The 288,358-nt window shown below is 43.0% G+C and overlaps 1 protein-coding gene, 1 long non-coding RNA gene and 1 pseudogene across 2 annotated transcripts; 1 reads left to right on the forward strand and 2 right to left on the reverse strand.

Moving 5' to 3' along the window:
- The first annotated feature begins 1,620 nt into the window (after positions 1-1,620).
- Positions 1,621-56,142, forward strand: LOC139551679 (fibropellin-1-like; annotated as a pseudogene).
- Positions 56,143-84,912: 28,770 nt separating this feature from the next.
- LOC139552008 (DENN domain-containing protein 1A-like) lies at positions 84,913-124,474 on the reverse strand. Its single transcript, XM_071363344.1, has 12 exons — positions 122,544-124,474; positions 119,222-119,267; positions 118,947-119,048; positions 99,215-99,341; positions 96,947-96,949; positions 90,443-90,540; positions 90,203-90,290; positions 89,561-89,601; positions 89,285-89,357; positions 89,050-89,106; positions 88,219-88,381; positions 84,913-84,974 (listed from the first exon to the last, which is right to left on the reverse strand). The coding sequence occupies exons 2-10, from the start codon at positions 119,258-119,260 to the stop codon at positions 89,102-89,104; spliced, it is 576 nt and encodes a 191-aa protein (XP_071219445.1). The 5' UTR covers positions 119,261-119,267; positions 122,544-124,474; the 3' UTR covers positions 84,913-84,974; positions 88,219-88,381; positions 89,050-89,101.
- A 460-nt stretch (positions 124,475-124,934) lies between these two features.
- On the reverse strand, positions 124,935-201,357 carry LOC139552011 (uncharacterized). Its single transcript, XR_011670365.1, has 5 exons — positions 201,196-201,357; positions 169,577-169,626; positions 129,491-133,471; positions 128,097-128,208; positions 124,935-125,206 (listed from the first exon to the last, which is right to left on the reverse strand). It is a non-coding gene; the product is annotated as an uncharacterized lncRNA (long non-coding RNA).
- Positions 201,358-288,358: the final 87,001 nt, after the last annotated feature.

Consider the following 288,358-nt stretch of genomic DNA (forward strand, 5'->3'; position numbering starts at 1 on the left):
AGGAGTGATGGTTGCTGATAATGGGCCTCTGTACGCCTATGTAGATTTTCCATAAATAATCTGCCATTTCCAGCTACAATAGTCATTTACAACATTAACAATGTCTATGCTGTATTTCTGAAAAATGTGCTTTTCTTTCAAAAACAAGGACATTTCTACGTGACCCCAATCTTTTGAACGGTAGTGTATATCACACACACAATGTATATTAAACACACTACACATAGACCCTGTATGTATTTTGACCTTCTTGAAGTAGTCTGTTGTCAATTGTTCCTGGCTTTTCCTTTTTCCCATGTTTCCAGTTTATAATTGCAGAGGACGGGTCATGTGGTCTTAAGTAAGAGCACGGCCACCGCCGAAGGCCCGCCCATGTCATTGATTTACCACGTCGTCAAGTACATGTAAGGACACCAGTGTTGGGTCATCTCATTAATTTACACAACACTGTCTCTTCAATCACTCGCTCATCCCTGTCGTGCCGGCTGTGCATAGAGCAGCAACAAAGGAACTCAACTTGTAAAATAATTTATTGACGTCATTGGAAGATTTGTGGAAAATGTTGATCTACTCTGCCGTGTCTGCCGGTAGAATAAACCCCTAATGTGTACAATGGCGTTTGAAACCCATGCCCTGATGATTTCCTGCCATGTTCCTAACAGGAAGACGTCTGAGATGGTGCGTACCCCAATGGTCCCCCTGGCCATGCCCCAGAAACTACGCTAACTTCACGCCCGAGATCAAGAAATTATGTCAATTATCCTATCAGAAACTTCTAAAGCCATGACATAATTTTTGGGAATTTTCCGAGCTGTTTAAAAGCACAGTCAACTGAGTGTATGCGAAGTTCTGACCCACTGGAATTGTGATACAGTGAATTATAAGTGAGATAATCTGTCTGTAAACAATTGTTGGAAAAATTACTTGTGTCATGCGCAAAGTAGATGTCCTAACCGACTTGCCAAAACTATAGTTTGTTAACAAGAAATATATGGAGTGGTTGAAAAACTAGTTTTAATGACTCCAACCTAAGTGTATGTAAACCTCTGACTTCAACTGTATGTTCGAGTTTTATTTCTATGTTAGAGCTATAGTCTACACACTGTACAGTATATGTAGTATCTTAATTTGAACTACTTTGCTATAGCAGGAAAATTATCCTGCAGCAACTGGAAATGTGAATTATGTGGATTATAATGAATTGCATTTTTCTATTAGGGTTGATACATATTTTTCGTAAGGTAAAATCTAATTTGAAACTTCAAAGTGGAAATTACAAACTTCAGAAGCCGTTTTAACCCTCAAATACACTACAAGGTTTAAATTTCCTGCAATGCAGGAAAGTTATCCTGCAACAGGTTGATCAATTGAAAACCTACATCTGTAGCAGTGGTGGTCATCTGCATTGGTCATGGAGAGCTACAGGGTGTTCCAGGCTTTTGTTCCAGCCAGTGCTAATACACCTGAATCAACTAGTCTTATTTTCAAGACCTTGATTAAATATTATACAGGCCTATGTACAAATTTATGAAAAATAGTTTTGATGTAATCAATTATGAGTTCATATATTTGTATAGGCCTACCCTCTAATACTCTACATTTTGTCATCTACCCTCCAGAATGGTGCATGACCTGGATGTCAAAGTCATTGTCTACTCCCACTTTGGCAAGAACGTCCCTAAGACTCACAAGATGAGCCCCGATGCCTTCATCCAGATGGGACTACAGCTGGCCTACCACAGGTGAGTATACACAACATGCTAATTACATTTGAGTGCTTATTTCAATGACTGCAAAGAGCTCTGTCATGCCTGCATTATTTTACAATGACCAGTTGAGGGCACCAGATAGCAAAATATTCCCCAACCTACCTCCATTCCAACGGTAGACTGTACCAGGCCTGGAATTTCGTGACTTTAGGTGTAAGGCCGTTTGGCCTTCAACAGGTGCCCAATCTGCCAGGGCACCAAAATAGCCAATTAAATTCATTAGAAAAACAAAAAAACACTAGCTATGCTGTTCTGTTAAGAAAAACACACACTACCAGTCAAAAGTTTTAGAACACCTACTACATTGTAGAATAATGGTGAAGACATCAACACTATGAAAAAACACATATGGAATCATGTAGTAACCAATAAAGTGTTAAACAAATCAAAATATATTTTATATTTGAGATTATTCAAATAGCCACCCTTTGCCTTGATGACAGCTTTGCACACTCTTGGCATTCTCTCAACAAGCTTCATGAGGTAGTCACCTGGAATGCATTTCAATTAACAGGTGTACCTTCTTAAGAGATGGCTGAGTTATTGATGAATCAGGAAAACAGATTTTACGTGTCCATTAATTAAATCCTTTGTAAATCCAATACAAAATGGCTTATCACAATGGCCCCCTGTTGGCTCTGGTGGGCATTTAGCTACAGTGCATTCGGAAAGTATTCAGACCCCTTGACTTTTTCCACAATTTGTTATTTTACAGCCTTATTCTAAAATGTATTAAATAATTTTTTCCTCTCATCAATCTACACAAAATATCCCATAATGACAAACCAAATGAATATACATTTTTATTTAAATATATCACATTTAAATACAGTTGAAGTCGGAAGCTTACACACTTAGGTTGGAGTCATTAAAACTTGTTTGTCAACCACTTCACAAATTTCTTGATAACAAACTATAGTTTTGGCAAGTCGGTTAGGACATCTACTTTGTGCATGACACAAGTAATTTTTCCAACAATTGTTTACAGATATATTATTTCACTTACAATTCACTGTATCACAATTCCAGTGGGTCAGAAGTTCACATACACTAAGTTGCCTGTGCCTTTAAACAGCTTGGAAAATTAAATAAAATTATGTCATGGCTTTAGAAGCTTCTGATAGGCTAATTGACATAATTTGAGTCAATTGGAGGTGTAGCTGTGGATTTTTTTCAAGGCCTACCTTCAAACTCAGTGACTCTTTGCTTGACATCATGGGAAAATCAAAAAAAATCAGCCAAGACCTCAGAAAAATAATTGTAGACCTCCACAAGTCTAGTTCATCCTTGGGAGCAATTTACAAATGCCTGAAGGTACCACGTTCATCTGTACACACAATAGTCCGCAAGTATAAACACCATGGGACCACGCAGCCGTCATACAGCTCAGGAAGGAGACGCGTTCTGTTTCCTAGTAATGAATGTACTTTGGTGCGAAAAGTGCAAATCAATCCCAGAACAACGGCAAAGGACCTTGTGAAAATGCTGGAGGAAACAGGTACAAAAGTATTTATATCCACAGTAAAACGAGTCCCATATCGACATAACCTGAAAGGCCGCACAGCAAGGAAGAAGCCACTGCTCCAAAACCGCCATAAAAAAGCCAGACTACGGTTTGCAACTGCACATGGGGGCAGAGATCGTATTTTTGGGGGATATGTCCTCTGGTCTGATGAAACAAAAATAGAACTGTTTGGCCATAATGACCATTGTTATGTTTGGAGGAAAAGGGGGGGTGGCTTGCAAGCCAAAGAACACCACCCCAACCGTGAAACACGGGGGTGGCAGCATCATGTTGTGGTGGTGCTTTTCTGCAGGAGGGACTGGTGCACTTCTCAAAATAGATGGCATCATGAGGTAGGAAAATTATGTGGATATTGAAGCAACATCTCAAGACATCAGTCAGGAAGTTAAAGCTTGGTCGCAAATGGGTCTTCCAAATGAACAATGACCCAAAGCATACTTCCAAAGTTGTGGCAAAATGGCTTAAGGACAACAAAGTCAAGGTATTGGAGTGGCCATCACAAATCCCTGACCTCAATCTTATTGAAAATTTGATGGCAGAACTAAAAACGTGTGTGCGAGCAACGAGGCCTACAATCCTGACTCAGTTACACCAGCTCTGTCAGGAGGAATGGGCCAAAATTCACCCAACTTATTGTGGGAAGCTGGTGGAAGACTAACCGAAACGTTTGACCCAAGTTAAACAATTTAAAGGCAATGCTACCAAAAACTAATTGAGTGTATGTAAATTTCTGACCCACTGGGAATGTGATGAAAGAAATAAAAGCTGAAATAAATCATTCTCTCTACTATTATTCTGACATTTCACATTCTTGAAATAAAGTGGTGATCCTAACTGACCTAAGACAGGGAATTCTTACTAGGATTAAATGTCAGGAATTGTGAAAAACTGAGTTTAAATGTATTTGGCTAAGCTGCGTGTAAAATTCTGACTTCAACTGTAAGTATTCAGACCCTTTACTCAGTACTTTGTTGAAGAATCTTGGGCGGTGATTACAGCCTCGAGTCTTGTTGGATATGATGCTACAAGCTTCTCACACCTGTATTTGGGGAGTTTCTCCCATTCTTCTCTGCAGATCCTCTCACCTCTGTCAGGTTGGATGGGGAGCATCACTGTACAGCTATTTTCAGGTCTCTCCAGAGATGTTTGATCGGGTTCAAGTCTGGGCTCTGGCTGGGCCACTCAAGGACATTCAGAGACTTGTCCCGAAGCCACACCTGCATTGTCTTGGCTGTGTGCTTAGGGTCAAAGGTGAACCTTCACCCCCCAGTCTGAGGTCCTGAGTTCTTGGGAGCAGGTTTTCATCAAGGATCTCTCTGTACTTTGCTCCAATCATCTTTCCCACCATCCCGATTAGTCCCTGAGTCCACTGAAAAACATCCCTGCAGCATGATGCTACCACAAAAATGCTTTACCACAGGGATGGTGCCAGGTTTCCTCCAGATGTGACGCTTGGCATTCATTCCAATGTGCTCAATCTTGGTTTCATCAGACCAGACAATCTTGTGTTCTCAGGGTCTGAGAGTCCATTAGGTGTCTTTTGGCAAACTCCAAGCGGGCTGTCAAGTACCTTTTACTGAGGAGTGGCTCCGTCTGGAATGCTGCAGAGATGGTTGTCCTTCTGGAAGGTTCTCCCACCTCGACTGAGGAACTCTAGGGGTCTCTCAGAGTAACCATTGGGTTCTTGGTCACAATCCTGACCAAGGCCCTTCTCCCGTGATTGTTCAGTTTGGCCAGGCAGCCAGCTCTAGGAAGAGTCTTGGTGGTTCTAAACTTTTTCTACAGACAATCCCTTCGACTTCATGGCTTGGCTTTTGCTCTGATATGTGGAACCTTATATGTGGAACCTTATATAGACAGGTGTGTGCCTTTCCAAATCCTGTCCAATCAATTGAATTTACCACAGGTGGACTCCAATCAATTTGTAGATGTAAAGGGGTGCGTAACTGGTGGCAGTGAAGTCAGACGCAGGAGAGCAGAACTAGGTAATAGCCGGAGCAGTTTCATTTCAAAACCAACGGCATAAATAAATAATCAACATGGGTACAAAACCCGACACGCACCAGTAAACATGTGCACAAGCACTAACAACAAACAATTCCACACAAAAACATGGGGGGAACAGAGGGTTAAATACACAACACTTAATGAGGGAAATGAGAACCAGGTGTGTAGGAAAACAAGACAAAACAAATGGAAAATGAAAAGTGGATTGACGATGGCTAGAAGACCGGTGGTGCCGACCGCCGAACGGCGCCCGAACAAGGGGAGGAACCGACTTCGGTGGAAGTCGTGACAGTAGAAACATCTCAAGGATGATCAATGTAAACAGGATGAACCTGATCTCAATTTCGAGTCTCATAGCAAATGGGTCTGAATACTTATGTAAATAAGATATTTCATTATTATTTTTTTTGTATATTTGCAAAGATTTTTAAAAAACTGTTCGCTTTGTCATTATGGGATATTGTGTGTAGATTCAAAAGGGGAAAACATATTTGAGTAAGGCTGTAACATAACAAGGTGTTTGCCGGGGTAGAGGTAGCCAGGTGGAAAGCATGGCCAGCCGTGGAAAAATGCTTCTTGAAATGATCGATTATCGTAGATTTTTCAGTGGTGACAGTGTTTCCTAGCCTCAGTGCAGTGGGCAGCTGGGAGGAGGTGCTCTTATTCTCCATGGACTTTACAGTTTCCCAAAACTTTTTGAAATTAGTGCTACAGGAAGCTAATTTCTGTTTGAAATAGCTAGCCTTAGCTTTCCTAACTGACTGAGTATATTGGTTCCTGACTTCCCTGAAGAGTTGCATATCGCGGGGGTTATTCGATGCTAATGCAGAACACCACAGGATGTTTTTGTGCTGGTGTAGGGCAGTCATGTCTGGGTTGAACCAAGAGCTATATCTGTTCTTAGTTCTACATTTTTTGAATGGGTCATGCTTATTTAAGATGGAGAGGAAAGCACTTTTGAAGAGCAACCAGGCATCCTCTATTGACGGGATGAGGTCAATATCCTTCCAGGATACCCGGGCCAGGTTGGTTAGAAAGGCCTGCTCGCTGGGGCGTTTGACAGTGATGAGGGGTGGTGGTTTGACCGCGGACCCATTACGCACGCAGGCAATGAGGCAGTGATCGCTGAGATCCTGGTTGAAGACAGCAGAGGTGTATTTAGAGGGCAAGTTGGTCAGGATGATATCTAAGAGGTTGCCCATGTTTACGGATTTAGGGTTGTACCTGGTAGGTTCCTTGATAGTTTGTGTGAGATTGAGGGTATCTAGCTTAGATTGTAGGACGGCCGGGGTGTTAAGCATGTCCCAGTTTAGGTCACCTAACAGTACGCACTGTCACGCCCTGGCCTTAGTTATCTTTGTTTTCTTTATTATTTTAGTTAGGTCAGGGTGTGACATGGGGAAGGTATGTGTTTTGAATTGTCTAGGGGTTTTTGTATGTTTATGGGGCAATGTTTAGTCTAGGTGTATGTATGTCTATGGTTGCCTAGATTGGTTCTCAATTAGAGACAGCTGTCTATCGTTGTCTCTGATTGGGAGTCATATTTAGGCAACCATAGTCATTAGGTAGTTTGTGGGTGATTGTCTATGTCTATGTGTAAGTTGCCTGTGTCTGCACTTGTCATTATATAGCTTCACGTTTGTGGTTTTGTTTAGTTTGTAAGTGTTCTTCATCTTTGTTGATTAAATATGTGTTAATTTCACGCTGCGCCTTGGTCCTCCTCTCTTTCACGTAACGACGATCGTGACACGCACTCTGAAGATAAATGGGGGGGCGATCATTTCACATATGGTGTCCAGGGCACAGCTGGGGGCTGAAGGGGGTCTATAACAAGCGGCAACGGTGAGAGACTTGTTTCTGGAAAAGTGGATTTTTAAAAGTAGAAGCTCGAATTGTTTGGGCAAAAACCTGTAAAGTATGACAGAACTCTGCAGGCTATCTCTGCAGTAGATTGCAACTCCACCCCCTTTGGCAGTTCTATCTTGTTGGAAAATGTTATAGTTAGGTATGGAAATGTCAGGATTTTTGGTGGCCTTCCTAAGCCAGGATTCAGACACGGCTAGGACATCCGGGTTGGCGGAGTGTGCTAAAGCAGTGAATAAAACAAACTTAGGGAGGAGGCTTCTAATGTTAACATGCATGAAACCAATGCTTTCACGGTTATAGAAGTCAACAAATGAGAGAGCCTGGGGAATGGAAGTGATGCTGGGGGTTGCAGGTTCTGAGTTAACCTCTACATCACCAGAGAAACAGAGCAGGAGTAGGATAAGGGTACAGCTAAAGGCTAAAAGAACTGGTCGTCTAGTGCGTTCGGAACAGAGAGTAAAGGGGGCAGGTTTCTGGGAACGGAAGGATAGATTCAAGGAATAATGTACAGACAAAGGTATGGTAGGATGTGAGTACAGTGGAGGTAAGCCTAGGCATTGAGGGACGATGAGAGAGGTTTTGTCTCTAGAAGCACCATTTAAGCAGGGCTGGAGGCTCTACAATGAAATAAGGCAAAAATTACTAACCAAAACAGCAATAGACAAGGCATATTATATACATTGTATATAGACTTATTTTCTACTGTATTAAGGAGTGTATGTTTGTTTTATGTGTCGAACTGCTTTGCTTTATCTTTGCCAGGTCGCAGTTGTAAATGAGAACTTGTTCTCAACTTGCCTACCTAGTTAAATAAAGGTGAAAAAATATATATATATACAGTGGGGAGAACAAGTATTTGATACACTGCCGATTTTGCAGGTTTTCCTACTTACAAAGCATGTAGAGGTCTGTCATTTTTATCATAGGTACACTTCAACTGTGAGAGACGGAATCTAAAACATACATGTGTATATATATATATTGACATTAGGGAGAGGCATGTGTAGAAGGGTAATCTAGGGAAAGGGGTCAAGATGTTACATAAATAAACAAGCACACATCTCAAAATCCCTCTTCACATAAACAGTAGCTCGCATTCTCTGGAAATACCACCATCATCACCAGAAATGACCGGTCTAGGACCAAGGGGATTTGGGTTTTTTTTAGAAGGGAGGAAGGAGATACTTCTAATTCCCAGTTCCAGACAAAGAGGAGAGTGGTCAGAAATACCCTCACAGGCTCTAAAAAAATGCCACCATCCAGAGTGCGAATAACAAGGGGCCCAGGGGGGTATCAGACCGTCTGAATGATACACGAGTCCACCCTAAATGATGCTGGAATGATTTTTGGAGTGGACGAACATGCGCAGGTAACCTACATTTTGAAGTGATTTGTTAGACAATAAGCAATAAGCCAACCCCACAGAACCCGTAGGGCTCCCCCGCCTTGGGGGCTGTGTGGTACGCCATTGGTGACATCTGATACAGGGGGGCTTACTGATGCGCTGGATGGAGCCTGTTGACTTTCTCCACTGTCTGTCTGAACTGAAGGGAAGTGAATAGAGTTGGCAGAAATGGACAGGAAAAGAGAGGAGAGGAGTAGATGAGAGGAAAGGTAGGTCTAGCTAGAGGATTGCCGTTGAGTGAAAAATGATCAGAATATGAAAGGAGCCTACTGTATAGGGGCATCAGTAGAGGAGATGAGACAGCAGGATGAGAAGTAGTTGACTGTTCTTTGTCTTTTCGGGGAAGGAGGGCGGTAGATATGTGAAAAGAGAAGGGAGGACAGAAGTTGAGGAAGCACCACTGCCAGGAAACCCTATCGATGAACCCTGTTTTTCCTGTTCCTTATTGGCTCTTTTATTTATGCATCTGGGTTGGAAAGCGAGGTAGCAACAGTACACCTTTCCTCAGCCTACACAACAGAGGTCTATAGAAACAGGATAGAAAAAGTCAACCATATGTCATATGTCCTAACCTCACTTTGCAACTGATTCAAACAGAGACCCTTGAAAAGACTTTGAATGTCACCTTTTATTCAAGCCTTGTGACACAACTACAACTTTTCAACCGACATGGTCTTCATCAGGATACATTGTCAATGACTTTCCAGGCATCTCAGTACCACAGAGCAGTCCTAGAAAGTCTAAAGAAAGTGGACATAGACGACCTAGATGGAGTAAATTGCCAATTGAAACGGGGTCGGGATTAGACCCAAGTAGAGTAGATAAAGATTACAAATCAGGATGATCGCCAGGAAGATCCACATTAGATTCAGGATTGTGGCAAACCAACCTGTACATTGCTCAGACTCAACAACTAAGGGTCTTTTCTTCATGCGTAAAGTTGAAGAGGCAGCACAGTGACATTTTAATTTACATAATATATGTAAATGAACTTTTCAATTCACATTAGCAACAGAGCGTTCGGGAGGGTTCAGCGCTTGGCAACGGACATTTACTGTAAATATTCCAATTAAATATCCCAGTATAGCCACTACCGAGCATGCTTCAATTATGCAAGCGACTTTTCATCTTAACCATATTACACATTTGTAAAATGGAACCAAACCACATTACGCTCTTGAATAACGCAGCAATTCACAAGCATGTGCAGACAATAAAGGGTTTATTTTCTCGTCTGTAGTCTGTAGTCTACACACATTACATTTTAGCTTCAAGACAAAAGTACAGACCTGCTAACAGCACGTCTTCATCAAGTAACGTTAGCCTATCAAAAATTAACGATTAGGCCTACTACCACTCATAGGAATTTACAAGTACGGGAGAACCGGGATGAAAGTAACACGTTTCGTTTTTTTCCTAATTACTCAGAGATCGATAGAGCTAGACACACCGTGTTTTATGAGAATCAACTTATATATGTCCTCTACCATTCATTAGCAACTGTAGTTCCATTCCTAAGGTAGATGAGTTATATAGGCAGACAGCACCAACCTGCCGGCGGGGCGGGAGTAACACGGCCTTGGGACAAAGGTAACAGCTGGCGAGAAGTGCACAATATCTATTTGTCTTATTTCGATGTTTCTGGTTTGTAATGCTCATTGCTTTCAACAAATGTACTATCAGCCATAATTTCATGTTTGGTCGATTTGAATAATTAATGCTATAGGTTCGAAATGTATGAAAATAAACCATGGGTCAACATCGCAATATTTTGTTTTACAGTATTAATCGGACAAAAATTGATCAGATAGATATAAAAAACATAATTTTCTGATCGCACTTTAATGGGAATGTGGCAGATGTTTTTCACAATTTTCAATGACTATTCATGCTTAGCCATACCACTCAGGTACGCTCCTCGTGTCTTGGCGGAATACACATCTTTATTCTCACAAACGGCAAACTCATCATGTTTATCACATTTCTATGGCTTGACATAAGGTAATTGACCCCAGAATCATAAAGATATATGTGTTTAACCACTAACCTGTCGATCAAAGCTCATGTGAAAACTGATCCATCAAGTCAGTTGATTAAGGAATAATTCTAATGATGTCATATTGTCACGATTCCCGCGTCCTGAGTCTGTTTTTGCCTGTGTTCTGTCCTGGAGTGTTTTTCCGGTGTCCTGGAACGCACCCTGTCTGGTTGCCGGGCGACGTAGCTAGTTGGGAGATCTCTGATTACCCGCACCTGTATCCCATCAGCTATCTGCACACCTGGTCCTGATCATCACCCCTCCACTTCATAAGCTCTGACCTGACATCCATTCCCTGCCAGATCGTTAGACATGAACAGTATGTTGTGCCAGCGTATCAGCCTCCAGTTTGATAGAGGTTGTTTTGTACGTCTTGCTTGCCTTGAACTTACCTCCGTTTTTTCTGTCTACAGTCATTCACCCGGAACACTCATCTCATCCCTACCTGGTCGTCGGTGACTTCAGTTACTTCCTTGGATCTGCTTACTCAATTCCATCAACTCACCTCCGCCTCCCGCTCCGCTACTTGGATTTTTCTATCACTACATTTACACTTGTAAATAAATACTCACCTTCGTCTTACTCTCCTTGTCCTGGTCTGCTTCTGGGTTCTACTTTAGAGAATCGTGACACATATAATTTTCAAACATTCAGTCACTTGTTGATATTTTGCTAACATTAAAAAGGCAATCTGAACTCATCAGTTTACGTGTTACTTTTATCCTACCCGTCTCGCCTGTAACTTCTCCCTGGCTAACACTAGTTGGCATGATACTTAACCTATGCTGTCATTTAATCACTAGATGGATTAACAAAATGACGTATGTTTGGAACCTTAAACAACTAAACACAACTCTACAACCGGGTCAGTTTTTAAAAAACGTATATCACTCAAAACCACTTTTTGTTGATTACTCAGAAATACGGTCAGACTGGACTGTTTTTTTGCAGGGAGGTCGTCCTCCACTTTAGGAACAATGTCATTCTAGCTTCTGTGTTATCTGAGAAAATGGGCGTGTTACTTTCGCTCCGGCTCTCTCCATACAGTAGGCCAACTTAAAACATTACAATAAGTCAGGCTTCCTTTTTATAAATATCATGCAAAGCATTTGGCTTACATGTAAAGCAAATTGCGACTGAAAACGTTGGTATAATATATAAGTGAATTCAATGGGGAGGTACGACAAGCAAAGAGCTGTTTTATTTGGAAGCTCATACCCGCCACCCAAAAACATAAATACATTGAAATGCCTCATGATTTGTCAACTCATGCACAATTAAACTGTGCTTCATCTGATCAACTGCAGCCTTTAACCACCACAGCTGCAGGTAGCCTAGATCCCTTCTGATCCTATCTGGGCCTGGTCAGGGGAAACGAACCGGTAACATCATGTATCATGTATTTATAGCCTAAGCTATGTATTTATAGCCTAATATAAGCCCAATTATTTATGTTCTGAGAACATGAATGTGATCAAATTCAGGTGGCTACCTAGGCCTTTTTATGGAGTGGCTGCGATTCTGGATTTTCTGGAACCCGACTTGTCGTGGCTATTGATACAGAGATTTCTGCGCAAGTGCAGTTTTTTTTAAACATAGCTGCTGCCTAGATAGCTTCTGCTCAGTGCTACCCACTGCCACTTCCTCCTCTTTGACATGGTGGGGGACAGCATTCCACAAGTGAGGATGGCTTTCACTTCAGCAGTAAAAAATTCATGAACTTCTTTGAGGAAAAGATCATGATCATTAGAAAGCAAATTACGGACTCCTCTTTAAATCTGCCTATTCCTCCAAAGCTTAGCTGTCCTGAGTCTGCACAACTCTGCCAGGACCTAGGATCAAGAGAGACACTTAAGTGTTTTAGTACTATATCTCTTGACACAATGATGAAAATAATCATGGCCTCTAAACCTTCAAGCTGCATACTGGATCCTATTCCAACTAAACTACTGAAAGAGCTGCTTCATGTGCTTGGCCCTCCTATGTTGAACATAATAAACGGCTCTCTATCCACCGGATGTGTACCAAACTCACTAAAAGTGGCAGTAATAAAGCCTCTCTTGAAAAAGCCAAACCTTGACCCAGAAAATATAAAAAACTATCGGCCTATATCGAATCTTCCATTCCTCTCAAATATTTTTTTAAAAAGCTGTTGCGAGGCCACTCACTGCCTTCCTGAAGACAAACAATGTATACAAAATGCTTCAGTCTGGTTTTAGACCCCATAATAGCACTGAGACTGCACTTGTGAAGGTGGTGAATGACATTTTAATGGCGTCAGACCGAGGCTCTGCATCTGTCCTCGTGCTACTAGACCTTAGTGCTGCCTTTGATACCATCGATCACCACATTCTTTTGGAGAGACTGGAAACCCAAATTGTCTACACGGACAAGTTCTGGCCTGGTTTAGATCTTATCTGTGGGAAAGATATCAGTTTGTCTCTGTGAATGGTTTGCCCTCTGACAAATCAACTGTACATTTCGGTGTTCCTCAAGGTTCCGTTTTAGGACCACTATTGTTTTTACTATATATTTTACCTCTTGGGGATGTCATTCGAAAAAATAATGTTAACTTTCACTGCTATGCGGATGACACACAGCTGTACATTTCAATGAAACATGGTGAAGCCTCAAAATTGCCCTCGCTAGAAGCCTGTGTTTCAGACATAAGGAAGTGGATGGCTGAAAACGTTCTACTTTTAAACTCGGACAAAACAGAGATGCTTGTTCTAGTCGGAAGTTGACAAACACTTAGGTTGGAGTCTTAAAACTCATTTTTCAACCACTCCACAAATGTCTTGTTAACGAACTATAGTTTTGGCAAGCTGGTTAGGACATCTACTTTCTGCATGACACAAGTAATTTTTCAAACAATTGTTTACAGACATATTATTTCACTTATAATTCACTGTTTTACAATTCCAGTGGGTCAGAAGTTTACATACACTCAGTTGACTGTGCCTTTAAACAGCTTGGAAATTCTAGAAAATGATGTCATGGCTTTAGCTTCTGATAGGCTAATTGACATAATTTGAGTCAATTGGAGGTGTACCTGTGGATGTATTTCAATGCCTACCTTCAAACTCAGTGCCTCTTTGCTTGACATCATGGAAAAATCAAAAGAAATCAGCCAAGACCTCAGAAAAAAATTGAGACCTCCACAAGTTTGGTTCATCCTTGTGAGCAATTTCCAAATGCCTGAAGGTACCACGTTCATCTGTACAAACAATAGTACGAAAGTATAAACACCATGAGACCACGCAGCCATCATACCGCTCCTAGAGATGAACGTACTTTGGTGCAATATGTGCAAATCAATCCCAGAACAACAGTAAAGGACCTTGTGAATATGCTGGAGGAAACAGGTGCAAAAGTATCTATATCCACAGTAAAACGAGTCCTATATCGACATATTTTATTTATTTTTTATTTATTTTACCTTTATTTAACCAGGTAGGCTAGGTGAGAACAAGTTCTCATTTACAACTGAGACCTGGCCAAGATAAAGCATAGCAGTGTGAACAGACAACAACACAGAGTTACACATGGAGTAAACAATAAACAAGTCAATAACACAGTAGGCCAAAAAATATATATACACTGCTCAAAAAAATAAAGGGAACACTTAAACAACACAATGTAACTCCAAGTCAATCACACTTCTGTGAAATCAAACTGTCCACTTAGGAAGCAACACTGATTGACAATAAATTTCACATGCTGTTGTGCAAATGGAATAGACAAAAGGTGGAAATTATAGGCAATTAGCAAGACACCCCCAATAAAGGACTGATTCTGCAGGTGGTGACCACAGACCACTTCTCAGTTCCTATGCTTCCTGGCTGATGTTTTGGTCACTTTTGAATGCTGGTGGTGCTCTCACTCTAGTGGTAGCATGAGACGGAGTCTACAACCCACACAAGTGGCTCAGGTAGTGCAGCTCATCTAGGATGGCACATCAATGCGAGCTGTGGCAAGGTTTGCTGTGTCTGTCAGCGTAGTGTCCAGAGCATGGAGGCGCTACCAGGAGACAGGCCAGTACATCAGGAGACGTGGAAGAGGCCGTAGGAGGGCAACAACCCAGCAGCAGGACCGCTACCTCCGCCTTTGTGTAAGGTGGAGCACTGCCTGAGCCCTGCAAAATGACCTCCAGCAGGCCACAAATGTGCATGTGTCTGCTCAAACGGTCAGAAACAGACTCCATGAGGGTGGTATGAGGGCCCGACGTCCACAGGTGGGGGTTGTGCTTACAGCCCAACACCGTGCAGGACGTTTGGCATTTTGCCAAAGAACACCAAGATTGGCAAATTCGCCACTGGCGCCCTGTGCTCTTCACAGATGAAAGCAGGTTCACACTGAGCACATGAGCACATGTGACAGACGTGACAGAGTCTGGAGATGCCTGCAACATCCTCCAGCATGACCGGTTTGACGGTGGGTCAGTCATGGTGTGGGGTGGCATTTCTTTGTGGGGCCGCACAGCCCTCCATGTGCTCGCCAGAGGTAGCCTGACTGCCATTAGGTACCGAGATGAGATCCTCAGAGCCCTTGTGAGACCATATGCTGATACATGCACATTTGTGGCCTGCTGGAGGTCATTTTGCAGGGCTCAGGCAGTGCTCCACCTTGCACAAAGGCGGAGGTAGCGGTCCTGCTGCTGGGTTGTTGCCCTCCTACGGCCTCCTCCACGTCTCCTGATGTACTGGCCTGTCTCCTGGTAGCGCCTCCATGCTCTGGACACTACGCTGACAGACACAGCAAACCTTCTTGCCACAGCTCGCATTGATGTGCCATCCTGGATGAGCTGCACTTCCTGAGCCACTTGTGTGGGTTGTAGACTCCGTCTCATGCTACCACTAGAGTGAGAGCACCGCCAGCATTCAAAAGTGACCAAAACATCAGCCAGGAAGCATAGGAACTGAGAAGTGGTCTGTGGTCACCACCTGCAGAATCAGTCCTTTATTGGGGGTGTCTTGCTAATTGCCTATAATTTCCACCTTTTGTCTATTCCATTTGCACAACAGCATGTGAAATTTATTGTCAATCAGTGTTGCTTCCTAAGTGGACAGTTTGATTTCACAGAAGTATGATTGACTTGGAGTTACATTGTGTTGTTTAACTTCTTGCGACTACAGGGGGTGCTGTTCCGAATTAGCATTTTGTCGTCTCCAAATTAAACTGCCTAGTACTCAATTCTTGCTCGTACAATATGCATATTATTAATTCTATTGGATAGAAAAAACTTTCTAGTTTCATACAACGTTGAAATTATGAATGTGGGTGACCCAGAACTCTTTCTAGAACGAAATCCATGACAGACAGTGAAAGGTCTGAGAGCGAAGCTCTGGTTTCAGATCAGTTTTTAAGGTCTCTGTCTATCCTATGGAACGACACGAACTGCACCCGCCTTCCCCTGGATGTCAGTAACCAATGAGAAGTGGAATGGGCCTTCTAGGTAGCTCTCAGAGGTTATAAAAGACCAAGGAGTGAGAGTAGCCCCCCTTTCGACGCTCGCCCTTACGCAGGAAGGGACCTCCGGACGCCATTTTCACAGGCTCGGTTATCAACTTGAAATGTATCCGTCTGTAATTTAATTCGATATAGGACTTAGAAACATCATAAGGTAGTTAATTTAAACCGTTTTATAGCAATTTATATCCGTTTAGTGCGATTTTGAGGAATTTCTTTGTTGTGCACTCTGAAACTTTGGACACGTTTAGGTGTCCCGTTCGATCGTTAGTGGATATTTCGAAGGACAGAGGACATCTATCGACCAAAAGACGTTTATAACATAGAAAGGATACATTGCCCAAGAATATGATGGAAGATCAGCTCAAAGTAAGCAATATTTAATATGATAAACCGTGTTTCTGTCGAAATATTTTAAACGTATATATCGCCATTTTGTTTGGTATAGCTTCACTTGGCGAACCCTGTATTGAAAAGTAAGGATAATTTTAAAAATGTAAATCAGCGGTTGCATTAAGAACTAATTTGTCTTTCGATTCCTGTCAACCCTGTATTTTTTAGTCAAGTATATGATTAGCTTTTAATTAAACTAGATCACTCTGATAGATGACGTCAGACATATTGAGGCTTGATTTCCTAGTATTTTTATTGTGTAACCACGGTTTTGTATGGCTAAATATGCACCTTTTCGAACAAACTGTATATGTATGTTGTAAAATGATGTTACAGGAGTGTCATCGGAAGAATTCTGAGAAGGTTAGTGAAAAAATTAATATCTTTTGGCGGTGGTTACGTTATAGCGCTCTTTGGCTGGAATCGATGCTCTGGTAACGTTTGCACATGTAGTATGCTAACTTATCGATTTATTGTGTTTTCGCTGAAAAACGCTTAGAAAATCTGAAATATGGTCTGAAATCACAAGAACTGGGTCTTTCCATTGCTATGCTTTGTCTATTTTTATGAAATGTTTTATGATGAGTAAATTGGTCATACACGTTGCTCTATCTAGTAATTCTAGTCGATTTGTGATGGTGGGTGCAATTGTAAACTGTGATTTCTACCTGAAATATGCACTTTTTTCTAACAAAAACTATCCTATACCATGAATATGTTATCAGACTGTCATCTGAAGAGGTTTTTTCTTGGTTAGTGGATATCAATATCTTAGTTGAGCCGAATTGGTGATAGCACCTGAAGGAGTAAGAAACTGATGGAGTTAGAATAGTGGTGTATTTTGCTAACGTGTTTAGCTAATAGATTTACATATTTTGTCTTCCCTGTAAAACATTTTAAAAATCTGAAATGGTGGCTTTATTCACAAGATCTGTATCTTTCATCTGGTGTCTTGGACTTGTGATTTAATGATATTTAGATGCTACTATCTACTTGTGAAGCTATGCTAGCTATGCTAATCAGTGTGTGGGGGGTGGGGGGTGCTCCCGGATCCGGGTTTCTGAGGCAGTAAAAGTTAAGTGTTCCCTTTATTTTTTTGAGCAGTGTATATACATTGTGTGCAAAAGGCATGAGGAGGTAGGCAATAAATAGGCCATAGGAGCGAATAATTACAATTTAGCAGATTAACACTGGAGTGATAAATCATCAGATGATCATGTGCTAGTAGAGATACTGGTGTGCAAAAGAGCAGAAAAGTAAATAAATAAAAACAGTAAGGGGATGAGGTAGGTAAATTGGGTGGGCTGTTTACAGATGGACTATGTACAGCTGCAGCGATCGGTTAGCTGCTCAGATAGCAGATGTTTAAAGTTGGTGAGGGAAATAATAGTCTCCAACTTCAGCGATTTTTGCAATTCGTTCCAGTCACAGGCAGCAGAGAACTGGAAGGAAAGGCGGCGAAATGAGGTGTTGGCTTTTGGGATGATCAGTGAGATTGTCACACTCGTCCTCCTCCTCGTCTGAGGATGAGCAAGGATCGGACCAAAATGCAGCGTGGTTTGAATACATACTTTTAATAATATCAACGAAGATGAAAAACACTTGATAAACTACAAAACGACGTGAACAGACCTGAACATGAGAACATAAAACATGAACGCACGAACAGGAACAAACGAACTAATGAAACAAAACAGTACCGTGTGGCGAACAGACACAGCAACAATCACCCACAAACAAACAGTGAGAACAGCCTACCTTAATATGGTTCTCAATCAGAGGAAACGTAAAACACCTGCCCCTGATTGAGAACCATATCAGGCTAGTTGAATGAACCCAACATAGAAACACATAACATAGAATGCCCACCCAGCTCACGTCCTGACCAACTAAACAATACAGAACAATAGAAATACGGTCAGGAACGTGACAGAGATATACCTGCTGGAGCGCGTGCTACGGGTGGGTGTTATTATCGTGACCAGTGAACTGAGATAAGGCGGAGCTTTATATAACCTGAATGGCCACTCAGCAAGGAAGAAGCCACAGCTCGATAACCACCATAACAACGCCATACTATGGTATGCAACTGCACATGGGGACAAAGATCGTACTGTTTGGAGAAATGTCCTCTGGTCTGATGAAACAAAACTAGAACTGTTTGACAATAATGACCATCGTTGTGTTTGGAGGAAAAAAGGGGGAGGCTTGCAAGCCAAAGAACACCATCCCAACCATGAAGCACGGGGGTGGGAGCATCATGTTGTGGGGGTGCTTTGCTGCAGGAGGGACTGGTGAACTTTACAAAATAGATGGCATCATGAGGTAGGGAAATTATGTGGATATATTGAAGCAACATCTCAAGACATTAGTCAGGAAGTTAAAGCTTGGTCGCAAATGCGTCTTCCAAATGGACAATGACATCAAGCATATTTCCAAAGTTGTGGCAAAATGGCTTAAGGACAACAAAGTCAAGGTATTGGAGTGGTCATCACAAAGCCCTGACCTCAATCCTATAGAAAATGTGTGTGCAGAACTGAAAAAGCATTGTGTGAGCAAGGAGGCCTACAATCCTGACTCAGTTACACCAGCTCTGTCAGGAGGAATGTGCCAAAATTCATCCAACTTATTGTGGGAAGCTTGTGGAAGGCTACCTGAAACGTTTGACCCAAGTTAAACAATTTAAAGGCAATGCTACCAAATACTAATTGAGTGTATGTAAACTTCTGACCCACTGGGAATGTGATGAAAGAAATAAAAGCTGAAATAAATAATTCTCTCTACTATTATTCTGACATTTCACATTCTTAAAATAAAGTGGTGATCCTAACTGACCGATTAAATGTCAGGAATTGTGAAGAACTGAGTTTAAATGTATTTGGCTAAGGTGTATGTAAACTTCCGACTTAAACTGTATACTCAGATCATGTGACACTTAGTTAAATAAAGTCCACCTGTGTGTAATCTATGTAACTTCCTAAGGTATTGGTTGCACCAGATCTTATTTAGGGGCTTCATAGCAAAGGGGGTGAATACATATGCACGCACCACTTTTCAGGTTTTATTATTATTTATTTTTTTAATCAAGTAATTTTTTTAGTTTCACTTCATCAATTTGGACTATTTTGTGTATGCCCATTACATGAAATAAAAATAAAAATCAATTTACATTACAGGTTGTAATGCAACAAAATAGGAAAAACGCCAAGAGGGGTGAATACTTTTGCAAGGCACTGTAAAAGTTGTCTCCCCCACTTCTAAAACCAAAGATGCACCCATCTTTTATACGTTCCTTATTGCTCATCTTTATCAAGGGTGCCAGTATTATGGATCTTACTGTACCTCCCCTAACAGTGGATGATATTCTATCCCTGTGTCCAGAGTGACTGGCCAGGTCACCAGAGATAAAAGACATAGCTGGGTTGGATACAATACAATACTTGCTGTTTTGGTCCATTTGCAGGGATATTCTTGATTTTTTGCTGTCACAGTACCCAACCTGACACATAACACACACATCACAGGCTGGGAACAGCACAGGGACTGCAACAGAGCAGTTCCCATGGAGCACTTAAATCAAATGTATTTGTCACATGCGTCAAATACAACAGCTGTAGACCTTACCGGAGTCTACACCTTAGGTGTCTACACCTTAGGGGTAAAGTGCCTTGCTCAAGGGCACCAGAGAAGAGGGAAAGTCGTGACACCACAACAGGGGACTGACTTGTCGATGACTTGCCCTCCTTAAGAGGTTGGAACGGGGGAGAAGGGGCTGTGTGAGTGAGTGAGTGTGTGTTTGGTCAGTGGATTTGAGAGCAGAGAAACTTGAATGAGAAGGTGCTGTGTATCAGAGAGAGAGAGAGAGAGAAAATGCATGCATGTGGTTTTGGGCAAAAAGGCTTGAATGGGGAGGGAAACTGTGTGTGTGTGTTTGTTTGTTTGTTTGTTTTGGGTGAGGGATTATGATGTTGTAAGACCCGAAACACCCCATGACCCTAGGTTACATCACTGATGATGTGTCCAGGAGCATCAAGAGGTGGTTATTGATTATTGCTTGACAGACATTTTCAAGTCTTGCCATAGATATTCAAGCAGATTTATGTCAAAACTGTAACTAGGCCACTCAGGAACATTCAATGTTGTCTTGGAATGAAACTCCAGTGTATATTTGTTCTTGTGTTTTAGGTAACTGTCCTTCTGAAAGGTGAATTAATCTCCCAGTGTCTGTTGAAAAGCAGAATTAACCATGTTTTCCTCTAGGATTTTGCCTGTGCTTAGCTCTATTCAGTTTATTTTTATCCTAAATAAACCTCTCTAGTTCTTGCCAATAACAAGCATACCTATAACATGATGCAGCCACTACCATGCTTGAAAATATTAAGAGTGGTACTCAGTGATGTGTTGTGTTGGATTCGCCCCAAACGTAATGCTTTATATTCAGGACATGAATTTAATTTCTTTGCCACATTTTTTGCAGTTTTACCTTAGTGGCTTATTGCATGTTTAGGAATATATTCTGGACAGGCTTCCCTCTTTTCATTCTGTTATTTATGTTAGTATTATGGAGTAACTACAATGTTGTTGATCCATCCTTAGTTATCTCCCATCACAACCATTAAACTCTGTAATTGTTTTAAAATCTCCAATGGCCTCATGGTGAAATCCCTGAGTGGTTTCTTTCCTCTCCGGCAACTGAGTTAGTAGTAGTGACTAATTAATAACTGCAACGGGATATTCAATGTCTTCTTTTTACCCATCTACCAATACGTGCAATTCTTTGCAAACCATCGGTTTGAATCTGTGCTTGAAATGCACTGCTCGACTGAGATAACTGTGTGGGGTACAGAATTGGGGTAGTCATTTAAAAATCCATGCAACTTATTATGTGACTTGTTAAGCACATTTTTACTCCTGAACGTGTTTAGGCTTGCGATAACAAAGGGGTTGAATACTTAGACATGTCAGGTTTTCATTTTTAATGAATTTGTAAACATTTCTTAAAACACAATTCCTGTAACGGCCGTCCCTCGGTGAGTGAGTAGACCAAGGCGCAGCGGGTGATGAATACATAATGTTTATTTGACAAGACGGAAAAACACGAAACGAAATACACTTGAATGATTAACAAAATAACAAAACGAACTAGACAGACCTAAACTATGAACTTACATGAAACGAGGAACACATAAACAGGAACGAACGAGACGAGACAGTACCGTGTGTTGCAAAATACAGACACAGCGACAATCACCCACAAACAAACAGTGAGAACAACCTACCTTAATATGACTCTCAATTAGAGGAAAACGCAAAACACCTGCCTCTAATTAAGAGCCATACCAGGCAACCCAAAACCAACATAGAAACAGCAAACATAGACTGCCCACCCAAAACTCACTCCCTGACCATCACACATACAAAACAACAGAAAACAGGTCAGGAACGTGACAGAACCCCCCCCTCAAGGTGCGAACGCCGGGCGCACCAGCACAAAGTCCAGGGGAGGGTCTGGGTGGGCATCTGACCACGGTGGTGGCTCAGGCTCCGGACGCTGTCCCCACACCACCATAGTCACTCCCCGCTTCTGTATCCCCCTCCCAATGACCACCCTCCAACTAAACCCACCTATATGAAGGGGCAGCATCGGGATAAGGGGCAGCAGCTCCGGGATAAGAGGCAGCAGCTCCGGGCTGAGGGACTCTGGCGGGTCCGGGCTGAGGGACTCTGGCGGGTCCGGGCTGAGGGACTCCGGCGGGTCCGGGCTGAGGGACTCCGGCGGGTCCGGGCTGAGGGACTCCGGCGGGTCCGGGCTGAGGGACTCCGGCGGGTCCGGGCTGAGGGACTCCGGCGGGTCCGGGCTGAGGGACTCCGGCGGGTCCGGGCTGAGGGACTCCGGCGGGTCCGGGCTGAGGGACTCCGGCGGGTCCGGGCTGAGGGACTCCGGCGGGTCCTGACTGGACGGCTCTGAAGGCTGGTCCGGTCTGGCGGAAGGCTCTGGCTGGATCCGGTCTGGCGGAAGGCTCTGGCTGATCCGGTCTGGCGGAAGGCTCTGGCTGATCCGGTCTGGCGGAAGGCTCTGGCTGATCCGGTCTGGCGGAAGGCTCTGGCTGATCCGGTCTGGCGGAAGGCTCTGGCTGATCCGGTCTGGCGGAAGGCTCTGGCTGATCCGGTCTGGCGGAAGGCTCTGGCTGATCCGGTCTGGCGGAAGGCTCTGGCTGATCCGGTCTGGCGGAAGGCTCTGGCTGATCCGGTCTGGCGGAAGGCTCTGGCTGATCCGGTCTGGCGGAAGGCTCTGGCTGATCCGGTCTGGCGGAAGGCTCTAGCGGCTCCTGTCTGGCGGACGGCTCTGTAGGCTCTTGGCAGACGGGCGGCTTTGCAGGCTCATGGCAGACGGGCGGCTTTGCAGGCTCATGACAGACGGGCAGCTTTGCAGGCTCATGGCAGACGGGCAGTTCAGGCGCCGTTGGGCAGACGGGCAGTTCAGGCGCCGCTGGGCAGACGGGCAGTTCAGGCGCCGCTGGGCAGACGGGCAGTTCAGGCGCCTCTGGGCAGACGGGCAGTTCAGGCGCCGCTGGGCAGACGGGCAGTTCAGGCGCCGCTGGGCAGACGGGCAGTTCAGGCGCCGCTGGGCAGACGGGCAGTTCTGTAGGGAGGAGACGGAGAGACAGCCTGGTGCGCGGTACCGGAACTGGAGGCACTGGGCTGGAGACACGCACCATAGGGAGAGTGCGTGGAGGAGGAACAGGGCTCTGGAGATGCACTGGAAGCCTGGTGCGTGGTGTCGGCACTGGTGGTACTAGGCTGGGGCGAGAAGGTGGCGCCGGATATACCGGACCGTGAAGGAGGACACGTGCTCTTGAGCACCGAGCCTCCCCAACCTTACCAGGTTGAATGGTCCCCGTAGCCCTGCCAGTGCGGCGAGGTGGAATAGCCCGCACTGGGCTATGCAGGCGAACCGGGGACACCACCTGTAAGGCTGGTGCCATGTACGCCGGCCCGAGGAGACGTACTGGAGACCAGATACGTTGGGCCGGCTTCATGGCACTCGGCTCGATGCCCAACCTAGCCCTCCCAGTGCGGCAAGGTGGAATAGCCCGCACTGGGCTAAGCACGCGTACTGGGGACACCGTGCGCTTTACCGCATAACACGGTGTCTGACCAGTACGACGCCCTCTTACTCCACGGCAAGCCCGGGGAGTTGGCTCAGGTATCCAACCCGGCTTCTCCACACTCCCCTTTAGCCCCCCCCCCCCCAAGACATTTTTGGGTGTTACTCACGGGCCTCCAGCCTTGCTTCCGTGCTGCCTCCTCATAACGTCGCCTCTCCGCTTTCGCTGCCTCCAGCTCCGCTTTGGGGCGGCGACACTCCACTGGCTCTGCCCAGGGTCCTTTACCGTCCAGGATCTCTTCCCATGTCCAATCCTCCTTCTCCCACTGCTGCTGTCGTGGCTGTCCGTTAACCCGCTGCTTGATCTGGGTTTGGTGGGTGATTCTGTAACGGCCGTCCCTCGGTGAGTGAGTAGACCAAGGCGCAGCGGGTGATGAATACATAATGTTTATTTGACAAGACGGAAAAACACGAAACGAAATACACTTGAATGATTAACAAAATAACAAAACGAACTAGACAGACCTAAACTATGAACTTACATGAAACGAGGAACACATAAACAGGAACGACCGAGACGAGACAGTACCGTGTGGTGCAAATTACACAGACACAGCGACAATCACCCACAAACAAACAGTGAGAACAACCTACCTTAATATGACTCTCAATTAGAGGAAAACGCAAAACACCTGCCTCTAATTAAGAGCCATACCAGGCAACCCAAAACCAACATAGAAACAGCAAACATAGACTGCCCACCCAAAACTCACGCCCTGACCATCACACATACAAAACAACAGAAAACAGGTCAGGAACGTGACAATTCCACTTTTATATTATCGGTTATTGTGTGCATATCAGTGACACAAAATCTAAATTTAACCTTAATTTCAAGCTGTAACACAACAAAATGTGAAAAAACTAAAGGGGTGTGTATACTTTCTGAAGGCACTGTATACAGTATGTGTGTGTGTCAACATACGTTTGTGTGTGTGTGTGTGTGCGAGAACAGGCAAAGACCCTCGTGGTGGTAATCTGAGCAGGTATCCTGCTATCAGTAGTTTAGAGGACCAATGGTATTGGCTGGGAGCGATTAAGACCAAGAAAGGCTATCAAGGTCAGTTCTGACCTGCCTCTAAGGAGTGAAAGAGGGTTGCATGGGCAAACATTTTTTTGGGAAAAGGGGTGTGAGTCAGGGTTGTCCACGCAGTCCGTTCTCATTTCAGTAGAATTTCTTTCAGCATTTTAGAAAATAATTTCATTCAGAATAGCCTATGTCACGGTATAGCTCTACTGCTCTCTGGGACCATTTCTGGTTCACTACAGGCCAAACTGAGGGGGCTGCACTTACATACAATATTAATACTGATTTACAGTCTATACTCCAAACAAATGTTGTGTTCCTAACCATGTAGTGTGCCATATACTTATTGTCAGAGATAAGAGTTAGCCTTAAATAACAGGTACATGATAAGATGTTAATATGATGAGCATAGAGAAATAGGTACATGGGGCATGGATGCACAGGATATGGGGTAACATTTACTGTCCATCTCAGGGTCTTCACTTCTGGTTCTCGAGAGCCCTGATTGAACCGATCAACTAATCATCGAGATTTGAATGATCTGAACCACTGTTATAGTACTGGGCTGGAAGGAAAGCCTGCACACACTGAGCCTCTCCAGGACTAGGAAAGAAGAACGCTGTTATATCTTATCACAATCTTTCATTATACAGCTGTAATTACTCCAAATGTAGTGTGACTATCATCATTATAATAATTAGTGCTTTGTGCATAATGCAGGAAAAAAGTACCACAGAATCTAAATTGTTTTGGTTCTAAACTTTTGAATTAAAAACAAATGACAAATGTAGTTAGTTTCACTCATGGGTATAGAGGTGTGTAATGTTGAGTGCAATGAAGTCCAACTTCTGGGACCCTTTTTTTCTTTACCACGGTACTTTTCACCTCAACAGGAGACTATGACTACGTCTACTGACTTAGTTAATGTTACTCTGCCTGGTCTCAAATAGGTTTTGCCATGCAGGAGGCTAAAACCTGCCAGAAGCTGAAGTTTAATCCTCTGTGTTCCTACAAACACACAGAAAGCCCCATGCAGGAAAGGCTCAAAGGGAGACAAGGACCCGTTAAAACCAAAATTAGATGCAACAACCTGCCTTCTGGCGAGCCAGCAAAGTGTTCCTCCATGAGTGGTCCTCCATCTTTCTTAACCCACTACCGCCCCAACCCCCACCACTGCTGCTACCACCCCATCCCAGCATCCATTACGCTGACAGGAGAGTTGGAGGAGGAGGTTGTCAGGAGAGGTCGCTGGCCCTCCCGAAGGCCCCTGCATAACTTTTGGTGCTGCCATGGCAACCCCAATCTGCTGGACACTTTTTGGGGGAGTTTTGGTGGAAGTCATGTGTTTACCGGTCACTTTCCCAGACTCGGGGGTAGAATGCACACACATGCACGCGCAAGAAAGGAATTCCTAAATGCTTTCCGGTATCCAAGGGTTGCCAGTGTCAGGTGTGTAAATGTGTATGAAAGAGTGTGTGTGGCTGCTCTAGACAGTAGAATGAATGAAAAACACAATAGCCTGTAGAGACCCCAGGAAGCACCCTGTGGCTTCTCTTTGAGTCTCGTTAGAACCTTTTGGACGCTGCTTGCTTATCGCTGAGCTATTTACTTTTGTAGATGTCTTTACGCTACAGATCTAGCCGTAAGCTCTGCCTGTTGTGACAGAGCGTTCAGCTTGGCGATAAGCTGATCAAGGGATTTCTCTTGGCCTGAAAATAACACCGACTTTGATTAGATGGTCTCACAATAGGGGACTTTATCATGGATTTTATCATGAGGTTCCATTGTCAAATTAGGTTTGTATTTCATATAATGTACTACGGATAACCAAGTCCCAAGCCTAGCCCCCATGTTATGGTGTCTAAATTCTGGATTCCCATACTGCTAGGTTGGAGGACAGAACCATGCTGATAACTTGCAATAATCGCAGGCCTTAACAAGGAGTTGTAACAAAGACATCCTCCCCAAATCACAGATAGAAAACTCTTTCCAAAGTGAATATATCACCACCCTGAATTTTTTCCAAACAGCCTGTAGTTGTCACGTCAGTCCATCCCAAATAAGTCCAGGTGCATCCTGTTTCCATTGATCATCCTTGAGACCTTTCTATAACTTGATTGGAGTCCACCTATGGTAAACTCAAGTGATTGGACATGATTTGGAAAGGCACACACCTGTCTATATAAAGGTCCCACATTTGACAGTGCTCCGAGACATGATTGTGTCGAGGCACAGATCTGGGAAAAGGTACAAAAAAAATCTGCAGCATTGAAGGTCCCCAAGAACACAGTGGCCTCCATCATCCTTACATGGAAGAAGTTTGGAACGACCATGACTCTTCCTAGAGCTGGCCGCCCGGCCAAACTAAGCAATCGGGGGAGAAGGGCCTTGGTCAGGGAGGTGACCAAGAACCTGATGGTCACTCTGACAGAGCTCTAAAGTTCCTCTGTGGAGATGGAAGAACCTTTCAGAAGGACAACCATCTCTGCAGCTCTCCACCAATCAGGCCATTATGGTAGAGTGGCCAAGCCGGAGCCAAAAGGCACCTAAAGGAATCTCAGACCATGAGAAACAAAATTCTCTGGTCTGATAAAACCAAGATTGAACTCTTTGGCCTGAAACCATCAGGAGAAAATGTGGCACCATCCCTACAGTGAAGGATGGTGGTGGCAGCATCATGCTGTGGTGATGTTTTTCAGCGGCAAGGACTGGGAGTCTATTCAGGATTGAGGCAAAGATGAGCTTTGCTGCACAGCTATTCCAGCCAGAGCCCGGACTTGAACCCAAACGAACATGTCTGGAAAGACCTGAAAATAGCTGTGCAGCAACGCTCCCCATCCAAATTGACAGAGCTTGAGAGGATCTTCAGAGAAGAATGGGAAAAATTCCCCAAATACAGGTGTGCCAAGTTTGTTGCGTTATACCTAAGATTACTTGATGCTGTAATCACTGCCAATGGTGCTTCAACAAAGTACTGAGTAAAGGGTCTGAATACTTATGTAAATGTGATATTTTTTTATTTTTATTATTATAAATTACCAAAATTAAAAATCTGTTTTGGCTTTGTCATTATGGGGTATTGTGTGTAGATTGATGAGGAAAAAAACTATTTAATACATTTTAGAATAAGGCTGTAATGTAACAAAATGTGGAAAAAGTCAAGCGGTCTGAATACTTTCCAAAGGCACTATATATCTAGACTGATGGACATTTTGGCAAAGCCATAATGGTGACTTAGTTTCAGTAGGGTGAGTCTATGGCGTTCACATTCCAAAGTGACTCTCTCCGTACCACATGTTCACCTGCTCCATATAGATCTGAATGGCTGCCTCTCTAATACCATGTTTTCAATACAGTGGAGGAAGTTCCATTGAATTAAAACTGACGGGCACATTATGGTAGGAGACTATAACACAGTGTTAAGTACCTCAATGGACCGTAAAGGTAATCACTCTACAAATTACCGTCACTGTGCCCTTAAGGAAATCACAAATATTATGGACACATTAGAAATAGTGGATATTTGGAGACTAAAAAACCCCGACCTAGTGAGATATACATGGAGGAGACTTAATCAAGCTAGTCGTCTTGACTACTTTCTTGTCTCTTTCTCTCTTGCATCAAAGGTTAAAAAAGTTTGGAAAAGGTGACAGAATGCGATCGGATCATCATCTAATTGGCCTTCACATAACTCTTATAGAATTTCCACGTGGACGGGGATATTGGAATGTAATCAAAGTTTGCTGGAGGACAACTTATTTTTAACTAAGACAAAATAATTTATAACTGAATTTTGCCAGTATAATATAGGTTCAGCAAATCCCCTTATTGTTTGGGAAACCTTTAAATGTACCTTCAGAGGTCATTCAATTCAATATTCTTCAATAATAAAAAAGCAGTTTCTGGCTAAAGAGACAAGACTAATAAGGGAAATCCATGAACTAATAGTACAGGTAGATAGCATTAAAAACGATACTACAGAGATACAAAATAAGTTAGAGGAAAAACAAAAAGAACTTGAGGAACTTATTCAAGAACGATCTAATGTAATCTATTACAAAAATAAAGCAAACTGGATGGAATATGGAGAAAAATGCACAACATTCTTCCTGAATCTCCAATACAGGAACGCTAACAAAAATAATTTGCAGAAACTCGTTACTGAAGACGGAGTCATCTATGATTCTCCAAATATTTTAAAAGAGGAAGCTAATTATTTTAGGCAGCAGTTCTCTCAGCAGTCTCATCCTCTCCCACTGAATGAAGATTACGGTAAGGAATTCTTTCCAAATAATATATAAAATGGAAAATTAACAAATGTACAGAAAGATCAGTGTGAAGGTAAAATTACAGAGGAAGAACTTTGAGGCTATTAAATCCTTTCAGTCTGGAAAAACAACAGGGCTTGATGGCATACAGGTAGAGATATATCAAGCCTTTTTCAATATACTGAAAGCTCCATTGTTCGATTGTTTTAACTACTCCTATAGAAATGGTAGTCTGTCAGGTACTCAGCAGGAAGGTCTGATTTCTCTGTTATTAAAACAAGACCCAGATGGCAAATATAAAGACCCAGTCTATCTTAAAAACTGGACGCCCCTTACACTGCAATGTTGTGATGCAAAAATACTAGCGAAATGCATAGCACTCAGAATTAAAAGGATTTTTACCAGGTATTGTTCATCCTGATCAGAGGTTTTTTACATGGACGATACATTGGAGATAATATACGACAACTATTAGAAATAATAGAACATCATGAAACATATAAGAAGCCAGGCCTGGTATTATAGCAGGTTTTGAAAATGCATTTAATAAAGTAAGACTGGATTTTTTCAATTTCGGTGATTCTCTTATAAAATGGGTAAAAGTAATGTATAGCAACCCCAGGTGTAAAATAGTAAATTGTGGTTACGTCTCAGAGAGTTTTGAATTGTCAAGATGAGTTAAACAATGGTGTCCACTGTCACCATGTCTATTCATTATGGCCATCGAAATGCTAGCTATTAAAATCAGATCCAGTAACAACATTAGAGGATTAGAAATCCAAGGCTTAAAAACAAAGGTGTCCATGTATGCCAATGACTCAAGTTTTATATTAAGAGAGGTAAATACCTGGCTATTTATGGAAAAATTGCCCTGATTAACTCATTAGTCATATCTCATTTTACCCACTTACTTATGGCGCTGCCTAGTCCTGATGATTCGCTTTACAAATCATATGAGCAAAAAATATTTTGCTTTATCTGCGACGCTAAACCAGACAAAATAAAGTGTGCCTATCTATATAATGAATATGAATTACGTGGGTTGAGATTATTAAATATAAAAGCACTAAACCTCTCTTTCAAAAAGCTTCACTTATTCAAAAGTTTTAATATGAACCCTAAATGGTTCTCAAGTAGATTACTAAGAAAAGCTCATCCATTGTTTAAAAATGGCCTTTTTGCCTTTGTGCAGATTGCCATGTCTCATTTTCGATTAATTGAAAATTGTACTTTTTTTCCAAAGTATCTCTCTTTTTCAAACAAGCATTGCAGAGCTGGCTACAATTTCAATTTTACCCCCCTGAAAGATATAACTAATATTACAATAAATATTATGGCTGAACTCAAATGTGCTGGTTGATAAAATACCTGTATTTAAAGGAAAGATGTTTGAAAAGGGTATTTTGTTCTTAAATGATATTGTAAATTGGAATGGTAGAGTTATGTCTTTCATGGAGTTATCAGAATTCTACAGGAAGGTCTGCTCAATCCAAAAGTACAACCAATTGATTACATCATTACCCCAAAAATGGAGGAGGCAGGTGGCAGCGGGAGGAGGTAGAGAACGGGTCTGTCTGCCCAATATTAAACATCAAAACTGGCAGAGGAATAAAAATAGCATAAATAGGAAAGTATACCAGTTTCATTTGAGGACCAGGATGTTGACAACTGCCATACAGATTGCAAAATAGTTGGGAAGAGATTTTTGATGTACCAATTCCATGGTACAGAGTGTGTGAGTTCATATATAAAACAATGCAAGATTCAAGACTTCGTGCTTTTCAGCTAGAATTATTATATAGAATTTTTGCCACCAACAAAATGTTGAATATTTGGGGCATAAAATCATCGAAGCTCTGCAGATTTTGTTGTGAGGATACAGAATCAATAGACCATTTGTTTTGGTATTGCCCTCAGGTAGCCTGTTTCTGGTCTCAGGTTCAGGAATGGCTGAAAATGCATAGCAATGATCTAAAATTGACCCTAGAAATAATACTGTTAGGAGATCTGGAGAGACCCGGTCAGTCAATTACTAATATACTAATATTCCTAGTAAAAGTATTTATCTTCAACTCGCAATCTATGGATTCTATTCGATTAGATAGATTGAAATTATACGTCAAACATCACAGCATGTTTGTAAGATATATGTTGCTGGCATATATCTACCCAAGAGGGTGGCCAGCAGAGATAGGTGGGATGGGCTGAGGGAAACTGAGGGTTGGGATGTGGAATTGGAGACAAGTGGGAGTGGAGTTGCTGTGCGGGAGATAGAATGATGGTCAAAGATAAAAGTAAAAAATAAAGTCAAAATAAAACATAATAAAAAGTATGTTTGAATGACACTGGGGGACACTTTTTTTACAGCTAATGCCAGATGTCCGTTAATTAACTGTCTGTCAATAAGCTCTAAACTATCTGTGTAAAACAAAACCAATGAAAATGGGCTTGTTGTGTATGTGATATTTCAGTTTTAAGTTATATATTTGTAAAAATGTGTAAATATCTGTCTGTGCTTTGTCGTTATGGGGTATTGTGTGTAGAGGTAAAACATTGAATCCATTGTAGAACAAGGCTGTAACGTAACGTCAAGGGTTTTGAATACTTTCTGAAATGCACAATGCGGATTGAATCGAGCAGAATGTGTGTAGTACTGAGCATAGCGATGCACTTCCTGTGCTGGGATAAAGGGCACGGATCACCATAGAAATAGAATCACTAGAACATATGTCCCAATTCAAGTCGATGGGTCTGTGATGTGTGGACCGCCAGTGTCACAATCGTCTTCTGGTGAAAGAGTGGACCAAGGCGCAGCGTGATACGAATACATCTTCCTTTTTATTGAGAGAAGATGAACACGAAACGAAACAATTTTACAAACTAACAAAAAACGACTGTGAAGCTACAAAACGAAAGTGCAGACACAAGCTACTAACGTTTAGACATAGACAATTACCCACAACCTGCCTAATGCCTATGGTTACCTTAAATATGGCTCCCAATCAGAGACAACGATAGACAGCTGTCTCTGATTGAGAACCACTCAGGCAACCATAGACATACCTAAACACCTACACTGAACACAACCCCATCAACTCTACCAAAACCCCATAGACAATACAAACACCCTTGACTAGACAAAAACACACAAACATCCCCCATGTCACACCCTGACCTAACTAAAATAATAAAGAAAACAAAGATAACTAAGGCCAGGGCGTGACAGCCAGACATATTGAACATACCCATAGGGCTAAGAGCGTTGTCATCAAGGCAAAGGGTGGCTATTTTGAAGAATCTAAAGTGTAAAATATATTTTGATTTGTTTAACACTTTTTTGGTTACTACTGTACATGATTCCAAAAGGTGTTATTTCATAGTTTTGATGTCTTCACTATTATTCTACAATATAGAAAAATTGTAAAAATAAAGAAAAACCCTTGAATGAGTTGGTGTGTCCAAACTTTTGCCTGTTTCTGTATATATAACAATAATATTTATTGTTATTGCCAATGTTTTTGTATCAAAACCAAATGACTTACAATCTGGACCAAAGCTGGTTGTGATTCGCATTAAGAGTGGCACTCAATATACAACATTGTGCCATCACAGTGCTAGCACAGAAGTGTACTGGCGTCACCCCATATCATGATGTCATAACAATATCATAACAGACCATCACACCAACTTATCCCTCCAAACATGTAAACGGCTCTCAAATGTGACAATGACAAATAAAAGTTGTAATGACTTGTTATGGCATCTCAACTGTATTCGGGTATTATTATACTGTATAATGTTTCAATCAAGCATTGCTGCCATCCAGAACTGTCCATAATATTGCACAACAATAACCTATCTCCTATTCTTCTCCTCAGGGATATTCTTCACGGCAACCAGCAGCAAGTGCTTGTTTGGGCCCTGCCAGAATGGTTTCACCTGTGTGGACACCATGGATAACTACGCGTACCTCTGCTCTCCTCGCGACGAGGTCCGCTACATGGGCAAAGACTGCGACAAACTATATGATGTATGCTTTTTCGCTGCCTGCTCAGACTGCACTAGCACCCCTGGCATGTCCAAATACCACTGTGTCTGCCCCAAAGGATTCACCGGGGACAACTGCACTGAGGAAGTGGACGAGTGCCATAGCAACCCTTGCTTTGAGCCCCATACAAAGTGCAACAACCAGGTCAACGGCTACTTCTGCTGATGTCCGCCCAGCTACGGAGGAGAGGACTGCCAAGAGCAAGTGACCGACTGCATTGACGAGCCGTCTCTGAACAATGGGACTTGGATTCGAGTGCCACTGTGCGCTGGGGTTCGAAGGGGATCCTTGTGAAGAGGACGTGGACGAGTGTGCATCGCACCCTTGCCAGAATGGGGCAATCTGCATGGATGGCAGAAACGGTGCTGAAATAGTTGACCACGTCATTCAGTGATATTTATTCCACTAGTAATTCGTGATGGATCCATAACGAAATAAACATCTGCATTACAATTATAATGCAGGGTTAATAAAAATGTAAATGTTTGTAGGGGTTGATGCATTTTTTTGTTGCGGCAAATCTGGTTTTAGAGTACTTAAAACAATGCATTTGGTATTTGGTGGACTCTGTAAGATGGACTCACTGATGGTTGAAGATGATGAGCGATCGGCAAAGACAATCAACGTCGCTCTAATCACAGTCAGAAGAAACTTTAGTAGACTTATGGAAAGGCTTGTTAAGACATATATATATAATTATTATAATAATTTTTAAAATTCCAGAACATTAACCATTAATATAATGTTTACATACCCTACATTACTCATCTCATATGTATATACTGTACTCTATACCATCTACTGCATCTTGCCATCTTTATGTAATACATGTATCACTAGCCACTTTAAACTATGCCACGTTTATGTTTACATACCCTACATTACTCATCTCATATGTATATACAATACTCGATACCATCTACTGCATCTTGCCTATGCCGTTCTGTACCATCACTCATTCATATATCTTTATGTACATATTCTTTATCCCTTTACACTTGTGTGTATAAGGTAGTAGTTGTGGAATTGTTAGGTTAGATTACTCGTTGGTTACTACTGCATTGTCGGAACTAGAAGCACAAGCATTTCGCTACACTTGCATTAACATCTGCTAACCATGTGTATGTGACAAATAAAATTGGATTTGATTTGATGTATGACCTCTTGTTTTGAATCTCATTGATTTCTTTATCAAGACAAGTCTCCATGCAGGTCTCAGATTAGCGCAAAACGGTGCTGAAATAGTTGACCACAGGTCATTCAGTGATATTTATACCCATAGTAATTCGTTATGGATCCACGAAATAAACATATGATGGTTGAAGATAATGAGCGATCTGTAAAGGCAATCAACATCGCTCTAATCACAGACAGAAGACAGTTGAAGAAACTTGTGTGGACCGGCCGGGAGTAGGCCTAGGCTACTAAGGGACTGCGAGTGAAGAGCAAAATTATCCTAACATTTCCAAATAGAAATCTGATTGATTTATCAAGTCTAGTTCCCATGCTTTGTCATTCAGTGATATTTATTCCCTATTGTCCTGCTGATAGTTGAAATAAACATCTGCATTTTGAAAGAGTATTTTTATCATTATTTTATTAATGAAAGCATAAATACTGTACAGTATATGCTTGATCTGACATAGACTATCCTTTTTAAAGGTTGAAGAGTCTATTGTCCTGCTAATATCCCATCCTAGAAACGTTGTTTGCAGAATTCACAGCCTGCTACTCTTGTTTTCTCTCCGTGTTTTTAGAGAGAGAGAAACCAAAAGCCCAACGCCCGGCCGGCCGGCCAAACCCTCCACTAACCCGGACAATGCTGGGCCAATTGTGCGTCGCCTCATGGGTCTCCCAGTCACAGCCGGCACAGGTATCGAACCAGAATCTGTAGCAAAGCACTGTGATGCAGTGTCTTAGACCTCTGCGCCACTCGGGAGGACCCATCCACAAAGTTTTTAATCCTGATCAATTGCCTTGCACAAAGTATCAAAATACTAAAATACTACTTAAACAGGACTCTAAAATAATTTAATTTAAATGTTAATTGTATTTTATAATCACAGAAACAATTAGAAAATATGTTAATTATATAAAACAGCCCTTGTAATCATCTGCCAGAGAGTAGCCACAATCGACCCGAGTAATACATTTGGGCCAGATAACTCACACCGGAATCGGTCCAAGCCCCAAGTAATACATTTGGGCCAGATAACTCACACCGGAATCAGCCCGAGACCGTTCATCATCAACAGATATGCTGGACCCTATGTCAGAGAGGTATATTTGGGACCACATCATGTCTATTGTCCTGCAAATAGCCCTTGTGAAAACGTGTTTTCAAAAGAACTCCAGGGCCGACAGAAGTTCCTTACTTTTCCCCGTTCCACTTGCCTCTTCCATTTATTACCATAATAATTCATTATGGTTTGCATTGGAAATGAGGCCATAAACTGGGTCAAGATGCCAGCAGAGTAAGTAGACCTTTATCTAGTAAAATAAAGGTTAAATAAAAATAAATAAATAAGACCTACAACATTTTTAACAGCACAATACTCAACACTAATGAGACTCATGTCGCCTACTGTAGACCTACAGTATATCTAAAAATATTTTCAAAATCTCTACATGTAGGTCTCCTGATTTAAACCCAATCGAACTTGTTGCAAGTAAAATGTAGTTGAAATAATCATCTGCATGTCTGCCTGGCATGGATTGTTACTCCATCTCGTTTTTCGCCCTCTTCAACTCAGCCAGTGACTCTCTGCCAGTGACGTGACTCTCCGCCAAAAATTACGTTTAGAGGATTGGAGGATTCTAAATTAAGGGGCATTTTTCGCTAGAGCAAATCTGATCTGTGAGAATATCTAATGGGCTTTTATATAATTATAATGCAGGGTTAATAATAATAATAATAATCGCTTTGTTTAAAAGAATAACGATATTTTGGAGATTATTTCGTTACAAATAACCAAAAGTGAGCGATTGTAATCTGAATAAAGGGAAAAAGGCCATTCTTGAACATGGGGGGAGACATTCTTACTAATTTGTAAAGAAAGACAGTTTGTTATTTATAATTATTTATTTCTGTTTTTAGAGGGAGATAAACCAAAAACCCACCGTGCCTATTTTTTGGAAAATCGTCAGTCCACATGTCAAGTGAAATTCCCCCATTGTATTTACCCAAGTTCTCTCTCAACTCCAGGACCACCGACTGTTTTTGTTGTTGTTGCCTGATGCAGGACTCTAGTGCCAGAGAAAATAAACTCTCAGACTGAAAACTTCTCCATTAATTACCACAGTTCAGACTACCGATCGATCAGCGTTCTAACTCCCCCTTGTGATAGTGTGGTGCAATGACAGAATGCCACCATCTTCCACAAACGGTCACGACATAAACTCATAACTTTTGAAGGAAGAACCACTGTACTTCATTCACTATGCCATACTTTGTTCACATTAAAGGTGCACTAAGCAAAATGACATCATCATACACAGCGGGACGATTTCATATTAATCAATGTGGGCGTGCCAAAAAGAATGGTGCAAATTGTGCAGAGCTAATGAGTTTTGGCAGAGTTGAATGATTATGTTGATATTGTCCTGTTGTTGGAGATGTCATCTTACTAACTGTACCTTACTAACTGTACCATCTTACTAAGTGTAAGTTTGGTTTAAGTGTAAGCCTTAGCTTCAGTTTGGCTCCTGTGGATAGGTCTCCCGCTGTGTGAGAGAAAACACTCCACCTCTTGTATACTTATTTTCTTACACTCCTTTATTTTCTCAGCAGGCCTGGTCTGTCTAGGGGCTTCATCCTTATCTCTAATGGGTTAGGAAAGGTCAGCAGTAATGCATTCCTTTGTCAGCATAGCAGTGCCGATGGAGATTTTCAAGGAATGGGTTAAAATGATGAACTAGGCATCTTTATATTATCAACTGTGCTATCTAGAGGCATCCAAAAGCAGACTCCATGCTACTGCCTATTTCTAGTCAGAGAAACAAACACCAGATAGAGTACAAATTGGCTACTCTTGTATTTACTGTTCACTATGCTTTCTTTCAGTATTATCCTAAGACCAGAGATTAGTTATTGACAAACAGAGACAGTGGCGAAGTGCTGGGATTTAAATGCTTTCAAGTCTGTCGAAGATAGAGAGCCTTGTGAAAGTTTGCACACCCCTTGCACAGTTGTCACAATTTGTTGCCTTAAAATGTAAATCTAAAAAGAGATTACAATCAAACTAATCCTACAGATCTATGAAGCCTGCTACACAAGTGAAAGAAAAAGTATAGGACATTTTCTAAATAAATAAAAATGTAAAACAAAGATGTCTTGATTGCGTATGTCTTAATACTTGACAGAATTAATACTTGACAGAATATTATCCAAAATGATTTATAGCTGTAACTGCTGCCAAAGGTACTTCCACCAAACTCTGCACTACTCTTAGGTCAACATATGTCCATTGTATTTGTCAAAATTGCTGAAGCTCAGTAAATGTGGTTGGGAATATTTGATAGACAGCAATATTCAAACATCGTCGCTGACTTTCTAGCAGATTTAAGTCAGGACTGAGACTGAACCCCTCAGGAACACTTAACACCTCTTGGAAAGCCATTCTGGTGTGTCTTTGGCATTGAAATGTGTTTAATAGTCCCACTGAAAAATAAACCTACTATTCAGATGACTGAGGCAGGTTTTCCTCTAACTTTTTACCTGGGCTTTGCTCCTTTCATATTAATTTTGATCCTGACAAACTCACCAGTTCCTGCCACATTACTTGAAAATACAGAGGGTTTTATCTGTTTATCTGAAGATCTGTAGGGGGAAAAAATCTAACTTAAAATTAAATATAAATAGGGATTTGGGCAGCAAAATGTGACAGCTGTGCAAAGGGGGTATGTAGACTTTCATTAGGCACTGTATGTTCTTTCCTAATATAACCTGATGTACAGTTCCTCACTCACTCCTACTCTGAGGTGCTTTGTTTCTCATTCATCATCACACATTCTCCCACTCTTTCTATAACTCATACTCTCCTTTTTAGACGAGTGCGATTCCAACCATTGTCGCAATGAAGACACCTGCCATGACTTCATTGGTCTTTACTCCTGCGAGTGTCTGCCTAGGTTTGAGGGAACAGACTGCGAGGTGGACATTGACAAGTGTGTCAGCGAGTCCTGCCTAAATGGAGCCATCTGCCACGACAAGGTGGCCAGGTAACTGCACAAAGGCTTTTAGAATTGTCACACCAGACAGACACAACTCGTCTTTAAATATACAAGATGGCGCCGAAGAACATGTCTGACTTTTTACATTCTCCTAACCAATTGTGCAATTATATATTTTTTGCGTTTTGTGTAACTTATTTAACTTATTGTGTACATAATGTTGCTGCCACCGTCTCTTATGACCGAAAATAACTTCTGGACATCAGAAAAGCGATTACTCACCGCGGACTGTCATTTTGTGAATAACAGCTGGTGCGCGATGTCTAATATTAAAGAAGTCTCGAGGTATTGCTCGCCTGAGGTAGAGTACCTCATGATAAACTGTAGACCACACTATCTACGAAGAGAGTTCTCATCTGCATTATTCGTAGCCGTCTATTTACCACCACGAAGTGATGCTGGCACTAAGACCGCTCTCAACCAACTCTATAAGGCCAGAAGCAAAGAAGAAAATGCTCACCCAGAAGTGGCGCTCCTTGTGGCCGGGGACTTTAATGCAGGCAAACTTAAATCAGTTTTACAAACATTTTACCAGCATGTCACATGTGCAACCAGGGGGGGAAAAAATCCTAGACCACCTTTAATCCACACACAGAAATGCATACAAAGCTCTCACCTGCCCTCCATTTAGCAAATCTGACCACAATTATATCCTCCTGGTAACAAGCAAAAACTAAAGCAGGAAGTACCAGTGACTCCCTCAATACGGAAGTGGTCAGGTCGCTGTTTATTATCTATGCATAGTCACTTTACCCCACCTACATGTACAAATTACCTCAACTAACCTGTACCCCCACACACTGACCCGGTACCGGTACCCCCTGTATATAGCCTCGTTATTGTTATTTTATTGTGTTAATGTAACGGCAGCCTTCCCTCTCTTCACTAGAAGAGGGGGTGAAACAGGGATCGGACCCACACGCAGCGTAGCCAGTGCTCAACATGTTTAATTAAACGAAAACAGTGAACACTTACAACGAACAAAATAACAAAATGTGGCAAACCGAAACAGTCCTATCTGGTGCAGAACACAAACACAGAGACAGGAAACAACCACCCACAATCCCCAACACAAAACAAGCCACCTATATATGATTCTCAATCAGGGACAACGATTGACAGCTGCCTCTGATTGAGAACCATATTAGGCTGGACACAGAAACAGACGAACTAGACACACAACATAGAATTCCCACCCAGCTCACGTCCTGACCAACACTAAACAAGCAAAACACATAAGAACTCTGGTCAGGACGTTACAGTACCCCCCTCCTGAGGTGCGGACTCCGAACGCACCCCTAAAACTCAAGAGGAGGGTCTGGGTGGGCATCTGTCCGCGGTGGCGGCTCCGGCGCCGGACGAGGACACCACTCCACCACTGTCTTTGTCCCCCTCCTTAGCGTCCTTTGAGTGGCGACCCTCGCCCACGACCTTGGCCTAAGACTCCTCCCCAAGGCCCCCACATGATTTAGGAGGTAGCTCAGGACAGAGAGGTAGCTCAGGACAGAGAGGTAGCTCAGGACAGAGAGGTAGCTCAGGACAGAGAGGTAGCTCAGGACAGAGAGGTAGCTCAGGACAGAGATGTAGCTCAGGACAGAGAGGTAGCTCAGGACAGAGGGGCAACTCCGGACAGAGGGGCAACTCTGGACTAATGGCAGCTCCGGACTGAGTGGCAGCTCCGGACTGAGTGGCAGCTCCGGACTGAGTGGCAGCTCCGGACTGAGTGGCAGCTCCGGACTGAGTGGCAGCTCATGACTGAGTGGCAGCTCATGACTGTAGGGCAGCTCATGACTGTAGGGCAGCTCATGACTGTAGGGCAGCTCATGACTGTAGGGCAGCTCATGACTGTAGGGCAGCTCATGACTGTAGGGCAGCTCATGACTGGAAGGCAGCTCATGACTGGAGGGCAGCTCATGACTGGAGGGCAGCTCATGACTGGAAGGCAGCTCATGACTGGAGGGCAGCTCATGACTGGAGGGCAGCTCATGACTGGAGGGCAGCTCATGACTGGAGGGCAGCTCATGACTGGAGGGCAGCTCATGACTGGAGGGCAGCTCTTGACTGGAGGGCAGCTCTTGGCTGGCGGCTCTGGCGGCTCCTGACTGGCTGGCGGCTCCTGACTGGCTGGCGGCTCTGGCGGCTCTTGACTGGCTGGCGGCTCTGGCGGCTCCTGACTGGCTGGCGGCTCTGGCGGCTCCTGACTGGCTGGCGGCTCTGGCGGCTCCTGACTGACTGGCGGCTCTGGCGGCTCCTGACTGGCTGGCGGCTCTGGCGGCTCCTGACTGGCTGGCGGCGCTGGCGGCTCCTGACTGGCTGGCGGCTCTGGCGGCTCCTGATTGGCTGGCGGCTCTGGCGGCTCCTGACTGGCTGGCGGCTTTGGCGGCTCCTGACTGGCGGGCGGCTCTGGCGGCTCCTGACTGACGGACGGTTCTAGCGGCTCCTGACTGACGGACGGCTCTAATGGCTCGGGACAGACGGGCGGCTCTGAAGGCTCGTGGCAGACGGATGGCTCAGATGGAGCTGGGTAGACGGATGGCTCAGATGGCGCTGGGCAGACGGATGGCTCAGATGGCGCTGGGCAGACGGATGGCTCAGATGGCGCTGGGCAGACGGATGGCTCAGATGGCGCTGGGCAGACGGATGGCTCAGATGGCGCTGGGCAGACGGATGGCTCAGATGGCGCTGGGCAGACGGATGGCTCAGATGGCGCTGGGCAGACGGATGGCTCAGACGGCGCTGGGCAGACGGATGGATCAGACGGCGCTGGGCAGACGGATGGCTCAGACGGCGCTGGGCAGACGGATGGCTCAGATGGTGCTGGGCAGGCAGGCAGCTCAGACGGTGCTGGGCAGGCAGCTCAGACGGTGCTGGGCAGACGAGCAGTGCAGGCGGCGTTGGGCAGGCAGGCAGTACAGACGGTGCTGGGCAGACGAGCAGTGCAGGCGGCGTTGGGCAGACGGCCGACTCTGACCTGCTGAGGCGCACAGTAGGCCTGGTGCGTGGTGCCGGAACTGGTGGTACCGGACTGGAGACACGCACCTTAAGGCTAGTGCGGGGAGCAGGAACAGGGCACACTGGACTCTCAAAGCGCACTATAGGCCTGGTGCGTGGTACCGGCACTGGTGGTACCGGGCTGAGGGCACGCACCTCAGGGCGAGTGCGGGGAGAAGGATATATACCGGACCGTTCAGGCGTACTGGCTCCCTTGAGCACCGAGCCTGCCCAACCTTACCTGGTTGAATGCTCCCCGTAGCCCGTCCAGTGCGGGGAGGTGGAATAACCCGCACTGGGCTGTGTTGGCGAACCGGGGACACCATGCGTAAGGTTGGTGCCATGTACACCGGCCCGAGGAGACGTACTGGAGGCCAGATATGTAGAGCCGGCTTCATGGCACTTGGCTCAATGCTCAATCTAGCCCGGCCAGTGCAGGGAGGTGGAATAACCCGCACCGGGCTATGCACACGTACAGGAGACACCGTGCGCTCTTCCGCATAACACGGTGTCTGCCCGTACTCCCGCTCTCCACGGTAAGCATGGGAAGTGGGCGCAGGTCTCCTACCTGACTTCGCCACACTATCCTTTAGCCCCTCCCCAAGAAATTTTGGGGGTTTCTTCACGGGCTTCTTACCGCGTCGTTGTGCTAACCTCATTCGCCGGTATCCCTCTGCACATTGCTCCATCGAATCCCAGGCGGGCTCCGGCACTCTCCCTGGGTCAACCGACCACCTGTCTATTTCCTCCCAAGTGGTGTAACCCAGATCCGGCTCCTGCTGCCGAGGTAGCTCCTCGAAACGCCGCCTCTCTGCTTTTGCTGCCTCCAGCTCTGCTTTGGGTCGGCGATACTCCTCTGGCTCTAACCAGGGTCCTTTTCCGTCCAGCTCGTCCTCCCATGTCCCTTTCTCCTGGTCCCGCTGCTGCTGCTGCTGCCGCTGCTGCCCGTTGCTACGCTGCTTGGTCCGAGTTTGGTGGGTGGTTCTGTAACGGCAGCCTTCCCTCTCTTCACTAGAAGAGGGGGTGAAACAGGGATCGGACCAACACGCAGCGTAGCCAGTGCTCAACATGTTTAATTAAACGAAAACAGTGAACACTTACAACGAACAAAATAACAAAATGTGGCAAACCGAAACAGTCCTATCTGGTGCAGAACAAAAACACAGAGACAGGAAAGAACCACCCACAATCCCCAACACAAAACAAGCCACCTATATATGATTCTCAATCAGGGACAACGATTGACAGCTGCCTCTGATTGAGAACCATATTAGGCTGGACACAGAAACAGACGAACTAGACACACAGCATAGAATTCCCACCCAGCTCACGTCCTGACCAACACTAAACAAGCAAAACACATAAGAACTCTGGTCAGGACGTTACAGTTAAGATTTTATAATGTTTTACTTTAGTTTATGAAGGTGATTTGGTAAATATTTTCTTTACTCTTCTTGAACTGCACTGTTGGTTAAGGGCTTGTAAGTAAGCATTTCAAGGTAAGGTCTACACTTGTCATTTTCGGCGCATGTGACAAAAAAAGTTTGATTTGATTTGAAAACGGTCTGGATGGACATTTCTAAATGAATGAAGTCTTCCTCAGAATACATTTACTTTTGGTACAAGGTAAATGTTGCTTACCATCGGAGAAGCTGTGACCATGGTAGGGCCGGTAGCAGTCGCAGCGGTGGCTAATCCATAAGGTCCACACAGTGGCCGAGACCTGTGCAGGGAATGGGTTCGCACCACTCTTTCTTGCTACAGCCCAGCTCAATCTCGTGAGCCTGCTCCTTTGGAAGGTTCTCAGGCAAGATGTCCTTGAAGTCGATCAGCAGGTTCTCCATACACCTGGCGAACCCGTGGCCGCTCGCTGTGTGCTCCAGCAACTCTTCAGGGGCACCCCCCGCGTAGACGTGACCAAACGCCTCTGAGGGAGCGAAATGTGGCCCATCGGAACCGCCATCTTCCACCGTGCACCCTTCACTGTCACATCCCAGACCTTTCAGGTTCAGAACCAGACCTTCCTTTTCGTTTACATACACGTCACGTCACGCCAGTCCCCGTTGCTGACCAGCCCAGAGAAGGCCACCTCCAGCTTAGCGTCCTCTGAGAAGGCAGGTGGCGCTGTTCTGGCACTCATGTTCCACACAGCCCAGGAGCTGGATGTTGCAGTGGAGGCCACCCCAGGGCGGCTCAGCCTCGGGGCAGTGACAGATATTGCTCGCACCAGGCATCGTTCAAACACGGCTGGCTCTAGCACTCATCAATGTTGATTTCGCAAATTTCCTCTGCAAATGCAATGCACTATTTTAGACTTTTGAAGATCGATCCACCTAGAAGGGAATCTACAAATCAGTCTGTGGGTCTGATTTAAGATGTCAGCCATGAAAACAGTAAAAAGCGATGATACTGTCATACTGTAATGACATACAGAAGAATATAGAGATTACAGAGTTTGTTGAAGACCTTACCCATAAATCCTTCTGGACATAAACAGGTGTAATCATTCACCTGGTCCGCACAAGAGCCTCCATTCTGGCAGGGCTCAGACTCACACTCATCAATGTTCACAGAACAGTTCTCTCCTGACAAGAGACAAAGAAACAACACAAACAACCTTATTCTTGCTCCATGAGAAATGGCAAAAACAATTCAAAAGGTAACACACGGTGTACTAGATCATGAAGTTAAATTTGCTACTGTGCAAAGTTGGACTGCGTCTCACCTGCGAAGCCATGCTGACACTGGCACAGGCATCCGGCAGCATCAGCGAAGCTGAACTCCCAGTCCATCTCCCAGTGGGATATGTTGGAAACCTCGATACACTCACTGTCATTCTCACATGGCTGCTCAGCACACTCATCAATGTCAATCTCACAGTTCTCCCCTTTGTAACCCAGGAGACCCAATAAAATGTAAGTACAATGTAATACTGTTCACTCAAAGCCTAAACAAACTGCACAGTACTTGTTGCTATAAAACCATTATAATGCCACCCTCCTTTACTTTACCATCATCTGACAACATTTACAGCTGTACATATTGTCCTCAAATTAACTCTTTTTTTTCTTTCTATTTTCTTTAACCATTTTTGACCCTAATATTTTTGCAAATGTGGTGGGTAATGGTAAGTTGCACATACCCGGCCAGGAGAGGCAGGTGTACTCTTTGACTCCCTCCAGGCAGGTGGCACCGTGCTGACACGGGTCAGACACACACTCAGGGATGTCCTCCTCACAGTGGTCTCCCATGAAGCCTGTGTCCCCGCAGTCGCACTCATAGCTGCAGGAAAGGAAGTCTGGGTCACTCTGGGGCAGTTGCAATCGCTACATTGACATTCAACAAAGCGTATACGCTAAATACAAATGAATGCAATAGGGAAAGGGGGATACATAGTCAGTTGTACAACTGAATGCCTTCAACTGAAATGTGTCTTCCGCATTTAACCGAACCATCTGAATCAAAGAGGTACGGGGGGCTGCCTTAATCGACATCCATGTCTTCGGCACCTGGGGAACAGTGGGTTAACTGCCTTGCTCACGGGCAGAACAACATATTTTTACCTAGTCAGCTCGGCCTAATGCTCTAACCACTAGGCTACCTGACGCCCCAATACATCCCAGTGTAGTGATACATCCCAGTGTAGTGGTTTGTTTAAGAATGTACAGACTCTGGACTGGAGAAATGTATTCAAAATTCAGAGAAGCAATCAAGTGCATGACAACAATTTTAGGCCTACTTGTTAACAGATGGATGATTGAGAACACCCTGTCTCAGTGTGAGTGGCTTTAGCACACCAAAACAGCAGTCAGGTCCTGAAGTCATTTATCAAATCAAATCAAACTTTATTTGCCGCATGCGCCGAATACAATAAGTGAAGACTTTACCGTGAAATGCTTACTTACAAGCCCTTAACCAACAGTGCAGTTCAAATATTTACCAAGTAGGCTCAAATAAAAAGTAACACAATAGGAACAACAATGACGAGGCTATATACAGGGGGCACCGGTACCGAGTCAGTGTGCAGGGGTACAGGCTAGTTGAGGTAATCTGTACATGTAGGTGGGGGTGAAGTGACTATGCATAGGTAACAAACAAACACAGAGTAGAAGCAGCGTACAAGAGGTGGGGTGTCAATGTAAATTATCCGGTGGGGATTTTTAGGAATTGTTCAGCAGTCTTATGGCTTGAGGGTAGAAGCTGTTGAGGAGCATTTTGGTCCTAGACTTGGCGCTCCGGTACCACTTGCCGTGCGGTAGCAGAGAAAACAGCCTAAAACTTGGATGACTGGAATCAATTTTATGGGCTTTCCTCTGACATCGCCTAATAAATAGGTCCTGGATGGAAGGAAAATTGACCCCAGTGATGTACTGGGCTATTCGCACTACCCTCTATAGCGCCTTACGGTCAGATACCGAGCAGTTGCCATACCAGGCAGTGATGCAACCGGTCAGGATGCTCTCGATGGTGCAGCTGTAGAACCTTTTGAGGATCTGGAGGCCCATGCGAAATCAATTTCAGTCTCCTGAGGGGGAAAAGGTTTTGTCGTGCCCTCTTCACGACTGTCTTGGTATGTTTGGACCATGATAGTTCGTTGGTGATGTGGACACCAAGGAACTTGAAACTCTCGACCCCCTCCACTTCAGCCCCGTCGATGTTAATGGGGGCCTGTTCGGCCCGCCTTTTCCTGTAGTACAGAATCAGCTCCTTTGTCTTGCTCACATTGAGGGAGAGGTTGTTGTCCTGGCACCACACTGCCAGTTCTCTGACCTCCTCCCTATAGGCTGTCTCATCGTTGTCGGTGATCACTGTTGTGTCGCCAGCGAACTTAATGATGGTGTTGGAGTCGTGTTCGGTAACTTAGTCGTGGGTGAACAAGGAGTACAGGAGGGGACTAAGTACATACCCCTTGAGGGGCCCCAGTGTTGAGGATCAGTGTGGCTGTCACGCCTGCTCCCGCTCTTCGTCCCTCTGGTGCTCGAGGGCTCCAGACTCCCCAAAATTACGCACTCAAGCCACCTTCAGGACACACACCTGCCTTTCCCTGTCACACCCATCAGCGCTCATTGGACTCACGTGGACTCAATTGCTTGTGTTATTTCCTTCACTATATCTGTCTGTTTCCTAGCTCTGTTCCCTGCTTCGGGATTGTTTGTCATATGTCCTTGTTAATCCGTGTGCTGGCGCTGTTGTGTTCTATGTCTGTTCCTGAATAAATGTTTGACTCCCCGTACCTGCTTCTCATCCCTGGTGTCAGGTCCTTGCAGTGGCAGACGTGTTGTTGCCTACCCTTGCTACCTGGGGGCGGCCTGTCAGGAAGTCCAGGATCCAGTTGCAGAGGGAGGTGTTTAGTCCCAGGGTCCTTAGCTTAGTCGTGAGCTTCGTGGGCACTATGGTGTGTGGTGTAACCTCACACTCAACATCAACAAAACAAAGGAGATGATTGTGGACTTCAGGAAACAGCAGAGGGAGCACCCCCCTATCCACATCGACGGGACAGTAGTGGAGAGGGTAGTAAGTTTTAAGTTCCTCGGTGTACACATCACGGACAAACTGAATTGGTCCACCCACACAGCGTTGTGAAGAAGGCGCAGCAGCGCCTCTTCAACCTCAGGAGGCTGAAGAAATTCGGCTTGTCACCAAAAGCACTCACAAACTTCTACAGATGCACAATCGAGAGCATCCTGTCGGGCTGTATCACCGCCTGGTACGGCAACTGCTCCACCCACAACCGTAAGGCTCTCCAGAGGGTAGTGAGGTCTGCACAACGCATCACCGGAGGCAAACTACCTGCCTTCCAGGACACCTACACCACCCGATGTCACAGAAAGGCCATAAAGATCATCAAGGACAACAACCACCCGAGCCACTGCCTGTTCACCCCGCTATCATCCAGAAGGCGAGGTCAGTACAGGTGCATCAAAGCAGGGACCGAGAGACTGAAAAACAGCTTCTATCTCAAGGCCATCAGACTGTTAAACAGCCACCACTAACATTTAGTGGCCGCTGCCAACATACTGACTCAACTCCAGCCACTTTAATAATAGGAATTGATGGAAATGTATGTAAAAATTTATCACTAGCCACTTTAAACAATGCCACTTAATATAATGTTTACATACCCTACATTACTCATCTCATATGTACATGTATATACTGTACTCTATATCATCTACTGCATCTTGCCATCTTTATGTAATACATGTATCACTAGCCACTTTAAACTATGCCACTTTATTTACATTTACATTTTACATTTAAGTCATTTAGCAGACGCTCTTATCCAGAGCGACTTACAAATTGGTGCATTCACCTTATGATATCCAGTGGAACAACCACTTTACAATAGTGCATCTAACCCTTTTAAGGGGGGGGGGGGTTAGAAGGATTACTTTATCCTATCCTAGGTATTCCTTAAAGAGGTGGGGTTTCAGGTGTCTCCGGAAGGTGGTGATTGACTCCGCTGACCTGGCGTCGTGAGGGAGTTTGTTCCACCATTGGGGTGCCAGAGCAGCGAACAGTTTTGACTGGGCTGAGCGGGAACTGTACTTCCTCAGAGGTAGGGAGGCGAGCAGGCCAGAGGTGGATGAACGCAGTGCCCTTGTTTGGGTGTAGGGCCTGATCAGAGCCTGAAGGTACGGAGGTGCCGTTCCCCTCACAGCTCCGTAGGCAAGCACCATGGTCTTGTAGCGGATGCGAGCTTCAACTGGAAGCCAGTGGAGAGAGCGGAGGAGCGGGGTGACGTGAGAGAACTTGGGAAAGTTGAACACCAGACGGGCTGCGGCGTTCTGGATGAGTTGTAGGGGTTTAATGGCACAGGCAGGGAGCCCAGCCAACAGCGAGTTGCAGTAATCCAGACGGGAGATGACAAGTGCCTGGATTAGGACCTGCGCCGCTTCCTGCGTGAGGCAGGGTCGTACTCTGCGAATGTTGTAGAGCATGAACCTACAGGAACGGGTCACCGCCTTGATGTTAGTTGAGAACGACAGGGTGTTGTCCAGGATCACGCCAAGGTTCTTAGCACTCTGGGAGGAGGACACAATGGAGTTGTCAACCGTGATGGCGAGATCATGGAACGGGCAGTCCTTCCCCGGGAGGAAGAGCAGCTCCGTCTTGCCGAGGTTCAGCTTGAGGTGGTGATCCGTCATCCACACTGATATGTCTGCCAGACATGCAGAGATGCGACTCACCACCTGGTTATCAGAGGGGGGAAAGGAGAAGATTAATTGGAAAGGAGAAGATTAATTGTGTGTCGTCTGCATAGCAATGATAGGAGAGACCATGTGAGGATATGACAGAGCCAAGTGACTTGGTGTATAGCGAGAATAGGAGAGGGCCTAGAACAGAGCCCTGGGGGACACCAGTGGTGAGAGCACGTGGTGCGGAGACAGATTCTCGCCACGCCACCTGGTAGGAGCGACCTGTCAGGTAGGACGCAATCCAAGCGTGGGCCGCGCCGGAGATGCCCAGCTCGGAGAGGGTGGAGAGGAGGATCTGATGGTTCACAGTATCAAAGGCAGCCGATAGGTCTAGAAGGATGAGAGCAGAGGAGAGAGAGTTAGCTTTAGCAGTGCGGAGCGCCTCCGTGACACAGAGAAGAGCAGTCTCAGTTGAATGACTAGTCTTGAAACCTGACTGATTTGGATCAAGAAGGTCATTCTGAGAGAGATAGCAGGAGAGCTGGCCAAGGACGGCACATTCAAGAGTTTTGGAGAGAAAAGAAAGAAGGGATACTGGTCTGTAGTTGTTGACATCGGAGGGATCGAGTGTAGGTTTTTTCAGAAGGGGTGCAACTCTCGCTCTCTTGAAGACGGAAGAGACGTAGCCAGCGGTCAAGGATGAGTTGATGAGCGAGGTGAGGTAAGGGAGAAGGTCTCCGGAAATGGTCTGGAGAAGAGAGGAGGGGATAGGGTCAAGCGGGCAGGTTGTTGGGCGGCCGGCCGTCACAAGACGCGAGATTTCATCTGGAGAGAGAGGGGAGAAAGAGGTCAAAGCACAGGGTAGGGCAGTGTGAGCAGAACCAGCGGTGTCGTTTGACTTAGCAAACGAGGATCGGATGTCGTCGACCTTCTTTTCAAAATGGTTGACGAAGTCATCAGCAGAGAGGGAGGAGGGGGGAGGAGGGGGAGGAGGATTCAGGAGGGAGGAGAAGGTGGCAAAGAGCTTCCTAGGGTTAGAGGCAGATGCTTGGAATTTAGAGTGGTAGAAATTGGCTTTAGCAGCAGAGACAGAAGAGGAGAATGTAGAGAGGAGGGAGTGAAAGGATGCCAGGTCCGCAGGGAGGCGAGTTTTCCTCCATTTCCGCTCGGCTGCCCGGAGCCCTGTTCTGTGAGCTCGCAATGAGTCGTCGAGCCACGGAGCAGGAGGGGAGGACCGAGCCGGCCTGGAGGATAGGGGACATAGAGAGTCAAAGGATGCAGAAAGGGAGGAGAGGAGGGTTGAGGAGGCAGAATCAGGAGATAGGTTGGAGAAGGTTTGAGCAGAGGGAAGAGATGATAGGATGGAAGAGGAGAGAGTAGCGGGGGAGAGAGAGCGAAGGTTGGGACGGCGCGATACCATCCGAGTAGGGGCAGTGTGGGAAGTGTTGGATGAGAGCGAGAGGGAAAAGGATACAAGGTAGTGGTCGGAGACTTGGAGGGGAGTTGCAATGAGATTAGTGGAAGAACAGCATCTAGTAAAGATGAGGTCAAGCGTATTGCCTGCCTTGTGAGTAGGGGGGGAAGGTGAGAGGGTGAGGTCAAAAGAGGAGAGGAGTGGAAAGAAGGAGGCAGAGAGGAATGAGTCAAAGGTAGACGTGGGGAGGTTAAAGTCACCCAGAACTGTGAGAGGTGAGCCATCCTCAGGAAAGGAACTTATCAGGGCTTTATGTTTATATACCCTACATTACTCATCTCATATGTATATACTGTACTCTACTGCATCTTGTCTATGCCGTTCTGTACCATCACTCATTCATATATCTTTATGTACATATTCTTTATCCCTTTACTCTTGTGTGTATAAGGTAGTAGTTGTGGAATTGTTAGGTTAGATTACTCGTTGGTTATTACTGCATTGTCGGAACTAGAAGCACAAGCATTTCGCTACACTCGCATTAACATCTGCTAACCATGTGTATGTGACAAATAAAATTTGATTTGAATCTATTTTTTGGATTAACAATTGCTGTTGCATGTAAATAAGTTTGTATGCATGCTTAGGGTTTTATAGTGATATTTGTTTGTTTATTTTGTTGCTATGATCACCGCCGGCTTTCGCATAGACTGTGGACTGTCGCCTTGTGTGTGACTAGGGTGACAAGTAGTGTACTAGGGGAGTACTCTGCGATATACTGCTGGCTGTCGGATAAGTGCTTTAGGGTTTCTTCACATTTGCTTTCTTGCAAAAACCTTACATTTTTATTTATTTTTGTGTATATCTGTCTTTGCATGAATGAGACAATTCCCACACACACAAAATACATACTAGATAGGTTTAATAGTATATTATATATAGTGAGTTTTTTTGTTGTCTAATGTCTAACCCGTCTGTTAACCCTCAGGTGTGACCAACGCTACCGTCAAGATCAGCTCAGTGCAGAGGGTTCCCTGGGGTTGCCGCTGACACAAGTGTACCTGGAGCGCCGCACCCGCTCGGAGAAGGCTGTGCCGTTCTGAGCCTCCCATGGGGCCAAGCTCCTGCTGGTGGGAATGCTGGACTCCTCGATCCGCGTTAAGATCCATGGGAGGCTCAGTGTGGAGGTGCTGACCTTCTCTGACGTGCGCCAAGTGGCCGATGGCTGTCTGCACAGCTTGCACATATCCATGGCCGACCCGGACAGCGAGGCTTCCCTCTGGGTCATCACCGTGCCAGCAGCACCCCTGAGGAGGCGGGTGCCCTGCACCTCCTCAACAAGGTAGGGGCAGAGGTTGCTATCGCCGAGAGCTTCTCGGGCTGCCTGGGTGCAATGCGAGTCGGTGGGGTCTATCTACTATTTGTGGATGCCCAACACCCGCTGCAGCCTGCCCGCTTCCACAGTACAGGCAACAAGGATATCCAAACGGATTGTACGAGTGCTGATGTATGCCATTCGGTCCCCTGCCGGAACGGAGCTTCGTGCAAGGATCTCTTTAACAAGTTTGACTGCGTATGCAAGCCGGGTTGGGAGGGAGAGCAGTGCGAGGTGGACACAGATGAGTGCGCGTCCGGGCCCTGCGTCTACGGCATCTGCACTGATGAGTTGGCAGGTTTCAAGTGCGCATGTGACACGGGGTTTGAGGGTGATACCTGCGAGGAGGACCTGAATGAGTGCGAGGAACACAGCTGTGAAAACGGGGGCACCTGTGTGGATGGGGTGAACAACTATATCTGTGAGTGCACAGATGACTTTTCCGGCCCACTCTGCCAGTGAGTAGCCTCTCTCTTTATGCCAACCAATTAGTGTCACAGTAAGTGGGCAGGGACCATTATGTGGAATAATAGATTCTCAGATCATTTGTATCTAGCTAGCACATATTTAGGTTTTATGCCAAGTTTTATATTGAGTTGCTTAACCTATCATATCAAATACAGCATACCTAATGGAAGTGACAAACAGATATTATAAATATAAGTTGCATGATTAGATATTTTTTGATGAACAGGAACCCTTCACTCGAACACCTGTTCTGGACATTGGGTAGTTTTCAAGGCTTTGAGTCACCATTGTGAAGAGGGTGTAATTCTGTACATTACCCACAGGTGTACCTACCCGCCATTGATGTGCGAAGAGGATGTTCAGTGTGAAAATGGAATCTGCCATGACGGGCTGTGGGGGGGGATCAACTGTTTCTGTGTCCCCGGTTTCGCAGGGGAGAGGTAAGTTCTCGAAGCTCCTCTCAATAGAGTGCGATTTATAAAAAAACATTTTTAATATGCACAAAATAATACAGCTGTTCACAAATCAGCCATTACAGTGTACCACAGTTTGGGAAACTGCTTGGTATGGTACTGTAGGGATGGATACCAGAATATATACTGTATATATATATATAATTAATTATATATATATATTATTGGCACCTTTGATAAAGATTAGCAAAAAAGACTATAAAATAAATAATACAAATACTGAGCTATATTGTATGCTCAAAATAATGGGGAAATCATATTATTTTATACTAATACAATTGCTTAGAGAAAGACATACATTTTTTATATATATTTCTTTTTCCAATTTAGTGGGATCCAATTGGTAGTTAGTCTTGTCTCATCGCTGCAGCTCCCGTACGGACTCGGGAGAGGTGAAGGTCGAGAGCCGTGCGTCCTCCGAAACCCAACCAAGCCGCACTGCTTCTTGACACAATGCCCACTTAACCCGGAAGCCAGCCGCACCAATGTGTCGGAGGAAACGTTGTACACCTGGCGACCTTGTCAGTGTGCACTGCGCCCGGCCCGCCATAGGAGTCGCTAGTGCTCGATGGGACAAGGACATCCCTGCCGGCCAAACCCTCCCCTAACCCGGACAACGCTGGGCCGGGTTAGTCGCGGCCGGCTGAGACAGAGCCTGGACTCGAACCCAGAATATCTAGTGGCACAGCTAGCACAAAACAAATCAAAAAAGATAGAGGTCAAAATTATTGGCACCATTTCCTTGTGAGGATAACAACACTGAAACTTTTTCTAAAATGTTTTAAGAGGTTGGAGAACACATTGGGAGGGATCCTAGACCATTCCTCCATACAGAATCTTTCCAGATCATTGATATCCTTTGCCTGCTCTTATGTTCCCGTACGTGAAAATGGTTTCCATGGTTTGTTTTTCTTTAAACAAACTTCAGCTAACTTTAGTCTCTGCTATCAAAATATATACCCCACGATGCACTGCCCTCTTCAATTCAAACCACAACTTTTCAATGGGGTTCAAGTCCGGAGACTGAGATGGCCATAGCAAAATGTTGATTTTGTGGTCAATTAACCATTTCTTTGCGGATTTTGATTAGTGCTTGCGGTTATTATCATGCTAGATGATTTTCATGTCATGTCATCTGACCATAGCACCGTCAGGAGTTTAATAAACGGCATTGGCACTTCTAGCACAGACGAAGGATATCAAGGATCTGGGAAGATTCTGTATGGAGGAATGGTCTAAAATCCCTCCCAACGTGTTCTCCAATCTCATAAAACAGGCTCAGTGCCATTATCATTGAAAGGTGAGGTATTGAAAGGCATTGGAAATTATGACCCCTACAGTACCTTTTTGAGAAGAAAAGTATTACTTGTTAAACAATATCTCATTCTCTGAGCAAGTGTATTAGAATAAAATAATTTCCCAACAATATACAAAAGGTATTTGAATAATTTATTTTATACAGTAATTTTCGCTTATTTTTATCAAGGGTGTCAATCATTTCAGACCCCACTGTATATCATGCTTGTTCTGTCTAGACTTTAAAATGTTCTCATTGTCTTTTCCTCCTCAGGCGTGAAACGGAGATAAATTAGTGTGAGTCTAACCACTGTCGGAATGGTGGATCCTGTATCGATCGACTCAATAGGTTCTGGTGTGTGTGCCTACCTGGCTATAGCGGCCCATTCTGCCATACAAAAGTAAGAACTATTGACTTCTTCATTCTTCTCCTCCTCTTCCAAGTAATTTTGCATTTATCGTCTATGTATACACCAAAAAAATGTATTTAATTATTAGTAAACATTTCTAAGTATTATTGTCTTTCCAATGCATTTATAGTTATTCATACAAATCTATGGATTTATATTGGTTTATTCATGAAGACTAATATGACATGTAATATATATTTTTAACGTTATGGTAATTTTAGAATTAGTCACTCATCACTGACATTTTTCCCTTGGTTCCTTGCTTGTTTCCTCCTTGCAGAAACAGCTCCAGAAAGAGCGGGTGCCGTGGCTGGTGATAGCCATCCCCCTGGTGTGCCTTGGTGCTCTGCTGGCAGTCATCGCCTCACCTTGATGGTGTTCACAGCCCGCAAGAAGCCCCAGTCGGAGAGAGCCTACAGCCCCAGCGCTCAGGAGGTGGCCGAGGCGCGCCTGGAAATGGACAGCATCCCCACCGAGGAGCGACTCATCTGATCAGTCTAGATCTGATCCAAGAACTGTGCTCGGGACATGTGGCTAGGCTGCGTCACACAAAAAGCTGCAAAAGCTAATCTGAGAGCACAGCACTGCTGGCAGGTGCGCAAGACTCACTGAGACAATAGACTCTATAGTCGGTCTAGCTCGCTGGAGGGAGATACAGGGGGAGACGACATGAGCTGCTGCCCCCTGCTGGATGGATATGTTACTGGCTCAGTGGTGCCGTGTTTTTGTGTTTTGTTTGCCCTAATCTTATATGTGAGTAGTTTGGAGGATCTTGGGGAGGGAGTAGAGGTTGGAGTAGTGGGGGTGGGCAGTGCGGGGTGGTTGGTAAAAAATTGAGTTGGATGTCTGAAGGAGCATGGTGGTGGTGGGGGCGTTCCAAAGTCATTGAACGACTGGGCGGGAAGTCAAAGGTCCAAGGACAACCTTTGGTCTCCGATAGACTGAGAGGAGGCTCCAGTGTAACAGCGGCATATGCCATTCGATCGAGCGTTGAAGATGGACTGGATGGCTTTCTTTTTTAAGAAATACATGAACAGTGGGCAGCCACTACCCCCACTGTTACTACAGCCTTGCACTTTTTGGTTCATGTTTTGATAAACATTTTTACTCTAGGTAGGGCAACAATCTGAATGCAAACATCAAATCTCAGCAAGACCAATTGAAGAATAACAGGCATGAGTTCCATCAAATCTCTAGAGAAAAGCAATGTGATACAAATATGAACTGTAAACAGAAAATACTACTGTACATATTTCTTTGTTCTTTTAACTACTGAGGAAAAGCTAAACATTTGTATTTCATTGATCACACATGAATGTTAATTGATATGACTAGTTATTTGCTGGGTTGTTCGATATCCGCATTAGTTTACACTGTTTTGGCATTCCGGCCTCAATGACGCTGGCCGTTTCAAATATTGATGCTGTTCATAGAAGGTTTCGCATAAAAAGCATTCAAAATATCCAACAAAGACAGCACCGGAGAGGATTCTACACAAAAATAACCTTTGGTTAATTGAGATAAGTCAATTAACCAAGTACTATAATGAAGCAAATGCATTATCATTGGTAAGAGTTCAGCGTACAGGGGTGACCATTCAAATGGGGCGGAGAAGAGAACGTTTTCGGGGAAGCCAGTGATGGAGTCGTCTTCATGCTGCAGCTCGTCGCCTGAGGAGTCCTCGGACAGAAAGACTGTGTAGTGACGTGGGACGGACACAACTGGGGGAGGTAGATAAGTAGAGAGAGAGAGAGAGAAAGAGAATGACAGAGAGAAAAGGAAGGAGAGGAGGAGAGATCCCATATCACACACAGATCAGAGAGAGAGGAGGGGAAGAAGGAAAGTCAGACACATCGGAAGAAAGTTGTAGCTGGATCATTTTCAGATGATTTTGTCTGATATTTGATCTTTAAAAAATCATCATTGTTAATTTATGTATGTACGACTGATAGATATGGAATAGAACAGTATACTGATCAAACAATTACTTTGTTTTTCAATGAGGTGAGAGATGATTGAATAAGAGGAAAGGAGTGGTTTCAGAAAGGGCACGCTAAGTCTTAGCTGGTGACATATTTTTCTTCATTGATAAATACTGAACAATACAACAACTTATTTTCAGTCTGGAGCTCTACTTATTAGGCCACAAGAGGGCATCAAACATCTGTAGATTTAGCAACCTGAGGGCTCCATTTTAACAAGCCTAAGTCAATGGTACATCTTAGCGCTGGCATTAGCGCTATAGATCCGGGGGTGTGTCAGAAATATTTGTGTTGTTTTCATATCTGGCGGTGGCGGCGAAAGGGCTGGGATTTGATGACTAAATAAATTGTACGTGTGACGAGGGCTTGACCATTCACTGGCCAATCAACGTGTACTTCTGTATTTATTAAATCAAATCAAACTTTATTTGTCACATGCGCCGAATACAACGTGTAGACCTTACAGTGAAATGCTTACTTACAAACCCTTAACCAACAGTGCAGTTCAAGAAGAGTTAAGAAAATAACAATAAAGAGACTATATACAGGTACCGGTACCGAGAAAGTGTGTGGGGGTACATGTTAGTTGAGGTAATTTGTACATCTAGGTAGGGGTGAAGTTACTATTTATAGATAACAAACAGCGAGTAGCAGCAGTGTACAAAACAAATGGAGGTGGGGGTGGGGGGGTCAATGTAATAGTCCGGTGGCCATTTGATTAATTGTTCAGCAGTCTTATGGCTTGGGGGTAGTAGCTGTTAAGGAGCCTTTTGGCCCTCGACTTGGTAGCAGAGAAAACAGTTTATGACTTGGGTGACGAGTCTCTGGTAATTTTATGGGCTTTCCTCTGGATTGCAGGAAGCTTGGCCCCCCTGATGTACTGGGCCGTACGCACTACCCTCTGTAGCGCCTTATGGTCAGATGCCGAGCAATTACCATACCAGGCGGTAAAGCCAACTGACATTTACTCCTGAGGTGCTGACTTGCTGCACCCTCGTTAACTACTGTGATTATTATTATTTGACCATGCTGGTCATTTATGAACATTTGAACATCTTGGCCATGTTCTGTTATAATCTCCACCCGGCACAGCCAGAAGAAGACTGGCCACCCCTCATAGCCTGGTTCCTCTCTAGGTTTCTTCCTAGGTTTTGGCCTTTCTAGGGAGTTTTTCCTAGCCACCGTGCTTCTACACCTGCATTGCTTGCTGTTTGGGGTTTTAGGCTGGGTTTCTGTACAGCACTTTGGGATATCAGCTGATGTACGAAGGGCTATATAAATACATTTTTGATTTGATTTGATTTAATGCAACCGGTCAGGATGCTCTCAATGGTGGAGCTGTAGAACTTTTTGAGGATCTGGGGACACATGCCAAAACTGTTCAGTCTCCTGAGGGGGAAAAGGTTGTCGTGCACTCTTAATGACTTGGTGTGTTTGGACCACGATAGATCATTGGTGATGTGGACACCAAGGAACTTGAAACTCTCGACCCGCTCCACTACACCCCCATTGATGTTAATGGGGGCCTGTCCGGCCCGCCTTTTCCTATAGTCCACGATCAGCTCCTTTGTCTTGCTCACAATGAAGGAGAGGTTGTTGTCCTGGTACTACACTGCCAGTTCTCTGACGTCCTCACATTAGGCTGTCCCATCGTTGTCGGTCATCAGCAAACTGTTGTGTCATCAGCAAACTTAATGATGTTGTTGGAGTCGTGTTAAGCCACACAGTTGTCAAGCCCAGCCACATCTGACGAGTGTTAGGATTCAATCTTAATCCTGTATTGACGCTTTTCTTGTCTGATGGTTCGTCTGACGACATAGCTGGATTTCTTATAGGCGTCCGGATTAGTGTCCCGCTCCTTGAAAGCAGCAGCTCTAGCCTTTAACTCGATGCAGATGTTGCCTGTAATCCATGGCTTCTGGTTGGGATATGTATGTACGGTCACACTGTGGGGTCGACATCGTCGATGCACTTATTGATGAAGTCGATGACTGATGTGGTGTACTCCTCAATGCCATTGGATGAATCCCGGATCATATTCCAGTCTGTGCTAGCAAAACTGTCCTGTAGCGTAACATCAAATAACATTTTATTGGTCACAGTCACATGGTTAGCAGATGTTAATGCGAGTGTAGCGAAATGCTTGTATATCTAGTTCCAACAGTGCAGTAATATCTAATAAGTAATCTAACAATTCCCCAACAACTACCTAATACACACAAATCTTAACAAGTAATCTAACAATTTCCCAGCAACTACCTAATACACACAAATCTAAAGGGGTGAATGAGAATATGCACATATAAGGATATGGATGAGCGATGGCCGAGCGGCATAGGCAAGATGCAGTAGATGGTATAAAATACCATCCGCGCCATCTGACCACATCCGTATTGAACGAGTCACTGGTACTTCCTGCTTTAGATTTTGATCGTAAGCAGGAATCTGGAAGATAGAATTATGGTCGGATTTGCAAAATGGAGTGCGGGGGAGAGCTTTGTATGCATCTCTGTGTGTGGAGTAAAGGTGGTCTAGAGTTTTTTATCCCTGGTTGCATATGTGACATGCTGGTAAAAATTGGGTAAAACTGATTTAAGTTTGCCTGCATTAAAGTCCCCAGCCACTAGGAGCACCGCTTCTGGATGAGCATTTTCTTGTTTGCTTATGGCCGTATAGAGTTGGTTGAGAGCACTCTTAGTGCCAGCATCAGTCTGTGGTGGTAAATAGACAGCTACGAATAATATAGATGAGAACTCTCTTGATAGTGTGGTCTACAGTTAATCATGAGGTACTCTACCTCAGGCGAGTAATACCTCGAGACTTCTTTAATCTTAGACATTGCGCCACAGCTGTTACTGACAAAAAGACACACACCCCCACCCCTCGTCTTACCAGACGTAGTTTCTCTGTTCTGCCGGTGCATTGAAAATCCCTCCAGCTCTATATTGTCCTAGGATAATCGTAATCTTAGGTCATCCATTTAATTTTGCAATGATTGCATGTTAGCAAGGTGAATGGAAGGCATTGGGAGTTTACTCGCTCGCCTTCGGATTCTCAAAAGGCAGCCTGATATGCGTCCTCTTTTCTTCACGCAAATGACGTGGATCTGGGTCTGTTCCCGAGAGAGCAGCATATCTTTCTCGTCAGACTCATTAAAGGAAAAAGCTTCTTCCAGTCCGTGGTGAGTAATGCCATGTCCAGAAGTTATTTTCGGTCATAATAGACGGTAGCAGCAACATTATGTACAAAATAAGTTTTAAAAAATAACTTACAAACAACGCAAAAAAACTAACAAAATAGTTTTTGATTACGGGCAAAATTGATTACGGGCATGTAAAACGTCAGCCATCCTCTTCGGCACCATTTTGTTTGATTGACTTACGGAGGGAATACCTACACTGTTTGTATTTGGCCATTTCCCCAGTCACCTTGCCATGGTTAAATGCGATGGTTCGCGCTTTCAGTTTTGTGCGAAGGCTTCCATCTATCCTTGGTTTCTAGTTTGGGTAGGTTTTAATAGTCACAGTGGGTACATCATCTCCTATACACTTCCCGATAAACTCAGTCACCGTATCAGTATATGCATTGATATTATTCTCGGAGGCTACCCGGAACATATCCCAGTTCGTGTGATCAAAACAATCTTGAAGAATGGATTCTGATTGGTCAGACCAGCGTTAATTAGTCCTTAGCACGGGTACTTCCTGTTTGAGTTTCTGCCCCTAGGATGGGAGGAGCAAAATGGAGTCGTGATCAGATTTACCGAAAGGAGGGTGGGGGAGGGCCTTGTAGGCATCCCGGAAGTTGGAGTAGCAGTGGTCGAGTATTTTAGCAGCGCGAATTCTACAGTCAATGTGTTGATAACATTTTGGCATTCTTGTCCTCAAATTTGCTTTGTTAAAAGCCCCAGCTACGATAAATGCGGCCTCAGGATATGTGGTTTCCAGTTTGCATAAATTCCAGTGAAGTTTTTTGAGGGCCATCGTGGTATCAGCTTGAGGGGGGATATACATGACTGTGACTATAACCAAAAATAATTATCTTGGGAGGCAATATGGTCGGCTTTTGATTGTGAGGTATTCTAGGTCAGGTGAACAAATGGACTTGAGTTCCTGTATGTTATCACAATCACGCCATGAGTCGTTAATCATGAAACATACACCCCCACCCTTCTTCTTCCCGGAGAGATATCTATTCCTGTCTGTGCGATGTATTTTACAATTGCTGATGTCTTTCTGGAAAGAAATCCTTGCCCTGAGCTTGTCAACTTTAATATCCAGAACCTGAACATTAATATAAGCGAGTAATATACTTCAAAGCGGTGGATGGTGTGCGCGCCTCCTAGTACCTCTCCGAGTACCTCTCCTTCGCCAGCGTTGTTTTGGTTCAGCCTCTGGAATCAGTTCAATTGCCCTGGAGGGTACGAACAAAGGAGCTGATTCGGGAAAGTCCTTTTCCTGGTTGTAATGCTGGTAGTGCTGGTGAGTTACCGCCACTCTGATATCCAATAGTTCTTCCCGGCTGTATGTAATAACACAAAACATTTTCTGGGCTAATAATGTAAGAAATAAAACATTAAAAAACTAAATACTGCAAAGTTTCCTAAGAGCTAGAAGCACGGCAGTCTTCTCTGTCGGCGCCATGTTGTGTACACACCGCTGACCAGGCTTATGAGAGGTACACACTTAACATGTATGTACGCATGACTAAGTCGCTTGGATAAAAGCGTCTGCTAAACAGCATATATTATTATTTATATTATATGTAGACATGACAGTGATGTTTTTGTTTGAGCTGATAGTGGAGGGTGAACTGCACACAGTGGGCTTCATACTAGGGCAAACCGCCTCACTGTAGGATTGAAAGAGGAATTCAGGGAAGTTAGAGGAACATAAATTAGGTTACTTACATTACGACTGCCTACACTCCTGGGACAAGGTACGCTGAACAAAAATATAAACACAACATGTGAAGTGTAGGTCCAATGTTTCATGCGCTGAAATAAAATATCAGAGAAATATTCCATATGCACAAAAAGCTTAATTCTCTCAAATTGTGTGCAAATTGTTTACATCCCTGTTAGTGAAAATTTCACCTTAGGTGGATGGATTATCTTGGCAGACAGGTGTGGCATATCAAGAATCTGATTAAACAGCATGATCATTACACAAGTGAAACTTGTGCAGGGGACGATAAAAGGCCACTTAAATGTGCAGTTTTGTCACACAAAACAATGCCACAGATGTCTCAAATTGAGGGAGTGTGCAATTGGCATGCTGACTGCAGGAATGTCCACCAGAGCTGTTGCCAGATAATTGTATGTTAATTTCTCTACCTTAAGCCACCTCCAATGTTGTTTTAGAGAATTTGACAGTACGTACAACCAGCCTCGTAACTGCAGACCACATGTATGGTGTCGTGTGGGCAAGCGGTTTGCTGATGTCAATGTTGTGAACAGAGTGACCCATGGTGACAATGGTATGGGCAGGTATAAGCTATGGACAACAAACACAATTGCATTTTATCGATGGCAATTTGAATGCACAAAAATGTTTTGATGAGATCCTGAGGGCCATTCTGAGGCCCATTTTTTTTTAAAGGTATCTGTGACCAACAGATGCATGTCTCTATTCCCAGTCATGTGAAATCCATAGATTAGGGCCTAATGAATTTATTTCAATTGACTGATTTCCTTATATGAATTGTAACTCTTTAAAATCAATGAAATTGGTTTGTTTATATTTTTGTTCAGTATACACTTGCAGCAGCACTACAACAACTCAGCGACACAATGATCGGGGTTTCCAGAGCAGGGCTTGAGTCACTGATAAGTCAGTGTTTCAAGGTGAAATGCGTAGACAGGGTCTAGGCACCAAGAGGATTTGGATGGACTCTGTCATTCCTGTAGAGCATCTTTCGCCAAAAGGTATCCAAGTTATCTATGAAAGTTATCTTCTCACGAGTCACCAACCCTGATCCGGTAGCACCCCCCACCCTCCACCCCACTGAGTAGCATAGCTAGCATAGCGTCACAAGTAACTTGTAGCATCTAAATATCATTAAATCACAAGTCTAAGACACCAGATGAAAGATACAGGTCTTGTGAATAAAGCCACCATTTCAGATTTTTAAAATGTTTTACAGGGAAGACACAATATGTAAATCTATTAGCTAACCACGTTAGCAAAGGACACGATATTTTTACCAGGCAGATTCGGCTAGGCGCCCACGGCCAGTTCACATGCACAACAGATATGATATAACATCGTAAATTGGGTCTTACTATGGCTGATCTTTCATCAGAATGTTGATCAAAGTGTCCTTTGTCAAGATGAGTCGTTGGTTCCGTTCAGAAATGTTCCTTGCCCACTCCATTTAGCACAGGTACCGGTCGAGTGGCACGGATTTCTCAAACGTAAATACAATCCGACAACGGAACACCGCAAAACTCCCGGAAAAATTCAAATAATCTGATTAAACTATATTGAAAAAACATACATTACGATGATATGGTCACATGTATCAAACAAAATTCGACACGGAGATAGTTTTCATACATAACGCCAGCAAAACAGTACACAATCGCAGCTCAAATTCGAGCGATTCAGTAAACCGGAAGTTGTCGGTCACGCCAAAGAAATGGGTCCTATTTCACGTCAGTCCCAGATAAACAAAGAATTTCTCCTCTGACGTCCTCTTGACAACCAGAGGAAGGCGAATGAAGTGTGTTTCTGGTCATAGGGGGCACGACCATATATAGGCAGTGCTTTGAAGCCAGCATAACACATCTTGATTTTATGTTCTTGGTCATGGAAAGTGCTGTGGAATGACTTCTGTATCACTCAGAGACAAAATTGAAACGGTTTTAGAAACTAGGGATTGTTTTCTTTCCAATGGTATTATTTATATGCATATAGTAAGAGCAATAATTGAATAAGAGGCAGTTTAATCTGTAGAGCAAATTATGCTAATGCGAAAATAGCACACCCTGTATTCTCAAGAGGTTATGCCAAAAGAGTTACAGTAGTCTTTTAGCCAGATGTGTAATGCCAGTAGCCTGCTGAATCTTTTGCAGCCGTGGCCCAGCGATGGTACAGGGCCTGAATTAATCGGTTGCTTTTAATCGAAGTCTTTCAGAGCTAGAATCAGTTTGTCGGTCCTGTTCCATTTTCCACAGGCGGAGGAGACTTCCCCGGTGAGAGGTCCCTGTGAAGCACTGGTCAGTCAGTCAAAGAGTGGTGACATGGCTGTGATACTCTTAGCATATAGGAACGACGTCCAGCCTGAGGTGTAGAGAAGGAGAAGGTAGGCGGCCGTGATTTCACCAGCAAATTGTGCAACACCGAGATTTGCTCACTTAGGGTAGACAGCTCGGTCCTATAGTCCTCCGCAAATCGGCAGTTGTTGCATTGAAAATCTGGTCGTCCAGTGTCCCGGAAAAGAGCAAGCATAGTGAACACAACTCCTACAATGCAGGAAGCACTCATCTCTTCCGCATGAGAAGAGGCAGTCCCAAATCGAGAAAATCCAAGCAGCTATCTTAGTTAGCTTGATGGCTACCAGCTTAGCTAGCAGCTCATAGCAAGCTAGCCAACGTTAGAGGCTTTGTCAAGCAGGCTTCAAACTGTCAGTTTGCGGTAATCCTGGGACACGAAATAGTGGTGCTACCTGATAAAAGCTAATGTCTTTACATAATCCGTGCAAAAACAAGTGCAGTATTTATACACAAACTTAGTCAAAAACAACAAACCGAGTAGCCGAGTGTTTCCAGCATTCAGCTGCAAACTCTGATGAGAAAGATACAGGCCTATCCACCATTGATATTGCATTATAGGACATAAAAATTTGAATATGTTAGGAACAGCGCGTCTTTGGTATCCGGACAAGAGGCGCTCTTTGGAAATGGGAATTGATACAAGCAAAATGGAGTATGCAGGCCTATGTGAATTATGAATAACGCCAAAGCATGGCAGCAAAAGCTTCACGAGGAGACCATTTAGAAACATTTTATGGATAGGCTACATGGCTAATGCATGGCCAGGATAAGAAAGACACTCAACGCAATGCTGTTGAACCAGCTTTCGTTATAGTAGGGTAAGGGTTGCCTAAAAAGGAAAACAAGCATTTGTTACAGGAAAATAACAAATGTTTTATAAATACGATGGTCACTGGCATCATCTCATCTCTCATTCCACGATGGACATGTAGCCTACATGGAGGGTTTTTTACGCACATCCAAAGTATTAACAGGAGCTGGCTAAAATAATGTACAATACATAGATAAAAAGGGGCTCGGCTCACTGTTTTGCTGCTTCCAAATTTGATCTTTTAATAAAGATTTATTTCAAAGCGATCCCACGAGCTAAACCCTTTAAATCAGATCAACAGGTGTACCCTTTACAGTGAAATGCTTACTTACAAGCCCTTAGCCAACAATGCTTTAAGAAGTTAAGAATAAAAAAAGTGCTAAGTAAAAACTACACAGCCTTGAGGTGTGTTGGGTCATTGTCCTGTTGAAAAACAAATGATAGTCCCACTAAGCGCAAACCAGATGGGATGGCTTAAGAATGCAGAATGCTGTGGTAGACATGCTGGTTAAGTGTGCCTTGAATTCTAAATAAATCACAGACAGTGTCACCAGCAAAGAACCCCCACACCATCTCCTGCATGCTTAACGGTGGGAACTACACATGCGGATATCGTCTGTTCACCTACTCTGCGTCTCACAAAGACACGGCGGTAGGAACCAAAAATTGTACATTTGAACTCACCAGACCAAAGAACAGATTTCCACCGGTCTAATGTCCGTAGTTCGTTTTTCTTGGCCCAAGCAAGTCTCTTATTATTGGGGGTTTCTTTGCAGCAATTCGACCATGAAGGCCTGATTATTGCAGTGTGCTGCAATTTCTGAGGCTGGTAACTTTAATGAACTTATCCTCTGCAGCAGAAGTAACTCTGGGTCTTCCTTTCCTGTGGCGGTCCTCATGAGAGCTAGTTAGCTAGCTCATGAGAGCTAGCTAGTGTCATCATAGTGCTTGATGGTTTTTGCAACTGCACTTGAAGAAACTTTTCGGGATTGACTGAGCATCTTGTCTTAAAGTAATGATAGACTGTCGTTTCTCCTTGCTTGTTTGAGCTGTTCTTCCCATAATATGGACTTGGTCTTTTACCAAATAGGGCTATCTTCTGTATACCACCGCTACCTTGTCACAACACAACAGATTGTCTCAAACACATTAAGAAGGAAAGAAATTCCACAAATTAACAAGGCACACCTTTTAATTTAAATGCATTCCAGGTGTCTAACTCATGAAGCTTGTTGAGAGAATGCCAAGAGTGCGCAAACCTGTCATCAACGCAAAATGTGGCTACTTTGAAGAATCTCAAATATAAAATATATTTTGATTTGTTTAACACTTTTTTGGTTACTACATGATTCCATATGTGTTATTTCATAGTTTTGATGTCTTCACTATTATTCTACAATGTAGAAAATAGTCAAAACAAAGAAAAACCCTGGAATGAGGGTTGCTCTGGACACTACGCTGACAGACACAGCAAACCTTTTTACCACAGCTCGCATTGATGTGCCATCCTGGATGAACTGCACTACCTGAGCCACTTGTGTGGGTTGTAGACTTCGTCTCATGCTACCACTAGAGTGAGAGCACCGCCAGCATTCAAAAGTGACCAAAACATCAGCCAGGAAGCATAGGAACTGAGAAGTGGTCTGTGGTCACCACTTGCAGAATCACTCCTTTTTTGGGGGTGTCTTGCTAATTGCCTATAATTTCCACCTTTTGTCTATTCCATTTGCACAACAGCATGTGAAATTTATTGTCAATCAGTGTTGTTTCCTAAGTGGACAGTTTGATTTCACAGAAGTGTGATTGACTTGGAGTTACATTGTGTTGTTTAAGTGTTCCCTTTATTTTTTTGAGCAGTGTATATATATATTGATAGATAACATTCTAGTGCCTCAGACAGAAAGATAGATATTATCTAACTGGGATAGATATTAGAGGTTCATGCAGTAATATAGGGCAGATTGGACACACCTACTCATTCCAGGCTTTGTATTCATGTTACCTGATGAAATTGCTGTACAATAAGATCTTGTTGCCATCTAATGCACATTCAAATGTCATAAATCAACACTGCAGACCTCTCCCTGTCCTCTACTGTGCCTTGATTGTATTACTGCTGATGATATCTGGCCCATGTACTGTTGCTAGCCCCAATTCTGACATGTGCTCTGATATCTGCTTTACTGATTTCTGCTCTAATAAAAGCCTGGGTTTTCTGCAAGTTACCAATATAACCTTATTACCTAAAATGGATCAATTGAAAGTGTGGGTTCACAGCTCCAATCCAGATGTGCTGGTCATTACTGAGACGTGGTTAAGGAAGAGTGTTTTGAATACTGATGTTAACCTTTAAGGTTATAACCTTTTTCGACAAGACAGATCTTCCAAATGTGGGCGAGTGGCAATCTTTACCAAGGATCACCTTCATTGCTCGGTTGTCTCCACCAAGTCTGTCCCCAAACAATTTGATTTGCTGGTTTCAAGCATTACACATTCAAAATTGCTCTTTGTTGAATGTAGCTGGGTGTTATCATCCTCCATCAGCACCGGGCTGGACCCTACCTGCCCTAAGCTCTCTCCTGGCCCCTTACACTAAGTCTGAATTTGTCGTGCAAGGTGACCTAAACTGGGACATGCTTAAACCACCTGACCAAGTTCTAAAGCAATGCGACTCCCCAAATATTTCTCTGATTATTACCAATCCCACAAGGTATGACACCAAACACCCAGAAAAGACTACTCTCCTAGATGTTATCCTCACAAATAATCCTGTTAGGTACCAGTCTGGTGTTTTCTGTAATGACCTTAGTGATCACTGTTTTACAGCCTGTGTTCGTAATGGCTCCTCAGTGAAACGACGTGTCCTGATTTGTCAAAGACGCTTGGTAAAAAACTTTAATGAGCAAGCCTTCCTTCATGACCTGGCCTCTGTAAATTGGTATAGAATCAGCTTGATCCCCCCCCTGTCGAAGACGCTTGGACCTTCTTTTGGGATATTTTCAGTGGTATTATTAACAAACAACCCCCATAAAGAAAATTAGAATTAAAAACAGGTTCAACCCCTGGTTTGACCGTGATCTTGCAGAGTTACTCCACCTAAAGAATTGCATTTGACGTAAGGCTCGGCACACGCATAATCAGGCAAATGAGAAATAAGTGCACTCAGGCTATCCGGAAGGCCAAAGTAAGTTACTTTAAGGAGCAATTCCTCTCTGTGGGTCTAACCCCAAGAAGTTCTGGAAAACGGTTAAAGACCTGGAGAATAAACCCTCCTCCTCACATCTGCCCATGTCCCTTAATGTTGATGATGTGGTTGTTAATGACAAGAAGGACATGGCTAAGCTCTTTAATCACCACTTCATTAAGTCAGGATTCCTATTTGACTCAGCCATGCCTCCTTGCCCGTCCAACATTTCCTCATCTCCCACCCCTTCTAATGCGACTAGCCCTGATGCTCATCCCTCTTTTTCCCCTGTCCCGCTACAAAGTTTCTCCCTGCAGGCTGTCACTGAGTCCAAGGTGCTAAAGGAGCTCCTTAACTTCTTATGGCAGGGGGCAGTATTGAGTAGCTTGGATGAATAAGGTGCACAGAGTAAACTGCCTGCTACTCAGGCCCAGAAGCTAAGATATGCATATTATTAGTAGATTTGGATAGAAAACACTCTGAAGTTTCTAAAACTGTTTGAATGATGTCTGTGAATATAACAGAACTCATATGGCAGGTAAAAACCTGAGAAAAAAATCCAACCAGGAAGTGGGAAATCTGAGGTTTGTAGGTTTGCCTATCCAATATAGTGTCTATGGGGTCATATTGCACGTCCTACGGCTTCCACTAGATGTCAACAGTCTTTAGGACCTTGTTTCAGGCTTCTACTGTGAAGGATGAGGGAATGAGAGCTGTTTCAACCAGGTGTCTGGCAGAGTGCCATGAGCTCACTCAGGCGCGCCCCCGTAAGAGGTAGCTGCGTTCCTTTTCGTTTCTAAAGACAAAGGAATTCTCCGAAACATTATTGAAGATGTATGTTAAAAACATCCTAAAGATTGATTCTATACATCGTTTGACATGTTTCTACAAACTGTAATGGAATTGTTTTACTTTTCGTCTGGCCTGCGCGTCATGAATTTGGATTTTTTAACTAAACGCACAAACAAAAATGAGGTGTTTGGACATAAATTGTGGACTTTATCGAACAAAATAAACATTTATTGTGGAACTGGGATTCCTGGGAGTGCATTCTGATGAAGATCATCAAAGGTAAGTTAATATTTATAATGCTATTTCTGACTTCTGTTGACTCCACAACATGGCGGGTACCTGTATGGCTTGTTTTGTGTCTGAGCGCCGTACTCAGATTATTGCATGGTGTGCTTTTTCCATAAAGTTTTTTTTAAATCTGACACAGTGGTTTCATTAAGGAGAAGTTTATCTAAAGTTCCATGTATAACACTTGTATCTTTTATCAAAATTGATGTGGCTCTCTGCAAAATCACTGGATGTTTTGGAGGCAAAACATTACTGAACATAACGCGCCAATGTACACTAAGATTTTAATTCCTATGAGTGTCATCTGATGAAGATCATCAAAGGTTAGTGATTCAATTTCTCTCTATTTCTGCTTTTTGTGACTCCTCTCTTTGACTGGAAAAATGTCTGTGTTTTTCTGTGACTAGGTACTGACCTAACATAATCAGATGGTGTGCTTTCATCGTAAAGCCTTTTTGAAATTGGACACTGTGGTGGGATTAACAACAAGTGTATCTTTAAAATGGTGTAAAATACTTGTATGTTTGAGGAATTTTAATTATGAGATTTCTGTTGATTGAATTTGGCGCCCTGCACTTTCACTGGCTGTTGTCAAGTCGGCCCCGTTAAGTTAAACTTGACCCCAAAAAAACATCTGGGTCAGATGGTTTAGACCCTTTCTTCTTTAAGGTTGCTGCCCCTATCAACACCAAGCCGATCTCTGACTTTTTTAACCTGTCTCTCCTCTCTGGGGAGGTTCCCATTGCTTGGAAGGCAGCAACGGTGCGGCCTTTATTTAATGGGAGATGAAGCTGATCCTAACTGTTATAGGCCTATTTCTATTTTGCCCTGTTTATCAAAAGTGTTGGAAAAACTTGTCAATAATCAACTGACTGGCTTTCTTGATGTCTATAGCATTCTCTGATTTCCGCTCAGGTTGTGGATGTGTCACTGCAACCTTAAAGGTCCTCAATGATGTCACCATTGCCCTTGATTCTAAGCAATGTTATGCTGCTATTTTTACTGTCTTGGCCAAAGCTTTTGACACGGTAGACCATTCCATTCTAGTGGGTCAGCTAAGGAGTATTGGTGTCTCTGAGGGGTCTTTGGCCTGGTTTGCTAACTACCTCTCTCAAAGAGTGCAGTGTATAAAGTCAGACAATCTGCTGTCTCAGCCACTGCCAAGGGACAAGAGTACCCCAAGGCTCGATCCTAGGCCCCACACTCTTCTAAATTTACATCAAAAACATAGCTCAGGCAGTAGGAACCTCTCTAATTTATTTATATGCAGATAATACAGTCTTATACTCAGCTGGCCCCTCCCCGGATTGTGTGTTAAACACTCTACAACAAAGCTTTCTTAGTGTCCAGCAAGCTTTCTCTACCCTTAACCTTGTTCTGAACACCTCCAAAACAAAGGTCATGTGGTCTCCCCACAGGTGTTATTACTATCTCTGGGGGATTAGAGCTTGAGGTAGTCACCTCATACAAGTACTTGGGAGTATGGTTAGACAGTACACTGTCCTTCTCTCAGCACATATCAAAGTTGCAGGCTAAAGTTAAATCTAGACTTGGTTTCCTCTATCGTAATCGCTCCTCTTTTACCCCAGGTGCCAAACTAACCCTGATTCAGATGACCATCCTACCCATGCTAAATTACGGAGACATCATTTATAGATCGGCAGGTAAAGGTGCTCTTGAGCGGCTAGATGTGCCTTACCATTCTGCCATCAGATTTGCCGCCAACGCTCCTTATAGGACACATACAGTTGAAGTCGGAAGATTACATCCAAAAATATTGGAAAAATATATTGTTCATTTGAATAAAAAAAACATCCTACCGGACATTATTCATCACAATCAGACGGGATTCTTAAAAGGAAGATATAGTGGAGACATTAGACAACTACTAGAAATCATTGAGAACTATGAGACTTATAGGGAAACCAGGTTTATAGCAGATTTTGAGCAAGCCTTCGATACAGTCTAGAATCTGTTTATAAGTGCCATATTTTCTTTTACTTTGGAGAATTGAGGTCAGGGGTTTTCTTCATCTGAAAGGAATCGATTGCCAACCATGGTTTGTCCTGTGTAATTAGGCCTTCACAAGATTTTATTTTGTGTCGCAGATATAATGAACAACAATATAAATGCAAAATGTAAAGTGTTGGTCCCATGTTTCATGAGCATTAAATAAAATATTCCAGAAATGTTCCATATGCCAAACAAGCTTATTTCTCTCAAATGTTGTACACACATTTGTTTATATCCCTGTTAGTGAGCATTTCTCCTCTGCCAAGATTATCCATCCACCTGACAGGTGTGGCATATCAAGAAGCTGATTAAACAGCATGATCATTACACAGGTGCACCTTGTGCTGGGGATAATAGAAGGCAACTCTAAAATGTACAGTTTTGTCACACAACACAATGCCATAGATGTCTCAAGTTTTGAGGGAACGTGCAATTGGCATGCTGACTGCAGTAATATCCACCAGAGCTCCTACCATAAGCCACCTCCAATGTCATTTTAAATAATTTGGTAGTACATCCAACCGGCCTCACAACTGTAGACCACATGTATGGCATTTTATTTTTATTTTTTACCTTTATTTAACTAGGCAAGTCAGTTAAGAACAAATTCTTATTTTCAATGATGTCCTAGGAACAGAGGGTTAACTGCCTTGTTCAGGGGCAGAAAGACAGATTTGAACTTTGTCAGCTCGGGATTTGATCTTGCAACCTTCCGGTTACTAGTCCAATGCTCTAACCACTAGGCTATCTGCCGCCCCGGGGTTGTGTGGGCGAGCTGTTTTCTGATGTCAACATTGTGAACAGCATGCCCCATAGTGGCGGTGGCATTATGGTATGGGCAGGCATAAGCTATGGACAACGAACACAATTGCATTTTATCAATGGCAATTTGAATGCACAGAGATAACGTGACGAGATATACTGCTGCCGTCACCTCATGTTTCAGCATGATAATGTGTCATGACGTTGGCCTGAGGGGGGAGGTTTATGACCCCCATAAATACCTTTCCCCTTTTTCCTCTCTCTACTCTACCAATGTGACTATTGAAAATCCCTTTGTTAACATTGAGAGAGAGTCTGGTGACATCAAAAGATGGGAAACGGAACCATATTTCGGTAATCCAACCAGTTGAAAATATGCGTTGGGACTTAATGAATATGATGTCAGTTCAGTTGGCGTCTGAGACATGATTACTGATGATAGGACGACATAAACTGTATCTTGGAAAGTCTACACATTCTAGTTATCAGATTCACATGGAATTGTTGTGCAATTGAAATGTTTAAATATGAAACTATTTGAGAAAAGATTAAATGTAATTTAGCTTCTTAACTTCTCTAGGATATGTGGGACGCTACCGTCCCACTTGGCCAATAGCCAGGGAAAATGTAGAGCGCCAAATTCAAAAAAATGATATAAAATCAAACTTTCATTAAATCACACATGTAAGATACCAAATTAAAGCTACACTCATTGTGAATCCAGCCACCATGTCAGATTTCAAAAAGGCTTTTCGGCGAAAGCATAAGATGCTATTATCTGATGATAGCACAACAGTAAACAAAGAGAGTGTAGCATATTTCAACACTGCAGGCACGACACAAAACGCAGAAATAAAATATAAATCATGCCTTACCTTTGACGAGATTCTTTTGTTGGCACTCCAATATGTCCCATAAACATCACAAATGGTCCTTTTGTTCGATTAATTCCGTCCATATATATCCAAATTGTCAATTTATTTGGCGTGGTTGATCCAGAAAAAAACAGCTTCCAATTTGCGCAAAGTCACTACAAAATATCTCAAAAATTACCTCTAAACTTTGCCAAAACATTTCAAAGTACTTTTGTAATACAACTTAAGGTATTTGTAAACGTTAATAATCGATCAAATTGAAGACGGGTCTATCTGTTTTCAATACAGGAGATCAACAAACTAACTTTTCTAGTCTTGCGCAACTGGCAGTCCCCACGTTGAAAGGACAAAGACCACCTACAGAACTAAGCCAAAATCAGCAAGAACCTAACGAAATTGGCATCGAATTTCAATGTGAAGGTGACGACCTACACGCCGGACTGATGAATTTCGACTATAACAGCCAGAATATAGCATGAGCATATAGCATGGCAACTTGGTATGAACTTTGAACTCTTATTCACTAAAGAAGTGATACCTCCAAGCCATTGCGTTAGCGCAGCAACTGTAGACGTGGGCTAGGAGAGGACGGACAGAGTATCTGTTCTACCACAAGACGACGGTACTACCAAGTAACCATTCTACCATCAGACATTCTTCAAAGGACAACCCGGCCTCCCATCTACGACCAACTGATCGAAGCGCAGCTCAGAGTAAATATTTATTGCATTTTCCTTTTCCAAATAGGCGGTAATTTAGAATGCATAAGGTACTGTATTTACGATAGTGTAGGAGTAGGTGACATATGTGGGTAGATATCACACTGTTGGACAGTAGACAGGAGTATACTGGAAGGTAGTATAAGAGAGCAGATGTGAGTGCATTTGCCATTCTGGTAAATACAGGAAACCAAAGATTAGCAGATGGTGTAGTAGTGTAGTGGTAACATAAGATACATGGATAACATATAAAAATAAAAGATAGCTGAACATTAAAGTAACGAACCACATGTTAACATGGGTCATGGGACCGTGGTGATGGAGGTCTACTAAGGGACGTTCTGATCCTCTGACCCTTGTAGATTCTCCATTGTGCTGACATACATGTCAGACAGAGTGGCGCCTAAAAGCAATTGGACACTAGACATATGGTCTGACAATTCTATTACAAACATACATGTCAGACAGAGTGGCGCCTAGAGGTAATTGGACACACTGGGATAAAGGGTCCAGCCACTATTATAAACAAATTGAAAGCAGATGGTGGTGAATGACTTCATAGGGGACGGACAATACTATGTGTGTATAAATAGAGTAGCTGGAGTTCTGAGAAAGTGTGTGTTCCGCGGGGTGTGTTCCGCGGGGTGTGTTCCGCGGGGACATGCCAGTGGGCTGTACAGTTGTAATAAAGAGCATGTTTGATTTTAAAAGTTCTGGTAAGCGTTGTATTTGAAAATGATTTTCCACGACATATTTGGCGAGCTTGCCAGGAGTGACAGGGACGGAGATGTTCTTGGCTGACGGGTTCTTTGGACAATCTAAACAAACAGAGGTGGCCACCCAACTATATACGGTAAGCAAGTTCTTACAATAGTTGAAATGTTTGTGTAGATTGCTTCAGAGTCCTGTCTCAGCGGGAGGAATGTCATGTAGGTCTCTCTCTCAAATTTCCTAAAAACGATAAAAACGAAAGAACTTTTGAATTCAAATAAATGTGCATGCATGTGTGAGTTTGGGTTTTGTATGAATGCGCATGTCTAGAGATTGAGTGAACTGGAACTGTGAACTTTGATTGTGTCGGGTGTTTGGCTGGGGGGAGCGGGCATTTGTTCTGGTTGGACTGCTCGAGACAGGTTCATGTGTCTGGTTTGATTGGGGGAGTTGTTCCGTCTGATTCTGCTTGGCCGGGTTCGACCGTATCAGGATCTGTTTTGGGATGTGCGTAAACACACCTCAGTCAACCTGAGCGGGCGACTCGTGTCGGGTGTGTGTGATTCGGACTGCCCCTCTCGTCGGACCATTCATTTTGAGCAGCCTTGTGTGGGTTGATCGGCGCAACTGTTTGTACTCTCTAGTTGAGCGGCTGGGCTCAGGCGCAGGGCTACAACTAGTAGCTGATACGGTCAAAGCATAAATCAGTAGGTTGTAGGAAAACGTTGGCCCGATTGTGCGACGTTCAACTGCAAAAGTAGCTTATACAGTCAAAGCATAAATCAGTAGGTTGTAGGAAAAACGTTGGCCCGATTGTGCGACGTTCAACTGCAAAAGTAGCTTATACAGTCAAAGCATAAATCAGTAGGTTGTAGGAAAACGTTGGCCCGATTGTGCGACGTTCAACTGCAAAAGTAGCTTATACGGTCAAAGCATAAATCAGTAGGTTGTAGGAAAACGTTAGCCCGATTGTGCGGCGTTCAACTGCAAAAGTAACTTATACGGTCAAAGCATAAATCAGTAGGTTGTAGGAAAACGTTGGCCCGATTGTGCGGCGTTCAACTGCAAAAGTAACTTATACGGTCAAAACATAAATCAGTAGTTAAATAAATATTCATAGTTTCCGCTCTGAAAGGAGGACTGTATGAGTGAAGTAGTAGGTGCAGGAAAAACGTTGGCCCGATTGTGCGGCGTTCAAATGCAAAAGAAATCCTGCGAATAAAAAAACGCTCTGTCTAGCTACCAGGGTTTGGTAATTCAGTAGGTCACGCCACAATACTACTCTAATAATAGAAGAAAAGATAAGTATTGGGGGTTGAATAGGATATGAAGACAAGCTGATCCGATTAGACAGTAGTCTCGTCATATTGTAGAAGTCTAGGCTTATGTAGGTGGAAGTGAATTAAGTCAATAAAGAAAGACTGAGTTGTTTTGAGGTAAAAACAAAGGGATTGAATGAACGGATGAAACATAAAAGGATGAATGATAATGTTGTAAGAAATGAGTAGATCTGTGTAAAAATAGAAGATTAGGAAGGAAAGACAAGTTGTGTGTGTGTGTAGGCAGAACGTCCAGGAGAGGGAGCGCGCAGCTCTCCTGTGACAGAGTAGAGTTGATGAAGGGTGTCGTTAACTGCTATTAGGCAGAGGGAAAGAAGTTAAGAAACATCGAAGTAAAATAAGTTATAAGCAAGGATAAAAACACTGATGTGATAAAGTAGTAAGGGACCATAGTAAAATTACTAAAAAGGTATCAAAATAAATAATGAATAAAAATAATTAAAGAGGAGTTAACCGAATAGTATAATATGAATAGAACAGTGTGGTAACAAAACAGAAAGTAGAATCGTTGATAAAATGAAATTGTACTATAAAGTTAAAAACGAATCTAGGTTAGTTAAGATAAATAGTGATAAATAGTGAAATTCAGGACAGATTAAGGATTCACGAACGGTGTAACAAAGGAAGAGGAAAAAACAGGCCGTCGATCACTCTGTGTCTACAGAAGCTACGGTCTAAAAATAGCCTGCAGGGTAGACAGCGGTGCAAAATCGAGTGGCCAGGATAAAAAGGAGAACAGGGGTGGCTTGACTCACTAGTAAATTGACCATAGGATCAAACAATAAGAATATGGAGAAGAGGTAAGACAGTAGAGACAACATAAATAAATAAAGGTAATAGTAAGACGTTAGATAGAGATCTTAACGGAGCGGGCAGTGGACCTGTGTGGCTCAGTTGGTAGAGCATGGCGCTTGCAACGCCAGGGTTGAGGGTTCAATTCCCACGGGGGGACCAGGATGAATGTATATGAGCTTTCCAATTTGTGAGTCGCGCTGGATAAGAGAGTCTGCTAAATGACTTAAATGTAATGTAAATGTAATCATAAAATTGATTAGAGCTATAAGAATAGAATAAACCAAACGGATAAAATGAATTAATAATGATATCTGTAAAGGGAAAAACACAGTGATATTTGAAGTACTGTACTAGAATAAGACATTAAGTCTTCTGTAGTATTCAGAAATAATGTCTGTACTATAAAGAGTAGGCTTTGATAAGAGAAATTAAGTGATGTGACAAATGAATTATTAATTGGAAAGGAGATTGGCTCTACCTCGGAAAAATAGTAAATAAAAGGTGTAGAAATACATGGGAGTATTTAGGAAAAATAAATAAATAAATAGTCGCATGGGACCAAAATGTGAAGCTCGATTTGTAGGCGTTCTGATGTCAACATTCTATCATCAGAAAATACATTGCGATGAGGTTGTGTGTGTGGTTCCTCTAGTCCTCGCAGACGTGCGGGTGATTGGCAGAACTATTGACAAGATCTAAGAACCAATAAGAAAATAGCTCTCTGTTCTGGATATAGGTATATCGGGTATGAGGAAAATTAGTGTAAGGTGACACTATAACTTAGTGCAGTAGCAGGAAATGCCACTATACAAGAGTTTATATCCTTGTCAAAATAACAAACAACTAATCGGTTTGAGGTTAGTGAGAATGGAATTTTTTACTTGGCGGTGTATAGTCTTTGAGCGAACAATGAGTGTTTCATAGAGATTACAGTTTATATGTGGTCAAGAAGAAGTATTAGATCACGTTTGACTTGACATCATCTAGTAGAGTACAGATGGGATTTTAATTGTTAGGCATTCTATACCGTCATTCTTTGAAAACTGTTAAGACGTTTATGGAATAAAAACTATTTGCTGATTAAAAGGTAACATTGTGAATATTACGATATGTATGCTTTCTTTTCCAGAAAGAATAAGGGAAAAAAAGGGTTTTTTAATCTTCTCTGGTCAACAATGTCATTGGAGACTGCATTACTGTGGAAAGCAGTTAATTAAAGTCAGCCGCTTTAAAAATAAAAATATCTGGATAAGGCTAAAACATGGAGTTCTGGATGAGTGAGTCCAGTCCCTTTGCGATTATTGGCTTATGATTCACTAGTGAGTACACCATGTACTGGGAATGAATATGCATTAGTAGATATATTGGAAGGGTTTTTTCCAATTCAGTTTCAAATTGGGTATGCAAAAGGATGAACATGTTTTTGAAAAATGTATTTAAGTTGCTCCTAAAGAAAGGGGGAGTGGAAACATATTAATGGTCTCAAAATGCCCTGAATCCTAGGAATTTCTTGTGAAAGACTGATCACCTTTTACTAGAAATTGTTGGAACAGGTGGGATATACTTATAAAATGTTTAAGACACCAGACTCTATTCAAACTGTATAATTACTTTGAAAATCTATTATGTCCCTGGGAAAATTATGAAGAGTTGTACCCTTAAATTGAATAAGTTATTCGAATAGGTTTATTTTAATTTTTATTTTCGATATAACATGGGTTCATAGGTAAACCTATCAGTTCTTTGGGGTTATGGTCTTTGGGGGAATACACAAATGTGTTTTGTTCATTATGCATATAAAAAGTGTTGAAAGTTATTCTAAAAGGGTTTATTGGAGTGTGGGTTTCTGTAAGGGTTTTGTTGATAAAAACATCATCTATAATTCATCTGAGAGAACACTGGTGGAATAAGGGAGTTATCATAAGAAGGTGACGTCAGAATGCTTTAAGGCATGGGAGAGAATATCACCACAAGTGGGTGTGGAGATCAAACCCACCCTAACCGACTGAACAGTGAGGGACAACTGTGTCTGATGACCTGTGAACTGTATCTAAAAAAAAAGACATGCTGAAATTATGTTATATTTGTTGGGAGAATAATGACTTAAGGTTATTGGGGTACTGATTTTTTTATTATCAGGCCACTCATGAGAGAAACTGAGACAAAAGGGCTATTGGGAAAATAGATAGTACTGGTATTTAAAGTGTTTAGTATAAATGTTAATTATTAAAGGGATGATGTGTATTGAATAGATGAGGTCATATTTGAGTTAATGGTAACACTAAGGACTGTTATCCTGAATATTGGATTGGGAAAAGTATTTCAAAAAGAACTGTTTAGTTATTTGGATATAGAACTGTTTAACGTTAATAGGCCTAGGGAAGCTCTGGAAACTAATCCTGAGACAAGGTGGTTGACAAAACTTACAGAATTTTAGATTAAAGGTTTTTTGTTTCTTTCGTTTTATAATGTCATTGGAATTGGAATGATAAAATGTAATGTTTAATTGAATAAAAAGGTAGTCTGTTGTGCGAAGATACCCATGAATGAAGAAGAAAGAGACCAACAATAACTTGGGCATAGAATGACACGGATGGATGTTTTCTCCAGGTTTCATTTCTTTACAAATAGTGATAATATTGCACATGTGCAATAATTATTATAATTTTATTTTTATTTTTTTTCTCTTTTTCTCGTTTGGTCAATTTATTTTTGTTTTGAGGAACATAAGGTTGTGTATATGTTCCTGAGGAGGGACTGATATAAATGATATATAAATTGACTTAAGGATGTTTTAAGTATGTATCAAACAATGGCAGTTATGGGTTAGGGGACTTATAAATGAAGGTAATGGTAGTAAAGGGGTGTTATTTCTAGAAATATGTATAAAAATAGAGATAATTCACAGAAAAAGGAAAGACAGCTGGCTGTGTAAAATATAGGGACAATTCTAAAAGTAAATAGAACAATTCACATATCTAAAGATATGGTAAAAAGAATAAGTGGTGGCATTTTGAACATTAGAGCAAAAGTTTAAGAAACTTATGACATAGTTTTGTTAGGATTGGATATTCTTCCAACTGGAAGACGCTTGACTGATTACATGTTATTTTACAGCAGTTGCTGTAGGGACCATCATTTAACTATCATTATGAATATTTCTGTGGCAGGAGGCCAGGTATTGAGGCAGAATGTTTACATAGGGCTGTTATTAAAAATTAAGATTTAGTGATCTTGCTATAAGAAGGAAGTCTGTTGTCAGGGAATAACCCATGTGTTAGTGTGTATGTCCTCAGGAAAAAACAGCCAGAAATGGAAGGGCTTGGGCTGCATTCTGGAGATTGAGTGTACATCAAGATACACCAGGCTGGTGGTATACTTCTTACAACACTGCAGTGGTAAAGTTCTTTATGTCTCTCTTTGGTGGGTGCATAAGTCTCACGAGAAGTAAGGTCCAGCTGAATAATGGGTGAGCTTGAAAACACCATGACAGAGGATGTGGAATCAGAGAGAGAAAGAGAGAGAGATTAGATTCCACTATAGACATACTGGGTTGAGTTTGGAGGCTACTTGTTTTATTTTTAATACATCATGTGAAAGAGAATGGATGATAGGATATTATACTCTAAACAAACATGTTAAAGGGATTGATATGAAAGCATATACAGTGTTGAATTAATTCAAGAAGAGAGAATGTTAATTGTAGGTTATGCACATGATTATCAGTTGAAATGGAGTAGATGGGAAACTAAGTAAAAATGACATGATTTGGGAACACCTCTCAGAACCTGTGGCCGAAAGGGGAAGACTGGGTGGAAGCATGAGGAAGCTTTTTAGGGCTTTTATTTTTGTGGAGTCCAGCAGAAAAGTATCCTGGAGGCATAGAGTCAGGTAAAGAGAGAGTGGGAATTGTCATGGTCTCAGATTTCAGTTTGCATGAATATATTTATGCATAACACATAATTGTCAATGCTGTTATGTTTTGTCTGTTGTTTTCCAAGTCTTATGTTTAGGAAACCAGAAGGAGAGGGGTTCGCCAGCTTCAGCTGGAATGTCTGTTTGTTGTGTGATGAGTGATGGAAGTAAGAGGATGTATGGTGCAATCTTAGAACAGAGGCCATAAGTCTCTAAGTATGAATGCTTCACAGAAAGTAGGCAGAAACCTGAACCAGGATGAGAGGTTCTGCGTCTGATGATCCAAGGGGACCAGAAGGACCTCTCTCAGTGGTACCAGGAGATCTAGTCCACGTTGGAGGGATCCGGAGGAAGTGGGATCAACCGAGGAGAGATGGACCCTATGAGGTGGCCAAAGCAACAAGAACGGCCGTCCAAGTGAAAAGAAGCCAGACGTGGTACCATCTGAACCACTGCAGCTGAGTCCCAACAGAGAGAAGGATACAACCACATAGAGATGAGGACACTGAGGATGCTGATTCACCAGGAGGGAGCCTGGAGGGAGCAGGAGCAGCGGAAACGATTGAGATGCCAGGGAGGAGCCAAGAAAACAGTAAATCAAGTGAAAGCCAAAATATGACACGTGCACCGACTAATGCACCCAGAAGCGGAGGAGAGGCCTCACAAGGAACAGAATAAGAACGTTTCTTTCCTAAAATTGAAACCCTACCAGATGGAAGCTAAGTCCGGCCTGAGGAGGGAGCTTCAGGTGAAGAAAGAGGAGGAAAAGTCCCGCAAGCTGAAGAAAATGGGGATTACCCCACAATTGACTTTTAAACTTTTGAATGGCCTCCTTTACAGACAATTGATGTTAGAACAACAAAAGAATAATGACATTGACATAACAGAAGCAACAGTGAATGCTAGTATAGAAACAACAGACTAATGCACAATCAAGATGTATGGTGGGAACAGGAAGAGAAGAATGGAATCAGCCGAACAATCCAAAAAAAAAAAACTGACAAGGTTAGAATCTATGTTCCACCTCAATGTATAACAGAAGCAGGAGAACTGAAGTCTATCTCAATCATAAGGATCAAACCCTTATCGGAGATTGCACTCTGTGGATGGACACATCACCAAACAAAGGGAGAAGTCGTTTGGGACCCGAAAGGATGTGACCTGACATGAATCAAAGAAAAAGACGAGTAGGTGCTCATCATGAACAAGATTGAACCAGTGGAAGGTGAAGACCTACCCCTGCACCTGAACAGGAAGAACCTGTGACAACAACAAGGGTGGCGGCTGCTGTGACGACCACAGTAGCTACCACTAGATGACATCGACTGCCCTTACCAAGCAGACCACCGTGCCAACAAAGCAACCTGAGACATCAGTCAGGAGAGTTTTTACTGATATTTGAAACTTTCTGATAAACTCTAATGATCTACCTCAAGATAAGAACATTGAAAAAGCAACAGAATTAGATATATCAGAATCAGAACCACTCAAGGACACTACATGAGAAGAAGTAGTGAAGAAGGAGTGATACGAATGGGCTAAGTATATGGCAAACAGACACAGAATGGACAATTGTATTTTGTGACGAAAATCACCTTTGTCTGATCTTTTAATAGTCTCTGAACCAGCATCATGTAAAAACTGTGTAAGTTGTAAAAATGACTATTGTACCAATAGAAAGTATTCTATTCCCTTGTGTGACATAAAATGTAGGATTGTTCTGGGTAAGTACTAGGGGTAAAACTATGTTGAATGAGACCATGCTGGGAGACAATGATTGTGTTGCCTATAATATTAGAACTGAATTAAATGTACCTCAATTAGACAGAGGTACCGTGGTTAAAGGAAAATATGAATGTTTTTACAGCCATGACACCGAAGGAATTGATGTAGGAAACACCACTGTAGAATGTGATACTATTGGGGTGTTAAGAGAATGTGGGAGTTCGTAAAAATAATGATAAAGGGTTGTGTGGTCACATAACTCAGGTTGCGCCATCTCTTAATATGTTGAAAAATCAAGACAGAGGTATTGCTGATAGTTTCTGGATGTGTGGAAAAAACTAACTGTTGAATGTATTGCCTGATGGATGGATTGGTCTTTGTGCCTTAGTTAGAGCAATTAAATAGGTTACTATTATTGAATCACTCCATGATGACTATGTTAAAACCTAGAGTTAAAAGGGTTTATGATAAGGATCCTGAGGTATACCTTAATGCAATTGGACTGCTTAGAGGTCTACTTAGGGATTTCAAGGCCAGAGAGGAGGTTAAATCAGGATTTGAATCTATATTTCTGTGGATAACACCAAATATGAACTTAGAATGGATTAATTATATATGATATAATCAACAGGGATTCATTAACTATACTTAATTGGCTCTTAGTGGAGAAGGGTGGAGTTTGTGTCGTGTTTGCTAGGATGACCATCATGTTGGGAGGAGGGTTGTTGGCTTTGGGTATTGCATTGTGTTGTGTTATACCCCTGGTAAAGTCAATTGTGGTTCAGACAACAGTTAAATAGATGTCTGTAAGGAGAGATGACCCTCCTGTGGTGATTGATCCTGTACCGAGTAGCCCAGGCAAGTATACTAATAAGTATGGAAAGCCTTGTAATGCGGTCGGTGGACCTTTGGACTGCCCCTTTGGGAATCCAAACTGTCTATATAGAGTAGTTCCTGGAGGTGGTTATGCTTGCCATGATTTTTGTAAGGATGGTCTACCTGTATATGCTGTATTTCCAAATTCATGTCTGCAAGGAGGATCATGTTGAAATGCTTAAATTTAGAATGATGTTGTGTCAATTTTCTTTTGTAACTGCATGTAGGTCTTTGATTTTCTCATATTCAATTTCTTATTATTTTCATTGTATTATTTTTATTTTTTATACTGTTTCTGATTGGATCTTTTACTCCTATTTCACATTTGAGATGTTTGGTACAAGTGATTTGTAAGCTTTATTTTGATAATGTTTTAGTCAATTGTTGGTATTGATATCTACTCTCTATATGTCATTTTTAGTATGGTTTTTGAGGTTAATACCCTCAAGAGGAGGGATTATGTAGGAGTAGGTGACATATGTGGGTAGATATCACACTGTTGGACAGTAGACAGGAGTATACTGGAAGGTAGTATAAGAGAGCAGATGTGAGTGCATTTGCCATTCTGGTAAATACAGGAAACCAAAGATTAGCAGATGGTGTAGTAGTGTAGTGGTAACATAAGATACATGGATAACATATAAAAATAAAAGATAGCTGAACATTAAAGTAACGAACCACATGTTAACATGGGTCATGGGACCGTGGTGATGGAGGTCTACTAAGGGACGTTCTGATCCTCTGACCCTTGTAGATTCTCCATTGTGCTGACATACATGTCAGACAGAGTGGCGCCTAAAAGCAATTGGACACTAGACATATGGTCTGACAATTCTATTACAAACATACATGTCAGACAGAGTGGCGCCTAGAGGTAATTGGACACACTGGGATAAAGGGTCCAGCCACTATTATAAACAAATTGAAAGCAGATGGTGGTGAATGACTTCATAGGGGACGGACAATACTATGTGTGTATAAATAGAGTAGCTGGAGTTCTGAGAAAGTGTGTGTTCCGCGGGGTGTGTTCCGCGGGGTGTGTTCCGCGGGGTGTGTTCCCCGGGGACATGCCAGTGGGCTGTACAGTTGTAATAAAGAGCATGTTTGATTTTAAAAGTTCTGGTAAGCGTTGTATTTGAAAATGATTTTCCACGACAATAGCATAGCGTCTCCCTTTGTTCCTCAGTCTTCCCGCTCTTTCACTCAAACCCCCCGCCCTTTTCTTTGTGTAACCAGCTGCTATATCGGCTCCGTTCACCAGGTCCATCAATGTATGAGTCATTCTGTGTATATGTAATTCTGTGTAATTAGTTAGGTATTTAGTAAATAAATAATTAAACAGAATGTTGTACTGCTGATTCAACTTGTTAGCAAGGGTTCGTGAAGATAACCAAGAATTTACAACTTTTAGATGAGACAAAATAAAGTGACAATTAAATATTGACAGCTATTGAGGTAAAAGATTACTAGGTCTTTAAGAGTTTATTCGGAAGATAACAGCTCTATAAACATTATTTCATGGTGCCCCTACTTTCTAGTTAATTATTTACCTGATTAGCTTAATCAGGTAATATTAATTACAGAGAAATTATTTTATAGAATAGCATGTCATATCACTTAATACGGCATAGCCAAAGACACGACAAATGCATGTCACAAGGATCTGTACACAATTCTTGGAAGCTGAAAATGTCTCAGTTCTTCCATGGACTGCATCCTCACCAGACATGTCACCCATTGTGCATGTTTGGGATGCTCTGGATCGATGTGTACGACAGCGTGTCCCAGTTCCCACCAAAATCCAGCAACTTTGCACAGCCATTGAAGAGGAGTGGGACCACATTTCACAGGCCACAATCAACAGCCTGATCAACTCTATGCAAAGGAGATGTGTCATGCCGCATGAGGCAAATGGGGGTCACACCAGATACTGACTGGTCTTTTTTAAGGTATCTGTGACCAACAGATGCATATCTGTATTCCCAGTCATGTGAAATAGATCATTACACAGGTGAATGTATTTCAATTGACTCATTTCCTTATATGAACTGTAATTCAGTCAAATCCTTGAAATTGTTACATGTTGCGTGTATATTTTTGTTCAGTATAGTTTAACATGATTTTGGGGGAGATGAATATCACAAAACTCATTGTCAAGTGAGGTTGGAGGAACCTTTGTTAAAATATTTTACTTCCTCTTTCAAAATCTCCTTTGGTGAGTAAAGTATTTCTCCTCAGTTTGTAAAACTATATATTTGGTTGCGTTTCTATATTGACGGTTTAGGAAAGACTTAAGTTAAATAAGTTCCTCAAACTTCTTTTGTTTTGCGTGTAGATTATTCAGTGCTTCTGTAGTACATTCAACTCCATTGGCGTGTAATATTAGATTTTCTATTTCTGTTTTCTAAGTCTGTTCTCTGTAGACCAATACCTTTTTGTGTGTTTGGGATGAAAATGTAATTGAATGGCATCTAAACGCACATTAAAAGGCATCCCATACGATAAGTGGGTCCGCTGAACATGTATTGTGCAAGAAAAAGTCGTACGAATTCCATCGTTTTTGTTAATAAAGTAGTGTCAGTCAATAAGCCCTGGTTAAATGTCCAATATCCCCGTCCAGCAGCTATGAGGTTTAGTAACTGTTAAAAAAGCTGTGTGCCAGTGGTTGGTGGACACGGCAAACCCACCACACGCAGTAACGCAGGTGCGTGCATGCGTACGTGCACACATAAGTATAAACATACGTGGACACGCATGCACACACTCAAAGGAGGTAATACACACACACACTCAAACAGAAGAAAGATTCAGGATAATGAATGCGTGTGGATTAGTCTCGCCAGTCAATGTAATGTTAAGACAAAGGTCACCCTGTATGTCTAAGAGAACAGTCTGCAAGATGGGACATATCCACAGCGCATAGTTACACAGTATGCCAGTCATTGAGCTTGCACACACACAAAAACACACACACACACACACACACACACGCACACACACACACTCCTAACCACAAACTTCAGGTGCCAAGGCCAGAGATGAGAGGTAGAGGGGGGAGGTACTCACAGGCTGCGAGTTGCCGCACTGGAGCCTGGGAGGATGGGGTCGAGGGGGAGGGGCTCGGAGGGGCTGCACCAGAGACACACAAGGGTCACACACACATAGCAATGGAAGGACATGATGATGTGCACACACACAAAGATGCACACAAACGAGCCACCACAATATCTTCCTTCATGACAACAGTTGTAGCTAGACCTTCCTCTTACAAAGTATCAGGTAATTGACACTGTATCCCCATTGCCAATCACAACGTCTTTCCAGAACGTTGTCCTGATGTGTATGCATGTGTGTGTGTGTGTAAGAGAGAGAGAGGACGTGTGTGTGTCCTAATTATTCAGCGTTCTAATGAGAGGAATGAGAGATGGATGGATGGATGGTGCTGGGAGCAACACCTGAAAGACATTGTCTCACTTCTCTCTCCCATCGCTCTCCCTCCCATCTCTCTTCTCTCTCTCTACCTCTCCCATTTCTCTTCTCTACCACCTTTCTCTCTCTCTCCCTGTACCACCCCCCCCACCCCCATCTCTCTTGGGGTGTCTTAAACAAGTATTTTTTCTCTCTCCTTTTCTATAGCTTTAATAGTACTCTATGTTTTGGAGGTCGACTGTATAGCATTACACTTTATTTCAACCCAGCTTAGGGTTGCTAGACACTAATTAGTGGAGTGGTGTAACTGAGAACCAATGTTATTATTATTACTTTTAGAAATGTCCATGTGATTTCATACTAGGTAAACTGAACAAAGACATGTGCAAGGCAGAGACGAACAGCAGGAACAAAGGAAGGGAAGGAACAATGACGGATAAGAGCGTAGTGGAGACAAAGCGTGTGAAACAACATGACAAACGACAAGCAATGAGTGCAACAGAAGAGATGGAATGATAAGAGATGGAATGACAATGACAGAGTGATAGTGACAGTGAGGGAATGATAGAGGGAATGATAGAACAGACAGCACAGTAGCATTTAAAAAAAAAAAGGAGGAGGACATTAACTTTTAGTTGGTTCTCATCCCGGATCCGGGAGCACCGCCCACAGTAAAAAAGCTGACTAGCATAGCCTAGCATAGCGTCACAAGTAAATACAAGCATCTAAATATCATTAAATCACAAGTCCAAGACACCAGATGAAAGATACAGATCTTGTGAATCCAGCCATCATTTCTGATTTTTAAAATGTTTTACAGGGAAGACACAATATGTAAATCTATTAGCTAACCACGATAGCAAAAGACACAACTTTTTTTTCTCCACCATTTTTTTCCTGCATGGGCAGCTATCACAATTTCGACTAAATAAAGATATATATAGCCACTAACCAAGAAACAACTTCATAAGATGACAGTCTGATAACATATTTATGGTATAGGATAAGTTTTTTTAGAAAAATGTGCATTTTTCAGGTATAAATCACATTTCTACATTGCAGCTGCAATCTGAAATAGCGTTGGAAGCAGCCGGAATAATTACAGAGACCGACGTCAATTACCAAAATACTCATCCTAAAACATTTCTGAAAAATACACAGCATACAGCAATCGAAAGACACAGATCTTGTGAATCCAGACAATGTTTCAGATTTTCTAAGTGTTTTACAGGGAAGACACAATATGTAAATCTATTAGCTAACCACGATAGCAAAAGACACCACTTTTTTTCTCCACCATTTTTTTCCTGCATCAGTAGCTATCACTAATTCGACTAAATAAAGATATATATAGCCACTAACCAAGAAACAACTTCATAAGATGACAGTCTGATAACATATTCATGGTATAGGATAGTTTTTTTTTGAAAAATGTGCATATTTCAGGTATAAATCACATTTCTACATTGCAGCTGCAATCTGAAATAGCGTTGGAAGCAGCCGGAATAATTACAGAGACCGACGTCAATTACCAAAATACTCACCCTAAAACATTTCTGAAAAATACACAGCATACAGCAATCGAAAGACACAGATCTTGTGAATCCAGACAATGTTTCAGATTTTCTAAGTGTTTTACAGCGAAAACACAATATATCGTTATATTAGCATACCACATGAGCTAACATCACCCAGCATTGAATCAAGCCAAAAGGGTCGATAACGTTATCGCCACCAAAATATATAAATTTTTTCACTAACCTTCTCAGAATTCTTCAGATGACAGTCCTGTAACATCATATTACACAATGCATATAGCTTTTGTTCGAAAATGTGCATATTTAGCAGCATAAATCGTGGTTATACAATGTAATCTGTAAAAACATTGCATGCATTCTGGCCGGCGCCATCTTGGAGAAGCGCCTATTATAATAAAAAAACTATTCATAAACTTGACTAAAAAATATAAGTTGGACACCAATTGAAAGATAAATTAGTTCTTAATGCAATCGCTGTGTTAGATTTTTAAAATTAACGTTACTAGACATATAGTGTGCGTTGCAGCCAGACCAGTGCCTGCAAACATGGTGATCAAACACTATTACATTTTTCCACATAAATACGGAATAACATCATAAATAGTTCTTACTTTTGGACGAGCTTCCATCAGTATCTTGGGCAAAGTGTCCTTTCTCCAAAATAATCGTTGCTTTGTTGTAAAACGACCTCCTCAACTTCGGAACTAGCAGCTAACGATAGCTACACGGCACACACATGTCCAAATCCTCAAACCGCAATACTAAGGAAATTCAGAAAAATAGCAATATACTCGCATAAACTGATATAAATCGGTTTCAAATAACTTCGTTATGATGTTTCTAACACCTATAACGAATTAAATCACAGACGGATATATCTTTGGTCAATAAAGAGTGCTTTTGAGCATGCAATTCTGATGTCCCTTCTGCGTCCTGGCGAGCGGTCGAAAGGAAGGGACACGTCACTCCATCCCCTTTTATAAACTCTGAGAAACACGTAGAGAGCCCATTCCACTTCTCATTGGTTACTGACATCCAGGGGAAGGCGGGTGCAGTTCATTTCCAGCCATAGGATATACACAGACTTTTAAACTGAACCCAGATCAGAGCCTAGTTTTCAGACCTCCGCAAGTCATGTCAGGAATTTCGCTGTAGATGGAGTTCTGGTTCACCCACAGACAAAATTCAAACGGTTTTAGAAACTAGAGATTGTTTTGTATCCAATAGTAATAATAATATGCATATTGTACGAGCAAGAATTGAGTACGAGGCAGTTTAATTTGGAGACGCAAAAAAAGAAGTGCTAACAGCACCCCCTATTGACAAAAGCCCCTCCCCCCATCACATCCTCAGAGACCTCAGAAACTCATCCCCCCCTTCCCTCCCTCCCGTCCCTCTCGGGCCACCTGTCCAACGTGCGCTGTGATGGGCTGCCGTTCATCCCAGGTGCGGACACTGTCCTTCCTGCCGGCGGAGGGGGGGCGACCCGGCCGTAGTGTCTTCCTCCCCGGTACCCGCTCCTGTGCCACCTGTGTCTGCTGTCGAGGAGTAGCCATTCTCTGTCAGCTCCTGGAGAGGGGAAGAAGAAGACGGAGGAGGTTGGCATGGCCAGAGGGGGTAGTGGTGGTGATGGTCTCTGTGGAGGGAAAGGGGGAGGTTGAGGGAGGAGGCCCTACAGGGCTATAGTGGAGGGGGGATCAGTGCCAGGGGGGCATAGGGGTATGGGGGAAGTGGACAGCCAAAGGAGGGTAAAAATAGGACAAATAAAGTGCCAAAGAGGATTTAAGGAACAGAAGAGGGACAGATATGGAAAAAGAGTTTGAGTGAGTGAGTGAGTGAGTGAGCGAGCGTGAAAAGAGAGTGAGTGAGTGCACTGGAGTGAGCATTAAAAGGAGGAAAAAAAGAGTGAGAGATTTGAAGGAGCAGAATTGTGACAGGAGTAAAGAGGGTCAGGTTGAGAGGTCAACAGAGGGTTCGTTTGAAAGGTGAACACACAGTGGAGGGAAGAGTGAGTGACAGCCTGGTGTGGGAGAGGAAAAACCATCAGTGAGTGAATCATTTCGCCCATTGAGTGGCAGCGTGTGTCTGTGTGTTTGCATGCTTGTCTGCTTGTGCATGTGTGTGTGTGACAGTTGTGTTCTGTAAAGTTATTATTCAGCCTGTGATTTGGGTCAAAGACAAATAAAAAAAATATTTAGATCAAATTTAACAAAACCCAAACACTGAACACCACGCACCTTTCGTTTTAGCCGGCTCTTGACTTCCTTTATCCCCATCCTGGCATGATCTTTAGCCTTTTGGAGGAAAAACACAGAAGGGTTTACTAAACAGATTTTGTTTCTGTCGTTGTTGATGTAGGGAGTCATCTTGTAGAGTCTACCTTTAAAGTGGCATCAATATGAGACTAAGTGAACAGTAGGGACATATTTTGGGATTGTCATGGTGTAATAGTCATGATAGGAGGACACTTACAAAACTTGTAGACCGTTTTCATGGCAGGGTTAGCCTTGGTCCTCACTGTGTTGAAGATAGCTCCGCCCCCTTTCTGTTGGAGACAAAACCATTGTTAGCGGCACGGTTGTACCCCAACAACAGTGGTAGCCCAGAGAGCACAACCAAAAACAGGTTGTTTGATGAAAATCCAACAAGTTTGAACTATTAGCATGAATGAGCTAAAAAAAAAAACATGTATAATTTGAACAACATGAAAGATCGGTTCAAATGCAGCACTTGTCTTTGAAGACCTACCTTGACAGTGAATAGCCACTGGTGGTAGTTCTTGTCGCTGCCTGTGGAGTTAACACAGAGGTGAGGTCACAGTGAAAGGCACAGGAGGCTCATGAGGGGAGAACAGCTCAAAATAATGTCCGTAACGGAGCAAATGGAATCGCATCAAACACATGGAAACAATGTGTTTGATGTATTTGATACATTACACTTATTCCGCTCATAGCCATTGCCACGAGCCTGTTCTCCCCAATGAAGGTGCCACCAGCGGTGGTGAAAGGTCAATGCCTTAACACAGTGGGCATTCTATATAGGTTAGTCATGGGACATGGGTTAGCATTAGGGCCATTGACACCCACCACTGCAATAACTGGTTTGTGGTCAGTAGGCTTGAAAAACGTGTCATTTCAAAACGGAGAACGTCAGTGAGCATTCTGGCTGGGCCAGTTTCAAGACGCTGTTTCAAGACGTCGCCTACCTCAGTTTCAAGACGCTGACTAGTTTCTTGCCTATTGAACACGGCCGTGGTTTGTGGTAAGCGTGCATGGTGGCACACCAAACATCTGCCATTCCCCAAAGATGAAGTAAAGTGCTTTGAGACCAAGAGAAATTACCTAGTAGAAATGTTTTATATGGTTGTAATTCAATGTGTGCTGAACACACCTGCATACTCTCCCATGTTGATCTCATCCTCGAATATATCCCTGAAGCGCTCACCGGCATTCAGAAGGTCCAAGCGGCCATTGATGAACTACAGAGAGGGAGAAAGGTTTATCCCAGTTATACATGGAAGGTTTCTTTCATTGATTAATGTAGGCAAATGTGATGTACTTATTCTATTGCATCACACTTATTCTGTGTGTGTATGTGTACCTGTTATCGTGCATGTATGTGTGTGTGTACCTGTTTGAAGAGCTGCAGCTGGCTGGCGTTCTGCAGGAACTGTCTCATGGCACTGGAGCGGTGGGTCATGAAGACCGCCTCACTGAACGTGATTGGCTCTCCCTGAAGGTACACAAAATATGGAACAATCAGAAGGAAGTAGATCTGGTGGCATCCTGGATATGGTTTGCCAATCTATGTATTTTTACAATGACCATTACTAAAGTGTGTGTTTGACATATCAAGAGATATCTTGCTCAAATATTATAATTGTTTTACCTTTATTAAAATTAGACTAGGCAAGTCAGTTAAGAACAAATTCTTATTTACAATGCTGGGCCAACTGTGAGCCGCCCTATGGGACTCCCAATCATGGCCGGTTGTGATTTAGCCTGGAATCAAACCAGGGTCTGTAGTGATGCCTCTAGTACTGAGACGCAGTGCCTTAGACCGCTGCGCCACTCGGGAGCCCAAATTATTGAACACACACAAGAAAGGTGTATAGGTACTTTGTAGAAAAGTATGCAATTATTATATAAACATAAAATAGCAGACAGATACAAAAAGACCCAGAGTTATAGGTAAAAAAAGAAACACTATAAAATGAGATATACAGAACAAGGACAGGTAAACAGAAAGAGGAAGACAGATGTCACCCCCCACATCCATCCTGCCATCAACCCCAACTTTTGATCATATAAGATGAATTGGAAACAAAACTACAGTAAATGCAATATAGTGTCCTTATTTAGTGGTAGAGCCTGAAAACCTATTTTCACCTCTAGATGGCAGTGCTGTGTAGGTCAACAGACAGCAGGAGAGGAACTAGACCAGTGGTTCTCAAACATTTTGGGGCCAGGATCCCTTTTGAGATAGCAAATTCACCAGGGACCCCCTCATAATCAGAACACATAAAAAAAAGCACACAAGGAGTTTTACCATGACTTCGACAGCGCATGGCTGGACAAACCTTTTCTCGGGCCCTGGGAAGGAAGATTTCAAAGCCCCTCTCAAAATGTTGAATTTTTCAAGTAAATTTCCTGCAATTCTACATATTTTGCCATGGGTCAGAAAAAAGTTATGTTGTTGCAACTTTAAAGCTTATATTCTGCAATTCTAAACATTTTGACTTGAGGCAGAGAGAAGACCTTTCAATTTAAAAAGGTAATTGTCCAGTGTTTTCAGATTTCTATAAAATATTACAAATAATTAAATCACAAAATTATAAAATAAAATTGTTTTCCTTCAAAGAAATTTAAAATTAAGTACATTAATGGCCAGCTCATCCTCCTCAGGAGAATGACATCCTCCTCAATGAGGAAACAGCACGCATTTTTCTAAAGGTATGCTTAAGATACATGTGTTTTTTTTTAAAGTCCCGCACAGTAATCCTATTTCCCAAGTAAAAATAAACTTTGAATGACCAATAATGTGACCGACCGGCTCGTTTCGGTCTGATGTATCAAAATTTGACATCGTGTTTTTTACATTGGATAAAAGTAGAGACTCAGAGCTAGAAAATGGTATATCATACACTACAGCTGAGGACAAATGGGAAAGTAATTCTGCTTTGAAAGTTGATAAACTTGTAACCTCACTTTTGAGAAATGGCCCTTGAATCTTTTGGTACCTACTGGAGGGCCCCTCTTTGTCTACACCATTCAGCATCATTCGCACTCTTTTAACCTTTAGCCCCACCCATCTCTTGAAGGATTCACGTGAGGCTATGTACAAAAAAAAATGAAGATTTCAAGACTAAAGCCTGGCTTATACTACGAGTGTGTCTGTAAATTTAATCTGGGCGTTCGTAAACTCAGAGCGTTGTTAGATTGGATATTCGTAAATTCAGAGCGTTTTGCTCTCGGGAGCGTTCAGAGTGCACACTGGACACTGGCCGAAAAGTAGGGTTGATCCGAGCATTCTGACCCAACAGCAGTCAAGCACCCAAGCTAACTGGCTAACGTTGGCTAGATTGCTAGCTACTTCCAGACAAAAATTAGAGAACAGCTCACTCTGACCATTTTACTCTCCCTAGCAGAGCTGGCTAGGCAGTTTTTATGTCACCCAGAGCATTTGGTGACTGCAACTGTGCTGCTGGCAACAATTTAAATACGCTTTTTTGAAAACGTTTACTAGCACCGGCCATATTCAACGGGTGTAGAGCGTTCGTCAATTCGTAAGTTATTCTACACTCTCGCACACTCAGGTGAGCGTGCTCTGAAATCGGAGTAGATAGCCAGAGCGAATTTACTAGCTACGTCTGTCGACAGTTGTCGCAGTGCTAAACATCATAAACATTCTTTTGAAATAGTTACTTGCATAGTGGAGTCTTTTGTTTAGACAGCTCGCTAGCTAAACAATTAACCATAATCCCAACTCATAACGTTACTACCCTGCATGAATCTGCAGGTATCTAACCAACCAGGCTCAATGTTAGCTAGCTAACATCAGGCTATAACTAGCAATGCAAATGGATCTGAGATACGAATAATATTACTACACAGATCATAATGTAATGTTAGCTAGCTAGCTAACAGTACACTTTAACTTGAAATGAAAACGACTGACAAAATTAGAAACGTGTAATATCTGAAAATGTAGCTAGCCAGACTCTCTTACCCGTATACATGGATGGACGCTTCTCCCTCTTTGTCATGGATGCCATGGTTGCCCTTAGTTTGAAGATGTTATCTGGAGACAGGTGTTTTATACAACAACCTTCTCTCTGTGTGTTCTCTTTTCGACTCCATCTGCATATTTGCAAACTTCAGAATTTCTCCATCTCCTTTGCTATCATACTCTAATTCCACTGATTTCAAAACTCGGTCCTCCAGAAAGTGGAGAACAACACATATGCAGTTCTACTACGTGTGTTTTTTTAAAACACAGAAGCTTGCTACATGGCAGACCAATCCGAACAAATCTCTTGGCATGTCCAGCCCACTCGTTATCTCAGCCGATCATGGCTAACGGGAAGGTTTCTTACTTTTTCTGTGGCTAAAACAACTAGGCTCAAAATTTCTAAATGTTATTCGTATTTACAGATGGCATACAAGTTTGTTATTAAGGCACATGAAAGTTCACATGTTCCAGAAGGCATTTCTGCCCAAAAAGTTTATGTTCAAACAGCTCTCCTGTGAAGTCGTGACTTGCGGCATACACCTAGTTTCCTGAATCAGGTCACATATGCGCAGTGGTGTAAAGTACTTAAGTGAAAATACATTAAAAGCACAGCTTCAGTACTATTTATGTTTTTGACAACTTTTACTTTTACTCCACTACATTCCTAAAGAAAATAATGTACTTTTTACTCCATCCATTTTTCCTGACACCCAAAAGTACTCATTACATTTCAAATGCCTAATAGCAGGACAGGAAAATTCACACACTGAATTCCAATTCACACACTTATCAAGAGAACATCCCAACTGTTTCTAATCTGGCGGACTCACTAAACACAATTGCTTCCTTTGTAAATTATGTCTTGTTGGAGTGTGCCCCTGGCTATCAATACATTTTAATAAACATTTATACTTTTGGAGTCTGGTTTGCTAAATATAAGGAATTTTAAATGATTTATACTTTCACTTTTGATACTTAAGTATATTTAAAACCAAATACTTTTACTTTTACTCAAGTAGTATTTGACTGGGTGACTTTCACTTTTCCTTGAGTCATTTTATATTAAGGTATCTTTACTTTTACTCAAGTTTGAGAATTGGGTACTTTTTCCACCACTGTATATGCACACATATTCTGGCCTTGTGTTCTAAAAAATAGCTACAAAAAATGATTTGAGTACTCAAGTTGTAATTTATTGTGGCAGAACTTAAGAAACATTCTTGTGTTCTGTTCATAAATGTGGATTCCCCTTGTGAAGAAACCGTGTAGAATTGTTTAATTGTAGCCTATTTCCCAAATATTGTAATAGCCTAAGGTGTCCAAATGTTGCTGCTTTCAAAGAGAATAAGAATAAAAGTCAGAGTCTATAGGCCTAGGCTATTCTCAATCACAGCTTTATGAGACATTGAACAGACAATGTTAATGTCATGTGCGCCACACAGACAGACACAAGGGTCAATTCACAAAACATTTTACATTTGACATTTTTATTTCAGAATTTGTATTCCTTTTATGTTATACTAAAAAATAGACTTTTAGAAAAACATGTTGGCCAAGCTCCAGCACTTAATTATAAACACATTTTCAATGAATCAGCCATAAGATATGTCCACCCTGTTACAGACATGCACTTAACTGTCTTTCATTACTTTCATTGGACTATTTTAATAATATTGACGTTTTCATAAAGCTATTGTGTCCCATTGTCAACTCTGTCCATTTGTTCTGGTCAAATTATAAAGAAATAACAGATTTTGTATACAATGTGTAGTTTTATACTGAACTTCATCTAATTTGCACCTTATCTTTCTAAATTGAGACAGGTATCAATTATATTTTATCCAGGTTTATAATTTTGTGGTGTTGGCCGTGTCTTACTCTTTAAAATACATTACACAAATTCTTGATATTTGACAATGTAACTGAATTCATTTGAAAAAGATGCCAAGGTATAACAGGGTGGACAACTATAACGGGACAGAACATAAATTAAACCCTGAAACCTGAATACTGAACACTGAATATATATCTACATTGTAATACATGTAGTAACAACATTGGAACTGCTATTTAGTTACATATTCATTGAGAAAACAACAATACAAAAATACATTGCAGGTACAAAATCATTGGACTTAGCATTAAAACACATTCCTGTCCCTCTCCTCCTCTCCCCCTCCCTCGCTCCCCCCTTTCACCCCAAATGCTCTTCCATATACTTCCAGGTGTATTCTTCCCTCTGCAAAGAGCGTTTATTGACAGCCAGTGGCTCTGGCATCAGACAAATTATCTGTCCATCAAAGTACCAACAAATATCTTCTTAAGACTTGGACAGAAGAATTTGTTGATGCCATTCTTTTGGAGTCTGGTTTGCTAAATATATGATAGCATATGATAAGATATAAAGAGTAACAAAAACCTTATACATTTCAATACTCAATCAACTACTGTACAAGATAAATGGATGTACTGTATGTGTGTATGGGGAGGAAGGAGGGTTACCTCTGCTCTTGCCTTAACATCACTCTCAGTAATGAAGAACATCTCCACAGAGGAGTTAAGACCCTTTAGGACATTGTACAGGGCCTGGGATATCCTTTCCATGGTGCACTGCTCTATCTGCAGATCTCTTGAGAGCATCTCCAATACCATCTGGTGCCCCTTGCCGTGGCTGGCCTCAAAGAAATTCCAGTTGACCTCTTAAAAGCCTTGTTTGTGTGGTTCTGTGGCAAGTAGGTAAAAGTTATCTTTTTGCTTGTATTGTGTAGCCGGCTTGTCACTAAAGAAATTAAGCCGGCTGACTTCAGGGTACTTCTGCTTATAAATAGCAAGAACCGGATCAAGGTGGGCCCAAATGGCGGGTAGATCATGTCTCTGTGATGGTGAAACGGAGTAAAAAGCAATTGGTGGTTGGTCTGCAGCACTCCAGTGTGGAGAGTGGCTTGCTAGTGAGATCCTCCAAAATGCACGGACTGGATCTCTTGACTGTATTTGCATGAATAGTTTTCGCTGAAGTCAATGTGCAGCAAGCACTCATTGTTCTTCAGACTCTCCCTAAGCTCGCTATAGGCCCTGTATTGCCAAATGATATTAAATATGTGTTGCCTAAAACTTAGCGAGCCTATCTTGAAACTGACTGACCAGTTCAGTTTCTGTTATTGTGACCTCCCTCTTCGCGGTTATCATGGAGCACTTCTCTTCATCTTTTTGGATCTTCTCCCAGGTCCATTGTGTCAGAGGAACTTCTAGATTCCGAGGAGGTTTTAGAGTTGGATGAGTGGTGAGGAAGCAATCCTTACATTCACCATAAGCACATAGCTTCGATTTCGGGTTACACATACTTGAGTCGACCATGTCCTCAAGGTTTTTGGTGGACAAAAGCCCAAGGCTGTGAAGAGAATTTGCCATGAACTGTAAATTCTCATGGGTTTTGCACTGACAAGTTTCACTATCAGTGTCATTGGGCGTAACAACCCAAAATGGTCTGAGGTGGCAGAAGGAGGTACAGGACAATTGACCTAGTTCCTCAGGCAGGAATTTCCTGTGCAGATTTTTTAATTGTGTTCAGTCAGAAGCCTCTTCTGCATTTTGTTCTTTAGTCGTGTCATGGTTTGTTTGCGTCCTGTCGTTATACTACTTACATCATCACTGAGAAAGAAATCCTTCACTTTCCTTTTTATTTCTGTTTCTGTTCTGCTTCCCTTCCTCGTCAAAAAAGAGCAAAGGTCCCCTTCCAACTTCGCTCTCATTATTTGAAAAGCCCAACACCGTCTTCTGAAGTTTATACTTCTTCAGTATATTCACAGGGGTCACTGTCGCAATGATTTGCTTGTTCTTCTGATTCCTTGCATTTCTGTATTTTGTTTTGATATCTTTAATGAGAGATGTGTGAAAGAGAAGAACCCTCTTAATAGGTGGTCACATTCTGACATCTCAGCAATGCTTTGACTGTTGAATGAGGCGATACAGATGCCTGTTCTCCCCTAATCCTTGCATACCTCTTCCTGTATGTTTTCTTTTTTTCCCTCTCCTTTGCCACTTTTGATTTTAAATGCTCTCTCTCTTTTTGGAGTCTTCTGTGTGTTCTTTTTCTAATGCGTTCCCCTTGCTGGCATTGCCTAAAACACATTAATGGTTAGGATTCTAGGGGTAGAGTCAGAGATAAAGTTAAGGATAAGGGTTAGTAGATCGGGATTGGGGTTATGGGTTCACTGAGTTCAGATATTGCCTTCTTCTTCCCTGTCTCTTTATCTTTCATCCATTTCTCCCTCTCTTTCTCTAGATACTCTCTCCTTCTTTCTGGGTCAGCATTACGTCGTTCTCTGTATTGCCGCCGTCTTTCAGCTGCACTAAGAGGAGGTGCCATTCCTTCAGAAAGACCTGATTCAATTGATATTTATTTATTCTTTAAATACTATACATGCTATATATCCTGTAATTATGAAATACAATTTATGAACAAAAACACATATTTTGCAACACATTACTGCAAGATATCCATTTGTCCACCCTGTTGAGTGCATGTCCACACTGTTACGTGTACATGGATAACAGGGTGGACAATAACAGGGTGGACATTTTGAGCTAAAATTAGCAACTATGCTCCAAGTGATCGTGATGAAGCTAGGATAATTAATGTCTGCCAATTGAAAAGGAATTTGCATTGTTTGACAAATATATTTTGAAATTATGAAATTCGATTAACGTCTTTTGTATTTTTGCTTAACAGGGTGGACATGTTATGCTTTCCAACATCACATCACCAACATATCATGATGAAAATGTAATAGTATGAAATATAGATACTCACTAGGCTAACCACAGTTGTTTTCCCGCCAAGGAAGTGGCATAATTTCCTGTTTGTGATGTCATTGTAGAAAATATATATTTTCGTAAAGTGCCAGTAACCACAATGTAACAGGGAGGACAATGACTTTGAGGATGTACAGAAAATATTCTTATAAAAGATGCAGCATTTAACATAAAAATACTATACATAAGATAACATTTAATGAAGAAAATTTGAAAATGTGTAAATATTTTTTTTTATGTATAATTTCATTCCTAATTGTTCTTGTTGAATGAAGTTGGTCGAGCAGCACCTGGGACATTGAAAAATTGCCTCCTTCCACTGAAATAAAATAGTCTAAAAGGTATAAAATGTACTTTGAAGTCTATGTCAGTATGCTTCTATTATCATGAAGACATACACACATAAGGATCCTTGTATATTTTTTATATACAATTTTGAATGATTTATCATGAGGACAAAAAATAACACTTTTAGTGATATTGACCCACAAACAAACCTGTTTCATATTGAAGCTCCACCAGGAAGTAAAATTAGAAAATATTTGACTGCACATCGTCCAGTTGTTGCATGTGATTTGCACTATAGCTATATATGGTGGTTTTTAGCTGCTCATTTTTTTTTACAACATCGGTTTTTTTGGGGGGGGGGGGGGTTGGCCAATAGGGGGCGAGAGAGAGAGAGAGAGAGAGACAGGCACAGAATGGACCACAGCACATAAAGAAAGGTCTGTGACACATCATTACACACAACACACACAGGAAAGTCTTTGGAATCCCTAGTGTCTCCTAGGCAGACGGGTCCTTGGTTCAGAGAGAGTGCAGGTTAGGGGTTTAGAGTTTAGGGGTGAGGGTTAGCCACAGGGCAGTGACAGCTTGGAGGTGGAAGGAAGGCACCGGCTTCCCCATACGTAGTGCGGGGGTACAAGCTGTGCCATTGTTAGGACGTGTGTCCCTTCTCTGTCTCCCCTGGTGGGGGGACTGCTACCCCACGTAAGGGGACTATCCTGTGGGGCTTCTCCCTCCCTTTACACTGGGGGTCACAGGGATCTGCATCACTAATGCTATTATCCAGTGACAGAAGCGTGCATGTGCACAAGCGTGTGGGCAGACACACACACACACACACACAGACACACTCACACATACATACAGTACACACACACGTCACTCTTCTCTCTGTGTGAGTGTGTGTCTCTCTCTCCCTCTGTCTTTCTTTCTCAAGCGTCACTGTAACCATTCTATAGCACAGCTACAAAGACAAACTTTCTATTTCACTGTCTCTCACATTCTCACTCTCACTCCTAACTGTAAACCTTCCCCTCTTCCCACTCTCTCTTGCTCTCCCTCAGTATGGCTCACCAGGTTCAATCTGCAGTGCGTTCCTGTAGCTGCCGAAGAGAGCGGCCTGTGTTCCGAGAAAGGCTCGAGCCACGCCGTCTCCTGTCCTTGTGGAAACCTTCTTTAGGCGGTTCTTTAAGGAGGACACCTGGGGAAAACAAACATTAACAAACAGTTACACCTTACTATTGTTTATGATGTCTACATAAGGACCGTGTGATTGAGTGATAAGCAACGTGTAACATTTTCACCTACATAGTCATAGGTGCATTTACAGGTAATATTTCAATCCATCCATACCCCAATCCCTTCTCTTTGGCTCCCTCCATCAATCTCTTTCACCCAACCTTAATACCTTCTCCCATCATCCATCCATCCCTTTCACCGTCTTTATCTATCCCTCTCTCCATTCACCCATCCATTCCTTTCCCAATACACCTTCTCCTTTCATACCAACATCTCAACCTTCTTTCCTCCCTTCATTCCCCCTTTCCCCCAGAGATAGTCTCATCCCCTCTAGTAGCATCTAGACCCCGCTATTTTAAAATCAGCCCCTCCGTTCCCCAGGCCCCCCTCTCTCCCTTCTCCCTCTCTTGCATCCATACGCACAGCGCCGCTGAAAAAAAACGGCCCTGCAAGTCAACAACAGCATTATTCTACATGAATACACTCCATGAGACGGCCGTTTAGGCTAGTGCTCTAGCCGGGAGCGAGTGCGGAGGGGCTGAAGTAATCCTTTCTCTTTCCATCTTCTCTCTCTCTCTTCCCCTGTCGCTTCTCTCCTGTAGCAAGCTCCCCCAGTTATTAAAGACGCTTGGTTACCTTGTTAGTAAAAGTTTTGCCTCCCTCAAAACCCCCAAAAACTTGCGACTGGAAAAAGAACCGTAGGAAAGAGTACAGCTTTTTAGTAGCATTCGGCATGACCTGGGTTTGTTCTCTACCACAGCGGAGGCAAGACCGATAAGACACGCAAATGAATTGTTGTTGTCATTTCCTCCCTCATTTGTTTGCATGAGTACTTTTATTTGGAGGAAATGGAAAAGAGTGTCTTTGAAATGTCAACATGTAAGCTCAATGTACAGTGTCTATTTTGTATGGAGCAGTACTGTGTATTTAAAACAAAAATTCCCCTCTGGGACATTAAAGTATATCCTATCCTAATGTGAATTCTCAAGTTAATAACCTCTTATGGCTGCATCCCTTGTTCTCAATTTTCTGCCTGAAGACATACCCTAATCTAACTGCCTGTAGCTCATGCCCAGAAGCAAGGATATGCATATTCTTGGTATCATTTGAAAGGAAACATTCTGAAGTGTGTGGCCTCTGATGTTCCCCAGTGATACACTTAATATGTGCTGAATCAACCTTTAAACACTACCGCTACAGGCACTGTCCCCCTTCAAATCAGTAATAATGTAGGAACTGTCCCCTCTAAAAAGTCCACTCTTCGTTCCAATGACAGTTCATGAATACATTTCACCCACTTGGCAAAGTTGAGAACACGATAACATTTTAGATGCCAATATAAAACAAACACACAAATAATATAACTCCTGCCGAAGTTGGCTCCCCCGCCTGTTCGGGTGGTGCTTGGCGGTCGTCGTCACCGGCCTACTAGCCGCAACCGATCCCTTTTTCTTTTCGGTTAGTTTTGTCTAATTAGTTACACCTGTTCCTTGTTTGTGTGTGTTTGATTTACTTCCCTATTTAGGTTGTGAAACCCGCCCCTTTGTTGTGCGGGATTATTTTGATGTTCACGGTTGTGTGCTCTGGACCGTGTTACCCGCTGTATTGGGTTGGTCAGTGTTTTGCGCCCTGCGTGGTTGGGCATTTACTTTTGGTGCTGCATTAAAGTGCATCTTTCCACTGGACCTCTCTGCTCTCTGCTTTTGATTCCTTCTACACACCTAGTCAGCGGGGACAGAATCCCGCACCTGAAAAATGGAATCAGCAGGAGCAGCCACACCTCCTCTCCCATCGATGGAGGAGAGGGTCCTCCATCACACCACCGTTCTTCACCGGATTGGATCCGCCATGGATCAGATGATGGAGAGGATGGACCGATGGGAGAGGAGTGGCCTTCCCACCTCATCTCCAGCGCCCCCTCCATCAGCACCACCTACCCCTGCTTCAGCATCCGGCTCCGGGACCCTGCGTCTGGCGCTCCCCAGGGAGTATGATGGGACGGCGGCTGGGTGTCAGGGGTTTCTCCTCCAACTGGAGTTATACCTAGCTACCGTCCGTCCGACTACCTCAGGAGAGGAGAGCGTGAGCGTCCTCCTCTCCTGTCTGACGGGGCGAGCCCTGGAGTGAGCAAATGCAGACACTACTATATCATTGGATGAGCTGATAGACATGTCCATTCGACTGGATAACCTGCTGGCTGCCCGCGGGCGTCCGGAACGGGCCCTGTTGATTCCACCCCCAGGCCCTCCTGCTCCCATCCCCATGGAGTTAGGGGGGGCTGCATCGAGGGGGACCGGAGGAGGAGATTCCTCCTGCACCAGTTGTGGTCGGCGAGGACACACGGCCGACCGGTGCTGGAGGAGCTCGTCTGGGAGTCGGGAGGGCAGGCGGAGCACTGATCGTTCACCCCAGGTGAGTCCGCGCCAGACTCACCCAGAGCTTCCTGTCGGCCATATGTTTGTGCTAACCTCTTTCCCTGGGTTTTCTCCCTCTCTACAGCATAAGGCGCTGGTCGATTCATGCGCAGCTGGGAACTTTATGGATCATGGGCTCGCCCTAAGGCCAGGGATTCCCCTGGTGTCGTTAGACCAACCTTTCCCCGTGCACTCCTTAGATAGCCGACCAATATTGGGCAGGGCTGGTCAGGGAGGCCACGGTGCCACTGGACATGGTAACGCAGGGGGGTCACAAGGAACGGATTAGTCTATTCCTTATTGATTCACCTGCGTTTCCAGTAGTGCTGGGAATTCTGTGGCTAGCCCTTCACAACCCGGTGATTTCATGGAGACAGGGGGCTCTACGAGGGTGGTCAGAGGAGTGTTCAGGCAGGTGTATAGGAGTTTCCGTAGGTGCAACTACGGTGGAGAGTCCAGACCAGGTTTCCATCGTGCGCATTCCCTCTGAATATGCCGATTTGGCTATCGCCTTCTGTAAGAAGAAGGCGACCCAATTACCACCCCATCGTCGAGGGGACTGCGCGATTAACCTCCTGGAGAACGCTGCACTTCCTAGGAGTCACGTGTACCCATTGTCCCAGGAGGAGACAGTGGCTATGGAGACATATGTCACTGAATCTCTGGGGCAGGGGTACATTCGGCCCTCCACGTCACCCATCTCCTCGAGTTTCTTTTTTGTGAAGAAGAAGGAGGGAGGTCTGCGTCCGTGCATTGATTATAGAGGTCTAAATTCAATCACAGTGGGGTTTAGTTACCCACTACCTCTCATCGCTACGGCGGTGGAATCATTTCACGGGGCGCGTTTCTTCACAAAACTGAACCTGAGGAGCGCGTATAACCTGGTGCGTATCCGGGGAGGAGATGAGTGGAAAACCGCATTTAGTACTACATCTGGCCATTATGAGTACCTCGTCATGCCATATGGGTTGAAGAATGCTCCAGCCGTCTTCCAATCTTTCGTAGACGAGGTTCTCCGAGACCTGCACGGGCAGGGAGTGGTAGTGTACATCGATGACATCTTGATCTATTCTGCCACACGCGCCGCGCACGTGTCTCTGGTGCGTAAGGTACTTGGGCAAGTGCTGGAGCATGACCTGTATGTCAAGGCTGAGAAATGTGTGTTCTCCAAAGATTGGCCGACTCCGATCACAGTAAAAGAGGTGCAGCGGTTTTTAGGGTTTGCCAATTACTACCGGAGGTTTATCCGGGGTTTTGGTCAGGTGGCTGCTCCCATTACCTCACTGCTGAAGGGAGGACTGGCGTGCTTGCGTTGGTCAGCAGATGAGGGCAGAGCCTTCAGTCGTCTGAAGGAGCTGTTCACCAATGCGCCAGTGTTGGCGCACCCGGACCCCTCTTTAGCGTTCATAGTGGGGGTGGACGCGTCCGAGGCTGGGTTAGGGGCCATACTCTCCCAGCGCTCGGGTGCGCCACCAAAGCTCCGCCCTTGTGCTTTTTTTAGAAGAAGCTCGGTCCGGCGGAGCGAAACTATGACGTGGGGGACAGGGAGTTGTTAGCTGTAGTCAAGGCTCTGAAGGTGTGGAGACATTGGCTTGAGGGGGCTAAGCACCCTTTTCTCATCTGGACTGACCATCGTAATCTTGATTATATCCGGCCAGCGAGGAGACTGAATCCACGTCAGGCTAGATGGGCCATGTTCTTTACCCGGTTCCGCTTCACCATCTCGTACCGGCCAGGCTCCCTAAACACCAGGGCCGACGCGCTGTCCCGCCTATATGATACCGAGTAGCGGTCCATCGAGCCGACCCCCATCCTTCCACCTTCATGTCTCATGGCACCGGTGGTATGGGAGGTGGACGCGGAGATAGAGAGGGCCTCGCGGTTGGAGCCTGCCCCCCCTCAGTGTCCAGCAGGGGCTCAGTATGTGCCACGGGGGGTCCGGGACAGGTTACTTCGTTGGGCTCATACTCTACCCTCCTCGGGTCATCCTGGCATTGAGAGGACAGTGCGGAGTCTTAGGGGGAGATACTGGTGGCCCACGTTGTCTAAGGATGTGAGGTTTTATGTCTCCTCCTGCTCGGTGTGCGCTCAGAGCAAGGCTCCTCGACACCTGCCTAGAGGGAAGTTACAGCCCCTCCCCGTTCCACAACGGCCGTGGTCACACTTGTCGGTGGACTTTCTCACCGATCTTCCCCCGTCCCAGGGAAGTAGCACGATCCTGATCGTTGTGGATCGGTTCTCTAAGTCCTGCCGTCTCATCCCGTTACCCGGTCTCCCTACGGCCCTGCAGACTGCGGAGGCTCTGTTTACCCATGTCTTCCGGCACTACGGGGTGCCTGAGGACATCGTCTCTGATCGGGGTCCCCAGTTCACGTCCAGAGTTTGGAGGGCGTTTATGGAGAGGCTGGGGGTCTCGGTCAGCTTGACCGAGACCCCCAAACCCCCATGTGGGCAGGTTTCTGCGGTCGTATTGCCGGGATCGGCCAGGGTAGTGGGCGAGGTATGTTCCTTGGGCAGAGCTCGCTCAGAACTCCCTTCGCCACTCCTCGACTAACATTTCTCCCTTCCAGTGTGTGTTGGGTTACCAGCCGGTCCTGGCCCCATGGCATCAGAGCCAGACCGAGGCTCCTGCGGTGGAGAAATGGGTGCAGCGCTCAAAGGACACCTGGAGAGCCGTCCAGGAATCGTTGAGACTGGCGGGTGGACGGCAGAAGAAGAGCGCTGAGCAGCACCGCAGGCCCCCGTGTTCGCACCGGGGGACAGGGTCTGGCTCTCGATCTGAAACCTGCCCCTCCGCCTGCCCTGCCGGAAGCTGGGGACGCAGTGTGTGGGGCCATTTAAAGTCCTGAGGAGGATAAACGAGGTGTGTTATAGGTTACAACTTCCTACTTATTATCGTATTAACCCCTCGTTTCATGTGTCTCTCCTCAGGCCGGTGGTGGCTGGTCCCCTACAAGAAGGTGAGGTGCCTGAGGTCCCTACGCCCCCTCTGGACATCGGGGGGTCCCTGGTGTAGTACGTAGCATTCTGGACTCGAGACGCCGGGTGAGGGGCCTACAGTACCTTGTGGACTGGGAGGGGTACGGTCCGGAGGAGAGGTGCTGGTTACCGGTGGGGGACATTTTGGATCCTTCACTCCTGAGAGACTTCCACCGCCTCCACCTGGATCGCCCGGCGCCTCGCCGCCCTCAAGGCGGCCCTGCGCATTTCCTATGACAAAGCGCACAGTTGTACAACTGAATTGGCTGCCTTAATAATCGACATCCACGTCTCTGGCACCCAGGAAACAGTGGGTTAACTGCGTTGCTCAGGGGCAGAACGACAGATTTTTTAACATGTCAGCTCGGGGATTCAATCCAGCAACCTTTCAGTTACTGGCCCAATGCTCTAACCACTAGGATACCTGCCGCCACAGGATGGTATTGACAAACCATCACGTGGCTATTTCCAAATACCCCGGTATAAACGGTATACCGCCCAAGCCTAGTGTATGATCAGAGGGCCGGAACAAAGTTATAAATAATTTGTACACTGCACGTTGACCACAAGTTACATACAATCCCTTCAAAAATATTAATGCCCCTTGACTTATGCCACATTTTGTTGTCTTACACACATCTATGCACATAATGACAAAGTGATTACATGTTTCTAGAAAATTTCGCAAATATTGAAAATTAAATACAGAAATATCTCATTTATATCTATTCACACCCCTGATATAATACTTTGTAGAAGCACTTTTGGCGGCAATTCCAGCTTGAGCATGTCTGCATCAGCTTTGCACATCTGGATTTGGGAATTTTCTCCCATTCTTCCTGGCAGATTTTCTCAAGCTCTGCTTAGTTAGATGGGAAGTGGTGGGGAACAGCAATCTTCAAGCCTTTCCACAGATTTTCAACGGGATTCAAGTCTGGTATTTTGATTGGGCCACTCAATTACTTTCACATTATTCATGTTCTGAAACCATTCCAGCGTTGCTTTGGCTGTATGCTTGGGGTCATTGTCCTGTTGGAACGTAAATCTTCACCCCAGTCTAAGGTTGTTTGCACTCTGAAGCAGGTTCTCATCAAGGATTTGCCTGTATTTGGCTCCATTCATTGTTCCCTCTATCCTTACCAGTCACCCAGATCCCTGCCGTTGAAAAGCATCCCCATAGTATGATGCTGCCACCAACATGCTTCATGGTAGGGATGGTGTTAAACGTGTGACGAGCTGTGCATGTTTTTCTCCAGACATAGCGCTTTGGTCAAAGAGTTACATTTTTGCTCATCAGTCTACAGACTGTTTTGCCTTATGCTCTCAGAATCTTTCATGTGCCTTTTTGCAAACTTGAGGCGTGTTGTCATGTGCCTTTTCCTCAGGAGTGGCTTCCGTCTAGCCACTCTCCCATAAAGCCCAGATTGGTGAAGTGCTGTAGAGACTGTTGTCCTTTTGGCAGGTTCTTTCATCTCAGCCAATGAACTCTGTAGTTCGGTCAGAGTAGTCATTGGGTTCTTGGTCACCTCCCTGACCAAAGTCCTTCTTGCCCGGTTGCTCAGTTTAGAACTGACTGTATGACCAGTCTGGGAAGTTCCATATTTTTTGTTTCCCAATGATGTAGACCACTGTGCTCTTGGATACTTCAACACTCTAGAATTTGTATTAGACTCTTCCCAAGATATATGCTTCATCACAATTCTCGGAGATCTACAGACAGTTCCTTGGACTTCATGGTATAGTTTCCGCTCTGACATTCACTGTCAACTGTGGGACCTTATATAGACAGGTGTGTCCAAACAATGGAATTGGCCACAGGTGGAATCAAATCAAGGTGTTGTGACATCTCAAGGATGATCAAAGGAAATTTGATGCACCTGAGCTCAATTTGGAGTGTCATACCAACGGAGTGCAAATGCTTATGTCAATGAGATATTTTCAATAAATTTGCAAACATTTCTAAAAACACAAAATGTGACCCACCACCTGGATACGGTTCTATGTAGCAACATTTGAAATTGTGTTCTTTACATTGTATAAAAGTAAAGACTCAAAGACAGAAAATGCTACATCATACACTGCAGTTGAGGAACAATGGGAAAGTTATTCTGCTTTGAACGTTGATAGACGTGTAACCCCACTTTTGAGATAATGGCCCTTGTTTTGGTACACCTACTAGAGAGCTCTTCTTTGTTTACACCCATTCAGCATTGTTCACACCCTCTTAAACCTTAGCCCCATCCATCTCTTTAAGAATTCATGTGAGGCCATGTGCTAAACAGATTGAATAAGGTAGTCTAATAAACAATCAAATATTTCAAGACTAAAAGAGGTGAAAGTAGGAGCATAAAGTAGTAGTAAAAATATATATAGTCCTTGACCTATATCCTAATCTGACTTTGGTGCAGGTCATGTTGATCTTCACATTACCGTCTCTGTAAAACACACACTATATCAAATAAAATCAAAGTGTACTTGTCACATGCACAGCATACAGTGAAATGGTTACTTGCACAGTGGAGTATTTTGTTTAGACATGTAGCTAGCTAGCTAAACAATGAACAATAATCCCAACGTATACTACCATGCATGAATCTGCAGGAAGCTAAAGCTAACCAACCAGGTTTAATGTTAGCTAGCTAGCTAACATTAGGCTATAACTAGAAATGCAAATGGTTTTCTGAGATACGAAATAATATTACTACACAGATCATACACGTAACATTAGCTAGCGAGTCAGCCAGCTAACGTTAGCTAGCTAGCTAACAGTATGCTTTAACTTGCAATGAAAACAACTTTCTGACAAAATTTGAAACGTATAATATCTGAAAATGTAGCTAGACTCTTACCCGTATACATGGATGAACGCTTCTCCCTCTATGCCATGGATGCCATGTTTGCCCTTAGTTTGAAGATGTAATCTGGAGATACGTAGGTGTTTTATACAACAGCCTTCTGTGTTCTATATTTGACTCTCTCTGCATTTGTCAATCATCTCTCTGCTTCCACTGGGCATTCCACTGATTTCAAAACTCGGTCAACTTCTTCCGTGACAACAACACTGTTGATTGCCATTTCTTCCCCATCACTGTCATCAGAAGAATCTACAATGTCTGGTTCAATGAAAATGTTTTTATCTCAAATCAGGGATTTCATCATCGTCTGTCATCCTCGTGAGTCAGAGAGTCAGCAAGGCACGATCGTACTCTAGAAAGTATTCCATCACAACTTTTTCCCACTGATCTTTGTCGATAGTGCATGTTAAATTCAGGGCAGCAATGTTGAGAGCAGTAGTAATACTTTTGCAGTTATTCATGATATCTTTCAAAAAAGCCGCTGTAGAAAGGATTATCTACACATGCTCATGTTATAGACAGAAGCATGCTAAATGGCAGACCAATCCAACTAGGCTCTTAATTTAACAATCGTATTTGTATCTAAAGATGGCATATAAGTTTGTTACTATGGCACATAAAAGTTTATATGTTCCAAAGGCATTCCTGCCCAATTTTGTTTTTGAGTTTTGAAAATGCCTCTCATGTGAAGAAGTTATATTTATTTATTTTTATTTTATTTCACCTTTATTTAACCAGGTAGGCTAGTTTAGAACAAGTTCATTTACAACTGCAAACCTGGCCAAGATAAAGCAAAGCAGTGAGACACAAACAACAACACAGAGTTACACTTGGAATAAACAAGCGTACAGTCAATAACACAATAGAAAAAAAAGAAAGTCTATATACAGTGTGTGCAAATAGCGTGAGGAGGTAAGGCAATACATAGGCCATAGTAGCAGAGTAATTACAATTTAGCAAATGAACACTGGAGTGATAGATGAGCAGATGATAATGTGCAAGTAGAAATACTGGTGTACAAAAGAGCAGAAAAGTAAATAAAAACAATATGGGGATGAGGTAGGTAGATTGGGTGGGCTATTTACAGATGGGCTATGTACAGCTGCAGCAATCAGTTAGCTGCTCAGATAGCTAATGTTTAAAGTTAGTGAGGGAAAAATAAGTCTCCAGCTTCAGAGATTTTTGCAATTCGTTCCAGTCATTGGCAGCAGAGAACTGGAAGGAAAGGCGGCAAAAGGAAGTGTTGGCTTTGGGGATGACCAGTGATATATACCTGCTGGAGCGCGTGCTACGGGTGGGTGTTGTTATCGTGACCAGTGAGCTGAGATAAGGCGGAGCTTTACCTAGCATAGACTTATAGATGACCTGGAGCCAGTGGGTCCGGCGACGAATATGTAGCGAGGGCCAGCCGACTAGAGCATGCAGGTCGCAGTGGTGAGTGGTATAAGGGGCTTTGGTGACAAAACGGATGGCACTGTGATAGACTGCATCCAGTTTGCTGACATGCGACATACGCCTAGCTTCTTGACACAGGTCACAAATGTGGAACAAGTCAAGGGGTATGAATACTTTCTGAAGGCACTGTAGTATTTGACACATATAGTATGACAAAAACAGAATAATTTCAAAGCTTGATTTCATTGGGATACGATCACATACAGTGCCTTCAGAATGTATTCACACACCTTGACTTTTGTTGTGTTACAGCCTGAATTTAAAATGGATTTTATGTCACTGGCCGATACACAACACCACATAATGTCAAAATGGACTTATGTTTTTATACATTTTAACAAATTCATTTCAAATGAAAAGCTCAAATGTATTCAACCCCTTTGTTATGGCAAGCCTAAGTAAGTTCAGGAGTACAAATTTGCTTAACAAGTCAGATAAGTTGCATGGAATCACTCTGTGTACAATATATACAAGTGTTTAAAAATTATTTTTGAATGGCTACCTAATCTCTGTAACCCACACATAATTATATGTAAGGTCCCACGCTCAAGCAGTACATTTCAAACACACGTTCAACCACAAACACCAGGGAGGTCTTCGAATGCCTAGCAAAGAAGGGCACCTATTGGTAGATGGGTAAAAATGACATGAATATATATTTGAGCATGGTGAAGTTGTTCATTACACTTTGTTTGGTGAATCAATACACCCAGTCACTATAAAGATACAGGCATCCTTCCTAACCCAGTTGCCGGAGAGGAAAGAAACCGCTCAGGGATTTCACCATGAGGCCAATAGTGTTTTTTAAAACAGTTTAATGGCTGTGATAGGAGAAAACCCAGGATGGATCAACAACATTGTATTTACACTACAATACTAACCAAAATGATAGACTGAAAAGATGGAAGCCTGTAAAAATGTGGCAAAGAAATTAACTTTATGTCCTGAAAACAAAGCATTATGTTTGGGGCAAATCCAACACATCACTGAGGACCACTCTTCATATTTTCAAGCATGGTGGTGGCTGCATCATGTTATGGGTATGCCTGTCATCGGCAAGGACTAGGGAGTTTTTTAGGATAAAAAAATGGGATAGAGTTAAACACAGGCAGAATCATAGAAGAAAACCTGGTTCAGTCTGCTTTCCAACAGACACTAGGAGACAAATGCACCTTTCAGCAGGACAATAACATAAAACAGAAGGCATACATATACACTGGAGTTGCTTACCAAGACGACATTGAATGTTCCTGAGTGGCCTAGTTACAGTTTTGACTTAAATCTGCTAGAAAATCTGTCAAGATTTGAAAATGTCTGTCTAGCAATGATCAAAAAAGAACTTGACAGAATTGTAATATTTTTTTTAAAGAAAAATGTGCAAATATTGTACAATTAAAGTGTGCAAAGCTTTTAGAGGCTTACCCAGAAAGACTGTAATCACTGCAAAAGGTGATTCAAACATGTATTGACTCACGGGGTTGAATACTTACTGTATGTAATCAAGATATGTTAGTGTTTTATTTTTTATATAATTTTTTGGTGTACAGCAATCTTTAACTTGTTATGGCTGGGGGCAGTATTAAGTAGCTTGGATGAATAAGGTGCTCAGAGTAAACTGCCTGCTACTCAGTCCCAGAAGCTAAGATATGCATATTATTAGTAGATTTGGATGAGAAAAAAAATCAGAAGTTTCTAAAACTGTTTGAATGATGTCTGTGAGTATAACAGAACTCACATTGCAGGCAAAAACCTGAGAAAAATCCAACCAAAAATCCAACCGGCACATAAAAGTTTACATGTTCCAAAGGCATTTCTGCCAAAAACGCATTTTGTGTCAAAAAATTGCCTCTCATGTGAAGAAGTTATATTTATTTATTTTTATTTTATTTCACCTTTATTTAACCAGGTAGGCTAGTTGAGAACAAGTTCTCATTTACAACTGCAACCTGGCCAAGATAAAGCAAAGCAGTGCGACACAAACAACAACACAGAGTTACACATGGAATAAACAAGCGTATAGTCAATAACACCATAGAAAAAAAATAAAGTCTATATACAGTGTGTGCAAATAGCGCCAGGAGGTAAGGCAATAAATAGGCCATAGTAGCGGAGTATTTACAATTTAGCAAATCAAAAATCCAACCAGGAAGTGGGAAATCTGAGGTTTGTAGGTTTGCCTATCTAATATACAGTGTCTATGGGGTCATATTGCACTTCCTAAGGCTTCCACTAGATGTCAACAGTCTTTAGAACCTTGTTTGATGCCTCTACTGTGAAGGAGGGGGGAATGAGAGCTGATTGAGTCAGGGGTCTGGTAGAGTGCCACGAGCTCACTCAGGCACGCCCCCGTGAGAGTTAGTTGCGTTCCATTGCATTTCTACAGACAAAGGAATTCTCCGGTTGAAACATTATTGAAGATGTATGTTAAAAACATCGTAAAGATTGATTCTATACATCATTTGTCAGTTTCTACGAACTGTAATGAAATTTTTTGACTTTTCATCTGGACTGTGCGTCATGAGTTTGGATTTTGGAACTAAACGCGCAAACAAAAAGGAGGTATTTGGACATAAATAATGGACTTTATCGAACAAAACAAACATTTATTGTGGAACTGGGATTCCTGGGAGTACATTCTGATGAAGATTATCAAAGGTAAGTGAATATTTATAATGCTATTTCTGACTTCTGTTGACTTCACAACATGGCGGGTACTTGTATGGCTTGTTTTTGTGTCTGAGCGCCGTACTCAGATTATTGCATGGTGTGCTTTTTCCGTGAAGTTTTTTTTAAATCTGACACAGCGTTAAGGAGAAGTTTATCTAAAGTTCCATGAAAAACACTTGTATCTTTTATCAATGTTTATTATGAGTATTTCTGTAAATTGATGTGGCTCTCTGCAAAATCACCGGATGTTTTGGAGGCAAAACATTACTGAACATAACGCGCCAATGTAAACTAAGATTTTTGGATATAAATATGAACTTTATCGAACAAAACATACATGTATTGTGTAACATGAAGTGCTATGGGTGTCATCTGATGAAGATCATCAAAGGTTAGTGATAAATTTTATCTCTATTTCTGCTTTTTGTGACTCCCTCTCTTTGGCTGGAAAAATGGCTGTGTTTTCTGTGACTAGGTACTGACCTAACATAATCAGATGGTGTGCTTTCGTTGTAAAGCCTTTTTGAAATCAGACACTGTAGTGGGATTAACAACAAGTGTATCTTTAAAATGGTGTCAAATACTTGTATGTTTGAGGAATTTTCATTATGAGATTTCAGTTGTTTGAATTTGGCGCCCTGCACTTTCACTGGCTGTTGTCATATCGATCCCGTTAACGGGATCTCAGCCGTAAGAAATTTTAAGTCATACCACGGATTCTCAATTGGATTGAAGTCTGGGCTTTGACTAGGCCATTCCAAGACATTTAAATGTTTCACCTTAAACCACTCGAGTGTTGCTTTAGCAGTATGCTTAGGGTCATTGTCCTACTGGAAGGTGAACTTGTTAATTGAAATGCATTCCAGGTGACTACCTCATGAAGCTGGTTGAGAGAATGCCAAGAGTGTGCAAAGCTGTCATCAAGGCAAAGGGTGGCTACTTTGAAGAATCAAAAATATAAAATACATTTTTATTTGTTTAACACTTTTTGGGTTACTACATGATTCCATATGTGTTATGTCATAGTTTTGATGTCTACACTATTATTCTACAATGTAGAAAATGGTAAAAAATAAAGAAAAACCCTTGAATGAGTTGGTGTGTCCAAACCTTTGACTGGTACTGTGTATATATATATATATATATATATATACACTGCTCAAAAAAATAAAGGGAACACTTAAACAACACAATGTAACTCCAAGTCAATCACACTTCTGTGAAATCAAACTGTCCACTTAGGAAGCAACACTGATTGACAATAAATTTCACATGCTGTTGTGCAAATGGAATAGACAAAAGGTGGAAATTATAGGCAATTAGCAAGACACCCCCAATAAAGGAGTGGTTCTGCAGGTGGTGACCACAGACCACTTCTCAGTTCCTATGCTTCCTGGCTGATGTTTTGGTCACTTTTGAATGCTGGCGGTGCTTTCACTCTAGTGGTAGCATGAGACGGACTCTACAACCCACACAAGTGGCTCAGGTAGTGCAGCTCATCCAGGATGGCACATCAATGCGAGCTGTGGCAAGAAGGTTTGCTGTGTCTGTCAGCGTAGTGTCCAGAGCATGGAGGCGCTACCAGGAGACAGGCCAGTACATCAGGAGATGTGGAGGAGGCCGTAGGAGGGCAACAACCCAGCAGCAGGACCGCTACCTCCGCCTTTGTGCAAGGAGGAGCAGGAGGAGCACTGCCAGAGCCCTGCAAAATGACCTCCAGCAGGCCACAAATGTGCATGTCTCTGCTCAAACGGTCAGAAACAGACTCCATGAGGATGGTATGAGGGCCCGACGTCCACAGGTGGGGGTTGTGCTTACAGCCCAACACCGTGCAGGACGTTTGGCATTTGCCAGAGAACACCAAGATTGGCAAATTCGCCATTGGCGCCCTGTGCTCTTCACAGATGAAAGCAGGTTCACACGCACGTGACAGACGTGACAGAGTCTGGAGACGCCGTGGAGAACGTTCTGCTGCCTGCAACATCCTCCAGCATGAGCGGTTTGGCGGTGGGTCAGTCATGGTGTGGGGTGGCATTTCTTTGGGGGGCCGCACAGCTCTCCATGTGCTCGCCAGAGGTAGCCTGACTGCCATTAGGTACCGAGATGAGATCCTCAGACCCCTTGTGAGACCATATGCTGGTGCGGTTGGCCCTGGGTTCCTCCTAATGCAAGACAATGCTAGACCTCATGTGGCTGGAGTGTGTCAGCAGTTCCTGCAAGAGGAAGGCATTGATGCTATGGACTGGCCCGCCCGTTCCCCAGACCTGAATCCAATTGAGCACATCTGGGACATCATGTCTCGCTCCATCCACCAACGCCACGTTGCACCACAGACTGTCCAGGAGTTGGCGGATGCTTTAGTCCAGGTCTGGGAGGAGATCCCTCAGGAGACCATCCGCCACCTCTTCAGGAGCATGCCCAGGCGTTGTAGGGAGGTCATACAGGCACGTGGAGGCCACACACACTACTGAGCTTCATTTTGACTTGTTTTAAGGACATTACATCAAAGTTGGATCAGCCTGTAGTGTGGTTTTCCACTTAAATTTTGAGTGTGACTCCAAATCCAGACCTCCATGGGTTGATAAATTTGATTTCCATTGATTATTTTTCTGTGATTTTGTTGTCAGCACATTCAACTATGTAAAGAAAAAAGTATTTAATAAGAATATTTCATTCATTCAGATCTAGGATGTGTTATTTTAGTGTTACCTTTATTTTTTTGAGCAGTGTATATAATATATATTTTTGCTTATAATATACTGTATTTGGCCTGCAGGGGATAGTAGTCTGTGTGATTTGAGATATGCAAGGCTTTGAAATGGGAATCACATACACATCTCTACTCTTAGATTTTGTACCAATCCAGGTTTTTTTCTGGATCAAAATTGGGCTTAGGTGGTGGGCATGGCGGGGGGCATGGTATTGGGGTTGGTCGGCCCGGGAAAACATTTTAGAGGCCCCGATCTTGGCGGTGTAGACATGTTTGCATTTTAAAATAAATTTCTGCAATTCTACACATTTTTCCACGGAGCTGAGAGCAATTTTTGCTGCTGTAAAGCTACTTTCCTACAATTATATTCATTGTGCCATGGATAATGGTGTGTTCATTTTCTCAAACATAATAACAAAATCAATACTGCTAAATTAAATGTTTTTGGAATTGTCAATTGACTGTCTAGCTTTTATTTGAGTGATTGTTAGTTGTTAAAGATTATATTATTGAAAGACAAAGGTCCATTATCTTTTCTATATACTTTATATCTGGTTTCAGTCATTTAATTTTACACTGAAAGAGTTTTTCAATCACAGAAATGAATTTCTAATTCTTTTTTCTCTTTACACAGTATGGACTTCGGTGACCCGAAAATCGCTTAGGCTGCCCCAAAAATTCCTGCAATCAAATTCAATTTGGAAAGAACCACTCTTCAAGACCATCCTGTTCTGGAACTGTAGAGCTGGATAAGTGGGTATGTACAGTGGGGAGAACAAGTATTTGATACACTGCCGATTTTGCAGCTCTTCCTACTTACAAAGCATGTAGAGGTCTGTAATTTTTATCATAGGTACACTTCAACTGTGAGAGACGGAATCTAAAACAAAAATCCAGAAAATCACATTGTATGATTTTTAAGTAATTAATTTGCATTTTATTGCATGACATAAGTATTTGATCACCTACCAACCAGTAAGAATTCCAGCTCTCACAGACCTGTTAGTTTTTCTTTAAGAAGCCCTCCTGTTCTCCACTCATTACCTGTATTAACTGCACCTATTTGAACTCGTTACCTGTATAGAAGACACCTGTCCACACACTCAAACAGACTCCAACCTCTCCACAATGGCCAAGACAGGAGAGCTGTGTAAGGTCTGTGACAGCCGGAATTCTTACTGGTTGGTAGATGATCAAATACTTATGTCATGCAATAAAATGCAAATTAATTACTTAAAAATCATACAATGTGATTTTCTGGATTTTTGTTGAGATTAGATTGTCTCTCACAGTTGAAGTGTACCTATGATAAAAATTAGACCTCTACATGCTTTGTAAGTAGGAAAAGCTGCAAAATCGGCAGTGTATCAAATACTTGTTCTCCCCACTGTATATGTATGTGAGTGTCTGCAGGCATGTGCACAGATGTGTCTCTACTTTTGCAGATTACACATCCCTTCCAGTCTCCAGTGCCCTTTTGGGTAGTGACATAATTTACCTCTAAAATATTATGTTGTATAGATTTTTTGTCATTGAACCCACTTCCCGCAAGTCTGACATCGTCAAGTTCGCCACACCTTTTCCTTCTGTTGGTTGCGCCTTTTTATCTGCCCAAAACAGAGCTCACGCGCGCCCAGTATCCAAGCATGCATGGCTTGAGAGATGTGGTCACCGGTCGAGTATGTGTAGTGAGCTACCTAGTTTAAATATCAACAGTACTGCCACAGCAGCATAACACTTGATTAACACTTGATACAACTTGATTTAGCCTACATTCTCATCAAGTCTGGTTGGCTGATACATGCAGCAGAGAGGCAGAAAGACATAGAGAAGAGTCACTGCTTCAATGACCCTCCAACCCAACTCCATCCCTTCTTCAGTCGGGAGTTGCACATGTGTCAGGGCAGCAGCAACACAGCTGCATATAGCTAACCACCATATACTAAAATATCCACACAAGCCACTAGCCAGCCAGCCATCATGAGTTAGAAGATTATGAACATTATATTACGAAGTTGTTATTCTGAAAGGATGATTGAAGATAAATCTCAATCAGTAAAATAAACGGAGCTTGCTAACTAGCAGGTTTACATCAATCATCATGTAAATGGAGGAGGAGGCACTATAACTGTCAAGTTGACCTCTTTCTTGTGCAATTCCCCACTTGAAAAGGACAGTCCCTCCACATGAAGATTTTAACTGGATTTCACGCAATAAACAGCCATGGAATCAGTTGTTTGTCTTTTATTTACCATTCTTTGGTTGGCAGTAAACAGGTGAAAAACCTCAAAATAGAGATGACAAATACAAGTTACTATTTGAGTTGACAGCCCAATCAAATACACAAACTTATCCACATTCACCCCAGATAAACACATTTCTGCCACCATAAAACACAAGGTTTCCACTTAAGCAAATGTTTCCCAAAATAGAAACCCACCATTTTTAATCAAATGAGCAGAATCAGTATATTCTCTAAATTTGCATTTTAGCCAAATACATTCAAAATATTTTTAGTAGTAAAAAATTACATTTATTTTCTAATCAGTAGTTTTAAGCAGACAAATCTTACATTTTTTTGCCAAAGATTTTTTAGACTATACATTTGTTACTGAATTAAGAACTTGGTTTACTAAGATTTCTACAAAGTTTAAATTACTTTTAACCATTTCAAACAAGTTTTGTCAACAATGAATTTGGCTCTTCTTACTTTTCCTTTATACCCCACAAACAACATTTGAAGTTATAAATACCACTGCAAAAGTCCTATCAAAGTTAAGAGTCTGTGTTTTCCAGAGTATCATTAGCAGTGCACTGCTTAAGTTAGTCTAGCCAAGCATGGCTAATATGGCGCTTACCGGCTGTCTTTCACAGTTTTGTGGAGGACTTGCACAGTCAACTTGATCACAAAGATGAAGTTTCCTTGGTCTTGTGGTGTTATAAATGCTCCTTTCACTGCGGTCTAAAGACAACAGCAGAGCCAGGTGCTGGCACGCCCAGATTGCCTGGAAGATTTGTTCCACCTGGTTCACCACTGATTGAAGGAGGAGGAGTTTCACCACTGAGGAGCTCCCAGGCAGTTTGTCAGCACAATAACTACACTGAACAAAAATATAAATGCAACATGCAACAATTTCAAAGATTATACTGAGTTACAGTTCATAGAATGCATAAGGCTCTAATCTATGGACTTCACATGACTAGGAATACAGATATGTATCTATTGGTCACAGACACCTTAAAAAAAGGTAGGGGTATGGATCAGAAAACCAGTCAGTACGTGGTGTGACCAACATTTGCCTCGTGCAGTGCGACACATCTCCTTCACATAGAGTTGATCAGGCTATTGATTGTGGCCCGTGCATTATCATGCTTAAACATGGCGGCGGATGAATGGCAAAACAATGGGCCTCAGGATCTTGTCACATTCAAATTGCAATCGATAAAACGCAATTGTGTTCGTTGTCCGTAGCTTATGCCTGCGCATACCATAACTCCACCGCCACATGGAGCACTATGTTCACAACGTTTGCATAAGAAAACTGCTCGCCCATGCTGTCTGCCATCTGCACGGTACGTATGAAACCGGGATTCATCTGTGAAGAGCACACTTCTCCAGTGTGCCAGTGGCCATCAAAGTTGAGCCTTTGCCCACTGAAGTCGGTTACAACGCCAAACTGCAGATATGTCAAGATCCTGGTGAGGACGACGAGCACGCAGGTAGCTTTCCTGAGACGGTTTCTGACAGATAGTGCAGAAATCCTTCAGTTGTGCAAACCCACAGTTTCATCAGCTGTCCGGGTGGGCTGGTCTCAGACGATCCCGCGGGTGAAGAAGCCGGATGTGGAGGTCCTGGGCTGGCATGGTTATACGTGGTCTACGATTGTGAGGCCGGTTGGACATACTGCCAAATTCTCTAAAATGATGTTAGAGGCGGCTTATGGTAGAGAAATGAACATTCAATTCCCATGGCAAAATCTCTGGTGGACATTCCTGCAGTCAACATGTCAATTGTACGCTCCCTCAAAACTTGAGACATCTGTGGCATTGTGTTGTGTGACAAAACTGTACATTTTAGAGTGGCCTTTTATTGTGACCAGCACAAGGTGCACCTGTTTAATGATCAAACTGTTTAATCAGCTTCTTGAGATGCCATACCTGTCAGGTGGTTGGATTATCTTGGCAAAGGAGAAATGCTAACTAAAAGGGATGTAAACAAATTTGTGCACAAAATTTGAGAGAAATAACCTTTTTATGCATATGGCACATTTCTGGGATCTTTTATTTAATGCTCATAAAACAACACTTGACTTGTTGCATTTATACTTTTGTTCAGTGTAGCTTTCTTAAAAGAGTGTTGAGTGTTTTGTGTCAGAAATAAATAGCCCTATGCAACAACAACAAAACACTTTGAGATATGAAAGTCTGTGCACGGCCCTGCGTGTCTGTGTGTGCATGCGCACGTCTATGTCGTGAGTGTGTCTCACCACGTCGTTAGGCAGGCTTTGGAGCTCGTCGAAGGGTGTTTCCGTGGTGTTGTTCTCTACGTTGAGGACTACCACATCATCCAGGGCCATCCCCCTCACCTTCTGCAGGGAGAGAGACACACGGAGAGAAGGCTTGACACTTGCACACTCATATTCACAGACACACACAGTCAAACAGACATGAACACACACACACACACACAGTCAAACAGACATGCATACACAAACATACTTATGAGTTGAGTTTATAAACCTGTCTGTGGTTAGGAACTTACCTCCATTAGGCTGGAATATACTCCAATGAGGTAGGGCATGGGTACACTGCAAAACACAAACAGATCAGTGGCGTAAACCACCAGAAATTTTGCAAATGTATTACAAATAAAAAACAGATACCTTATTTACATAAGTATTCAGATCCTATGCTATGAGACTCTAAATTGAGCACAGGTGCATCCTGTTTCCATTGATCATCCTTGAGATGTTTCTACAACTTGATTGGAGTCCACCTGAAGTTTGGAACCATCAAGACTCTTGTTTACTGAGCAATTGGGGGAGAAGGGCCTTGGTCAGGGAGGTGACCAAGAACACGATGGTCACTCTGACAGAGCTCCATACGTCCTCTGCGGAGATGGGAGAACCTTCCAGAAGGACAACCATCTCTGCAGCACTCCACCAAACAGGCCTTTATGGTAGAGTGGCCAAACGGAAGCCACTCCTCAGTAAATGATAGCCCGCTTGGAGTTTGCAAAAAGGCACCTGTTCTGATGAAACCAAGATTGAACTCTTTGGCCTGAATGCCAAGTTTCACGTCTGGGGGAAACCTGGCACCATCCCTAAGGTGAAGCATGGTGGTGGCAGCATCATGCTGTGGGGACTGGGTAGGGACTGGGGGACTTGTCAGGATCGAGGGAAAGATGAACGGAGCAAAGTACAGAAAGAACCTGCTTTTCAGAGCACTCAGGAACTCAGATTGGGATGAAGGTTCACCTTCCAACAGGACAATGACCCTAAGCACACAGCCAAGACAACGCAGGAGTGGTTTCAGGACGAGTCTCTGAATTTCCTTGAGTGGCCCAGCCAGAGCCCGGACTTGAACCCGATAGAACATCTCTGGAGACACTTGAAAATAGCTGTGCAGCGACACTCCCCATCCAACCTGACAGAGCTTGAGAGGATCTGCAGAGATGAATGGGAGAAACTCCCCAAATACAGGTGTGCCAAGCTGGTAGCGTCATACCCAAAAGACTGGAAGCTGTAATCGCTGCCAAAGGTGATTCAACAAAGTACTGAGTAAAGAGTCTGAATACTTATGTAAATGTGATATTTCTGGTTTTTATTTTTTATAAAAATAAAAGTTATAAAAATAACTGTTTTTGCTTTGTCATCATGGGATATTGTGTGTAGGTTGACGAGGGGGAAAAAACACTTTAAACAATTTTAGAATAAGACTGCAACGTAACGAAATGTGGAAAAAGTTAAGGGTTCTGAATACTTTCCGAAAGTCACTGTATGTACACTACTGGTCAAAAGTTTTAGAACACCTGCTCATTCAAGGGTTTTTCTTTATTTGTACTATGTTCTACATTGTAGAATAATAGTGAAGACATCAAAACTATGAAATAACACATATGGAATAATGTACTAACCAAAAACATGTTAAACAAATCAAAATGTATTTTAGATTCTTCAAAGTAGCTACCCTGTGCCTTGATGACAACATTGCACACTCTTGGCATTCTCTCAACCAGCTTCAAGAGGTAGTCACCTGGAATGCAATTTCAATTAACAGGTGTGCCTTGTTTAAAGTTTATTTGTGGAATTTCTTTCCTTCTTAATGCGTTTGAGCCAATCAGCTGTGTTGTGACAAGGTAGTGGGGGTATACAGAAGATAGCCCTATTTGGTAAAAGACCAAGTCCATATTATGGCAAGAACAACTCAAATAAGCAAAGAGAAAGGACAGTCCATCATTACTTTAAGACATGAGGGTCAGTCAATACGGAACATTTCAAGAACTTTAAAAGTGTCTTCAAGTGCAGTCACAAAATCCATCAAGCGCTATGATGAAACTGGCTCTCATGAGGACCGCCATAGGAATGGAAAATCTAGAGTTACCTCTGCTGCAGAGGATAAGTTCATTAGAGTTAACTGCACATCAGATTGCAGCCCAAATAAATGCTTCACAGAATTCAAGTAATGGACACATCTCAACATCAACTGTTCAGAGGAGACTGTGTGAATCAGGCCTTCATGGTTGAATTGCTGCAAAGAAACTACTACTAAAGGACACCAATAAGAAGAAGAGACTTGCTTGGGCCAAGAAACACGAGCTATGGATATTAGACCGGTGGACATTTGTCCTTTGGTCTGGAGTCCACATTTTTGGTTCCAGCCGCCGTGCCTTAGTGAGACGCGGTGTGGGTGAACGGATGATCTCCGCATGAGTATTTCCCACCGTAAAGCATGGAGGAGGAGGTGTTTTGGTGTGGGGGTGCCTTGCTGGTCACACTGTCAGTGATTTATTTAGAATTCAAGGCACAATTAACCAGCATGTCTACCACAGCATTCTGCAGCGATTCTCCATCCCATCTGGTTGGCGCTTAGTGGGACTATCATTTGTTTTCCACAGGACAATGGCCCAAAACACACCTTCAGGCTGTGTAAGGGATATTTGACCAAGAAGGAGAATGATGGTGCTGCATCAGATGACCTGGCCTCCACAATCCCCTGACCTCAACCCAATTGAGATGGTTAGGGATGTGTTGGACTGCAGAGTGAAGGAAAAGCAGCCAACAAGTGTTCAGCATATGTGGGAACTCCTTCAAGACTGCTGGAAAAGCATTCCAGGTGAAGCTGATATATTTTTATTTGTTTAACATTTTTTGGGTTAGTACATGATTCCATATGTGTTATGTCATAGTTTTGATGTCTTCACTATTATTCTACAATGTAGAAAATAGTAAAAATCAAGAAAAACCCTTGAATGAGTAGGTGTGTCCAAACTTTTGACTGGTACTGTATGTATGTATGTCACGTTATGGAGCATAATGTATTTACAGTTTTATTCACGTTTTCAAGATCTGGTGACAAATAATGCATTCCGATTATTGCATAGATTATAATGGACACCTATGATGTGTGTAAAATTATTTGGGGGTATTTTGTTACTAATGTAGCCTACATTTTCCGGTTTGGATGATTGTGTAATGCTGTCGCTACTTCTGTGAATGTCTGAACATTGCATCCAAACATAAACTGGTCACACAGGACATAACTTTGTAAGGACTGTGTTTGTGCAAAATATTTCTGTGAAAAAACAGTGTGGCCAGCTCAAACACTGACGTTTGCGTCAATCGAAACTGAACGTTCTAAATAAGCGTTTTAATCACACTTGTTTGAGCGTACGCTGCAGGGACCACTGTAGAATGATCACACCCATTTGTTGGTACGTGTGAACAGATTAAAAGGTGTGTTGGTGCTAGTAAAGAAGCCTGCTGCTATGGAAATCAAGCCAGCATGTTTCTCCACTGAAACAATGAAAACTCCTGTAGCTTCTACAGTATGTGACCCATCTGAAACAGAGCTGTGTTTCACACCTTCAGTTAACTGTACACCATGGGTCGAGGGGTGGGGGAGATTATTCCTGTTGATTGAGAAAGGTCCAATTACTCGGGTTCAACATTATACATATACACGCATGGAAAAATACAAACACACGCACAAGCACATGCACACGCACACACACAAACCTTCAGCCTTTGAACCAGAATAAGGAACCAGATACACTGCAACAACAAAAAAAATTAAGTGACACTGTCAAACTATTGTGATATACTCAAAATTATTGTAAACAGGGTCATATTGTACTATCCACCCCTATTTCAGATGCTTTATGCATCCACATATGTCTTTTATGCTACTGTGTCAAATAAAACTTTAAAGGCGGCAATCTGCAGTTCAAACAACAAAGCATTACCCCGCCACTGTCTTGATAAACAGTTACGGTATGGGGCAGGAGAAATGTAAACACTCTCAAATTCATAGACAGAGCTAAATCAAATTTATAGACAGAGCATTGGATGCAAGGTACAGTTCTCATCAGGCGTGAAAATTTGAGGCTGGTCTTAGCCAAAGCCCAGGCCCAGTCCGACATTACCGAAATGCAATGATTTTCATTTCACATTGTAATTTAAATCAAATCTATTTTTATTTGTCACATGCATCGTAAACAATAGGTGTAGACTAACAGTGAAATGCTTACTTATGGGCACTTCCCAGCAATGCAAAGAAACATTTTTGTTGTTGAAAAAAAAGTAAAATAAATTGATGAGCAGGGGTACGAGGCAATTGAGGTACATACACTACATATACAAAAGTATGTGGACAGTCCTTCAAATTAGTGGATTCGGCTATTTCAGCCACACTCGTTCCTGACAGGTATATAAAATTGAGGCAGTTTGGAACTTGGTAGTGAGTGTTGCAGCCATGAAATCTCCATAGACAAACATTGGCAGTAGAACGGCCTTACTTAAGAGCTCCGTGACTTTCAAAGTGGCAACCGTCATAGGATGCCAACTTTCCAACAAGTCAGTTCGTCAAATTTATGCTCTGCTAGAACTGCCCTGGTCAACTGTAAGTGCTGTTATTATGAAGTGGAAACGTCTAGGTGCAACAATGGCTCAGCCACAAAGTGGTTAGGGCACACATCTCACAGAACGTGATCGCCGTGTGCTGAAGCGCGTAGTAGGTAAAAATCGTCTTTCCTCGTTTCCAACACCCACTACCAAGTTCCAAACTGCCTCTGGAAGCAACGTCAGCACAATAACTGTCCGTCTGGAGCTTCATGAAATGGGTTTCCATGGCCGAGCAGCAGCACACAAGCCTAAGATCACCATGCGCAAAATGCCAAGCATCGGCTGGATTGTTGTAAAGCTCGCCGCTATTGGACTCTGGAGCAGTGGAAAAGCGTTCTCTAGAGTGATGAATCACGCTTCACCAAATCAAATCAAATGTTATTTGTCACATTTTTTTTTTTTTTTTACCAGGTAAGTTGACTGAGAACACGTTCTCATTTGCAGCAACGACCTGGGGAATAGTTACAGGGGAGAGGAGGGGGATGAATGAGCCAATTGTAAACTGGGGATTATTAGGTGACCGTGATGGTTGAGGGCCAGATTGGGAATTTAGCCAGGACACCGGGGTTAACACCCCTACTCTTACGATAAGTGCCATGGGATCTTTAATGACCTCAGAGAGTCAGGACACCCGTTTAACGTCCCATCCGAAAGACGGCACCCTACACAGAGCAGTGTCCCCAATCACTGCCCTGGGGCATTGGGATCTTTGTTTAGACCAGAGGAAAGAGTGCCTCCTACTGGCCCTCCAACACCACTTCCAGCAGCACCTGGTCTCCCATCCAGGGACTGACCAGGACCAACCCTGCTTAGCTTCAGAAGCAAGCCAGCAGTGGTATGCAGGGTGGTATGCCGAATACAACAGGTGTAGACCTTACAGTGAAATGCTTACTTACAAGCCCTTAACCAACAATGCAGTTTTAAGAAAAACAAGTGTTGAGTAAAAAATAGATAAGTAAAATCGCTGCAGCATTCAAGATGATTCTGTGCTTCCAACTTTGTGGCAACAGTTTTGGGAATGCCCTTTCCTGTGTCAGCATGACAATGCCCCCGTGCACATAGCAAAGTCCATACAGATATGGTTTGTCGAGATCGGTGTGGAAGAACTTGACTGGCCTGCACAGAGTCCTGACCTCAACCCAATTGAACATCTTTGGGATGAATTGGAACGCAGACTGCAAGCCATGCCTAATCGCCTGACCTCAATAATGATCTTGTGTCTGAATGGAAGCAAGTCCCTGCAGAAATGTTTCAACATCTAGTGGAAAGCCTTCGCAGAAGAGTGGAGGCTGTTATAGCAGCAAAGGGGGAACCAGCTCCACATTAATGCCAATGATTTTGAAATGAGATGTTCGACGAGCAGGTATCCACATACTTTTGCTCATGTAGTGTATGCCCATTTATCAGTCATGCGTCCATACATGTATTGTGAATGGGTGGTCCCAGGATTCAAATGCAATATCCTGGTGTTGCAAGTGTCATGCTCTATCAACTGAGCTACAGAGGACCATTGTGGTTACTCACCAGCAGTAGTCTATAAGGTGCTGAGGCAGGTCGGGAATGTAAACGTGTTGCCAATACATGGGGTACATCATGGCCGCCGACCCATGAACACACGCCGTTAACTGTGAGAGTAAAAAACAGGACAATCACCCACAACACCACATAACATAATAAGGCATATAACTATTTTTCACAGTTTAATTTTGAAACATACACTACCGTTCAAAAGTATGGCTATAGCCATATTCCTGAAATGTTAACGATATTCTCATATGTATTTTTTCTCCGATAAGAAAATGCAAGAAATAGTGACTCTGTCAATATAATGTACACTACCGTTCAAAAGTTTGAGGTCACTTAGAAATGTCCTTGTTTTTGAAAGAAAATAACATAGTATGTCCATTAAAATAACATCAAATTGATCAGAAATACAGTGTACAGATCAAATACAGATCAGAAATACATTGTTAATGTTGTAAATTACTATTGCAGCTGGAAACGGCAGATGTTTTATGGAATATCTACATAGGCATACAGAGGCCCATTATCAGCAACCATCACTCCTGTGTTCCAATGGCACGTTATGTTAGCTAATCCCAAGGTTATCATTTTAAAAGGCTAATTGATCATTAGAAAACACTTTTGCAATTATGTTAGCACAGCTGACAACTGTTGTTCTGATTAAAGAAGCAATAAAACTGGCCTTATTTAGACTAGTTGAGCATCTGGAGCGTCAGCATTTGTGGGTTCGATTACAGGCTCAAAATGGCCAGAAACAAAGACCTTTCTTCTGAAACTCGTCTACTCTTGTTCTGAGAAATGAAGGCTATTCCATGCAAAAAAAATCCAAGAAACTGAAGATCTAGGTCAACGCTGCGTACTACTCCCTTCACAGGACAGAGCAAACTGTCCCTAACCAGAATAGAAAGAGGAGTGGGAGGCCCCGGTGCACAACTGATCAAGAGGACAAGTACATTAGAGTGTCTAGTTTGAGAAACAGACACCTCACAAGTCCTCAACTGTCAACTTCATTAAATAGTACCAGCAAAACACCAGTCTCAACGTCAACAGTGAAGAGGCGACTCCGGGATGCTGGCCTTCGAGGCATATTCATAAGATGGTAATGATTATTCCCGAAAGTGTAATAGTTCTCTCTGCTCTTGCCTCTATGATGCATTCGCTCACACCTGAGACATATTTTGATGGATGATCAAATGGAAAACTACATAAGGACCACATGAAAGACCATGTGTGTACAGCATGCCTGTGCCTGTTTGCATGTGTGGTTGGTTTTACAAGACCAGTGTTGTAGTGTGGGGTAGCTTTTTATTATTCAAGCATTCATACGAGATGGCACACTAAAACACTCTATTAATTAACTTCTTGTCCACCCAAAATGACAGTAACCATCTACTCCGGAAACCAAATCCGACAGTCACGAGCACGCATGCACACACGGGTTGAAGTCCAAGAGGAAATTGGCCATTACTCATGGCATCAAAGCTACCCCAGAAATAAAAAAAAATGACACCACCGGAAATTAGACCAGCAACTTCATTTACAGTAAGAAGAGAAAAAAATGATAAATTCCCTACTCCTTTTCCCCTTGACAGTTCCTATCACTGACGCTTAATACGAGCGTGACAAATCCCACTCCCTTTTGTGTGTCAGGTAGGAGGAATGTAGTGCCAGCCTACGGGACTGCTCAAATTCAGATGGCGCAGTCAAACGCTGGCAGATGTGTCAATAATAGTGACGTGGCGCTGCCCGACAAACAACAGAACAGCCTTTCTCCAGAATAACAGTGTTTGTCTCAGACATGTGACATGGGTGATTTTCTATATTAAGAGCTGTCAAAAAGGCATGTGATCATAAAACATGCTCCTTTCTCTCACCCCCCATAGACAATCAAACTGGCCAGCTTGGTTGAGATTCTGAAAATGTTGCTCTGATGTAAGACGGGGGAAGGGAAACGTTATGACAACTCGTCATAGGTAATGGGGGGGTGGCGAGAAAGGGACCTTGAGGAATGCTCAATATTTTTCACTTAGATTAATCATATATCTTTTTATAGGGGAGGTGGAGGACATGTGTGGTTTCTCTGTTTTGCTAAAACATTAGAGGAATCTTCTGCTTTTCTCCCACGGCTCTGGTCAAAAGTAGTGCACTATACAGAGTGCACTACATAGGTATGTCCATTATTTCCATTCCTCAATAACCACTGATATGGAAAAGGAATAGTGTGTTCTCCCCATATTCTTCAAATAACATGGCCACATTTTGATGGAAGGCAAAGTTAGTTTTATACCACACATTCTAACATGTCGCCATCTTTGCTACTACATGTTCAGGTGTAGTATCTAAAGAATAGCATTTTCTCATTGGGATTGTGAGCTCTATTGAGCATCCAAACTACAGTATGTGTAAAAAACAGCACTTAGACTGGGCTTCGGTAATCAGACATTAGTAACTTTAAGGGTGCCGAGAGGGTGGGAGGGGCTTAATTGTGTAGCGTGGATATCACATAACGGAAGACTTAGGAATGCCTCAGGACTCCATGTTAGGACCGTTACTAGAACCATAATGGAAGACTTTGCTTCGTATGGTACAGTACAACAAAGGAGGGCTCCTTTAACGTAGGTGTAAAGAGATATTTTTAGCAGATAACAAGTTCTTTACACTGTCCTCTCTAGAAAAAGGTGTGAAGAGGGTTACCGGTGGAGGTTAGAAAGAAAAAAGGAACAGAAAATGTAAAGGGTGGTAAAAGATTCTGCAGCTGCAGGGGAACACACCCAGCTTCCCCACACACATCAACAATATCTTAACACATTTCTGCTGGATAAAAATAAATCAATAAATAATTAAGGTTGGGTGTACAACCATTTATGCAACAGTACAGAGCCAATCCTGTAAAAAAAAAGGACACTTTCATTAATAAGCGGATATGCATGGGGAGATGGAGTGAGAAAGGAGGAAGAGGAGGGGGGGGAATGAAGAGTCTACAGTACTTACGGTGCTTAGTTTGCTACAGCAGATGAGGATTCGAACGCTCATAACGCATACTAGCGTACCGATGGAGCATGTCGTTAACATCTACAGCTACAAAATATTCTGTTAGGTTTCTCTGCAAAAAAAAAGGCGAAAAAAACAACAAAAACAAAACAAGGTAGAGGTTAGTCGTGAAGGCAAGGGAGGACCAATGACTGTGCATGAATAGTACAAGGCATCAACATCAATTAAATAGCTTTTATTGGTATAACATAAGTATAACAGGTGAAGAGTGTAACAGGAAGACACAAACTTTTCATTGCGATCATCAGAGTGTAATACAACTAAATACAATAGTGTAAAAAACACACATTTATGCTCTTTATATCTGGGGATGCTTGAAACAAATATGTAGGCATTCCACCAGAGGTTTAAGTGAAAAAAGCTGAGGCAGGGGTGTGTGTATGTGTGAGCCTATATGTCTGTCTGTCATTCTCCAATCCTCCACAACCATTACTTCTGAAGACTACAGCCTCCTCCTCCGACACCTCCCTCTGCTTACTGGGGTTCAAATGTTGCCTGACGACCCATACTGCACACAATTTAATTATGTTGCTCTATCTATCGCTACATACATTCAGCTTGAGACTGCCGTCATCAAAGTGAGGGGCGTTGTACAAAATGAGTCATCAGTGATTGGATTGTCTCTAACCAAGCAGAGTATCAAAGCAAATGACAATTTCTGAAACACCCACGTGTGTTCAGGCTCTGGCCTAATCAATCGCTTTATTGGACCAATCAGAACGGTTTGAATGTGTTCGCATTTGAGAAGTCAGCGGGGAGGTGATTATATGCAGACTTATCGTAGAGAAGAAACATTAGTGTGGGTGTGGAGTTTTGCCAGAGTCATGTGGATGGGTAACCAGGCAAGTTCAAAGGCACTGCACTGACGGCTCCCTTCTTGTCTCTGTCACGTCTCCATCACGCCCTGGATATCAAAAGTAGAGAGACAAGCTAACATGTAAGCTCTCCCTTTACCGCGTTCTGCCTGTCCCATTAAAAGCCCACCAGAGATGGGGAGAAGGGTAGCTGGGGAGGGCCTCACAGCCTTAGAGGTCTAGCGAGGGCTTTCTGATTTGCCCCAACGGCAAACTAACTATCCAAGGATGCCAGGGGCATTCGAGGAAATCAAATGAGTGATTCAAGAGTGGAGTAACATTGGTGTGGTTTGTTCTGGTTTTGATCTACAATGATAACTCCTTGGGGGTAAATCTGGGAGTTGTCTCACATCAAATCAGATGAGATTGAGTAATGTATTTTGGTATATCGTCAACGATCTCAAATGGATATTGTCAGTGGTGCCGATTATGCTGTGAATGTACACCAGAAACTGCAGGGTGCAGGCCGAAGATACTCACACTTTCAGGTATGCTGGGAAGTTCCCTTGTGTCAGGCACAGCGAAGTAAGAATGCTAAGAGGGACAAAGAAATATGGCGGGTCAAAGGTCAAATTGAAGAGATGAAGGTATTTTAAGCCATCACAGTTCATTGCAAAAGACATACGCTAATAGGATTAACACATCTGTTCAGTCTGGCATTCCCCTCAGTTTAGCCCACCCTTACTCAGCCCTATCCAAAGATAAGTAGCTTTTATTCATTCTATTGTCTTATTCTTGTTTTATACCCTTTGTTTTTTTTTTAAAGGCAATTCAAGTCCCATGTATTATTAATAATACTGTATAGGCATTCCATACACTGAAAAAGCTAGCATACTGCCTTTTTCGTTTTCCTGTTTCAATATATGTTCTTCTGTTTGATGCCTAATGAACAATACGCCGTTCTCAACAATGGTAACAGCTCAGGGAAGATGACAGACAGGGAAGAGAAGGCGAGGTGGTGCCTTGAGACTCAACGTATGATAATAAACCTAGCTCCTTTTTCTGGAAGTAGGGGAAGAGTTGAGAGTGAAGGTGATGCACTCATTACTTCCTCTATATCCCTCCCCTTGGAGGCGGTCTGTTTTTTTGGGTGTAACTCTGACTCGCTTTATCTCCAGTGAAACGCTTGAAGTACGGGTCTTAACACGGAGCCCTGAGGCATTCCTCAAAATCTTTTAAAAGGAACGGCCTGCGTTGTACCTCATCGTGCAGCACAGCTGAGGGATAAGCCTTTGAGGGTGGGGGCAATGGTGCACCTCTCTCCCACTCCGCAGGGGTGGCAGCCTTGGTGCGCCCCCCATTGAACCCGCAACTGACCCGAAAACAGTCGGCAAGAACAGCAGCCTATCTCGAAGCATCCTCAATGAAGGATAAGGCTGTACCTCGCTGACCCAAGTGCTATGGCCATGAGATGGGATACATTGATATATTCTGCTAAATCCAACAAACATACTGTAGGCATATGTATTGTGTATTAAATGTAGATCTCTAATGGGGGTTTTACATAACAGGTACAAGAAGGGCATTGCACCAAGGGAGCCATTGTTTTTTAAGCAGCGCTTCTGGGACATCACCACAGCACTCAAAGTTCAAATAACTTGAACTTTCAACCACTGCCCACCAAGTCGGACGCTACGGCTTTTGGCATCTTGATGTATCAAGGGCCCTGAAGTGTTGGAACCAGTTCAGGGAACAGAACCGAAAAATAATCAAATCAAATGTTATTGCTCAAATGCACCAAATACAACAGGTGTAGACTTTACAGTGAAATGCTTATGAGTCCATTCTCAACAGTCAGAGTTAAAAAGATAAATAATTGCTAAATAAAACAAGGAAATGGTAACACAATACAACAATAATGAGGAGTACCAGTACCGAGTCAATGAGCAGGGGTGAGAGGTAGTTGAGGTAATTGAGGTAATACAGTATTTGCATTTGGTGAGACTTGTTGATCCGGTACTGTTTGCCGTGTAGTAGCAGAATTTTAGGGCCTTCCTCTGACACCGCCTGGTATAGAGGTCCTGGATGACAGGGAGTTTGGCCCAAGTGATGTACTGGGCCGTACGCACGACCCTCTATAGCGCCTTGCGGTCGGATGCCAAGCAGTTGCTTTACCAAGCGGTGATGCAGCCAGTCAAGATGCTCTCAATGGTGCAGCTGTATAACGTTTTGAGGATCTGAAGGTCCATGCCAAATCTTTTCAGCCTTCTGAGGGGGAATGGGCGTCGTCGTGCCCTCTTCACCACTGTGTTGGTGTGTTTGGAACCTGATACCCTGGTTTCTCCGATAAAAGTTATGAGTTTACGCTGCCGGGACATAGAGGTAATTTGTGGTTTAGTACGGTAGTGCGTCACCACTTCATTGCTCCAGACCAGCGCAAGGGGGAGTTAGAGCACTGATTATGCTTTTGGGTCCTACTGTGTCTCTAACTGACAATGAATGGGCGACATAAACCTAAATAGAAACTGATAATTGTGCCAACTTCAGTATTACTTACTAAAACTGTTGTTACACTGTTTTTATTATTTTAATTTCTTAGGATTATTTTGCTCTCTCACTGTAGTACTGTAGGCCACCCCGACCGGTCATGTTATATAGCGCCTAAGTGGCGCAACAGTCTAAGACACTGCATAGCAGTGCAAGCTGTGTTGCTACAGATGCTGATTCTATACCCGTGGCAGGCTTGATTGGGAGACCCATGAGATGACTGTAGGTTTTAGTTTTTTCTCCCTCTAAAAACAGAAATAATTCTAAATAACAAACTGGTCTTATTTACAAATTAGTAACATTATCTCACTCCATGTTCAAGAATGGCCTTTTTCTCGCTCATTTTACGTTATTTGAAAACAAAATCATCTCTTAAAATATTGTTATTTTTTAAACAAAGCGATTATTATTATTATTATTATTAATTTAGAATTATATACAAGCCCATTGGATATTCTCACAGATATATTATTAACCCTGTTATTAGCAGGACAATATACTGTATATTGGTCATGGCTCCCGAGTGGCGCACAATGGGACTGACTTGCAGTTCTCCAGCTGTATCCACTGAAAGCGTGCAAGGTTCAAGGCACGAGGGCAGGGGGCACCTAGCGCATTGGGAAGGGATGAGGAGGAAGGGGGGGGTGGCTGACTGGCAACACTTTAAGGGGCATTGCGCTAATGATGGCGCTGACTAGTGAAACGTTCCCGCTGTTCTGTTCTTAGTGCCAGTCTGCAGGTTCAAACTAAAACAATGTAACTAATAATGGCATCTTTATGCTTTCATTAATAAAATAAGCTGAGCCTTGACTAGAATACAATATATAAATATGAAGTGGGTAAAACAGTATGTAAATATTATTAAAGAGGAAAATTGGAATATACCCCAGCCCGCGTGATCAAAATAATCTTGAAGCATAGATTCTGATTGGTCAGACCAATGTTGAACAGTCCTCATCACGGGGTACTTCCTGTTTAAGTTTCTACCTATAGGAAAGAAGGAGCGGAATGGATGTGTGATCTGATTTGCCGAAGGGAGGGCCTTGTAGCCGTCCCGGTAGGGGGAGTAGCAATGGTCCACATTCTTGATGAGCAACTAGCGCAGGTGATGTGTTGACAAAACTTTGGTAATGTTTTCCTCAAATTTGCTTTATTAAAATCCCCAGCTACAATAAATGCAGCCTCAGGATATGCGGTTTCCAGTGTCCAGTGTAGTTCCTTGAGAGCCGTCACAGTGTCTGCTTGAGGGGGAATATACACATCCGTGACGATGACCGAAGATAATTCTCTCGGGAGGTAATGCAGGCGGTATTTCATAGTGAGGTATTCCAGATTCGGAGAACAAAAGGATTTGAGTTCCTATACATTACCACAATCACACCGTGAATAGTTAATCATAAAACATCCACATCCACCTTTCATTTTCCTGGAGAGTACTTTATTCCTGTCCGTGCGATGTACGGACAACACCATTGGCTGTATGGACAGGGACAGTACATCTGGAGAGAACCATGGTTCCGTGAATCAGAGTATGTCCAGGGACTGAACATTAACGAGTAATATACTCGTAAGCGGTGGGTGGCATGCATGCCTCCTGAGTCGGACTAAAAGCCCACTCCGTATTCCTCTTCTCCATCGGCGGCATCTAGGAGTAGCCACTGGGATGAGTGGAAATTCCTCTGTGGGTACGGACAAAGGATCGAATTCAGAAAAGTTAAATTTCTGGTCGAAATGCTGGTTAGTGACCGCCGATCTAATATCCCAAATGTATTTGCAGCTGTATGTAATACTGCAAAAAACATTCTGAGAAAAATAATGTAAGAAATACAAAAAATACTGCAAACTTAGCTAAGAGCTGGGAACTGGGCAACCATGTATGTCGGCGGCATCGTGTCCACGCTGACCTGGCCTTTGATTGTGTAGTCAGCGAGGATATTGAGCAACTTGTAGAACACCTCAAACCAAGGCAGATAGCTGTAAGAAAAGAAACACATAGTTGAGAATTTCAGTTAAACAATATGCACTGCTGTGTCTAATGCATTATGAATGAATGTATAATGCATTCCATCACCATTCCATCCACACACATCCTTATATTGGTTATCTTGTACATTACCCTGTTACCAATATGTCCAGGGCACCCGTAAATGTTTTTGTACCCCATCCCATGGAAAGGAATGTAAATAATAGGGGAAGTAGCTGTCATCAAGGCAGTTATATCTGAGAGCGAGAGAAAAGGGGGGACTGGACACAGTGAGCAGTGGTGTGTCATCTCCAGTGGTTCCTCTACATGGTTTGGTTCTCACTCACCAAGTAATTTATCTGACAGCAGCTGTGCTTGTGTGTGTGTGTGGCCAGCAATGAGCATTCAGGGGGTATTCTTTAGGAGGTGGGCTCGTCAAGAATACAGAACAGGAGCTGTGTTCTCTCTCTTCTCCTCTGGCCCTGAGGGTGACCAGGTGAAAGAGGGAGAGAAGAGAGAGAGGGGAAAGAGATAAGAGAGGTACAGGGGCTAGAGAGGAGTAAGTGCAAGGGGTAAAAGGAAGAGAGGGGAGAAGGGTGAGAGAGAAGAAGGTGAAAGGGGAGGGAGGTAGCCAAAGGTGAATGAAAAAGCAGAGGAGTGCATGAGGAAGGCAAATGACAAAAATGTGGGGAAAAACAAGAGACAAACATAAAAAGATGGGAGAGTGGGTATTGAGCGAGACAAAGAGGAGGATAAATATGTCTGATAGGACCCAGCAACCATCTCTTTCCCTCTATTTCTCTCTCTCTCTGCCACACGTCTTGGTCCTGCGAGCAAAGTCGTTGAAGTCCTCAGCGCTATTTATAATATCTTGACAAGACACACACCAGCGGCTGACGCTTGTTGCTTCGCTGAATGAGACCAGGATGGGTTTGGAGGCGTGCTGAAATGCCACAGTTCCCTCATTACGGAGACAGGTTTAACGGGCGAGCAGCTGGCAAGGCTAATTTGCCTGGGCCCATTTTTATTTACATTCGGAGACTGTCGAGGTGGCTGATTGTGGGGATACACCACCTCGTCGCATTTAATTGCGACTGCCAGTCAGCCTTGAATGTGCCCGACAAGAGGGGTTCTCTTGCTCATTACCGTAGCGGACATTGGCACTAGCTTCACCAACCCACCCTTCCCCATCACCACCCATTCCCCTCGCTTGAGATCCCACGGCTGACACCAACTGTCTCCTTGACGAGCCTTTCCTATGACCGTTCCACGCTTAACCACTTTGTGCTTAATCCTCCTTCGGCCTTCATCCAGGTATTATTCAAGGATCATATGCCTCTATTCAAATTCTATGCAAAAAAAAGTGTGGCTTCGGTTTTTATCGATACCGAAAACAATGGTGAATAAATTAGTTTTGCCCATCTATCGATGCAAATTCTCACATCTAAAGTTTCAGGTTGGTTCAAAACCAGACACTCTTGCTCTTTCCATGCTCTGCCAGTATTGATATACTTTCATACCTGTCTTGGCACAGATTACCAGTAATGTGTTGACTTGACCACTAAAATCTAGATAAACCCTGGAGAACATTAAGTGCATCCCTGGTATCAGGGGTTAATGGCATGAAAGCAACCAATCAGAAAAGCCTCTAAATTAATTAGACCAAGCAGATTGTCGGTTCACCCACATAAAAAAAAACGAATAGCAAATCTGAGATAGCAATAAGACCTTATCAGCTACACTATTACCATAAACAAAAACAGGCTGGCTTTACTGGAAAATGCACTAGGGAATGAACCAGCAAAAAAAAATGAAATGACCCTGCAGGTGTCTATTGCATTCCTATGTAGGTATAACCAAACGGGTATCAAGTGTGTGTGACTCAACACTAGATGTCCTTCGAGCTAAAGCCAAGGCATTAGCTCTGGGGGGGGGGGGATCAGAGCTCAAGCCGAAAAGTCGGAACTCAAAGTATCCCCAGCTACACTTTTCCTGTTGTGTTCTTTCCCTCCCTCCCTCCCTCCCTCCCTCCCTCCCTCCCTCCCTCCCTCCCTCCCTCCCAGGGAGGCCCGGCTGGGCCTAGGCGATCCTGTTACAACACTGACAGCGTTCTCTATTGACGCTGTCTGTCCCAGGGGGGTGAGAGAGCACTGGCGAGGGGGGACTAAGAGATGAGGCTGCTGCTGGGCGACCTGCTTCAGATTGAGCACACCTTGACTGTGTCACTCAGCGGTAGCGAGAAGCCACCATGCACCTCGGGGAGCGGCGTGGGCAGGGAGGTGTGTGTGTATGGTGGTTGTGAGGATGTGTGTGAGGGTGTGTGTGTGTACATCTCTGTCCATGCGCATTTGTCTGTGTCTAGGGAAAAGGCCTGGCTCAAACTTCTCATGGCAAGCTGAAGCCACATAGAATACGAATCAGTTTTTCCCCAGGGACTTTAACTCTGGTTATAGACCAGCTTCTGAATCTGTTTATAGCAGTGTGGGAGAAGTGTTCTTTTTTTTCATGTACAAAGCTGCAAGGTGCTCTGGTTGGGTCTATGTAAAAAAAAAAAAATGATACGCTAAAATATGCAATGCATTTTTTTTAGCGCGAGAAAAAGAGGAGGATTTTAGTATGGAGGGTACGAGGTTAGTATGTGACCTGCATGCGCAACGGCAGCCGATTCTGTTCTGGGTGCAGAGTCTATGTACCAGGAGCCGCTCGCGGGTCCTTTAGTATTCTGCATTTCATTAGCCTAGATGAACGCTAAACATCCTCGACTCTGCAAGGGGGATCAGTGTTGAGAGCTAGGATTATTCCAAGCTGCGCATCCCACGAACTTGTCCTCTCCATTTCTTCCCCTCCACAGCTACTGCCTCCTAATGAGGCCTGGCCTCATTTCTCATGAATGTAGTGGAGAACATCAACAATGGCCCATGATAGAAAAGGGCTATGATAGGTATGGCCAATGATAGCTGGAAAACAAAGAGTATTTAAATATAATTAGTTGATTTGAGTAGGGACAGACGCAGTAACATTGACATTGCAATTTACAACAGTAAGATGCATTGCACCAGAACATGTTAGCTTGTGCAAAAATAATGAAATAACACATTTACATAAATATTCAGAACCTTTACTCAGTACTTTGTTAAAGGCACCTTTGGCAGCAATTAAAGCCTAGAGTCTTCTTGGGTATGACGCTACAAGCCTGGCACACCTATATTTGGGGAGTTTCTCCCATTCTTCTCTGCAGATTCTCTCAAGATCTGTCGGGTTGGATGGGGAGCGTCGCTGCACAGCTGTTTTCAGATCTTTCCAGAGAAGTTTGATCGGGTTCAAGTTCGGGCTCTGGCTGGGCCACTCAAGGACATTCAGAGACTTGTCCCAAAGTCACTCCTGCGTTGTCTTGGCTGTGTGCTGTTGGTTACAGATTGCTTTAAAAAAAAGTAGGGGCGTGGATCAGAAAACCAGTCAGTATTTAGTGTGCCTCATGCAGCACAACACATCTCCTGGAATGTTGTCTCACTTCTCTTCAATGGCTGTGAGAAGTTGCTGGATGGATACTGGCGGGAACTGGAACACGCTTGTGTGAACGTCGACCCAGAGCTTCCCAATCATTCTCAATGGGTGACATGTCTGGTGAGTATGCATGCCACGGAATAACTGTTTTTCTTTTCTTCAGATTCCAGGAATTGGGTACAGATCCTTGCGACAAGGGGCCGTGCATTATCATGCTGAAACAGGAGGTGATGGCGGCGAATGAATGGCACAACAATGGGCCTCAGGATCTCGTCACGGTATTTCGGTGCATTGAAATTGCCATTGATAAAATGCAATTGTGTTCATTGCTCGTAGCTTATGCCTGCCCATACCATAACCCCACCGCCACCATGGGGCACTCTGTTCACAACGTTGACATCAGCAAACCACTCGCCCACACGACGCCATACATGCTGCTGTCTGCCATCTGCCCGGTACAGTTGAAACTGGGATTTATCCATGAAGAGCACACTTCTCCAGCATGCCAGTGGCCATCGAAAGTGAGCATTTGCCCACTGAAGTCGGTTATGACGCCGAACTGCAGTCAGGTCAAGGCCCGGGAGTGGTTGACAAGCACGCAGATGAGCTTGCATGAGACGGGTTCTGACAGTTTGTACAGAAAATCTTTGGTTGTGCAAACCCACAGTTTCATCAGTTATCCGGGTGGCTCGTCTCAGACGATCCTGCAGGTGAAGAAGCCGGGTGTGGAGGTCCTGGGATGGCGTTGTTACACTTGGTCTGCAGTTGTGAGTCTGGTTGGACATACTGCCAAATTCTCTAAAATGACGTCCCCCGCACAAGGTGCACCTGTGTAATGATCATGCAGTTTAATCAGCTTCTTAATATGCCACACCTGTCAGGTGGATGGATTATCTTGGCAAAGGAGAAATTCGCACTAACAGGGATGTAAACAAATTTGTGCACCAAAATTTAGAGAAATAAGCTTTTTGTGTGTAGGGAACATTTCTGGGATCTTTGATTTCAGCTCATGAAACATGGAACAAACACTTTACATGTTGCATTTATATTTTTGTTCAGTATACATAAACATACATACATTTATTTCCATACATGCACACATACATAAACAAACAAACAAAAATCTGCCATTATGTGTGTTCAGAAACCCTGTTAAGAGGTCTATAACTGATCACGTTTGCCGCAATTTGAGCCAGGCTTTTACTGTAAACAGAAAAGGTTGACTGGGCAAGTGCTGTCCTGTACATCGTAACTCTACAGTTACCAATATTCAATGTACAGCATGAGTTATCAAGCCATTCTACAATTGAAACCATATGTTGTGTCAACACATCAGTAGTGACATCAAACGTTCAGCCTGCTGCAGAGACCCTAAAGATGCTCTAGTCTAGAGTGCCTGGTTAAATTGTGCTTTGGGGCATTTTTTTTAACTTTCTCCATGGTTAATGTAGAAAGAAATAGATGTAATTGTTGAAAAAATGTGTGCATGTGCTACATTTACTATCATCACATATTACAATATTGAATTACTTTAACATATTTAATTATGTTATATTACACACATTTCCCTATGGTGGACAGAACGTGTTACTACATTACACAGACTAATGTTTTCACCACACAACAATTACATCCTTTTTAGCTCAGATTGGTGATGTTAGTATTACAGTTTATAGTCATCACAATATCACAAAATCAATTGCTTAAAACAGATCAATATCTTGGTTTAGTACCAGTGTTTTTGTGATAAGCACCTCCGATAATTAATGGATTTGAGGGTTAAGCTGTAATTCAAAAGAAAGCCAACCCCTGTCGCTATTTAGAAACTGATGTGAAGTGGTGATTCGTTGAAATTATCCAAAAAAGTGTTGTTTCCTTTTCTGTATTGGCCATCTACTGAAATAATTTTCTCACAGAGATATAAATTGATAAATGGCTCCGACAGGTTGTTATCTATCGACAGAATCAATCATGTAGTATACCCAAGTTCAATGAAGTGTGAGTGTTAGGAGAGCGTCAACGGTACATGTCGCCGCGGTTATTGTCCCAGTTCCATTGATTTCAATACAATATCGATGTGTGATTATTTTGCGCACGCTATTGATTACAGTAGAACAAGCTAATCAATTCCAGTCTCAAGTGACTGCTTGGTAAATATTAGTGTGTGTGCAGTTTAGAAGGTACTAATTTAGCAAATACGAGTAACTTTTACGTATTGGTCTTCAAAATACCACAAATTATTTCAGCATATTGATAATGAATTTGGACATCTAAAACCTGTGTTTTGACACGGCCATAAATCAAAAAGCCATGACAACAATAAGCACCAATAGTATCATTTCAATGTATGTTTTAGGAACATAAAAATTGAACTTATAACATAATTTTTCTACAGAATTCTACATTATTATGTAAAACCTACTGAATGAGCCCAAAAACATGCAATGATTTATTGATTTCCATGATATTAGTGAAATCGTGAAAATATGTTTGTCATGGCTAACATCAGTAAACGCAAGACATGTTTTTTCTGCCGCAAAAACTACAGCGTTGTCAGCATTGATCTGAATACTAGCGTCCTGGACATACATCAGTATAAACATATGGACCTAGAACCAATCCTTGTGGGATGCCACTTCTGCTTTTCTAGGTTACAGACCTGATGTTATTGATCACTACACTTTGTTCCCTGTTCTTGAGATATGATTCAAACCATCTTAGTGCTTTGTTAGAAAAATTTTACCTAGACATTTTGAGACCAAGATGCTGTGATTAACAGTGTCAGAAGTGTTGCTTAAATCTTGAAAAATAACGGCAAGCAAATTAACTTGGATAAATGAACGTTTAAAACAATCTATCAGAAAATAGTTTGCTGTTTCTATTCAGTGTTTACATTTAAAGACAAATTGCTGTGAATACAGGAATTGATTCTCCTCCAAGTAGGCCATTAATTGCTCTGCAACAACTTTCTCCAATACTTGTGATAGAACTGGAAGAATGGTAATCGGACTATAGTTACATGCCTGGTCGATTTCATCCGATTTAAAAATGGGCGTTACCAGTGCCCCCTCTGGAAACTGTGTAGTTCTTATTGACAGATTTATGATAAGAGTAAGAGGTTTGAGGTTTGACCAGCATGTCACCTTATTAATTAAAAAATACTGTCTAGGCCTCCCGAGTGGCGCAGCGGTCTAAGGTACTGCATTGCAGTGTAGATGAATCACTACAGGCTGGGGTTCGATCCCAAGCTGTGTCACAGCCGGCCGTGACCGGGAGTCCCATATGGTGACACACAATTAGCCTAGCGTCGTCCGGGTTAGGGGAGGGTTTTGAGATTTCATTGACTCATTGCACTATAGTGACTCCATGTGGCGGGCTTAGCACCTGCAAGCTGTCGTCAGTTGAACGGTGTTTCGTCCGACACATTTAAAAAAAATAATAATAAGGGGTGGATCAGCTTTAATATTGTGGACAGATTGTTGCTTTCATCAATGTAATTGTCTGCATCATTTTCAATCCCCCATATATTTTGAGGGGATAAATATATATATCCATATACATACACACATATACACATATATACATACACATACCTATATAGATATACATACTTTTTTTAGAACATACCTTTATTATTCCCTGCAAACCCTACCACCCTTCCCCCAATTTGAGTAAACTAATAAACAATAACACTCAGGCTTCTACCTTCAGTTTATACATCTTACACACATTTTACAGACACAATCTATTTTACAATAGTTATTTTGTTTGTTTTTAGTCCTTCTTCTATTTCTGATGTCCATCCAGTTTGATTTCTATTTGTAACTGTGCTATTTCACAAAATTTCTGAACCTATATACATTTAACAGAGCCGGTATGTTTTACATTGGATATCTTGTTATTAGCCTCAGCTCCATCAACCCCTCCCATCTGATTTCTATTTGCCATATATTTTTCAACTGTGCTGTGATGCTTCACAAAACTACTGAACCTTTCTATTCTCATAGCTTCTACAGATTGTAAATTAAAAATACTTTTTTGGGCTAAATTAATTATTATATTATTGATTGATTGACTATCGCCGATAGTGGACAACCTTGTTTTACTCCTCTAGATAGTTTAAAACTTTATGAGATGTTGCCATTATTTAATATTTTACACCTAGGGTTACTATACATAACTTTAACCCATTTTATAAGAGATTCCCCAAAATTGAAATATTGTAGGCATTTAAATATGAACTCCAGTCGTACTTTATTAAAAGCCTTTTCAAAATTAGCTATGAAAACCAGGCCTGGTGTCCCCGATATTTCATAGTATTCTATTGTTTCCAATACTTGTCTTATATTATCTCCAATGTATCGTCCATGTAAAAAACCTGTCTGATTAGGATGAATAATATCTGACAATATTTAATTCTATGCGCCAAGCATTTTGCTAGGATTTTTGCATTACAACACTGAAGTGTAAGAGGTCTCCAATTTTTTTAATGGACTGGATTTTTATATGTACCACTTGGGTCCTGTTTCAGTAATAATGATATCAGACCTTCTTGTTGCGTGTCTGATAATCTACCATTTATATAGGAGTGGTTAAAACATGCTAACAATGGTCCTCTGAGTATATCAAAAAAAGTGTTGTATATGTCCACTGGTATGCCATCCAGCCCTGGAGTTTTCCCAGCCTTAAAGGCATTAATTGCATCAAGAAGTTCCTCCTCTATAATTTGGCCTTCACATGAGTCTTCCTGTACAGATGTTAATTATACATTATTATTAGGAAAAAAATCCATACAATTAGCTTCAGTTAGTGGAGATGGAGGAGCCTGAAACGAAAACATATTCTTAAAGTACTTTCCTTCCTCTTTCAAAATATCTTTAGGTGAATCATACGTGACTCCATCATTTGTAACAAGTTTCCAAAATTTTTTGGTAGCATTTCTACATTGAAGCTTGAAAAAGAATTTGGTGAATTTTCCCCTATATTCCATCCAGTTCGCTTTATTTTTATAATATATTACACTGGATCTTTCTTGAATAAGTTCATCCATTTATTTTTGTTTTTCCTCTAACTTATTCTGTGCCTCTATGGTACAGTTTCTAATGCTATCTATCTGTACTGTTAGTCCTTCTATTTCCTTTGTTAATATGGACTCCTTTGATCTAAATTGATTTTGTTTTATAGATGACTACTGAATTGCATGGCCTCTAAAGGCACATTTAAAAGTGTTCCATACAATATGTGGATCTGCTGTACCTATGTTATGTCTGAAAATGTCAGTTACAAATTCTTCTGTCCTAGTTCTAAACAATTTATCATCTTGTAGGCTTTGATTAAATTTCCAATATCCTCTCCCATGTGGAAATTCTGTAAGAGTAATATATGCCAATTATGTGATGATCCGACCGCATTCTGTCCCCTATCAACACTTTTTAAACTTTTGGTGCCAGAGAGAATGGCACAAGAAAGTAGTCAAGACGACCAGCTTGATTAAGCCTCCGCCATGTATATCTCACTAGGTCAGGGTATTTAAGTCTCCATATATCCACTACTTCCAATATATCCATGACATTCATGATTTCCTTAAGTGCCTGAGGGTGATAGTTTGTAGTGTGATTTCCTTTCCGGTCCATAGAGGTATTTTAGACCGTATTAAAATCTCCCACCATAATAATACAGTCTAGTGTTGCTTGTAGAGTTGATACATTCTTATATATATATTTTCAAAGAAGCTTGGATCATCATTATTTGGACAGTATAGGTTAATAAGCCATATATGTTTATTGTCCAATAACATATTTAAAAGAATCCATCTACCTTGATGATCTGTTTGGACAATTTGCACATTTGGATCAAAATTACTGTTAATTAAAACCATCACCCCTTTTGAATTTCTTTGCCCATGGGAGAAATATATTTCACCCCCCCCAGTCCTTTTTCCACAAAACTTCATCTAAAATTGTTGAATGAATTTCCTGTAAACAATAGATATTATATTCCTTCTCTTTTAGCCAGGTAAATACTGATCGTCTTTTCTTATTATCTGCTAAGCCATTACAATTATAACTGGCTATACTTATTTCACCACTTACCATAATGAGACACAACTTTCAATTCTATTTATCAAAATATATGTTTGTAAACGTACCATTAAAAACTAACATGATGATTGAGAGTCTATATAGCTGTACCATGATATTTGCATTGCTACTAAGTTAACCTCCAATTGGTCCCCACTATTCCACCCGCTAAAAGCCCTCCTCATCCCAATGCCCGGGTAGACCACCCCTGACCCCCCATATCCCATAGCCCTGAAAAGACTGGGATCCATCCTTCGAATAGAGCACACAGTGCCATTTACAGAACAGAAGTAAATCAACCACCAAATGCATTTCCATCGCCCTCACCTCGATTTGTATTATGTATCTAGCCATCAATATATATATATATATATATATATATATTTAAAAAATATATATCCTGTTTCTTATTTTGCATAATTAGCTATTCATATTTGTAGTAATGTAGGCAATTTATGCAAAAGATTTTACCTCTCACCATTACCAAAATTACATTATTGCAAGCAAGTATTATATTAGCAAACAATTATTGTGAATCATCCTATATCGGCCCTAACATCTTTAACTCCTTCGCAACAGTTGTGGGATACGCACATACACCCACACACTCATACACACTCAACCCCTTCCCCCCACAGAACCATAGGCTCACATTCTCAACAGTTGCACCATCCCAGAGCCCAACTCAAGAAAGGTCTTGATTTATGAATGCATATACAGTTGCAGCTGTATGAGAAGGCCTGCAAGACTGTGCAAAAAAAATGGGCAGAAATGGAGAGATTTTATTAACCTAGATGATGGAGGTTAGATATACCCCCTTCCCCTGAAACACCCACAACATGGTCCCCCTGTATTGACCATATTCCCAAGCATCTCCATGCAGTCAGACTTTTCATTTTGTGCCACCAGGGCCACAAGAATATACCCCTCTCTGAATGTCCGAGTGTGACCCCCTCCCCATAGGTTACTGCAGCTAGTGTTGCCAGCACTGCCACTGCCAGGGTGGGGGCACCCCACCGGAATCCCCACCGGCTAGGTACAAGGTCGTCAAGGTTCTCATTAGCAGCTTTGAGAATTTCCTTGTATAGTATGCTCTCCCTTTAGGGGGCTTTGGCTTTGCAGGACCAACCCTGCCAAGCAGGCTCAGAATCTTGAGGGGGCAGTGCTGCTCTAGGTCTCTGACCGCATTTTGGCTGCATACAGGCCGCTTACAGCAGGCCCATAAAAGAGTTAGGGACTTCTTAGTACCTGGTGGGTGTCTAGGGTATAGGGTTGTGGACCGTTCCATCAATATAGGATCATAAATAAATCGTCCGACACATTGGTGCGGCTGGCTTCCGGGCTAAGCGAGCAGCTGATAAGAAGCAGCGCGGCTTGGCGGGTCAAGCCGTTCGGGAGTTGCAGCGATGAGACAAGATCATAACTACAAATTGGATATTACGAAATTGGGGAGAAAACGGGAGTAAAATGTTTAAAAAAAATAAAAAATAAAAAGAAGACTATCTTTTGAATAGGTGGTTTTGAAGTTTAATTATTTTAAGGATTTCTGCATGACCTACAATAAGACTTTTCTGTAATTTCAACAGTAAATCACTCTAGAATGCACAGTAAAATACCATAAATGTGTTTAACAGCATTAATGCTGTCGAATGCACTGCATTATGGGTAAAATGAAGCTCAGACTATTTTAGAAAATATCTTCTTGAAGTGGAATAATACTTTCAGCAGCTGCTGGGTAGGTACTTTGACATGTTTATTAGTATCTGTATTGCTAGCCAATGTTGAATTGTACGTTGCATATTTTCTTAGCTAACCTAGCTCAAGTTCAACCTATCTCAAGTTGACAAGCCATTCCGGTCTGCTTTCTAGCAGTTTAAAAGATATGACCAATATATTACCAATACATTTTGTTTATCTTCGGATTGACGGGCCACATTTTACAAATACCGTACCAGTAAACCATGTCGTGGGCCGTACTCGCGAGCCACTAAATCCGATGCGAATGACCAGCGCACCGGTGTTGTATCGCGCTGCCTGCCGACCTAATGTGCAGTGGATAGCTGTAGCCTATCACAGTATTACCGGCGGTAGCTTGTAACGTGACAAAAATGTTTCCCTCCTATGATTAGATTTCAAGTAGGATACAACCTACAAAATAAATAACAAATATTGGTTTCCATCTAGATGTCACCGTAATATAGTCTACTAGTCAATGGAGAGAGCATGAACGGCAACAACACTGGGACACAGTTTCCTCCTCAACCCTGTATGATTCGGTTCACTCGGCTCTCAGCTGCGCGACGTCTTATATCGTCATTTTGCTGGCCAGGAGTGTCCGTATATCCTCTCCCTCCTCTTAAATGTAAACAATTATTGTTCCATATAATGTTACAGTATTAGTAAACCTGTTCACCTTACCAGTAGTATGCAAACATTTGGTGGTACAGAAAGAAAGGAAAATATGGCCTAATAACTGGGGAAAAAGTTCTCTCTGAATAAGCTTTGTTGTACAATTAAAAGGTCAAATACACTGCATTTAAAACGGTAAGAAATAATACGAATTAGCCCATGTGCTAGTGAGTCGCCAGCTAGTATTTATATTTCAAGTTTAGCCAAATTGGAACTAGGTATAATTTCACAAGCTATGAATTCAGCTAACACGGCAAAACAGTGTAATTGTTATGAACACACCCTTCTGTCCGTCTCCACCTGTTTGAACAGCATGCTAGCCTGTCCACCTTGTTCAGATGTTGAAATCAAGTGGTCAACCTTATTTCTCAGAATGACAATGAGTTGTCAATTACTTATATAACTGTTTAATGCTTATTGCACTTTATAAAACACAATCATCCAAACAGCTAGTATAAAAATCTTTATTTGACTAAAATGCTGCTAGCGATACGTGGTACCATAATGCGCATGCGACAAACCTGAGCATTCATTTTCCAGCATGAATGCTCATCGTGAAACATCCATTTTAGTAGTGTCTGCTCTGGAGTTGAAACAAACAGGGTATGGTTCGAAAGGTTACCTTCTCCTCTATTACAGTAAAATAATGTTTCCATGTGTTTCGGTGTCCATATGACCCATTCTGTTGTACCAAACCGCGAGTTGAAACCGTTTGTCAGAGAGGAAGAAGTGATCTCTCATCTTTGTTATTGTGAGTGGTAGGGAGAGGGGCTTGGGAGAAAGAGGCGAAGCAAGAGGTTTCACTCTCTGCAAAATTTGTCCAAAATAAACCCAATGCGTTTCTATGTGCTTATTTTTAACCTAAGATTGTCGCCAGCCTTCCCAATTTTGGAACAATGACTCCCATTGTTAGGGCGGAGACATGAGCATCTCCTCATTATATACAGATCTCTGGTGTAATTGGGAAGGAGCCCAGCATAGAAAGAGCGAACAAGACGAGATCAAAAATACCATGATATTAAGCTAACGTCAATGTTCATAAAATGAAAGATACAAAAAAACTTGATTCTGTAATACAGGCATTTGGAATATAGCGCAAAAACATATATTTTAATTAATCTAATTAATTATATATATTGCCCAGCCCTAGTTTGAAGTATCTGACAGTTGCATTTGTATTTGTTCAATTATGACTCAATTGATTTTATAAACTATATTGGATATACAGTGGCTTGCGAAAATATTCATCCCCCTTGGGATTTTTCCTATTTTGTTGCCTTACAACCTGGAATTAAAATCGATTTTTGGGGGGTATGTAATCATTTGATTTACACAACATGCCTACCACTTTGAAGATGCAAAATATTTTTCTTGTGAAACAAACAAACTGAAAACTTGACCGTGCATAACTATTCACCCTCCCAAAGTCAATACTTTGTAGAGCCACCTTTTGCAGAAATTACAGCTGCAAGTCTCTTGGGGCTTGGCACATCTAACCACTGGGATTTTTGCCCATTCTTCAAGGCAAAACTGCTCCAACTCCTTCAAGTTGGATGGGTTCCGCTGGTGTCCAGCAATCTTTAAGTCATACCACAGATTCTCAATTGGATAGAGGTCTGGGCTTTGACTAGGCCATTCCAATACATTTAAATGTTTCCCCTTAAACCACTCGAGTGTTGCTTTAGCAGTATGCTTAGGGTCATTGTCCTGCTGGAAGGTGAACCTCCGTCCCAGTCTCAAATCTCTGGAAGACTGAAACAGGTTTCCCTCAAGAATTTCCATGTATTTAGCACCATCCATCATTCCTTAAATTCTGACCAGTTTCCCAGTCCCTGTAGATGAAAAACATGGGATGGTATTATCGGGGTGATGAGAGGTGTTGGGTTTGCGCCAGACATAGCGTTTTCCTTGATGGCCAAAAAGCAAAATTTTAGTCTCATCTGACCAGAGTACCTTCTTCCATATGTTTGGGGAGTCTCCCACATGCCTTTTGGCGAACACCAAACGTGTTTGCTTATTTTTTTCTTTTAGCAATGGCTTTATTCTGGACACTCTTCCGTAAAACAAGGCTCTGTGGAGTGTACAGCTTAAAGTGGTCCTATGGACAGATACTCCAATCTCCGCTGTGGAGCTTTGCAGCTCCTTCAGGGTATTCTTAGGTCTCTTTGTTGCCTCTCTAATTAATGCCCTCCTTGCCTGGTCTGTGAGTTTTGGTGGGCGGCCCTCTCTTGGCAGGTTTATTATGGTGCCATATTCTTTCAAATTTTTAATAATGGATTTAATGGTGCTCGGTGGGATATTCCAAGTTTCTGATATTTTTTGTAACCCATCGCTGATCTGTACTTCTCCACAACTTTGTCCCTGACCTGTTTGGAAAGTTCCTTGGTCTTCATGGTGCCGCTTGCTTGGTGGTGCCCCTTGCTTAGTGGTGTTGCAGACTCTGGGGCCATTCAGAACAGGTGTATATATACTGAGATCATGTGACAGATCATGTGACACTTAGATTGCACACAAGTGGACTTTATTTAACTAATTATATAACTTCTGAAGGTAAATGGTTGCACCAGATCTTATTTAGGGGCTTCATAGCAAATGCAATACATATGCACGTACTGCTTTTCAGTTTTTTATTTTGTCCATTTTTCTTTTAAACATGTTAGTTTTATTTCACTTCACCAATTTGGACTATTTTGTGTATGTCCATTGCATGAAATCCAAATAAAAATATATTTAAATTACATGTTGTAATGCAACAAAATAGGAAAAACGCCAACGGGGATGAATACTTTTACAAGGCGCTATATGCTGAAGGTACTGAGGAGGACTGAGGATTGTTACGAATCCTCTTGAGGAACACCTGATGCTGCGCTGATTTCTCTTTCCTGGATGCTCTCCTGCCCAAACTGTCCTGTTATGTGTTTCACCACCTCTGTACCTCCTTACCCCAAATAGAGTTGCCCGTGATCATAGATCTAGGATTGTTCCCAATCCCAATTTTAACTCCATCTCCCTCTTTGTCTCTCTCTCCTCCACACTCCACACAAACAGGCCCACAATCCTTTTTAGATTATTGGTGTAATGATGCTCTTATTTGGTTGCATGTGTGAACTGTTGTTACTTCTATTGTCAATTATGATGTTAATGTTGTTACCAATTTTAATGTATTTTATGTACAAATGTATGGTTTTTCTTCATTTAGATTTCAGGGAGAATTTCACTATACATTTACAGCTTTACCAACTTAATACTGTAATTTGCTTTACAGTAGAGATGCTATGATATACTGTATTTCACAATACTATTTTCCTCACTGTAAAACATTACAGTATCTCTGGAAACTTACAGCAGGTATGTGTAATGTGTTTTTACAGTACAACTATTTTACAAGGAAAATAGTACTGTAAAATATATTACAGCATCTCTGCTGTAACGCAAAATTGCAGTATTAAACTGGCAACTCTGATTTTACAGTGTACTTCACTAATCTTGAAGATACTGACCCTGATCTCTCTTTCGATGAACATATTAAGAATATTTCAAGGACATATTTTTTCCATCTTCGTAACATTGCAAAAATCTGAAACTTTTGGTCCAAACATTATGCAGAAAAGCTAATCCATGCTTTTGTCACTTCTAGATTAGACTATGGCAATGCTCTCCTCTTTGGCTACCCGGATAAAGCACAAAATAAACTTCAGTTAGTGCTAAACATGGATGCTATAATCCTGACTAGAACCCCCCCAAGAAACAACATTACTCCAGTGCTAGCCTTTCTACATTGGCATCCAGTTCAGGTTAGGGCCGATTTCAAGGTTCTACAGTCACAAGACACAAGCCTCCTTACTGTCCCTAGAATTTCTAAGCAAACAGCTGGAGGCAGGGCTTTCACTCTAATGGAGCTCCATTTTTACTTTTATTTAACTAGGCAAGTCAGTTAAGAACAAATTCTTATTTACAATGACAACCCACTGTTCCCCTGTAGGCCAACTGCCTTGTTCAGGGGTAGAACGACCGACTTTTACCTTGTCAGCTCAGGGATTCGATCCAGAGACCTTTCGGTTACAGGCGCAACGCTCTAACCACTAGGCTACCTGCCGCACTCATTCATTTATGGAATTATCCGCTTATCCATGTGAGAGATGTAGACTCGGTCTCGACCTTTAAGTCCTTACTGAAGACTCATCTCTTCAGTAGGTCCTATGATTGAGTGTAGTCTGGCCCAGGAGTGTGAAGGTGAACAGCCTGGCACTGGAGCGACAAACTACCATTGCTGTCTCTACCTGGCCGGTTCCCCTCTCTCCACTTGGATTATCTGCCTCTAGCCCTATTATGGTGGCTGAGTCACTGGCTTACTGGTGCTCTTCCATGCCATCCCTAGGAGGGATGCGTCACTTGAGTGGGTTGAGTCACATACTCAAATCAAACAAATCAAATTTTATTAGTCACATACACATGGTTAGCAGATGTTAATGCGAGTGTAGCGAAATGCTTGTGCTTCTAGTTCCGACAATGCAGTAATAACCAACAAGTAATCTAACCTAACAATTCCACAACAACTACCTTACACACACACACAAGTCTAAAGGGATGGAATAAGAATATGTACATAAAGATATATGAATGAGTGGTGGTACAGAACGGCATGGCAGATGCAGTAGATGGTATAGAGTACGGTATATACATATGAGATGAGTACTGTAGGGTATGTAAACATAAAGTGGCATAGTTTAAAGTGGCTAGTGGTACATGTATTACATAAAGATGGCAAGATGCAGTAGATGATATAGAGTACAGTATATACATATGAGATGGGTAATGTAGGGTATGTAAACATTATATTAAGTGGCATTGTTTAAAGTGGCTAGTGGTACATTTTTACATAATTTCCATCAATTCCCATTTTTAAAGTGGCTGGAGTTGAGTCAGTATGTTGGCAGCGGCCGCTAAATGTTAGTGGTGGCTGTTTAACAGTCTGATGGCCTTGAGATAGAAGCTGTTTTTCAGTCTCTCGGTCCCTGCTTTGATGCACCGGTACTGACCTCGCCTTCTGGATGATAGCGGGGTGAACAGGCAGTGGCTTGGGTGGTTGTTGTCCTTGATGATCTTTATGGCCTTCCTGTGACATCGGGTGGTGTAGGTGTCCTGGAGGGCAGGTAGTTTGCCCCCGGTGATGCGTTCTGCAGACCTCACTACCCTCTGGAGAGCCTTACGGTTGTGGGCGGAGCAGTTGCCGTACCAGGCGGTGATACAGCCCGACAGGATGCTCTCGATTGTGCATCTGTAGAAGTTTGTGAGTGCTTTTGGTGACAACCCGAATTTCTTCAGCCTCCTGAGGTTGAAGAGGCGCTGCTGCGCCTTCTTCACAACGCTGTCTGTGTGGGTGGACCAATTCAGTTTGTCCGTGATGTGTACACCGAGGAACTTAAAACTTTCCACCTTCTCCACTACTGACCCATCGATGTGGATAGGGGGGTGCTCCCTCTGCTGTTTCCTGAAGTCCACAATCATCTCCTTTGTTTTGTTGACGTTGAGTGTGAGGTTATTTTCCTGACACCACACTCCGAGGGCCCTCACCTCCTCCCTGTAGGCCGTCTCGTCGTTGTTGGTAATCAAGCCTACCACTGTAGTGTCATCCGCAAACTTGATGATTGAGTTGGAGGCGTGCATGGCCACGCAGTCGTGGGTGAACAGGGAGTACAGGAGAGGGCTCAGAACGCACCCTTGTGGGGCCCCAGTGTTGAGGATCAGCGGGGTGGAGATGTTGTTACCTACCCTCACCACCTGGGGGCGGCCCGTCAGGAAGTCCAGGACCCAGTTGCACAGGGCGGGGTCGAGACCCAGGGTCTCGAGCTTGATGACGAGTTTGGAGGGTACTATGGTGTTAAATGCTGAGCTGTAATCGATGAACAGCATTCTCACATGGGTATTCCTCTTGTCCAGATGGGTTAGGGCAGTGTGCAGTGTGGTTGCGATTGCGTTGTCTGTGGACCTATTGGGTCGGTAAGCAAATTGGAGTGGGTCTAGGGTGTCCGGTAGGGTGGAGGTGATATGGTCCTTGACTAGTCTCTCAAAGCACTTCATGATGACGGAAGTGAGTGCTACGGGGCGGTAGTCGTTTAGCTCAGTTACCTTAGCTTTCTTGGGAACAGGAACAATGGTGGCCCTCTTGAAGCATGTGGGAACAGCAGACTGGGATAAGGATTGATTGAATATGTCCGTAAACACACCAGCCAGCTGGTCTGCGCATGCTCTGAGGACGCGGCTGGGAATGCCGTCTGGGCCTGCAGCCTTGCGAGGGTTAACACGTTTAAATGTTTTACTCACCTCGGCTGCAGTGAAGGAGAGCCCGCAGGTTTTGGTAGGGGGCCGTGTCAGTGGCACTGTATTGTCCTCAAAGCGGGCAAAAAAGTTGTTTAGCCTGTCTGGGAGCAAGACATCCTGGTCCGCGACGGGGCTGGTTTTCCTTTTGTAATCCGTGATTGACTGTAGACCCTGCCACATACCTCTTGTGTCTGAGCTGTTGAATTGCGACTCGATTTTGTCTCTGTACTGGGACTTAGCCTGTTTGATTGCCTTGCGGAGAGAATAGCTACACTGTTTGTATTCGGTCATGCTTCCGGTCACCTTGCCCTGGTTAAAAGCAGTGGTTCGCGCTTTCAGTTTCACGCGAATGCTGCCGTCAATCCACGGTTTCTGGTTTGGGAATGTTTTAATCGTTGCTGTGGGTACGACATCGTCAATGCACTTCCTAATGAACTCGCTCACCGAATCAGCATATTCGTCAATATTGTTGTTGGACGCGATGCGGAACATATTCCAATCCGCGTGATCGAAGCAGTCTTGAAGCGTGGATTCAGATTGGTCGGACCAGCGTTGAACAGACCTGAGCGCGGGAGCTTGTTGTTTGAGTTTCTGTTTGTAGGCTGGAATCAACAAAATGGAGTCGTGGTCAGCTTTTCTGAAAGGGGGGCGGGGGAGGGCCTTATTTCCTCTCAAACTGTGGCAAATCTTTATTTGGCATGTAACTCTATTTACTCGAGCAGAATAACCAGGAAGATGTTTCTTTGATATTTTACATGCAATTAAGGTAATATTGTGAACAGATAGTCCTCTCACTAGATTATATGTTTTTGTAATTCAATCCTCTTTGATTGTGAATACCAGATCTATCTTTGCTTGGCTGTTCCTGGTTATTCTGGTGTGCCATTGAACCATTTGTCAAAAATGAGTTGTCATGACTGCTTTAAGCTTATTTCCCCTGGTTTGAAGTCACCAAAAACCAGCCATTCGGACTTGGATTTAAAAGATTTAAGTACTTCTTTTAATTTGACATTATATTGTACATCCCATGCAGGGGATTATAAACAACTAGAATGAATACATTTATTTGTGAAGACATCAAAACTATGAAATAACTCATATGGAATCATGAAGTAAGCAAAAAAAAGTGTTAAACAAATATATTTTATATTTGAGATTATTCAAAGTAGCCACCCTTTGCCTTGATGACAGCTCTCACACTCTTTGCTTTCTCTCAACCAGCTTCACCTGGAATGCTTTTCCAACAGTCCTGAAGGAGTTCCCACATATGCTGAGCACTTGTTGGCTGCTTTTCCTTCACTCTGCAGTCCAACTCATCCCAAACCATCTCAATTGGGTTGAGGTCGGGTGATTGTGGAGGCCAGGTCATCTGATGCAGCACTCCATCACTATTCTTCTTGGTCAAATAGCCCTGGCCTCCACAATCACCTGACCTCAACTCAATTGAGATGGTTTGGGATATGTGGGAACTCCTTCAAGACTGTTGGAAAAGCATTCCAGGTGAAGCTGGTTGAGAGAATGCCAAGAGTGTGCAAAGCTGTCATCAAGGCAAAGGTGGCTACTTTGAAGAATCTCAAATATAAAATATATTCTGATTTGTTTAACACTTTTTTGCTTTCTAAATGATTCCATATGTGTTATTTCATAGTTTATGTCTTCACTACTATTCTACAATGTAGAAAACAGTAAAAATAAAGAAAAACCCTTGAATGAGTAGGTGTGTCCAAACTTTTGACTGATACTGTATATCAAAATGTTAGCAACAGTAATAAGGAAAAAATGGAGGGACGGATTCTAGATTTGAATCGTAAGGGTGCAAATTCCTCTCAAGGATGAAGCGTTCCACTAAATAAAGGAACAGCCATGTCATCAGATTGGTCGAGTATCCAATTAGCATATCAATAGACAGTAAATAAATGAAAGTAATGTTTTCCTCCTATCGATGGCACTGAGGTGGTACGGGTGTAATGTGATGTATAAGATTGTATAACATGGATCTGGAGCCATTTTATCTGCCTTTAACAGAGCAAACTTTGCCAAATAATCGCATAGAAATATCAATCATTATTTCAATAATGACACAGTGTGGCTGATGAAAAGACTAAGAGAGTCAATTTAATAAAAACACTCACTTGCTTTTTAGATAGTGAATTTCAACACTACTAAGCCACAGTAGACCAAATTGCATTCGCCACAGACAAAACACTCCCTGTGGTGCAATACAGTGCTTTTGTTGATAGTATACAGGATGGGTAAGGGTTAGGGTTAGATGGAGACTGCAGAGACAACCCCAGACCTGACTGACCTATCGATGAAATAATAATACAATGCACCAGGTGGAAAAACCCCTGCAAAAATCTATTTAGATGAAAATCCATTTAGATTTTTTTTCTATCATTTGATTAGTTGTGATTAGCTTCCTTTTTCTGGGAAAGGTATGTTTTTTAGTTGCCGTCCAGATTTCAAGACACATCTGTTTTGCTAAGCTTAATTGGCCAGGGTGTTAATGAATGCCATGCATGGGAATCAAAGGTAAAGTGTTATTGGACGTTAATTGACTGACTTGAACAGGAACATATGTTCCTCGTTTGTTAGTCGGAGACGGTTTTGTCTAGGGAATTGTGATGTGTGTGTGGCAAAGGATTAACGGAAAAAGTGCATCACACATACCCAGAAAGCGTATAGACATGGGAGTCCTTCATAAGATCACGGAGTCATCTTGGGGGATTGTGGTGCTGGGGGGGGGATTTTTACGACAGCTCGTAGTCAATGGAAAGACGGAGAAGGATGCTATGCATTAATTCAGTGATATTTTATGTCCAGGGATAATAAATCATTTTGAATGGGAACTCCAGAGACTTGAGAAGTCAAGGAAGACATGGAGGCAAAAAATGAAGGAAAGAGTCAAGGCCAAAGAAAGGGAGCAGTTACCTGCATCTCTGTCATTGTCTCGGAGCCCTCGGTATATACAGTTTGTTCATGGCCTTCTTATAATAACCACACAATGTCATAGGGCGATTGACCAGTGGGAAGAGAAACTGTGGAAGATATTTTTACAGTTTCCCTTATGTCCGCATACAATTTAAAGTGCAATGGCACCAACACGGTACCATGTGGTATGCCAGGTGTATAAGATGTATTTTCTTATGCACACTCACACACGACATAACAGCCCTCCACTGTCCCGCATCCGCGTCAGACACCACTCCCGAGCCCCTTAAAAAAACTGTTGGCAGAGAGACTGGGCCTTGTTAAAACTTTACGAGCCTAACACCCTTCTGCCATAGGCTGGCTGTGGCAGCACTCCTGCTCCACGACAATTTATCACGTACCGCCAGTGCCTGTTTTTTGTGTAACCAAACACTTCCTCTATTTCCTCGCCGTCGGCCCCTCAGAACTCTTTTGTTTTGTGGGGTCAGGGGTTAAACAAAGGCAGAGGAGTGACTCGAAAGGCTCAGGTAAAACAGCTGGACGAAGTAGCGGGCCCCCAAGGACCGCAGCAGGGTCTTAAGCCAGGGGGGCTTTTTAAAGGTGTCTGGGAGCGGAGGAGACTGGGGCCGATAAGAGAGGTTGTAAAAGGAATGGACGGGGAGTGTGAAACATCCCACTGAATTTAATTTGGATGTATCTCAGTGCTACTACGGCTGTTGGCTCCGTTTACATAGCAACGTATATCACATACAAGCTGACTTGGCTAAATGTTGAAGGTTTTATTTGGTGTCAAGTGCCTGGCTACTGGAACTAGACATGTTTCCGATCTGACAAGTGCTTTCATAAAGCCCAGTCCTCAGAGTTAAGTAGATTGTCAGCTGTAGTGATTACATCTCCTTGCAAAGTGATGGTACATGACCTGGTATAGTAGCAAAATTAAATTCCTATATCATACAATTCTACCACAGTAGGGATTTACGATGGACCATTTTAGAAGGATGGTAATTCAATAAGGGAGGATTTCCTGGCATTGGGCTTTGCTTGACATTTGGGCAACTGTTAAATGTATATAACTCATTAGCTAACCACAACTGCCAGTTTGGCAAGCTATACATGACCAGTCATGAGATGAGAGGCCTCCCAGGAATTGGTTAAACATAGACATATTTGTCAAGAAAAGATAAGTAGCATTCACAGTTGGCCTAAGCTCCAGGGGTAACACACTATTTGATAGTTTCAGACATACGTTAAATTAGCAACACTGCCTTGGTAATCGACTGGCGATCTAACATCCCCTTCTCCAATCTCTGACAAAATAGGAAGGTTTTGCTTCAGAGTCAAGACGTGGGGGTGAGGAGGTTGGGAGTCGTGGAAGTAGGTGAGGGAGGGGGGGGCGTCAGGCAAGACATAAATGCATCAACAAGCATTTTAATTGGCTGGGAGTGAATGACTTCTGTGTGTTTCCCTGAATGGCCCTTCCGCTCTACTCGGTCTTTAATGTTCCTCCTCCCACCCTGTAAAAAGGCCCAGGCAAGGGAAGTGATTACGCCAGGTCTGCTGCTGTCAGACACACAAACAGACAAAAATGCACAAGCATGGTCACAAGGGGATCAGTGATATGGTTCTCCATCAATACACCAGGCCTCTAGACATCCGTGTCCTACCCTAAACCTAGCATTCAACAGAGTGTGTGTGTGTGTGTGTGTGTCTGGGTAGGAGTGTGTGCTTGGCAAAACTGCTGTATCCCTTGTACAGTGAAAAACAGCCCTTAGGGCAGGCCCTGGAAGTGTACTGCTGCTGCTGCAGCCATATACTACCAATCTCAACCCCATCAATGGGAGGTTCCCGGCCTGTATAGTGATCAGTTTGTGCTCTCAAGTGGATTTACAAACTCCACACACAGTGTGTCCAGCCAAGGACATAACGCACCAAATCAGTTCACCTTAATCGTCAAACACCATTTTCCCATCTCCTTCAGTCTCTCTTAACCCATTGAGAAGTAAACTAATCGAATCCCCCAATTCATTTCTTCATATCGTTGCACACGTATGGTGGCGGTGGGGGTGGAGGTGCATGTTTGCCGCTGTGTGTGATAGCCACAGCCTTTACTGTGTTGAAGAAGACCAAGGGGGTTGTAATGGTTGCGGTTTTTGTGTCGGAGGCGGGTCAGAGGTCTAGCATCGGCTCTAATTCCCCCAGCTCAAGTAAATAGGATCCCAAGAGAAAGAGCCACACGCTGGGGCACTCTATAGTCCAGAGCCCCCGTCCTTGGGGGATTGTCTCTAGGCAACCGGAGAATTGGATTGTTACTTTTTTCCTGAATTGTTTTTCCAGGTATTTCTCAATTTTTTTGTTGGGGTTTTGTATTGGGTTCTTAGTTGTGCGTGACCTCTTAGTGCTAGGTGTCAGAAATACGTACAATTATATGAAACGTCTTTAAAATGTTGTGGATTTAAACAATTTTGTTTGATGACAACTCCGCAGAAGAATTAGCTCCACAAACTGGTCTACATATTGTGCACACGGGGCGATGTGAGAGTTATTTAAGATACTCTTCAAAGAGGTAGGAGGGCAGGGAATTTGCTATCCTGACTTTAGGGGTAAGCTTGTTCCACCATTGGGGTGCCAGGAAAGAGAAGAGCTTTGATTGGGCTGAGTTGGAGCTGCCCTCCTATAGGGGTGGGAGGGCCAAGAGTCCAGATGTGGCAGAACGGAATGCCCGGGTTGGGATGTAGGGTTTGAGCATAGGCTGAAGGTAAGGAGGTGCAGTTCCTCTTGCTGCTCCAGGGTCTTGAAGATGATGCGAGCTTCGACTGGAAGGCAGTGGAATATGCGGAGGAGCGCAGTGACGTGATACCTTAGGAAGGTTGAACACCAGGCAGGCTGTGGAATTCTGGAAAAGTTGCAGGGGTTTGATGGCACAAGCGGAGAGCCCAGCCCACAGAGATTTGCAGTAGTCTAAACAGGAGATAACAAGTGCCTGGATTAGGACCAGCGCAGCTTCCTGTGTGAGGAAAGGTCATACTCTACAGATGTTGTAGAACATGAACCTGCAGGAGAGAAAAGTGAGAGCACTGACTGGTTAGGGTCAGGAAGATCGTTCGGAGGGAAATAACAAGTAAGTTGGTCAGAGACAGCACGTTCAATTGTTTTGGAAGGAAAAGAAAGGGATACCCGTCTGTGGTTTTTGTAGTTTCTTGAGGAGGGGAGCTAATCTGGCCATCTTGAAGTCAGAGGGGACGCAGGCAATGGTCAAGGATAACTTGGTGAGGGAAGTGAGGAATTGGAAAAGGTCTCCAGAGATGGTCTGGAGAAGGGAGAGGGGGGTTGAGTGGGAAGGTTGTTAGGGGGCCAGACATCACTAGTCACAGGATTTCATCTGGAGAGAGAGGGGAGAATAAGGTCAAGGTGAAGTGGGACCAGTGGACACAGTAGGCTGAGTAAAAGAGAAGCGGATGTCATCGTTTTTTTCAAAGTGGTTGACAAAGTCATCCGCACTGAGGGTGGAGGGAAGGGTAGGCGGTGGAGGATTAAGGAGGGAGGAGAAAGTGGAGAAGAGTTTCCAGGGTTGGAGGCGGAAGCTTGAGATGTAGAATGGTAGAAAGAGGCTTTACGAGCGGATACAGAGGAAGAAAACGTAAAGAGGAGAAAGTGGATGGAAGATACTGTAGGTCCTCCGGAAGTTTAGATTTCCCTCCATTTCCGCTCAGCCCTAATTTCCGCTCAGACCGCAGCCCTGTTTTGCATGCAGAGAGTCACTCAGCCACAGAGCAGGAGGGGAAGGTCAGGGCAGCTGGGAGGAAGGGGGACAGTGAGAGTTAAAGGATGCAGGACGGGAAGAGAGTCGGGTCAAAACGGCAGATTCAGGAGAGAGGAGGGAGAAGGATTTAGCAGAAGGAAGTGAGGATAGTATAGAAGAGGAGAGAGTAGGGGGAGAGAGGGATAGAAGAGGAGAGAGTAGGGGGAGAGAGAGAGCGAAGATTGCATTAGCGCATGACCACCTGGGTAGGGGCTGAGTGGGTAGGGTTGGAGGAGAGATGGAGTGAAAAGGAAACAAAGTTCTGATCAGAGACATGACGGGGGATTGCAGTGAGATTAGTAGGCGAACAGCCTCTAGTGAAGATGAGGTCAAGCATATTGCCTGCCTTGTGAGTGGGAGGTGACGGGGAAAGGGTGAAGTCAAGAGGAAAAGAGATAGAAAGAGGTGGAAAGAAATGAATTGAAGTCCAGCGTCGGGAAGTTAAAGTCACCCAGTATGATGAGTGGTGAGCCATCAACAGGAAATTAGCTTATCAAGGTGTTAAATTCATTAAGGAACTCTCTAAGGGCACCTGGTGGCATTATTCATCTCATATGTATATACTGTATTCTATACTATTCTTCGGTATCTTAGTCACTTAATGTTTACATATCTGGCATTACTCATCTCATATGTATATACGGTATTCTATACTATCTTAGTCCGTTCCGCTCTGACAACGCTCGTCCATATGTTTATAGTCTTAATTCATACCTACTTAGATTTGTGTGTATTGGGCATATGTTGTGTAATTTGTTGAATATTACTGCACTGTCGAAGCTAGAAGCACAAACATTTCGCTACACCTGCAATAACATCTGCTAATTACGTGTATGTGACCAATACAATTTGATTTGGTGGGCGTTAGAGGACAACAAAGAGAAAAATGAGTAGCCCTGTGCCACCACCGCGACAACAAGATGCTCTCGGACTATGAGAGAACACATAGTCAAATAACGAGAGAGCAGCTGGAGTAGCAGTCTCCATCAGCGCCAAAAAGTGTAGGGACAACATAGGTTGAGATGAAATTGCCTTATTGACCGCAGATCAGCAGTTCCAAACACTTCCATAGACTAAGATTTCCACATGCGCGTAGTCTACACTAAATTAAAAGGGTTGGAGTCAGGGGGTGGGGTGTGTCTGTAAAACCTACAGGGAAGAGGGGCGAACTGTGATGGGAAACAAAGCCACAAAAGAGGGTCAGCAGAACGTCTTTGTTACGGCAACAGTCTTCATTATGGTGACAACACCACCGCTTGACAATATTGCCGCATACAGCTGCCGCAGAAAAAACATAGGAGACTGAAGTACGAGCACTAAATGCCTAACGTAATTGAAAGACACACCTCTCAGCACTGACTGCTGAGGTGAACAAAACACACCTTACAATACAATTCGCCCCAGCACTGGGGGACAAGTAAGGCTCCTTAAATAGTCAGGGAAGACAGGTAAGGCCACTCCCTCTTAAAAACCCAACAGTTACCAAGGGCTATTACACAAATCGGCCTGAAACTTATCCAAGTCCACAACGAGTCACAAGTACTGAGCAATCAGACAGTTCAAACAGCAATGATTAACTAGGCTACTAGGTAAAAGACAGCACTTAAATTTAAGTGCATTAACAAGACAATACCAACAGCTTGAACTTGCTGTTCTTGTAAGAGTTGATCCCCTTCCAAACTATAGATGTCTTTGCCCTGCTCCCAAAAGCAAAGTTCCTCAGCTGCTCACTCCAGTAAGATGGGGAAGCAGAGCAGGCAGTGCCCCCCCCGTTTCCCCCTAAGATCCAGAAAGTATAGCTCAATGGAGTGTTCTCCATAACAAAGCAGTCATCTTCGCCATGCAAAGGAGAAAAAAAATGCCCCTCAGAATCCTAAAAAGGGCTTAGGGAGTTTCCCAATGAGCCCTGGAAACCTGTTCTCCTGTAGAATGGTCGAGCGGACATGGTTTGGGTTCCCCTGCCTTGTTGAACAGAGTAGCAGAGGAGGGGGGGGGGCAAAAAAAAGTGCCTCTCCTCCATTTTCTCATGTCACAAAAGTGAGCTGAGGTACAGAGAATAGAGTTTTGCATACTCTCAGCCGCAAAGGCTGCATCCTAGGTTGTCCGCTCCTTCCTACCTTCCTTAGGAGAATTAGAGGTGTTAGAGCCAAAACAAAATCATACAAAGCAAGACTACACTAAGGTCCAAGGGAGCGGCGTAGGCAGTCAGTGTGTTGGTATGGGACAAAGGCTCGGTTCTACCTTGCTATCGCAAGGTCTAGAAATAGAAGTTCAGAATTATTTTACAGAATTTGTGTATCTTTTTTATAATGTAAAGGAAAGTTTTATTGAAATATTTTTTTAAGGAGGGGTGCATTTAGCGGTAGGGGTTGTGAATATTTGTTCCTGTGTCTTAATGTTGTCTTCTCTCTTCTTGTGCCTTATCCAAAACTAATTCTGGTCAAAATGCTGTAAATACTTTGATGTGCAAATCAAGTCTTTCAATTTAAATGGCTTAAAATATTAGAAACAAGTTGTGCCTCTCCTGCTATTTAATCTCTCCTCAGACTAATATTATTCTGTTTGTCCTGTGGGTACCTTTGCCACTGTTCCACCCCTTGTGTGTTGCGCTGTCATGGCGATGATGCCTTCCACATTCTTAAAATAAAGTGGTGATCCTGACTAACCTAAGACAGGGAATTTTTACTAGGATTAAATGTCAGGAATTGTGATAAACTGAGTTTAAATGTATTTGGCTAAGGTGTATGCAAACTTCCGATTTCAACTGTACATACAGTCCCAGTCAAAAGTTTGGACACACCTACTCATTCAAGGGCTTTTATTTATTTTTACAATATTCTACATTGTAAAAACAAATTGTGAAGACATCAAAACTATGAAATAACTCATATGGAATCATGAAGTAAGCAAAAAAGTGATAAACAAATGTATTTTATATTTGAGATTATTCAAAGTAGCCACCCTTTGCCTGGATGACACTCATGGCATTCTCTCAGCCAGCTTCATAAGGAATGCTTTTCCAACAGTCTTGAAGGAGTTCCAACATATGATGAGCACTTCTTGGCTGCTTTTCCTTCACTCTGTGGTCCAACTCATCTCAAACCATATCAATTGGGTTGAGGTCGGGTGATTGTGAAGGTCAGGTCATCTGATGCAGCACTTCATCACTCTGCTTCTTGGTCAAATAGCCCTTACCCAGCCTGGAGGTGTGTTGGGTCATTGTTCAGTTGAAAAACAAATGATAGTCCCACTAAGCGCAAACCAGATGGGATGGCGTATGAATGCAGAATGCTGTGGTGGCCATGCTGGTTAAGTGTGCCTTAAATTCTAAATAAAACACTGACAGTCTCACCAGCAAAGCACCCCCACACCACCTCCTCCATGCTTCACGGTTGGAACCACACATGCGGAGATCATCCATTCACCTACTCTGCGTCTCACAAAGACACGGCGGTTGGAACCAAAAATCTCAAATTTGGACTCGTCAGACCAAAGGACAGATATCCAAAGGTCTAATGTCCATTACTCGTGTTTCTTGGCCCAAAAAAGTATCTTCTTATTATTGATTCCTTTAGTAGTGCTTTCTTTGCAGCAAATTGACCATGAAGGCCTGATTCATGCAGTCTCCTCTGAACAGTTGATGTTGAGATGTGTCTGCATTTATTAGGCATGAAATCTGAGGTGCAGATAACTCTAATGAACTTATCCTCTGCAGCAGAGGTAACTCTGGGTCTTCCTTTCCTGTGGCGGTCCTCATGAGAGCCAGTTTCATCACAGCGCTTGGGTTTTTGCGACTGCACTTGAATAACCTTTCAAAGTTCTTGGAATTTTCCGGATTGACTAACCTTTATGTCTTAGGCCGCATGTGCTGCACCAGAACCAAATCACATACACATGGTTAGCAGATGTTATTGCGAGTGTAGCGAAATGCTTGTGCTTCTAGAACCGACAGTAGAGAAGTATCTAACAGGTAATATCTAACAATTCCACAACAAAACATAATACACACAATCTATTAAAGGGATGGGATAAGAATGTATAAGTATAAAATATATGGATGAGCAGTGACAGAGCGGCTAAGATGCAATAGGTAGTAAAGAATAGATAGTGAAGGATACAGTATACATAATATACATATGAGATGAGTAATGCGAGATATGTAAACATTCTTAAAGTGGCATTATTAAAGTGACTAGTGTTCCATTTATTAAAGTGGCCAATGATATCAAATCCGTAGGTAGGTAGCCGCCTCTCTGTGCTAGTGGTGGCTGTTAAACAATCGGATGGCCTTGAGATCGAAAGCTGTTTTTCAATCTTTCTGTCCCAGCTTTGATGCACCTGTGCTGACCTCGCCTTCTGGATGGAAGCGGGGTGAACAGGCAGTGGCTTGGGTGGTTATTGTCCTTGATTATCCTTTTGGCCTTCCTGTGACATCGGGTGTTGTAGGTGACCTGGAGGGCAGGTAGTTTGCCCCCGGTGATGCATTGTGCAGACCGCACTACCCTCCTGAAAGCCTTGCAGTTGTGGGCGGTGCAGTTGCCGTACCAGGCAGTGATACTGCCCGACAGGATGCTCTGTAAAAGTTTGAGGGTTTTCGGTGACAAGCCAAACATTTTTCAGCCTCCTGTGGTTGAAGAGGTGCTGTTGCGCCTTCTTCGTCACACTGTCTGTGTGGGTGGACTATTTCAGATGGTCAGAGGAACTTAAAACTTTCCACCTTCTCCACTGCTGTCCCTTCGATGTGGATAGGGGGGTGCTCCCTCTGCTGTTTCCTGAAGTCCACGATCATCTCTTTTGTTTTGCTGACATTGAGTGAGAGGTTATTTTCCTGACACCACACTCCGAGGGCCCTCACCTCCTCCCTGTAGGCTGTCTCGTCGTTGTTGCTAATCACGCCTACCACTGTTGTGCCGTCTGCAAACTTGATGATTGAGTTGGAGGTGTGCATGGCCACTCAGTCATGGGTGAACAGGGAGTGCAGGAGGGGGCTGAGCAGGCACCCTTGTGGAGCCCCAGTGTTGAGGATCAGCGAAGTGGAGATGTTGCTTCCTTTCTTCAACACCTGGGGGCAGCCCGTCAGGAAGTCCAGGACCCAATTGCTCAGGGCAGGGTTGAGACCCAGGGCCTCAAGCTTGATGATGAGCTTGGAGGGTACTATGGTGTTGAATGCTGAGCTATAGTCAATGAACAGCATTCTTAGATAGGTATTCCTCTTGTCCAGATGGGATACGGCAGTGTACAGTGCGACGGCATCGTCTGTGGGCTTATTGGGGTGGTAAGCAAATTCAAGTGGGTCTAGGGTGACAGGTAAGGTGGAGGTGATATGATCCTTGACTAGTCTCTCAAAGCACTTCATGATGACAGAAGTGAGTGCTACGGGGAGATAGTCATTTAGTTCAGTTACCTTTGCATTCTTGGGTACAGGAACAATGGTGGCCATCTTGAAGCACGTGGGGACAGCAGACTGGAATAGGGAGAGAATGAATATGTCCGTAAAGACATCAGCCAGCTGGTCTGTGCATGCTCTGAGGAAGCGGTTAGGGATTCCGTTTATGCCGGAAGCATTGCGAGGGTTAACATGTTTAAATGTCTTACTCAAGTCGGCCACGGAGAAGGAGAGCCCACAGTCCTTGGTAGCAGGCCGTGTCGGTGGCACTGTATTATCCTCAAAGCGGGCAAAGAAGGTGTTTAGTTTGTCTGGAAGCAAGATGTCGGTGTCCACAACGTGGCTTGTTTTTCTTTTGTAGTCCGTGATTGTCTGTAGACCCTGCCACATACGTGTTGTGTCTTAGCCGTTGAATTGCGACTCCACTTTGTCTCGATACTGACATTTAGCTTTTTTGATTGCCTTGCGGAAGGGGATGACTACTCTTTTTGTATTCTGCCATATTCCTAATTGCTTTGCCATGGTTAAATGTGGTGGTAGGCGCTTTCAGTTTTGTGTGAATGCTGCCACGCTTTCTGGTTAGGGTAGGTTTTAACAGTCACAGTGGGTACAACATCTCCTATACACTTACTCAAATCAACGTTTCTGCCGATAGGAAGGGAGGAGCCAAATGGAGTCATGGTCAGGTTTGCCGAAAGGAGGGCGGGGGAGGGCCTTGTATGCATCGCGGAAGTTAGAGAAACAATGGTTGAGTGTTTTGCCAGCACGTGTGCAACAGTCGACATGCTGATAGAATTTAGGCAGCCTTTTCCTCAAATTTTCTTTGTTAAAATCCCCATCTACAATAAATGCAGCCTCAAGATATATGGTTTCTAGTTTGCATAAAATCCAGTTAAGTTCCTTGAGGGCCGTCGTGGTATCGGCTTGAGGGGGATATACATGGCTGTGACAATAGCCAAAGAGAATTCGCTTGGGAGATAATACGGTCGGCATTTGATTGTGAGGAATTCTAGTTCAGGTGAACAAAAGGACTTGAGTGCCTGTATGTTGTTACAATTACACCATGAGTCGTTAATCATGAAACATACACCCCTGCCCTTCTTCTTCCCAAATATATGTTCATTCCTGTCGGCACACTGAGAATCCAGGTGGCTGTACCGACTCCGACAGTATATCCCGAGAGAGCCATGTTTCCGTGAAACAGAGTATGTTACAATCCCTGATGTCTCTCTGGAAAGCAACCCTTGCCCTGATTTCGGCAACTTTGTTATCTAGAGACTGGACATTAGCGAGTAATGTACTCGGAAGCGGTGGGTGGTGTGCGTGCCTCCGAAGTCTGACTAGAAGACTGCTCTGACACCCTCTGCTTCGGCGGCGTTGTTTTCGGTCTGCTTCTGGAATCAGTTCAAATGCCCTGGGTGGTGCGGACAAAGGATCCGCTTCGGGAAGGTCGTAGTGCTGGTAAGTTGACGCCTACCAATAGGTAGGCAGGTACCCTAGTGGTTAGAGCTTTGGGCCAGTAACCGAAAGGTTGCTCATTCGAATTCCCTTGCAGACAAGGTAAAAATCTGTTGTTCTGCCCGAGCAAGGCAGTTAACCCACTGTTTACCTGGTGCCGAAGATGTGGATGTCAATTATAGCAGCCCCTCGCACCTCTCTGATTCAGAGGGGTTGGGTTAAATGCAGAAGACACATTTCAGTTGAATGTATTCAGTTGTGCTACTGACTAGGTATCCCCCTTTCCCTTTCCCAATAGTTCTTCCCTGCTGTATGTAATAACACTTAAGATTTTCTGGGCTAACAACGTAAGAAATAATACATAAAAAAAACAAAATCATTCAAAGTTTCCTAAGGACTCGAAGAGAGGCAGCCCTCTCTGTCGGCGGCATTTCTATTTACTGCATGTTCTTGTCTGCTTTATCATGGTTTGAACGATGTGCATAATTCCGGTCCATATAATACAATATAATGCAATACAGTAATACTTTTCACACTCAAAAAGATTTGCCTACTGGAGCTCGTTTAATTTATTCACCCAAGAAAGCATTTATTTTCCCATAACAAAGGGGTTGAATAAATATTGACTCAAGACATTTCAGCTATTCATTTTTAATTCATTTGTAAAATTGTCAAAAAACATAATTTCCCTTTGACATTGTGTGGTATTTTGTGTAGGCCAGTGACAAAAGATCAAAATGTAATACATTTTAAATTAAGGCTGTAAATGTGGAAAAAATCAATGGATGTGAATGCTTTCTGAAGGGGCTGTAGAAGCCTAGCGGGCAGCCTCTCTCTCCCGTGTGACAAGAGGTCGGGAATAATGGCAGTGTATGTCGTGCTCTCGTGTCACCAAAGGCTGGGTCAGTGTGTGTGTGTGTGTGTGTGTGTGTGTGTGTGTGTGGAGATGATAGCCAAGCCCCCCCAGTCATTGGCAGTATAAACAATGTTTCTCAACATGAGCGAGTGTCGAGAGAGACAGACACAGGAGGAAATGTCAAACTGCTTCACACACACCGCTTTCATCCCCCTCACTGCCTCCCTGTTATCTGGAGTGAGCACAGTCAGTGTGTGTGGTTTATTATACCTCCTGTAGATGGCGATAGCACTCAGGGACTAGACTAGCATAGAGAAGTGTTCACTTTGTACTGATGCTGGTTATAGAATAGTGTGTGGAGACTCCACACTCCACTGGCTTCCAGTAGAAGCTTGGATCCACTACAAGAGCATGGTACTTGCCTACAGAGCAGCAAGAGGAACTGCCCCTCCCTACCTTCAGGGTATGCTCAAACCCTACACCCCAAGACCTCTGGTCTCGTGGCCCTCCCACCCTTACAGGGTGGCTGCTCCTGATCCTGCTTCGCTGTCCTGGCACGACAATAGTGGAACCAGCTTTACCCTGAAACTAGGACAGCAGAGTCCTTCCCATCTTCCGAAAACATCTGAAACCCTACCTCTTCAAAGAGTATTTTAAAAATCCCACAGCACCAGCCCGTTGCACCCCCTCCTCACACTGCCCCCATGAAAATAATAATAAAATAAAACAAAAAGGTTTTGTGAACTAACACTCGCACTTAACTTTTTTCCCCCTTACTAGCACTGACTGCTGATAGCTACTTTATTGAGGACAAATGTACTTGATATGACTGAGATATGTGGTTGTCCCACCTAGCTATTATAAATGAATGTAAGTCGCTCTGAATAAGCGCGTCTGCTAAATGACTAAAATGTAAATGGGGCCTCTGTACATGTGTAAAATGTGAGAACTTTTGAGTTTGAAAGTAATCTAACCACCTCTCTTGCTGTAACTGTCAAGCTAGCATAATAGTAGCTGTTGAGTTAAGTCACGTGAGCCATCAGACTTAGAAATTCTCTTGATGAACTATAGTAATTTTATACAAACTTCCATAGGTGTATAGGCTACTTTGTTTTGTCATCAAAATACATCATGCATCTTCATTTGTTGCATCATTGTTGTACTGTTTTCAATAGGTCACCAGAAGATGCAGACAGATCCCAGAACAGCCTGTTTGCATGGGGGACCATCCTGGCCTATACCCGGTCTTCCATCTATTCATTGCAGAACGCAATGATTATCTACAGGGCAGACTATAGGCCTCTGCATCTCAGAGGCCAAACACAATACATTCTTCATAAATTATCCTCAGTGATTTACATAACATAATAAACAGATCGTAAACAAGGTTATAATGAAAGTCAAAATCATGGCATGTAAGTATATTTCAAATGATTGTTTTACATGTGCTCAAGCTCTGGAAGGCTATGAGCTCTGGAAGGCTATGAGAGGAAAACAGATCATGGTGAAAGTGGGTGTAAGCTAAACCTAATCGGGGAGAGACAATGGGTTCGTCAATGGTCAGTGTGGATTTGGTGCCTTGTCTGCAGAAAGAAATGGACTGTAACGGCAGCCTTCCCTCTCTTCATGAGAAGAGGAGGTGTAGCAGGGATCGGACCAAGACGCAGCGTAGCTCGTGTTCAACATGATTTTAATTACGTAAATACTGAACACTAAACAAATACAAAATAACAAATGTGGCTTACCGATACAGTCCTTTCTGGTGCAGACAAAACACAAAGACAGGAAACAACCACCCACAAATCCCCAACACAAAACAAGCCACCTATATATGATTCTCAATCAGGGACAACGATTGACAGCTGCCTCTGATTGAGAACCATATTAGGCCGAACACAGAAACAGACAAACTAGACACACAACATAGAATGCCCACCCAGCTCACATCTCGACCAACACTAAAACAAGCAAAACACACAAGAACATTGGTCAGAACGTGACATGGACAGACAAACAAAATATGAGATGCAATACATCTAAATCAGTCATATCCATACCGTAATTTGTTAGACACCCTTTACATATTCACTGCCCTCTTACACAATACCTTTTGACTTATAGAATGTGGTGACATAAAAATTGTTATTCAGTAAATTACAAAGATTTGGCTGTCCAAGAGGGTTGGGGTTGGGTAGCCACCACCACATTAAATATTGATAAGTTGGTTAATTACATAAATAATGAACTAAGTGACTACAACGGTAAATCATCAGGTTATCAAAGAAGCATTGATGATGCTGCTGCTGCTAAAACATATCTAACGTTAGCTAGCTAGCCAGCTATGCTGCTAGCGAATGAATGTTTGTCTAAATTACACACTAAATTACACAGTGACCTGGAAATATGATGACATTGCTAAAATAGGCAAATAAATTGTAGGAAATAACTATGCCATCATTATTATGTCATCACATTTACTTTAGAGAGATGTTACCATTAGCTAGCCAAGTTCATCCAAAATAGCTAGCAATGCTAACATTAGCTAGCTAAAATGTAATGCAGTGCCCTCAATCTCAACTAGCTAGTCAATCTGACAACATCACAATGATGACAAAAGGTTTTCCTATTAATTATATGCCTCCCGTCATTGTGATTCCAAACCACACTTTTGACAATCTTCATCAGCGCCAATCGCGAGAAGAACTTTCAGTTGGGCATCAGTCTTCTGAAGAACGTTCAAATGAAATGTGTAACCCATGAATAGCATGTCCTTTACTTTAAATAATAGAAGAATAACTATCTAGACACTTAGTTCTTCAATGGTTGCTGTCGCTGCCAGGTACAAGATGGATGGGATGGAGGATCAAGTTGCTGGCAAATCAACGTGTGTGTATAGCCTGATTTGCAATGCAGTCAAAACGCAAAGTGAACTTTTCTCGCCAAATCAGGTTGTTTGGATGGAAAAAAGTGCAAAGAAACATTTGCTGCCTTGCAGCCAGTGATGGCACAATTTATCTTGCTTTCGCTCATTTCTTTCAAGTAGGAAGTAAATCCAGAAATACTAATATAACAGATGAACAATCATTGGTCTATAATAATCCGACTGCCGTGTGACGTTATGCGACGGGCCAAAAACGCCACCCACCTGATCACACTGATATTCCAGGCATTTTTTTCAAACAGCTCCTACACAAAAAGGGTGTAATCATAATTTTAAAGTGGGGGAACAGGAGAGAGCCTAGCCACCAGCTAGAGTGTGTGTGTGTGATGAGGGGGGGGGGGGTCTTGGTCCTTAAACTCTCCAAAAACCGTTTGTGCGGCATTACAAACGACAAGAGGGGAGTGTGTGTGTGTGCTTTAGAACAAACGTACCTGTCCACACTGAAGGGGAAGCAGAACTTGGGGACTGTCTGAAGAGTTTCCTGTGGAGGGAGGGAGGGAGGGATCATGTATACATCTAAAGGGGCCTATACTTTAATTCTAAGTAATAACTGCGCCACACCATATAACAGGGCATGGGCCGGAGAAACGAGAGACAGGTGAAGGCAGAGGGGAGAGAGGGAGGAGAAGGAATGTATCTGTTGAGGTGTAAATGGGGAGAAAGAGAAGGAGAGACAGAGGAAGAGGTGGAGACAGAGACATTGATAGAGAGTGGGTCGATCAATGACGATCGCACCGGCGATAAAAGAAAATAAGGGGGGGGAAAGAAAAATGTGTGTGTGACTGAGTAGTGTTAACGGGGTGGGGAGAGAGAGAGGAGCTGCCCCAACATATGGGCAACGGTGAAATGGGAGCGAGCGGCGGGATCCAAGGGGACCAGCGGGGAACAGGTATGGTGGGGTGGGTGGGGGATACTGGAAAGCCCGGGGGGGGGATCAGCATGGCGCAAATGGCGAGGGGGAGAGCGGATAGAAGACTGGCAGGCAAGGGCTTTGCCTTGCCTCCATCTCTCTCCGCTGCGACCCTCCAACACAAACTAAGGGGAAACTAACAAAGACAGACGGGGGGGGGGGGAGAATGAGAGAGAGAGAGAGAGAGAAGCAAAAAAATAAAAGAGAAATTGAGGTGGAGTAACAGAGATATGTGGAAAAAAAGAGGGGAAAGGAAGATAAGGTGGAATGGTAGAGGGAGTCGGGAATGGAGAAAAAAAAGAGTGAGAGAGACAGAAACATAGTGGCCAGGAGAGCTCAGATGAGGAACTAGCAACAACAATGGCAGGTAGCCTAGTGGTTAGAGCGTTAGGCCAGTAAACGAAAGGTTGGTGGATCAAATCCCCGAGCTGACAAGGTTAAATCTGTCGTTCTGTCCCTGAACAAGGCAGTTATGTGGAACCCACTGTTCCTAGGCCGTCATTATAAATAAGAATTTGTTCTTAACTAGCTTGCCCGGTTAAATAAAAAATAACAGCTCAGGCCAACCCTCTACTAGCTGGAGCCTATATTTGTGGAAGGTATAGGAGAGAGTCATGCCCAGCCACAGAGTTCCCTGATGGGTTACCACAGACATGTTGAGGCCCTGGTGGAACGAGCAGGAGGGACACACCAGAGAGCATCAAGCCTGCAGTCCCCTAGGATATCAACCCTAACGTGGACTCAGCCAATGACTAGTCGCCATGGCAGCAGATGGGGGTGGCGCTTGGTGGGTGAGGCACTGGGTCTCCGACTTTGGATACATGGTGGGGCAATTGGTGGTTCAGGTGTGGTAAAAAAACACTATCTCAAAACACGGTGTGAGATCACAAAAAGGATAGGAGGGATTAGCGTTCACGTCACAGGTGTGAATATAGTTCAAGAGAGGCCACTGGTGCTCCTTTATTTAACTAGGCAAGTCAGTTAAGAACAAATTCTTATTTACAATGATGGTCTACACTGGCCAAACCCGGACGATGCAGGGCCAACAATGCGTCGCCCTATGGGACTTCCAATCACGGCCGGTTGTGATACAGCCTGGATTCGAACCAGGGTGTATGTGACGCCTCTAGCTGTGCCTTAAACTGCTGCGCCACTAGAGTCCAACTTAATTGTTGTCATGACAGACAAAAATTACACACACCTTATGAGGAAGTCAATTCTGGCACACACAAACCACGGTGTATTAGTAAATTAAATTGACCTTTGACTCGTATTCACTCTATGATTAACCAGTCCATAAGCAATGGCATAACCTGACCTGTCTCAGAGTAGGGTAGACCAGCACTCCACCTGTTCATATATATATATATACACTGCTCAAAAAAATAAAGGGAACACTTAAACAACACAATGTAACTCCAAGTCAATCACACTTCTGTGAAATCAAACTGTCCACTTAGGAAGCAACACTGATTGACAATAAATTGCACATGCTGTTGTGCAAATGGAATAGACAAAAGGTGGAAATTATAGGCAATTAGCAAGACACCCCCAATAAAGGAGTGCTTCTGCAGGTGGTGACCACAGACCACTTCTCAGTTCCTATGCTTCCTGGCTGATGTTTTGGTCACTTGAATGCTGGCGGTGCTTTCACTCTAGTGGTAGCATGAGACGGAGTCTACAACCCACACAAGTGGCTCAGGTAGTGCAGCTCATCCAGGATGGCACATCAATGCAAGCTGTGGCAAGAAGGTTTGCTGTTTCTGTCAGCGTAGTGTCCAGAGCATGGAGGCGCTACCAGGAGACAGGCCAGTACATCAGGAGACGTGGAGGAGGCCGTAGGAGGGCAACAACCCAGCAGCAGGACCGCTACCTCCGCCTTTGTGCAAGGAGGAGCACTGCCAGAGCCCTGCAAAATGACCTCCAGCAGGCCACAAATGTGCATGTGTCAGCATATGGTCTCACAAGGGGTCTGAGGATCTCATCTCGATACCTAATGGCAGTCAGGCTACCTCTGGCGAGCACATGGAGGGCTGTGCGCAGTCAGGTTTGTAGGCCTCCTTGCTCGCACACACTTTTTCAGTTCTTCCCATTAATTTTCTATAGGATTGAGGTCAGGGCTTTGTGATGGCCACTCCAATACCTTGACTTTGTTATCCTTAAGCCATTTTGCCACAACTTTGGAAGTATGCTTGGGGTCATTGTCCATTTGGAAGACCCATTTGCGGCCAAGCTTTAACTTTAACTTCCTGACTGATGTCTTGAGATGTTGCTTCAATATATCCAAGTAATTTTCCAACCTCATGATGCCATCTATTTTGTGAAGTACACCAGTCCCTCCTGCAGCAAAGCACCCCCACCACATGATGCTGCCACCCACATGCTTCACGGTTGGGATGATGTTCTTTTCCTTGCAAGCCTCCCCCTTTATCCTCCAAACATAACAATGGTCATTATGGCCAAACAGTTCTATTTTTGTTTCATCAGACCAGAGGATATTTCTCCAAAAAGTACGATCTTTGTCCCCATGTGCAGTTGCAAACCGTAGTCTGGCTTTTTGATGGCGGTTTTGGAGCAGTGGCTTCTTCCTTGCTGAGCGGCCTTTCAGGTTATGTTGATATAGGACTTGTTTAACTGTGGATATAGATACTTGTACCTGTTTCCTCCAGCATCTTCACAAGGTCCTTTGCTGTTCTGGGATTTATTCGCACATTTCGCACCAAAGTACGTTCATCTCTAGGAGACAGAATGCATCTCCTTCCTGAGCGATATGATGGCTGCGTGGTCCCATGGTGTTTATACTTGCATACTATTGTTTCTACAGATGAATGTGGTACCTTCAGGCGTTTGAAAATTGCTCCCAAAGATGAACCAGACTTGTGGAGGTCTACAATTTGTTTTCTGAGGTCTTGGCTGATTTCTTTTGATTTTCCCATGATGTCAAGCAAAGACACACTGAGTTTGAAGGTAGGCCTTGAAATACATTCACAGGTACACCTTCAATTGACTCAAATTATGTCAATTAGCCTTTCAGAAGCTTCTAAAGCCATGACATAATTTTCTGGAATTTTCCAATCTGTTTAAAGGCACAGTCAACTTACTGTATGAACTTCTGACCCACTGGAATTGTGATACAGTGAATTATAAGTGAAATAATCTATCTGTAAACAATTGTTGGAAAGAATTGTTGTGTCATGCACAAAATAGATGTCCTAACCGACTTGCCAAAACTATAGTTTGTTAGCAAGACATTTGTGGAGTGGTTGAAAATCGAGATTTAATGACTCCAACCTAAGTGTATGTAAACTTCTGACTTCAACTGTAGCAAGCAAGGGATAAGAACTTTGCCAGACCGCTCTAAACGTTCCGTTGCCATTCTAACGACTGAGTCGCGTCCATAGATACAGAACAAAAAGACTGAACTACTGGGTCACGTCTCTGGCAACCAAACCGATAAAACGAACGAACAGCCGGCTTAGGTAGCAACCCTAGATTTGTGTCGGGACTATATTTTGTGGAAGGATGAAATAGAATGAATAAATTCATCAAATACATATTTTATGAAAATATGTCAATCATTATTTGAATATGTTGGTAGCCCTTGTATAAAGTGATAATGCACTCGAAGCAGGTGTTTGGAGGATATATTGGCCCGGTTTGACTGCCCTTGACTAACAACACCTGTGCCAAAATGTGACGCACCGGCTCAATCTTATGTAGCAAAACTAGAAAGTGTAGAGACTCAGAGCTAGAAAATGGTATAGCATACACTACAGTTGAGGAACAATGGGAAGGTAATTATGTTTTGAACGTTGATAAACGTGTAACCCCACTTTTGAGAAAATGGCCTTTGAATATTTTGGTACACCTACTAGAGAGAGCTCTTCTTTGTCTGCACCCATTCAGCATCGTTCACCCCCTCTTAAGCTAAAGCCCCACCCGTCTCTTTAAGGATTCGCATGTGAGGCTATGTACTAAACAACCAAAGATTTCAAGACTAAAGTTTGGTTTATACTACGGGTGTGTTTGTAAATTTAATCTGGAGTGCCGGAGTGTGCTCTGGGCGTTCGTAAACTCAGAGCATTGTTAGATTGTCTGTTTGTAAATTCAGTGTGTTTCGCTCTCGGAGCGTTCAGAGCGCACACTTGACTCCCTGGCAGAGGAGTAGGGTTGATCTGAGCGTTCTGACCTAACAGCAGCAGTCAAGCACCCAAGCTAACGTTTACTAGATTGCTTGCAACTTCCAGACACCAAAGAGAGAACAGCTCACTCTGACCATTTTTTTTTGGCAGTTTTTATGTTATACAGAGCGTTGCTGACTGCAACTGATTTCAAAACTCGGTCTTCCAGAAAGTGGAGAGCAACACTTATGCAGTTCTACTATGTGATATCTTTCAAAAAAGCCATGTTAGAAAGGATTACCTACACATACAAACCAGCTCGTGTTATAGCCAGACCAATCAAAACTCATGTCTTGGCATGTCCAGCCCACTCATATCAGCCAATCATGGATAGCAGGAAGGCACATGAAAGTTTAATGTTCTAGAAGGCATTTCTGAAGAAGAAAAAATATTTTGATAAAAACCAAGTTTAGGTTCACTCTTGTGAAGTAGTACTGACACGTAACATCTGCCTACTTTTCGGAAACGAGTCACATATATCCTCCAAACAACGGCTTCTCTGGCATTATCTCTTAAATATACACTGAACAAAAATATAAAAGCAACATGTAAAGTGTTGGTCCCATGTTTCATGAGCTAAATAAAAAATCCCAGAAATGTTCCATTATGTACAAAAAGCTTATTTCTCTCAAATGTTGTGCACAAATTTGTTTACATGCTTGTTAGTGAGCCTTTTTCCTTTTCCAAGATAATCCATCCACCTGACAGGTGTGGCATATCAAGAAGCTGATTAAACAGCACAATCATTACACAGGTGCACCTTGTGCTGGAGACAATAAAAAGCCACTAAAATGTGCAGTTTTGTCACGCAACACAATGCCACAGATATCTCAAGTTTTGAGGGAGCGTGCAATTGGCATGTTGACTGCAGGAATGTCCACCAGAGCTGTTGCCAGAGAATTTCATGTTAATTTCTCCACCATAAGCTGCCACCAACGTCATTTTAGAGAATTTGTCAGTATGTCCAATCAGCACCACAACCGCAGACCACGTGTAACCACACCAGACCAGGACCTCCACATCTGGTTTCTTCATCAGCGGGACCGTCTAAAGGAGGGGAGGTGCTGAGGAATATTTCTGTCTGTAATAAAGCCCTTTTGTGGTGAAAAACTCATTCTGATTGCCTGGGCCAGGCTTTCCAGTGGGTGGGCCTATGCCCTCCCAGGCCAACAGATGGCTGCACACCTGCCCAATCATGTGAAATCCGTAGATTAGGACCTAATTAATATATTTCAATTGACTGATGTCCTTATATGAACTGTAACTCAGTAAAATCCTTGAAACTGTTGCATGTTGTGTTTATATTTTTGTTCAGTATATACACTACATGACCAAACGTATGTAGACACCTCCTCGTTGAACATCTCATTACAAAATCATGGGCATTAATATTGAGTTTGTCCCCCATTTTCTGGTATAACAGCCTCCACTCTTCTGGGAAGGCTTTCCACTAGATGTTGGAACATTGCTGCGGGGGACTTGCTTCCATGTTGCCACAAACTTGGAACCACAGAATCATCTAGAATGTCAGTGTGTGCTGTAGCATTAAGATTTCCTTTCACTTGAACTAAGGGGCCTAGCCCAAAACATGAAAAACAGCCCCAGGCCACTATTCCTCCTCCTCCAAACTTTACAGTTGCCACTATGCATTCGGGCAGGTAGCGTTCTCCTGGCATCCCTCAAACCCAGATTCGTCAGTCGGACTGCCACATGGTGAAGCGTGATTCATCACTCCAGAGAACGCATTTCCACTGCTCCAGAGTCCAATGGTGGCAAGCTGTACACCACTCCAGCTGACGATTGGTATTGCGCATGATGATCTTAGGCTTGTGTGCGGCTGCTCAGCTATGAAAATCCACTTCATGAAGCTCCCAACGAACAGTTCTTGTGCTGACGTTGCTTCCAGAGGCAGTTTGGAACTCGGTAGTGAGTGTTCCAACCGAGGACAGACAAATTTTACACGCTAAGCGCTTCAGCACTCGCCGGTACGGTTCTGTTAGCTTGTGAGATCACTTCGTGGCTGGGCTGTTGTTGCTCCTAGACATTTCCACTTCACATTAACAGCACTTACAGTTGACCAGGGCAGTTCTAGCAGTGCAGAAATTTGACAAACTGATTTGTTGGAAAGGTGGCATCCTATAATGGTGCCACATTGAATATCACTGGGCTCTTCAGTAAGGCCATTTTACTGACAATGTTTGTTTATGGAGATTGCATGGCTGTGTGCTCGATTTTATACATCTGTGAGAAACGGGTGTGGCTGAAATAACCGAATCCACTAATTTGAAGGGGTGTCCACATACTTTTGTATATACAGTAGCAGACAAAAGTTTGGACACACATACTCATTCAAGGGTTTTTCTTTATTTGTACTATTTCTACATTATTAAATAATAGTGAAGACATCAAAACTATGAAATAACACACATGCAATCATGTAGTAATAAAAAAGGTGTTCAACAAATCAAAATGTATTTTATATTCGAAGTAGCCACCCTTTGCCTTGATGACAGCTTTGCACACTCTTGGCATTCTCTCAACCAGCTTTACTTGGAATGCTTTTCCAACAGTCCTGAAGGAGTTCCAACATATTCTGAGCACTTGTTGGCTGTTTTTCCTTCACTCTGTGGTCCAACTCTTCCCAAACCCTCTCAATTGGATTGAGGTCAGGTGATTGTGGAGGCCAGGTCATCTGATGCAGCACTCCATCAATCTCCTTCTTGGTCAAATAGCCCTTACACAGCCTGGAGGTGTATTGGGTTGTTGTCCTGTTGAAAAACAAATTATATTCCCACTAAGCACAAACCAGATGGGATGGTGTATCTCTGCAGAATGCTGTGGTAGCATGCTGGTTAAATGTGCCTTGAATTCTAAATAAATCACCAACAGTGTCACCAGCAAAGCACCCCTACACCATCAACTCCTCTTCCATGGAAATTATATTTTAAAAATATTTTGCAAAATGGAATCTATAATTCTCCTACCATCATTAGAAAAATCTTCCAAAAACAGACCAATTCCGGAGACTCAGGAGGGAGGGATCGCAACCCTACACCCTGTAAATTGGAGACCATAGGATCCAATCACAGAATGATGACCCATTCACTCAGGGCATTTCAGACTAGCATAATTGAATTACTCTTTGCTTTGTTAACAATGCAGAAAGATATAAAAATATATATATATATAATCTGTGGCACAACGTAACACAAGGTAATCTGTATTGTGTGACTGAGTACTTTTTTATAGGCGTTTTTTTAACCCATTGACATACGCCACAAATGATTAGCCTCCAGACTTTCTAGCCTAAATGAGGAGTGTATGATGTTCTGTTCTCATCTTTATGTCAATTGATTTAGGCTCTTCTGACTCTTGGACCTATCCCTTGCGTTCCCCCCGAAGCCTGGCTTACACAAGGCCCCCAACAGAAACACAATACAGAGAACTCCAGGGGCTTTACCCTGTCAATACTGTTTCCAACTAACAGGAGGGGAGAGGGTGATTCATTTGGGGTGTGCACCCGCACACAGTCTCCAACTCCCTACTTCAATATATCCATCAAATAATCACTCCTATCCATTGCGATGGGGAGGCTACGATCACTGGTTCTCACTAGAGAATGGGATTGGGTGACAAAATAGTTAATTTCCCACAAAGCCCCATGAGCTTGGGGAGAGCTTGCCTATGGCATGAAACATTGTTTTTGTTGCTGTTGTTGACAGTTAAAAGTTATAAATTGTGTTTATTTGTGATGTGACAGGGAGGGGAGTCAGCATGGGTATATGGAATGATGAATTGGCACTGTGGGGCCGTTTTAGTGAGCCGTGTACTCCACTCACTCTATGGTTGTGTTACACAGACACACACAAACCTGGCACACACACACACAAAACAGAGATAGGCATACACACTCACACACACAAACATGTCAGTAAAAACTATACACACATACAAATACAGTACTTATATTAAATGAAGACACATCCTTACATTACATAGCCTAATAATACAACAAGAAATAGCAGGCAAATTATAACAACAAAAGGCTGATAAAATACAAACTTTTTTTCTTACCCTTTACACTCGTACTCGCATAAAAGGTTGAAAATGGACGATTTCTAATAAACGTCTAAATTGGAAAGCAGTTGCTGTACAGTAAAATGCTATACATGACGTCAGAGCTCTGGCTCTGCGCTTCACACCGCTGTATGGATTTTGACTGACAGCCGTTTTGAACGTGGGCACGTCACGGGCCAAAAAAATTCTGGGCTTGACTTGCACTTTTCGCACCAAAGTATGTTCATCTCTAGGAGACAGAACGCGTATCCTTCCTGAACGGTATGACGGCTGTGTGGTCCCATGGTGTTTATACTTGCATACTATTGTTTGTCCAGATGAACGTGGTACCTTCAGGCGTTTGGAAATTGCTCCCAAGGATGAACCAGACTTGTGGAGGTCTACAATTTGTTTTCTGAGGTCTTGGCTGATTTATTTGGATTTTCCCATGATATCAAGCAAAGAGACACTGAGTTTGAAGGTAGGCCTTGAAGTACATCCACTGGTACACATCCAATTGACTCAAATTATGTCAATTAGCCTATCAGAAGCTTCTAAAGTCATGACATAATTTTCTGGAAATTTCCAAGCTGTTTAAAGGCACAGTCAACTTAGTGTATGTAAACTTCTGACCCACTGTAATTGTGATACAGTGAATTATATGTGAAATAATCTGTCTGTAAACAATTTTACAACAAAACAACAAAAAATTACTTGTGTCATGGACAAAGATGATGTCCTAACCGACTAGCCAAAACTATAGTTTAACAAGAAATGTGTGGAGTGGTTGAAAAACGAGTTGTAATGACTCCAACCAAAGTGTATGTAAGCTTCTGACTTCAACTGTAGTATAATGCATAATATAATCATAATATAATAGTCAGTAAAATAATTACAATATGCAGTAGTATTAATAGAAGCAGTAGCCAGGCACTTGCATATGAAAGCACCTATTAGAATATGCCACTCAGAAGGATGCAGAGAGACTTATTTTACAGAAATGATCGGGTTGTTAGTTTTAACAAGTGCATGTGTCGAGGAGCAATAATCGTTCATCATTATTTAGGCACAGGGACAGCTTAGCCATTCAAGCCACAGGAATAGGAAACAGATTTTGAGATGGGGGGGATGCGTGTTCATGTGTGCGTGCATGTTCGGTCCCCGAGTGCAAGGTGTTGTGCAATTTGCCTTATTGCGTAACCCCCTTCCCTAGGGGGTTACGCAATAACCCCCTGTGGACTACGCCTTAGTTTTAATTGCTGTAACTTCCCTCACCCCTCACCCCTCTGCTTCTCTTGCCCAACCTCAAAAGTAGATGGATGAGTAGTGGTGTGTGTGTGTGCGTGAGTGTGAGTGTGTTTGGTTGGCGGAGCTGAGCTCTGTGGTACCCTGCCTCTTCCATCCTACCTGGCTGAGATTCGCCACCCCTGGGGCCTCCCCTTAGAGACTCCAAACTGGACACCCCCCCGAGCTTCAACCCTCTTTTTGTCACTCAGTACGTCAAACCCATCTGACACACTGCTCAAGACCTAATACAGTTCTCGCAGCGCTTATTCTCCAGACCCTGCCTGCTAACATCAATGGGGCCAGGGCGTTGCAGGTAGGAGGAGAGTGGAGCAATGGTAGCTCATAGGGGCTTGGTGGACTAACTTCCAGCCTCGCTGGGCCCAGTTTGGCCACAGATAATTGGGCCCAGGAACGGTTCCCTGACCAGATGGGTTCATTCTCACACATATAAGGCATATAAGGGGCACACAAACACATGCATGCACGCATGCATGCACGCACACACCCACAATGTTCACACCCACGCACTCAACCACACACTTAGAAATCAGAATGGGGGCCAGATGCCGGAGGGATAAAGGGAGGACGGGGGTCAGTGTGTAGTATGCCAATCAACAGGAGTGTTTCATCTCCATGTGTGTCTATTTCCTTCAGCACTGCACAGCACACCTCCTAACCCCTAACTGACCCAGTGTAAAACCTCAATAGCAACTAAATGTGACCACCACATAAAAAAAGAAAACACATCCATATGAAATGTTGATCTGGTTGTTGTGCTAAATATTTGCTAAGGGAAAAAGTGATTTTAGCAAATGTATATAATTGCAAATCACAGTAATAAAAGTAAAAATATATATAAAAGGGGGATTAATGTCTTCACTCCCGGTAATTAGTAGTGTAGCCTGCCCCCTGCTTTCCAAACCTCTCCACATAGTCCCACCACCCCCACACCCCTCTCTCTCTCATTAAAAGCATTTCTCACTCATTAAAGCATTTCAATGGGTGTCCAACATCCGCCGTCGAGTGATGAAATGCTTTAATAAAAGGCGGCCATATTGCTACTTCATTACAAGGAGTGCGGTGCTTTGCCGAGGCCCCTCATTAGATGTAATAACACAGGCAGCACTCTCATTTGTCTCAATGAGACTCCTTTTACACAGTTATGGATTTTAAATTACTGCCAGAGCAGCCACTCGGGCCCTACTGGCCGGTAGGGGAAAAGCAAAAGATGAGAAATGGATGAAAAAGGGATGTGGGTGGGAGACAGAAATCACAAGGGGAACGTAGGCTCAAGTAAGTTACTGCCAGAGAAGCCACTCGGGCCCTACTGGCCGGCAGAGGAAAAGTCAGTGCCTTTAGAAGATAGCGATAGGCCAATGGCAGTGACCTCTGGAGCATTACACGTCAAAAGGAAACGTCGGCTCGAGTAAATCTGCTAAATGACTCAAATGTAAATGTAAAAACTTCAGAAAGCAGCGTGGCTATTTATGTTGTAATTGTTCAGGTTTTATTGCAAATGGACCCTGAAGGGAACTAGGATTTCTGGATGCAATAATGCTCAAGTCCTGACTACTTTACTCATTCAATTCTCCCATAACTTTCTCAGTCGCTTTCAGAGATACAAACTAGATTAAATTAAAGCTACCCAGCTAGATAAAAGATGAGCGGTGTTGAGGGTGTAGAGTGCAGGGGGGCCGCGGGGTGCCTGTCCTTAAGGGTTGAATTTCAAGTAAGTCTTCCTTCGCACACCTGACCGTGGAGTTAATATATGGACACATTTTATCAAAAATAAATACAAGGGTTAATGTTTTGCAAATCCGGAGGGGTGAAAGAACCAGCAATTATGGAGCGTGTCTTTTCTCTCTCATTTATTCTCTGTTTTGAATCGATCCATCCTGACCGAAGCAAGAAGAAAAAGAGAGGGCAATGTGTGGCTACCTCCACATGGCAAATCCTCACGGGGAGGTTAGGGACAGAAGTACAGCGGAACCCAGCAAGGTGAATGGAAAGGGTGGCAGATTCAAACAAAACGTGTCAATAGTTAGCTTATGTATCTTTAAGATAGCTACACAACATGTCAACATATCAGTAGGTCATCATCTACTTGGGAGGAACATGAACCCCTACAGCGTTCATGGGCTGGTTTCCTGAATCTCCTGAATGCCTAGCCTTGACTTGATCTGGATCCAAGAAACCGACCCCTTGGTATTTTATTAGGATCCCCATTAGCTTTTGCGAAAGCAGCAGCTACTCTTCCTGGGGTCCACACAAAACATGACACATGACATAATACAGAACAATAATAAGAACAGCTCAAGGACATGACTATGTACAGTGCATTCCGAAAGCATTCAGACCACTTACTTGACTTTTTCCACATTTTGTTATGTTACAGCTTTATTCTAAAATGGATTAAAAAATAACAATTCCTCAGCAATCTACACACAATAGCCCATAATGACAAAGCGAAAACAGGCTTTTAGAATATTCTGCAAATGTATTAAACTCAAAAAACAAATACCTTATTTAAATAAGTATTCAGACCCTTTGCTATGAGACTTGAAATTGAGCTCAGGTCTATCCTATTTCCAATGATCATCCTTGAGATATTTCTATAACTTGGAGTTCACCTGTGGTAAATTCAACTGATTGGACATGATTTAGAAAGGCACACACCTGTCTATATAAGGTCCCAAAGTTGACAGTGTATAAATTAATAAAAACCCAGCTTTGAGGTTGAAGGAATTGTCTGATGGTCACTCTGACAGAGCTCTTGAGTTCTTCTGTGAAGATGGGAGAACCTTCCAGAAGGACAACATCTCTGCAGCACTCCACCAATCAGGCCTTTATGGTAGAGTGGCCAGACAGAAGCCACTCCTCAGTAAAAGGCACGACAGCCTGCTTGAAGGCACATAAAGACTCTCAAACCATGAGAAACAAGATTCTCTGGTCTGAAGAAACCAAGATTGAACTCTTTGGCCTAAACGCCAAGTGTCACATCTGGAGGAAACCTGACATCATGCCAATGGCGAAGCATGGTGGTGGCAGCATCAAGATGTGGGGATATTTTTCAGTGGAATGACTGGGAGACTAGTCAGGATCGAGGCAAAGACGAACAGAGCAAAGTACAGACAGATCCTTGATGAAAACCTGCTCCAGAGCGTGCAGGACCTTAGACTGGGGTGAAGGTTCACCTTCCAACAGGACAACGACCCTAAGCACACAGCCAAGACAACACAGGAGTGGCTTCAGGACAAGTCTCTGAATATCCTTGAGTGGCCAGCCAGAGCCCAGACTTGAATCCGATCAAACATCTCTGGAGAGACCTGAAAATAGCTGTGCCGCAACACTCCCCATCCAACCTGACAGAGCTTGAAAAGATCTGCAGAGAGGAATGGGAGAAACTCCCCAAAAACTGCTTGTAGCGTCATACCCAAGAAGACTCTAGGCTGTAATCGCTGCCAAAGGAGCTTCAACAAAGTACTGAGTAAAGGGTCTGAATACTTATGTAAATGTGATATTTTGCATTTGATTTTTTTAAATAAATTTGCAGACATTTCTAAAAACCTGTTTTTGATTTGTCATTATGGGGTATTGTGGGTAGATTGATGGGAAAAAAAGGATTTAATCAATTTTAGAATAAGGCTGTAATGAAACAAAAGGTGGAATAAGTCAAGGGGTCTGAATACTTTTTCGAATGCACTGTACATTTAAAAACGGCACACATAGCCTGAATATCAATACATACAGTACTAGGTAGGTTCCCAATGAGTTGACTGGTCGATAGGCTGTTGGAGATTTTTTTGTTTGTTGTAGCAAATATATATACTAAGGTGACACAAATAGGGACTTTGGAAAATTGCAGTTGGCTCAGAACAGGGCAGCATGGCTGGCCCTTAAAAGTACACAGAGAGCAGCCTCCCGGGTGGCGCAGTGGTCTAAGGCACTGCATCGCAGTGCTAGCTGTGCCACGAGAGACTCTGGGTTCGAGCCCAGAGTCTGTCGTAGGCCGCGACCGGGAGGTCCATGGGGCGACGCACAATTGGCCTAGCGTTGTCCGGGTTAGGGAGGGTTTGGCCGGTAGGGATATCCTTGTCTCATCGCACACTAGCAACTCCTGTGGCGAGCCGGGCGCAGTGCACACTGACCAGGTCACTAGGTGTACGGTGTTTCCTCCGACACATTCCACCTCCAAATCGATCCCACTCCAGAGTACCGGCCTCAGTGTAACGCTCATTCCTTTGACGATAAACGTGAATCCGACCTTCACCCCTGGTGAGACAAAACCGTGACTGGTCAATGAAGAGCACATTTTGCCAGTCCTGTCTGGTCCAGCGATTGTGGGATTGTGCCCTCAGGCAATGTTGTTGCCGGTGATGTCTGGTGAGGACCTGCCTTAAAACAGGCCTACAAGCCCTCAGTTCAGCCTCTTAGCCTATTTTGGACAGTCTGAGTACTGATGGAGGGATTGTGCGTTCCTGGTGTAACTCCGCAGTTGTTGCCATCCTGTACCTGTCCCGCAGGTGTGATGTTCGGACGTACCGATCCTGTGCAGGTGTTGTTACACGTGGTCTGCCACTGCGAGGACGATCAGCTGTCTGTCCTGTCTCCCTGTAGTGCTGTCTGTCTTAGGCATCTCACAGTACGGACATTGCAATTTATTGCCCTGGCCACATCTGTAGTCCTCATGCCTCCTTGCAGCATGCCTAAGGCACGTTCACGCAGATGAGCAGGGACCCTGGGCATCTTTCTTTTGGTGTTTTTCAGAGTCAGTAGAAAGGCCTCTTTAGTGTCATAAGTTTTCATAACTGTGACCTTAATTGCCTACCGTCTGTAAGCTGTTAGTGTCTTAACGACTGTTCCACAGGTGCATGTTCATTAATTGTTTATGGTTCATTGAACAAGCATGGGAAACCGTGTTACAATGAAGATCTGTGAAGTTATTTGGATTTTTACGAATTATCCTTGAAAGACAGGGTCCTGAAAAAGGGACGTTTCTTTTTTTGCTGAGTTATATGGAAAAATACACTTAGAAAAATTTCTACCCATCGAATGGTTGAAAGAACAGACAACTTCCGGTCGACCAAGATTTTAAAGAGTCAGGGACAGCCCTAACACACAAACACAAAATACACTACATAACCAAAAGTATGTGGACACCTAATCGTTGAACATCTCATTCCAAAATCATGGGCATTAGTTTGGAGATGATCCCCCTTTTGCTGCTTTGACAGCCTCCACTCTTCTGGCAAGGCTTTCTTCCATTCAGCCACAAGAGCATTAGTGAGGTCATGCACTGATGTTTGGCGATTTGGCCTTGGCTCGCAGTCGACGTTCCAATTCATCCCAAAGGTGTTCGATGGGGTTGAGGTCAGGGCTCTGTACAAGCCAGTGAAGTTATTGCACACCGATCTTAACAACCCATTTCTGTATGGACCTCGCTTTGTGCACGAGGGGCATTGTCAAGCTGAAACAGGAAAGAGTCTTCCCCAAACTGTTGCCACAAAGTTGAAAGCACAGAATCGTGTGGAACGTCATTGTATGCTGCAGCATTAAGATTTCACTTCACTGGAACAAAGGGGCCTAGCCCAAACCTTGAAAAACAGACAGCCCCAGACCATTATTCCTCTTCCACCAAACTTTACAGTTGCCACTATGTATTCGGGCAGGTAGCGTTCTCCTGGCATCCGTGTGATTCATCACTCCAGAGAACGCATTTCCACTGCTCCAGAGTCCAATGGTGGCGAGCTTTACACCACTCCAGTCGACGCTTGGCATTGCGTATGGTGATCTTAGGCTTGTGTGTGGTTGCTCGGCCATTGAAATCCATTTCATGAAGCTCTCGATGAACAGTTCCTGTGCTGACGTTGCTTCCAGAGGCAGGTTGGAACTCGGTAGTGAGTGTTACAAATGAGGACAGATGATTTTTACGAACTACGCACTTCAACACTCGGCGATCCCATTCTGTGACCTTGTGTTGCCTACCACTTTGCGGCTGAGCCGTTCTTGCTCCTAGACATTTCCACTTCACAATAACAGCACTTAATTAAGGTTGATGGGGTAGCTCTAGCAGGGCAGAAATTTGACGAACTGACTTGTTGGAACGGTAGCATCCTATGACGGTTCCAGGTTGAAAGCCACAGAGCTCTTCAGTAAGGCCATTCTACTGCCAATGTTTGTCTATGGAGATTACATGGCTATGTGCTCAATTTTATACACCTGTCAGCAACGGCTGTGGCTGAAATAGCCAAATCCACTCATTTATATCCAAGGAATACCTAGGATAGGATAAAGTAATCCTTCTAACCCCCCCCCCCCCTTAAAAGAGTTAGATGCACTATTGTAAAGTGGTTGTTCCACTGGATATCATAAGGTGAATGCACCAATTTGTAAGTCGCTCTGGATAAGAGCGTCTGCTAAATGACTTAAATGTAATGTAAATGTAAATTTGAAGGGGTGTCCACATACGTTTGTATATATAGTGAATCTAGATCAAATAGGGGAAAGGCGTTGTGCCGTGACGTGTTGCTTTATGTGTTTTTTTAAACCAGGTTTGCTGTTCATTTGAGCAATATGAGATGGAAGGGAGTTCCATGTAACAATGGAGCTATATAATACTGTACGCGTTCTTGAATTTGTTCTGGATTTCTGGACTGTGAAAAAAACACTAGTGGGATGTCTTGTGGGGGAAGTGTGTGTGTCAGAGCTGTGTGTAAGTTGACGATGCAACAATTTGGAATTTCCAACACATGAATGTTTCTTATAAAAAGAAGAAGTGATGCAGTCAGTCTTCTCAACTCTTAGCTAAAAGAGACTGGCATGCATAGTATTTATATCAGCCCCCTGATTACAATGATGAGCAAGACGTGACGCTCTGTTCTGGGCCAGCTGCAGCTTAACTAGGTCTTTCTTTGCAGCACTTGACCACATGATTGGACAATAATCAAGATAAGGAAAAACTAGAGCCTGCAGGACTTACTTTTTGGAGTGCGGTGTCAAAAAAGCAGAGCATCTCTTTATTAAGGAAAGACCTCTCACCATTTTTAAACCCATTGAATCTATATGTTTGGACCACGGACAGTTTACAATCTAAGGTAATGGCAAGTAATTTAGCGTCTGAATAACCTAAAGTTAAAGACAAGTAAGGCGTGTATCAATAATACACTCTGTACTGGCGACCCAGAGTTGAGCCACAGACATATTTAATTACTCTGTCATATTTTATTATTCCGTGTCAGGAGGGGTAAAGTCATTTTTGGGGGGTTAAATCTCCACAAGACCTCGTAGTAGGGCCCTGATGTATATTTCTGCCTCTTGGAAGTCAGGATGGTGTTCATTAGGCACAAAATGTTAGAAAGCAGACGAACAAATGGAGGGAGTACCTGGACTGCTTCAATACGAACCTCTCATTTTCCATATATATTTTTTTCTTGTAATCCTTTTTCTCCCCAATTCCGTGGTATCTAATTGGTAGTTACAGTCTTGTCTCATCGCTGTAACTCCCGTACGGACTCGGGAGAGGCGAAGGTCGAGAGCCGTGCGTCCTCTGAAACACAACCCAACCAAGCCGCATTGCTTCTTGACACAATGCCCGCTTACCCAGAAGCCAGCCGCACCAATGTGTCGGAGGAAACACTGTACACCTGGCGACCGTGTGAGCGTGCATGCGCCTGCCCAGGAGTCGCAAGAGCGTGATTGACAAGGACATCTCTGCCGGCTAAACCCTCCCCTAACCCGGACGACGCTGAGCCAATTGTGCGCCGCCCCATGGGTCTCCCGGTCGCGACAGAGCCTGGACTCGAATCAGGATTTCTAGTGGCACTGCGATGCAGTACCTTAGACCACTGCGCCACTCGGGAGGCCACAAAGTGATTTTAAATGTTTCCTGTTGCATTCCCTAATAAACACTACCCAGGCAAATACATTGGAAAACAACCACTTGCCCCTCCTGCTCTCTCTCTCTGTCCCTCCCTCCATTGCTCCCCTCCATCCCTCCCTCCCTCTTCTCCTGCTCCAGATGCTTAACTGTTGCTTTCACCTATGCGGTAGCTGACACCATATGTGCAGCCAGGTGTCCCAAGGACCTGACGCCAAGCCACTCCAATGTGAGCCACAAATTAAGAAATACACCCCAGACCGTCAGACAAGAACCTGGAAAACCGCATCACAATTATCTCCCAGGATGAAGACGCAATACACAGACAGATTTTCCCCACACAGGGTAATGACGGGTTTACTAGTGCGTGGGATTAACCTTGGCTTTGCAAATCTGGCATCAGGTCGAGGTGTGATTCTATATTCATCCTAAGCATAGAGCTCGGATTAATGTGTAGGGAGTAAGATATAAAACTGACCTGAGGTCAGTTCTTTGGGGAAATGTAATCATACACGACAAGTCTATCCTATTTCACATGGGTTTGACAGGTTGCTGGCGTTGGTGATATGGTGTTGAGCTGGGTATATTTGTTAATTATATCCAAACTCACCTTTTTCTTCAGAAAGAGATTACTTTGTCTAAAGTGGATATTTGGGCAGCAGGTAGCCTAGCGGTTAAGAGCGTGGGCCAGTGGGTTCTCTAGTAAATTGGTAGGTATGTCTCACCCCATGTTCAAGAATGGCCTGTTTCCCTTTATTTCAGATTACACCTGCTCACTTTCAGTTGTTTGAAAAGGAAATAATCTCCAAAATATTGTTATTTTCTAAACAAGCCTCAAAAAGTTGGTTGCAATTTCAGTTTAATCCACCTATAAAGCCAGAACAAATAATACAACAAATATTGTGGTTAAACTCAAATATACTAATTGATAAAAAAAATCTAAAATAAACATATTTTTCGATGAAATTTTTAAAAAAGGTATAATTTTAGTGAATGATATCATACATAGAACTGGTGGAGTTATGTCGATGTACCCATTTCATGGCACATGGTTTTTGAATTGACACGCAAAACAACACCGGATTCGAAAACTTTGAATATTTCTATTTAAATTTCTAGACAAAATTCTTGCAACCAATATTATGTTATATATATTGGGGGACACAATCTTCCAAGCTCTGCAGATTTTGCTGTGAGGAGGCAGAGTCATTAGATCATTTATTTTGGTACTGTCCATATGGTTGTTTAGGAAAATTATCCCGTGATCGGGATCTGTGTGCCAAGAAGTTAACATGAGTCTTCAATATTCCCAGGTAAGAAGTTTTAGGTTGTAGTTATTATCGGAATTATAGGACTATTTCTCTCTATACCATTTGTATTTCATATACATTTGTTTATTGGATGTTCTTATAGGCACTTTAGTATTGCCAGTGTAACAGTATAGCTTCCGTCCCTCTCCTCGCCCCTACCTGGGCTCGAACCAGGAACACATCGACAACAGCCATCCTCGAAGCATCGTTACCCATCGCTCCACAAAAGCCGTGGCCCTTGCAGAGCAAGGGGAACAACTATTTCAAGGTCTCAGAGCGAGAGATCATCACCGATTGAAACGCTATTAGCGCGTACCCCGCTAACTAGCTAGCCATTTCACATCAGTTACACCAGCCTAATCTCGGGGGTTTATAGGCTTGAAGTCATAAACAGCTCAATGCTTGAAGCACAGCGAGGAGCTGCTGGCAAACGCACAAAAGTCCTGTTTGAATGAATGCTTACGAGCTTGCTGCTGCCTCCACCGCTCCGTCAGACTGCTCTATCAAATTTCAAATCATAGACTTAATTATAACATAATAACTGATTATAATAGTAGTGATTATGTTACGATTGATTGTTTTTTATAAGATAAGTTTAATGCTAGATAGCAACTTACCTTGGCTTCTTGCTGCACTCACGTAACAGGTAGTCAGCCTGCCATGCAGGCTCCTCGTGGAGTGCAATGTAATCGGCCACAATTGGTGTCCAAAAATGCCGATTACCGATTGTTATGAAAACTTGAAATTGGCCCTAATTAATCGGCCAATCCGATTAATCGGTCGACCTCTAGTACAATTATCTATATCCATAGTAAAACGAGTCCTATATTGACATAGCCTGAAAGGCCGCTGAGCAAGGAAGAAGCCACTGCTCCAAAACCGCCATAAAAAAGCCAGACTATGGTTTGCAACTGCACAAGGGGACAAAGATCGTACTTTTTGGAGAAATTAAACAAAAATAGAACTGTTTGGCCATAATGACCATCGTTATGTTTGGAGAAAAAAGGGGAGGCTAGCAAGCCAAAGAACACCATCCCAACCGTGAAGCACGGGGGTGGCAGCATCATGTTGTGGGGGTGATTTGCTGCAGGAGGGACTGGTGCACTTCACAAAATAGATGGCATCATGTGGATGGAAAAAATTATGTGCTCGCGTCGTGTGCATTTTGGATTACTGGACTAAACACGCAAACAAAGAGGAGATATTTGGACATCGATAAAGTCTATAATTTATCGAACAAAACAAACATTTGTTGTCTAACATGGAGACCTGGGAGTTCCATCAGATGAAGATCATCAAAGGTAAGTGATTAATTTAGACTCTATATCTGACTTTTGTGACACCTCTCATTGGTAGGAAAATGGCTGTATGGTTTTCTGTGACTAGGCGCTAACCTAACATAATCGCAAAGTGTGCTTTCACCGTAAAGCCTTTTGAAATCTGACAGCGGTTGCATTAAGGAGAAGTTTATCTTTAGATGTATGTTAAACACTTGTATCTTAGATCAAGGTTTATGATGAGTATTTCTGTAATTTGATGTGGCTCTTTGCACTTTCACCGGATGTTTGTTTGAGACAATGAATTTCTGAACATAACGCGCCTGTCACGCCCTGACCTTAGAGAGCCTTTTTATTTCTCTATTTGGTTAGGTCAGGGTGTGATTTGGGTGGGCATTCTATGTTTTCTGTTTCTTTGTTTTTGGCCGAGTGTGGTTCCCAATCAGAGGCAGCTGTCTATCGTTGTCTCTGATTGGGGATCATACTTAGGCAGCCCTTTTTCCCACCATTAGGTTGTGGGATCATGTTTTCTGTTTCGTGTCTGTACCTGACAGAACTGTGCGCTTTCGTTTTCACTTTGGTTATTTTGTTTGAGTGTTTTTTGAAAATAAAAATCATGAACACTTTCCACTCTGCGCTTTGGTCCACTCCTTTCGACGAGAGCCGTAACAGCGCCAATGTAAACTGAGATTTCTGGATATAAATATGAACTTTATTGAACAAAATATACATTTATTGTGTAACATGAAGTCCTATGAATGCCATCTGATGAAGATCAAAGGTTAGTGATTCATTTAATCGCTATTTCTGACTTTTGTAAGCCCTCTCATTGGCTGGAAAATGGCTGTATCTTTTTCTGTGACTAGGCGCTGACCTAACATAATCGCATGGTGTGCTTTTTTAAAGCCTTTTTGAAATCTGACACTGTGGTTGGATTTACAATAAGTTTATCTTTAAAATGCTGTATAATACTTGTATGTTTGAGGAATTTTAATTATGGGATTTCTGTTGTTTTGAATTTGGCGCCTTGCAATTTCACTGGCTGTTGTCGAGGTGGGATGCTAGCGTCCCACTTGTACCAGAGAGGTTAAGGACAACAAAGTCAAGGTATTGGAGTGGCCATCACAAAGCCCTGACCTCAATCCTATAGAACATTTGTGGGCAGAACTGAAAAAGCGTCTGCGAGCAAGGAGGCCTAAAAACCTGACTCAGTTACACCAGCTCTGTCAGGAGGAATGGGCCAAAATTCACCCAATTTATTGTGGGAAGCTTGTAGAAGGCTACCCGCAATGTTTGACCAAAGTTAAACAATTTAAAGGCAACGCTACCAAATACTAATTGAGTGTATGTAAACTTCTGACCCACTGGGAATGTGATGAAAGAAATAAAAGCTGAAATAAATCATTCTCTCCACGACATTTCACATTCTTAAAATAAAGTGGTGATCCTAACTAACCTAAAACATGGAATATTTACTAGGATTAAATGTCAGGAATTGTGAAATACTGAGTTTAAATGTATTTGGCTAAGGTGTATGTAAACTTCCGACTTCAACTGTGTATATGTATGAATGTTTATGTATGTATATGTATGGGTATGTTTGTGTATGTATATGGATATATATATATTTACCATAAAAAATATATGGGGGATTGGAAATGATGCAGACAATTACATTGATGTAAGCAACAATCTTTCCGCAATATTAAGCTGATCCACCCTGAAAAAAAAGAGCATAGGTCAGTAGCCGAGAGGTGGCTGGTTCGAATCCGCGAGCCGGCTAGGTGTAAAATCTGTTGATGTGCCCTTGAGCAAGGCACTTCACCATAATTGCTCCTGTAAGTCGCTCTGGATAAGAGCATCTGCTAAATGACTAAAATGGAAATGCAGATTTGCCATTAGATAAGAGCTTTTAATCACTATTGCAGGTTGTTGATAGATTATGTGCCTGCATCACCAAGGTCTCCAGGTGAGGTTGTCATGGAGATCAGGGGTCATGATTGGTGGTTGGTTACGGGACTGTACATGACCAGCAACACACCACACACACACACACACACACACACACACATACATTACATTGTAGTGTCAGCCAGCATGTAAAAAAATGTACACATCAACAAAAACTGTGCTCATCCTACGGTATCAAGGACAGAGCACATCAATGAGCTGCAGACCAAAGAGAGAACTTCCCGTCGTTTGTGTGTGTGTTTGCGTGTGTGTGTGTGTAAATGTGAATATTTAACACCCTTGTTTACTCTCCCTCCAATTTCCCTTTCTACTTGTCCTTTTGGTAGAAGGTCACCCCCATTTGAATATTCCCTCATTAAAAGCACCACGATTCCACCCCCTTTGCCGGGGAAGTTAAAATGGTCTAGTGGCACGCGGCGTGCTACATCAAAGCCAGCCGACTTCAAAAAATGATCTCTCTCCATTATGGGAAAAATGTATCTCATCGCATTAAGTTGAGGAAAACAGGCAGCAGCTGCCTAATTTGAAGGATTCAAAGCATAGGTGTCACTGCGATGTGGCTGTGTCAAAGAGAATGGAGAGAGAGAAAACGAGGGAGAGAGTGAGTGTGAGGAGAGAAGAGACTCGGGCGAGAGCTTTGTTATAATTACGAGCGAGGGAGCGGTTGGAGAGAGAGAAAGGAGAGAAGCGAGGGGAGTCGTTCCATGTCATTTCAGCAAGACATCACACCCACCATCTCAGATTGTTCTGAAATCGTTTCTGCAGTTAGATACAGATAAGATCAGCAGTCCTGAAACATTATTTTGTTGACGTTGTATTTGATCTTTGATAAATTAAGATATTTGATTGCACTCAAATTGGCCCTTAAAATGTTTAGGATTCACATAATATTCATAGTAGAGGTCGACCGATTTATGATTTTTCAACGCCGATACCGATTATTGGAGGACCAAAAATAGCCGATACCGATTAATTGGCCGAAAAAATAAATTTAAAAATAAATTTAAAAATAATTTGAAATAATGACAATTACAACAATACTGAATGAACACTTTTATTTTAACTTAATATAATACATCAATAAAATCAATTTAGCCTCAAATAAATAATGAAACATGTTCAATTTGGTTTAAATAATGCAAAAACAAAGTGTTGGAGAAGAAAGTAAAAGTTTAATATGTGCCATGTAAGAAAGCTAACGTTTAAGTTCCTTGCTCAGAACATGAGAACATATGAAAGCTGGTGGTTCCTTTTAACATGAGTCTTCAATATTCCCAGGTAAGAAGTTTTAGGTTGTAGTTATTATAGGAATTATGGGACTATTTCTCTCTATACCATTTGTATTTCATATACCTTTGACTAATGGATGTTCTTATAGGCAATTTAGTATTGCCAGTGTAACAGTATAGCTTCCGTCCCTCTTCTTGCCCCTAGCTGGGCTCGAACCAGGAAAACATCGACAACAGCCACCCTCGCAGCATCGTTAACCATCGCTCCACAAAGGCCGCTAACTAGCTAGCCATTTCACATCGGTTACACCAGCCTAATCTCGGGAGTTGATAGGCTTGAAGTCATAAACAGCTCAACGCTTGAAGCATTGCGAAGAGCTGCTTGCAAACGCACGGAAGTGCTGTTTGAATGAATGCTTACAAGGCTGCCGCTGCCTACCATCGCTCAGTCAGACTGCTCTATCAAATATCAATATGGTCGAATCCGGAAACTATCATTTTGAAAACAAAACGTTTATTCTTTCAGTGAAATACGGAAGGAACCGTTCCGTATTTTATCTAACGGGTGGCATCCCTAAGTCTAATTATAAGAAATTCATGTTAGCAGGCGATATTAACTAAATATGCAGGTTTAAATATACTTGTGTATTCATTTTAAAGAAAGGCATTGATGTTTATGGTTAGGTTTGGTGCAACGACAGTGCTAAATCATCAACCGTTTGGTGAAGTAGGCTGTGATTCGATGAGAAATTAACAGGCACCGCATCGATTATATGCAACGCAGGACACGCTAGACAAACTAGTAATATCATCAACCATGTGTAGTTAACTAGTGATTATGTGAAGATTGATTGTTTTTTTTATAAGTTTAATGCTAGCTAGCAACTTACCTTGGCTTCTTGCTGCCCTCGCGTAACAGGTAGTCAGCCTGCCACGCAGGCTCCTCGTGGAGTGCAATGTAAGGCAGGTGATTAGAGCGTTGGACTAGTAACCGGAACGTTGCAAAAACGAATCCTCGAGCTGACAAGGTAAAAATCTGTCATTCTGCCCCTGAACAAGGCACTTAACCCACTGTTCCTAGGCCGTCGTTGAAAATAAGAATGTGTTCTTAACTGACTTGCCTAGTTAAATAAAGGTGTAAAAAAAAAAAAACGGTGTCCAAAAATACCGATTTCCGATTGTTTAGAAAACTTGAAATTGGCCCTAATTAATCGGCCATTCCGATTAATCGGTCGACCTCTAATTCATAGTACCCAACATCATATTTGAACCAAACTTCTTCCTACCACTGAGTAAGAGCAATCGAATAAACGGGCAAAAGCCACCCACGGACCCCCCACACCCCATGCCAATCCCACCACAACAACCAGTATATAGTATAATTTCTCTATGTCACTCCCTGCGAATCTGGTGATGTTTTTTCCCCCTGTTCATTTAAATAGCCATTGAAGCCGCATGCATTATTTACCACAAATGTGAAAGTACCAGGATTTGCCCACTACTTGGCACTGTTCCTGCTACTGCCACAGCCTTTTCTCCATTTTCCTGGCCTCTTGTGTTTTTTTTAAAACGGAACACAACATTTTCAACTTTGAGTAGAAAACCAATAGCTTTAGCTCATGATGAAAATACATTGTGTTCATACACAAGTCAAGCCAGTCATCCATGTGCTATAAGCCCGATTTTTAGCTAGCTAGAACAACGAGATGCAACAATTCACGTTTTCTTCTGTCAAGAATGACGTTTGGCTTGTGATGTGATTGGTCTGATGCCAAATCCAAACTGGCTTCCCTTGTCACTTTTTTTTGGTGCGTCAGGATCATTCACAGCTGAGCTCACTCAATTTAGCTCTACGCTGAATGGCTATATATTCTTTTCTATTATCAAAGGTGGCCTAATGCTCGCTGGCTTTTCTTACATTCAGCGCAACGGCGGCAACAACGTCATACTCTTTCTCTTTCTTACCACACATGTATGACATTGTATGATGGCACCATAGGTAGATTGGATGTCTTAGTCGTTGTTAGGAAGAATTATGGTTCAAATCGGATGTTAGGTACTACATTTATTTACGATTTTAGGAATTCAATAAATTTAAATGGCCAATTCGGGTACAATTAATTCGCTTATTTTCTCAAAAATCTAATTATATTTAAACAAAATAATCTGTTAATCTGTTTCTAACTACAGAACCAATTTCAGTACAATCTGAGATCCCAACCATGTTGAAATCCTCTTGTATTGATGTGGTTCTGAGGGATGTCTGCAAATGAGGATAAAGACGAGTTTACGGAGGTACTGGATCAGTTTGATGCATATGGTTCACCTAAGAAGAACGAGACATATGAATGGTGAAGGTCAATGTGCTCGTGAAAACAGAGGAGGCAACAGACTGGGTCAATTCCATGGGGTGTGTTCAGAAAAAGAATGGAGATCTGAGAGTCTGTATGGACCCCAAGGACCTTAATAAATATATAAAAAATGAGCATTTTCAGATTCCTAAGAGGGAGGAGATATTGTGTGAAATGGCTGGCGCACACTATTTCTCCAAATTGGATGCTCCAAATGGATTCTGGCAGGTGAAGTTGGATGCAGCCAGCATCAAAATGTGTACAGCGAATACCCCCTTTGGAAGATATTCTTTTAAGAGGTTACCATTTGGCATAAGTTCTGCCCCTGAGATCTTTCACAAGGCCATGGAAAGTGTCACTGAGGGGTTAGAGGGAGTTCGAGTGTATGTGGAAGATTTTGTGGTCACTATTCAGGAACACAATGAGCAGCTGGAAAAGACTCTGCAGATGGCTCAGAAGCATGGTTTGAAGCTAAATCGGGCTAAATGCCAGTTCTGTGTGAAAGAAATCACATTTCTTGGGAATAAGCTGTCCTCGGAGGGTGTGCAGCCTAGCCTGATCATGCCAAGGTCAAAGCAGTGAGGGAGATGGCTAATCCCACACATAGGAAAGGCATTCAGCGTGTTTTGGGCATGGTCAATTATTTGGGGAAGTTCGTACCAAATGTGTCAGTTAAAACAGTGAACTTAAGGACTCGAACCTGACAGGCCTACTAAGGTGTTCACGGACGCCTCCAAAGATGGCATTGGAGCAGTGCTGCTTCCGGAGCATCAAGGTATGTGGAAGCCTGTGGCTTATGCGGCCCGTTCTTTGACTGATGCTGAGAAGTGTTATGCTCAAATAGAAAAGGAGTGCCTACGGTTGGTCGTTGGTTGCGAGAAGTTTCACTGTTACATTTATGGTGATTCTAGAAACAGACCATAAACCCCTATTCCGATCTCTCAAAAAAATCTGAACGAAATACCTCCTCGCCTTCAAAGGATGATGATGAAGTTGCAACACTATGATTTTGTTCTAAACTATGTGCCTGGGTCAACCAAAAAAGTAACACACTCTAGCTTGTGCTTTTTGAGGTGGAACGACCAAGGGAGATTCCACTAGTTATGCCGTCACTTTGTAATCGTCACGATCCGATTACATTCCCTGGCACAAAAGAGAAGTCCTACGGACGGCAGCAAGCGGCGGAGAGAAAGGACGAATGAGATAATGAGAAGTAACTATTCCTCCTCTTCAGAGACAAATACGCTTGCGTGTCTGAATAATAGTCCCGGCTAGTTTTTGGAGTACCAACGTGCGCAAACAGAACACAAGTGCACTACTTGTGAGTAAAGACTAATGCATATCTTGTGAGTATACAAAGAATCCACTCATTTTGGCCAACATGCACGTGGATAGGGGACCGTTTGGTTAACATTAAACTCAAGCGTTCAGATGATGGATTGATTAGACCTACAAATGACTCACTAGAACCTTCTACTCACCATCTATGGCTTCGTCTGGAATTCCACATATGGCTACCAAAAGTGGTGCACTAGAGTACACAGGGAATGGGGTGCCATTTAAGATCTACACTATATATACAAAAGTATGTGGACAAACATTCAAATGAGTGGATTCGGCTATTTCAGCCACATCCGTTGCTGACAGGTACATAAAATCGACCACACAGCTATGCTATCTCCCTCGACAAACATTGTGTAACGGCTGTCGTAGTCGTTCTCCTCCTCAGACGAGGAGGAGCATGGATCGGACCAAGATGCGGATTGGTAAGTATTCATTATTTAATGGAAAAACTACAAAATACAAAAACCAATAAACGTGACTAACCTGAAACAGTCCTGTGTGGCCCAAACACTGACACAGGAACAAACACCCACAAAACACAAGTGAAACCCAGGCTGCCTTAGTATGATTCTCAATCAGGGACAACGATTGACAGCTGTCTCTGATTGAGAATCATACCAGGCCGAACACAAAATCCCAACATAGAAAATCAAACCTAGACCAACCCACCCAACTCACGCCCTGACCAACTAAAACAAATACAAAACAAAGGAAAACAGGTCAGGAACGTGACACATTGGCAGTAGAACGGCCATACTGAAGAGCCCAGTGACTTTCAACATGGCACCGTCATAGGATACCACCTTTCCAACAGGTCTGTTCGTAAAATTTCTGCCCTGCTAGAGCTGCCCCGGTCAACTGTAAGTCTTGTTATTGTGAAGTGGAAATGTCTAGGAGCAACAATGGCTCAGCTGCGAAGTGGTAGGCCACACAACCTCACAGAACGAGACCACCGAGTGCTGAAGTGCTTAAAAATCTCACTACAGAGTTCCAAACTGCCACTGGAAACAAGTCAGCACAATAACTGTTTGTCGGGAGCTTCATGAAATGTGTTTCCATGGCCGAGCAGCCGCACCCAAGGCAAAGATCACCATGTGCAATGCCAAGAGTCGGCTGGAGTGGTGTAAAGCTCGCCGCCATTGGACTCCGGAGCAGTGGAAACGTGTGCTCTGCAGTGATGAATCAAACGTCAATATCTGGCATTCTGACGGACGAATCTGTGTTTGGCGGATGCCAGGAGAACGCTACCTACCCGAATGCATAGTGCCAACTGTAAAGTTTGGTGAGGAGGAATAGTGGCCTGGGGCTATTTTTCATGGTTCGGGCTAGGCCTCTTAGTTCCATTGAGGGGAAATCTTAACGCTACAGCATACAATGACATTCCAGACGATTTTGTTCTTCCAACTTTGTGGCAACAGTGTGGGGAAGACTCTTTCCTGTTTCAGCATGACAATGTCCATGTGCACAAAGTGAGGTCCATACAGAAATGTCGAGATCGGTGTGGAAGAACTTGACTTGTCTGCACAGAGTCCTGACCTCAACATCGAACACCTTTGGGATGAATTAGAACACCGACTGCGAGCCAGGCTTAAATTGCAGAACAACAGTGTCCGGCCTCACTAACGCTCTTGTGGCTGAATGGAAGCAAGTCCCTGCAGCAATTTGGTTTTATATATACTTAAGTATCAAATGTAAATGTAAATTCTAAAATATACTTAAGTATCAAAAACAAAAGTATAAATATAAAAACAATCCTCATATTAAGCAAACCAGACGGTGTTTTTTTAATAGCCAGGGGCACATTCCAACACGCGGCAGGGTAGCCTAGTGGTTAGAGCATTGGGCTAGTAACCGCAAGGTTGCAAGTTCGAATCCCCGAGCTGACAAGGTACAATTCTGTGGTTCTGCTCCTGAACAAGGCAGTTGTTCCTAGGCCGTCATTGAAAATAAGAATTTGTTCTTAACTGACTTGCCTAGTTAAATACAATTTACAAAGCATTTGTGTTTAGTGAGTCCTCCAGATCAGAGGCGGTAGGGTATGACCAGGGATGTGCTCTTGATAAGTGTGTGAATTGTACCATTTTCCTCTCCTGCTAAAGCATTTGAAATGTAACGAGTACTTTTGGGTGTAAGGGAAAATGTATGGAGTAAAAAGTACATTCTGTTCTTTAATAATGTAGAGAAGTAAAAGTTGTCGAAAATATAAATAGTATAGTACAGATACCCCAAAAAACGACTTAAGTAGTACTTAAGTAGATTACACCACTGGTGACTGATACCTAAAAGTAGTGTCCTACATAGAGAAAAGGGTTCCATTTCAGATCTACCCTATGTCCTTGAGGGCCCGGCTGAAACTTGACTGATGCCTATAGAAGATTTGCTCAGAGATGTAAAGGATCTAGTGTGGGCTGGTTGCGGTCGGGGGGGGTTAGATAATTAAGAATCCACAGATGAGAATGTGACTGGTACTAGCTTAACCCTCTTTTGTTCCAGCCATCTTTCATCTTCTCCCTCTGTTTTTCTCTCGCTCTTCTCCTCTCCTGGGCCTTGCTCTTCTGTCGTTCCGTGAACTACAAAGAGGGTGGTGAGAGGAGGAGTGTGGCGTCACGGCTCAAGGGAAGCCAAAGGGTTAGCCGTCATTAGCCCTCTCTTTTTCACTTGCTTTCGCACTCTTTCACTACCTAACATCTCTCCTCTCTATCTAACGTTCTCCCTCTCTACTTCTTGTTCTTTCTTTCTTACTCTCTAGCTTGTCTTCACCCCCCTCTCTCCATCCCCTTCTCTCCCTTTCCCCTATCCGTTCCGAGAGCTATGAGCAACGTAGGCCCTGGTTTTCGAGACAGATTCTTTACTGTGCGGACTACGGAACAAAGGTGGCCCGGGATGAAACATCCACTAACAACAAAGAATTTTGCTTTTCTTCTGCTTCAAATAATTTCACAAGAGGGAAAGAGAACTAGAGAGAGAGAGAGGATAGGGGGAGGTTGCTACGCTTGGAATAAACAAGGCTAGGTGATTAGAGTGTGTGTTGTTGAGTGTGTGTGTGTGTACCTACACGAGCGTGTGTGTGCACCTACGTGCGTGCATGTGTACGTGTGTCCCTCTTGGTAAATATAATGTTTTTTTCCCAACTAACAGGGCAACCTGAATTCATGTTTGGCATTTCGTCTCTTTAAAGAGCACACAGGACAATGAGTTCCAGTTGCTACCTCTGAGGATTCTATGGGCACAGCTCTATGGTAACATGCGTAGGATCCAGGTCAATACGCCATTGATTTATTAACACAGCCCTGGATGCTTGAGAAATGAAAGGAATTCATTTTGAATTAGTGAAAACACGCACCCTCCTAGTCAAAATTACCTTTTCACAGGCAACAGCATGTAATCCTTTGTGTAATAAGCAAACAACAAAATATCTACAGAATAGTTCTGTTTTTGTGCGAATATACACTGTGTAGGCTGACAAGATTTCAGAGATATGCTAAATATGAATATATCAAGGAAGCATATGGCTATGGTGACTGACGTCGCAATTAGTCAACGGAGAGGAGCTCGACACCCACTCTCTCGTACCTCGGCGAAGTCACAAACGAAGCCACAGAAACAGGAGACACCGCAAACAACAAAGATGTATTGTTGTCTGAAGAAAGTTAAAGCTCTCAAACAAACAAACCAAGAAAGCAAAAAACCAACAAAGATCTTCTCTTTCAAAAAAGAAATGGCAATTTCTCAAAAACAAAGAACGTTTTTTTTGTCAAGTTTGTATCAAGTTTAATTATTTAGCTTTATTATTTGTATTTTGTGAGCCACAATTCATTTATGAAGCTGCATGTGTCCGTCGTGTCCCAGTACACAGTAGTAGTGTAGTTTTTCAGTAAAAAAGACAAAAAAGACACACACACACACACACAGACACAGACACACAGAGAGAGAGAGAAAGAGAGAGAGAGACAGGGGGTCAAACCGCCAATCGGTCCCATTTTCCACGGTGCGCCCATAAAAAAAGACCCCAAAATGGCAGGCGTTTAAAAATAAAAGGAGCCGATGAGCACACACACAAAGAAAGACGACATCAAACAGCAAGAATCAAAATAGACCATACCAAGAAAAGTGAGAGAGAAAAAAATGTGAAAGAAGGGGGGGGTTACATAAAGCAAAAGGCAAAAGAAAGGAAGAAATAGATAGTGGTGAAAAAAGGAAGGAGTAAGGGTGAAAGAGGAAGAGAGAGAAAAGAAGAAGTTAATTATGCATTCCGAACCTGGTCGATGTAGTCCTCGGGGAATCGCCTCCGCACCTCCGGATCTGTAAATAATTGACAGATAATATTAATTGGCTTTGGATTAGTGAGCAGACCGAGTAGAGTACATTAATATTTGATCAGAGGATGATAGGGACCCTGGCAGGGGATCCGAGGAGGGCAGCTGAGGCTGCCTGGCTGATTAGGGGCCAGAGAGGGAGGTGTTACTACCACCCCCCCCATCCCTCCTTCCCTTTCTCCTCCACCCCCCCACCAAGGCTCCACCAACCCCATCCTTTTCAGGAGAAAAAAAAGAGGAAAAGGAGAGGATTTAATCCCCATTTCTCCATTGGAGGGGTGGCCATGTGGGGGGGGACTTCGCTGTCTTGCTTAGCCTCCTACTGGCACTCAAGCTCATAAGGGACGAGAATGGGGGGGGGGGGGTATTTTTCTTTCCGTCAAAAGACTGCTAATTATTTTATGATGGGGTCTTTTCGTTTGGGTGTCCGCCGGAAAATCTGCTGCCACTAAATCAAAGCCATTTGACAAATGTTTTGAACAACTCGAAGAAGTGTACAACCCAAAACCCTCACCCTTGAGAGGGCTGAATAGGTTCCATCACTGTCTACTAAACTAACCACAGCCACTAGACTTATAGGCTACATTACTGAAACCCTGGGGATCTGCTCACTACATTGAGGTTCCAGCGCCCCTACACCACCACAAAAGCTTCCAAACCAGAGACGTTTCATTCAGAGAAACGGTCTTCCCAAACTCTGAAAGACGGGGGGGTTTAACTGTCTGGTACACTTGACAAGTAGGTCATCATAAATTCTATCTCTAGAATCAGTCAGGACATCCCCAAAAGAAAACATCAGTAGGCAAACTAAAATAAGCCTCTAGGTCCAAATGTCTAAATGACATGAGCATTGTGTCCTAAATTCACCTGCTTGACTGCCACTACATGTCTGAAGAGTGAGAATGTCTGAGGTAATTCTGAGGTAACTCAGACATACGGAACCAGACAAAAGCTTGGACACACCTACTCATTCAAGGGTTGTTCTTTATTTGTACTCTTTTCTACATTGTAGAATAATAGTGAAGACATCAAAACTATGAAATAACACATATGGAATCATGTAGTTACCAAAAAACTGTTAAACAAATCAAAATATACATTACATTTGAGATTCTTCAAAGTAGACACCCTTTGCATTGATGACAGCTTTGCACACTCTTGGCATTCTCTCAACCAGCATCACCTGGAATGCTTTTCCAACAGTCTTGTAGGAGTTCCCACATATGCTGACCACTCGTTGGCTGCTTTTGACTTTTGACTGGTACTGTATGTCTTCAGTATCTGCCATGTGTGTCTAAGCACTTGGCTACCTGCACGTCAAACAAGTCTAACACTCCTGCCCGTCTGCTCATTTGGGGGTCAATCTGCCCACTGCATCTCAGGTGTGAGTCAGCTGCAGCTGTATAGGCAGGCAGGCAGAAGTAGCACTGAACGGCAACTCGATGGGCTAGCTGTGTTGCTAATGAATGAGAGAAGGGTATATAGTGGGGATGGCTGACAACAACAGGGCTGATGTGTTTGCTAAGGATAATTCCAAATGATGGATGGTCTTCGGTCGTGAGAAACGAATTATGTCACTGATAATGTAAGGAATAATTTCAGTGTTTGTTTAAGTTCAATATGCAAAATGTTACTTTCGTCCTCACACGTTAGGATGACTGTATACTATAAGTTGTCTTTCCTGTAATTGAGTTACTCCAGATAGTGTAATACTCGTCAAACAAACGTAGTCTTTGGCAAACAAGTGAATCTACATTGAAACAAAATGCTTAATAAGACCCCGCACTGAGGTAGTGCTTTCTCAGCTCAGCTCACTCAACACGTGTCACCACCTCAGACAGAGACAGAGCATCAAACAGGAGTGTGGGCGTTCCGTGCTTGGCTAATGACCATGACAGCCTTATGCCGTGCCAAAATAGATTTTTGGTTTTCTTTTAGATCGACCCCAGGTTAGCTCAGAGGCAATGAACTTGAGCGGGTCAAAAGTTAAAGACAATGAGCCGTGATTTTGATGATCTATCAAATCTATTAATTTGAAAGAAAGCATACAGGATTTGCGTTTCCACAGATACTGTTGTTTGATTGTACATGATTAAGAACAAGCTAATACAGCCAGGGCTCTAGTGCAGCCACTTTCGCCGCATATATGACTAAATACTAACCACAGCCACTAGACTTATAGGCTAAATTACTGGAAACAATGGTAAGAAACTGCTAGCCATTGGCTGCTAACAGCTGAAAACTGCTAGTCTTAATCAAGCATAAAAACAGTCAACTTCGAGAGTACAGAACCCTTGATATCAGCTGATCACCCTCTAGTGGCGAAAGTATGAACTGACACAAATGCAGTCAAAGTGGATAATAATTATTCTGTCAAGGACGTGATACAGTGTGTAAATGATAACATAATGCAGGAAATTAAGAAAACTTGATGAAAATGCTGGATGTGAATGCTGGAATCAAATAATTAACTGAGCAAAAGCTGTATGCATTAAGGAAATAGATGCATGGCTCAGATAGAAGCCCATCTGTAATAAGCGAGTGCCTGTTATGTTCAGTGATTTTAAGCAAATTAATGCCCGGGTAATTAACCCTCTACACGTATTGGAATTGAAATGTTTGCGTGTGCCGCAGCTAATTTTCTTCACAATAAACAAACATCGGCTCGTTCTGCTCAGAACAACCCAGGGTACGACGCCATGTCATCTTGTAAATGTACATCAACATTGACACTGTACATGACACTCACAGGTGTTTGGCTTGCTGGTATTACATCAATTTAAATACACTTATTATAATCCTCAATGTCTAATATTTCAAAATATATAGTCATCTTAATTTACAGCATTTCCCTCACTCAGACAACAAAACATTTGCAAAAGTTGTCCAATTATCGGGAGGGATGGGGCGACTTCTTGTCTCCCGCTTCAGAACGGCTGTCAGAAAAACCCATTACAGCGCTGTGAAGCGCAGAGCCAGACCTCTGACGTCATGTACAGCATGTTACTGTACAGCCACTATGTTAGCCCAAATCTTATTAGCCCAAATCTGCCATTTTAAACCCATTTGGGGTACAGTTAATTTAAGTTTTACGGTAATGTAGAAATCTAATATTCCACAAATTACTTTATCCATTTCAATGACAGGTATTTGTATCAAAATGTTAGCTTTTTATGATACACAAATGTATTTACAGGGTTACATATTAGTTTGTAGGGCTCAACATTTGCTAGAATTCTTAATCTCAATCGATTAAAACAACAACAAAATATCTGGTGCTCCTACGTTTTATGTTGTGCTCCTAACTTTTTTAAGTTGGGAGCACCAGTGCCATCAATGAAACATTTTAATTTAGATCCCCGAATACAGTAGAATAAAATTCACTTCAACAGTGAAAACTGATGAACTAAAACAGCTTAGTTGGGAATAATCTTGGAATGTTTTTCTGTGTGTGTGTGTGTAGCTTGGTAAGGAATTACCAAGCTACACACACACACACACAGAAAAACATGGATGTTATCCACTGGAGGGATAGCATGGTTAGCTGAGCAATGTTTTTAAAAAGACTGAAGAAAAAGAAGAGATGAGACGTCCTTTGGCCCACACGAGAGCGAGAGGAGAGAGAGAGAGAAAGCGCAGGAGATTGCCTCACTTCACAGGCCATGAAAAATGTATCCTCCTCTTCGGATAGAGGGAGGCCAAAGTTGCTGAGAGAGGACCCCCTTTTGTCTGAAGGGCTCTGCACAAGAATCTGCTCCAAGTGAACTTCCTCTTACAGTGCTTTAGAGTCAACACACACACTAATGTACACACACTCACACACACATTTGATTGGTCTCAGGATTCACTTTAGTTCCTCCTCCACAAAAGTATGTATGAAGTCTCGTATCAATACCTGTGACACTACAGTATGAACTCATTAACGCATCACATGAAAACGCAGTTTCGGTTTGAGGTCAGCAAATCAAATCGATCAAGAACAGTTGGTGGGAGAAAATAGGTCAAATGAAAGTTAAAGAGAAATGCAAAGAAAGATCTGAGTATAAAGTGATGATATATCTTTGTTACGTCTGCTGCGAGAACACAACAGTTGCACAAACACAAAAAATCTGAGCTTACACATTTTTGGGAAATTGAAGCTCATTGGTTGCATTTCGATACAATTTTTTAAAAACTGGAAAATGGTATTTGGGGAACAACAGAAACAAACAGAAATGACCACAGCCATGGAACAGTGTGTACAATGTCAATCACTAGTCAACCTCATCATACATTGACTCATTTACTTGTGGAGTGGTGCATACAGTGCAACATGAAATAGATGCTTAACAAGTCCGACTTCAAATGCTGACATTGTCTCGAACGTCGTCGGGAGAAGGAGAGGTGGACCAAGGTGCAGCGTGGTAAGTGTTCATTATTTTAATAAAACAACTGAACGCTGAACAAACACGACAAACGAACAGTCCTGTAAGGTGACGAAAAACACTAAACAGAAAATAATCGCCCACAACTCAAAGTGAGAAAACAGGCTACCTAAATGTGGTTCTCAATCAGAGACAACGATAGACAGCTGCCTCTGATTGAGAACCACACACGGCCAAACACAAAGAAATAGACAACATAGAACACCAGACATAGAATGCCCACCCAAACTCACGCCCTGACCAACCAAAATAGAGACATAAAAAGGATCTCTACGGTCAGGGTGGGACAGACATCAACGTGAAAGTAACCGGTGAATAAAACAGCTGACCACGAATGAAAACTTTTCCACATACAGTTGAAGTCGGAAGTTTACATACACTTAGGTTGTATTATTTAAACTCGTTTTTCAAACCACTCCACACATTTCTTGGCAAGTCGGTTAGAACATCTACTTTGTGCATGACACAAGTCATTTTTCCAACTATTATTTACAGACAGATTATTTCACTTATAATTCACTGTATCACAATTCCAGTGGGTCAGAAGTTTACATACACTAAGTTGACTGTGCCTTTAAACAGCTTGGAAAATTCCAGAAAATTATGTAATGGGTTAAGAAGATTCTGATGGGCTAATTGACATCATTTGAGTCAATTGGAGGTGTAGCTGTGGATGTATTTCAAGGCCTACCTCCAAACTCAGTGTCTCTTTGCTTGATATCATGGGAAAATCAAAAGAAATCAGCCAAGACCTCAGGAGAAAAAAAATCTGGTTCATCTTTGGGAGCTATTTCCAAATGCCTGAATGTACCACGTTCATCTGTACAAACAATAGTACGCAAGTATAAACACCATGGGACCACGCAGCCGTCATACCGCTCAGGAAGGAGACGCGTTCTGTCTCCTAGAGATGAACGTACTTTGGTGCGAAAAGTGCAAATCAATCCCAAAACAACAGCAAAGGACCTTGTGAAGATGGAGGAAACAGGTACAAAAGTATCTATATCCACAGTAAAACGAGTCCTATATCCTAAATTTGTGGAGTGGTTGAAAAACAAGTTTTAATGACTCCAACCTAAGTGTATGTAAACTTCCGACTTCAACTGTAGATATACACTACAGGTCAAAAGTTTTAGAACAACTTCCAACTTCAACTGTACAGTGTACCATGCCAGTGTCATTGTCTCCTGCGCTTCCCACTATACTGTCTCATGCGTTTCCTGATCATTTTTGCATTTGATTGTCTGCATTATTCTCCAAAGAAGGGAAACATTCTGCGAATATTGAAGCATTGTATCAACAAGGTAGCTCCGAGAATATTGATTGTAACATAGTTGCCAACGAGGGGACAGCTCACACACATTTTTCCCTGGGACAGCTTGGCTCTGTCTGATATTATTGTGTTGCCTACGCAGCAGTTGCACAATCTGGGTGCACATTATATATTTTTTGAAAACACAGCCCTACATCCACTCTATAGCTAAATAACTTAGCAATATTTAATGACATTTTGCCAGCAAAAAATTGACCTGTAAGAATATCACATTTTAATTGAGGAAGATGGACAAGCAGGGATGCAGGCCGAGAATGATGATGAAGTAGGCCTACAGCAAGAAGTAAAAAAGTTAGCCCAACTAAGTAATCATTAAGAATTTGCATTACCTCAATGAGGCCGATCATTCTGTCACTGCATGACAATGCACATTTGTTATAGCCTATTGTTGTCTTTAAAGCTAAAAACAGGACATGTATTTTGGGGAAATGTTCTATACAGCAAGTTATTCAACCAATACATGAAACCAAAATTGCACTAGCCTACTAGGCAAATGAATGAGAAAATAAATTAGTAACACAGCTATCACAACCTCTATTTTACTAGCAATAAAATAGCTTTTGGTTTCGAATGGTCACCAAAAAGGAGGGATCCCCCACCCTCCCAATTCCCAATTCAATCGACCCCTGACTATCAGATTACAACAACAAGGCCGAGTTCAAATGCCAACATCAAATTCAAAGCAATCAACTAACCAGCAATGCAAACTGACACCATCTCTGCTATCTAAAAGTGAGACAAAAGGCACGCAGGCTGGCAGCTGCTCTCCAAGCGATGCTCCACATGGTCCTAAACCCAGTCATCCAGTCCGCTAAAAAGCCATGGCATTTTAATCGGGATTGGAATGATTTTAGGGTACTTTTTTTTGTTGTTGTCTAATTTACATTTTTGGTCTTGAGCTAGGCTATGGCAACTGACACCCCCGCCCAGACCCCTTTCAGCTTTTTTCCGGCTTAGAAGATGGGAATATGTAGCGGCTAGAATGCCGTTCCTCCAGGACTCCCATTTGAGGTATGACAGCTTTATTTCTATTCATAACAAAAGGCCAATTGGGATACTTTCAAATCCATCCTTCGCTTATCCATTGCTTCCCTCCTTCCTTGCACTGAGGTAAGAATAACCTGCACATGCTTTGCGTTCACTGGACCAGGCCTGAGGAACACTGGCCTAAAGGCTACTAGGAAGATGGACCTGGAAAACATAAAAATAAAATCATGTAAAAATCATTGTTTTTGCTCGAGCAATCTGGTGAAAGGCAAGAGGCTCCCCTTCAAAAAAACACACAAAATATTCCACACTTCAATCTTTCTATATGATTAATGGCTCTTTCTGTGCTTTCTCATCCCTTCTTCCCTCCTCCCACCCTGTGTAAATAGAGAGGTCTAGGGTTGGTTAGCGCTATAGCCTGTGCTAGGAAGAGAGTGGGAGGCAGGGGACCCCAGAGATGGGGAGGGATGTGTGTGCGATCTGTCCAATGATCTGGGCCTAATCCCCCAGGGCTCTGGGACCGAGGCACTAACACCCCTCCTCCACAAATTGAGTCAACAGAGGACTGCTGACCTTGCTCGCAAGCAGGTAACAATTCCCCAAACCCTCCGCAGCAGCTCCACTTAAATCACTAGGTCTGTGTGGAGGTGGATAGAGTGCAGGTATAGTACAGATATGCTTTTCTAGGGTAGGTTGGAACATGTCAAAGGGGATGAGATGGGTGCTGCGAAATTCAGAGACAAAATAGCTAGGATAACACTGCTTGCACTTAGTAGACATTAAAAGAATCTAACCAAGATATACAATCTCCAAGATACCTGTTCAGAGGGATTACCAGCATGTCTGTAATACCTACATGTTTCAAGCAGACCACCATAGTCCTTGTGCCCAAGATAAGCGAAGGTAACCTGCCTAAATGATTACCACACTGTAGCACTCACGTCGGTAGCCATGAAATGCTTTCAAAAGCTGGTCATGGCTCACATGAAGACCATCATCCTGGAAACCCTAGACCCACTCCAATTCGCAAACCGCCCCAACAGACCCACAGATGACGCAATCTCAATCGCACTCCACACTGCCCTTTCCCACCTGGACAAGAGGAACACCTATGTGATAATGCTGTTCATTGACTACAGCTCAGCGTTCAACACCATAGTGACCACAAAGCTCATCAATAAGCTAACACCTCCCTCTGCAACTGGATCCTGTACTTACTAACGGGCCGCCCCGAGTTGGTAAGGGTAGGTAACAACAAGTCTGCCACGCTGATCCTCAACAATGGGGCCCCTCAAGGGTGCTTTCTTAGCCCCCTCCTGTACTCCCTGTTCACCTACGACTGCGTGGCCAAGCACGTCTCTAACACCATAATTAATTTTGCTGACGACACTGACAACGATGAGACAGTCTAAAGGGAGGAGGTCAGAGAACTGGCAATGTGGTGCCAGGACAACAACCTCTCTCTCTCAATGTGAACAAGACAAAGGAGCTGATCGTGGACTACAGGAAAAGGCAGGCCGAACACGCCCCCATTGACATCGACGGGGCTGCCGAGAGTTTCAAGATCCTTGGTGTCCACATCACCAACGAACTATCATGGTCCAAACATACCAAGACAGTCGTGAAGAGGGCACAACAAAACCTATTCCCCCTCAGGAGACTGAAAAGATTTGGCATGGGTCCGCAGATCCTCAAAAAGTTCTACAGCTGCACCACCGAGAGCATCCTGACTGGTTGCATCACCACCTGCTATGGCAACTGCTTGGCATCCATCTGTAAGGTGCTACAGAGGGTAGTTCATATAGCCCAGTTCATCACTGGGGCCAAGCTTCCTGCCATCCAGGACATATATACTAGGGGGTGTCAGAGGATGGCCCAAGAAATTGTCAAAGACTCCAGTCACCCATGTCACTGTCTGTTCTCTCTGCTAAGGCAAGCGGTACCGGAGCACCACGTCAATTTGAACTGGAGGACTATCTATGGGTCAAAACAACACAGACGGATATTATTATATTTATAAAGGACTTGAGCAAGTATTTCAATTACTAAATGAATGATCTTTCTCACTCGTAAAAAAAATAATATTCTAATAATAATGGGCCCATTATTTTTCAAAACCGGCATAAAACGTCCTGCACCTTTGCTGAGTGCTTCCTTGGGGTTCTCTCGGGGAGGGGGATTCTGCGGGGTGGTGTTAGGGAGTGAATGGTGACGGATCCCCGGAGTGCTCCTTCAGCTCCGCCGTGGCCCAAACCTGACGACAGTTGCCAGGCGACAGGTCTCAACAAGGTGCAACAGCAAGCGGCAGCAGCTGGCATGGCCTTCTGAGCAGCCTGGGGGGAGGGGGTGGGGGGAGTCTGGCCCCCTGACTAGGGGAGGGGTGAGGGGAGCTCTGGGAAGCAAGGAGGGAGGCTTTGAGTGGGAAGGAGGTAGTACCCCCTTGTCTCACCCGTCATTACTCCTCAAAATACATCTGTGTAAAAAAAAATCACAGTGGGGAGTGCGTGTGACTGTGTGAGTGTATGTACGGCTGGCTCTGTGGTTTCCCTCCACTTGGCCAGTCTCTAAAAACAATGGCACAGGCTGTTCGTTTGAGACCGCATGGGTTTAAAAGGCGGATAAGGGACATTTTAAAAATCCACACGTTTCCTCAAAGCAACGGCTGGGAGGCTTAAATAGACGAGCAGTGTCTACACGCTCAAGTTGATCCTGATCTTCCACCTAAAACTGATGTCATGGGTGTTCGCTCCCAAAGACTTTGCTTAATAACGCACTAGGTTTTTTGGCACGGCTGGGAACGCCAAGCACTTTGGAAAAACACAAGTGGTGATGGAATGGTTGTTCGGATCATTTGGAAAAGACGAGGACTACATTAAAAAATCCCTCAACCCAGAACAGATGATCCCCAGCCAAGAATGATTTAATGGTGCAAAAAAAAGTAAAAACACTTGCGGTTGTCAATACTCGAGTGAGGGAGGGCTTTCCGCTGAGAAAGCATTAGTGGATGAAAAGTGTATTGGTTTGTGCATATAGACATTATGTGGTATCATTGCAGTACATACTTGTGAAGGATGCTGCTACCTTCTATGATCAACTGAGTGACAGTTTTCAGACAGAAGCTTTAGCAATTGAGAAAGAGACATGGACATGGACATAAAGCACACAAAGTAGGTTGAGGTTTGTGACACATTGGAGCATTTAATCTGCTTTCCTTCATTTGCAATTGAGCAGGACAGGTGAAAGCAATTCTATACCACCTTATAGAACTGAGTCACACCCAAGATCTAATACCTGGACAGAAAACACAAGCAATAGCAGTCACGAATGCAGGACAAAGGAAGAGGTGTACTGTCAAAGATCACTTGACAAAACCTGTACTTGGAAATAACTCTGATATCAAGAGTCAAGACACAAGCTCCAAGCATCTAGCCTGAGAGCCACCAAGACCTGTACAACTCAGGGCATGGGTCACAAACAGGGAAACCAGACTACAAAGAGGCTCAAGCAAATGATCAAAGGAAACATTATCTGAACAAAGTTGAGGCCAATCGGGGAAAGTTCTTCATGCTTTCAAGGGAAAATCTGAATGGCGACTTTAGTTTGGACTGTGCAGAATGAGGGTGGGGAAGAAGAGATGAGGGGGCATCAGATTAGTTTGTGTGTGTGTGTGTGTGTGTGTGTGTGTGTGTGTGTGTGTGTGTGTGTGTGTGTGTGTGTGTGTGTGTGTGTGTGTGTGTGTGTGTGTGTGTGTGTGTGTGTGTGTGTGTGTGTGTGTGTGTGAGAGAGAGAGAGAGCGCCCACTGCTGCCAGCCGCCTGCTCAGGGGGGAGAGCAGAGCAGATTTGCATAGCGCTCTAACAGGATATTGCACAAGGCCTCCCTGAGGGGCTAAGCCTTGGGGGTAGCTTTAACACACAATCCAGCTTAACCGTGAGCCATCCCTCCGCTCCAACACTGGTAGGCTGGCTCTCAGCAATGAGAGATGAAAACTAAATGCACTTGTCTTTTCCTTTTCTTTTTCATTTTTGATCATCTGCTAGGGAGTGGATCAGCTTTAATATTGTGGATAGATTGTTGCTTCCATCAATGTAATTGTCTGTATCATTATCATTATCATTATATTATCATTACATATATTGTGGGGGTAAATATATACACTGCCAGTCAAAAGTTTTATAACATCTACTTATTCAAGAGGTTTTCTCTATTTGTACTATTTTCTACATTGTAGAATAATAGTGAAGACATCAAAACTATGAAATAACACAGGGGGGGAGGGGGAGGAGGATTCAGGAAATTCTTAGCAATTTCTTCTTAGCTAGCTACATAGCTACATAGCTACATAGCTACATAGCCGTCTTTGTATCAAAGATAATTGCGTAATTATCGTAATTCGTCGTCCTAACGTAGTCAACACTGCTATCTGGCCAGCAGCTAGCCAGCTAGCCAACGTCCACCGTCTACCGAATAGCAGCACTGTAGAAACTATTACACTCAACGGAACGACTTGATTAGTGTAGTGTTAGCTAGCTACATAGTTGTCTTTGCTGTCTTCGTATCCAAGATAATTGTGTAGTTTAGAGTGTGTAGTTTTAGAGTGATTATCTTAATTTACCGAGGTTAGCTAGCCAGCTATTTGTCGTCCTTAACGTAGGAAACACTGCTAGCTAGCCAACAGCTAGCCAACGTCTACCGAATAGCAGCACTGTAGAAACTATTACACTCAACGGAACGACTTGATTAGCGTAGTGTTAGCTAGCTACATAGTTGTCTTTGCTGTCTTCGTATCCAAGATAATTGTGTAGATTACAGTAATTATCGTAATTTACCGAGGTTAGCTAGCCAGCTATTTGTCGTCCCTCTTAACGTAGGAAACACTGCTAGCTAGCCAGCTAGCCAACGTCTACCGTCTACCGAATAGCAGCACTGTAGAGACTATTACATTACAACGGAACGACTTGGTTAGTGTAGTGTTAGCTAGCTACATAGTTGTCTTTGCTGTCAAGATAATTGTGTAGTTTTTGAGTAATTGTCGAGGTTACCTAGCCAGTTACCGAGGCTACCTAGCCAGCTACACTTTCAAACTAGGTCAACAACGCAGCCATTGCTAGCTAGCCTACTTCAGCAGCACTGTATCATTTTTAGTCAATAAGATTTCTTGCAACGTAAGTTTAACTTTCTGAACATTCGAGACGTGTAGTCCACTTGTCATTCCAATCTCCTTTGCATTAGCGTAGCCTCTTCTGTAGCCTGTCAACTATGTGTCTGTCTATCCCTCTTCTCTCCTCTCTGCACAGACCATACAAACGCTTCACACCGCGTGGCCGCTGCCTGGTGGTCCCAGCGCGCACGACCCACGTGGAGTTCCAGGTCTCCGGCAGCCTCTGGAACTGCCGATCTGCGGCCAACAAGGCAGAGTTCATCTCAGCCTATGCTTCCCTCCAGTCCCTCGACTTCTTGGCACTGACGGAAACATGGATTACCACAGATAACACTGCTACTCCTACTGCTCTCTCCTCGTCTGCCCACGTGTTCTCGCACACCCCGAGAGCTTCTGGTCAGCGGGGTGGTGGCACTGGGATCCTCATCTCTCCCAAGTGGACATTCTCTCTTTCTCCCCTGACCCATCTGTCTATCGCCTCCTTTGAATTCCATGCTGTCACAGTTACCAGCCCTTTCAAGCTTAACATCCTTATCATTTATCGCCCCCCAGGTTCCCTTGGAGAGTTCATCAATGAGCTTGACGCCTTGATAAGCTCCTTTCCTGAGGATGGCTCACCTCTCACAGTTCTGGGTGACTTTAACCTCCCCACGTCTACCTTTGACTCATTCCTCTCTGCCTCCTTCTTTCCACTCCTCTCCTCTTTTGACCTCACCCTCTCACCTTCCCCCCCTACTCACAAGGCAGGCAATACGCTTGACCTCATCTTTACTAGATGCTGTTCTTCCACTAATCTCATTGCAACTCCCCTCCAAGTCTCTGACCACTACCTTGTATCCTTTTCCCTCTCGCTCTCATCCAACACTTCCCACACTGCCCCTACTCGGATGGTATCGCGCCGTCCCAACCTTCGCTCTCTCTCCCCCGCTACTCTCTCCTCTTCCATCCTATCATCTCTTCCCTCTGCTCAAACCTTCTCCAACCTATCTCCTGATTCTGCCTCCTCAACCCTCCTCTCCTCCCTTTCTACATCCTTTGACTCTCTATGTCCCCTATCCTCCAGGCCGGCTCGGTCCTCCCCTCCTGCTCCGTGGCTCGACGACTCATTGCGAGCTCACAGAACAGGGCTCCGGGCAGCCGAGCGGAAATGGAGGAAAACTCGCCTCCCTGCGGACCTGGCATCCTTTCACTCCCTCCTCTCTACATTCTCCTCTTCTGTCTCTGCTGCTAAAGCCACTTTCTACCACTCTAAATTCCAAGCATCTGCCTCTAACCCTAGGAAGCTCTTTGCCACCTTCTCCTCCCTCCTGAATCCCCCCCCCCCCCCCCTCCTCCCTCTCTGCGGATGACTTCGTCAACCATTTTGAAAAGAAGGTCGACGACATCCGATCCTCGTTTGCTAAGTCAAACGACACCGCTGGTTCTGCTCACACTGTCCTACCCTGTGCTTTGACCTCTTTCTCCCCTCTCTCTCCAGATGAAATCTCGCGTCTTGTGACGGCCGGCCGCCCAACAACCTGCCCGCTTGACCCTATCCCCTCCTCTCTTCTCCAGACCATTTCCGGAGACCTTCTCCCTTACCTCACCTCGCTCATCAACTCATCCTTGACCGCTGGCTACGTCCCTTCCGCCTTCAAGAGAGCGAGAGTTGCACCCCTTCTGAAAAAACCTACACTCGATCCCTCTGATGTCAACAACTACAGACCAGTATCCCTTCTTTCTTTTCTCTCCAAAACTCTTGAACGTGCCGTCCTTGGCCAGCTCTCCTGCTATCTCTCTCAGAATGACCTTCTTGATCCAAATCAGTCAGGTTTCAAGACTAGTCATTCAACTGAGACTGCTCTTCTCTGTGTCACGGAGGCGCTCCGCACTGCTAAAGCTAACTCTCTCTCCTCTGCTCTCATCCTTCTAGACCTATCGGCTGCCTTTGATAGTGTGAACCATCAGATCCTCCTCTCCACCCTCTCCGAGTTGGGCATCTCCGGCGCGGCCCACGCTTGGATTGCGTCCTACCTGACAGGTCGCTCCTACCAGGTGGCGTGGCGAGAATCTGTCTCCGCACCACGTGCCCTCACCACTGGTGTCCCCCAGGGCTCTGTTCTAGGCCCTCTCCTATTCTCGCTATACACCAAGTCACTTGGCTCTGTCATATCCTCACATGGTCTCTCCTATCATTGCTATGCAGACGACACACAATTAATCTTCTCCTTTCCCCCTTCTGATAACCAGGTGGCGAATCGCATCTCTGCATGTCTGGCAGACATATCAGTGTGGATGACGGATCACCACCTCAAGCTGAACCTCGGCAAGACGGAGCTGCTCTTCCTTCCGGGGAAGGACTGCCCGTTCCATGATCTCGCCATCACGGTTGACAACTCCATTGTGTCCTCCTCCCAGAGCGCTAAGAACCTTGGTGTGATCCTGGACAACACCCTGTCGTTCTCAACCAACATCAAGGCGGTGACCCGTTCCTGTAGGTTCATGCTCTACAACATTCGCAGAGTACGACCCTGCCTCACACAGGAAGCGGCGCAGGTCCTAATCCAGGCACTTGTCATCTCCCGTCTGGATTACTGCAACTCGCTGTTGGCTGGGCTCCCTGCCTGTGCGATTAAACCCCTACAACTCATCCAGAACGCCGCAGCCCGTCTGGTGTTCAACCTTCCCAAGTTCTCTCACGTCACCCCGCTCCTCCGCTCTCTCCACTGGCTTCCAGTTGAAGCTCGCATCCGCTACAAGACCATGGTGCTTGCCTACGGAGCTGTGAGGGGAACGGCACCTCCGTACCTTCAGGCTCTGATCAGGCCCTACACCCAAACAAGGGCACTGCGTTCATCCACCTCTGGCCTGCTTGCCTCCCTACCTCTGAGGAAGTACAGCTCCCGCTCAGCCCAGTCAAAACTGTTCGCTGCTCTGGCACCCCAATGGTGGAACAAACTCCCCCACGACGCCAGGTCAGCAGAATCAATCACCACCTTCCGGAGACACCTGAAACCCCACCTCTTTAAGGAATACCTAGGATAGGATAAAGTAATCCTTCTAACCCCCCCCCCCCCCCGCTTAGAGTTAGATGCACTATTGTAAAGTGGTTGTTCCACTGGACATCATAAGGTGAATGCACCAACTTGTAAGTCGCTCTGGATAAGAGCGTCTGCTAAATGACTTAAATGTAAATGTAAATCTGGAAACATGTAGTAACCAAAAAAGTGTTTAACAAATCAAAATATATTTTATATTTGAAATTCTTAAAATAGCCACCCTTTGCCTTGACAGCGTTGCACACTCTTGGCATTCTCTCACCCAGCTTCATGAGGTAGTCACCTGGAATGCATTTCAATTAACAGGTGTGCCTTCTTAAAGGTTAATTTGTGGAATTTCATTCTTTCTTAATGTGTTTGAGCCAATCAGCTGTGTTGTGACAAGGTATGGGGGGTATACAGAAGATAGCTGGATTTTTTTTTCTCATTTTGTCTGTCATAGTTGAAGTGTACCTATGATGAAAATTGCAGGCCTCTCTCATCTTTTTAAGTGGGAGAACATGCACAATTGGTGTCTGACTAAATACTTTTTTGCCCCACTGTATATCTACAGTTGAAGTCGGAAGTTTACATACACTTAGGTTGGAGTCATTAAAACTCGCTTTTAAACCACTCCACACATTTCTTGTTAACAAACTATAGTTTTGGCAAGTTGGCTAGGACATCTACGGTGTGCATGACACAAGTAATTTTTCCAACAATTGTTTACAGAGAGATTATTTCACTTATAATTCACTGTATCACAATTCCAGTGGGTCAGAAGTTTACATACACTAAGTTGACTGTGCCTTTAAACAGCTTGGGAAATTCCAGAAAATTATGTCATGGCTTTAGAAGCTTCTGATAGGCTAATTGACATCATTTGAGTAAATTGGAGGTGTTTCCTCTATTTCTAATGTTCATCCAGTTTGATATCTATTTGCCATATATTTGTAACTGCTATTTCACAAAAGTTCGGAACCTATATACATTTTACAGACCCAGTATGTTTTACATTTGTTATCTTGTTGTTTTTAGTCCCACTCTTCAGCTCCATTCAACCTCTCCCATCTATCTCTTAACACCATCCATATTGGACTTCTATTTGCCATATATTTTTCAACTGTGCTGTGATACTTAACAAAAGTACTGAACCTTTCTATTCTCATAGTTTCTACAGATTGTAAAGTAAAGATCAACATATTTTTTTAGTTTACCCCTTTTTCTCCCCAATTTCGTGGTATCCAATTGGTAGTGTCTACTGTCTTGTATCATTGCTGCAACTCCCGTACGGACTCGGGAGAGGCGAAGGTCAAGAGCCATGCGTCCTCTGAAACAAAACCCAACCTAGCCGCACTGCTTCTTGACACAGCGCACATCCAACCCGGAAGCCAGCCGCACCAATGTGTCGGAGGAAACACCGTACACCTAGCGACCTGGTCAGCGTGCACTGCACCCGGCCCGCCACAGGAGTCGCTAGTGCGCGATGAGACAAGGATATCCCTGCCAGCCAAACCCGAACAACGCTGGGCCAATTGTGCGCCGCCCCATGGGCCTCCCGGTCGCAGCCGGCTGCGGCAGAGCATGGGCTCGAACCCAGAATCTCTGGTGGCACAGCTAGCACTGCGTTGCAGTGCCTTAGACCGCTGCTCCACCCGGGAGGCATTAAAGATCAACATTTGTGTGAAAATAATGATTATATTATTGATCGATTGACAATGACTTTTCAAATCACCCAGTTTTGCTATCTACAGGACTTGTCTTTTCCTAGTAGCGCAGACTGATTACTACTTTGATAAGGGAAAATGTACTTGCTACAATTGAGATATGTTGTCTCACCTAGCTATCTGGGTGGGAAAATTACTTTTTGATCCACCAGCCACTGTGGCATTTTTTCATACCAAAAAAAACAGATGAGCAATGCTTTCTAATGTGTCTAAAACCAGAAAAGTATTACTACACTGAACAAAAATATCAACGCAACATGCAACAATTTCAACAATTTTACTGAGTTACAGTTCATATAAGGCAGTGGTCGCCAACCGGTCGATCTTCAAGGCATTCCTAGTCGATCACCAAATATTTCTGTAGAAAAGCCAACGAATGATAAAGGCTTGCGCTCCTTTAAAAAAAATCATGTTGAGCTGTTGCCGGTAGGTGCATTTGATTCAAAAGTCCTGCGCACAGGGTAGCAAAGTGTTCCCATGAGACAAACTCCGCCTAACCGGTGGACCGGCAAATCTGTGACTAGCTTCGTGATTTGACCTCGTTGACCATCAGATGCAGGTACCATCAGTCCAGTAAAATAAAAAAGCTATTTCAATTCATGCTCCACAGTGCCTCACAAGTGCTAAACCAACTGATCTATTTTGTTATCAAAGCTCGAGTTTTGAAGTATAATATGGTCTGATGAACAATATTGGCAGGCCAACCATATAACCAATATGCTGTGATAATGTATTAGGCCTACTGCCCAAACCTCATTCCTACAAAACTGTTTGTGTGAGGTTAATGCAAAATTCAAAAGGCACTCGCACATCTGAGCAAACTTTTTGCAGGTGCATGGCAGCAGTTGAACAAGATGAATGAAAAAGGAAACCGCACACTGCTCTTGATAGTATCACGGATCTTTAATAAGCTTTACGTATTGGCCTCACGGCCTTCGTCAGAGCCCTTTGTGAATTATTTTAAAATCAGCACCCTTATGTAGACATAGCCCCACCCACATCCGTTCCACGCATAGAAAGGGGTTGGAGGCGAAGGAAAAACAAATAATTGCTACCAAATATAGCAATATGCATTTCATAAATATTCGAATAAAGTGTGTAAATAAGACTTATTAAACACGTCTGTAGCTCTGACGAAGGCCGTGAGGCCGATACGTAAGTTCATTAAAGATCATTGATACAACCAAGAGCAGTGTGCGGTTTCCTTTTTCATTCATTGTGAGGTTAAAGTTAAAAAATAATCTGAGCAGTAGATCTCAGCTTGCTTTTTGACTGCGAAAGTGATCTTGACTCAGAAAAGGTTGGTGACCACTGATATAAGGAAATCAGTCAATTGAAATCAATTCATTAGGCCCTAATCTATGGATTTCACATGACTGGGAATACAGATATGCATCTGTTGGTCACAGATACCTTAAAAAAAAAGTAGGGGCATGGATCAGAAAACCAGTCTGTAACTGGTGTGACTACCGTTTGCCTCACACAGCGTGACATATCTGGTGAGTATGCAGGCCATGGAAGCACTGGGACATTCAGCTTCCAGGAATTGTGTACAGATCCTTGCAGCATTACCATGCTGAAACATGATGTGATGGCGGCGGATGAATGGCATGACAATGGGCCTCAGGATCTCATCACAGTATCTCTGTGCATTCAATTTGCCAACGTGTTCGTTGTCTGTAGCTTATGCCTGCCCATACCATAACCCCAACGCTACCATGGGGCACTCTGTTCCCAACGTTGACATCAGCAAACTGCTGGCCCACGACGACACCATAAACGCTGTCTGCCATCTGCCCGGTACAGTTGAAACCGGGATTCATCCGTGAAGAGCACACTTTTCCAGCGTGCGCCAGTGGCCTTCAAAGGTGAGCATTTTCCCAATGAAGTGGGTTACGACGCCAAAGTGAAGTCAGGTCAAGACCCTGGTGAGGACGACAAGCACGCAGTGAACTTCCCTGGGAAGGTTTCTGACAGTTTGTGCAGAAGTTCTTCGGTTGTGCAAACCCACAGTTTCATCAGCCGTCGGGGTCGCTGGTCTCAGACCGTCCCGCAGGTGAAGAAGCTGGATGAGGAGGTCCTGGGCTGGCGAGGTTACACGTAGTCTGCGGTTATGAGGCCGGTTGGATGCACTACCAAATTCACTAAAACAACGTTATAGTAGAGAAATGAAAACTACATTTTCTAGCAACAGCTCTGGTGGACATTCCTGCAGTCAGAATGCTAGCTTCACGCTCCCCTTAAAACATCTGTGGCATCTTTTACTTCAGCTCATGAAACATGGAACCAACATTACATGTTGTATTTATATTTTTGTTCAGTGTAGTAAGAAGTAATGGGGTATATTACTTATTCTTGCAACTATAGGGGGTGCTGTTCCGCATTAGCATTTTTTGGTCTCCAAATTAAACTGCCTCGTGCTCAATTCTTGATCGTACAATATGCATATTATTGTTATTATTGGATAGAAAACACTTTCTAGTTTCTATAGCCGTTGGAATTTTGTCTCTGAGTGGTACAGAACTACTTCTACAGCACTTTTCCTGACAGGGAGTCAGATTTCAGAAATTTTGACCCCTGATCTGGGGTCGGTTTTAAGGTGCCTGTAAATGCTATGGAGAAACCGACACTGCCTACGTCTTCCTCTGGGTGTCAGTACGTCATCACGCTTTGAATGGAGTCGATTGCACAATCAGAGCCACTATAAAACAAGAAGACGTGGAAGTACCGTCCTTTCCCTTCGCGCGTTTTACGCAAGATGAACATCGGACTTGCCTCTTTCCAAATGGTTGTTTAGCCAGTGATATTTCTCCGGTCATGTTTTTAGTCGTTATAGTTGTTAAAAACATCATAATGTAGTTAATTTGAACCGTTTTATAGCAATTTATATCCGTTTAGTGCGATTTTGAGGAATTTCTTTGTCGTGCACTTTGAAGCTTTGGTCACGTTTCGGGGTCTCGGTCGATGTTAGTGGACATTTCGAAGGACAGAGGACATCTATCGACCAAAAGAAGATTAGACCCAAGAAAGGATACATTGCCCAAGAATCTGATGGAAAATCACCTCATAGTAAGAAATATTTAATATGATAAATCGTTGTTCTGTCGAAATATTTTAAACGCATAATCCGCCATTTTGTTTGTTATCGCTTCACTTGGCGAACCCTGTATTGCACAGTAAGGATAATTTTAGAAATGTAAATCAGCGGTTGCATTAAGAACTAATTTGTCTTTCGATTCCTGTCAACCCTGTATTTTTTAGTCAAGTATATGATTAGCTTTCGATTAAACTAGATCACTCTGAAAGATGACGTCCGACATTTTGAGGCTTGATTTGCTAGTATTTTCATTGTATAACCACGGTTTTGTATGGCTAAATATGCACATTTTCGAACAAACTCTATATGTATGTTGTAAAATGATGTTACAGGAGTGTCATCGGAAGAATTCTGAGAAGGTTAGTGAAAAAATGTAATATATTTTGGCGATGATTACGTTATAGCTCTCTTTGGCTTGAATCGATGCTCTGGTAACGTTTGCACATGTGGTATGCTAACTTATCGATTTATTGTGTTTTCGCTGTAAAACGCTTAGAAAATCTGAAATATTGTCTGGAATCACAAGATCTGGGTCTTTCCATTGCTATGCTTTGTCTATTCTTATGAAATGTTTTATGATGAGTAAATTGGTCATACACGTTGCTCTCTATAGTAATTCTAGTCGAGTTGTGATGGTCGGTGCAATTGTAAACTGTGATTTCTACCTGAAATATGCACTTTTTTCTAACAAAACCTATCCTATACCATAAATATGTTATCAGACTGTCATCTGATGAGGTTTTCTATTGGTTATTGGCTATCAATATCTTAGTTTAGCCGAATTGGTGATAGCTACTGGTGGAGAGAAAAAATGGTGGACAAAGAAATTGTGTATTTTGCTAACGTGTTAAGCTAATAGATTTACATATTGTGTCTTCCCTGTAAAACATTTTAAAAATCTGAAATGGTGGCTTTATTCACAAGATCTGTATCTTTCATCTGGTGTCTTGGACTTGTGATTTAATGATATTTAGATGCTACTATCTACTTGTGAAGCTATGCTAGCTATGCTAATCAGTGTGTGGGGGGGGTGGGGGGTGATCCCGGACCCGGGGTAGAGGCTCGTGAAAGGTTAATTTCATTTCATTTTTGTGACCTCGGTCTTCAAACCAATATTTGTTCAAATGAATCATTTAGATACATTAGTTAAAACAGATAAACAGTTCTACAACTGAACATCAAGAATCAATAAAGTGCCCGCACTGCCACAAAATGCTGAGTGATACGGCTTATTTCTTATTACAGTTCAGGGCTCTACGCTGACATTTTTTACAAGTACATGATGTGCTCCTAAGTATAAATGTAGAAGCATCTAGGAGAACAATTAAAATATTTGAGTGTTTGACAAAAAGTGAATGAATAAATGTTTTGGGTAGTGATCCATGCTCAATCAAGCACAATCATTAAGTGATCAAAAAAATTCAGCTGCCCCTTTAACACTTTTTTGGTTACTACATGATTCCATATGAGTTATTTCATAGTTTTGATGTCTTCACTATTATTCTACAATGTAGAAAATAGTAAAAATTAAGAAAAACCCTTGAATGAGTAGGCGTGTCCAAACCTTTGACTGGTAAAGTTGTTCTTTAAGATTTTCTACCTACTTTATTTTTGATTTTAGTCATTTAAAATTACACTGAAAACATTTTATCATCATTGGTGTCAATGATTTAGCAGTGCTGCTGCTAAATGAATGCAGGATAAACACTGGACATGCTCTTTCAATGTCTCATCTACCGTGAACTGTCACAGAGATCAGGATAAACCTTGAGATACTGGCTCAGATTCAATCTCTAATGACTCTTTGACTGTATGTGCAATGTGCATTGTAGATGCTCACGGAATTGTGGTTAAGTGTGCATGATTAATGGAAGCCGTTGTATTCACATTAGTGCTTCAAACAACTAATTGACCGAGGGTCGGTTCAATTATTTGAATTCAATTTTGTTCCGTTTATTTTCAGTGAGCTCGATGTGCAGTTTCTGTAGAGATAAATTAGATGAAGCCTGGACTGTGTGATGTAGTAGGGAGTTGTAGTTTCCAACATACTACAGGCCAATATACTACATAGTTTAGTGCAATTTTTTGTTTGTAGTTAACTACAATGACCGTAATCCATTGCGCGCAGGCTTAAACTTGTCCTGTCTGTGCAGGAGCAGACAGAGACTGAGAGAATGCAGGATCGAGAGGGATAGAAAGCAGTTGCGTCGTGAGCCTGAAAATACATCATCTAAGAAGTGATTCATAGTTGGTATTCAGCAGTCATAAAAGTATGCCTTATTTACTTTGAAGAAATACTCAAAATGGGGATTTTGTCAGACAGCATAGGCAGCAGCGCTATAGAGATGAAATGACTTGGAACGAAATAAAAAAAGTCATCAAATACAACAAATATTTTATTAAAGTAAAGTAATGTGAATAAATGATGTTTAATAAGTGATAAGCAGTAATGGGCAGTCACTACCATCACAGGACTTGTATTAATTGTTACAGTAGTCTACCCACATAATGCATAGTGCATTTAATGTCCCCAAAAATTCTCTACCAAAATCAAAAAATTATTATTATAATTATTATTATTTTTTAATTGTCGAACCGAAACTGAACCGATCTCAAAAGTCTCTCAGCACTAATTCACATACAAGTCTTACTCTGTATGTTTGTGTGTTAGTGTAGTTGGTGTTTTGCACTCGACACGTTCAGACGCAAGATCCCTCCCTTTCATATACGGACGTGCAAACTGATTTCTGTCCACACTCTTATGCGCTTGTGTGTGTTTTTGTTTGTGCACTTGTGTGTGACACGCATCTGCATACGCACACACCAAGAATGGCTTCGCTGTTTGATTCCTCACCTCATGTGGATGTTTTCTCCCGTTTCCACAATCCCCAGTGCCGGCTTTCTCTCCTTAATTACCGCATTCACAGTCCTCTGAGACCCCTGTCTGCAGTTGGCGGAAAAGCCCCCCGTCCCGTTCCCCACCACCTCTGCTCACCCAGCAGCAGCCCTATTAGAACACACAGACCAAGGCTGCAAATCTGTTCCCTTTTACAAAGAGCACAATTAAACACAGGCAGATCAAAAAGGACCGGGGAGGTCTCGCAGCGCCCGGGATACCTCTTAAAAAATGCAGATGGTCATATCGACGGCTGTCATGTGTTCTTCACCCTTTTCTTTTTCCTTTTTCTGTTATGATTGGTCTGGACAGGGCTGATGGCTGGCGCTGCCTCAGCAGTTAGATTCCTTTCATCTTTTTTAAAATGATGTTCTTCTCTTGGAGTTCAATCTCCTGGTCAGGTGTCTTTTGTGATGGAATGGGCTTTTTTCTTTTTATGTGTGGGACTGAAGTGTGTCTGAATGGATGTATCTGAACTCACTAATCATCCTTAGTAGATGGGTGTTAGTCTTTGCTCCCAAGACTCAGAAAAGTTCTCAATCAGCAATGGAAACCCCTTTTTCTCTATCTCTGGAGTTTGCCAAATGGAGGCTTCTTCGTTTGCCCACAAATAGGAGCACTCCAATTTTGGTCGTTTTAATGATAATAGGTGCTTTTACATGACTACAAGGAAGACTGATGAAACAGGGTGAAAAAACCTGAAACACAATTGGGGGTGTAATGTTTTGTACTAGATTACACTACCCTCACAAGCACATTAAACACAATACCCCCCCCCCCCCCTCCCCATCAACTTGAAAATGCATGCTGGGGCAGAGAGAGGATTGCCTCGTCTCCACGTGAAGTGTGTAGAAGGTGTTTTTCTGTTGCCCTGACTTATCCTTAGAAATCGTGTCGATCATGAGAAGAGAAACTATCGACGTGCGGTCAGAATGTGCATAGTCCTAGCCCGACATCTAATTCCTCTCATCATTCTATCCTGTGCATGGACATGTACCATACACAATAAACTACATACAATTGAGATTGGAGTCATGAAAGTGACGTGTCATTTTCCACGTCATATAATCGTCCCACTACTTTTCAATGGCTCTATGTAGTTGCTGGATATTGACGGGAACTGGAACACGCTGGCGTACATGTCGATCAAGAGCATTCCAAACATGCTCAATGGGTGACATGTCTGGTGAGTACGCAGGCCATGGAAGAACAGCCATTTTCAGCTTCCAGATATTGTGTACAGATCCTTGTGACATGGGGCCGTGCATTGTCATGCTGAAACATGAGGTGATGGTGGTGGATGAAATGTACGACAACGGGCCTCAGGATCTTGTCACGGTATCTCTGTGCATTCAAATTGCCATCGATGGAGTGCGGTTTCAACATGGCTATGTAAAGACGTGTTCCGAGGCCTCTCCACTAAGGGTTGATACTTTTGTGGTTTAACATTTTGGTTCTTAACCTTTTGGATCTACTGGATCTAGCAACATTTGGGTGGCATTCTTGGATATGTCTGGAACCGGGAAAACGAGACGCAACGGTAAACAAGAAGACACGACAAAGACTAGCAACAAGGTGACGAATGCTAACGTTATGGAGATGCTAGTCACCATCCGCGCAGAAATGGGCTACACTATGCTCTGATTTCATGACAGAACTTCGTTCCCTGTGTCAAGCCTATGAGCTGAAATTATGACAGAAGTCCAGTCAACTATAACGACCCTACAAACAACTATAGAGACACAAACCCCAAAAATAAAGGATAAGGAAACATCGTTGACCGACATCGATAAGCGGATTACTGAATTGGAGACCAAAAACGACGAGCTTACCTCCGAGAATGTGAAGCTAAAGGTTAGTCTAGATCATGGGTGTCAAACTCTGGCCCGCGGGCCAGTAATTATATTTGGCCCGCGAGACAATACCAAATTACTACTAGAGCTGGCCCGCCGGTATTATACAGCGCATTCACCGCTAATACTACGAATCCCATAATGCTCTGCTGTTGTTTTCGCGCGCCAATCAGGACAGGACCCAGAAACGCCCTCTCCTCTGTGACAGTAGTCATAGCAACATAGACGCTACAACTGTCAGCGCGCTATCCCTTCCCAAAAATGGCGAAAAGAAAGGCAGAAAACAGGAGCTTTCTGGACAAGTGGGAGGCAGAATATCTTTCTCTGTGACATCTCGAGCCATCTCGATGCGCTGAACCTGCAGCTTCAGGGGCGGGGGCGCATCATCACAGACATGTACGCTGCAGTGAGGGCCTTTAAAACTAAACTGTGCCTGTGGGAGAATCAGATGCTGCAAGGAAACCATTGCCATTTTCCCTGCTGCCAAACCATAAAAGCGCAGATCTCTACCGCCGTGTTCCCATGCGCACAGTTTGCTGAAAAACTCAGTGTTCTCGCCGCTGAGTTTAGCCGGCGATTTGCCGACTTCGATGTCCAGAAATGTAGGTTTGAACTGCTTAGTAATCCCTTCGCAGTTGATGTGGAAAATGCACCAACCAACATCCAAATGGAGCTGATTGAACTCCAGTGCAACGACACGCTGAAGTCAAAGTATGATGCTGTGGGCGCCGCACAGTTTCCACGGTTCATCCCTGACACAATGCCTCAGCTCCGCACCCAAGCTGCTCAGATGCTCTCCATGTTCGGCAGCACTTATCTATGCGAGCAACTTTTCTCCTCGATGAAGATGACCAAAACAACTCACAGGAGACGTCTGACTGATGAACACCTTCACTCGATACTGAGGATTTCTTCAGCTCAGAGCCTGAGCCCAGACATTGATGAACTAGCATCCAAGAAGAGATGCCAGGTATCTGGCTTGGGCACATTAGATTAGATCAGTGTGCAATAATTAACGTTTTCTTTGTGCACTTTTTCTTGCTACAAGGCATGGGCTTGAATGGTTGATTGATTTATTATCATTTTATTTGTAAAATTATTAGCCAGTGGAAAAAGTTTATTTTGGTATTTAAATCAGAAGGCTGCAAATAGAAAAGAGGCATACGATTTTTATTTAAATTGTATTTATTTAATAAATGAATGCCATTGATGTGTTTTTTCATTTGAAATTCGATTTTGCATGTCTCCACTATTAAATTATATATTGTATGGTAATAAGCGATGCTTGTTCCATATTCAATGTTAAAGCAAAACATGCTTGGGTCCATATTAAAAGGTTCATTTGTTCAATGTTGGCCCGCGACTTTGTTCAGGTTTTACATTTTGGCCCACTGGGTATTTGAGTTTGACACCCCTGGTCTAGATGAACAGCAAAACCGTTCCTGGAGACAGAACATGAGTGTGGTAGGAATCCCAGAAGGGACGGAAGGGCCTCTTTCCTGCAAGACGTCCTCGGCAGAGACGTTTGACAGGCCCCCAGTCAACGACAGGGCGCAACACACTCTAGCGGCAAAACCCAAGCCTGGTCGCCCTCCCAGAGCAATGCTGGTCCGCCAACATTACTTCGAGACCAAAGACAATTCTTCAGTCCTCCCGCAAAAGAGGACAGCTGAACTACAATGGCAAGCGGATCCATATCTTCCCAGATTACCCGGCAGACCTTGCAAGACGCAGAGCTGCATACAACTATGTGAAAGCCCACCTTCACAAGGCAGGAGTTGACCTGATACACCCGGCTAAATTGAGGAATAGTTTCCAGGGGGCTAGCCACACATTTAATGACCCCCAGTCTGTGCTCACCTTCTACCGGGACAACATCCACTCAACAGCAGCACAGGACCCAGATATGTGAAGGCTGCTAATTATATTTTTAGGGTGCATACATGGTCAGTTTATGGACGTGAACGGTAGTAACTTTTATTTGCCCTATTTGGGCAGTCCATGCACCGCCTCAAGCTCTGTCAGGTTGGATGGGGAGCGTCGCTGCACAGCTATTTTCAGGTCTCTCCAGAGATGTTCGATCGAGTACAAGTTCGGGCCACTTAAGGACATTTAGAGACTTGTCCAGGAAGCCACTCTTGAATTGTCTTGGCTTTGTGCTTAGGTTCATTGTGCTGTTGAAAGGTGAACTTTCCAAGATTTCTTTGTACTTTGCTCCATTCATCTTTCCCTCGATCCTGACTAGTCTCCCAGTCCCTGCCGCTGAAAACAGCTCAATGCTGCCACCACCATGCTCTGCCATAGGGATGGTGCCAGGTTTCCTCCAGACGTGATGCTTGGCATTCAGGCCAAAGTGTTCAATCTTTGTTTCATCAAACCAGACAATCTTGTTTCTCATGGTCTGAAAGTGTAGAAAGGCCCATGGAGTTGGTGGAATTATGGCCACTTGTGCAGCTGGGCCAGGGGCGCTTTAATTAGGTTAGGTGGAAATGTCCAACAGATCTCAACTCATTAAAAGGAGGAAATCGCCACCGCCCGACCTCGCTGCTTTCCCTTCTTCAACTGTGTCCACGAATCAACATAAGTCCACAAGTGAGACCAGATTTACCTAAATGTAGCAGACTTCTGGTGTAAATCAAAGGTAAGTTTCTCTTGGGGTAGAATAGCAGAAGCTTGAGAAAGCCACATTCTCGCAGATGGTACTTCAGGTGTGGACCATAATAACAATATGCACATTTTTGGCTACGTAAACAAGGGTATTGAATAGACGTTAGGTCAGGGTCAAACAACGTCACAATAAAAGTAGAGCAGGCCGCTCAGCAAGGAAGAAGCCATAGACGTTAGGTCAGGGTCAAACAACGTCACAATAAAAGTAGAGCAGGCCGCTCAGCAAGGAAGAAGCCACTGCTCCAAAATGGGTCTTCCAAATGGACAATGACCCCAAGCATACTTCCAAAGTTGTAGCAAAATGGCTTAAGGACAACAAAGTCAAGGTATTAGAGTGGCCATCACAAAGCCCTAACCTCAATCCTATAGAAAATGTGTGGGCAGAACTCAAAAAGCGTGTACGAGCAAGGAGGCCTATAAACCTGACTCAGTTACACAAGCTCTGTCAGGAGGAATGGGCCCAAATTCACCCAACTTATTGTGGGAAGCTTGTGGAAGGCTACCCGAAACGTTTGACTAAAGTTAAACAATTTAAAGGCAATGCTACCAAATACTAATTGAGTGTATGTAAACTTCTGACCCACTGGGAATGTGATGAATGAAATAAAAGCGTAAATAAATTATTCTCTCTACTATTATTCTGACATTTCACATTCTTAAAATAAAGTGGTGATCCTAACTGACCTAAGACTGGTAATTTTTACTAGGATTAAATGTCAGGAATTGTGAAACTGAGTTTAAATGTATTTGGCTAAGGTGTATGTAAACTTCCGACTTCAACTGTATACTGAGATCATGTGACAGATCATGTGACACTAAAATAAAGTCCACCTGTGTGCAATCTAACTAATTATGTGACTTCTGAAGGTAATTGGTTGCACCAGATCTTATTTAGGGGCTTCATAGCAAAGGGGGTGATTACATATGCACGCACCACTTTTCAGTTATTTTTAAATTTCACTTCACCAATTTGGACTATTTTGTCTATGTCCCTTACATGAAATCCAAATAAAAATCAATTTAAATTACAGGTTGTAATGGAACAAAATAGGAAAAATGCCAAGGGGGATGAATACTTTTGCAAGGCACTGTATGTCAGTCCCTCTTCACTTACAGTATGGCATCTGTCACTCACGCTTTGACAAGAGGTTAGACAAAACTCATTACATGTGTAAACTCATGTACAAACTTTGATGCCTCATTTTTGCTGGGTTAAATGCTCAATTGTTAAGCTCTTCTCCCTCCCTCCTTTTCCTCTCCTACCTCCATTTTATTTACTCTACCTACCCTCTGCTGTAAAGCGGTCGTTGTGGTCCTGTATTTACATGGATTAAGTGTTTTCACAGGGAAGAGAAGAGACGGTTTGCTGTAAAGCCCAATACAGACGCTGGTTACCTCGCCAGAGTGGCCACGGTTAAGGCGTTTGCATGCTTCCTAGCCGAAACAGTTCAGAAGAGTTGTGAGGTTTTGGAGTTTGGAGTCAGTCTTCGCCCCTTCGTTGGTTATTGGTCAACAGTAGGGATTCTTCAATAAAGTCTGTTGGTCATTCAACGAGAGACGTTTTCATGCACATAATTGAGAAATACTGCACCAAACATCTTAGTTAGGTGTTTGGTGTTTGGCAAAAACATCAATTTGTCATCTTAGATTAATTCAGACTATTTTGACTAAGTGTATACTGGCTATGGTGTCTCAAAATAGACAAATATGGCCGTTTTTTTTCTCACTTTTTTCAAGCGAAGGTCTTTAAGGGAGTATCCAAGCACACTCGTTTGGCTAGGCACCAGCCGAACTGAAGCATGCTGACACCTTTATCCAGCTCCCATCAGCCCCCCTTCCCGGAGGACAATGTCTATATTGTGCCTCTTGGGAGCGAGGATCAATTCACATGCCAGCGATTCACATGGCACATTACAGTTCCAACAGGACCAGCAGCTCAGATTCCCAATGTTAACACAAATGTGCAGCCTTGGTGAATTTGTTTTACTCAATGGAGGCTAATATTAAAAATTTATAGTTTTTGTATCCCCATTTTGGTTAAAGTTAGGATTTGGGCAATCTCAACATTTTACTGTGTTTATTTTTTTAGTTTATTTAACTAGGCAAGTCAGTTAAGAACAAATTCTTATTTACAATGATGGCCTACCAAAAGGCAAAATTCTCCTGCTGGGACAGGGGCTGGGATTACATTTTTAATATTTTTTATTATATACGTATATATATTAAATAAATATAGGACAAAACACACATCACGACAAGAGAGACAACACTACATAAAGAGAGACCTAAAACAACAACATAGCAAGGCAGCAACACATGACAACACAGCATGGTAGCAACACAACATGACAACAACATGGTAGCAACACAACGTGGTAGCAGCACAAAACATGGTACAAACGTTACTATTTGGGCACAAACAGCACCAAGAGCGAGAAGGTAGAGACAACAATATATCATGCAAAGCAGCCACAACTGTCAGTAAAAGAATCCATGATTGAGTCTTTGAATGAAGATATTGAGATAAAACTGTCGTGGTTAGGGGTCACTACCTCCAGGCAGCAATACAGAGTCCAGGCAGCAATACAGGCAGCAATTGTGGAGTCCAAGCCTCCACAACGTCTCGGACAAGGACTAACAAATTGGCGACGGGATAAAAATGCCAGAAAGCATTCGCCAAAAGGGGGACTGGGTGGTTGGGGTATGTGTAAGGGGGTGTCAGATATTTTCATGGTATGAACAATAAAACGTGGAAAAAAAGGGGTCACCCTGGTCTCGCTTTCAAGCGAGTGGAACAAATCCAATTTCTGACTACAGCGCTTGCGCATCAGCCTGCCTGGCATGGCGTTACTCAAATGTTCTTGGCTTCCTTTTTCTGCTCAATAAAGCGCTGAAGAGCAAATAAGTGCAGTCTTCCAGCTGAAAGAGCTAGGAGCTTTGCAAACAAAACATGCCCGGGGGGGGGAGCCAGTTTCCGTGGTCAGTGGATGGGCTTAACACGAGCGACAAGAGGAATGCAAATAGCCCTAAATCATGCAGAACACATTGATTGTCAGCTGTAGGGGGCCGTGTGCAAGGGTCACTACAGCTCGGGATCACTTTGATTGCATCGGCGCAAATTGGACAAATTGTGATGCGGTGCAGGCGCAGCATTGGGGCAGCCTGTTGACCTAGCATCTAGTGGAGATATAGACACACACACACCACACATACACAGTTCTCGAAAAAAACAACAAGGCTGTCATTCGGCGACAAGGCCTTGTTAAAATTGAACAACAGATGTAACTACTTGGGCTTGTAGACCTTATGACAGGCATTGTGATACAACCAATGTAGCAAGATGTAACAGAAGAGTCTTGGCCTTTACAAGGATAGGCCTAGTGTTTCTGGCATTGACACACACACACAGATGCAGACCGACACGCACACATCATGCTGCCAACACATAAAGCCACAAAGATGCATATACGCTAACACAGACAATAATATACACCATACACACAACCCCCCGACCCCATCTGTACACCAAATACAGTACAGCAGATGAGTGAACAAAGGGAGCGAGAAGAGAGAACCCATGCCAACTGCATCTTGAAAAATCGCTCCGTTGATGAGAATTTTGGTCCGTAGTGTGAGCAGCAAACGTTAAAACACTTCAAACACCTCAGCCACACACGCAACCAATGGAAAGATTGAGTTTCCCAGCAATCACGGTCGAGACTAAATAAAAAATAACAATTCAAAAAAGGCCTAGTTGCAGCCGTGTGCAGTATAACGAACAGAACTCATCCTCATAGAGAAATGCCACACGACCGACTTTTATCATCGTGGCTCTAACTGTCGCTTGTTGTTTACACAGCTGCTTTTGGATAAACCTTCCAATTACTATCTACTGTTGTCTGCTGAGGCAGCGAAGCCAGTTGCGTTCTTATATTGTTTCTACCTACCTTTCTTTATTTCATTCTCCCTCTCTCCCTGTTTTGCTTTCTCACTCTCCATTCTCTCTTTCTCTCTCCCAATCTTCTACACTCTCTCTCTTCCACATTCTATCCCACTGTCCCACCCTCCCTTCTCCTAACTACACTATAGTTATTCAACGTTCCAATATCCATACTAGCATGCCACTTGCAAACCTAATACATGACCAATACATTGCTTCACTCTACGAGGTATGTTAGAGTGGATATTAGAACAGTGCCTTATTAGTCTCTTGAGCAAATGTTGGCCTCCATCTCCTGTAAATTAATGGGAATAAAGCGGTCCTATGTAGAGGACGGCAGTGGCTGATTCAGTTGTGTGTGTGTGTGTGGAGGGCAAGTCCTACTCAGGATATAATAAGATGTTCGCCTTTGCTGGAGGCTGTATGCTGGACAAGGACATAGAAAGGAGAAAGAGAGAACAAGAGGGAGACAGAGAAATGGTAATAGTAAGAATGTAGAGGGAGAATGAGAGAGCAGAATCAAAAGAGTAAAGGAGGGGTGTTTTGTAGGTGGTTTGAGCTTTGACAAGAATAGGGGAATTCTCATTGTTCTGTAAGAACAGTAGAGTACGGTAGTAAGAATGAGTGAGAAGATGTTCAGTGTTTGTCCAGGCATTTCTATGTTACGAGCGTAAATCCCTAACATTTACCATAGCCTGGTCTAGGATGCTTTGCTAGCATCATTGCAATCACTAATTAGGTCTAATGCAAAAATGCGTGACAATTAATTGCAATGGGAAGGAAATTCGGTCAAAACTGTTATTTACTCCAAGACCTTGTGGTTTGAGGAGGCATGATTAGGATGGGAGGTGTTCTAGACCAGTTCATAGTGGTGAATGTTTAATGTTTAATGTCAGATTTCAAAAAAACTTTCCGGAAAAAGCAAACCATGCAATAATCTGAGTACAGGGCTCAGACGACAAATCAACCCAAAGAGATATCCGCCATGATGGAGTCAACAGAAGTCAGAAATAGCATAATAAATATTCACTTACCTTTGATGATCTTCATCAGAATGCACTCCCAGGAATCCCAGTTCCACAATAAATGTTTGTTTTGTTCGATAATGTCCATCATTTATGTGCAAATTCCTCCTTGTTGTTCGCGTGTTCAGTACACAATCTAAACTAGCGTGCAAGTCCAGCGGAAAGTACGGACGAAAAGTCCAAAAAGTTCCGTTGCAGTCCGTAGAAACATGTCAAACGATGTATAGAATCAATCTTTAGGATGTCTTTAACATAAATCTTCAATAATGTTCCAACCGGAGAATTCCTTTGTCTTCAGAAATGCGATGGAACGCAGCTAACTCTCACATGAACGCGCATGGTCAGCTCATGGCACTCTGGGAGAGACCTTACTCAATCTCCTCTCATTCGCCCCCACATCACAGTAGAAGCATCAAACAAGGTTCTAAAGACTGTTGACATCTATTGGAAGCCTTAGGAAATGCAACATGACCCCATTTCCACTGTATCTTGGATAAGCAAAGAGTTGAAAACCCACAAACCTCAGATTTCCCACTTCCTGGTTGGATTTTTTCTCAGGTTTTTGCCTGCCATATGAGTTCTGTTATAAAGACATCATTCAAACAGTTTTAGAAACTTCAGAGTGTTTTCTATCCAAATCTACTAATAATATGCATATCCTAGGATCTGGGCCTGAGTAGCAGGCAGTTTACTCTGGGCAGGCTTTTCATCCGGACGTGAAAATACTGCCCCCTACCCAAAAGAAGTTAAGGAGAAGTGGATCTAAAATTCCATGTATAACAATTGTATTTTCATCAACATTTATGATGACTATTTCTGTAAATTGATGTGGCTCTCTGCAAAATCACCGGATGTTTTGGAACTACTGAGCATAACGCGTTAATGTAAACTCAGATTTTTGGATATAAATATGAACTTTACCGAACAAAACATACATGTATTGTGTAACATGAAGTCCTATGAGTGTCATTTGATGAAGATCATCAAAAGTTAGTGATTAATTTTATCTATATTTCTGCTTTTTGTGACTCCTCTCTTTGGCTGGAAAAATGGCCCTGTTTTTCTGTGACTTGGCGCTGACCTAACATAATCGTTTGGTGTGCTTTTGTCGTAAAGCCTTTTTGAAATCGAAATCGGACACTGTGGCAGGATTTACAAGTGTATCTTTAAAATGGTGTAAAATAGATGAGGTGTAAAATGGTGTAAAATAAATGGTGTAAAATTTGAGGAATTATAGTCATGGGATTTCTGTTGTTTTGAATTTGGCGCCCAACACTGGCTGTTGGCGAGGTGAGATGCTACCGTCCCACATACCCTAGAGAGGTTAAGCCAGATTCTCAGTGTGAGAATCAATGAATTCGTTGCCCAATAGAACGATTTGAGGATAAGGAGGGAAATGCAGTGGAGAAGTCTTTAAAAAAAATAAGAGAGAAAGACAAATGGCCAGACATTTCATTGTGTGTGTGTGTGTGTGTGTGTGTGTGTGTGTGTGTGTGTGTGTGTGTGTGTGTGTGTGTGTGTGTGTGTGTGTGTGTGTGTGTGTGTGTGTGTGTGTGTGTGTGTGTGTGTGTGTGTGTGTGTGTGTGTGTGTGTGTGTGTGTGTGTGTGTGTGTTATTTCTGTTAAAGGGAATAACACTGAAGGGGATTCTGAAAGGCTTCACGGACCTCACCAATCCCCAGCTGAAGCAGCACATGGAGGCGGCCATCAACATCGGCGTGGATGATCTCAAAGCCAGGTTTGGTGGTTTGCTGAAGGATGAAGGTGTCCAGACCCCAGTGGAGTCTTTCAGAGTGCTAAACCCTGACACATGACCAGAAGACCAGGCCAGCCTTCTCACCTTTGGTGATGATGGTGTTGTCAGACCTGATGAGGCATTTCAAGGAGCCTCTAAAGAGGTAATAATTTATTTGACACTGCATTGCCATATGAGACAATGTTATGTTTGCATATTTGCAAACTCACTTGCTCTGTTTAATCCTGCAGATCAGGGTGCAGCATGGCTGCGATCCAGGATTAGTGGCAGGGGCTGAAAATCCTGGTCAGACACAATTTCAAGGACAAGTCCTACAGTGGCCTGTGGGAGACCATGTTGACAAAGGACCCCTACAGGCACGATTACAAGGTAGACTAACAGTCCTGAGTGGTTATGTATGGTATCCTATGGTTGGTTTAGATAAGTTAATGGTAAGAGTTTAAATGAAATTGAAAGATATAATATTTTCCCTCGAACATACTGGAGTTGGTGCAGCTTATGCTGGTGCTGCCCATTTCAGCCGCCCAGTGTGAGCCAGGCTTCTCTGCGCAGAACCGGATTAAGAATTCGACAAGAAGCTGCCTTGGGGTCTCCACCACCGAAGACCTGATGAGGATCAGCCTGGAGGGGCCTTCTGTCGAGGACTTCGATCCCACTCCTGCCGTGGACCGCTGGCTGACCTCTAAGCGTGCCAGACGGCCAACATACACAAGCAGCTGGACAACTGATATTCTTCGCGTCTAGTAGGCATGGGTCAATGTGTGATTTTGGTGGTATGTGCTGTTGCACAGATGTGTGTCCCTTAGTACACGCTCACACACTCACACACGCAGTATAAATATGTATGTAGTAAACTCTGTGTTACTTGAACATTGTTCACTGTGCTCCTACATTTTTTCATTTAGTAGCACATGTACTCCTTGGGAAAAAGATAGCGTAGAGCCCTGAGTTCTTGTGTGTATTTTCGATATGAAGTACATCAGGACAAGTAAACTAAAGATCTCGTGTGTATTTTCAATATGAAGTACATCAGGACTTGCCAGGCAGTGAAATATTAAAGTGAGTGACTCATCAGTAGCCTACCGAATTGCATCGGTAAGAGAGCTGTTCATTTAGCTCCCCAATTTGCATACTAGAAGGCTTTTTAGCGATTATCTGCAGATAATTCATGAAAACATTTCTAGATGGTGAATCCTCTTCACTGCAGGAACAATAGGTCGGCTAGTGGACAGACTGCCTCACTCTGGTCCAAAAATATGATAAAAGAAAGCAGATTGAATTATTTGAAAAGCTAATGACATTGCTGTATGTCTACTGATTTTATCAAAGTGTTGACAATTGAGTAGTCAACTGCTGCTTTCTGTGTAGCAAAGCCCATGTTTAACACCTGCTTCATTCTTCAATCCTACCTGTATTGCAGAAAGCTGAGAAAATGCCTCTTAAAAGGAAGCTTGAAGCCAGCAGACTCTTACAGGATTCTTTTAAGTGTTTCCTATCATCTTGTACAACAGCTGAAGAAACTAACACTGTAAAAGTGTGAAAAAATGTGATCAGTGTAATTTCCTGATAGTTGCTGGTTGAAAATACAATCTAGCATAAGGATGTACCACAGTCCACCAAAATATACCTTGTCTTAACCCGGAGGGGCAAGCCCCCCAGGAACCCCCAGCCCAGGGGAGCCTGGCTTGCTACTTTCCTATTTGGCTGGCTATTCCATGTGCCTTTGAAAAACACTGACACACACTTTAACACCTGATACATCCACCAACCCACAACCACAGACTCTAACATATTTAACCTTTATTAAACTAGGCAAGTCAGTTAAGAACAAATTATTATTTACAATGACGGCCAAACCCGGACGACGCTGGGCCAATTGTGCACCGCCCTATGAGACTCCCAATCATGGCCGGTTGTGATACAGCCTGGATTCGAACCAGGGTGCCTGCAGTGCCTTATACCGCTGCGCCACTCGGGAGCCCATACCCAATACACTCATCAAAACACACACACCCTTCACCCCCCCCCCCCCCCCCACCCACACACACACAGTCCATTAAAAGCACTGTTGCTATCAGTCAGAGGTTTGCCCTTCCCTCTGGGTCCCCGAGTACAATGGAACAGCTGTGTGTAAACTGATACAGTAAACACAAGTTGCCGTGCTGCACGCCACCACACTGACTTGGTGGCAGGGACACCATTCTCACGGCCACGCCTATTACTGAACACACACAGAAACACTAACATGCATACACACACACTGTGGACAGGTCACTTCATGCCGATGCATCCCTATACGTAGGCTAGTCAGGTCACGTGCACTGCTAGCCTACCATTGCTACAGGTTTAAGATAGGCAAGAGTCTTGTGACCTCATGTCACTTTCTCTTTCAGCAGCATTTTAAGAAACGCATGATCATTTTGCTCTATGAATCACGTGTAACTTTATCTGACATGTAGCCTTTGTAGCCAAAGACGGACCACACCCACAATGAGTACGTTGACATGCACACTAATAATTCGATATTAAAATGATTATGGCAGTAGGTTGAGTATGGCATTAGTCATGTAAACACCTTGCTCTGCTTATCTTAATCGGCGTCAGGTCATAATCGAAGCAAGCATACGCTGATTAAATCACCTGGTTTTCTGAGCAATCTTTTTTGAATTATTAGGACATGTACACACCTTAATCAGAGTTCCAGCGGTGTATTTGATCCGCGCATGTGCCAGCACCAGCCGAGTGAGCCTCCCTCTTTAGTGCGAGTGAAGTGTGTTCGGGAACAACTGAAAGTATGCATCTTATAATTCATTTTTACATACAAACTTTATAAAGCTGAACTCCGAATCAAATAGGCTTCCCAAAAATAACATGGTTGCTGTGGTAGAATGTTTCTTTTGATTCTGCATTTATCAAAGTCCCATCAGGTAGCCTGATTTCAGATGTGTCCATGTAAACAAGATTATTTAGGGAAATTGTTCTTCTTGCAAAGCATGTAAACAGTTTAATCTAACTTTTACAGGGGTCTTCAACCTTTGTTATCCCAGGAAACCCCCTCCAGACCTGCCAACCTGGAATTATTTTTATGAGCACCACTTCAGCGTGGCAGCGGCACCCCCAGCCCCGTGGACCCGATGGCAGCGTGATTGTGACACCCACGCTGCTAAAATGATAGGCAAATGCTCATTTGTTTTGCCAAATAATGATATTGGCAGGTAGGATATAGACCATTATGGGTTCTTGATAATTAGCTGCTCTTCAGTAGCTAACTAGAAATACATTTACATGTACAATCAGGGCTCCCACTAGAATTTTCTGACAAGGTAGTGCTGATGTAGACCCTAAGGTTGGGTAGAGGGGAAGTCCGGAGGGGGTCAGTCAACTCCCCCCTCAGGAAGTTGGAGCATTTAGCATTTTTGAAAAACCTGTGCCATTTCCTGAAGCCTAGTCTTAAATGATATCAAACAGTGTAGCCAACATAGAAGTGTTGTGTTTGATCGTAAATGTAATTGAGGTGGTCTCAATGACGCTTTCATATTTTTCAAGGTTAAATTTGGGGGTAATGATTATTCTAATTAATAGGTCAAGAGTCATAAGAAGCGGTAACTCGTTTACGTGTGAGACCTAAATAGTCTATTGTATATGGGAAGTAGTCTGAGACTATGAAAAGTAGCGATAGATATATTCCTCAGTCGGGAGACGCAAAAACGATAATTCGCTCACGTGTGAGACCTAATAACTTATCAAAAGTCACAATAGTAACTATTCCTAAATTCGGAGTAGGAGAGAAAAAAAAAGTCAAGAGAGGAAAGGAAGAGAGAGAGAGTAAGGAGAATCATCGTTGGAGAAACGCTTGGACCTTAAAATTAGGGCAAGTTTCTGGGAATTTTCTCCGTAGACCGTGACTGATTTTACGACAAATTAGACAATTATAAATAGGGTTATTCACGAGGAGTTTTCATAATTTCAATAGTGTTGGTGGTGCAGCGTTGGAACTCTTGCCTGCAACGCGGGAGACTCGGGTTCGCATCTGACTATGCACCAATAGACTAAAATTCATTCTGATTGTAATTCAACTATTGATATGTGTTGCCTGGAAAGATACGGTTGCTAGTGTTTGGATAATATATAAATTGAACATTTTAATAGCTTGTTTAGCTTAAATTGAAAGACTCATCCATTCTAAATAATAGCGAGTCGATTTCGATGGAATACGTTGTCTTGCCTAAATGGTCCGCTGGAATAACGTATTGGGAATGGAGTCGTATTTAAAATGCTGAATCATAGAAGAGACAGTTGCCTAAATCCAATGAATTCTAAATAAGTACGGAGAGATAATTGCGAAAGAGTTGTGCCCATCGAATTGTGTTTTTATTCTTAGGGATTGACTGATGTAGGTTATACATTTTGGCGATTTACATATTACTTTTAAGGCTGGAGATTCAGGTCTGAATAGTTGAATCGTAAAACTTTCGTGATAGTTTCTGGTGATTGATTCTTGGTTTGATTGTTTAGGTAACATCAGTGAATTGGAACAGAAAGTTAATGTATTCGAACATTATAATCTGTTTCCATTACGTGGAACCAGGTTAAGTCGGTAAAGGGGATTGCAGGTTGGGTTAATTTTATTTTAAAGGGACAGTGCACATTAATCATAGTTGTGTGTGTCTAATGGCAGGGTATTCCTATCAAGAATTTGGGGAGACTGTCTGCAGACAGACTGAATGGGTTTCACATATGACCATTGAGGAAATGTAAAACTAATGATTGGAAGGAGTACAATGGAATGATCATTAGGTTTTGTTTGTAGTCAACGTTTGGGATACTGAATCGGGGTAGTTTGACAAAGTGTTTTTTCTGGAAATGCTTTGTTTGTTTTTAGCCTTTGGGTTTGAGGATATTTTCCTAGAGACACGATATCTTAAAGGGGTACATACATATGGAATATTAGACGTTTTAAATTCTGAGTTTTAATTAAAAACATGGGAATCCTATAGAAAAAGGGAATGTTTTGGAAACCTGGGATACAATATGTAGAAAATGTTTGATGGTTTTTCTTTAAACCACCGCCTTTGCTATTAGAAAAGCCGAGAGAGTCACTTGGGTCCACGTTACCCACTGCAAGAAGATTTGTACCCATATAAGCACTGCTGATCACACAGAGAGTTAGGAGAAGAACCGCGTACCAACAGTGTCCGGGTGTTACCTCCTTAACGAAGATCACTGTGGGTGATCCTAGAAGTGTGAGTATGGGGTGGTACCTAGCAGACCGACTAAGGGCAGGAGAGGGTTGACGGTTTTTGGGAAGAGTAGGGTCTCTGAGCTGCATCCTAGTCTTTGAAACCTTTCTGATACATCCAAATCCACCACCTGCCGGTACTAATTATGTGACGCCATTGTCATTGATAAGAAGTAAAAGATAAACTATATAATTCACTGATGAGTGACTAACAAAATAAGGAGTCAAAGAAGATCAAGCTGTAGGATTTAAAGTAAACATTAAACAATTCCCTAGGAAAGCAAATAACTGTACAGGGATTGGGATGGCCAGATTGAAGTACTCGGCCAACCCACCTCGGTTCACTTTAACTTCTGATGAGTGCCAGTGTTAGAGATACAAGAATGGCACCGAGAACTTAGATGATTTGAATGGCTGAAAGGTAATCGTAATGTGACTGACTTAGGTTTGGAAGTACAGGAAACAATTCTTAACCTCACAGCACCTATAACTGATGTAGGGTGGGCTCGTACCAGCAAAGGACGCATATGACAAAAACTACCAAAAAGGGTGGTCAAGAAATTGCGCCCCGGGGTTATTGGTCCAACCAGTTCGAGTTAGTCATCAGAGGCCAGTTATAGGAGGCTAAAGTAGGCACAGGAGAAGTTTTGACCAGGATGGGAGTTTAGATGGATGCTATTGGCATCCTCAGGGAATTTACAGATTAATACAAAGCTATTGATCAAATAGGTGAAGACTTAACCACTACATTATATTGGTGGTTGACAATAAATAAAAATGTGGATTGGATTAATGACATCTATTATAAGCAACAAAGATTCGTGAATGAGACTGGGGATGCAGTAAAGGGGTTCTCTGACCAAGTATCCACCACCTCCCTCATGGCCTGGTAAAATAGACTGACTCTCGATGTGTAAATTGGCAGAAAAGGGCGGGGTATGTAGAATGATTGGGGTTCATTGCTGTACGTTTATTTTTTGAATAACACAGCTCCAGACGGATCAGTGACCAAGGCTCTGGCAGAGAACTCTGGGGTGGATAATTCTCTTACAAATTGGTTTGACAGTATGTTTGGGAAATGGAAAATTGTCATAATCACTGTGTTGTGGGCCACTTTCACCTTTATGAGTGTTTGATTCCGTGTATGCGAGGTCTCATTCTGAGGACTGGAGAGGTTGATGACGCAACAGATGGTGAGATACGGAACGATTCCAAGCTCCGACCAGTGGGATGAAGAATACAGACTTCCAGGCCTAGGAGAAAACTCTGTGTCTTTTAATTACGAGGAGCCAATGTTAGATGAGACTGTTTTCAATGTTTAGTTAAAGGCTGTTCATTTCATGAAGATTATGATGAAAATCCTAAAACGGAAGAGTTATAATTGGATTTATTCCCGAGAACAGTCATTGATGAGGAATCGAATTTAAATACATGTATTGTTTTGGTATATTCTTGTATAATATTAATGTTTCCATATAGTGTTTGATATGTCAGGATGAATTACTTAGTCATTAAGGGTGGATTGTTAAAATATTTTATCAAGGTTTAAGATAAATGATAAGAAAATTCTACCCGGAAACTTAACCATTAGGATTAGAGGATATGTAGCATGGACAAGGGGTAATTAAAAATGATAACCATTGGAGAAGAAAGGAATGTATGTGTGTGCCGAAAGAAAACAAGAGACTCCTTAAAACTTCTTGTCAATATGGGGGCGCTGTTTCCACTTTGGAAAAAATCGTGCCCAAATTAAACTGCCTCGTACTCTATTCTAGATCGTACAATATGCATATTATTATTACTATTGGATAGAAAACACTCTCACGTTTCTAAAACTGTTTGAATTATATCTGTGAGTAAAACAGAACTCATTTTGCAGCAAACTTCCAGATAGGAAGTGAAAAATCTGAAAACGATGCTCTGTTCCAGGGCCTGCCTATTGAATTGCCTTATATTTATGGATATGCATGCACTGCATACGCCTTCCACTAGATGTCAACAGGCAGTGGAAGGTGGAATGGGGTGTCTAGCTTGATCTGAGGTCGAACAAGAGCTCTTGGAATGACGTGTCCAGAATTTCTTTTCTCTACCTAGGCGCGGGAAGCACCTCCATATTGTCTTATGATAAGCGTTCGGTATACATGGCTAATTTCTCCGGCTTTGTTTTTATTTGATACATATTAGAAAAACATCATAAAGTAGGTTTTTTCAACCGAGTTTCATCAGTTTATTCAACGTTTAATGGGACTTTTGGAGTTTTCCGTTCTCTGCGTCGAGAGAAATTGGGAATGTCATCAACATTGGCTAGCCTTGTGGAGCGAATTCGACAGGAGAGAAGGACATTCTAAAACCAAACAACGATTTATTCTGGACCTAGGACTCCTTGTACAAGATTCTGATGGAAGCTCAGCAAAAGTAAGAACAATTTATGATGTTATTTCGTATTTCTGTGGAAAATGTTGAGTCCTATTATCCGCCCTTTTTGCGGGCGCTGTCTCGCTATAACGTAAGCTGTTTGTTATGGTAAAGTTATTTTTAAAAATCTAACACGGCGGTTGCATTAAGAACTAGTGTATCTTTCATTTGCTGTCCAACACGTATTTTTTAGTAAAGTTTATGATCAGTTCTTTGGTCAGATTAGGTGAGTGTCCAAAATAGCTCCGGACAAATTGGTGAATCGATGCTACATATTCACAATGTATAACCACGGTTTGCAGCTCTAAATATGCACATTTTCGAACAAAACATAAGTGTATTGTATAACCTGATGTTATAAGACTGTCATCTGATGAAGTTGGTCAAGGTTAGTGATTCATTTGATATCTTTTGCTGGTTTTTGCGATCGCTACCTTGCAGCTTTGCTGCTAATAAATGCATTTGTGTGTTTGGCTATTGTGGTAAGCTAATATAATGCTATATTGTGTTTTCGCTGTAAAACACTTAAAAGATCGGAAATATTGGCTGGATTCACAAGATGTTTATCTTTCATTTGCTGTACACCATGTATTTTTCATAAATGTTTTATGATGAGTATTTAGGTATTTCACGTTGCTCTCTGTAATTATTCTGGCGCTTTGGTGATATTTTTGATGGTAGCTGCAATGTAAAACTATGATTTATACCTCAAATATGCACATTTTCGAACAAAACATAACTTTATTGTATAACATGTTATAAGACTGTCATCTGATGAAGTTGTTTCTTGGTTAGTGACTAATTATATCTCTATTTGGTCGGTTTTGTGATAGCTACCTATGCGGTAGAAAAATGGTGAAAATATGCGGTTGAGTCTTTTGCTATTGTGGTTAGCTAATAGAAATGCATATTGTGTTTTCGCTGTAAAACATTTTAAAAATCGGAAATGATGGCTGGATTCACAAGATGTTTATCTTTCATTTGCTGTATTGGACTTGTGATTTCATGAAAATTATATTATATGATATCCCTGTCGCGTTAGGCTAGGCTATGCTAGTCAGCTTTTTTGATGAGGATGCTCCCGGATCCGGGATGGATAGCAATGAAAGGTTAACCTATGTTTGAACCGACCCAGCTATAACTCTGGGGAGATAAGATAAGACAGGGAGAGCCCCTCCAGGTTTCCCGTATCTGGGGGGGCCTGGAACTGTCAGCTGAGTGGTAATAAACTGTATTGAGAGTCCAGGATGAAAAGAGAATCCAAATGTATGTGCGTAATTTAAGAGAAGGTATAAAAGGAACGTTTTTGTATATGCACGGCAGAGCTCTCGCCAATAAAATTGTATCTGACTAATTGTGAGATGGGAATTCTGTCTGTTTCATTTAAACCAGTACTTTACACCCTCTGGGTTTCAGACCTATAAAGATAACTGCAATTTATGAACATTGATTACTAAATTACATACCATTTATGTCCTTCATGGAGTTATCAGAATTGTACGGGAAGGTCTGCTCAATCCAAGAGAACAACCAATTGATTACGGCATTGCCCCAAAAATGGAGGAGGCAGGTGGCAGCGGGAGGAGGTAGAGAACGGGTCTGTCTGCCCAATATTAAACATCAAAACTGGCAGAGGAATAAAAATAGCATATATAGGAAAGTATACCAGTTTCATTTGAGGACCAGGATGTTGACAACTGTGCCATACAGATTGCAAAATAGTTGGGAAGAGATTTTTGATGTACCGATTCCATGGTACAGGGTGTATGAGTTGATATATAAAACAATGCAAGATTCAAGACTTCGTGCTTTTCAGCTAAAATTATTATATAGAATTCTTGCCACCAACAAAATGTTGAATATTTGGGGCATAAAATCATTGAAGCTCTGTAGATTTTGTTGTGAGGATACAGAATCAATAGATCATTTATTTTGGTATTGCCCTCAGGTAGCCTGTTTCTGGTCTCAGGTTCAGGAATGGCTGAAAATGCATAGCATTGATCTAAAATTGACCCAAGAAATAGTACTGTTGGGGGATCTGGAGAGACCGGGTCAGTCAATTACTAATGTACTAATACTCTTAGTAAAAGTATTTATCTTCAACACGCAATCTGTAGATTCTATTCGATTAGATAGATTTAAATTTTACGTTAAACATCATAGCATAGTTGAAAGATATGTGTTGCGTAGAAACACTGCTAGCAGAGATAGATGGGATGGGCTGAGGGAAGCTGAGGGTTGGTATGTGGAATTGGAGACAAGTAGAAGTGGAGTTGCTTTTTGAGAGAGAGAATGATGCTCAAAAGATAAAGGGAAAAAAAGTCTAAATAAAACATAATAAAAGTACATCTGAATGACACTAAGTGGCAGTGTTTTTTTTAGAACTAATGCCGGTTTGCCTGAGGCTGACGCCGTGCAGGTGTTTGTACACATGCAAATACACACACTCTCATTCAAATAAACACATACAAGAACACACACATACATGTAGTAGTGCCAGACATGCACACAAACATATAAAGTAGGCATTGCTGTTATGATTTCAGTTGTCCTTGATGTCCTTTGTTTTAAATGTATTATTTTGTTGAAAAAAAATTGCATTGTTGTTTGGTGTTTTTTTTTGTCTTTTCCTTTTTTCTCTTTTGTTCATTCTCTTGGTTGTTGGTGCATTGGGGGTTCTTGGGGGTGGGGAATGGAATTAATTGTATTTTTTTTCTCTCAAATGGTTGAGGGACAGCTATTGGGGAACTGTGGGGGGATCTTGGAGGGTTCGGGTTTCACAAGTTTGTGATCATGAAAAAGGAAACTATGACATATTTTATATCACTGTTGTGCACACGCACCCTCACACATAAGGATGACTCTGTTGCGGAAAGACTGATACATGTCTGATAGTGTCTTGATGCTGTATTGTTTGTCCTTCATGTGATAATACTTCAATGTTACCCCTTCCTTGTGTTTTTTGTAATTAATAATTAGATTAAAAAATACACCTCCTAGAGCTGGCCGCCCAGCCAAACTGAGCAATCGGGGGAGAAGGGCCTTGGTCAGGGAGGTGACCAAGAAGCCGATGATCACTCTGACAGAGCTCCAGAGTTCCCCTGTGGAGATGGGAGAACCTTCCAGAAGGACAAACATCTCTGCAGCCCTCCACCAATCAGGCCTTTATGGTAGAGTGGCCAGACGGAAGCCACTCCTCAGTAAAAGGCATATGACAGCCCGCTTGGAGTTTGCCAAAGGCACCTAAAGGACTCTCAGACCACGAGACACAAGATTATCTTGCCTGAATGCCAAGCGTCACGTCTGGAGGAAACCTGGCACCATCCTTACGGTGAAGCATGGTGGTGGCTGCATCATGCTGTGGGGATGTTTTTTAGCGCCAGGGACTAGGAGACTAGTCAGGATCAAGGGAAAGATGAACGGAGCAAAGTACAGAGAGATCCTTTCTGATCTCCAGAGTGTGCAGGACCTCTGACTGGGGCAAAGGTTCACCTTCCAACAGGACAACAACCCTAAGCACACAGCCAATATGATGCAGGAGTGGACAAGTCTCTGAATGTTCTTGAGTTGCCCAGCCAGAGCCCAGACATGAACCCGATCCAACATCTCTGGAGAGACTTCAAAATAGCTGTGCAGCGATGCTCGCCATCCAACCTGACAGAGCTTGAGAAGATCTGCAGAGAACAAAAAACTCCACAAATACTGGTGTGCCAAGCTTGTAGCTTCCTACCCAAGAAGACTCTAGGCTGTAATTGCTGCCAAAGGTGTTTCAACAAAGTACTGAGTTAAGGGTCTGAATACTTATGTAAATGTAATATTTCTGTTTTTTGCTAAATGTTATAAAAACCTGTTATTTCTATGTCATTATAGGGTACTGTGTGTAGATTTATGAGGGGGGGTTATTTTAACCCATTTTAGAATAAGGCTGTAACGTAACAAAATGTCGAAATTGTCTGAATATTTTCCAGAATGCACTTTAGGTATTGGGACCCCAGTGATGACTCCCCTCAACATAGCATAAGCACCAGGGACATGGCTTTTAGTCTTCTTCCCATTAACCTTTACTTAACACCCATCCCGGATCCGGGAGCATCCTCATCAGTAAAAGCTAACTAGCACAGCCTAGCATAGCGCCACAAGTAAATAATAGCATATAAATATCATGAAATCACAAGTCCAATACAGCAAATGAAAGATAAACATCTTGTGAATCCAGCCATCATTTCCGATTTTTAAAATGTTTTACAGCGAAAACACAATATGTATTTCTATTAGCTAACCACAATAGCCAAAGACTCAACCGCATATTTTCACCATGTTTCTACCGCATAGGTAGCTATCACAAAACCGACCAAATAGAGATATAATTAGTCACTAACCAAGAAACAACTTCATCAGATGACAGTCTTATAACATGTTATACAATAAATTTATGTTTTGTTTGAAAATGTGCATATTTGAGGTATAAATCATAGTTTTACATTGCAGCTACCATCAAAGATATCACCAAAGCAGCCAGAATAATTACAGAGAGCAACGTGAAATACCTAAATACTCATCATAAAACATTTGTGAAAAATACATGGTGTACAGCAAATGAAAGATAAACATCTTGTGAATCCAGCCAATATTTCCGATTTTTTAAGTGTTTTACAGCGAAAACACAATATAGCATTATATTAGCTTACCACAATAGCCAAACACACAACCGCATTTATTCACCGCATAGATAGCATTCGCAAAAACCAGCAAAAGATATAAAATTAATCACTAACCTTGACCAACTTCATCAGATGACAGTCTTATAACATCAGGTTATACAATACACTTATGTTTTGTTCGAAAATGTGCATATTTAGAGCTGCAAACCGTGGTTATACATTGTGAATATGTAGCATCGATTCACCAGAATGTCCGGAGCTATTTTGGACACTCACCTAATCTGACCAAAGAACTCATCATAAACTTTCCATAAAAATACTTGTTGTATGGCAAATGAAAGATACACTGGTTCTTAATGCAACCGCCGTGTTAGATTTGTAAAAATAACGTTACCATAACAAACAGCTTGCGTTATTGCGAGACAGCGCCCGCCAAAACGGCAGAGAATAGGAATCAACATTTTCCACAGAAATACGAAATAACATCATAAATTGTTCTTACTTTTGCTGAGCTTCCATCAGAATCTTGTACAAGGAGTCCTAGGTCCAGAATAAATCGTTGTTTGGTTTTAGAATGTCCTTTTCTCCTGTCGAATTAGCAACCTTAGCTAGACATGTGGCGCGAACATGCCCGTCTTCTCTTGACGCAAAGAACGGAAAATTCCAAAGGTCCCAATAAACGTTGAATAAACTGATACAACTCGGTTGAAAAAAACTACTTTATGACGTTATTATCACATTTATCAAATAAAATCAGAGCCGGAGATATCCGCCGTGTATTCCGAACGCTTTTCAGAAGCCAATGTCGACGTACTTCGCACGCCAGAGAAGACAAAGAAATTTCCAGACCTGTCACTCCAAAAGCTCTCGTTCGGCCTCAGATCAAGCTAGACACCCCATTCCACCTTCCACTGCCTGTTGACATCTAGTGGAAGGCGTATGAAGTGCATGCATATCGATAAATATAAGGCAATTGAATAGGCAGGCCCTGGAACAGAGCATCGTTTTCAGATTTTTCACTTCCTGTATGGAAGTTTGCTGCAAAAAGGTTATGTTTTACTCACAGATATAATTCGAACAGTTTTAGAAACTTGAGAGTGTTTTCTATCCAATAGTAATAATAATATGCATATTGTACGATCTAGAATAGAGTACGAGGCAGTTTAATTTGGGCACGATTTTTTCCAAAGTGAAAACAGCGCCCCCCTATTGACAAGAAGCTTTTCCATTATCAGAATCTTCTCTTGCTGAGCCTGGCTACCACAAAATATTAACTACAATTTCCAATGAACCAAGCTAATTTGACTTCACCTACCTCTTTCTCTACAGCATTAGTTAGTTAGGCCCTGTGGTCTCATCAAACACCATCATCACTTAACACAACAACACATTATTACTCTGTATCCACCTTGGCTTTCGTTATGCCTTCTTTACTAGATGCTCCACTGCTTTCTGTATCATGATTTCTCTTCTTTCTATGTCTTTCCACTACAGACCATTCCGGTCCTTGACTCGCATCCTCTCGCTCCATACCATCAGAACTGACACCCATATTGTTTGCGTTCCAGCATAGCTGTTGCTTGTCCAATCTTCTCTCCATTTCCATTTTCCACATCCATTTCCTTGTTTTTTTGTTTTACCCCTTTTTTTCTCCCCAATTTTGTGGTATCCAATACACAACCCAACCTAGCGGCACTGCTTCTTGACACAACGCACATCCAACCCAGAAGCCAGCCACACCAATGTGTCGGAGGAAACACCGTACACCTGGCGACCTGGTCAGCGTGCACTGCGCCCAGCCCGCCACAGGAGTCGCTAGTGCGCGATGAGACAAGGATATCCCTGCCAAACCCTCCCTAACCCGGACGATGCTGGGCCAATTGTGCGTCGCCCCATGGACCTCCCGGTCGCGGCCGGCTGCGACAGAGCCTGGGCTCGAACCCAGAATCTCTGGTGGCACAGCTAGACCACTGCGCCACCCGGGAGGACCCATTTCATCCATACTACTCACCACCATTTCGGCTACCCTGTCTCGATCCCATCTCTCTCTTTTGTCCATAATAATACATTTGATACTAGCCTACGTGAGATTTCATAACTTTGAAAACCATGACCAGAGAGACTGTCAAAGAATACAGCCAATAGCTGCTGTTTTTATGAGTGAGTTCATAAAGTTTTATTCAGCATTGTTAACACATAAAACATACTTCTCTCTACTTCCACTGCAACTGCAATGAATGAGTAGGCAAGTGTATCGATAGCCCTGCGTTTTTATTGTTATTAGCAGCTCGTTGTGTCTATTTTAATATCTAGGAGTATTTCACTTTCTCTGATCATAGGAACAACATGAATTTGTGCCTGAGGCAGATGCAGTGTGACTCGAGTTTCGCCATCAGGTGGTAGACGGTGTCCCCTCTCTCTGGTCAGTGTCACCAGAGGAAAGGAACTAGAGAGCGGGGACCTTGAGAGGCGGGCCCTCTGCTTCTCTCTCCCTCCCTCTGCTGAGACTATTGCCGTGTTCAAAACAACTGGGAAGTCGGGAAATCTCAGACTTCCGTGCGTTCAAGACAACTGGGAACTCGGGAGAAAAACACGATTTGACTGGGGAAAATGGTTTTGAACGGTCATCCAACTAGGAAACTCAGGCATCTTTATAGAGCTCCGGTTTTCCTACCTGAAGGTCACTGGCGTCATGATTTGACCACATTTTGTTCGAGTTCCCATTTGTCTTGAAATCACCATGACCATCAGATGCAGGTACCATAAGTCCAATAAAATAAAAAATAAAATAAAATTATTAGCAAATTATTTAAATTCATGCTCACCTGTGCCTCACAAGTGCTACACCAACTGATGTATATTGTTGTCAAAGCTCAAATTTTTTAATATAATATTGTCTGAGAATAACAATATTGGCAGGCCAGGCATAAAGTCGATATGTTGTGATAATGTATTAGGCCTACTGCAAAAACCTCCTTCCTACAGAACTGTTTTTATTAGGTTCATGTTACGTTTTCTTAAGTCATTATTCTTTTTTTGCTTTTCGACTGCGAAGAGATCTTGATTCAGAAAAGGTTGTTGACCACTGATATAGGCCATCCTACCAGCACTGTATCTCCAAGCTGTTGGCTAGACTGCACGTGCCAAGACCAGCACGTGTCAAGACCAGAGTGGGCACATTCACCATAAAACACAACTTTTTTATGTTTTTGTTGATCAGTAGAGTTGAAAATGCAATGGAAACCTATTTAACTTGTATATTTTATTCGGTACATGGGAATTTAACCGCAAAAGTTATTTTTATGCGCACTACGTCATCAAGCATAGCCTTTTATACGCAACAGGTCAATTTGATGGAGACATATCTGGTGGGATCAGGGTATATTGTTATTATGCAGATTTTAGAATATTCACATGCAAATCTGTCTCCAATTGAATGGAAGCCTAGTTTCTGTGATTTATCTAACAGCCGAACCAAATGACCTGGATTGCAGTTGAGATTAGGCCTACATTAGGCCTACAGAACGGGTGGTGCCAGTTCTGCGCTCGAGACCACCAGTGCGCCTCCACGGCCCAGTGTATCCGGTGCCTCGGCCAAGGAAGAGGCCTCCTGTGTGTCTCCCCTGCCTGGTGAGTCCTGTGCCTGCGCCTAGCCCGGAGCCTCCAGAGACGGCCTCCAGCCCGGAGCCTCCAGAGATGGCCTCCAGTCCACAGCCTCCAGTGTTGTCCTCCAGTCAGGAACTTCCAGAGGCGCCCTTCAGTACGGAGCTTCCAGAGGCGCCCTTCAGCCCGGAGCTTCCAGAGGCGCCCTTCAGCCCGGAGCTTCCAGAGGCGCCCTTCAGCCCGGAGCTTCCAGAGGCGCCCTTCAGCCCGGAGCTTCCAGAGGCGCCCTTCAGTCCGGAGCTTCCAGAGGCGCCCTTCAGTCCGGAGCTTCCAGAGGCGCCCTTCAGTCCGGAGCTTCCAGAGGCGCCCTTCAGTCCGGAGCTTCCAGAGGCGCCCTTCAGTCCGGAGCTTCCAGAGGCGCCCTTCAGTCCGGAGCTTCCAGAGGCGCCCTTCAGTCCGGAGCTTCCAGAGGCGCCCTTCAGTCCGGAGCTTCCAGAGGCGCCCTTCAGTCTGGAGCTTCCAACGAGAGTGCCCAGTCCGGGGCCCGCTACGAGCGTGCCCAGTCCGGGGCCCGCTTCGAGGGTCCCCAGTCCGGGGTCCTCGCTCTAGAGGCGCCACCTAAGTGGGCCAAGCCAGAGGTGGAGCGGGGTCTACGTCCCGCACCAGAGCCGCCACCGCGGAGAAATGCCCACCCAGACCCTCCCCTATAGGTTCAGGTTTTGCAGCCGGAGTCCGCACCTTTGGTGGGGGGGGGGTACTGTCACGCCCTGACCGTAGAGAGCTTTTTATGTCTCTATTTTGTTTTGGTCAGGGTGTGATTTGGGTGGGCATTCTATGTTCTTTTTTCTATGATTTGAATTTCTGTGTGTTTGGCCGGGTGTGGTTCTCAATCAGAGGCAGCTGTCTATCGTTGTCTCTGATTGAGAACCATACTTAGGTTGCCTTTTCCCACCTGTATTTGTGGGTAGTTGTCTATGTGTAGTTGCCTGTCAGCACTCATTTTTGTATAGCTTCACGGTTCGTTTGTTAGTTTGTTAGTTTGTTTAGTGTTCGTTCTTTGAAATAAAGAAGAATGTACGCATCCCCAGCTGCGCCTTGGTTTCCTCCCTTTGACAGCCGTGACAGTATCAATTAATTTATGTGATTCTCACCTGGTTGGCATGCATGCACAACACGACAAGGTATGCAACATTAAGCCCAATCAAATATCCAATGTTATTAAAAACATGTATCCCAATTTACAGTCGAGCAACGTTTGTCATTTGTGTTAATGTTATGAACCACAAACAATCTATGGTTCTTGGAGTCAGTTGAAAGTGACTACAATTAGACATTTTAAAACTGTGCCAGTTAAGATGACAAAAAAGTACATTTTTTCCCAGACACTTCAATCTGACACTCTTAATGTTTGACATCAGGCAAAATGTCTTCAGCCACCGTAGGACGGAGAGCCGCTGGTTGGCATTCGACTGCAGTGTCTGTGGGTGTACCAGGAAAGGACGTTAGAAGTTAGGTCCCCATGTAACGGCTGTCGTCGGTGGAAGAAGGTGAGGACCAGGGTGCAGCGTGGTAAGTGTTCATGATGTTTAATAATCATCATAACAGAACACTGAATAACAAAATAACAAAGAAACAACCGAAAACAGTTCTGTCTGGTGCAGACACACAAAGACTGAAAATAACCACCCACAAAACCCAACAGAAAAGAGGCTACCTAAATATGGTTCCCAATCAGGGACAATGATTGACAGCTGCTTCTGATTGAGAACCATATCAGGCCAATCACAGAAATAGAAAATCATAGAAAAACTAACATAGACAACCCACCCAACTCACGCCCTGACCATACTAAAACAAAAGACAAAACAAAGGAACTAAGGTCAGAACGTGACACCCCATGATATTGAAGCTCCTTACCATCTCCACTGCAGCCCAGTCGATATCGATTTAAAAAAAACTGGAACAATAGATTGTGCTACAGTATGTACAACTCCAGTTTGCCTATTGTCCCAACAAATGTCAATTATACATTTCTACATACGTCCGAGTGCATTTTCCTTTATAGCTCTGCTTTCAACGCCATCCTTACCCACAAACTGGTTAGCAGGCTCTGGGTGTAAATCCTGTAATAACAAATTAGATTTTTTATATATAAGAATGTGTATCCCCAGAATGGACCCGACACTACCATGGTACACATGAGTACATGAAGGAACTGTGGGACCTGACATAATGGTGATAGGACAACAGTCTCAGCATAAGCAAAACAAAGTAGATGGTGATACTTGACCATTCTCCCATCTACTGTACATTGACATGATCAGCAGCTTCAAGTTCCTGGGCACCCCGATATCCTTTTCTGCTCTCAGTTACTTCACTCAAAGTCCCACTTGTGCTTCTCCACTACGACCTATGTACCAACTACAGTGTCTTATTGCCATAACACATGTAAATGAAATGTCCATATTTACTGTAAGATTTATTTATGGTAACATTGCACATATTGTAACACAGTCCCTTGACATACATGACTTAACTACTTTGCATAATGCTCAGTTTACCGACTAAGAAATCATACATTTATTTAAATATTAAAGCTGCATTATGTATTACTGTGTCCAATTGATTCTGGCTGGTTGTAATGTTTTTGAAAACTTTCACTGCACAACTTTTTTTTGCTGATGGACAATCCTGTCGGAAACTTTCATAATATCAATTATTTTGGGACACATCAATTAACATTGGCTGCAGTATTCCGAACTTACTCGGTGGTCATGCAATACACGTTTTGGATCATTTCCCTTAAATGAATTCTTTAAATCAAATTGTATTTGTCACATGCGCCAAATACAATAGGTGTAGACCTTACAGTGAAATACTTACTTACAAGCCCTTAACCAACAATGCAGTTACAAAAAAACTTTTTTTTAAAGTTAATAATTAAAGAGTATCAGTAAAATAACAATAGCGAACCTATATACAGGGGATACTGGTACAGAGAATGTGCGGGGGCACTGGTTAGTCGAGCTAATATATACATGTAGGTAGAGATATTAAAGTGACTATGCATAGATAGAGTAGCAGCAAATAGTCTGGGTAGCCATTTGATTAGATGTTCAGTAGTCTTATGGCTTGGGGGTAGAATCTGTTTAGAAGCCTCTTGGACCTAGACTTGGCGCTCCGGTACCGCTTGCCGTGCAGTAGCAGAGAGAACTGTAGCTGGCAATCCCAGCCTAGTAATGCTGAAGTCCCTGAAGGGAAAATTAAAACCTTCTCCATGGTTTAAGGGTATGTGTTACCCCCCCCCCCCCCCCCCTGAAAAAAGGAAAGGGGGGGACATTAAACTCCATAAGAATAACTTGTTGGAGAACACAATACTCTTAAGTGAAAGTAGTTTGGGATTGAATTTATCTATTACATTCTTAGGGGGCCCATGGAAGAATAAGGCTACAAAATGCTGTCCCACAGTTGTGAGAGTGATTAAGTGATGTTTTACTGATGTGGGCCATGTTACTCCAATGATCATGGTTTTGCATCTAACCTTCCACCTCCAGCAGCCAGTCCCTCCAGAAACATATGACTCTTCTCTCTCTATTGCTCTTTGATTGGTAGCAGGTGCGGAGAGCTCTGCTTTAAAGAGAGAAGCTATGTCTTTGGCCAAAAGAGGTTTCTCAGCGTAGATGAAAACCTCTCTGAAGAGGCTTGAGTGTCTATTCATGTAAGGCAGGAGACCAAGACACTCCAGACCCTCTTTGAATCTATAAAGTTTTTTTTTTAAATCGATGAATTTGCCCTGAAGAATTTAACTAAACTTGAGATTCCTTAGATTTTTGGAAACTCACTACTCAAGAGCATCCCGTATCCTGCTTTCTAAGTAGAACTTTGTGGCTGACTCCACCAGGGCATCCCTCTCCAATGTACGAATGTATCGCACTGGACCCAACATGACCACTTCCTGTGCCTCGTCAACAGTTTGTGCTAACTGGATCGTAGATTGTTTATTGAACTGTGTTTTGGGACAAATTAGCAAAATAATAAACTGATTATCACTACCTTTAAAGATTGACTGCCAACAAAAATAAACAAAATCCATGTGGAAAAGTTCTCATGAACTACAACCCAATTTTTATTTTTAAACTTAGTGCAAATTAACAGTAACATAACATCCATCACAGTATAAAGTACTTACCTTCTCCAACTTCTCTCTGAAGTCATATTCCGCAATTTCTTTCAGTTCTGGCACAGGAGGTTGTAGGCCACACACTTGCCTGTATAGCCTCTCTGAAAAAAAGTGGCTTTACACCCCCATGTACCAGACAGACAGCAATCGTTAGGCCCACCTGCTTGTATAGGCCATCAAATAGTGCTGTCACACAGAAGACAAACAGTAAATAAAGGACACATTACATACTAAATCAAATGTCTTACTCAAGTCATATACAGTGGGGAGAACAAGTATTTGATACACTGCCGATTTTGCAGGTTTTCCTACTTACAAAGCATGTAGAGGTCTGTCATTTTTATCATAGGTACACTTCAACTGTTAGAGACGGAATCTAAAACAAAAATCCAGAAAATCACATTGTATGATATTTAAGTAATTAATTTGCATTTTATTGCATGACATAAGTATTTGATACATCAGAAAAGCAGAACTTAATATTTGGTACAGAAACCTTTGTTTGCAATTACAGAGATCATATGTTTCCTGTAGTTCTTGACCAGGTTTGCACACACTGCAGCAGGGATTTTGGCCCACTCCTCCATACAGAACTTCTCTAGATCCTTCAGGTTTCGGGGCTGTCACTGGGCAATACGGACTTTCAGCTCCCTCCAAAGATTTTCTATTGGGTTCAGGTCTGGAGACTGGCTAGGCCACTCCAGGACCTTGAGATGCTTCTTACGGAGCCACTCCTTAGTTGCCCTGGCTGTGTGTTTCGGGTTGTTGTCATGCTGGAAGACCCAGCCACGACCCATCTTCAATGCTCTTACTGAGGGAAGGAGGTTGTTGGCCAAGATCTCGCGATACATGGCCCCATCCATCCTCCCCTCAATACGGTGCAGTCGTCCTGTCCCCTTTGCAGAAAAGCATCCCCAAAGAATGATGTTTCCACCTCCGTGCTTCACGGTTGGGATGGTGTTCTTGGGGTTGTACTCATCCTTCTTCTTCCTCCAAACATGGCGAGTGGAGTTTAGACCAAAAAGCTCTATTTTTGTCTCATCAGACCACATGACGAGCCAGAGGCACTACTCGAGCCAGAGGCACTACTCAACTTCCTGTTGAATCTGCAGACGTGTTGCTGTGCGTTTTGTTGCTGTGCGTTTTGCTGCCAACTTTACTTTACTTTGCTAGCTGACAACTTTACGTTTTTTGTTTTGTTTTTGTTTTTAATTACCGTTTATATTTTTAGTTTTTCCATCGCAACTTTTTTCCCTCATTCAACTTTTTCACTCCGGACGCTTTATCTGGACATGGTTCGTCAACACCTTCAACAGCCGAAGCTAAGTAGTAACATTAACATGATGTCTTCTAATTGCAGTCGCTGTACTCATAATATACAGGACAACGATCGCCTTACGGCGAGAATAGCTGTGCTACAAGCCCAGCTTCAGACGCAATCGTTAGGCAAGGGTAATTTCAGTGTAGGAAAGGAAGAAACAGCGTCTGTGCCACCAGTAAGTACAGATAGTAACGTTAGTATAAATCCCCCCGCACAGTCCCCGCAGCCGGACAACTTTCTCATGGCTTCTGGAGGGAAATGCTGTTGGAATGCTCAACCGGTGTCGCTCATTCAGCCGACAGAAACTTTCAACCGGTTCTCCCCATTATGTAGCGAGTCGGAGTCTGAGTCTGAGTCTTCTCTTGTCTCTACTCCTCCCGTTACGGGGTCTGAGACGCCGAAGGCTCCCACCATTAGCTCTGACAAATTGAAAACCCTAGTCATTGGCGACTCCATTACCCGCAGTATTAGACTTAAAGCGAATCACCCAGCGATCATACACTGTTTACCAGGGGGCAGGGCTACCGACGTTAAGGCTAATCTAAAGATGGTGCTGGCTAAAGCTAAATCTGGCGAGTGTAGAGAGTATAGAGATATTGTTATCCACGTCGGCACCAACGATGTTAGGATGAAACAGTCAGAGGTCACCAAGCGCAACATAGCTTCAGCGTGTAAATCAGCTAGAAAGATGTGTCGGCATTGAGTAATTGTCTCTGGCCCCCTCCCAGTTAGGGGGAGTGACGAGCTCTACAGCAGAGTCTCAGCACTCAATCGCTGGTTGAAAACTGTTTTCTGCCCCTCCCAAAAGATAGAATTTGTAGATAATTGGCCCTCTTTCTGGGACTCACCCACAAACAGGACCAAGCCTGACCTGCTGAGGAGTGACGGACTCCATCCTAGCTGGAGGGGTGCTCTCATCTTATCTACCAACATAGATAGGGCTCTAACTCCTCTAGCCCCACAATGAAATAGGGTGCAGGCCAGGCAGCAGGCTGTTAGCCAACCTGCCAGCTTAGTGGAGTCTGCCAATAGCACAGTCAGTGTAGTCAGCTCAGCCATACCCATTGAGACTGTGTCTGTGCCTCGACCTAGGTTGGGCAAAACTAAACATGGCGGTGTTCGCCTTAGCAATCTTATTAGGATAAAGACCTCCTCCATTCCTGCCATTATTGAAAGAGATCGTGATACCTCACATCTCAAAATAGGGTTACTTAATGTTAGATCCCTCACTTCAAAGGCAGTCATAGTCAATGAACTAATCACTGATCATAATCTTGATGTGATTGGCCTGACTGAAACATGGCTTAAGCCTGATGAATTTACTGTGTTAAATGAGGCCTCACCTCCTGGTTACACTAGTGACCATATCCCCCGTGCATCCCGCAAAGGCGGAGGTGTTGCTAACATTTACGATAGCAAATTTCAATTTACAAAAAAAAAAATGGCGTTTTCGTCTTTTGAGCTTCTAGTCATGAAATCTATGCAGCCTACTCATTCACTTTTTATAGCTACTGTTTACAGGCCTCCTGGGCCATATACAGCGTTCCTCTCTGAGTTTCCTGAATTCCTATCAGACCTTGTAGTCATAGCAGATCATATTCTAATTTTTGGTGATTTTAATATTCACATGGAGAAGTCCACAGACCCACTCCAAAAGTCTTTCGGAGCCATCATCGACTCAGTGGGTTTTGTCCAACATGTCTCTGGACCTACTCACTGCCACAGTCATACTCTGGACCTAGTTTTGTCCCATGGAATAAATGTTGTAGATCTTAATGTTTTTCCACATAATCCTGGACTATCGGACCACCATTTTATTACGTTTGCAATCGCAACAAATAATCTGCTCAGACCCCAACCAAGGAGCATCAAAAGTCGTGCTATAAATTCTCAGACAACACAAAAATTCCTTGATGCCCTTCCAGACTCCCTCTGCCTACCCAAGGACGTCAGAGGACAAAAATCAGTTAACCACCTAACTGAGGAACTCAATTTAACCTTGCGCAATACCCTAGATGCACCCCTAGTTGCACCCCTAAAAACGAAAAACATTTGTCATAAGAAACTAGCTCCCTGGTATACAGAAAATACCCGAGCTTTGAAGCAAGCTTCCAGGAAATTGGAACGGAAATGGCGCCACACCAAACTGGAAGTCTTCCGACTAGCTTGGAAAGACAGTACCGTGCAGTACCGAAGAGCCCTCACTGCTGCTCGATCATCCTACTTTTCCAACTTAATCGAGGAAAATAAGAACAATCCAAAATTTATTTTTGATACTGTTGCGAAACTAACTAAAAAGCAGCATTCCCCAAGAGAGGATGGCTTTCACTTCAGCAGTAATAAATTCATGAACTTCTTTGAGGAAAAGATCATGACCATTAGAAAGCAAATTACGGACTCCTCTTTGAATCTGCGTATTCCTCCAGGGCTTAGCTGTCCTGGATCTGCACAGCTCTGCGAGGGCCTGGGATCGGGAGAGACACTTAAGTGTTTTAGTACTATATCTCTTGACACAATGATGAAAATAATCATGGCCTCTAAACCTTCAAGCTGCATACTGGATCCTATTCCTACTAAACTGCTGAAGGAGCTGCTTCCTGTGCTTGGCCCTCCTATGTTGAACATAATAAACAGCTCTCTATCCACCGGATGTGTACCAAACTCACTAAAAGTGGCAGTGATAAAGCCTCTCTTGAAAAAGCCAAACCTTGACCCGGAAAATATAAAAAACTATCGGCCTATATCGAATCTTCCATTCCTCTCAAAATTTTTTGAAAAAGCTGTTGCGCAGCAACTCACTGCCTTTCTGAAGACAAACAATGTATACGAAATGCTTCAGTCTGGTTTTAGACCCCATCATAGCACTGAGACTGCACTTGTGAAGGTGGTAAATGACCTTTTAATGGCGTCAGACCGAGGCTCTGCATCTGTCCTCGTGCTACTAGACCTTAGTGCTGCCTTTGACACCATCGATCACCACATTCTTTTGGAGAGACTGGAAACCCAAATTGGTCTACACGGACAAGTTCTGGCCTGGTTTAGATCTTACCTGTCGGAAAGATATCAGTTTGTCTCTGTGAATGGTCTGTCCTCTGACAAATCAACTGTACATTTCGGTGTTCCTCAAGGTTCCGTTTTAGGACCACTATTGTTTTCACTATATATTTTACCTCTTGGGGATGTTATTCGAAAACATAATGTTAACTTTCACTGCTATGCGGATGACACACAGCTGTACATTTCAATGAAACATGGTGAAGCCCCAAAATTGCCCTCGCTAGAAGCCTGTGTTTCAGACATAAGGAAGTGGATGGCTGAAAACTTTCTACTTTTAAACTCGGACAAAACAGAGATGCTTGTTCTAGGTCCCAAGAAACAAAGAGATCTTCTGTTAAATCTGACAATTCATCTTGATGGTTGTAAAGTCGTCTCAAATAAAACTGTGAAGGACCTCGGCGTTACTCTTGACCCTGATCTCTCTTTTGACGAACATATCAAGACTGTTTCAAGGACAGCTTTTTTCCATCTACGTAACATTGCAAAAATCAGAAATTTTCTGTCCAAAAATGATGCAGAAAAATTAATCCATGCATTTGTTACTTCTAGGTTAGACTACTGCAATGCTCTACTTTCCGGCTACCCGGATAAAGCACTAAATAAACTTCAGTTAGTGCTAAATACGGCTGCTAGAATCCTGACTAGAACCAAGAAATTTGATCATATTACTCCAGTGCTAGCTTCCCTACACTGGCTTCCTGTTAAGGCAAGGGCTGATTTCAAGGTTTTACTGTTAACCTATAAAGCGTTACATGGGCTTGCTCCTACCTATCTTTCCGAGTTGGTCCTGCCGTACATACCAATACGTACGCTACGGTCACAAGACGCAGGCCTCCTAATTGTCCCTAGAATTTCTAAGCAAACAGCGGGAGGCAGGGCTTTCTCCTATAGATCTCCATTTTTATGGAACAGTCTGCCTACCCATGTGAGAGACGCAGACTCGGTCTCAACCTTTAAGTCTTTACTGAAGACTTATCTCTTCAGTAGGTCATATGATTGAGTGTAGTCTGGCCCAGGAGTGTGAAGGTGAACGGAAAGGCTCTGGAGCAACGAACCGCCCTTGCTGTCTCTGCCAGGCCGGTTCCCCTCTCTCCACTGGGATTCTCTGCCTCTAACCCTGTTACAGGGGCTGAGTCACTGGCTTGCTGGTGCTCTTTCATGCCGTCCCTAGGAGGGGTGCGTCACTTGAGTGGGTTGAGTTACTGACGTGATCTTCCTGTCTGGGTTGGCGCCCCCCCTTGGTTTGTGCTGTGGTGGAGACCTTTGTGGGCTATACTCGGCCTTGTCTCAGGATTGTAAGTTGGTGGTTGAGGATTTCCCTCTAGTGGTGCGGGGGCTGTGCTTTGGCAAAGTGGGTGGGGTTATATCCTTCCTGTTTGGCCCTGTCCGGGGGTTTCTTCGGATGGGGCCACAGTGTCTCCTGACCGCTCCTGTCTCAGCCTCCAGTATTTATGCTGCAGTAGTTTATGTGTCGGGGGGCTAGGGTCAGTTGGTTACCTGGAGTACTTCTCCTGTCTTATCCAGTGTCCTGTGTGAATTTAAGTATGCTCTCTCTAATTCTCTCGTTCTCTTTTTCTCTCTGAGAACCTGAGCCCTAGGACCATACGTCAGGACTACCGGGCATGATGACACCTTGCTGTCCCCAGTCCGCCTGGCCTTGCTGCTATTCCAGTTTCAACTGTTCTGCCTGCGGTTACGGAACCCCTACCTGTCCCAGACCTGCTGTTTTCAACTCTTAATGATCGGCTATGAAAAGCCAACTGAGATTTATTCCTGATTATTATTTGACCATGCTTGTCATTTATGAACATTTTGAAAATCTTGGCTCTCTCTAATTTTCTCCTTCTCTCTTTCTTTCTCTCGGAGGACCTGGGCCCTAGGACCATGCGTCGGGACTGCCGCCCGTGGTGACTCCTTGCTGTCCCCAGTCCGCCTGGCCTTGCTGCTATTCCAGTTTCAGCTGTTCTGCCTGCGGTTATGGAACCGCCACCTGTCCCAGACCTGTTGTTTTTCAACTCTTGATGATCGGCTATGAAAAGCCAACTGAAAATTATTCATGATTATTATTTGACCATGCTTGTCACTTATGAAACTTTTTGAACATCTTGGCATAGTTCTGTTATAATCTCCACCCGGCACAGCCAGAAGAGGACTGGCCACCCCTCATAGCCTGGTTCCTCTCTAGGTTTCTTCCTAGGTTTTGGCCTTTCTAGGGAGTTTTTCCTAGCCACCGTGCTTCTACACCTGCATTACTAGCTGTTTGGGGTTTTAGGCTGGGTGTCTGTACAGCACTTCGAGATATTAGCTGATGTACGAAGGGCTATATAAAATAAAATTGATTGATTGATTGATGACCTTCTCCCATTCCTCCTCTAGATCATCCAGATGGTCATTGGAAAACTTCAGACGGGCCTGGACATGCGCTGGCTTGAGCAGGGGGACCTTGCGTGCGCTGCAGGATTTTAATCCATGACGGCGTAGTGTGTTACTAATGGTTTTCTTTGAGACTGTGGTCCCAGCTCTCTTCAGGTCATTGACCAGGTCCTGCCGTGTAGTTCTGGCTGATCCCTCACCTTCCTCATGATCATTGATGCCCCACGAGGTGAGATCTTGCATGGAGCCCCAGACCGAGGGTGATTGACCATCATCTTGAACTTCTTCCATTTTCTAATAATTGCGCCAACAGTTGTTGCCTTCTCACCAAGCTGCTTGCCTATTGTCCTGTAGCCCATCCCAGCCTTGTGCATGTCTACAATTTAACCCTGATATCCTTACACAGCTCTCTGGTCTTGGCCATTGTGGAGAGGTTGGAGTCTGTTTGATTGAGGTTGTGGACAGGTGTCTTTTATACAGGTAACGAGTTCAAACAGGTGCAGTTAATACAGGTAATGAGTGGAGAACAGGAGGGCTTCTTAAAGAAAAACTAACAGGTCTGTGAGAGCCGGAATTCTTACTGGTTGGTAGGTGATCAAATACTTATGTCATGCAATAAAATGCAAATTAATTACTTAAAAATCATACAATGTGATTTTCTGGATTTTTGTTTTAGATTCCGTCTCTCACAGTTGAAGTGTACCTATGATAAAAATTACAGACCTCTACATGCTTTGTAAGTAGGAAAACCTGCAATATCGGCAGTGTATCAAATACTTTTTCTCCCCACTATATATTGCCATAAACAAATGTGTCTTTAATGGTGTAAAAGTGTAACTCACCTTGAGAGTTGCAAGAAAGGCATTTTTGTCAATCAGGTCCCTCAAATATTGCAGAGGAATGGATGGCACTCATTAGCAGCCGGAGAAATTCTCTTCAGGGACCACCCTCATCAGCTGCCCCTTTTCCGTCAGCATCCCTAAAAACCATGTCTTTTTCTGCCTCCGGATTAAAGTGGGCTCTCTTAAAGCCTCTCATTGCACAATCATAAACGCAGTGTTTGGAGGTCAACACTAAAAGAGACATTCAGAATAACAAAGCTCAGATACTTCCCACAATTCATCTGTAATAACAAGACATTTAATTATTTACAGGGATGACTTACTCATTGTCATCACCAACATCAACAGAAGCGTGTGGTGAAGGTGGACGATAAGCCTCAGGGAATGGTGGAGGGGAGGCCACAGGAAGTGGTATAGGTGGAGGGGGGCCACAAGAAGTGGTGCAGAAGATGGGGGGCCACAGGAATAGGTGCTGCCACAAGTGTAGCCTCATTTGTAGAAGTAGTCTGTAAAAGGTCATTTAAAGGCGTATACATTTCAAAAACATGGAGAAAGCAATAAAGCTGTCAAACATAATGTGATTGCGTTCTGAAAATGATTCACAGAAAAATGTAGCCGCATGCATCACTCACTATAGAATGTAATCAATGTGTAGGTCAAGAAGACCTTTTAAGGATGCATGTAGCTCTATTTTTTAAATCATATTTTCAATATGTATTACATTCAACAAGCAGACAGTGCTGTTTTCTCCTCCATGGTCCGTCCTAACTCTGGAGGGAACGCCATATCTGGAGACAGCATTCATGAAGCAATCCATTACGGTACTGCTGCGATTGTTGCTGGAAGCACGGAGAAACACAACGAGGCGGCTGTACCCATCAATGCCACCATGTATGACTGTCCTCCACCTAAATCAGAAAACACAGCACTGATTGGTACAAAAGCTGAGCACATGAAATATACAAACATCACCATCCTCCTTTACCACTTAGATGCTGCATCAGGTTCCTGCAGTATATAACAAAGCAGCAGACCAGATATTAAATTAACATCTAAAATGTGGAACAATGTTCATGCCTGTTGTTCATACTTAGGCACATATACTTTGTTGCAACCATTTTTGCCTCAGTATGTCCTCTTTATGAGCATGTTTGTTAATTTCATGATGCAGCTATTCTATCGATCACAGAAGTTGCAGAAACACAATAAAACAATTATTATCCACATGATTGACATATTGGGCCATTGCTCGCTAAACTGAACTGTTAGTTGTTGATGAACAAGTTGATGAACAATTTGAGATGTACAACTTCTCACCAGTGATATAGATAATTGTGTTTATCACAAAGATACATCTACCTTATCGGTTTGTCGTTTCCATCAAGGTACCATAACGAGTTTGGTCCAGCAACACGGTATGACCTTCTATGTAGCCTCTGCGACATGGCTCTGAGGGCAGCCGCCCTCCGGTTAACACGAATCATGCTGTTCCTCACTCTGCGTCTCAGCACCCGGATTCCCAGTACCCTTAATTGTGCTCGAACAGCTTGTCGTTCCCAGCCACCAAGTCCTTAATCTTTTCATCCAGAGCCAAGTCTGACATGTCATAATATAACGGTGCATGTGACAGATTGAAGTGTCTGGGGAAAAAAAGAGTAACAATGGCCAGGGATGAGGTAATGTATATCATCATAGTCATTTTAAAGGCATGTCTTGATTGTAGTCATTCTAAATTGTTTGATTGGTAAGAAACTGGAAACCATGCATCTAAAGTCTGTAGTCTATAGCATTACGCCCAAAACAACTTGTTCTCAACTAGCTTACCTGGTTAAATAAAGGTGAAAAAAATTAAAAATAAACCTTAGACGACATTTGACTGTCGATCGGGACACATGTAGAATACTTGCCATCTGAGACACACTGAAAGCACAGGACATCAGAAACCTCAGTTGCTCTTGAGTGATGGCATAACAAGATGCACCTCTAGCTCCTCTCCAAGTCCGAGGAGCCCGGTAACCGGAACTGGCATTTAGGCTACTTAATGTATTGTCACACCGCCCGCCCCCCTCATTACAAAAACACTTTTAAAATATAGTAACAGTCACAAATTGTGGCCAAGTAATGCTTTTATAATATTGGATTTTAAAGCCAAGACATTAATAGAATAGTTGACCAAGAACGAATACAATGGGCAGCAGGAGAAGGAAGAGTGAAAATAACAACAGTAAACCCAACCAAACCCACTACAATGCTGTTTACCTTGTTGTGCATGCCAGCAAGAAGAACGAATCTCCTGAATTAACTGAGATACTTGATCAATTAGGTAATCTGCTGAAGCAACATTTATCAGCCTCCCCCTAGCCCAGTCAAGGCTCCTCTGCATGGTTTCCATTCTGCAAGACGATAGTTTGGTGAAAACAGAGACCATAGGACTGCGATTCCTGTTAAAACAGTACTAACGTTAACATTCCTGGTTCTGAAGTTGTTAATCATAGGCTTAGACGAAATATAAACATTTCAAAGGGTATTCAAAAGTAATATCTGTGCTCTTAGTAAGCTGGTTTGTTGTAGATATTAGCAACGTTTTTACAGGGTTGTCTTAGGTCAAATGAGCTTTATGTGAGTTTCGTAAATGTTTTCATGCTAATCGCGAGCTAGTGCGGCTAAGGCATTGCAATTATAGCTAGCCTGCCTAAAAATACCTGAAAATACAAAAAAATGCCTAAAAATACAAAAACATGTTTCACGTCAGTACTCCTCGACAATAAATCACCTTTATGTAGCTAGCAGGGCTGTAAAAATGTTACAAGACTGCACCGTTCACTGCGGCGATGGCCGGGGTGTGCAGATCAGTTTTATGATTAATAATAGAATTTTAAAAGAATCAACCTTGTTAACGTGGACTCAAGGGCATCAAGTACAGGATTATCGGAGAGCAGAAGCCGAGTGCAGTCATTTAGGGTCTGTTTGCAGCGGATATGGAAATTCCTTCTCTCTCCATCTTCAATTGTAGTGTTGTTTGCATCAAACTGACTGTACAGTGATTAATGAAACCTGGTTGAAAGGAGGAGCTAGGGAAATTGGCTAGTAAAATTAGCATATTAGGGAACGCGTTAAGTTAGCGTGTGTAGGTGTATATTTAGCAGCTGTAGGCGTTAACTTGACGTGTGCAGGACCGCTTCCAGCCGTTTATGTAGCACATGTTTAACCGCCTGCAATCACATTTGCACTCGCTTATTTGACGCATGTAGGCGTTAATTTAGCGCATGAAGACGTTAATTTAACGCGTGCATGCGTTCATTTTGCGACTGCACCTGTTAACTTTACACACGTAGCATTAAAAAGATCACGTTCTGACCACGTGCTTTAAGACCCAAACGGCGTTCCATACAGGAGTGTGAAGGTGAACGGAAAGGCACTGGACCAACGAACCGCCCTTGCTGTGGCGGAGATCTTTGTGGGCTATATACTCGGCCTTGTCTCAGGATGGTAAGTTGGTGGTTGAAGTTATCCCTCTATCTTTCTCTCTAATTCTTTCTCTTTCTCTCTTTCTTTCTCTCTCTCTCGGAGGACCTGAGCCCTAAGACCATGCCTCAGGACTACCTGGCATGATGACTCCTTGCTGTTCCCAGTCCACCTGGCCGTGCTGCTGCTCCAGTTTCAACTGTTCTGCCTGCGGCTATGGAACCCTGACCTGTTCACCGGACCTGCTACCTGTCCCAGACCTGCTGTTTTCAACTCTCTAGCGACAGCAGGAGTGAAATAGATACTCTGAATGATCGGCTATGAAAAGCCAACTGACATTTACTCCTGAGGTGCTGACCTGTTGCACCCTCAATAACCACTGTGATTATTATTGTTTGATCCTGCTGGTCATCTATGAACATTTGAACATCTTGGCCATGTTCTGTTATAATCTCCACCCGGCACAGCCAGAAGAGGACTGGCCACCCCTCATAGCCTGGTTCCTCTCTAGGTTTCTTCATAGGTTCTGGCCTTTCTGGGGAGTTTTTCCTAGCCACCATGCTTCTACACCTGCATTGCTTGCTGTTTGGGGTTTTAAGCTGGGTTTCTGTACAGCACTTTGGGATATCAGCTGATGTAAGAAGGACTTTATAAATAGATTTGATTGATTGATTGATATTTATATTGTGAAGATCTCCACAGACCTGAGGCCTTTGCATGCACGCTTTGTATGATTACATAATGAGACTTTTACAGTTACAATAACCTCAAAATGAGGCCATGGACGAGTTACTAATTTTAAGGTTGAATAAAAACTGTTACATTAGTTTGTAAGATAATCTTAACTTTAGGCTATTTACTGTATTACAAAAGTAATATTGAATTGTGCTAGGTTGACAATTCAACCAAATATAAACATTTTAAGAGATGTATCTAATGCTTGGATCGTTTCATCTGAGCCACTGGCTTAATCCTATTCTATAACTTGAATTAGTGGTTGGAGACCTGAATCCAACATAATTTGTTAACTTGTCATTAAGTCAATAGGCTATTTACTGTATTGCAAAAATTATATTCTAATTGTGTTTGGCTGTCAACCAGGGCTGGATTACTGAACAGGCAAGCAGGGCACGTGCCCCGGGGCCCGCGATCTCCAGGAGCGCCGCCAGATAGTATATCATAGCAAAATGTGTAGAATTGGAGGAAATTAGCTTTAAAACTGCAAATTTTTCTCTTAGTCTCATGACAAAATGTGTAGAGAAGCATTATAAAATTGCTAATTTTTCTCTCTGCACCATTGCAAAAATGTATTCAAATGCAAAAAGTTTGCAGATTTTTCGGGCGGGGGAGGTCAATGCCCCAGGGCCCCAAATGCGGTAGTCCGACCCTATTGTCAACAAAACCAAATATCAACATTTTTAAAGGAGTTTTATCTTTTGCTTGGATAATAAATCAGATACACTATATACAGTGCATTTGGAAAGTATTCAGACCCCTTGACTTTTTCCACATTGTTACATTACAGCTATATTCTAAAATCTACACACAATACTCAATAATGACAAAGCAAAAACAGATTTTTTGAACTTTTAGCTAATTCATAAAAACAAAAAATAACAGAAATATCACAGTTTACATAAGTAGTCAGACCAGTTACTCAGTACTTTGTTGAAGAACCTTTGGCTGCGATTACAGCCTCGAGTCTTCTTGAGTATGACTCTAAAAGCTTGGCACACCAGTATTTTGGGAGGTTCTCCCATTGTTCTCTGCAGATCCTCTCAAGCTCTGTCAAGTCAGATGAGTAACGTCACTGCACAGCTATATTCAGGACTTTCCAGAGATGTTCGATCGGGTTCAAGTCCGGGCTCTGGCTGGGCCACTCAAGGACATTCAGAGACTTGTCCCGAAGCCACTCCTGCGTTTCTTGGCTGTGTGCTTCGGGTCATTGTTCTTTTGGAAGGTGAACGTTTGCCTCAGTCTGAGGTCCTGAGCGCTCTGGGGCAGGTTTTCATCAAGGATCTCTGTACTTTGCTCTGTTCATCTTTCCCTCAAGCCTGACTAGTCTCTCAGTCACTGCCGCTGAAAAACATCCCTACAGCATGATGCTGCCACCCATGCTTTACCGTCGGGATGGTGCCAGGTTTCTTCCAGATGTGACGCTTTGTATTCAGGCCAAAGAGTTCAATCTTGGTTTCATCAGACCAGAGATTCTTGTTTCTCATGCTCTAAGAGTCCTTTAGGTGGCTTTTGGCAAACTCCAAGCGGGCAGTCGCATGCTTTTTACTGAGGAGTGGCTTCTGTCTGGCCACTCTACCATTTAAGAATGATGGAGGCCACTGAGTTCTTGGGGACCTTTAATGCTTCAGACATTTTTTGGTGCCTTTACACAGATCTGTGCCTTGCTTTGTCATTATGGGGCATTTTGTGTAGATTGAGAGACATTTTTTATTTAATCCATTTTAGAATAAGGCTGTAACGTAACAAAATTTGTTTATTTTTAAAATTGAACACACAGCCATGCAATCTCCATAGACATACATTGGCAGTAGCATGGCCTTACTGAAGAGCTCAGTGACTTTCAATGTGGCCCCGTCATAAGATGCCAGCTTTCCAACAAGTCAATTCATCAAATTTCTGACCTGCTAGAACTGCCCTGGTCAACTGTAACTGCTGTTATTGTGAAGTGGAAACATCTAGGCGCAACAACGGCTCAGCCGCGAAGTGGTAGGCCGCACAAGCTCACAGAACGGGACCGACGAGTGCTGAAGCACGTAGCGTGTAAATATTGTCTGTCCTCGGTTTCATCACTCACTCCCGAGATCCAAACTGTCTCTGGAAGCAAGGACAGCACAAGAACTGTTCATCGGGAGCTTTATGAAATGGATATCCGTGGCCGAGCAGCCACACATAAACCTAAGATCCCCATGCGCAATGCAAAGCTGCAGTTGTGTAAAGCTTGTCGCCATTGGACTCTGGAGCAATGGAAATGCGTTCTCAAGAGTGATGAATCACGTTACACCATCTGGCAGTCGAATGGATGAATCTGGGTTTGGCGGATGCCAGGAAAACAGTACGTGCCCCAATGCATAGTGCCAACTGTAATGTTTGGTGGTGGAGGACCATGTTTTTCATGGTTCGGGCTAGGCCCCTTCCAGTGAAGGGAAATCTTAATACTACAGCATACAATGACACTCTAGATGATTCTGTGCTTCCAACTTTGTGGCAACAGTGTGGGGAAGGCCCTTTACTGTTTCAGCATGATAATAACCCCATGCACAGAGCGAGGTTCATTCAGAAATGATCTGTCGATCGTTGTGGAATAAATTTTGAATTATAATTTTTTTTTTTGCCCTTTTTCTCCCCAATTTTCATGATATCCAATTGATAGTTACAGTCTTGTCCCACCGCTGCAACTCCCGTATGGACTCGGGAGAGGCGAAGGTCAATAGCCATGCGTCCTCCGAAACACCACGTTGTGGAAGAACTTGACTGGCCTGCACAGAGCTCTGACCTCAACCCCATCAAACACCTTTGGGATGAAATGGAACGCCGACTGTGAGCAAGGACTAATGGCCCAATATCAGTTCCCGACCTCACTAATGCTCTGTGGCTGAATGGAAGCAAGTCCCCGCAGAAATGTTCCAACATCAGGTGGAAAGCCTTCCCAGAGGAGTGGAGGCTGTAATAGCAGAAAAGTCCATATTAATGCCAATTATTTTGGAATGAGATGTTCAACGAGCCGGTGTCCACGTGCTTTTTGTCAAGTAGTATTTTTTTACACTACCGGTCAAAAGTTTTAGAACACCTTGACACGCCCTGACCTTAGAGAGCCTTTTTATATCTCTATTTTGTTTGGTCAGGGTGTGATTTGGGGTGGGCATTCTATGTTTTGTTTTCTATGTTTCTTTATTTCTATGTTTTGGCCGAGTATGGTTCTCAATCAGGGACAGCTGTCTATCGTTGTCTCTGATTGGGAATCATACTTAGGTAGCCCTTTTTCCCTCCTTTCAGTGTGGGTAGTTAACTTTGTTTGTGGCACTAATGCCCTGTAAGCTTCACGGTTGTTTATTTTGTTTTTGTTTTGTTTTGTTGGTGACATTATAAATAAAAAGGAAAATGTACGCTCACCACGCTGCACCTTGGTCCAATTGTTTCAACGGCCGTGACAGCACTACCCACCACCAAGGGACCAAGCAGCGTGGCCGGGAGGAGCAGCGCTATCTGGAGGAATGGACATGAGAGGAGATATTGGAAGGCAAGGGACGCTGGGCACAGGCTGGTGAATATCGCCATCCTAAAGAGGAAATGGAAACAGCTAAAGCAGAGCGGTGACGCTACGAGGAGTTGGCACAGCGGAGTAAGCACGAGAGGCAGCCCCCCCCCCAAAAATGGGAGGGGTACACGGGGAGAGTGGCTCAGTCAGGGTATAGACCTGAGCGAACTCCCCGTGCTTATCGGAAGGAGTGTGGTACTGGTTGGGCACAGTGTTATGCGGTAAAGCGCACAGTGTCTCCAGTTCGCTCTCATAGCCCGGTGCGCTACATCCCAGCTCAGCGCGCCTGGTCTTCAGTGCATCTCTTCGGCCCAGGATATCCTGCGCCGGCTGTGCGCACTGAGTCTCCGGTGCGTCTGCACAGCCCAGTGCGTCCTGTGCCAGCGCCCCGCATTTGCAGGGCGAAGATAACCATCCAGCCAGGATGGGTTTTGCAGGCTCTACGCTCGAGACCTCCAGTGCGCCTCCACGGCCCAGTGTATCCGGTGCCTCCGCCAAGAAGCAAGCCTCCAGTATGTCTCCCCAGCCTGGTGAGTCCTGTGCCTGCTCCACGTACCAGACTGCCCGTACGTCTCCTCACTCCAGTGATGATCCATGGCAAGACGCCTCCAGTGATGATCCATGGCACAAAGCCTCCAGTGATGATCCATGGCAAGAAGCCTCCAGTGATGATATATGGCAAGAAGCCTCCAGTGATGATCCATGGCACGAAGCCTCCAGTGATGATCCATGGCAAGAAGCCTCCAGTGATGATCCATGGCAAGAAGCCTCCAGTGATGATCCATGGCAAGAAGCCTCCAGTGATGATCCATGGCAAGAAGCCTCCAGTGATGATCCATGGCAAGAAGCCTCCAGTGATGATCCATGGCAAGAAGCCTCCAGTGATGATCCATGGCACGAAGCCTCCAGTGATGATCCACGGCACGAAGCCTCCAGTGATGATCCATGGCAAGAAGCCTCCAGTGATGATCCATGGCACGAAGCCTCCAGTGATGATCCATGGCACGAAGCCTCCAGTGATGATCCATTGCACGAAGCCTCCAGTGAGGAGTCATGGCACGAAGCCCAAACAACGAGGGTGCCCATTCCGGGGCCCGCACTGAGGGTGCGGTGGGCATTCTATGTTTTGTTTTCTATGTTTCTTTATTTCTATGTTTTGGCCAGGTATGGTTCTCAATCAGGGACAGCTGTCTATCGTTGTCTCTGATTGGGAATCATACTTAGGTAGCCCTTTTTCCCTCCTTTCAGCGTGGGTAGTTACATTTGTTTGTGGCACTATAGCCCTGTAAGCTTCACGGTTGTTTCTTTCATTTGTTGTTTTGTTGGCGACATTATCCAAATAAAAAGTCATGTACGCTCACCACTCTGCACTTTGGTCTTCCTTCAACGACGGCCGTGACAGTAAGTTTGTTTTATGACGCTTTAAAAGGGATCCCTTAAAGCGCCAATCCTGTTAGCGGGATAGACTTGACAACATCCGGGGAAATTGCAGAGCGCCAAATTCAAACTATAGAAATATCAATATTCAACATTCATGAAAATATAAGTGTAATACATCAAAATAAAGATTAACTTCTTGTTAACTTCTCTAGGATAGGGGGCAGCATTTTCACATTTGGATGAAAAGCATACCCAAATTCAACTGCCAGCTACTCATCCCCAAAAGATAAGATATGCATATTGTTTAGTATATTTGGATAGAAAACACTCTGAAGTTTCTAAAACTGTTTGAATCATGTCTGTGAGTATAACAGAACTTATTTAGCAGGTGAAACCCCAAGGACAAACCATTCAGAATTTTTGTTGTTGTTGAGGTCACTCTCTTTTCAATGATATTTCATTGGGAAACCAGATTTTTAATTGACTTGCTTGCAGTTCCTACCGCTTCCACTGTATGTCAATAGTCTAGAGAAATTGGTTGAGGTTATTCCTTTGTGTAATGAAGAAGTACGGCCATCTTGAACGAGAGTCACATTAAGTTTCCTTTTAGATAGAAGTGCGTAACCAGAAAGCAGGCTATAGTTGGTTTTAATCCTGTATTGAACACAGATTATCCCGTCTTCAATTTTATCGATTACTAACGTTAAAAAATACCTAAAGTTGTATTACAAAAGTAGTTTGAATTTTTTGGCAAAGTTTACAGGTAACCTTTGAGATATTTTGTAGTCGCGTTTGAGCAATTTGGAAGCGGTGTTTTTCTGGATCAAACGCGCCAAATAAATGAACATTTTGGATATATATCGACAGAATTAATCGAACAAAAGGACCATTTGTGATGTTTATGGGACATATTGGAGTGCCAATAACAGAAGCTCGTCAAAGGTAAGGCATTAATTATATTTTTATTTCTGCGTTTTGTGTCGCGCCTGCAGGGTTGAAATATGCTTATCTCTCTTTGTTTACAATGGTGCTAACTCATATAATAGCATCGTTTGCCTTCGCCGAAAAGCCTATTTGAATTCTGACATGTTGGCTGGATTCACAACCAGTGTAGCTTTAATTTAGTAACTTTCCTGTGTGATTTAATGAAAGTTTGATTTTTATAGTAATTTTCATAGTAATTAATTTTAATTTGGCGCTCTACATTTTCTCTGGCTTTTTGCCAAGTGAGACAGTAGCGTCCCGCCTAAACTCAGGTTTTTGGATATAAATATGAACTTTACCTAACAAAACATACATGTATTGTGTAACATGAAGTTCTATGAGTGTCATCTGATGAAGATCATCAAAGGTTAGTGATTAATTTTATCTCTATTTCTGCTTTTTGTTACTCCTCTCTTTGGCTGGAAAAATGGCTGTGTTTTTCTGTGGCTATGTACTGACCTAACATAATCGTTTGGTGTGCTTTCGCCGTAAATCCTTTTTGAAATCAGACATGTTGGCTGGATTCACAACATGTGTAGCTTTAATTTGGTGTCTTTCATGTGTGATTTCATGAAAGTTAGATTTTCATAGTAATATATTTGAATTTGGCGCTCTGCATTTTTACTGGCTTTTGGCCAAGTGGGACGGTAGCGTCCCACATATTCTAGAGAAGTTAATCCAGCCGCTGTGTCAGATTTCAAAACGGCGAAAGCACACAATGTGATTATCTGAGGACAGCGCCCCACATACAAACACATGAAAATATTGTTGTGTGGTTGAGGTCAGTAGATGTCTTTTTCAGTAGTTGTGGTTAATAGTTGTGTTGTTGTGGTCAGTATTTGTGTGGTTGTGGCCAGTAGTTGTGGTCAGTACCTGTATTGTGGTATGTAGTTGTTGTCAGTAGTTGTCTGGTCAGTAGTTGTCTGGGTGGTCAGTAGTTGTGGTCCGTAGTTGTGTGTGGTGAGTAATTGTGGTCTGTAGTTGTGCTCAGTTGTTTTGTGGTTGTAGTCAGGAGTTCTGTGGTTCAGTAGTTGTGTGCTTACAATGTGTGTGGTTGTAGTCAGTAACTATGTGGTTGTGGTCAGTAGATGTGGTCAGTAGTTGTGGTCAGTAGTTCTGTAGTAAGTAGTTGTGGTCATTAGTTGAGTTGTTGTCAGTAGTTCTGTAGTAAGTAGTTGTGTGGCTATGGTCAGTAGTTGTGCCGTTGTGGTCAGTAGTTGTGTGGTTGTGGATAATAGTTTAGGTCAGTAGATGTTGTCAGGAGTTTTGTGGTTGTGGTCAGTATATGTTTAGTTGTGGCCAGTAGCTATGGTAAGTAATTGTGGTAATTAGTTGTTGTCAGCAGTTGTGTGGTTGTGATCAGGAGTTATAATCTATAGTTGTGCTGTTGTGGTCAGAAGTTGTTTGGTCAGTAGTGGTGTTGTTGTGGTCAGTAGTTGTGTGGTTGTGGTCAGTTGTTGTGTGGTTGTGCTCAGTAATTGTGGTCAGTAGTTGAGGTCAGTAGTTCTGTGGTTGTGGTTTGTAGTTGTGGTCAGTAGTTATGGTCAGTAGTTGTGGTAATTAGTTGTGTTGTGGTCAGTAGTTGTGGTAAGTAGTTGTGTGGCTGTGGCCAGTAGTTGTGGGATTGTGGTCAATTGTTGTGTGGTTGTATTCAGCAGTTGTGTGTTTCAGTAGGTGTGTGGTTGTGGTAAGAAATTGTGTGGTTGTGGTTAGTAGTTGTGGTCGGTAGTTGTGGTCAGTAGTTATGGTCAGTAGTTGTGGTCAGTGGCTGTGTTGGTGTCAGTCATTGTGGTAAGTAGCTGTGTGGCTGCGGTCAGTAGTTGTGGTGTTGTGGTCAGGAATTAAGGGCAGTGGTTGTGGTCAGTAGTTGTGTGGTTGTGGTCAGTGGCTGTGGTCTGTAGTTGTGTTGTGGTGAGTAGTTATGGTTAGAAATTGTGTGGTAAGTTGTTGTGAGGTTGTTGTCAGTAGTTGTGTGGTTTTGTGGTTGTAGTCAGTAGTTCTGTGATTCAGAAGGTGTGTGATTACGATGTGCGTGGTCTTCAAGCTATGAAGACGTTGTCTCTCGCTGATTCAAGTGTTGCCAAGCAACAGCAGCCTTGGCAACACTGCTCCCTCAATGGCTAAAGTTAGTAGGAGAAACATGCTACCATACAGTGCGTTTGTGCTTTAATACGAAATAAATACTGCACTCTGACCCACAAAACCTATTTGCTAGATTCATGATAGTGTTGTTAGACAAAGCAAGGAAAGTGAACTTCAAAACATGATGTCGTTTTATTGGAATTTGCAGCTATTGTTGACTCTGCTGGCTCCTGACATGATTTACCCTAGTCAAAAAATCCTATCAGATTTTGTAACCTATCCTATAGGATAGAATCCTACAGCATAAAATCCTATAGGAGTCCAATAGGACTGGTTCCAAAATCTGATACAATTTTTTCTATTGGATTCTTCTATTGGAATCCCATAGGATAAAATCCTATAGAATTAAATCCCATAGGAGTCCAATGTGTTACTTGATCTGTTTTGGCAACCCCCAAATCAAAATGCATCACTCCAAAATGTAGCTGGTTGTCTTCAGCAGGTTGTCCTCTAACGAGGGATGTAACAATATTTCCAGTTTCCATGTGGTTTTTGAGTTGTGTTAGTTTCAACAATCTGATTTCCCCCTTAACAATTTGAGGAATTGCCACTTGTCAAAACAAACAGGTTTTTGGTGCATATGCAGTTTATAAGGTGTTTGTAAAATAAAAAACAAGTAATATGATTACTATTATGTCACATGTATGTGTAGGTAGAATATTTTATGCTCCCGAGTGGCGCAGCGGTCTAAGGCACTGCATCTCAGTGCTAGAGGCGTCACTACAGACCTTGGTTCGATTCAAGGCTGTACCACAACCGGCCGTGATTGGGAGTCCCATAGGGCGGTGCACAATTGACCCAGCGTCATCTGGGTTTGTAACGGCTTTCTTCCTGAGATGAAGGAGAGGACCAAAACGCAGCGAGGCTAGTGTTCAACATGTTTAATAATAAAGAGATGGTAACGTGAACACTATACAAAATAACAAACGTGAAAACCGAGACAGTCCTATCTGGTGCAGAACACAAAGACAGGAAACAATCACCCACAAACAAACAGTGAAAACAGGCTACCTTAATATGGTTCCCAATCAGAGACAATGCAAAACACCTGCCTCTGATTGAGAACCATATTAGGCCAAACAACAAACCCAACATAGAAACACAAAACATAGACTACACCCACCCAGCTTACGTCCTGACCAATTAAACAAAGACTAAACAAAGGAAATAAGGTCAGGAACGTGACAGGGTTAGGGTTTGGCCAGGGTAGGCCGTCATTGTAAATTAGAATTTGTTCTTAACTGGCTTGCCTAGTTAAATAAAGCAGAAATAGAAAATAAAAAAATATCAAACTGTTTATTGATTTGGAAACTTCAAAACTGTGTTTTGACATTGGGCTATTTATCAAAAGTTATTGTCAATGGAATGCAGCAACAGCATCATTTTAAAGGTTTGTTTTAAGAATATAAATGGAACTTTCAACAATAATTTCCAATAGTGTTCTACTTAATTAGGTATAAACAGCTGAATGAGTCTGTCACGTCCTGACCATAGAAAGCCTTTATTTTCTATGGTAGAGTAGGTCAGGGTGTGACTAGGGGTTTAGTCTAGTTTATATTTTCTATGTGGGGTTCTAGTTTGTATTTTCTATGTTGGTGTTTTAGTATGATTCCCAATTAGTGACAGCTGGCTATCGTTGTCTCTAATTGGGGATCATACTTAAGTAGCATTTTTTCCACCTGTGTGTTATGGGATATTGTTTGGAGTTAGTGCACTTTGCACCTCTGAAATCACGGTTTGTTCGTGTTTTGTTTTGTTAAGTTTCACTATTAATAAAGCATGTGGAACTCTACATTCGCTGCGCCTTGGTCCATCTCTACAAACGGACGTGACAGAGTCGAAAAATGTGATGTGATTGATTTTTATACGAAACATTAATATGTTGGAAATTCCTAATTGTTTGCATAGTCAACTTACACACAGCACTGACACACATATTACACACTTGTTGTGTGTATGTACTGACATGTGTTATTGATAGATGCACACACAGGGGGCAGCATTGGGAATTTTGGATGAAAAGCGTGCCCAAATTAAACTGCCTGCTACTCAGCCATAAAAGCTAGAATATGCATATAATTAGAAGATTTGGATAGAAAACACTCTGACGTTTCTAAAACTGTTTGAATGATGTCTGTGAGTATAACATAACTCATATGACAGGCAAAAACCTGAGAAAAAATCCAACCAGGAAGTGGGAAATCTGAGGTTTGTAGTTTTTCAACTCTTTACCTGTCGAACAGTCATCAATATGGGGTCATATTGCACTTCCCAAGGCTTCCACTAGATGTCAACAGTCTTTAGAACCTTGTTTGAGGCTTCTACTGTGAAGTGGGGGCGAATGAGAGGGGATTGAGTCAGAGGTCTGCCAGAGACATTTACATTTACATTTAAGTCATTTAGCAGACGCTCTTATCCAGAGCGACTTACAAATTGGTGCATTCACCTTATGATATCCAGTGGAACAACCACTTTACAATAGTGCATCTAACTCTTTTAAGGGGGGGGGGGGGTTAGAAGGATTACTTTATCCTATCCTAGGTATTCCTTAAAGAGGTGGGGTTTCAGGTGTCTCCGGAAGGTGGTGATTGACTCCGCTGACCTGGCGTCGTGAGGGAGTTTGTTCCACCATTGGGGTGCCAGAGCAGCGAACAGTTTTGACTGGGCTGAGCGGGAACTGTACTTCCTCAGAGGTAGGGAGGCGAGCAGGCCAGAGGTGGATGAACGCAGTGCCCTTGTTTGGGTGTAGGGCCTGATCAGAGCCTGAAGGTACGGAGGTGCCGTTCCCCTCACAGCTCCGTAGGCAAGCACCATGGTCTTGTAGCGGATGCGAGCTTCAACTGGAAGCCAGTGGAGAGAGCGGAGGAGCGGGGTGACGTGAGAGAACTTGGGAAAGTTGAACACCAGACGGGCTGCGGCGTTCTGGATGAGTTGTAGGGGTTTAATGGCACAGGCAGGGAGCCCAGCCAACAGCGAGTTGCAGTAATCCAGACGGGAGATGACAAGTGCCTGGATTAGGACCTGCGCCGCTTCCTGCGTGAGGCAGGGTCGTACTCTGCGAATGTTGTAGAGCATGAACCTACAGGAACGGGTCACCGCCTTGATGTTAGTTGAGAACGACAGGGTGTTGTCCAGGATCACGCCAAGGTTCTTAGCACTCTGGGAGGAGGACACAATGGAGTTGTCAACCGTGATGGCGAGATCATGGAACGGGCAGTCCTTCCCCGGGAGGAAGAGCAGCTCCGTCTTGCCGAGGTTCAGCTTGAGGTGGTGATCCGTCATCCACACTGATATGTCTGCCAGACATGCAGAGATGCGATTCACCACCTGGTTATCAGAGGGGGGAAAGGAGAAGATTAATTGTGTGTCGTCTGCATAGCAATGATAGGAGAGACCATGTGAGGATATGACAGAGCCAAGTGACTTGGTGTATAGCGAGAATAGGAGAGGGCCTAGAACAGAGCCCTGGGGGACACCAGTGGTGAGAGCACGTGGTGCGGAGACAGATTCTCGCCACGCCACCTGGTAGGAGCGACCTGTCAGGTAGGACGCAATCCAAGCGTGGGCCGCGCCGGAGATGCCCAGCTCGGAGAGGGTGGAGAGGAGGATCTGATGGTTCACAGTATCAAAGGCAGCCGATAGGTCTAGAAGGATGAGAGCAGAGGAGAGAGAGTTAGCTTTAGCAGTGCGGAGCGCCTCCGTGACACAGAGAAGAGCAGTCTCAGTTGAATGACTAGTCTTGAAACCTGACTGATTTGGATCAAGAAGGTCATTCTGAGAGAGATAGCAGGAGAGCTGGCCAAGGACGGCACGTTCAAGAGTTTTGGAGAGAAAAGAAAGAAGGGATACTGGTCTGTAGTTGTTGACAACTACTAGAGAGAGGCATGAGCTGGTATTGTGTACATGTATTGTGTAACATGAAGTCCTATGAGTGTCATCTGATGAAGATCATCAAAGGTTAGTGATTAATTTTATCTATATTTCTGCTTTTTGTGACTCCTCTCTTTGGCTGGAAAAATGGCTGTGTTTTTCTGTGACTTGGCTCTGACCTAACATAATTGTTTGGTGTGCTTTCGTCGTAAAGCCTTTTTGAAATCGGACAATGTGGCTGGATTTAAAACAAGTGTATCTTTAAAATGGTGTAAAATCCTTGTATGTTTGAGGAATTTTAATAATGGGATTTCTGTTTTGAATTTGGCGCCCTGCAGTTTCACTGGCTGTTGATGAGGTGGGACGCTAGCATCCCACATACCCTAGTGAGGTTAAATGTATGTAAATTGTTAAGTCTTTCTTTGGTATGTAATGTCTTTTTGTTATGTGCCGGACCCCAGTAAGACTAGCTCTCGCCATTGGTGTCTGCTAATGGGGATCCTAATAAATCAAATCAAATACAATACAAATTAGATACAAATGACTACAACTTAGCTAGCTAGCTAGTCAGCTGACAGACAAAATGTGGCTAACAGTAGTTTATTAGCTAGCATAAAAATGTGTGCAGAAAATGCTGTACAATGATGAAAATATGACTAAAACTGTGACAACTTTTTCAGGAAACATGAGGAAACAAATACTGTACTCACAGTTCTTTCTTGCGTTCAAGCACATTGAAGGATAAAACACTTAGAATAATAATGTTAGAAAACCAAAGACAAAACCTGACGAACATCCAGGTACTTTCCGCAGGTGCTGGAGTTGTAGGCAAACTCGTGGTAAACAGAAAGGAAAACACAGCACACTACTGCTCATGCTCCCAGGTGATATTTATTAAGGTCATTTTGTATTTTTCTACTCTACATTTTACCATGCACGCCAGCAACCACACACAACACACCTTTTATTAATATTTGTTAGTGGTGTTAATACTGTGTTTGATTTATTGTTTGGGGTCTTTAAGTTTGGTTTTAGTGGGTTCTTCATGGGTTAAAAATGATGCACCTTAAAAGGCACACAAATTACATTTTCTGAAGTATCTATTGTCCGAGTTTTGGTTGCGCACATGTACATTCTCTTGATAATTTTTTTTTTGAAAAACCCAATGTAAACCTGGCACACAAAATGTTTGAAATGTTTGAAATGCCTTTAAATAATGAGTCTGAAGTACGGGGAAAGAAAAGGGAAGGAAACACTTACAGTTGAAGTCGGAAGTTTACATACACTTAGGTTGGAGTCATTAAAACTCATTTTTCAACCACTCCACAAATTTCTTGTTACAAACTATAGTTTGTTAACGGGGTTGAAATGGGGTTGAAAGACCTCTGACCTCTGTTCTGACTTTCTGGTGAGGCCTGATCACCCTCACTAGAAAGATACATTGGGTGAGATTTAAATGTAATATGTAAATACTGATAATTAGGAAAATGTTTATAATTTACCAATAGTCCTATGTGTGATTCGAACCACAAGAAAGAGAGTGTCACGCCCTGACCATAGAGAGCCTTTTTATTCTCTATTTTGGTTAGGTGGGGGTGTGACTAGGGTGGGTAATCTAAGTTGTTTTTTTCTATGTTGGCCTGGTATGGTTCCCAATCAGAGGCAGCTGTTTATCGTTGTCTCTGATTGGGGATCATATTTAGGCAGCCATTTCCCCAGTGTGTTTTGTGGGATCTTGTTTTTGTGTAGTTGCCTGTGAGCACTTCATGGACATCACGTTTCATTTGTTCTTTATTGTTTTGTGCGTTTTACTTCAATAAATATGTGGAACCCATATCACGCTGCGCTTTGGTCCGAATGTTCTTACGACGAGAGATTCGTCTGCTTGGGAAAATCAGAAATCGGGATTTTAATCAAGAGCCATTCACTTCGACATGCATGAGTCACATACAGTATGTGCCTTTGGGAGGATGAACTGAAAAGCTATCTGAAGAAGAAAATGAAGAGACGCCAGAAGAATGAGTGCCGGGAGGGAGGGGGGTGGTCAACCATGCCCGTAATTGATTTAGGCTTATCCAAAATTGTTCATTGGGGGTATCAGGTTGATTGTGGGTTCTGCACACTGCGAAATGTATAGTAATTTAGACAAAAAATCCATTACGATACTGATCTGTGATTATGGGGCGCCTTGATGAGAAGTTAATTCTAGAAATATAAGATGAATATAATGTATGTCAATGTTATTAGTGCATACTGTATATTTATTTCCTGTATACAAATGTACATTCTGCCAGTGTCGGTGTGTGCTAAGTTGAGGGTCTGATATACTCAATGTGAAGCACTTGGGACTTTCATTCTAAATTTGGGTTGGATAATTTATCAATAGGTCTAATTATGATTTGGAAAGGTGAAAAGGAGAGACAAAGAGCTACGCCTAAACGGTGAGGAGAGCACAGAGTGAGAGGAGGGCGCACTGCTCATCCTGCAGGTGGTTTCTGAAACAAATGAAGTATTTGTGAGAATCTAGTGAGTCTAGGGAAGGTTCCTCCCTGGGAACCCTTAATCTTTTTTTTTTATCTACTAGATTGTATCTTGAGCTAACCATGATTGGGCCATTGATAGTATGGGCTTTGTGGTCCTTGCCCCAATCTCATTGGTGTGAAAGTATTAAACATGTACTCTCTCACTTTCCTGTTCAAGTCAATATGTTTTCTATGTTTTCGATCATTGTTCCAGATGAGGGACTGTTGGAAACTGATTAACTGACTTGAGCATGTTTTAGTATGTTTATAGCTATATAAGTAGCCTAGCAGTAGAAATTAATGTGTTATGGGTGAGATGGAATGATTTATGTGAAAATATATTTGCGTCCGGAGGCAAAGTACAAAGGGGGTCTGTCTCTGAAACTAGTGGACTGCGGCAGGCTGCAAGAATGGGCACTTCCTAATCTCAAGGCTTCTCCCGACTGATAAGAAGACCGGGGGATGTGTGGAGGAGTACAACGTTTCTGGACTTGGGCTGGGACGATAACACAACTTGCCTAGCCACAGAGATTCATTGTACATCCTAGACTCAGGTATAGAGGTATAGAGTCAGGCTAAGGGAGAGTGGGAATCGTCATGTTATCAAACTTCATTTTTTGCGATATATGATTATGCATAGCTTAACCCTTTAAGTCAAAAGCTTCAGCTGAAGTGTCATTATCAGAAACTGCTAGAAGCTACTCTGGCAAGGAAGATAATGAGTGGGAGGTGACAGCTTGGCTGGCAACTATGTCTGTGAACCTTACCAAATGGGCCATGTTGGGAGTATATCCCAGTGACGACTATAAGGAACTCAATGAAGGCCCTGTTTAAGTTAAGTGATAGTATTTCCATGAATTGAATTGTGTAATGAAGCATGTGTGTAACTGTATGAAGTAAAAGTCTTAAATTAAAACATCTTATTACAATGGTTTTACAAGTGTAAAAGCTAAGGAATAAGGATCAGTTACTAGTTAGATTGTACAACCCAGAAGGAAGGGTTTGAAATCATATAGTGTCTGGTTTTACGTGTTGATATTGCTTACTTTAATATAAGTATTTTGATAGAACCTCCTTTGATAGTTTAAGCCATAATCTAATGTTATATTAATATCTGAATAATTGTATTTAGTTATCACCTAGCGATAAAAGGGAGGAGTGTGGTGGAAAAATGATGACATAAGCTTATGAATTGTTTAACTCTGGCTATAAGATTGTGTGTATTGGTTGCTATAATGTAATACATATTTGCTATTTGACATGTTTTATAACTAGTTCTATTTGTGCTCACAAGAGGAGGAAGTTTCAGTGTGTGTGTGTGTGTGTGTGTGTGTGTGTGTGTGTGTGTGTGTGTGTGTGTGTGTGTGTGTGTGTGTGTGTGTGTGTGTGTGTGTGTGTGTGTGTGTGTGTGTGTGTGTGTGTGTGTGTGTGTGTGTGTGTGTGTGTGTGTGTGTGTGTGTTAGCAGACAATACCCAAGAGATAACCTTGAGTTTATTGAGTGAACGCCCAGAAATAGACTCTGAGAACTTTTTCAGGAGCAGGTGTCTTGCTACACATTCTCTTTTGCACCCAAACCTCCTCCCTTGAATCATGTTTATGAATCATGTTTATTTGTTGTGTGTATCCTAGCATAAAAATGACAGAATTATTTTCACATGGTTGTGGTCACAAGAATTTTCAGCTATCAAAATTTTGTAGCGCGCCCAAAAAGTTTGTGAACCATGACTTACTGCATCTAGAAAGAGAGCAGTTGACGGATGACTAAAACAGCTCTATCTTATGAGTTGACGGATTACTAAAACAGCTCTATCTACTTATTGGTAGACACTATTCCTAATCCGTTTTTGTATTTGAAAAGAAAAGAAGTAGAGGAAGATTTCATACAATTTTAAGTTTTTGTCTTACATGTTGGGGGAGTGGCCAAAACAGCAGTTGCTTGGAAAAAGTTGGGGAAAAATGTGTTAATGGAGTTACTAAAACAGCTGTATCGTTAAATCCATAGTGGATATTTTGGTTCCGTTGCCAGATTTGAATAGCAGAGAAGTAGACAAAGATGTCATACCCTCTAACTTTTTGTCTAACTTGTTGGGGAAGTGGTCAAAACGGAAGTTATTTCCAAAAAAGTTACAGAAAATATTGTTTAATGCGGTTACCAAAACAGCTGTATTGTTAGATCCTTAGCGTATATCTCTATTATTATTTCAGATTTGAATAGCAGAGAAGTAGACCAAGCTATCATACCCTCTAACTTGTTATGTAAGTTATTAGAAAAATGGTCAATGTAGCTGATGTGTGTCAAAAGTTGTTGCATTGACAGTGAATTGAAGTTGGAAGTGATGAAGTCACAATGGGGAGCTTTGGAATGTTGAGGAAATGCCAAAAAAGTGAATGAAGATTGACAAAAAATGTATATAACATAAAAATAATAAAATATCTAAAAAAATATGTATACAAGCAACTAAACCATTTTGCACATTTTAAAGTTTGAACAACATTTGTAGCTTTAAAGGTGTTAAGAGACAAGATGGTGCCGACAGATATGGAAGCTCTGCTTCTAGCTCCTATGCAACTTTGCAGTATTTAGTTTTTTAGGTGTTATTTCTTAAATTATTAGCCCAGAATTTTTGGGGTTTTATCACATACAGCCGGAAAGAACTTGTGAATATTAGAGCGGCGGTAGCTCACCAGCATTATGACCAGGAATACGACGTGGAATTCGGAGTGGACTTCTAGTCCGACTCAGGAGGCATGCATACCATCCACCTCTTCCGAGTAAATTATTCGCTAATGTTCATTCTCTGGATAATAAAGTTGACGAGCTCAGGGCGAGGATCTCCTTCCAGAGAGACATCAGGGATTGTAACATACTCTATTTCATGGAAACATGGCTTTCTCGGGATATACTGTCCCCGTCCATTCAGCCGGCTGAGTTCTCAGTACATTGCGCAGACAGGAATAAAGATCTCTCCAGGAAGAAGAAAGGCGGGGGTGTTTGTTTCATGATGAACTACTCATGGTGTGATTGTGATAACATACATAAACTTAAGTTATTTTGTTCACCAGACCTAAAAAAACTCACAATCAAATGCTGACCATACTACCTCTCAAGAGAATTCTCTTTGGTTATAGTCACAGCCGTGTATATTCCCCCTCAAGCCGATACCACGACAGCCCTCAAATAACTTCACTGGACTTTATGCAAACTGGAAACCACATATCCTAAGGTCTCATTTATTGTAGCTGGGGATTTTAACAAAGCAAATTTGAGGAAAACACGACCGAAGTTCTACCAACACATTGGCTGTAGTACTCGCGCTGGAAAAACATTGGACCACTGCTATTCAACTTTTCAAAATGCCTACAAGGTCCTCCCCAGCCCTCCCTTCGGAAAATCTGATCACGACTCCATTTTGTCTATTCAATGCTGGTCTGACCAATCGGAGTCCATGCTTCAAGATTGTTTTGATCAGGTGGACTGGGATATGTTCCAGGTAGCCTCTGAGAATAACATAAACGAATACACGGATACGATGACTGAGTTCATCAGGAAGTGTATAGGAGATGTTGTACCCACTGTGACTATTAAAACCTACCCAATCCAGAAACCGTGGATAGATGGCAGCATTCGTGTAAAACTGAAAGCGGAAACCATCTCATTTAACCATGGCAAGGTGACTGGGAATATGGTCAAATACAAACAGTGTAGTTATTCACTCTGTAAGGCAATCAAACAGGCAAAACATCAGTACAGAGACAAAGTTGAGTCGCAATTCAACGGCTCAGACATGAGACGTATGTGGAAGGGTCTACAGACAATCACAGACCAAAATGGGAAAACCAGCCATGACGTGGACACCGAAGTCTTGCTTCCGGACAAGCTAAACACCTTCTTTGCCTGTTTTGAGGATAACACGATGCAATCACCATCGCACTGCACACTGCCCTATCCCATCTGGACAAGAGGAATACCTATGTAAGAATGCTGTTCATTGACTATAGCTCAGTATTCAACACCATAGTACCCTCCAAGCTCATCATGAAGGTCGGGGCCCTGGGTTTGAACCCCTCCATGTGCTACTGGGTCCTGGACTTCCTGACGGGGTGCCCCCAGGTGGAGAAGGTAGGCAACAACTTCTCCAGTCCGCTGATCATCAACACAGGGGCCCCACTAGGGTGTGTGCTCATCCCCCTCCTGTACTCCCTGTTCACCCATGACTGCGTGGACTCGCACGCCTCCAACTCAATCATCAGATTTGCAGACGACACAACAGTAGTAGGCCTGATTACCAACAATGACAAGACAGCCTACTGGGAGGAGTTGAGGGCCCAGGGAGAGTGGTGCCAGGAAAATAACCTATCACTTAATGTCAACAAAACAAAGGAGATGATCATGGACTTCAGGAAACAGCAGAGGGAGCACCCCCCTATCCACATCGACGGGACCGCAGTGGAGAAGGTGGAAACCTTCAAGTTCCTCGGCGTACACATCACTGACGATCTGAAATGGTCCACCCACACAGGCAGTGTGGTGAAAAAGGCGCAACAGCGCCTCTTCAACCTGAGGAGGCTGAAGAAAATTGGCTTGGCCCCTAAAACCCCTAAAACCCTCACACTTTTACAGATGCACAATTGAGAGCATCCTGTCGGGCTGTATCACCGCCTGGTAAGGAAACTGCATCACCCACAACCCCAGGGCTCTCCAGGGGGTGGTGCGGTCTGCCCAACGCATCACCGGTTGCAAACTACCTTTCCTCCAGGACACCTACAGCACCCGATGTCACAGAAAGGCCAAAAACATAATCAAGGACATCAACCACCTGAGCCACGGCTTCTTCACCCCACTATCATCCAGAAGGCGAGGTCAGTACAGGTGCATCAAAGCTGGGACCGAGAGACTGAAAAACAGCTTCTATCTCAAGGCCATCAGACTGTTAAATGGCCATCACTAGAACGTTAGAGGCTGCTGCCCTATATACTTAAAATCATCATTGATGATACTGTACATGAGTGAAAAAGCATGGTCACATTTCTTTTGCTCTTTTAAACCTACCCTTTGGAATGAGTTCGATAGCAACGGTTAATCTATTTCGTTTTTAGGCGGAGATCTCGCAACAATCATTGAATAAAACATGGTGCGGCCCTTCTGGCATTTGCCAGCAGGCCCAGGGAGGAGGAAGACAGAGTGAACGCACACAGCAAACCTTTTTGTTTCATTTTTACTTGTTTTCACCTAAACACACACTTTTCCAGTGGAGCCGAAAGCCGCATACGTACACTCCCGTTCAAAAGTTTGGGGTCACTTAGAAATGTCCTTGTTTTTGAAACTGAGCAAGAGGACAAGTACATTAGTGTCTAGTTTGAGAAACAGATGCCTCACAAGTCCTCAACTGGCAGCTTCATTAAATAGTACCCGCAAAACATCAGTCTCAACGTCAACAGTGAAGAGGCGACTCCGGGATGCTGGCCTTCTAGCTGGCCTTCAGAGTTCCTCTGTCCAGTGTCTGTGTTCTTTTGCACATCTTAATCTTTTCTATTTATTGGCCAGTCTGAGATATGGCTATTTCTTTGCAACTCTGCCTAGAAGGCCAGCATCCCAGAGTCGCCTCTTCACTGTTGACGTTGAGACTGGTGTTTTACGGGTACTATTTAATGAAGCTGCCAGTTGAGGACTTGTGAGGCATCTGTTTCTCAAACTAGACACTCGAATGTACTTGTCCTCTTGCTCAGTTGTGCACTGGGGCCTCCCACTTCTCTTTCTATTCTGGTTAGAGCCAATTTGCGCTGTTCTGTGAAGGGAGTAGTACACATCGTTGTACAAGATCTTCAGTTTCTTGGCAATTTCTCACATGGAATAGCCTTCAATTCTCAGAACAAGAATAGACTGACGAGTTTCAGAAGAAAGCACTTTGTTTCTGGCCATTTTGAGCCTGTAATCGAACCCACAAATGCTGACGCTCCAGATATTCAACTAAAGAAGGCCAGTTGTATTTCTTCTTTAATCAGAAACAACAGTTTTCGGCTGTGCTAACATAATTGCAAATCGGTTTTCTAATGATCAATTAGCTTTCAAAATGATAACCTTTGATTAGCTAACACAACGTGCCATTGGAACACAGGAGTGATGGTTGCTGATAATTGGCCTCTGTACGCCTTTGTAGATATTCCACAAAAAAATCTACCGTTTCCAGCTACAATAGTCATTTACAAGATTAACAATGTCTACACTGTATTTCTGATCGATGTGATGTTATTTAAATGGACAAAAAATGAACTTTTGAACGGTAGTACGGTAATACATGTTCTTCACAGAAAATGAGCCAAGGTCAATGAGTCTCAGGTTGAAAAAATAATGAATTGTATAATTTTTATTTTAGTAAACATTGAGTATGGGTCCTACAGACCCGAACACCATGAAAGGGTTAACGACCAGCCTGTTTGGTAAACCAACTCAGTGGCCTTGTGGTTAGCTAGTCAGCCCTGAGATTGGAATTTTGTGAGTTCAATCCCTGGCAGAGTCATACCAAAGACTGTAACAATGGGACCTGATGTTTCAAGCTGCCCCATGCTACAGAAACAGGAGATAGGCTTGTACAAGGCTACTTACTGTTTGGTTAGCAACTTCAGAACTAACAACTGGCTTTTGCCTGGACTATATCGTCTACGGGATTACATTTTACAAATTCACTCATTAAAATAATGTTTTTAATGAAAACATGTTATTCATATTACATTTTTTGTTGCCAACTGTTTTATAAAAGCAATAAGGCTATCGAACCCGGGAATTATTGTGTAATAACTTCAGACTAAGGGCTGTTCTTAGGCCTGAGGCGAAAAGGACTATTCGTGGCCCTCGGTTCAGTCTGCTTTTCAACAGACACTGGGAGACAAATTCACCT

The sequence above is a fragment of the Salvelinus alpinus genome, chromosome 24 (genome assembly GCF_045679555.1).
Source record: "Salvelinus alpinus chromosome 24, SLU_Salpinus.1, whole genome shotgun sequence".
In the NCBI taxonomy this organism is placed as follows: domain Eukaryota; kingdom Metazoa; phylum Chordata; class Actinopteri; order Salmoniformes; family Salmonidae; genus Salvelinus; species Salvelinus alpinus.

Excerpts from the sequence above, each read along its gene's own strand:
- LOC139552008 (XM_071363344.1), bottom strand. The coding sequence starts at position 119,260 with ATGCCCTACCTCATTGGAGTATATTCCAGCCTAATGGAG. Across the intron at positions 119,049-119,221 it reads TATATTCCAGCCTAATGGAG|AAGGTGAGGGGGATGGCCCT; the intron begins GTAAGTTCCTAA and ends CTCTCCCTGCAG. Across the intron at positions 89,358-89,560 it reads AGTGGCTATTCACTGTCAAG|AAAGGGGGCGGAGCTATCTT; the intron begins GTAGGTCTTCAA and ends TGTCTCCAACAG.